Raw genomic sequence first — 262,045 nt, forward strand, 5'->3', positions numbered from 1 at the left:
CCTGCACTCTCCACTCTCTATGCACTCTGCACTCCCTATGCACTCTGCACTCCCTATGCACTCTCCACTCCCTATGCACTCCCCACTCCCTATGCACTCTCCACTCCCTATGCACTCTCCACTCCCTATGCACTCTCCATGCACTCTGCACTCTCCATGCACTCTGCACTCCCTATGCACTCTCCACTCTGCACTCTCTATGCACTCTGCACTCCCCTATGCACTCTCCACTCTGCACTCTCTATGTACTCTGCACTCCCTATGTACTCTCCACTCTTCACTCTCTATGCACTCTGCACTCCCTATGCACTCTCCACTCTCCACTCCCTATGCACTCTCCACTCTCCACTCCCTATGCACTCTCCACTCCCTATGCACTCTGCACTCCCTATGCACTCTCCACTCCCTATGCACTCTCCACTCCCTATGCACTCTCCACTCCCTATGCACTCTCCACTCCCTATGCACTCTCCACTCCCTATGCACTATGGCACTCCCCACTCCCTATGCACTCTCCACTCCCTATGCACTATGCACTCCCTATGCACTCTCCACTCCCCACTCTCCACTCCCTATGCACTCTCCACTCCCTATGCACTCTCCACTCTCCACTCCCTATGCACTCTCCACTCCCTCAAGCTGCACTCCCTATGCACTCTCCACTCCCTATGCACTCTCCACTCCCTATGCACTCTCCACTCCCTATGCACTCTCCACTCCCTATGCACTCTCCACTCCCTATGCACTCTCCACTCCCTATGCACTCTCCACTCCACTCCCTATGCACTCTCCACTCCCTATGCACTCTCCACTCCCTATGCACTCCTCCACTCCCTATGCACTCTCCACTCCCTATGCACTCTCCACTCCCTATGCACTCTCACTCCCTATGCACTCTCCACTTCCTATTCACTCTCCACTCCCTATGCACTCTCCACTCCCTATGCACTCTCCACTCTCCACTCCCTATGCACTCTGCACTCTCCACTCCCTATGCACTCTGCACTCTCCACTCCCTATGCACTCTGCACTCTCCACTCCCTATGCACTCTGCACTCTCCACTCCCTATGCACTCTCCCACTCTGCACTCCCTATGCACTCTCCACTCTGCACTCCCTATCACTCTCCAACTCCCTATGCACTCCCACTCCTATGCACTCTCCACTCCTATGCACTCTCCACTCCCTATGCACCCTCACCCTCACTCACCCTCACTCACCCTCACCCACACCCACCCTCACCCTTCACCCTCACTCACCCTCAACCCCTCACCCTCACTCACCCTCAACCCCTCACCCTCACTCACCCTCACTCACCCTCACCCCTCACCCACACTCACCCTCACCCACCCTCATCCCCTCACCCTCACCCCACCCTCCACCCCTCACCCTCACACTCACTCACCCTCACCCTCACTCACCCTCACTCACCCTCACCCTCACTCACCCTCAACCCTCACCCTCACTCACCCTCAACCCCTCACCCTCACTCACCCTCACTCACCCCTCAACCCCTCCCCCCTCAACCCCTCACCCCTCACCCTCAACCCCTCACCCTCACCCCTCACCCTCAACCCCTCACCCTCACCCCTCACCCTCACCCCCTCACCCTCACCCCACCCCCTCACCCTCACCCCCCCAACCCCTCACCCTCAACCCCTCACCCTCAACCCCTCACCCTCAACCCCTCACCCCCTCACCCACCCCCCCTCACCCTCAACCCCTCACCCTCACCCCTCACCTCACCCTCACCCCCTCACCCTCAACCCCTCACCCTCACACCCTCACCCTCACCCTCACCCCCTCCCCCCTCAACCCCACACACTCACCCCCTCACCCTCAACCCCTCCCCCTCACCACCCTCACTCCCCCTCACCCTCAACCCCTCACCCCCTCACCCCCTCACCCTCCCTCACTCCCCTCACACTCACCCTCACCCCTCACCCTCACTCACCCTCACCCCTCACCCTCACCCCCTCACTCACCCTCACCCTCAACCCCTCACCCCTCACCCCCTCACCCTCACCCCCTCACCCTCACCCTCACTCACCCTCACACACACCCTCAACCCCTCACCCTCACTCACCCTCAACCCTCCACCCTCACCCACCCTCAACCCCTCACCCTCACCCACCCTCAACCCCTCACCCTCACCCACCCTCAACCCTCCACCCTCCACCTCACCCTCAACCCCTCACCCTCACTCACCCTCACTCACCCTCAACCCCTCACCCTCTCCACCCTCACCCTCACTCACCCTCACCCACCCTCAACCCCTCACCCTCAACCCTCCTCACCCTCACCCCCTCACCCTCACCCCCTCACCCTCACCCTCAACCCCTCACCCTCAACCCCTCTGGGTGAGTGTGTTACAATAGGTGTCACATTTGCGAAAGATAAAAGTATTGGCATTGTAAATAACAAAGCTATTAATTTCGCTATTTTCAAAACAAGCACATAAATAAAAAATGTTGTCCTTTACAATACCAATAGCTCAAACTTTCCTAATGCGAGACCTATTGCATTGCTGTGCTTCTCTCCCCTGCTGCACTCTCCTGCTCTCTAGAGATGTGGCCTAACGACCAGACCTGCCATCTAAGTCACGTAAATACAAAACATGTTGCATTCCAAATGCTATAGGTGTCACATTCGCGAAAATTATAACTATTGGCATTGTAAATGACAAAGCCATCAATTTAGCAATTTTAAAAACCAACAAATACATAAAATATGTCATTTACAAGACCAATAACTCCAACTTTTCTAATGCGAGACCTATTGCATTTCCAATGCTTGTTTTATTCTGTGGCTCTCGAACTTTCTTTAGTACATGCTGAATTAGGGGATACCTCATTTCAAAGTGACAAAAATCACTGCCATATGAATGAGTGGTAACAGCTCGCGTGTGAGCTGTGGCGTAGCATGGTGCCATGGGCCCCAGTGCAAGCAAGTAAACTGCATCTCTGGGCATAACATACAGAAGTAATCAGGGCTCAGCGGACCGCTCATGCCTCTGGGCCCTGGTGCTACTGCACCTGCCTCACCATTGGTATCTACGCTCCTCGGGTGTGTGCATGGTGAGGAATCATTAATAGAGTACATGGAAGAGACAGTGAAAGGTGTACGTTTGAAGATGACGTAGAACATTGAAATGTTTAGGCAATCAGAAATTATAGGTGGACGAACCAAGCAAAGGTTGAGGCTGGCTCCATCCCAATGCCTGGCTGTGGTGTGGCCTGTGTCCCATGTGATCAGCCAGAAAAGCATAGCCGAATTCAGCATATTAGACACAGCCCCTTTTGTGCCAAATTTGGCAGCACCACGCTCTGACATTTTCAAAACGCAGAAATGCGCCGTATTCACAAGAATATGATGCCCCCCCCAGTTTTTCTCCTAGAGCTGGTGCAAAAAAAGCTGCCTAGTGTCAGTGCAGGCACCCTGGCGCCATGTTGCAAGGACGATTGGTTATGTGCAGGAAGGGACACATAATCAATAATGGCGATTTGCACCTTCTATGTGGGCTGCAGAATGCAGCACGCATGGAAAGAGCAAAAAACAAGGAGATATTAATAATTTACCCTCATATTGCCATTCTAACGCCTGGTATTCCATGGCATTAGATTTGGCGCTCCCTCAGCCTTGTAAATCTGGCACAGAATCAAAAAGCAATGGGTGTTGCAGTGGAATGCCAACAGCAATACCCATGTGCAGGAAGGGATACCTTCCTGCACATAAACAATCAATGGCCTTTTGCTGATTCTATGTGTACTCTACAACGCTGCAAACATGGAAACAGCAAAAACAAGGAGAAATTAAACATTTCTCCTCATCGCACCAGGGTAACACCAGGTTATCTCTGGATTTAATATTGTCATTACCCTATATTTACGCCACGCTTGTAAATGTGGGGCAGCATCAAAATTAATGGGTGTTGTGGTGGAACCCCCACCACACCTATTCCCAGCCCCTTTCACGCTAAGTATAGCATGAAAGGATGCCTTATTTACAAGGTGGCATTAATCCACGTTAAGTGGCTTAACGCTGCCTTATAAATAAGGCGAAGCCCCTATCGCCACCACAACGTTGAGAAAAGTGACGTTATGGTGGCGATAGGGTCTAGTATATATGCCCCTGTGTTTCATTCATATGGTAAAAGTGGTAGAGCTCCTTTTTTCTTCTGTTTCTTTACCAAAATTGAAGTTGTTTGTTTTTCCTTGGCTGAGGGGTTAGTCAAAGATAAGACATGTGCCATGCCTGGTATTCATCTTCTTTTCTCCCTGGAATGGGAAATACACAATGGATTCTAACTGCACCGCTGTGATCCCTTCATCTGCTTATTCCACGATAACCAGATCAGAACTAAGCATGGGCGTAAAATCCGCTCCGATCGCGGATTTTTCGGATTTTCGGCAAATTCGCAATCCGCGAACGCTCGCGAATTTGTCGAAAATCCGTGAATCCGCTCGCGGCGGATTTTTTGCTTGGTTGCGGCGCGCGGCGTGGTGCACGGCGTTCACTTTCCGTCATTTTAGCGTTTGCCGAGTTGTTTTTCTTTGCGAGTGACGCGCCATTTTAGATCTTGCTGCGTGTTCCCGCGGGAGTTTGTCGCCCGCGAATACGTACTCGCGGCTTGCCACCTTGCACAGCACACCTCGCGAGAGTTCGCAATTGCGAACACGTAGTTGCGGCGGAAAGGAACAATCTCGCACTTGCGAAATAGAGATTTTGCAATTTCGCACAAGAAAATCACCAGCAAACAGGATAAACCTTCAGAAAATTATGATTTTTATCAGAATCACTCCTCAGGTTGACATTTGCATGGCCTTTTTTTTTGCAACGAGTCCATTTTGGGGGGGGGAGGAAGGAAGTGCCCCACAGTCTCCAACTTCCTGTTCCTGTCCAGCAGGCTCCTCCCAGTGCTTTGTCCATCTCCTGGTCACTTTCATTTGGATCTGGAGCTGGAAGGATTACTTTTTGTGGGTGCTGCTGGATATTTGGATTTGAGGCCTTTTTGACTGTCTTTGGATCACTTTTGGATTAGAAATCAACTTTCACAAGTAAGTTTGTTTGGGGCATTACAGTTGCTGCAAGTACAATTTTGGAACTTTTTCAGAAAATTAAATAAATTATATTGTGGGTAGCCACAGTATCCAGTAGGACCAGGGTTGGTTATGGGTGCATGATACAACTGTTTTGTTGAATTTAAACACCATTGAGGCCATGGATGGGCTGGGATTGTGCAGATTTTATTGTTTTTTGTCGTTTTTTTGGGCCTGCTGGTGTGGCCCTTTGCCCAGGGGTGGTGAGTGTTGCATGGGCCTAGTCTTTCTGTGGGGTGTCTTCTTGAATTTAAACATAATTGAAGCCATGGATGGGCTGGGATTGTGCTTATTTTATTGTTTTTTGTCGTTTTTGGGGGGCTGCTGGTGTGGCCTTTTGCTTGCCCAGGGGTGGTGGTGGTGCATGGACTGAGTGTGCCTGTGGTGTGGTCTCACTCTCTTTGATGTAAACATCATGGATGGCATTGGATTGTGGTGATTTCTGGCTGTTTTTCTGTTTTTTGTGGGTGTACTGTTGATGTGGACTGGCCATGTGGGTGGTGGTGGTGGCCATCTTGAGTGCTGGCTGGTACAGGCAACATGTGCTTGGGGTGTAAGGGGGCCATTTTGAGGAGAGGCAGTGTCTGAGGCCTGCACTTATTTTGCCTACTTTTCATCCCTTATGCCCAGGGGTAGTGAGTGTTGCATGGGCCTAGTGTTTCTGAGGGGTGTCTTCTTGAATTTAAACACCATTGAGGCCATGGATGGGCTGGGATTGTGCAGATTTTATTGTTTTTTGTCGTTTTTTTGGGCCTGCTGGTGTGGCCCTTTGCCCAGGGGTGGTGAGTGTTGCATGGGCCTAGTCTTTCTGTGGGGTGTCTTCTTGAATTTAAACATAATTGAGGCCATGGATGGGCTGGGATTGTGCTTATTTTATTGTTTTTTGTCGTTTTTGGGGGGCTGCTGGTGTGGCCTTTTGCTTGCCCAGGGGTGGTGGTGGTGCATGGACTGAGTGTGCCTGTGGTGTGGTCTCACTCTCTTTGATGTAAACATCATGGATGGCATTGGATTGTGGTGATTTCTGGCTGTTTTTCTGTTTTTTGTGGGTGTACTGTTGATGTGGATTGGCCATGTGGGTGGTGGTGGTGGCCATCTTGAGTGCTGGCTGGTACAGGCAACATGTGCTTGGGGTGTAAGGGGGCCATTTTGAGGAGAGGCAGTGTCTGAGGCCTGCACTTATTTTGCCTACTTTTCATCCCTTATGCCCAGGGGTAGTGAGTGTTGCATGGGCCTAGTGTTTCTGAGGGGTGTCTTCTTGAATTTAAACACCATTGAGGCCATGGATGGGCTGGGATTGTGCAGATTTTATTGTTTTTTGTCGTTTTTTTGGGCCTGCTGGTGTGGCCCTTTGCCCAGGGGTGGTGAGTGTTGCATGGGCCTAGTCTTTCTGTGGGGTGTCTTCTTGAATTTAAACATAATTGAGGCCATGGATGGGCTGGGATTGTGCTTGTTTAATTGTTTTTTGTCGTTTTTGGGGGGCTGCTGGTGTGGCCTTTTGCTTGCCCAGGGGTGGTGGTGGTGCATGGACTGAGTGTGCCTGTGGTGTGGTCTCACTCTCTTTGATGTAAACATCATGGATGGCATTGGATTGTGGTGATTTCTGGCTGTTTTTCTGTTTTTTGTGGGTGTACTGTTGATGTGGACTGGCCATGTGGGTGGTGGTGGTGGCCATCTTGAGTGCTGGCTGGTACAGGCAACATGTGCTTGGGGTGTAAGGGGGCCATTTTGAGGAGAGGCAGTGTCTGAGGCCTGCACTTATTTTGCCTACTTTTCATCCCTTATGCCCAGGGGTAGTGAGTGTTGCATGGGCCTAGTGTTTCTGAGGGGTGTCTTCTTGAATTTAAACACCATTGAGGCCATGGATGGGCTGGGATTGTGCAGATTTCATTGTTTTTTTTCGTTTTTTTGGGCCTGCTGGTGTGGCCCTTTGCCCAGGGGTGGTGAGTGTTGCATGGGCCTAGTCTTTCTGTGGGGTGTCTTCTTGAATTTAAACATAATTGAGGCCATGGATGGGCTGGGATTGTGCTTATTTTATTGTTTTTTGTCGTTTTTGGGGGGCTGCTGGTGTGGCCTTTTGCTTGCCCAGGGGTGGTGGTGGTGCATGGACTGAGTGTGCCTGTGGTGTGGTCTCACTCTCTTTGATGTAAACATCATGGATGGCATTGGATTGTGGTGATTTCTGGCTGTTTTTCTGTTTTTTGGGGGTGTACTGTTGATGTGGACTGGCCATGTGGGTGGTGGTGGTGGCCATCTTGAGTGCTGGCTGGTACAGGCAACATGTGCTTGGGGTGTAAGGGGGCCATTTTGAGGAGAGGCAGTGTCTGAGGCCTGCACTTATTTTGCCTACTTTTCATCCCTTATGCCCAGGGGTAGTGAGTGTTGCATGCTTGCATGTCCCTAGTCTTTCTGTGGGGTGTCTTCAATGTAAACATCATGGATGGCATGGGATTGTGCTCATTTTTCTGTGTTTTGTCGATTTTTTGGGGTGTATAACTGAACTGATGTTCCTCTGTCTTCCATTGCTTTTAGGTGCACAAGAAGACTCAATAGAACCACCAGTGCCAGGAAGAAGTCCTGCAGCGGTGTGTGCAGCATAACGTCACGCGACGTCACGTCTGGACACAGAACCCTCTGCAACTCGTGCAACTGCTGCCTGCTGACCTGCTCCGAAGAAGATGGCCCCAAAAAAAGTAACCCGTAGCTCCTCTAGCAAGAAAGGTGCCAGTAAGGAGCAGAAAAAGCAAGTTACCAAGGACACTGGTGTGCCGCCCGCCCCTTTTTTTGGGAGTAAAAAAAAAAGTATGCCTGCAGCAGCTGCAGCGGGATCTGCTGGGGACCAAGCTGGCAGCAGCACCCCCGCTCCATTGGGCTCAGTGCCACCACCACCACCACGCCAACTTAAGTCCAAGCCCTTGAGTGCTGCAGAGGCAGCCAGTATACTTCTTCAATCACCATCGACCAGTGATGTTGGCTCATCGCAAGAAAGCAGCAGCAATGTCCCTCAATCAACACAGGTTGTTGTAGCTCATCTGACGAGTGTTGAACAACCACAGCCGCAACAACAATCACATGTGCAAGTACAAGCCCAAGTACATGTGGAAGGAGAGGCAGCGCAAGGAGATGCGCAAGCAGAGGTGCATGGAGGGTCACAACAAGTGCCCACAATAGTTGTTCCTCCCGAAGTAGGGGCACATCAGGAAATCGACAATCAAGGCGAGGTATCATTTGAGGAAGCCACTCCTCCTGATGATCCTTCATTGTCTTCCACACCCCTAGCAAGGAAGAGATCAAGGGTGGTGTCTACATCCTCTTCAAGCACACCTCCTTCTGATGATACGGATCAAACTTGGGAACAAACAAAGGTAGTTAAGCGTAAAAGGAAGCTCGTCCAAAGTCTCAGAGTTATGGAGTGTGATGAGTCTCAACAAGAAGTGGCGGATACTGCTGCTGATGAAGACTCTGCCAACGACGACCCAGTCATCATAAAGGTCACTGCAGCCCCAGCGGGCATGCAGCAAACAGACATTTTGACCCTAGCCCGAAGAGCTGCTGAGCGTGATGATGATGTTGTCGATGAGGAGGCAGTGGAAACACCACAATCATTGGAGTTAAGTAGTACACCAACTCGTCCCGCTTCCATATTTCTTTCTGGCAAGAAGAGACCTCCGTCAACCTCGACCTTAATTAGTGGTGGTGAAAGTGCAAAACGTACAAAAGTTGGGCAATCCACATCCTCCACTTCATCTAGCATTAGCTTCATGACCACCACCACCAGTATCGCCGCCTCCTCCATGTCCCACAGACACTTCAAGTCCCCAGTTTGGGACTTCTTTACTGTTTGTCCAAAAAATCCAAAGTTTGCCATTTGTACCATTTGTAAGCAAGCAGTTAGTCGTGGTAAGCCAGGTACCAACTATGGTACCGGAGGCCAGAGAGGTCATCTTAGGAGACAGCACAATAAATAATGTAACTCAATAAACAGACTACTAAAGAGGTTTGCCTAGGCCTGGCACTGCAGGCAGCAGTCCGCAGCACGCGAAGTGACAGACAAAGTCCATCCTGCTTGCAGATCAGTGAATACTCAAACTATCAATCCACCCACCACCGCCACTATTTCTTCTTATAGCCATGTGTCTAAAGGAAGGACTGGACTTCAGTCTGTTGGGGCTGATTTAGAAGTCCCTTGCGGCTCATTTTCCTCCATTGTTGCGTGCCTTTTGTGACGCAGCGGCAGAACAAAAGACTCGCCATGGTGTTGGTGCGGCGTATATATTAAAAAAAAACACATATGGGCATATGGGCGATGCATCACGTTGTAAAGCCCTGCGCCATCAGGGGGCGTTCCGGCGCAAGGGAGGGCGTACCTGCGCAGGAACGAATCCTAAAAGTGGCTGAGGGAAATCGACAAGATGTCAATCAGTCACTTTTAGGACAATGATGCATGACTCAAACCCTGCGCGCTTGAAGCCGACGTACGGCTTGATGCAGCATTGGGGAGGTAGGGTACCCCAGAGCATTGCTGGAGCTGCGCCATCGTTGGCACGCAACTCCAGCAATGCGCTGCCTTTACGGCACAGATGCGTAAGGCTTCTGTGACGTTTTGGGCCAATGGGTGGTGGTGGCATGGCACACAATTACTGCCGCATCCCTGCTACTTTGCAGGGATGCGCCGGTAATTGAAAATATGACCCTTAGTGTCTAGCATTACGCAGTTCTTATCTTTACACTACACTCATACATAATTTCTCAGGCCAATGAAATGCTTCTGAACACAACATACAAAACAAAGAAGCATAGTAGCAAGCAAGGCTACTGAGAAGGAGAGCAGTGCACCTGAAATGCATAGAAGATTTTGAAATATAATTTACCTCAATGTAATCGGCAGCATTATTGCTCTTGGTAAAGAACAAAGATTTGCAAATAACAGAGCAGGATAAAACAGAGTAGTAAATGTACTACTACTACTACTCACCAAGCCCGGGGACCTCTACGCCGAGCGCGTCCAGCAAGTCCCGCTCCCGGTCCATGACATCGGTCCAGCGGTGGGTGGCCTGGTTATATGTGCGCCGGACCCCAGAGATCTTGTACATGGCCCGGCACACCTTCTCCCACCGCTTGCGACGCTCCCGGATGCCATAGCCAGTCGCGATCTTGCCGCCTCCCAGGATCGTCTTGGGGAGGCGGCGCTGGACGTGGAAGATCAGTGCCGCCACTTCCTCCGCGCTGAAGATCTCCCTCGGGATTACTTGCTCCCCCCTTAAACGCCCGCACGGGAGCCGGGCACGGGGTGCGGGACCCTTCCCCTTCTCAGGGTGCTTCCCGGCTCCCTTTACCATGGTCTGGGCAGAAATAGAGTTAAATGATAAACAAGAAATAGAATAGTGAAGAAGAAAAGAAAAGAGTTTAAAAAAGTAGTTTAAAAGTAACTAAAAGCTGCAGAAAACACAAAAATATAGAGCTAGAAAAATAGAGGGATAGATAATAAGTAAAATTAGATCAAAAAATCTTCAAACAAGCAAAGGATGGCAGAGATTGAGAGAGGATAGAGAAAGCATGCCCAGAACCATAGCAATGAATGAGAAACAAGATGGCCGCGCCCGTTCACGACCGCGTGGGTAAGTTCGCGCAAGATTTTCCTTGCGAGTACGCGCGAAATTGTACTAGCGAGCAGCACACTTTGCGAGATTACACATAGCGGCCGGAAACGGAATTACGTCACGCCAACAAGATGGCCGCGCCCGTGTACGACCGATAGGGTAACTTGCCAAACGTATAGCTAGAAGCGCCTCGCGAACACGCGCAAGATCACGCGAACATACACGTTGCAAAAAAAACACTTTTGTATTCGCACGTATTCGCGGCTTCCGAAATCGATCTCGCACGGATTCGCGCCCCAAAAAACGCGCGAAATTGCAGAAAAAAACGATTTTAGCTAAACTGAAAGCAATGAGCAGGTGCAAAAGTTCAAACTTAACATTAGTAACATTCAAGGTAGTGCTTCCTGATGGGCCCCTCCAGAGTTTGCAACTATTCTATGACCCTGCTATGACCCAAACAGCAGGCTCATAGAATAGCTACAAGTAGACCATAAAGGTCCTGTGAAAAAAAAATTTCACTGCAACAAAAAGCAAATTACAGATAAGGAAGGAAGCAGGTGCCAGCCAGACTGGAACTTTCAAAATTACTGACACATTAATGAAACACAAATTAATTGATGGCAGTTGAAGAAGGGCAGGTGTGCTTGCTTTTTTCAACCACCATAATCTACAGTGATAAATAAACCTAATGGGTGGCAGTGAGGATGTACCAGAGGGTGGCATGGGTGTCCCAGAGGGTGGCAGTGGTGAAACAGAGGGTGCTGTGAACCTGTGATGATAAACCAGACGTAGAAACAACATAGTCGCGGCCGTTGCGAGCCGAAAAGTAAGTTCGCAATTGCGAACTTGTCCCAAAATCGGCGCGAACGCGCGCCAACACAAAAAACGGGAAAATCCGCAAATCCGCTAGAGTTCGCGGATCTTCGCGGATTGCGAATCCGTAAATCCGCAAGTTCGCGTACGCGACATCCGCTAGATCCGCCCATGCTTAATCAGAACCATTGTGGACCCTGTTAGAATTGTGAGTTGTTGTCCCTTGAAGAAGCTATGTGGTCCACAGGTCAAAAGCAACAGGAAGCAAAACACCTGGGAAAGGAATGTAGTACCTTGTATCAAAAATTGTGAACAAATTATAATGAAGCTTCAACTCTTCAATCAAAGCAAGGGCACTATTTTTTGTGGCAAGAGAATACATATACAGAAATGAATAAAGTTCTCTCTATGATCCTTGAGCTTCTGCGGATCCAGCACATTACCAGGAGCGAAACTTCCTGTGGGTGAGCGGGTTTGGGGATCTTGCTTTCAAATGTGCAGGAGGCAATATGGAAGGTCACTCACACTGAGACATTATCACACGTGGCCTCAGTGAGGGTCCTGGCCAAAGGTTAAGCCCTGCACACTATCAAAAGCAGTGCTCAATGGGCTGTGACCAAAGGCCAGATCATGTGCCATTGCCATCCCATCCCCTCTGTAGTGAAGCGATGCTGACGTCACCTGTGACGTCAGGTGTGAGGTGATGAGCAGTGCATTGAGTGTGAATTAATGAATAAATGATTAAATGCTATCAGTGATGTCATGTGTGAGATCATGGACAGTGGAGGACGAGATTGAAGATTATGGTTTGCCAGGCTAACAATGTTTTTTTCCCTTAACCCAAATTTTTGAACAAAGATCAATTGCACAAGTGTAAAAGAACTACACTGTCTGTGTGACAAAATAATCAATTTCTTTGGTCAATGAGGAGGGGTGGGGGTTTTAGGGGTGCAGGGGCGGCTCCTCCATATGGGCGGAGGAGCGTCGCCGCACTGCTTTCTCGCAGTGCGAGAAGCAGAAACATAAAATGGTATTATAAATACTATTTTATGTTTCTGCTTCTCGCAGTGCGAGAAAGCAGAAGGGTTTGGTTGGGGGCGGCCGTTCCTGCTTGAAGGTAGGGGAGGAGTGGCTTGCTCACTGTTGTGGGCACTTACTGTTTGGTCGGCCCTCTGGGGCTGACCAAACCAGTCATGCGCACTCTGCCATTTTCTCAGAAAATGGCCTCCCCATAGGCGTCTGGCTGGGCGCCGCCCCGACCAATCACAATGCTGCTATTCCAGCGTTGTGATTGGCTTAGGGGAGGGGAGGTAGATTGCCTGCGGCTGCTTCCTGTTGACTATGCGGGACCGGGCGGCAAAGGTACGTTAATTTTTAATTTAAATTAAAACTCCCCACCCACACTTGAGTCATGCCGGCCGCGACTGAGAGGATGCACTACATACAACTCCAATGTTTTTATACTCAACTATTACCAAACATCCATGCTGCTAATTGTCTGTGCGCCCGCCCCACCTTGAGCCCAACCGCTGCTGCATTCGGCTTTGGCCATGCATAGCAGAAGTTGGCCAGAAAGTGTGGCCCAACCACCAGTGCGTCCAACACCCGCTGCACACAGCCTTTAGCCATTGGCTGGATCGTTGGCTGCGGGGCCTAGGACCCAACCTCTTGAGCAACCAACACCCAGTACATGGTCAAAGGCCAGACTATGTACTCTACACCTATCCTCACTCTACATTCAGTCCCTGGTGCACAAAACCTTACTTGCAGCCAACGCACCATGCAGCAAATCCTACTGTGCATCGCCGCCATACTGCGCCTACTTTTTTTTAAATGGCGAATACTTGAAGCTGAGGGGTCATATTTACAAGCCCCTACCGCCACAGGAATGTCACTTTTAGTGACATTCCTGTGGCGATAGGGGCTTCGCCTTATTCACAAGACAGCATTAAGCCACTTAACATGGCTTAATGCCACCTGGTGAATAAGACAACCTTTCACGCTATACTTAGTGTGAAAGGGGTGAGCAATGGGTGTTGTGGTGGGCATTTCGTATCAACACCCATTGATTTTGGCGATGCCCATATTTACAAGGGTGGTACAAAAGGGGGTGGTGATGGACGTAGCATCTGAACCAATCAAACACTCACACCCAGTCAACAGATCTGGGTTTAATCCATCACCGTTCTTTAGCCCACTCTGCCACCCGAGTTCAGACATGGCCATATGCAAATCAGTCTGACCCTGTGCCTCATGGGAACAGTCCAGCCCGGACTCTGACAAGCCATGCCTTCCCTGGACAGAAAACAAGCTTCCGAGGACCGGTTTCTGGCATTTCAGCCGTCTTCAGCCCGGCTTGCTTGAATCCAGTGGCAAAGTGAGCAAGGGAATCACGTCTGAGCATACCCTGCCAACATATGGCGAACAAAGTGGTACAAAAGGGGGTGGTGATGGACCACCCCCTTTTGTACCATATTTACAAGGGTGGCATAAATATGGGGCAGCACCAAAACCTTTTCATACCTAGGCGAAATGAGGAGAAATGCTTTATTTCTCCTCGTTTATGCTGTTTCCATGTGTGCTGCATTGTACAGCACACTTAGAAACAGCAAAACGCCATTGATTGTTTATGTGCAAAAAGATGTCCCTTCCTGCATATAAACAATCCTTTTAAAAAAAATTACGAGTTGCACATAGGTGTTACAAATCGCAATTTGCACATAAACAATCCTTCCCCCCAATGCAGGCACACTTGCACTAGGGTGCAAGGGTGCCTGCGTTGGCGCTAGGCAGCTGTAATTAGTGCAGGCGCAGGGGGAAACGCAGGGTTGCATCGTATGCTTGTAAACACGGTGCAGCCCTGCGTTTCAGAAGTGGCAAAGTGCGGCGTTAAGCCAACAAAGATAACGCCAAGCTCAGCGCCTTCACTTGTAAATATACCCCATAGTTTTTTCAGTTCTGCCAATTATATTGCATTGCTAGACACAGGCACCATTTATAAGGTCAGTAGAATTACTCAAATACGAATAATTATCTTTAGAGTTTATCTTTCTTTTGAAACTTGGTTGCTTCATCTCGCCTCTCTAAAGACTCACATCTTGCAACAATACACTAATACTTCTCCTCTATTTACAATTAAACGTTATCCTCTTTATGTCAGTTGACTTTCACCTCAACTAATAACTTTTCTACCTTCATTTTTAAAACCAACTTTCAAGCGGTTTCAAGTGACTTCACCTGTCCCAGCGCTATACAAAATCAACGAATAAAAATTAGTAAAATGTACAACAATCGCTAATATATGTGAAAAATTCCAGAATTCTGCCTACATTTTATATTTATTCATTTGGAGTAATGGCGAACCATGATCTATTACTTGTCAACAGAACATACATTTATCAGGGTTTACCTTACTTAGGGCCTGATTAGGATTGCGGTGAATCCGCATCCTCCGGGCCGGCGGAAGCCACCGCCGGCCCGGAGGATGCGGATTCACCGCTGCGGTGAGTGAAAAGACCCCTCGCCAGATTAGGATGGCAGGGGGGTCATCTGCGGACGGGGAGACCGTCCGCCGCTTTTCTGCCACGAGAGCGCGGCGGAAAAGCTCTAATATGGTGGCGGTGTCTATCAGACACCGCCAGCCATATTAGGATTTGCATTGGGATATGCCTTTCCGCTGCGGCAATGCAGCCACGAAAAGGCATACGGTCTTTTCTTTGGGGACCCGTTGCGGGCCCCCAGGGTGAAGGGGGGGGTGCACATGGGGGTACCTATGGTACCCCCCTGTATTTGCATGCACAAAGCGGCATGCACCGCGCGGTGCCTGCCGCTTTGTGCATGCAAATACACTGCATGCAGTTTTACCATTGCGGCGGGCGCTGCTTCAAGCAGCACCCACCGCAATGTTAAAAATACAGGATTTGAACACCAGGGTGGCGGTCACATCCTAATTCGCACAGAGGGACCGCCGCTGCCCCTGCGGACGGTCCCTCCACCTCTGGGGTGGCGGACGGACGCAGGTCCGTCCGCCATCCTAATGGGGCCCTTAATACGAATTATGAAAATACAAGTGGTGAAAATTGACCGTAGTGAAAAATACTTATATTTTAGTGATTAGGCTAATAGTGAGAAGGGAGGATACTTTAACCACAATGGAAATAAGAACCTTGGGGCATATTAACAAGGATTTATCTCCGCTTTTCTTGGCTTTAAAAGCCAAAGAAGCGGAGATAAAACTATCGCCCTATCAAGAACAGGGTGCTAACATGCAAAATCGCATGTTAGCACCCTTTTTCACTACGCTTCCCTTTGCATCTCTAAGATGCAAAATGGGCATTCCAGAGCTAAGCGACATTTCTCCTATTATCAAGCTTCACGCTAACCCTATTAGAGACAAAAAAAAGCGCGCTAACCACGGTTAACCCTGCTTTTTTACGTCTGCTAATTTTCAGACTTAGCCATGTAATTCAATGGGAGGTGGATTACATGGCTAAGTCCACCATGGGCTATCAACAAGGATATCCCTATCCTTGTAGTTCTATTGCTGCATTACCAGCAATAACTTCCCAAAATGCCGCTATTGGTGGATATTTTATCGCCTAGGCGGTTAGCGTTTTTAATAAAGCGATAACCAGGTGATATTATCCAGCGATAGCAGGTGTTAAAAAAATTAACGCTAAGCGCCCTTAGCGTTAATTTTCCCTGTTCCTTGTTAATATGCCCCCTTGTTCAATAACTCAACACACAAGCAGGAATAAGAATCCAGAGTAAATTTTCAGCACACCGCTTTCAAACAACAATGAACACTCAATCGATCACATCTACTGATTTTTTGTTTTTTCCTTTTGTTCGAATGTTTACGGTAAATATAGAAAGTGAAGAAGGACAAATGAGAATGAATACTGTATGGATGTGGCCTGACAGTGTTGTCCTGTGCGTAAGGGAACGTGATGATGATGACCTGTTACTTGCCGGTAATATTCATTACACTGAGTCGTAGACCTGCACGTCCCAGTGCTTAACTCATGAGCAATAGCTCCTCCCCACAAAACTCCCTTAGATCCAACCCTACTCTCCAGGCCACTCCCACATCCTGTGGCTCATAACCCCTGACCCACTGCAGCACATCCTGTACCACCAAGCACAAGAGGCAGAACAGGGAGGGAGGGATGGGAACCAGGACTGTGACGAGGAGGTCTAGGACTCGGGGTAATGACTATTACCGTAAGTAACTGGTCATTACCTCCTTGTCAGACCTCCCAGTCACAGTCCTTAACTCATAAGCAGATACCAAAGCAAGAATCGGCTTCACCACAGAAAAGTAAACAGACTTTATTATCACAAAGCAGAAAGTCACACCACCTGAACAGAGCGCAACACAGCGTCCGTAAAACCAGCAGACCCTGTCCCACCCACCACCAAATGATAATGGGACATAAAGGCGTGCGGAGTACTCCAAGTAGGTGCTTTGCAGATCTCAGCCATAGATGCCCCCTGAAAACAAGCCCAGGAAGCAGCTGCCCCATAAGTCGATCTCCTGTGAACCGACCCAGGCACCAGCACCCCACTAGCCTTATAGGCCGCCCCCACAGCCCACCTCAGCCATCAACTGAGAGTCACACCCTAAGGCCTCAGACATTGACCCTCCAGGCCAAAGGTCACAAAATGAGAACCCACCTTATGAAATGGTTTAGTACGAACGAAGTACACCCCAAGAGCCCGTTTAACATCCAAACAGTGCAGCTGCACCTCATCCTCCAAAAGAGGATCAGGACAAAACAAGGGCAGAACCAGATCTTCTGAGCGGTGAAACGAGGAAGGAACCTTGGGAACAAAGGAAGTATTAGGCCGGAGAATGACCCTACCCAGAAAAAAACTAAGAAAGGGGTCAGAACAAAGCAAGGAGCCCAACTCCCTAACCCTCCGGGCCGAGTTAATAGCGACAGGGAAAACCACCTTGATCGTCAGAAAACACAGAGACACCTCCTCAGAGGCTCAAAGCGAGCAGACTGTAATGCCCTCAGCGCCAACGGAAGATTCCAACGCAGCGTAAAGGACTTAACCACAGGCTTCTGGAAGAAACAACTCCCCAACAACTGGTACACCAAAGGAACAACAAGTTCACAGTGTGGACCCCGAAAGGCCCTCACCGCCGTCTGCTGAGCCCGCAAGGAGGACCCAGCCAGACCCATATGAAGCCATCCTTCAAGAAATCTAAGACACGCACAGGAACACCATCCCTGAAAAGAAACCCAATGCCGAGCATAGGACTTAAGAGTTGAAGGGCGCTGGGAGTGTTGGATAAATTGAGCCACTCCAGATGAACACCCCATAGCCACGAGGTTCATTATCTCAACAGCCAGCCCACCAGATGCAAGCAGACAAGAAAATACCGGGACAGAGGAGGGAATGACAGGGGAAAGGGAACCACTGGCAATGGCCAGCAAGTGCCCACCGCCAACCTCAACAACAAAGGGAACCAAGACCTCCGGCTCCAGGCAGGTGCCACCAGGAGTACAGAAGCCCAGTCCAACTTGACCTTCACAGTGCCCTCAGAATCAAGGCAATGAGAAGAAAGGCATACATCAAGTCCCCCACCCACCGAAAGGACCGAGCATCCACCCTCCAAACCAAGTCTGACTGAACCAGAGAGCAAAACCTCTCCCTAAGGTGCTTCCTGGGGCAGCAAACAGGTCCACCACAGGGACCCCAAATCTCCCGATCAGCCCCCCAAACAATTCTGGCATCAAGCAAATCTCAGACAGGGAGGGAAAAAACCTGCTCAAGCAATCCACTTCCAAGTTCAAAACTCCTGGCAGATGCAGCTCCCTCAGAGACAACAAGTTCAACTCTGCCCACCGGCAAAGCCACTGAGCTTACAAGTTGAGGGAAGCCACCTTTGCACTCCCCTGGTGGGTGACATAACACACCACCACCATGTTGTCCGTCCTCACCAGCACATCCCGCTGTAGAGCCCAAGGAAGAAAATGCACCAAGGACAACTGAATCACCTTCAATTTTCTCCAATTTGAAGACATCCCAGCTTACTGGACCGACCAAATCCCCTGAACAGACTCCTGCCCCAACACAGCCCCCCAACCGAGCTCGCTGGCATCCGTGGTCAGCACCAGCGGGAAACAGCCTTTACAACAAAACTTTTTCCACGTAGTACCTTTACAACGCAGGAATTACAACGCAAGTCTTTACAACGACTTGTGCTTGAGGGCGCTGTAGGATAGGGAATAGTTTAATTTACTATCCAAAACCTTCCCTACTATCCACGGGGGACTGGAGTTGGAATAGTAAATTAAACTATTCACTATCCAGCGCCCCCCAACGCAAGTCGTTGTAACGACTTGCATTGTAAAACCTGTGTTGTAAAGGCATGCGTTGGAAAAAGCATGCGTTGTAACGACATACATCCGCACCAGCCGTTCCTGGGACACAAAGGGAGAACCCTACAGGAGGTTCGGATCCTCCAGTAACAGGACAATTCCCAGGAAATTTCCACCCAGACATCAGCCTCCGAACCCTTAACCACTGATGAGCTGTGGAAGTAAGGGAGACCAACACCTTCCTTAACTCTCGCACCAGGGTCAGTCTGTGAGGCTCCAGCAGGAAAACCCTTCCCCAGCCTTGTGTTGTACACCCCCAATGAACAGCACTTCCTGAGTGGGGCACAGATGGGACTTCTCCAAGTTGAGAATTCACCCAAACTTCTGCAGGAGCCGGCAGACATCCTGGGTATGGGCCTGAGCCTTATGAAAAAAAAAGGAAGAGATCAACCAGTCATCCAAGGAAGGAAACACCTGGATCCCCTGAGCATGCAATAACCCATCCAAGGGTGCTAACACCTTAGTAAACACCCTAGGCGAGGCAGAGAGACCAAAGGGCAATACCTGGAATTGGTAATGATCGACACCACACAAAACCGCAGAAACCTCTGAGAAGTTTGTGCAACGGCACGTGAAAATAGGTGTCCCTGAGATCCAGAGAAGCAGAGTAGTCTTGCACAGACAGAAGGGCAGAATCATATGTAGAGACACAATTTTGAAGGACCGAGGAGGGATGCACAAATTCACAGCCTTCAGATCCAGAACAGGACTGAAGTCCCCGTTGGGATTTTGGATCGGAAACAGGATAGAGTAAACCCCCTGACCCTGCCGACTCACAGGCACCCTCCCCACGGCCCCCTTGGAAACCACAAGATGCACCCCCTCCAAAAGAGCCCAACACTTGACCTGAGATCTGGGAAAAGGGGTAGCCCGGAACACGTTCCCCGGCCCCTCCCCAAGTTCGATCAGATATCCCAGTCTGACAATCCGTAGGACCCACTGATTGCTGATAAACTCCTCCCATACCAGAAAAAAAGCCCTGAGATGGCCCCAACCGAAACCCCCTCCGAACCCCTCAAGCAGTCATGATTTTAAAGGACCTGAAGCACCGGAGGGACCCTGCTGACCCCAGGACTTGTTGAAGGAAGGGACACTCTGGCCACGTCCCCTACCATGAAAGGCTTGGGTGGCCATTTTTGATTAAAAAGCTTGCCCAAAATCGTGTTTAAAACCAGCAAACTTCCCCTTCTGTCACAAGTGGACCAAAGCCAACAACTTTTTGTCCTCTGCTGACTTTTTAATCAAAGCCAACAAAGGCTCTACAAACAGTTTGGAGCCCGTGAAAGGAATCTTCATGAGAGCAGCCTTCTGGGCTGCCTCCGCTTTCCAAGGCTTAAGCCACAACTGCCTCCTAGCTGCCACTGAGGCACCAGCTGCCTGTACAGCACTAAGGGAATCAAAGGACAAGTCAGCCAGGAAACACAACTGCTGCTCCAACATTGCCAAATACTCAGAGGGATCCTCCTCCTGCAACAGCCGCTCCGAAATACCCTGACAGTCCTTTGGAAGAGACTGGTGTAGGCGGCAGAACGAACCGCAAGGTTGGAGGCCGCAAAGGACCTTTTCAAAGCCCCTTCAAACAACAGGATGTGCTGCAGTGGGCCAGGGTTTATGAGCCACATGATGTGGGAGTGGCCTGGAGGGTAGCGATGGGGCTAAGGTAGTTTTGCTTGGAAGTTCTGTGGTGAGGAGCTATTGCTCCTGAGTTAAGGACTTTGACGGGGAGGTCTACAAATATTACCGGCATGTAAATGGTCATCATCGCGTTCCCTTACGCACAGGACAACACTGTCACAGGGAGGTCTGAAGAGGATGTAATGTAGCAACAGGATGCATCTGTATATGCTTGAGCTGAGTGGGCATGTGATGGAATGTTGAGGATGGATTCTGTGAGAAAATGAGGGCGTGCAGGTGGGGGCCGGGGCCTGGCAGTGGATTCCAGCTGGAGAGAGGATGGAGTACGTAAAGCGGTTACCGGGCGTGGCCTAGTTAAGGGACTATTATGGAATTAATAACTTACTTCCGGCCTAGTGGCTCCTGACTTGTCTCTACTGAAACCTTACCTGTTAATTACAGCAAATGTCAAATGAAAACAGAGGTGGCCTTGCAGATCCTGGACCCAATCCTGGATTCAGAAGGAGGTGGTAAACTGCCTGCTGGGAACACAACTGACCTTCCTTAATAGACGCTATTATTTCAAGTGTACAAATTTACTATTTTTTTGTTTATGTTATTGATTATGGATTCAGGAAGTACTGAGAAACATGGACAAGTACCCTTTTCCAGAAGAAACCGCAACCCAGTGGGATCAAACATGTTATATGTTCTCCAATCCTTCACTGCACTGGTTTCGAAATAACAGGGATTTAAACATCAACGCTGCAGTATTCCTTGTATGTCAATTTGTTTTCAGGCAGCAATGAATAAATATATATATATTATATATAAATAAATAAATAAAAATGTCTAGATATCTCTGGTGATTAATGTACCTGCTGGAGAGAGATCAGACTTTTGTCTAGTGGCAGTTTTCATTCAAGCTAAAGTACCACATAGGGCTAAGATGCATGCTGCAAAGAACATGAACCACTGAACTGTATTTTATGTGGATCGCTCAGCAGGTCACTGCTTTTGTCACAGATCCTTTTCTCACTTGCAGTTCATTAGTTACAACCCTAATATAGTAAAGTGACCTATGAACTGTCATTAAAGAGTTGTATGCAATCTGCATGGTATGGGTTAGAGTGTTTTAAATTCTGAGTTTATGTTTCTCCTCACCAAACTCTTTAAATATACTGCCAACCAGTATCGGTGGCAAGCGACTCCTACACCTCATAATCCTCATGATCTTATGTAACATTTCCTATAGACTGATTTACACACGTATTAATCATCAGGTCCGTGTAATGTGTGTATGTGATGTAAAGTGAGCTGACACCCTATACTGGTATGAGTAGTGAGAGGGCCTATGGAGAGTTGAGGGGACACTGGCGGAGCATGGTAGTGAGGGAATTTAAAGAGAAGGTTTTTTTTGGAGTCAAGCTATCCAGGCTGATGAAGGCTGATAGCCAGAAACCGGTCCTTGGATGCTTGATTCCGGTCCGGGAAAGACATGGCTTGGTAGTTCAGACTGGACTGTTCCCATGAGGCACAGGGTCAGAGCTGATTTGCATATAGCCAGTGTCTAACCCAGGGTGGTGTGGAGTGCAAAAAACGATGGATTTAGGCCCAGATCTTTGTACTGGGGTGAATGTATGACATTGTTCTACATTCTGTCCATCAACTGTGTTTTTTGCAATTTCACCCCGAGTGGGCTGGGGATGCTCAGACGTGAGTCCCAGGCTCTCCACACCACTGGAGTCAAGCTATCCAGGCTGATGAAGGCTGATAGCCAGAAACCGGTCCTTGGATGCTTGATTCCGGTCTGGGAAAGACATGGCTTAGTAGTTCGGACTGAACTATTCCCATGAGGCACAGGGTCAGAGCTGATTTGCATATAGCCAGTGTCTAACCCAGGGTGGTGTGGAGTGCAAAAAAACGATGGATTTAGGCCCAGATCTTTGTACTGGGGTGAATGTATGACATTGTTCTACATTCTGTCCATCAACTGTTTTTTTGCAATTTCACCCTGAGTGGGCTGGGGATGCTCAGACGTGAGTCCCAGGCTCTCCACACCACTGGAGTCAAGCTATCCAGGCTCATGAAGTCTGATAGCCAGAAACCGGTCCTTGGATGCTTGATTCCGGTCTGGGAAAGACATGGCTTGGTAGTTCGGACTGGACTGTTCCCATGAGGCACAGGTTCAGAGCTGATTTGCATATAGCCAGTGTCTAACCCAGGGTGGTGTGGAGTGCAAAAAAACGATGGATTTAGGCCCAGATCTTTGTACTGGGGTGAATGTATGACATTGTTCTACATTCTGTCCATCAACTGTGTTTTTTGCAATTTCACCCCGAGTGGGCTGGGGATGCTCAGACGTGAGTCCCAGGCTCTCCACACCACTGGAGTCAAGCTATCCAGGCTGATGAAGGCTGATAGCCAGAAACCGGTCCTTGGATGCTTGATTCCGGTCTGGGAAAGACATGGCTTGGTAGTTCGGACTGGACTGTTCCCATGAGGCACAGGGTCAGAGCTGATTTGCATATAGCCAGTGTCTAACCCAGGGTGGTGTGGAGTGCAAAAAAACGATGGATTTAGGCCCAGATCTTTGTACTGGGGTGAATGTATGACATTGTTCTACATTCTGTCCATCAACTGTGTTTTTTGCAATTTCACCCCGAGTGGGCTGGGGATGCTCAGACGTGAGTCCCAGGCTCTCCACACCACTGGAGTCAAGCTATCCAGGCTGAGGAAGGCTGATAGCCAGAAACCGGTCCTTGGATGCTTGATTCCGGACTGGGAAAGACATGGCTTGGTAGTTCGGACTGGACTGTTCCCATGAGGCACAGGGTCAGAGCTTATTTGCATATAGCCAGTGTCTAACCCAGGGTGCTGTGGAGTGCAAAAAAACGATGCATTTAGGCCCAGATCTTTGTACTGGGGTGAATGTATGACATTGTTCTACATTCTGTCCATCAACTGTGTTTTTTGCAATTTCACCCCGAGTGGGCTGGGGATGCTCAGACGTGAGTCCCAGGCTCTCCACACCACTGGAGTCAAGCTATCCAGGCTGATAGCCAGAAACCGGTCCTTGGATGCTTGATTCCGGTCTGGGAAAGACATGGCTTGGTAGTTCGGACTGGACTGTTCCCATGAGGCACAGGGTCAGAGCTGATTTGCATATAGCCAGTGTCTAACCCAGGGTGGTGTGGAGTGCAAAAAAACGATGGATTTAGGCCCAGATCTTTGTACTGGGGTGAATGTATGACATTGATCTACATTCTGTCCATCAACTGTGTTTTTTGCAATTTCACCCCGAGTGGGCTGGGGATGCTCAGACGTGAGTCCTAGGCTCTCCACACCACTGGAGTCAAGCTATCCAGGCTGATGAAGGCTGATAGCCAGAAACCGGTCCTTGGATGCTTGATTCCGGTCTGGGAAAGACATGGCTTGGTAGTTCGGACTGGACTGTTCCCATGAGGCACAGGGTCAGAGCTGATTTGCATATAGCCAGTGTCTAACCCAGGGTGGTGTGGAGTGCAAAAAAACTATGGAGTTAGGCCCAGATCTTTGTACTGGGGTGAATGTATGACATTGTTCTACATTCTGTCCATCAACTGTGTTTTTTGCAAGAGGTTTTTTTTGGGGGGGCATCAAAGATTATCACACTGGGCACCACCTGGGCTAAAGCTGGCCCTGAGTGGCACTCTTCTATGTGCCCTTATTATACCACCCCAAACGTCCATGCAGGGAGTGTACAACATCCAACAACTCATGCAGAGCTGAGTCTGCAGATCAAGCTCTGATAGTGCAAGTCTCAGTTTAAAGAGAAGCCTGGCCTTTAGTTTGACCTCTAGGTGCTTCTTTATAAACACAATCATCTGTGCTATATCATGCTGGTAGGTATCCATCTTCAACACAGCTGAAGCAAATATAGCAACTCCAGGCAACCAGTGTAATGAGCTGAACACCTCCTAGCCAATAAGTTCCTACCCTGAAAAGGTGTCTCAGTAACACAAGACAAGGGCATCATTTCAAATAAACTAAAACCAATGAGGCACTAGTCAAATGTCTTTTGAAGAGAATGCACTCTGCCTCAGAACATAAGACATTGGCACAAAAAGTATGTATTACCACAGTAAACTAAACCGAAGTAGATTAACTAAACCAAAAAAGACAAACACATTACTTAGTTTGTCTGTGACTCCACAGTGTACCTAAACTAACAAACCTCTGTAGGCCATGAGCTGTATAGAGATGCTCCTCCCTGGACCCAGATTTGTCTGAAAAAGCACTTTTTAACTGCATTCTCCTCCAGTGCATGGTTGCTTAAACTGCAAAAGGGGGTGCTATAAAGACTTTATCAGAACATCATAATGTGAACCTCTTGCTGCAATAATGGAAAAGATACACCCAATGTGATCAGCACTAAGCATTTTGCTTATCTGCCCTCTCCAAGAGAAACATTTCGGATGATGGTAGCAACGACAAGGAAAGACTTCATTATTATAATCAACACCAATTTAATAAGGTCTGACAATCACCCACTCTCCCCATTTAAACACTAAAGGGCAAATTTACTAGAAAGACACTCAGGTCAGTAACATTGGTGGTTGAGCTGTATTGAGAGAACAGGAGAGAGCAGGACAGGTGCATATCTAAGATATGATAGTGTTGCTCTCTTCTCTCTGCGCTGGCTCGCTTTGGGCTGCCTTGTACTGCGCACAAACCCCTGGCACTAGAGTTCAAGAGTTTGTGTGTGTGCATACATTACAGCACACATTCAAAGTTAGAAAAGATTTGAGGAAAGAAAATATTTCTCAAACCTTACACCTGCTTTGAGGCATGCATTTTTGGAGCAAAATCTTGTTTCCCTTTTTTTACTAGACCGGGCTTTGCATCAAAATCCATTGGTGGTTGCATTGGAACACCCATAAATCATCCTTGGGATGCCCTTCGCATAAAGCAATGCAAAGTAGCACAGTGCACCACTTTGCCCTACTTTAGAGCTACATTCAGTCACAAATCAAGATTTTCACTGGAAAGTAAACCCCAATTCAAGACTCTGCACTGATTTGTGTCACTTTTTGGGACAGAGCACCTGTGCAAACCCTAGATATATCTGGTCCCAAGAACACTACATTTTTTTTTTTAACTTGTTTTTATTGTTGCATCATCAAGCATAAAAATAGGAGGAATCATCTGCTGGGGCGGCGTCAACATTCAGCCGCGGTCAGCTATTCGTGCAACTTTTCTGCATATAAATCTAGGCAATTTGGCATTTCATCCACTGAACAATACAGGCCGCTCAAATTAGTAAGTAAGCTAGGATACAGGCAGTAATCTCCACATGGGAGAACAAAGAGGAACAGTAGCTATGTGAGTCCCTGCTATGGGGGTCGTTGGATCAGGGCCTGTACAGTTCGCATAGTGGTGGCGCCATGCAACTGGGGGGACACAACTGTGGGGGGGAGCATGTAGGCGATAGCAAGAGCATAGCAGGAGGGGACGGGTGTCGGGCGATGGGCAGCAAGGGGGTTTCACAACACCCATTCACAGTGAGGTAGAGCGGTCAGTGGATGGAGCCGTCCCGTGCGTGGGGCAGCAGGGCGGTTGGCATGGGGGGGGGCGTTGTCAATGGGGGGACACGTGGTGTCGGGATCCGGCACAGGCAGCAAGGGAGTTAACTAGGAGTCATGGGCGCGTCCGGGCGGGCGGAAGGGGGGGTAGGGGGGGTAGGCGTGGGTGGGGCATCAGCGCGCAGGGACTGTCAGAAGCTGTGGAGGAGCATGGCCCATTCCATCGAGATGGGATGTTTACGCGCGCCCCTGGCTTCTTCCTCTCGGAGGGCATCTTCCTCGGCCGCCGCCCATTTACAGACTGCCCCTGTCCATGCCGCTATGGGGGGACCTTCCGGGGATCGCCAATGCATAGCTATGCACCGTTTCGCCAAGAGCAGTGCTAAGGACACAAAGCGTCTGTGTGCTGGGGCCCATTTAGTGATGTGAAAGATGCCCAGTGCACTAGTTTCCCAGGAGTCTAGGGTTGTGAGGCCTGTGAGTTCTGTCAGCGTGTCATGTACCATCTGCCATAGGGAGTGGAGGTTGGGGCAGCTCCAAAACATGTGGCGAAAGTCTGCAGTGGGGGATTGACATCTGGGGCACAGGAATGTGGTTGTGGGATAGAACTGTTGCAGTCGCGTCGGTGTGAGATATGCCCTGTGTAGTATATAATATTGGATGTTTTTGAAACGGGTGTTCCTAGAGACTCGTTTCGGGGCCTCGAGCGCCTTGGTCCACTCCGAATCATGTAATGCACGTCCGATGTCTTCCTCCCATTTGGCCCGTAGGGCCGTCAGCAGGGCGTGCGAGAGTTCTTGGATCGATTTATAGAGCCAGGTGACTAAGTGGCGCCCCACACCCATGCGTAGGATAGTGTGTATGACTGGATGCGTGTCTGGTTCGCCGGTCTGGAGATTATGGTAAGGACGAAAGCCCTCAAGTAGCTGTCGGCGTTTGAGGAATTGACCTGGGGGGAGTGCGAATTCGGTGACCAGCCGGTCGAACGACTTCAGCTGACCCTCCTCAAAGAGCGACTCCATGTCCGTGATGCCGCAGCGAGTCAATTCGGCAAGCATAGGAGCCGAGAAATAGAGTTCCCGTCTGGGGCAACCAACCAGTGGTAATGACGGGGAGTACGGAATTCTCCTGGGGGAGATCCGGTGGATCCGCATTATGCATTGACGCGCTATCGCGACCTGAAGGGGGTATGTACGTCGTGGTTTGGTGCCCGGAAGGAGAAGACGGATAAGCTCTGGGTTTGTAACTCTGCCGGTCGGGGTGCAAACTTCCCGGGTATGCCGGTCCGCCGTCCAATATGACAACCATTGGAGGTGCGCCGCTAAGAAATAGGACTCGAAGGAGGGAGCTCCTAGCCCTCCCTGCGTCGTGGGGAGTTGGAGGGTTTTCAGGGCCACTCTGTGTCGGCCTGAGCCCCAAACAAGGGTGCCCAAGAGGGAGTTGAGGTCTCGGAAGAAGGACCTTGGTGGTACCACCGGTAGGTTGGTGAAATGGTAGAGGAGCCGGGGAAGCATTACCATTTTGGCTAGTGCTATCCGCCCTATCGGGGCGAGCGGGAGCTTGGTCCAGAAGGCAACAATCGGGCAAAGGCTAGCCAGCATTCTACGGTGATTACCGTCAAAGATGTCGGCCGGAGAGTGATACAGACGGACGCCGAGGTATCGGGGGGCTTCTGCGGACCATGCGAGCCTATGAGTCCCCAGTTGAACGTCTCGGGGCGGCAATTCCGGGTGGAAGGGGTAGATCGTGGATTTGTCCCAATTCACTCGGAGTCCCGAGGCATCTGCGAATTCCGTAAGCGCCACAGCTATGGGGGTAAGATCAATTTCGGTGTCTCGGATATAAATGAGGAGGTCATCCGCGTACATCGAGACGCAGTGTGTGACGTCCGCGAGCGGGATGCCCCAGAGTACTCCCTCCTGATGCAATCTGATCGCCAGCGGTTCGACGGCCAGGGCGAAGAGAAGAGGCGACAGGGGGCACCCTTGTCTGGTGCCTCGCCGGACCTCAAATGCAGGTGAAATATGTTTCCCAATCTTGACACGTGTCGTCAGATCGGTGTACAGAAGGCGTGTGTATGCTGTGAGTGTCAGGCCAACGTTGAGTCGGCGGAGGACCGAGAAAAGGTACGGCCAGGTGAGGGTGTCGAACACCTTTTCTAGATCTAAGATGAGGCAGGCGGCGCGAGGGAACTTGTCTCGCTCCTGGTCCTGGACATGGAAGACCCGGCGGATGTTCTGTGAGGTATTTCTCCCCGGAACGAAGCCACATTGGTCGGGGAGGACCAGTGGACATATGACCTGGGCGTATCTGTCCGCTAGTATCTTCCCAAGGATCTTGCAATCCGCTGACAGGAGCGTGATGGGGCGATACGAACCCATGTGGTGCGGGTCTCTGTGAGGTTTTGGGAAGGTGACAATCACCGACTCTCGTAGTGAACAGGGAAGAACTCCTATATCAAGTGCCGCTGCAAACATCTGGGCCAGGCGAGGGACCACTAGGGGGGAAAATGTCTGGTAGTATTCTAGTGGGAAGCCGTCCAAGCCTGGTGCTTTATTGCGAGACAGGGCTCGTAGTGCTTGTGTGATATCTGAGGGTGCTATTTTAGTGTCGAGTGTACGCCTGTCAGCATCCGATATCGTGGGCAACGACAGTGGATCAAGAAAGTGATCCACAGATGACAGAAAGGATCGTGTCGGGGCTCCGTACACCTGTGCGTAATAGCGTTGGAACACCAGGAGGATATCAGCTTGAGACCGTACTAGCACCCCCTCCAGGTTGACGATGTCTGTGATTGGTTTGATCTCGGTGTCTTGCCTCGCCATCCAGGCCAGCAACGCACCTGTTTTGTCTCTGTCTTTGTGGACCCTGGCGGCATAGGCCCTGAAATTATACTTCCTGAGATCAGCACAGGCCTCCTGGTATGTCGACTTCACCTCAGCTATGTGCGCAGCGTGTCCTTCCGAGTCATCGGCTTGTTTAGTGAGTGCAGCTAGGCGTCGTTCCGTGGATGTGAGTGTCCGTTCCAATGTGCGGCGAACCCCTGCGATCTGTTTGATGCATTCCCCCCGTGCCACCACCTTGAACGCATCCCATTCCACCAGTGTCGACGTTGCCGTGTTTGCATTGTGTAAAAAGTATTCTTGTATGCTGTTCTGGTGTGAGTCCCTGAACACCTGATCCGTCAAGCAGTCTTTAGGGAGACGCCAAGTGGGGACAGGTGGGTGCGGGGGGCGCCAGGATAGGCGTAGTATGTGGGCGTCATGGGCTGAGTCGATCCGACCCAGGTAGTCCGAAGAGATCAGTTTAGGGAGGATCGGTGCAGAGCATAAGAATCTGTCCAGTCGGACTCGGAGGTTGTGGGGTATCGAGTGGAAGGAGTATATGCGGGCATGGGGATATAAGTGTCGCCAAGCGTCAGTGAGCGCCCAGTGCGCCGTCCATGCTCTGAACAGCTCCGCTTGCCGGGGGATCGGGGAACGCGCAGGGGGGAGGTGTGAGCGGTCCAAAGAAGGGTCCAATGTGCAGTTGTAGTCACCCCCCAAGACCCATGGGATGGCAGCGAACTGGGCTAACACTCCCGTGAGGTGATCCCAAAATGTATCTTGCTCTGTGTTAGGGGCGTAAATGCTTCCCAGAAGGATCCCCTGTCCGTCTAAGAGTCCCTCCAGTAGTGCATATCTGCCATCTTTGTCTACCACCCGTCTGAGTGCTCGGAAAGGGGTTCCTGGCCTAACCCATATCAAGGCGCCACGTGCAAACGCTGAATATGTCGTGGCACAAAAGGTCCCCCGCCATTTGGCCTGTAACCGGCTTAATTCAGTAGCATTAATATGAGTCTCCTGTAAGAGAGCAATATTAGTTGACATTCGTTTAATGTAGGAGTAGACAGAGTAACGTTTACTAGGCGTGTGGAGACCTCGTACATTGAGAGTGAGGACGCTAACGTCCGGTCGTGGGGTCGTCATAAGTAAGGGATTGTGCGTGTGAACGGGGCCCCCTTGTAGTCCTCGAGGGTAGTGTGGTTATGTGTCTCGTGTGTGCTCCTGCGCGCCTTGCTTCCATAGGTACGGTGGGGGAACTGTCGGGAGTAAAAACAGGTAGAACCATGGGTGGGAAACAGTCCCAATACAAGGGATATATCACCGGGGGTGTCATATCCAAACCAAAAGTCCCACTAGGGGAGAAATATAGTAAAATTCTGCGGGGGCGGCAGCATGTGTTTCCGCTGGGCTGTGCGCAAATCGGGCTTCTGTAGGAGAAGTGTCAATCGCACGCGCGCTCACACAGTCAATCAATCATGCAACGTTGGCTCACAAACAGTACAAAGAGCGATCAAGAAAAGAGGATACAGCAGTTGGTACTTCGCCTTTCAGGAAGAGGCGCCAGGTTGTTCAATCAGGGTAGCGTCCATCATGTGCGGGACAATGAGAGGGGAAGAGATCGGGCCAAACCCCGACATCGTTCCGTCGCTGTCTCGGTCTTTCTCAGGGGTGAATAGGTCTGTCACCGCCTTCAGAGCGTCTCGTCTCTCCTGCATGATTTGCGTGAGGTCAGGTGAGCCCGAGGGGGAGGAGCCTTGGCTTTTGGATGATCCCGTCTGGGTACGTTTCGTGCCCCGTCTCCTGGATCGGCGTGGATCGCTAGTGTGTTCTCGCTGGGGCCTGGCTCTGGGGATCAGCGGACAGTGAAATTCAGCCCAGTCTTGTGCCTCATCCGCATTGGTGAAGAAAAGGGCCTTTCCTTTGTGTAGCACCTTGAGGCGAGCCGGGAACAGCAGGGAGTATTGGATATCGTTCGCGTGGAGGCGTCTTTTAACATCCAGAAAGGTGGATCTCTGTTGTTGGACCTCTCGGGCATAATCCGGGAACACCATGACCCGCTGATCTTCCACCTGCAGGGGGCCCGCTGCCCGGGCCGCTCAGAGTACCGCATCTCGGTCTCGGAAGTGTAGGAACTTGGCCAGCATGGGGCGTGGAGGGAGACCTGGTTTAGGTGCCCGGGCGGGGACCCTGTGTGCCCTCTCAATGGAGAAGAACGCCGAGCGCTCCGACTCGGGGGTGAAAGAGCTGGTCCATGATTCCATATAAGTCAGGGGATCTGAGTTCTCGATTCCCTCCGGCAGCCCCAGGACGCGAATGTTGCATCTCCTTGAGTGCCCCTCCAAATCAACCGTACGTTCCTCGAGGGTCGCCACACGGCGCAAGACGTCCTGCATGTCCGTCGTCTGAGTCTTCACCTTGGGTTGCAGCTCAGCTATAACCTGCTCCCCTTCCTTCACCCTGTCCGCCAGTTTACAATGGTCATCGCGGATCAGGCTTATGTCTGTCGTCAGGACTCCCAAACGTTCCTCCATCGAGAGCCGGGATAGTTCAATGGCTGCCAACACCTGATCCAGTTTCGCTGACAGTGTGGGGTCGGTGTGTGGGGTGTTGACTTGTGTCCAGGCCCGCGTTTGCGGCATGTTCTCAGGGGCTGTTTCAGGGATGGCGGTCACCTGCTGGCCTCTCGGTTTCCCCATGGGACCGTCGGACTGGGCCCTGCACCGTCGTGTAGTTAGGGGGGATAGCCGGCGCCGGACACCAGGTCTCTGGGGTTGATAGCAGTGCTGTAGGGGCAAGTTATGCAGCTTACGTTGGTGCGGTGGCGAGTTAGGGACTCCCCCAGTGCTGTGATCACGTCCCCGGGGTGTGGCGAGCAGCAGAAGAGTGTCAAAAGCGGAGACTGCTGGCGTTCTGGCGTGGTCAGGTGGCTCCGTGCGCTCGATAATGCATAAACACTGGGGAGATGAAGACCATGAGGGCCCGGAGCCGGAGTAGGTCGGCGGTCTGCAGCTTCTGGTGGCTCCGAAGGGGTGGTCAGGAGTCAAGAGTACATCCGACAGTACAGATGGACCGGGAGGTGTATCCTCACGTTAGGCCCTGTCCGAGGCAAGGGCCCCCTCTGTATTGCAAAGTCCCGTCCCCTCTACAGGGTGAGCATGCTCCGACGGCTGGCCAGGGGACACGTGGGAAGGTCCCAGGGGTCCCGATGCGGTGGAGGGCGTCCCCTGTATGGCGGGTGGCCGCCGCTGTCTCGGGGCCGCCGCTGTCTTTACGCTGGGAACGTGGCGGCTTGCAGCGTGCCCGGTGCCGGTGCTCCTTTGGGCGCCATGTTAAGGTCAGGCAAAACTGGCCGGGGAGTCGCCTCCGGGTTCCGGATCGTGTTGGGCCGTCCGCCCTGGGGATGGAGGGGCAGGCGACACCCGATTAGCTCTGGGAGGTGCAGGGGGCTGCCGGGACACTGGAGCTAGAGTCTCCGGGTAGGGGGCAAGGGCCGGCACTCACCGCCCAGATGAGACGTGTCTGTCCATGGAATCCGCCGCCGGCATAGTCAGTCAGGCCAGGGAGGCAGGCAGGGTCGATGCGGGAGCCGGGCTAGATCTCCGCCCGCGGCGAGGCGCTGGCAATGCGGGGTCTCCGACTTGCGCCCGCCATTTTGCGCTCGAGCATGGAGCTCCGACAGGGAGCCCGATCGCGTCTCCGTCACTCAGGGCCGGCCGCGTCCTTCAGCTCGGACCTCCTCAATAGTCAGTCGGCCGCACCGGGCAGGCTCCCAAACCGGTAGTGCAGGCGTGTAGCGGCACCGGCTTTAGCTGAGCGGAGCCGCGACCGCCATTTTGCAGTTCGGCGCGCGGCTCCGGCTGGACATTGGAGATTCCACAGGGGTCCCCGCACAGCAGTGCGGTTCGCACCACACCAGGGGGGTGTCGCTGGGTGCAGGGGTACCCTGGGTGTCGAAAGTAGAGGTTGAGGCTCCCGACGATTGCTGGAACAGGACAAGATGCCAGCCCGATCGCGGAGCCTTAGCAAAACACAGCCGCCATCGTGGCTTGCTTAGCCACGCCCCCGTCCCAAGAACACTACATAACAGACGCAATTCTTGTGAAGGTGAGAAACGTGACCTGATTCATGGTATCAATAGCCTCACTTAATACAACCATGTAAAGTAACCCAGGGGCATATTACCAAGGGCCTTATCGCCGCTTTAGCGGGAATTTTTCCCGCTAAAGCGGCGATAATTTAATCGCCCTATTACCTAGCTGTCGCTAACACCAGTTAGCGACAGCTAATAGGAGATAGCAAGCTTCTGGGGGCCCACTTTGCATATCAGCGATATATATCGCTAATGACATGCAAAGTGGGCGTGCCAAGATGTTAGCGACTGGAAACAGTCGCTAACATCGCTAACTCCTATTACCAACTTTGTGAAATAATCGCGCTAAGCGAGATTATCTCCAAAAGCTAGCGACTGCCCAGAGCAGTTCTTAGCCATGTTATGCAATGGGAGGTGGATAACATGGCTAAGAGCATTTGCTCAATAATGCAGGAATATCGCTGATTTCTCAGCGATTTTCATGCATTTCCCATGATTTTTACCGCTTTTGATATAAACCTTGATAATATCAAGGTATCTCAGCGGTAAAAATCGTCGGAGCGCGGCGATATTATTATGCCCGCTAACCAAGCTTAGCGATAATTATCGCTATTGCTTGGTAATATGTCCCCCAAAGCCATATAACAGAAATCTTCGATCAATTAGAAGAAAATTCAAAGGCTGTACTAAATTCCCCAAGATTCCAAGATGTAAAAATCCCAGCTCCTGGAGACTAATCAAAAGCTTAAAAATTTAAAATGAGGAATAACTTTTGAATGTCTTATCAGAAGGTACTGATAAAGAAGATTTGTGATGCATGCCTCCCTCAAAACATTTCTCTTAGAAGTTATACATCTCCAGCAAGATTTCATTCTTAGCACCTCTAATCAAAAACAAAACAGATGAATCATAATGTCCTTCCATGAATTTGTGTAAGCAATGGCGAGTCTAAGTGTATCAAAGAAAAAAACTGAATTCAATGGAACTCTCAACAACTCTTCTCTCATGATTTAGCTGAAGCTGCCCCATCTGCACACAAACAATTTCTAGACCTGAGACACATGGGCAACACATCTGTTATAATTTACACAACAAGACACATGTTCAACTACAAAGAAGAATAACATATCTCTAATAGTCCCTTAGAGCTAAGACATTTTCCAGATTCCCAAGTAATTCCCCCATAGAGAATGAGGTTATCAGTCCATTTCCTGCCCGCAGTTCCTAAATAGCCTGCTTACTGAGATTTTAAATTATGTGTGGTGTACAATAACTGGCTAGCTCAGGAAAGCACAGAAAGGGGAAATGGCCAAGATAGGATGAAATACTCTTCAAACTTTATACACTCTGTCATGGCTGTGTGTTAACAATCCATTTCTCTATGCATATTTGGTTCCACTCAGCAGCATACATCATGATAGAAGTGACACTGTGGAATTACTCTATGAGACACCTCCATAAGGCAAAAGCAAAGCTACAACTCGTTCAATGGTAACTTTTTTCAATTGCAATTACCTGCAAACAGCAAAACGAGAGGAGGTTGAAACTTCAGTATTTTATAATAAGCATCAAATGTATATCCTGGCACTGAAAGATAATCAATCATTCAATAATAAGGCCGAAAATATTAACAAAAATAGATTTAACATTGCTTCATACACGAAAGACACCCTAATGAGCCAAAAGGATATCCAAATGGGCCGCCAATAAACTATTAACAACCAACAGTTTTAGACAAATTGACAATGACCCTCAGGACACAAAGATTTTGATTCCTTCTTAATTTTGTCCTAAGAGTATGAGGCGGGTGATGGAAAAAGGCAACAGTCCAGATCATGGAATGCCAATACACCCTTCTAGCCATCTATGCTCCAACGTGCAATGATCCTAATTTCTGGGAGGAAATGGATGAAATGATTCTGACTTTCATCAAGAGAATCTGATACGCTAGGGCAACTGTAACATCTATAATGATTCAAAGGAAAGAAGAAATCACTGTCCCTCTACATCCCATCGAAAGGCCAATAGGCTTTTTCCTGCACCTTGAAAATCATGTTTTACTTGACCCTTGGAGGCTAGCCAACCCAGAATACAGCAATTCCGTTTTAAACTCCCCTACATAAATTCCTCTTGGTGCAAAGGAATCTGCTAAATGCTATTATAAATGACAACGTTGGATCCATCACAAGTATGGATCAGATCCAAGTATCCATCTTCATGAATACTAGACAGTACCCCCCTAGTTCTTTTTATTGATTTTTCAGCATAACCCTGCTATGTCACTCGGAGTTTTCTAATTACCGTAATCAATTTACTAAAAACTTCTTTGCAATTAATGACCTAAATGACACAACCACAAAAGAAACATCGAATATTATAATAATAACCATAGCCAAGACAATATCTACTGAAAAGGAGATTTCGTTAATAGTGAACGCCTTGAATAAAGGCAAATCCCAGGTCTTGAAGACATTTTACTTATAAATTGATAACCTAATGACCCCTTTTTATTCAGAAACTAAAGCAACTTTGCTGAAGCTCTTTCACAAATACCACCCCTGTATTGTCCTCATAGCTTTCTGATATTGACTGTAAAATGTATACAAAGATTTTAGAAGTTCTCCTTGAAAAACATTTACACTTTAGTGAAGGGGGAACAAATGCGTTTTGTGAAATGGAGCTTTGCATCTTCCAACTCTTGACTGCTGAGTAAAATAATTGCATTTATCAAATCTTTGCAAGAATCATTGAATGTGGCCACCTTTAATGAAGAGAAAGCCATCAATTGTGTAGATTGGTCTTATATTTCAGTCCTTTCCGCTATATGGTAGCCCAGATAATTGTATTCCTCTAATCAGAATACTATTTTGAAAACCAAAGATAGTATTTTTTCAAACTTTGCTTTCCAGTAAACTTGTCGACAGAGAGGCAGAAATAGAGGAAGCCTGGATTCCCATTATTCTACATTTTTTCAATTTTAGTCTTAAATGTCTATTAAAAAAATTCGACTCTATAACCACTAAAAAGGTGTTGGACTTAACTCTAAAGAATTTACATTGTTTTCTTACGCTGAGGTCATACTTCTGATCCTGTTAGGCTCTTTACATTCCAGTCCTGCAGTAGTGAAGAAAATTGACACTAATCTGCCATTCCAGGTTACTAGCTGAAAAATAATAAAACAGAGGTGCTACATTTTACCCAAGCAAGTACCACAACATAAGGGGCCGAAGCGGGGTGGAGATTTAGAACAACTTGAGGAGGCATTACAAGATCTTTACTACTTTTGGCACCTAAGATGCCTTAATAACTTGATTACGCCTAGATATTCCCTGAGGGGCCAGCGACTTTGAATGCCCAAGAGCACCATGCAACACAGGATGAGTTTACAAAGTTTCCTGACCAGAAGATGGCTGAGTGGGGGGCAACAAGATACCCTCTTCAAATAAACCATGTACACCTGTGGAACCCTAGACCGGTTCCCTCACAATCTTCATCCCTATCTGCCACGTCTCCCCAGACATGTGGCTCACAGGACCCAACACTGGTCCTGGCAATGACATATTAGCTTTACAAAACTGTATTTGTTTATTTAAACTGCCCTCAATAGATATGTTTTTCTAGATATTTACCGACTGCTGCCTCTATAAAAGACTGAACCATAGGGAGTGTCACGTTTGTCGCTAGATACTTTGTCGACATCTTTAAGTTAGCATGAGATCAGTAGCCATGATGCTGTTTTTGCGCTGTTACTACATGTCTTTATTTTTGCAAGACTCTGTTTATGCCTTTCACATGAGAAATGTCTGCTGTGCTTGTTATCTGTTTGGCCCTGAAGTTTAGATTGAACATTGTGAGTAAGGTCGATGAACACTGCCCTTTGTTATTCTGTTCTGGTCAGGCCCTAGCACCTTGCCAAAATATACCAATGCAGCTGTTTTTTCTGGAGACTCGTACTTTGATATTATGGGGATGCATACTTAGGTAACACACACTTGGATAGGGATCTTTCTAGGGAGAAGAGCAACACCACCTGTGATGTCGAAATACGGTCTATGGACTGAGGTATGGGGTCTGCTGACAAAGCCTAGAGATGTTCTATTATATAATAATACTTCATCTGATCAAGGGGCGGGAGCATAGGCACTGTAATCCTTTCTCGATAGTCTGTGTATAATGGCGTCTCCCTTTATGATATATGGCCTTACTGCAATGCTTTATGTTTGTTGTGGCACGTATACTGTGTTTTAGAGCATGTTAGTTAAAATAAATACTTTAACTATCTTTGTGTCTCTGTCGGATCTTAGTGTGGACAAGTACGAGAATGTTAGCGAAAAGGTGTGTCTTGTTACCGCAATTCCTGAGAGATCCGGGAGTGTTGTGTTCTGGGGTGCCTAATCATTTGTTCCTCCATGTGTGAGTAGGAGAGTGAGTGAGACACTATAGCTAGTCGGTCCTGGGCTCGTGGGTACTAAAGTGGTAGAAGGCACAGCCCCTGTGCACCGAGGTCCCATAATCCTGTGCATAGTTATGTGTATGTGCAGAATCCCTGCAATAATGCAACAGGAGAAGCTCACTGAGATTAGTGCTTATGGCATGATCTACAGACACTTTCTGACCAATGTCCTTTGTGGACGACAGGGGAGCTAGTCTTCCCCTAACTTTAGTCCCAATCTGCATCAGAACTGCATCAACATTTTTACCTTCTCTCTGTTTGGATGCAGGAGGGCAACAGTCCACTGGGAATTCCTAATCAGTGCTTTGTGAACATCCACAATAAAAGTTATATCAATAGCCCCATAGATTGGAACACACCAGTCTCCCCTGTGGGGACATTGCTCTTGGGATCGGAGCCAGTCAGAGGAGAAGCCACAGGGGTAAGTACAGGCATCATAGGGGCTGATTAAATACCCAGCTTCTACTCCACTTTGCTGATTTTATTGTTAATTCCCCCCACTGCTGCTGTTAAATAAGAAAGAATTGAGGACTTAACGATGCTTTGGAGACAGCGGACTGTGAGCTTCCGATGTCAGTTGAGGAGCTTTTTACTCTAGCCCATCCTAATGCAGGTAAATAGCTACAAAGCCCAGAGAGAAAGGAGGAAGCTGGCACAGCTCAACCACAGTCCGGTAATAACAGCAACGTGGTAGGTGCTGGTGCTTCCTGGCATGATGGTTCCTGGGGGCTGGAATCCCCCGCAAACAATACCACAGACCTCAGGGGCCACTCCAGCAGATGTTCAAGCGTGCAAGAAGTCAGGGCTGAGGGACGAGGTCCCACCCCAGCAGATGTGCAAATACGTGGGAAGTCTAGACTGGAGGACGAGGTCCCACCCCAACAAATACGCGGACATGCAGAGAAGCAAAACGGGTAAGGAACAGAGCCAATGGGCCCTAGGTATTGGTTGAAGCCAAGGAATAAGGACCTGTCCCATCCAATATACAAAGGTGAAAATATCATTACAGGCAGCAGCAGGAGACTTGAACATCTTGTAATGTAATTACAGTACCTGACATGAAGTAAACATGTTGAAGGGGCACCCAGTCACAGCGCCTAGGGGGCTGGCACTGACCTGGCACTTACTGGTGCCCCTTTCCAAGGCGTATGGCGTGGGAAGTTTGCAGCAGCCCCGACTACCTAGGCTCGAGCATTTGTGGGACTTCGAGTCCTGAAGCAGCAACAGGACAGCAGGGTATCTCCCAGTACATCCTGTGCTACTACGGGAGGTGGCATGCGCCTTTCAAGCCTTCAGTGGCCTGTCCTTTCCTGGGCTTGAGGATTTGCGGGACTTTGAGCCCCAAAGCAGCAGCAGGGCAGCAGGGTAGCTCCCAGTATATCCTTCAGCTGGTTTCATTGCTTCATTGCAGCTGCATCCCCGTGAGAATAACAGAAATTAAAATTTCCATCTCTTCAAATTTTTAGACGAGCTGTGTCTTGCAGACAGACCTAAGCATCAGCTTTTTTCAAAGGATCATGTGACATAATCGTCATCCCAGTTGTATAATGAATTGACAGAAGTCTGAACATCCAAAAAAGGAGATTGAGCCAACTCTCAAAGGTGCGGATGGGCACGCGTTTAAGTAGATAGTCTGAAGTCCCTATAAAAATCAAAAAGGGATGTTATCTATTAATATTTCAAGAGACTTGGTGGTCTAACCACAATGTGATACAATGAGCATGTTGAATTTGACTTTCCAGATGCCAATTAGCAAACTCAAGGAATGTTTGTGGTAATAGTCTCTGTATTTACTGCGCTCTCCCACTTCAAGCCCTGCTGGAATTCCTATTAATCTTAGATTATTCAATCACTGATGTTTCTCCATATCCTTGAGCTTATGTTACAACCTTTGCATTTGATCTGTTTGTCCACTCACTACTTCTGTTACATGAGTGGTTGCCCCTTCAGTATCAGCAGTCCTCTTTTCTCACTGTTCTATTTGAGCCATCAACATGCAGATATTGCATGCAACTCCAGCCAGAGACCTTTGTGTTAAGATATTATCAGCCTTGACATCGGCATAATGAGCAGATGTTTCTTGCCGATGTGTCTGAATTCGTTGAAATGACTAGGCTTGAAAGGGTCATGAATTATTGTTCTGCATTTGAGTAGTGCAGTAATCATTCTCGGATATCCACGATGAAATAACATTCTCAGAGTTCTCAGTGTTTTCTAGTAGCCAGGGAGCTGTGCAAAGGCATGTCATTTTCAGTGTCTACACCAACAGAAGCTTATTGGCGTTTGTAGCAGAATTTGAATTTCTAATGGCCTGTAAATTATAGGACTCCTGCATTTTATTGCCCTTAGATGCTACTGTGCCCCCCCTTAGTTAAAGGTACCGCTTTAAGAACTCCATTATATGTACCCTCATTAAATAAATGATATATATATTATTAGGTTTGTTGTTCCTTTTCTCCCAGGGTGTTATAATCCTCAATTGTTCAATCAGTGTGCCTTTTGGACGACCACCCATAACTTTTGTGCTGGGTTCAGGTGCTTGTGTTCGGCAGAATTGAGTTGCTAGACAGTACACGGAGTTCGTGCATCCCATATACTTGACCACTTTTATCACATTCCCAGAATCTTCCATATTGTTCTCTTTGTTATATAAATATGCTGCAATAGTAAACGGTAAAACTTTATGAAAATATAGTTCCACCAAAGCAGTTGTTAACAGTGTTTCGGTAGCAGGAAACTGATAAGAGAAGCAGATGAGGAGCAAGCATTGGTAAATGCAGGAAAATATGCTACAGCCAACAGAAACGGAGGAAAGGTAAGTGGCATTTACAGGAACCAATGAGTAGCTAGGTAAGAGAGGAGGCGGGAAGTAAGTCCCTTTTAAGTGTATATTAAAAATAATAGATTTCTCAAACAAAGAGCAAGCGCTGTGCAGGCAAAACTATAAGGCACAAAAAAAAGCTTTATTGGACATCAAAAGTGCTGAAACTTCACAAAGCCAACACTCTTCAGGATTCTAGACAGAAGAAAAGAATAATCAAAGTGCAAGAAAAATGCAATCAACTTTAAAGAGTAACTAATATAAATATAACAGTACACACAAAAAAAGAACACTAAAAGAAAAACTGTACCTTTCCAAACTGCAAACTCCACAAAACAAATAAAAAAGTAAGTAAATATAATTAAGTAGTACACAAGCAAAATTACATTAAATATTATAAATGAAACATAAATGTAGCCCTAAAACTTGGCAAACTTTTTGTAACATTTAATTATAACAAACATTTATTTTTTGAACAGGCAAAAATCAATCACACATCCTTCAACTCGGCAAAAATAAAGAAACCCTGAAGAGACAATTCCAGAAAATAAAATGGCACCAAATATGAAAGTACAATATGTAAAAAAATGCAGTGTACATTTAAATACTTACCTAACAATATACTTTTAAAACCATTTTAATAATGTATGACTCCACAGATATAATGGAAGAAAGAACCACATACATCACTTCCCAAAAGAAAAACAATTATTGTCACATATAGGACGTACTTACAGTCAAAAGGACGGAAAATATACAAGGGTAATGTACAAAGTAGTATACTAATGCTTCTTATGAGGGAGCTACCACTAAACCACTGTATTAACTAATGATAGAAAGCATAGTCATGCACCAAACATGACAGAAATAGAAATTAGAAATGTTTTACCAGACCTTAGTTCTGAAGAATCTACAGGAACAATCCTGCAAAAATATCTTACCAAACATTCCCGACTGCATTACTGGATGACCTTAATTTAAAAATACTCATAGCCTGCAGTTGAAAGGCTGTAACTGTAACCCCCGCTGCTCATAAAAGCTCTCAAGGCAAAAATGTTCGACAGAGTATAACTACTTAAAATAGTGAATGATAACAGGAACAATGACAGGAGAATAATAATTTACACTAATAAAATAACCTAATAAGGCTAACGCAAAGCCACTTGTGAATAATGGATGGCAAATTGAGTGTTTTTTATTCTCCCCTTACAGCACAGTTCCCTAACTAACTGTAACCTGGTTCTGATGATGGCCTAACATTGTATATAGGCCGAAACGCCGTTGACTTTCACAGCGTAATTTATGGTACCTCGCTGGTGATTGCCCACAAAAATCATTTTGTACTGACTGCATTCATTGAATGGGCTTCACTATGAATACACACTGTATGTATGATTTGTTTTGTTTGTGCCTTTTCCGCTGTATATACTCCTTCACTGTCACCAGTGCCGTTCACACCTTCACGAGCACTTGTGCACAGTATAACACAGGTTACATGACTTCAATGTAACACAGTGCCTTTTGATTGATTAATTAATTATTTTTCTTGTCTTTGAATATATGACTAAATATATGAAAAAGTCTTACCTCTACCACATGTCTCCTGAATTGTTTGTCTCCCAGCTCCCCCTTCCCTTGTTCACAGCAATTAGTTGTGCTCCCTTAGAAATTGCTTTTTAAACAATACCCCTGGAATGTATATGACAGCACTGTGGTTCCACAAGTCAAAACAAACAAAGCTGTTAAACAATGGCACAAAGCCTTCCAGGCCACACTAAGCTAAAGTCACCCTATCGTCTATCAATTCCAAAAAAGCCTAAAAAAAGCAAAGCTATCAACGACTTAAAATAGAACAATTTATTACTAAAACAAAACCTAAAATATCCAACCAAAACAAAAGAAATGTATGGAATTCTACAAAGCAATGTACAAATATTTATTAATAGCAAAGGCCTACCTAGTACTAAATAAAAACGTATATTCCAACTACAACTAAAAACCAACTACCAATTTTTACTATGCAGTATAAGTTATGTATAATATTAAAACCAAAATACCTTAAGACTAAATAATAATAGTACATTAACCTCTTCCATGCTCATGACAAGGTCAGCTCGTCATGCAGTACACTGGAGCTGTGCTAATGACGAGCTGACCTTGTCATGAACAATGGGAATTCTGAATAGTCAGCACCCAGCGGGAATTGCCTTAGCAGCCAAGGTGTTAAAATTACATTGCTAAATAAATAATTACATATTAAATATCAACATATACCATTGCATGAAAACTAAACACCTACTGACAATTTTTTTGAAAATCTGTTTATTAGCATAGTATTTCGAGCAGCAACATGCATACAATTCCATATATATACGAGCATATTAACAATCTCGGTGGTACATGTGTGCTTTGCTCAGAACATAGAAAAAAACATAGTGTAATCGATTTTTCATTTTCATTTTGCCTCAAACGAACAGTCCCAACTATACCCGATCCCTCCCTCCACCCACATGAAATCCCACCCGACACTCTCTTAACAGGTACATCATGTAAAGATCGACAAGTGGGCGACGCCCAATGCATGAACACATTAGAATTTGTACACACAGATAAGGTGTGGTAGCGTGTACGATGGGTCAGGGTCTCTCGTACCCCAACATAGTGCACCGTGGGTTGTATCCGTGCATGGAAGAGTGAAGTAGGGCTCAGCCATATCTCAAGTGTCTACTCACTCGCGTCCTCTTCATCGTCGGCATTGTCAGCCTCAAATGCCCCCACCATGGCGAACCAATCCAAGGAGATCGGAGTCCTCCTGTGCCCCCTACGTTCTTCCTTCTGTAGGGCCTCACCCTCCGCCTTACCCCAGCGTATAACTTCCGCCCTCCACAGGTCGGGGTCAGGTGGTTTAGACGATTTCCATCTGATCGTGATAGCGCGCTTCGCCAGTAACAGAGCCAAATCTGAGAAGCGCGTCGCCACGGACCTGGTGCGTGTTGATGGCCCCAGCCCCAGTATTGTATGTTCTAGTGTAGGGGACCTGGATAGAGCACCAGCCTGCTCAAGGGAGGTATGTACAGTGGACCAGAAATACCCTAGTTTAGGGCATTGCCATAACATATGTACCAGGTTTGCATCATCTGTGTCACATCTGGGGCAGTTGCTCTTGGATGCAGGGAACATCACATGGAGGCGGTGTGGCGTCAGGTAAGCTCTGTGCAGTAGCATTAGTTGGATGAATTTGTATTTGGGGTTCCTAGCTACTTTTTTGGGGAACTGAAGTATGCGCCTCCACTCAATGTCCCGCAACGGCCTCCCTATGTCTGTTTCCCACCCCGTCTTCAGTGGTATTAGTGTAAGTGCCCTTCCCGCCTTTATGCTAGCCGTGAGCCACCTGGTCAGATGGCCACCCGTTCCCATGAGGTAGAGCATTGCGATGAGAGGGTTCGTACCAGGTTCCTGCCCGTCCGGCGACCATTTGCGCGTAAGATAATGGCGGAGACCGGCGTGTAGAAGAAAGGAGCCGTCGGGGATGCCCTGCTTGGTCCGGAAGTCCTCGAACGATAACAGGTGTCCCTCTGCATAGAGGTCTCCCACATGTGTGGCACCTGCGTCATGCCAGGGCCCCAGTAGGGTCGTCGTAAGTGTGCCCAGGCCCAGAGGTATTCCCAACAGAGGTACTGTGGGGGCATAAGGTGTCCCGGGGGACGTGTATTTTACTGCTTTCCGCCAGTACGTAACCGCCAGTTTGAGAAGCGGCGGGGCATTTCTAGGTAGATCCGAGCCAGGTAGTAGCAAGGTGTGCACTTTCCCCTTAGCGTGATCATCCTTCGAAACATCAATCTCATGAAGATTACGGCCCGCCACCCAGTAAGCGAGCCATTGTAGCTGGCATGCATAATTATACGCCCTGAAGTCTGGCAAGCTCATACCGCCGGAATCAGAGGGAAGCTGTAACTTAGCCAGACCTATGCGCCGACGGCCATGACCCCACACAAGTTCGGTGAGGAGAGAGTCGAGGGTCCGAAACGTCACCGCCGGGATCTGGAATGGCAGATTGGTGAAGTAATAGATGAGGCGGGGTAGCATCACCATCTTGGATATAGCCACCCTGCCGGGTATTGAGAGCGGCAATGTCAGCCAGAACTGAATTTGCGATTTCAACGTCCTGATAGCCCTCCCTAAATTGCCATCTATCATCATGCCCGCCTCTCTATAAATTTGTATCCCAAGATATCGGAAGGTGGTGTCCGCCATCTGGAAGGTATGGGGGGCAAAAGGTAGGGGGGCCGAACCGTCCACTGCTGTAAAGGTGAACCCATAGGACTTAGATTCGCTGATGGTGAGGCCAGAGATTTCTCTAAAATCCTCAAAAACCCGGGAAACCGGACTCAAGTCGCCTCTCAGGTTCCTAAGATATAATATAAGGTCATCCGCATATGCAGATACTATGTGATCCGTACCATGCCGTCGTATACCATAGTGGGGGGCCATCAACCGAAGTCTACAAAGCAACGGTTCTAGGGCAAGGACGAAGAGGAGAGGAGAGAGCGGGCATCCCTGTCTGGTGCCTCTCGCTATAGCTATGGGGCCTGAAATTTGATGGGAGGTGCGTACTCTGGCCGTGGGGATGGTATACAGCAATCTGACCCAAGCAAGAAATTCTGGCGGTATTCCGAAGCTTGCCAGGGTGGAGAACATATAGTCCCACCTCAATGAGTCGAACGCTTGTTTTAAGTCCAGAGATATGCAGCCCTCGGAGTCCGTGTTCACATTCTCTCCGAGCATGAGCTGGGCCAGGCGCCTAAGGTTCATGGCCGTATTGCGGCCCGTTACAAAACCACACTGATCCGGGTGGACCAGCTGAGGCACATACTGAACGAGCCGGGACGCTAGTACCTTGCTCAATATTTTAGAGTCAGTATTGAGAAGGGACAGGGGTCTGTAATCGGCCAGCTGTAGACCATCCTTGGCTGGTTTCAGGAGGGACGTGATCAACGCCTGCATGGATGATTGCGGTAGTGAGGATGTACGCAGGGCCTACGAATAAACAGTGTGTAATCGGGGCGCCAGGACTTCAATAAATGTCGCGTAAAATTCAGCCGGGAGGCCATCCGTGCCGGGGGTCTTACCCCTCGGAAGGGCACGTATCGCCTGCCTAATTTCCGCCACTGAAACAGCACGTTTCAAGTCGTCTTGCTGGGTGGCAGTAAGTTGTGGTAGGGCCAAACCTTCCATGAAGGCCTCAAGGGCGGGTGCCGACATGGGCTGCGGGGGATCGTACAGTGAGGTGTAATACTCCTTGAATGCCGTATTAATCCCTATTTGGGTGGTAGCCGGGCGGCCAGATTGGTCCAGGACCCTCAAAATGGGTTGGCTGACCGGGGAGTCCCGCAATAGGCGGGCCAACAGGGGGCCGGCCCGGTCTGCCTGTGAGTGTTGCCTATTCGTGTATTCCCTGTAGTCTATGAGCCGCAGGTCTTCCAATAGCTCCGCGTGTCTAATATGTGCTTCTTGCAGTGGTGTAAAGGGAACATTGGTGCCCGCTGCCTCATTCTCCAGGGACGCAAGTGAGCCCTCCACCTTTTTCAGTTGGCCAATCACCTCACTTCTCCTCCCCACTCTAGTGGCCATGGCAGCCCCCCTAAGACAGACTTTGAAAGTGTCCCATTCTATCTGTCGGGAGCTGGCTGTGTGTGCATTTGTGGAGAAAAAGGTGTCAATAGTATCGGATAGGGAGGACCGGAAGACCGAATCCTCGAGGAGATCAGGAGACAGTCGCCAAGTCGGGATGGGAGCCAGTTGTCTACCCCACTGCCATATAACCTCCACGGGGTTGTGGTCCGATAGGGTTTTTCCCATGTGTTGGGTCTGTACAATTAATGTCATAAGGGAGCGGGAGCAAAAAACATGGTCTATTCTAGTATGAAGCTGATGGGGGGGGAGTAAAAGGTGTATTCCCTGTCCATAGGGTGTACGCTTCGCCACACATCCGCTAAATCCCAGCCCTCAGCCCAACTCGCAAGCGCGTCTGCCTGTTTCCTGCTCTCGGTAGCCTGTAATGGGGGATGTGACCTATCTAGCCCGACATCAAGAACAGCATTGAAATCGCCCCCGATGAACCAGCGAAGATCAGCCCAACCCGCAATCACCTCATTTACAGTTTGCAAGAATTCCGACTGGTTTATGTTAGGTGAGTACACACATCCAATGACAACCGCCTCCCCATCCAATAGTCCCCGTACAAACACATAGCGACCCTCCCGATCAATCCGTTGCTCCAACATCTGGAATGGAAGTGAGCCACGTAGCCAAATCGCCGCCCCCCTTGAGAATGCAGAATATGAGGTGGAAAAAAGTTGCCCTCTCCATTTCTTTCGCAGCTTCACCGCTTCAGCAGCGTTCAAATGTGTCTCTTGTAAACAAGCAATCTGCGTCCCCCTGCGGTTGAGCTGTGCTAGGATCCGGTGTCGCTTGTGCACTGATCCCATGCCCCGCACATTCCAGGTGCACAATTGGTAATTGTTAAGAGGCCCCATTACCCTTCGTGTGGTGCAGCAATGCGAATCTCTTGGGTGACCCCACATGTCTTGTTGTACTTAAAAATGAGAGTGTCACGCAAACATTTAACCCCTGAACAAAAGGGTCCCTGAGCCAACGTACCCAGGAGCCAAACCATGATGCCCAACGTGGGCACGAGTCAGTCAAGTTCGTGTGCATACCGGGGGTGGTAGGCCTCCGTCGTACGTCACTGAACGGACTGCGTGAGTTTGAAAGCCCACAAGATTATGGGCCCCCACACATGCAACCCACCATACGTGAAGGAGGGGGGAATAGTCATACGTTACCACCCGGAGAGGATCAATTGCTTCGTGGCTCAGAACTCCGCTGCCATCTGGGCTGTGATCTTTGGGTAGAGCTGTAAGCTGTCAACTGAGCCAGATACCTCAGTGCGGGTGTCGGTGGTGTCGGTGAGTCTGTCTCCGGGTGCTCCCGCGTCGTGGGCGGCCAGCGCTGCCTCAGTGAGACGTCGTTGTGGCAAAGTCGAAGAGTGGTCCACGGCTGTGTGCCCAAGGGGATGCACCACCGTCGATGTTCCATGGGAGGAATGGTGGTCGGGACTGCGAGTGGTGTTCCGTCGTCCCGGCGAGCCCCTGCGGGTGTCCCCTCGGCGGCCTGTGAGTGGGTCCTGCGACGTCGGCGGGGACAGGGTGACCTCCATCCATTCCGCTGCCTCCTCTGGCGAGTCGAAGAAGTGGGACCTGTTGTTATGCAGGATTTTGAGCCGAGCAGGGAACAAAAGGGCATATTTCATGTTCCTGTCCCATAAATTGCGTTTCACCCCGAGGAAGTCGGACCTGGCCCGCTGCACAGTGGGAGTGAAATCAGGGTAGACCGATATATTCGTATCCTCGAAGCGTATCGGTGCTTCCTCCCTGGCCGCTCGGAGGACTGTGTCACGGTCCCTGAAGTGGAGGAGACAAGCGATCAGGGGGCGAGGAGGCGCCCCCGGCTGCGGGGGCTTCGATGGCACTCTGTGAGCCCCTTCCACACTGTAGAGGGCGGTGAGGTCTCTCTGGCCCACCAGCTTCCGCAGCCAATCTTCCACGAATCGCGTGGGGTCCCTTCCCTCGCTTCTCTCCGGAATGCCCAGGATGCGGACGTTGTTGCGGCGGGCACGTCCTTCTGCATCGTCCACCCTATCCCAGAGTCTCTTCAGCTGTTTCTCCACGTTTTCCAATTTTGTGGAATGTTCCGTCTGCTGCGGGAGTAGGTCATCGAGCGCTATTTTGTGCTCTGCCACCCTGTCCGCCAACTTGTTGTGATCAGCCTTCAGTAGAGACAGCCCAGTCGCCATGGTATCCATGCGCGTTTCTAGCGCTTCTCGCGTCGCGCGTATTTCATTCAGGATCAGATCCAGCTTGGCGTCCTGTGATCCCTTACCAGTCGGCGGAATGACTTCCATGTTGGAGGAGGCCAGTGGGTCGTCAGAGCCCGTTGATTGCGCGTCCATCTGTGCGCCCTGGGCCCGGGGTTTGTCCCTGTGCTTGCCCATGGATCTCGTGAGCAGGGTGGCGCTGTAGTGTGTGCAGCAGTCCGCTGCAGTCCTGTCAGGTGTCTAGTAGTGGTTATGGAGGGACCACCACGTGTTGGACTGAGGTGGAAGTAGCAAAGACCTCAGGGCTGGTAGTCGCAGTACTGATTAACAACTCGGTGTCACAACGCCGGGGATGGGCAGGTGCGCCTCGGTAGTCCCTCAAACAGTTATTGCCCCAGTGCCACCGAGCCAGTGGTGTGGGAGAAATGGTGGGGTCCAGTGCACTGTAGAGCTAGCCGCATCCGCTGGCAGCGTGGTAAGAGTCAGGGCTGTAGCGCTCTGTAAAGGCGTCAAAGCGCTGTGCGTACTTCTCCACTTCTGACCTCTGTACCTGAGGACTGCGTGGTGGCCGTGCGCGCCACTCTGAGCCGGACGCCCAGGGTCTCCGGCCGGTGGCTCAGGGGCAGGCAAGGCAAGAGCGCTATGTTCCAGGGGGGACTCGCCGTAGACAAGATGGCGCAGGACCTCAACGTTGTCAGGCCGGCCTGGTAATGAATGTCGGTAAGCCCGCTATGGACGGAGCTGGACTCGTGGTGGCGGCAGTATATCACACGGGTTGTCCGCCCTTCAGTTTTCGGCCCCGTGGTGGAACGCCGGGGTCCCGTTATCTCTGCGGGCGGGGGGAGGACAGCCCAGGAGTTTTCCCGCGTCCCGCAGGTCACCGCAGCAGGCAGTCAGGCCACTGCGAAGCAGCCGGGCCAGAGGGCAGTAGGGTCCCAGGACCACGCAGGGGACCACCCCACTCACTGCAGCCCCGGCCAGGAACAATGCAGGAGTCCAAGCCCGGGTTCCGACTGGACCGCGAAGAGGGCAGGGGGTAGGCCGGCCAGGCCAGTCACGCGAGGCCGGGGCTTCACGGCGCTCCACAGGCCGCAACAGGCTCCGTCGTTAGAACTCGCTTGAGGAGCGGACTGCCAGGTGGAGAGCCGCACCGCTCCACGCCGCACGCCCCCGGAGACAATCCAGGTAGGGATCAGGTGGGCTGCAGGTAGGGAAATGCAGGATAATTAGCTAGTGTTACAGGGCTAAGGACGGAGCTGGGGAACTACACGTCCACCATCGACGGCTCCAGGCCACGCCCCTAAACACCTACTGACAATTACCAATAAATACACACAATACATAACATTTAATCAAACATTACAATAAAATAAACAACTGTGAAACTAATAAACATTTCACACTGATTAAAAATAAAGTAATATATCTTACAGCTTTGTAGTTGATGTCCATAATCTTCCAAGAATCCACAGAAAATAAATCCACATAAATTAATTAAAATAAACCACAAATAATTGTAAAACATAAATATATGTAAACACAGCCACACAAAGAAGCATAGTCCTTGAAAGCAGTAAAAACCCAAAATATCAAATAAAAAAATGCTTCATGAAAACTGAAAAAGTAAGGAAATTAAAAAGGAATGTTGATTCAAATATAACAAACCTAATTTCCTCTAAATGCAAATGCATGAGAAAATAGGACAAATCCCCCTCCATGTTAAAAAACTGGTAAAAAAAATATTATATACCATCCCACACAAAACAAGTAACCAATAAACATTAAACCAAATACATGTATTATAAAACAGTAAACATACCATTCAAATAATGAATGCACTATACTAAACAACACTTAATACAGTAGGACCTACTGCACTACATTATAAAAACAAAACACAACACTAAACTAACTTAACTCACCCTAAATATATCTGCTGTTCCCCCAACACCTAAACATTAACTTTAAAAAGTCTTACCTGCTCTGTAGAATAGCAGCAGAAGACCGTGGCAAACAGGAACTAGGGAAATCCCAAAACGGAGGTATATACACTCAAAAATAAAGGTAGCATTAAAAAAGTCTGGCTGGTAAATGAAAAATAAGAACAAAAAGCTGCTCATCCATTGAAATCAGTGGTTCTTGAAAAATAAATATTGATATTGTTATCTTTATTTTATAAAAATTGTTTAAATACTTAACAATCTTATAAAAATGTTAAAACATATACAAAAATGTGTACAAAAATATATTAAAAAGTACTATAAGATATTATTAATTTATAGTATTTATTAATATATACTAAGAATACATGTGGTTACAAAAATGTATTTTTATAAAAAATGGTTTTGAAATATTTCGAGAAAATACAACAGATTGAAAAGTAAACTGTCTAGATAAAATGTAAACCATGCATTGGAAAATGTAAAAACAAATGTATGAATGTGAAGTAAATGCAAATAATGTTACAAAATGTTTATAAAATGTGTAGTAAAAAATAAACAATGTAATGCTAAATGTAAAATATTTTCTAAATATTTAGCATTCCAGCTCCAATATAAGCTATATTAGAAAATGTGTTGGACAATAAAAGTGTTAGATTTATTATTCCCATTACAATCTAAGCTACATTGTGGAAAATGCTGGACATTAAATGAGTTACATTTACTAATTCACCTACAATTCATACTACATTTGCGTAAAGAACCCACTTTAATGGGTTATATTAATTTACTTTAATTCAACCAAAATAACTTTTAAATTACCGTAATGACAAAATAAAGTCAAAATAAACTCAATTTTACATTTGAATATTAAATACAAATAAATAAAATGTTAGGTATGGTAAAAATTATTTAAATATTAAACTGTATACCATAATTCTATTTTAAAATTGAAAAGGAAAAAGTAATATATTTTTATAAGATATTCAAACAAACAAAACAAATAAACAAAACGAAATACTAAATTCTTCATTTCTTAACAATAAAAATTAAAATAAACAATTCTATCCATAAAAAAGAATTATTTAAGAAATTAAAATAAAAAACATACTATTTTAGTAACAAACAAATATATTTACATTTAATTGTTGTATAAATTATTAAAAAAACACAGTCTTGTACATGACAAATATAATAAAAATGAAATAAGAACGTTAAAATAAAATTTACTTTACACTTAAAAGTAAAATATATTTTACAGCATATAAAATCTTCAATATAATTTTAAAAAAATAGCTACCCACCCTTTTCACTTACAAAACCTACATCCTGCTACTAAAAGAAGTTGAATAAGGAAAATATTACATAAACAACCTACACTGATGCATAACACACATTTCACTGCTAAAACATGTAAACATTGTAGGCCATAAACATTAAACATGACACCTATAATACTGAAATATTGAAAAAAACGTCAATGTTATTTTCAACCATTGTTTTTATAACTATATTAACAACACAAACAATAATATTTGTACCTGTGATATTTCTGACAATGATATTTTACATGTTAAATTATAAATTACATGATATTATGGTAAGATGACATTTCCAACTCAATATTTTTGGCAAACATCTATGCAATACTATGTGGAAAATATGAACCAAGATTTCAGCGCAAAACAATTTCAACCTAATTCCTAATCTGCTTTTTTCACTTCCTGTGTTCACAAACAAGATACATAAATCATTGCTTCCAAAGTATCCTTTGATGCCAACAAGCATTTTTACAAATGTTCAAATAAATAGGCATATAATTAAACTCAAGGCTGCTGTCTTCTATGATGCCCTGAGAAAGGTTGCTCAGAAGTCTAGAAAATCAAATATTACCACTAAGGGCCCGAGTACTATGTCGTTAGGAAACTGTCCCGAACTAATTGGTTCCAGAATAGTTTCCAAACTAATCTGGTCCTATGAGTCCGGATGACTAATTACGATGCTTCCCAACATCGTTTGGTTGGACTCGCATTGAGTTAAATGGGGGCCTGTTTTCTGATCGAGAAGACATGCTCCCATTGAAAAAATGGGTTGTAGGGGAAAACCTTGCACCCTTTGACGGGCACCCCATGGTGCCTGCCACATTGTGCATGGTTGGGAAGAGGGGTTCTTTGGGTAACCCCACGGGCTACATGCGGAGGTCTCAGTATGAAGGGGGGCCCACAATGAGCCCCCCAGACAGATTCTGGCAGCTGTTTCGTCCCGGGCAAACCGAATTGGTAAGGCTGTCCGAATCGAGCAACGTAATTGCTCATTCGGAAATCGTTCCATAGAGCTGTACGAATCGGCTCTGAAAGACTCAGGTTGTCCGGATGCCTTTTGGAGCCGATTCGGTCTGCTCTAATGGTTTCGAGGCATCGTAATTAGTCGTTGGGAAATCTGTGCGATTCGGTAGGAAACAAGTATTTCAAATCGAATTCTACAATACCCTCGAATCCCATCCTGAGCCTTTCATAATGACATCGTAATCGTCCCCTAAATGGGACTCTACCATAATGATTCCATATCTTCTAAGATCTGCCTCAGGTTACCTTAATGCCCCAGGTCACCTTCTATGTCCCAGGCGATAGTCCTTACCGGACCCAATGTCCTTTAGATTTGAAAAGAGGACTTTCTTAGTCTAGAATTGGTTGAAAATCCAAAGCCATTGATACCACGGTTGTGCAAACCCTTTTTTAATGCTCTGCCTTCAACAAGGTTCAGTTCCTACAGGCTACAACTTGTTGAATATTTTTTATTTAAGCATCACATCTTGTGTGGTCTCATCTGTAGTCATCTCACAGATAAATCACCTCCAATCACCACTAGATATAATGCTAACCAATCACTAACGTTCTAGAGGAGGGTAAGCTTAGGTAGCAGTTCTCCCAGAGCAAGACTGAAACACCAAATAAATCCACAACCCCTCTTTCTCATTGCACAGGAACATCAACGCCCCTTCCACCTTTAGCATCATATACCACAGACATAAAAATGTGGTATTTCTTTCATCCGGATGCTTGAGTTCATGGAAATAGACGTAGGACACGTTATAATTTTGCAGGACCAGTCCTTCACTGCCGCAGGCTGCGTCTGCGTTGGTCGAGGGTGCTTTAAAAACAGGCTGCTAAGCTGCCGCGAGGACACCTGTGCGCGGACATCCATGTGCGCCAATCAGGGAGTCTGTTTTCTTTTCCATTTATTTTTAAGGACCGCAATAAAAACGAGTACAGGCGGACAAAGGGGAATTGTTGCGAGAGACCGCAGTAGAAAAATAGATGTGGCGGCATGACCTGCGCAATAAATGTGCCTCGAGTGGAGCGTGACAGCCGTGCAGTGCCAACAGCACTAAAGGAAGGGGCGACCTGACGTGCGGTGTGCGTGCGGCGCAGGACACCAAGGTAAGTAGTTCATGCGTGACTCATTCCAATGTGCGTGTGTGCGTGCGTGTGTGTTTTTTTGGTCCTTCACTCGACTTGGATGTCTGCTTCTTGTGCTGTGGAATTCAAGGGAGCTGTCTCGGTGCTGTCGCAGATTATCTCGGCGATTACACAGATTTTTAAAATAATCATTTACAAAAAAAAAAAAGCCGTTTGTGCAGAGAAGTTGCATTCATGCCAGCTGTCACCAACGTGCATAGCCATTTCCCCAAAGGGGCTCCGAAAAAAAATTAATTTGCATTTTCTCTATGATGTCACAAAGGCATGTTTGGTCTGAAATGTGCAGCTATTTTTGCATGCATGTTTTCGGCCAGATGCATTAATCGTTGGTGTGCAGTGTAATCCCCTGTTGACCTAGATTGAAACTGCTGCCGCCGCCGTGCGGTTTATTAACTGAATGGTCATCATATGACAGGCTGTGTGTTTTTTTTATTTATAGATAATGAATTCCATTAGCCAATGCCAGCCCCTGAACTCCCATTAACGAGCAAAACCGCAATAAAATATTGCAATTTAATTTTGAAAACCGAGCTGCTCTGTATCGTTCTCTCTTGCCACTCCGACTGGGTTTCAAATGTGTGTGTGCTTTTTGCTGCTGTACGAAGTGACACGTTTTACACGCATCGACTTTTAAATCCAGATTAGGCGAGTATAATTCGACCGTCTGATCAATGTGTGTAATCAGATTACAGTTTGAAAGTATGTGTGAAGCTAGATCTTCTGATCTGACGTTTTGCTGTAATTAGAGGGACGTGGATGAAAGGTAAACAACATCACTGCTGTACACCCTAATCACAGCGTCTCAGTTTGGCCAGGTTATGTGATCCTGCTCAAATCACTTTATGTCCCCGTCTCTGTGAGAGCCTTTGTTTGCTAAAATTGGAGCGCTCACGAACATGAAGCGCTACACAACTTCCAGGCATTTGCATTTTACTTCAGTGCTTTAAATGAGACTGTACTGTCAGGTACCGAGTAATTTATTTACAATCCGTACATCTTTTATTAGTAAAGCCAGACACAGTCTATCATTTCAGCGAAACAAACAGTGAAATATTTAGTCCTGTACTTATTATCAACCACATGTTATCCAGTCTACACCGCAGATTGCATTCATGAAATTCCAGACAATACAATTTGTAGCCGAAACGCGTTGAGAGTGTCCTCTTGTGAATATAGATTTTTTACAACAAATTCTTCTGTGTGCCGGCATCTCCATATAAGTTATTCGTGGTAAAGATGGACTTAATTTTAAACAGTAGCAACAGCTCCTATCTTGTAGAGATATTCTCAAGTTTGGTGCATGCCACCAATCTATTTTGTTGTATTCTGCACAATAAATGTCATATATATCTGTTAACGTCTTCAAGTCCGACCCACCGCACTATGGGGCATATCTACAAGCCCCTATTGCCACCATAACGTCACTTTAAACAATGTTGTGGTGGCGATAGGGGCTGCAACTTGTTTTCAAGGCTGCGGTAAGCCACTTAACGTGGTTTAGCGCTGCCTTGTAAATTCTTGCTGTATTTAGGGGCCTATTAGGATTGCGGTTTTTCCGCATCCTCCGGGCCGGCGGAAGCCACCGCCGGCCCAGAGGATGCGGAAAAACCGCAGCGGACCCACCAGAGACCCACCGCCACATTAGGATGGCTGGTGGGTCCTGGTTTCCGTCCGCAGCTATTCCGCCGCGGTTGGCTTACAACCGCGGCGGAAAAGCTCTAATATGGTGGAGGTGTCTCTCAGACACCGTCCACCATATTAGGAAATGCTTGAAAAGATGCTTTTCCGCGGCGGATTTTCCGCCGTGGAAAAGCATGTGGAACTTCACTGCGGGGGCCCGTTGCGGGCCCACTAGGTGAAGGGGGGTGGGGGGTGCACATGGGGGGTACCTATGGTACCCCCCTGCATTTGTATGCAGAGATCGGCAGGCACCGCGCGGTGCCTGCCACTTTCTGCATACAAAAGCAAAGTATGCATTTTTTACATTGCGGCGGGTGCAGCTTGAAGCTGCACCCGCCGCAATGTTAAGGATAGAGGATGTGACCGCCACCCTGGCGGTCACATCCTAATCTTCACGGGGGGAACGCCGCTGCCCATGCGGACGTTCCCCCCTACTCTATGGTGGCGGACGGACTCAGGTCCGTCCGCCATCATAATCGGCCCCAAAGCGTGAAAGGGGAGGGCAATGGGTGTTGTGGTGGGCGTTCCACCGCAAAACACATTGTTTTTGACGTTGACCCCTATGTACATGGGTGGCGTACATAGGAGGCAGCGCCAAAATTAAGACCAGGGAAAACCTGGTCTTAAGTTGGAAAAACAAGGAGAAATACTTTATTTCTCTTCGTTTTTGCTTTTTCCGTGTCAGCAAAATGCCATGGATTGTTTATGTACAGGAAGGTCTTCCTTCTTGTACATACACAATCCTTTAAAAAAAATCAATTTTGTGACTTTCATGTGTGCTGCATGAAGCACACATGAAAGAATGGCATTTTAGGATTGTTTATGTGCAGGAAGGGACGCCTTCCTACACATAAATAATCCTCCCTTGCATGCAGACACCCTTGCACTATGGTGCAAGGGTGCCTGCGTTGGCGCTAAGTTGCTAAACTTAGCGCCATCGCACGGGGAAACGCAAGGCTGCACCACATTCTTGTAAATATGGTGCAGCCTTGCGTTTCAGAAGTGGCAGAGAGAGGCATTAAACCATGACGGCTAACGCCTCTCTCTGCCACTTCATTGTACATATCCCCCTATGTTCCTAATCACAGGAGTCAAAGTTACTAATTGCTTTTATCTTCTATGCATATACCAACAGCACCGATAGCCTTCCTATTGTGTAAAGCACTGATGGTTGTGACCACCTCCAACTTTGACTACTAAGGCAATCTGTCTGTTGAGGTGCCATATTAACTTTGGGGTATGCAACAACACATTTCTGGAAGGCATCTGAAGAGGTTTACTACCTGAATATCAACATTTAACTATCATCCTGCCAACACATTAAGGCCAAGATATCTACTACAGTGAAGGTAAGTCTACATAGGTACATTTAGGTTTACTATAAATAACTCCACATTTAGGTACCTGATGATACACATATCTTCATGGTATGTAGAGGTGCAGTTAAGAATAAAAAAGATATACTTACCTTTGTATACTCACATCACAATATTCCGGGAACCTGATATTTTGTCCATGATGATTTGGCTTGTCGACAATATTGTCCTTGTTAGTCTGACCTAAAGGTGTATGCCAAACTGACCTCGTTAATTAACTGGGAACGTGGTAGCTCCCGATCCGGAAGCACTGTTGCTTCATAAAGAATATCTGCCACAATTGTAATCCATTTGATCACTTTATTCATGTTGTATCAATTTTTTCAGTTTTTAAACTCATCGGGTCACATGGAATTCGTAAATTGTATTAAAATCTGATGCTTAAGGTATGCCCATCCAGGCCTTTTCACGACAGCAGGACATATACAAATATCATCCTCCGTAGTATGTAATTCCCAATGCATTTCAGGCTTCTTTCATCGCCCTTCGTCAGGGGTTTCACTACAAACATAAACAATGATTTTAGACTGTGTATTTTGAACATTCAAAACATAGAACATTTTGGTATTCAACATGTTCATAATAAATGCTTCCTTAGACGTTTTCCCTCTGACAACCAAAACCGTAAGACCTGAATATGAAAAACTACGATCCTCATACTCTTAATCAAACATTGTAAATCATGTCGTTGTAAATATATAGGGCCCCGCTAACTAACATCCGGTTACCCACTAATCGTTAAACCAAACCACTTAAAGACACTCTCGTACCTTCAAAGTATGTCCTGGTTGCATTCCTGCTTTATCAAAAACCGTCTAACGATGTTCTCACATTCGTTTCCCTCAATATATCTAACAAACCCCTCCCCTTCTCATGTGCAACACCCTAAACTTAAGCTCCCATGATTCACCGTTAGTTAGTACCTAAAACATGATCTCATCGGGGTCAATTGTGATCTACAAATACCAATTACCTCCTTTGATTGCCCCGCTCACCCTTTCGTTGTCACGCGCTACGCCTAATCATAAATATATTATAGAAGCATTAACGATACAATGCCAACATTAAGTAATAACAGTTGTTCAAATTACGGGGATAAAATCCGTGTTATAAGCCAGTCCATGTTTATCACAATGTTCGTTTTTTTATAAATTCATCTTAAATCAGAACCACATCCACAATGTTTACGAGCACTGACCTCTCTACACATGTTCTAACCTACCTCCCAATAAATCAGGGTCAAGAGTGATCTGCATATAGTTGGGTCCAAACTGAGGTGGCATGGTGAGCAAAAGAGCGATGGGTTGGAATGCTACCCCGAGCGATTGCCAGTGGTTAGACTTACTGCAAGCAGCGTCCCGTCACCTTTTGTGTGTTTCATGTACAGCAAGAACTACTCCAGAGTCACTATTCAAATGTGAAAACGTTTAATCGACCCAATAATGTCTCTTTGACTCTGCGTGCTGCTTAAATTGGGAAACTGCCTTGTAAATTGACTTTATGGATTAGCTCTATTGATTGGCGTTAGTGAGCTACAAAGTCAAGAAGTGAGCTCTGCTAACATGATCATGTACACATCATGACCTGAATATATACACACGATTGAAGAGGTTTTCAAATCAGTTTTAGGGGTGTGATACATAAAGGCATTTTACAAAAGCACAGGCGTTGTGGCAGCGAAATACTTTTTTGAAATATACAAACCTGTTTTTGAAAGTCAGACAAGTCATTTTGAATCACAAAAAGCAGTTTTGAAACCCCTTCTGAATTTCAGACAGAAGAGGCTGGGAAAGGGGTTCCCCCTTTTATTTGTGAGTTGCAATGGGATGTATCCATGGTTTGTGGTTGCATTTGACGACACAACCCAGTTATCAGTTTCTGACACCCATGTGGGGTGTTAATTGATTTGCAAAGGGGAAGCTGTTCCCCTTGGGACAGCTTCTTCTTTGATAATCCTGTCGGGTTACCTCTAGGGGAACAATCAGTGGTCCAGGTCTCCATTGCATACTCACCCTAATGTTTTTCCAGCATATTTAAGGGACTTACACTGGTTTTACATAGTTGGTATGCTGTCCCTCACATGCCTCCATTCCTGCATTCACTGCTATTCGTATAAGGCTGGTAAATGTGTTCTGCCTCATTAGCATTCATGGGTAGAATACAGATTGGATGTGACTAATTAGGACATCAGTTGCATCACAAAATATAGAGAAGTTTACAAACAATCCACTGTGGGATGTATGACATTACAACGCATGCTTTTACCATGCACGCCTTTACAACGCAGTTTTTACAACGCATGCCATTACAACGCATAGCGCTTTGGGGTGCTGGATAGTGAATAGTTTAATTTACTATTCCAACTCCAGTCCCCGTGGATAGTAGGGAGGTGTTGGATAGTAAATTAAATCTATTCCCTATCCTAGAGCGCCCCCCAGCGCAATGCGTTGTAATGGTTTGCGTTGTAAAAGTTGCGATGTAAAAGCACTGCGTGGTAAAAGTTGCGTTGTAAAGGATGTTTCCCTCCACTGTGCAATTTCCATATCATGGGTTGCAAATATGGGGGCATATTAATCAATCTTTCATGCACCCACGCTCCACCAATGGAACGCTTCCATGGGGCAGAGTATCTCAAGGCAACGATTTGCGCTGCCTTGCGTTACTCCAGATTTATCGAGCCATGCAGGGCCTCGAAAGGTGGCCTTGTGTGGCTTGATAAATCCAACCTAGCTTTTGCATTGCACATTTGTGCCCCCTTGTGTGTTGCAATGGCAATGCAAAACATTGCTAAATATGGCCTTGGAGTATGTACATCAGGCCCATATTTCTGTCACTTTCTTGTTTTTTTAATGTGCCCATGGGCATTTCTGTGGCATAAACCCAGCTGGGGGCAATGGAGTGCTGTATATTAAGGCATACTGGGACACATTACAAGATCATGTACATCTCGTGAGGATCTACATTTTCAAACCCCACATATGTATTTCAGCATTTCAGCATTGTTAGGTGCAGGGAGATTAAATGATTTGTCAAAATGAGCTATTTTCAGTCAAGTGCTGAGGCAGGATTGGAACCTGGATCCTAAGGTTCGAGAAATAAGTAACTTGCCCACTACACAATACCTCTTCTCTAGTTTCCTGTGCATATTTATACAGGATCAGGGGCATAGCTACCACCAGTGCAGCAGGTGCAGCAGCACCACTGCCCAGAGCCTGAGTGGCCCATTGAACTAAAACAAATTATGTATTTTACTACCTAGTAGTAGTCAAAGTGGGCATTTTTCTTGCTTGCACCAGGGCCCATGGCTTACCTGATTCACCACTGTAAAGGATTCATTTAGCAGAGCTTCATATTTTAGATATAACAACTTGAAATAGGAGTCTATTTACATTCATATTAGAAACTCAAATGTGTTGACGTCTGTGAACAAGGAACACTTGTGCCGCAATGGGTGTGGTACAGTGATTTGTTTATTTCCACTAATTATATGTTTGATGTTTCCAGGCTAGAAATGATCAAGGTACTACTCATGAAAGAATGGAGTCAGTTGTAGTATTTGAAACCCAAAAAAAGGTGATGTGAGTCTACTTGCAATAAGTCTAACCAATGGCAATAGCTCGGGTAGCACTCCAACCCATCGTTTGTTTGCTCACTTCACCACCTCAGTTTGGACCCAGCCATATGCAAATAAGTCTTGACCCTGTTCCTCATTGGAACAATCCAGCCCGAACTGCCAAGCCAGGTCCCCCCTGAAGCGGAACACAAGCAACTCAGAACCGGATTTGCCCTAGTTATGGACTCATCAGCCAGGTACAGCTTGGTTCCAGTGACACAGTGAGTATGGGACCCACGTCTGGGCATACCCATGCCACTGAGGGTGGTACATGAACCACACAAAAGTTGATGGGAGGCTGCTTGCAGTATGTCTGACCACTGACGATAGCTCGGGTAGCAAACCAACCCATTGTTCTTTTGCTTATCATGCCATTTCGGTTTTGACCCAGCCGTATGCCAATCAGTATTGACACTGCTCTGATGGGAGCTGTCCACCCCGACCTGCCAAGCCAGGTCCTCCTTGAACCAGAACATAAGCAACCCAGGAACGGTTTTGCCCTAGGTTGGGTTGCTTGTGTTCCGGTTCAGAAGGACCTGGCTTGTCAGGGCTGGACTATTCTCATGGAGGAGCAGAGTAAAGACTGATTTACATATGGCTGGGTCCAAATTGAGGTGGCATGATGCTACCCGAGCAATTGCCAGTAGTTAGACAAATTGCAAGCATTCCTTCCATCACTTTTTGTGAGTTTCATGTCAGTTGTAGTAATGCCTAGTCAGGCAGAAGCAAAGTTTGAGATGTTATACTCAATAGGTGACTCCACAAACAACCATTGTAAAACATGGCTGTTCAGTAGACATAACAAAACAGGAGAGCACGCAAACACAATAGGCCAGATGTACTAAATTCTCACACAACGCAGCACAGCCACTTAAAATGCTGTGTTCCTTTGCGTGAGAAGGAGAGAGCAGGAGAGCTTCTATCGACAGAGATATACCCCTCTGCTTCCCTCTCCCTAACGCTGGTGCAGAATTTTGCTGCTGACCACCTCACGCACATCTTCGCACCATAGTGCAAGGGTGTGTGCATGAGTCTAGCATAGCTTATCCACTGAAAGGGTTCCCTTCCAGGACAAAATACTATGCCTAGGCAAACGTTAATACTTTGACTACTTTGTAAGTGTGCTGTCAGTGCAGAACACATGCAACGTCGGTGCAGCACACATGCAACGTCAGAAAAGAAGGAAGAAATGAAAACAATTTCACCTTTTAATGTCTGCTTTTAAGTGGTTTTAATTTTTGGCACAAATCCCGGTCTCCAATTTTTGGTAGATAGGGTTTTGTGTCAAAAAGCATAGGTGGTTGCATGGGAACGCTTATGTCAAGCCCCCTTTGCGTTACTTTTAGGCAACTTTACAGCACAAAACAAGTTGTGCGCTGGAAAGTAAACATTATGCTGCTTTGCATCACTTTTGTTACACAAACACAGGGCAAAATGTTTGTAAATTTGGTACAATGTGCTTGGATGCAACTCTTTTTTGTTATTTTTGTATCCCTCTATTGTATTTGTTGTCATTGTCTTGACAGCCAATGTTTTACAAGACAGATAACAGTTTAACATTCATGCAAATGTAATTCCAGATACAATAACTTAACTTTATATTTACAGTTCAATACACTTAAACATTATAGGTTTGATGCATATTGTTCCCATTGGAATATTTCCAATATTTAGTTAATGTCTTCACCACAGCTTGCAAAGCAACATGTTTGTGCTAGGGAACAAAGAGGCGTTCTTAGAGTTCTTCTCGATTGTTTATTTACCTCTGAAATAGTTTCCTGGATGTGTGGCGAAACATCTTTTTACGAAGTAACCACGTTTATTTGCATAATAGTTTTGCAAAACAAATAGCCTCCTGCACCTGGTTATCCCCTCTGCATAATCTGGCCACTTACGTCTCATTTTAGATTTTGGATCCGGATACTTGTATCATTTTAAATAAATAAAGATTTTTCTGACTTGCAACGCAATAGTAGATTCATGAAAGGTAATTCACCGAGATACAAACGGTAACGGAAGTGACGTCACAAACCCGTTGACCAAATAATAAATATGCTCTAATCAAAAATCTCTAATTTACTGCTGAAGGGTTATGGGGGAACACAATATGTTGAAACTATATATAGAATTTCTCGCCTCAGAGAGCGCATCTTTTTTCTTGGCAAGTGTTTTTTTAAGATATATATATATATATATATATATATATATTATATATATATATATATATTTAAAAATGCAATGTGGTCTTGTAACAGGATCGCTCTCCAGCGGGTGCCGGCGTTGGGCCAGACCAATGGCCAAAAAACAATTTTTTTTGTACAAAGGACGCCACACACAGCAACTTCAGTTCACAGATTTTATTTCAGTGCCCAGTCTAACACCAACGCGTTTCAGCCTGACGGCCTTGCTCACGGTAAGTGCAATTACTCTCCTGCAACTGTTTATACTGTTTTTAGTGTCTATTTTAGGCATCATATCACAATTGTATCAGGTCTATTTTCAAATTGCACATACTTTGAAAATGTGCAATTTGAAAATAGACCTGATACAATTGTGATATGATCCCAAAAAAGTGATAATACTAAGATATATATTTTTTGTGAACATGCAGCGTATTCTAAAAGTGCATAAAATGAAACACATCGTTATCAAATGTATCCCACACGGCAATAAGAACACTGTCTAACAAAAGTGAATTCCTGTTTAAAATCTAGAACTACATGTCCCAGAAGTCCATGGGAGTAGTAGAAATTAAAAACAGTATAAACAGTTGCAGGAGAGTAATTGCACTTACCGTGACCAAGGCCGTCAGGCTGAAACGCGTTGGTGTTAGATTGGGCACTGAAATAAAATCTGTGAACTGAAGTTGCTGTGTGCGGGGTCCTTAGTACAAAAAAAAATAAATATAAATATATATATATATATATATATCAAAGCTCCACGGGGTGACCAAGTCGAGCAGCACTCACACCACGACACGCTTTTCCCCAAAAGCGATTTTATTGCACAGTTTCATTCTCTGTTCTTTAAAAGACATACGTCTGCCGCCTGACGCGTTTCGTTATTCACTTCCTCAGAGGCGCTGCAGTCGAAGGAAGCACAGGGCCACACCCACCTCTTTAAGTCCCATCGCACGCTGATATGCAGCTGCTATGAATTAGACAGTGCGTAAGACTGTATCATGGGAGATGTAGTCCTTCTTACTTCCTTGTATCTTTGCCACGATGAAAGTCTGCACATAAGCCCCAAAGGTATGGAGCCGCTGTCCATGTGCCGTGTGCCACCTCGCGCCCCATATATTCCAGGCAAGTGGCCCCCTTCACTTAGGGGTGGTGCCCGCTCAGCGGCTGGCCTGCCGCTATAAACATCAAAGCTCCACGGGGTGACCAAGTCGAGCAGCACTCACACCACGACACGCTTTTCCCCAAAAGCGATTTTATTGCACAGTTTCATTCTCTGTTCTTTAAAAGACATACGTCTGCCGCCTGACGCGTTTCGTTATTCACTTCCTCAGAGGCGCTGCAGTCGAAGGAAGCACAGGGCCACACCCACCTCTTTAAGTCCCATCGCACGCTGATATGCAGCTGCTATGAATTAGACAGTGCGTAAGACTGTATCATGGGAGATGTAGTCCTTCTTACTTCCTTGTATCTTTGCCACGATGAAAGTCTGCACATAAGCCCCAAAGGTATGGAGCCGCTGTCCATGTGCCGTGTGCCACCTCGCGCCACATATATTCCAGGCAAGTGGCCCCCTTCACTTAGGGGTGGTGCCCGCTCAGCGGCTGGCCTGCCGCTATAAACATCAAAGCTCCACGGGGTGACCAAGTCGAGCAGCACTCACACCACGACACGCTTTTCCCCAAAAGCGATTTTATTGCACAGTTTCATTCTCTGTCCTTTAAAAGACATACGTCTGCCGCCTGACGCGTTTCGTTATTCACTTCCTCAGAGGCGCTGCAGTCGAAGGAAGCACAGGGCCACACCCACCTCTTTAAGTCCCATCGCACGCTGATATGCAGCTGCTATGAATTAGACAGTGCGTAAGACTGTATCATGGGAGATGTAGTCCTTCTTACTTCCTTGTATCTTTGCCACGATGAAAGTCTGCACATAAGCCCCAAAGGTATGGAGCCGCTGTCCATGTGCCGTGTGCCACCTCGCGCCCCATATATTCCAGGCAAGTGGCCCCCTTCACTTAGGGGTGGTGCCCGCTCAGCGGCTGGCCTGCCGCTATAAACATCAAAGCTCCACGGGGTGACCAAGTCGAGCAGCACTCACACCACGACACGCTTTTCCCCAAAAGCGATTTTATTGCACAGTTTCATTCTCTGTTCTTTAAAAGACATACGTCTGCCGCCTGACGCGTTTCGTTATTCACTTCCTCAGAGGCGCTGCAGTCGAAGGAAGCACAGGGCCACACCCACCTCTTTAAGTCCCATCGCACGCTGATATGCAGCTGCTATGAATTAGACAGTGCGTAAGACTGTATCATGGGAGATGTAGTCCTTCTTACTTCCTTGTATCTTTGCCACGATGAAAGTCTGCACATAAGCCCCAAAGGTATGGAGCCGCTGTCCATGTGCCGTGTGCCACCTCGCGCCCCATATATTCCAGGCAAGTGGCCCCCTTCACTTAGGGGTGGTGCCCGCTCAGCGGCTGGCCTGCCGCTATAAACATCAAAGCTCCACGGGGTGACCAAGTCGAGCAGCACTCACACCACGACACGCTTTTCCCCAAAAGCGATTTTATTGCACAGTTTCATTCTCTGTTCTTTAAAAGACATACGTCTGCCGCCTGACGCGTTTCGTTATTCACTTCCTCAGAGGCGCTGCAGTCGAAGGAAGCACAGGGCCACACCCACCTCTTTAAGTCCCATCGCACGCTGATATGCAGCTGCTATGAATTAGACAGTGCGTAAGACTGTATCATGGGAGATGTAGTCCTTCTTACTTCCTTGTATCTTTGCCACGATGAAAGTCTGCACATAAGCCCCAAAGGTATGGAGCCGCTGTCCATGTGCCGTGTGCCACCTCGCGCCCCATATATTCCAGGCAAGTGGCCCCCTTCACTTAGGGGTGGTGCCCGCTCAGCGGCTGGCCTGCCGCTATAAACATCAAAGCTCCACGGGGTGACCAAGTCGAGCAGCACTCACACCACGACACGCTTTTCCCCAAAAGCGATTTTATTGCACAGTTTCATTCTCTGTTCTTTAAAAGACATACGTCTGCCGCCTGACGCGTTTCGTTATTCACTTCCTCAGAGGCGCTGCAGTCGAAGGAAGCACAGGGCCACACCCACCTCTTTAAGTCCCATCGCACGCTGATATGCAGCTGCTATGAATTAGACAGTGCGTAAGACTGTATCATGGGAGATGTAGTCCTTCTTACTTCCTTGTATCTTTGCCACGATGAAAGTCTGCACATAAGCCCCAAAGGTATGGAGCCGCTGTCCATGTGCCGTGTGCCACCTCGCGCCCCATATATTCCAGGCAAGTGGCCCCCTTCACTTAGGGGTGGTGCCCGCTCAGCGGCTGGCCTGCCGCTATAAACATCAAAGCTCCACGGGGTGACCAAGTCGAGCAGCACTCACACCACGACACGCTTTTCCCCAAAAGCGATTTTATTGCACAGTTTCATTCTCTGTTCTTTAAAAGACATACGTCTGCCGCCTGACGCGTTTCGTTATTCACTTCCTCAGAGGCGCTGCAGTCGAAGGAAGCACAGGGCCACACCCACCTCTTTAAGTCCCATCGCACGCTGATATGCAGCTGCTATGAATTAGACAGTGCGTAAGACTGTATCATGGGAGATGTAGTCCTTCTTACTTCCTTGTATCTTTGCCACGATGAAAGTCTGCACATAAGCCCCAAAGGTATGGAGCCGCTGTCCATGTGCCGTGTGCCACCTCGCGCCCCATATATTCCAGGCAAGTGGCCCCCTTCACTTAGGGGTGGTGCCCGCTCAGCGGCTGGCCTGCCGCTATAAACATCAAAGCTCCACGGGGTGACCAAGTCGAGCAGCACTCACACCACGACACGCTTTTCCCCAAAAGCGATTTTATTGCACAGTTTCATTCTCTGTTCTTTAAAAGACATACGTCTGCCGCCTGACGCGTTTCGTTATTCACTTCCTCAGAGGCGCTGCAGTCGAAGGAAGCACAGGGCCACACCCACCTCTTTAAGTCCCATCGCACGCTGATATGCAGATGCTATGTCGTGGTGTGAGTGCTGCTCGACTTGGTCACCCCGTGGAGCTTTGATGTTTATAGCGGCAGGCCAGCCGCTGAGCGGGCACCACCCCTAAGTGAAGGGGGCCACTTGCCTGGAATATATGGGGCGCGAGGTGGCACACGGCACATGGACAGCGGCTCCATACCTTTGGGGCTTATGTGCAGACTTTCATCGTGGCAAAGATACAAGGAAGTAAGAAGGACTACATCTCCCATGATACAGTCTTACGCACTGTCTAATTCATAGCAGCTGCATATCAGCGTGCGATGGGACTTAAAGAGGTGGGTGTGGCCCTGTGCTTCCTTCGACTGCAGCGCCTCTGAGGAAGTGAATAACGAAACGCGTCAGGCGGCAGACGTATGTCTTTTAAAGAACAGAGAATGAAACTGTGCAATAAAATCGCTTTTGGGGAAAAGCGTGTCGTGGTGTGAGTGCTGCTCGACTTGGTCACCCCGTGGAGCTTTGATGTTTATAGCGGCAGGCCAGCCGCTGAGCGGGCACCACCCCTAAGTGAAGGGGGCCACTTGCCTGGAATATATGGGGCGCGAGGTGGCACACGGCACATGGACAGCGGCTCCATACCTTTGGGGCTTATGTGCAGACTTTCATCGTGGCAAAGATACAAGGAAGTAAGAAGGACTACATCTCCCATGATACAGTCTTACGCACTGTCTAATTCATAGCAGCTGCATATCAGCGTGCGATGGGACTTAAAGAGGTGGGTGTGGCCCTGTGCTTCCTTCGACTGCAGCGCCTCTGAGGAAGTGAATAACGAAACGCGTCAGGCGGCAGACGTATGTCTTTTAAAGAACAGAGAATGAAACTGTGCAATAAAATCGCTTTTGGGGAAAAGCGTGTCGTGGTGTGAGTGCTGCTCGACTTGGTCACCCCGTGGAGCTTTGATGTTTATAGCGGCAGGCCAGCCGCTGAGCGGGCACCACCCCTAAGTGAAGGGGGCCACTTGCCTGGAATATATGGGGCGCGAGGTGGCACACGGCACATGGACAGCGGCTCCATACCTTTGGGGCTTATGTGCAGACTTTCATCGTGGCAAAGATACAAGGAAGTAAGAAGGACTACATCTCCCATGATACAGTCTTACGCACTGTCTAATTCATAGCAGCTGCATATCAGCGTGCGATGGGACTTAAAGAGGTGGGTGTGGCCCTGTGCTTCCTTCGACTGCAGCGCCTCTGAGGAAGTGAATAACGAAACGCGTCAGGCGGCAGACGTATGTCTTTTAAAGAACAGAGAATGAAACTGTGCAATAAAATCGCTTTTGGGGAAAAGCGTGTCGTGGTGTGAGTGCTGCTCGACTTGGTCACCCCGTGGAGCTTTGATGTTTATAGCGGCAGGCCAGCCGCTGAGCGGGCACCACCCCTAAGTGAAGGGGGCCACTTGCCTGGAATATATGGGGCGCGAGGTGGCACACGGCACATGGACAGCGGCTCCATACCTTTGGGGCTTATGTGCAGACTTTCATCGTGGCAAAGATACAAGGAAGTAAGAAGGACTACATCTCCCATGATACAGTCTTACGCACTGTCTAATTCATAGCAGCTGCATATCAGCGTGCGATGGGACTTAAAGAGGTGGGTGTGGCCCTGTGCTTCCTTCGACTGCAGCGCCTCTGAGGAAGTGAATAACGAAACGCGTCAGGCGGCAGACGTATGTCTTTTAAAGAACAGAGAATGAAACTGTGCAATAAAATCGCTTTTGGGGAAAAGCGTGTCGTGGTGTGAGTGCTGCTCGACTTGGTCACCCCGTGGAGCTTTGATGTTTATAGCGGCAGGCCAGCCGCTGAGCGGGCACCACCCCTAAGTGAAGGGGGCCACTTGCCTGGAATATATGGGGCGCGAGGTGGCACACGGCACATGGACAGCGGCTCCATACCTTTGGGGCTTATGTGCAGACTTTCATCGTGGCAAAGATACAAGGAAGTAAGAAGGACTACATCTCCCATGATACAGTCTTACGCACTGTCTAATTCATAGCAGCTGCATATCAGCGTGCGATGGGACTTAAAGAGGTGGGTGTGGCCCTGTGCTTCCTTCGACTGCAGCGCCTCTGAGGAAGTGAATAACGAAACGCGTCAGGCGGCAGACGTATGTCTTTTAAAGAACAGAGAATGAAACTGTGCAATAAAATCGCTTTTGGGGAAAAGCGTGTCGTGGTGTGAGTGCTGCTCGACTTGGTCACCCCGTGGAGCTTTGATGTTTATAGCGGCAGGCCAGCCGCTGAGCGGGCACCACCCCTAAGTGAAGGGGGCCACTTGCCTGGAATATATGGGGCGCGAGGTGGCACACGGCACATGGACAGCGGCTCCATATCTTTGGGGCTTATGTGCAGACTTTCATCGTGGCAAAGATACAAGGAAGTAAGAAGGACTACATCTCCCATGATACAGTCTTACGCACTGTCTAATTCATAGCAGCTGCATATCAGCGTGCGATGGGACTTAAAGAGGTGGGTGTGGCCCTGTGCTTCCTTCGACTGCAGCGCCTCTGAGGAAGTGAATAACGAAACGCGTCAGGCGGCAGACGTATGTCTTTTAAAGAACAGAGAATGAAACTGTGCAATAAAATCGCTTTTGGGGAAAAGCGTGTCGTGGTGTGAGTGCTGCTCGACTTGGTCACCCCGTGGAGCTTTGATGTTTATAGCGGCAGGCCAGCCGCTGAGCGGGCACCACCCCTAAGTGAAGGGGGCCACTTGCCTGGAATATATGGGGCGCGAGGTGGCACACGGCACATGGACAGCGGCTCCATACCTTTGGGGCTTATGTGCAGACTTTCATCGTGGCAAAGATACAAGGAAGTAAGAAGGACTACATCTCCCATGATACAGTCTTACGCACTGTCTAATTAATAGCAGCTGCATATCAGCGTGCGATGGGACTTAAAGAGGTGGGTGTGGCCCTGTGCTTCCTTCGACTGCAGCGCCTCTGAGGAAGTGAATAACGAAACGCGTCAGGCGGCAGACGTATGTCTTTTAAAGAACAGAGAATGAAACTGTGCAATAAAATCGCTTTTGGGGAAAAGCGTGTCGTGGTGTGAGTGCTGCTCGACTTGGTCACCCCGTGGAGCTTTGATGTTTATAGCGGCAGGCCAGCCGCTGAGCGGGCACCACCCCTAAGTGAAGGGGGCCACTTGCCTGGAATATATGGGGCGCGAGGTGGCACACGGCACATGGACAGCGGCTCCATACCTTTGGGGCTTATGTGCAGACTTTCATCGTGGCAAAGATACAAGGAAGTAAGAAGGACTACATCTCCCATGATACAGTCTTACGCACTGTCTAATTCATAGCAGCTGCATATCAGCGTGCGATGGGACTTAAAGAGGTGGGTGTGGCCCTGTGCTTCCTTCGACTGCAGCGCCTCTGAGGAAGTGAATAACGAAACGCGTCAGGCGGCAGACGTATGTCTTTTAAAGAACAGAGAATGAAACTGTGCAATAAAATCGCTTTTGGGGAAAAGCGTGTCGTGGTGTGAGTGCTGCTCGACTTGGTCACCCCGTGGAGCTTTGATGTTTATAGCGGCAGGCCAGCCGCTGAGCGGGCACCACCCCTAAGTGAAGGGGGCCACTTGCCTGGAATATATGGGGCGCGAGGTGGCACACGGCACATGGACAGCGGCTCCATACCTTTGGGGCTTATGTGCAGACTTTCATCGTGGCAAAGATACAAGGAAGTAAGAAGGACTACATCTCCCATGATACAGTCTTACGCACTGTCTAATTCATAGCAGCTGCATATCAGCGTGCGATGGGACTTAAAGAGGTGGGTGTGGCCCTGTGCTTCCTTCGACTGCAGCGCCTCTGAGGAAGTGAATAACGAAACGCGTCAGGCGGCAGACGTATGTCTTTTAAAGAACAGAGAATGAAACTGTGCAATAAAATCGCTTTTGGGGAAAAGCGTGTCGTGGTGTGAGTGCTGCTCGACTTGGTCACCCCGTGGAGCTTTGATGTTTATAGCGGCAGGCCAGCCGCTGAGCGGGCACCACCCCTAAGTGAAGGGGGCCACTTGCCTGGAATATATGGGGCGCGAGGTGGCACACGGCACATGGACAGCGGCTCCATACCTTTGGGGCTTATGTGCAGACTTTCATCGTGGCAAAGATACAAGGAAGTAAGAAGGACTACATCTCCCATGATACAGTCTTACGCACTGTCTAATTCATAGCAGCTGCATATCAGCGTGCGATGGGACTTAAAGAGGTGGGTGTGGCCCTGTGCTTCCTTCGACTGCAGCGCCTCTGAGGAAGTGAATAACGAAACGCGTCAGGCGGCAGACGTATGTCTTTTAAAGAACAGAGAATGAAACTGTGCAATAAAATCGCTTTTGGGGAAAAGCGTGTCGTGGTGTGAGTGCTGCTCGACTTGGTCACCCCGTGGAGCTTTGATGTTTATAGCGGCAGGCCAGCCGCTGAGCGGGCACCACCCCTAAGTGAAGGGGGCCACTTGCCTGGAATATATGGGGCGCGAGGTGGCACACGGCACATGGACAGCGGCTCCATACCTTTGGGGCTTATGTGCAGACTTTCATTGTGGCAAAGATACAAGGAAGTAAGAAGGACTACATCTCCCATGATACAGTCTTACGCACTGTCTAATTCATAGCAGCTGCATATCAGCGTGCGATGGGACTTAAAGAGGTGGGTGTGGCCCTGTGCTTCCTTCGACTGCAGCGCCTCTGAGGAAGTGAATAACGAAACGCGTCAGGCGGCAGACGTATGTCTTTTAAAGAACAGAGAATGAAACTGTGCAATAAAATCGCTTTTGGGGAAAAGCGTGTCGTGGTGTGAGTGCTGCTCGACTTGGTCACCCCGTGGAGCTTTGATGTTTATAGCGGCAGGCCAGCCGCTGAGCGGGCACCACCCCTAAGTGAAGGGGGCCACTTGCCTGGAATATATGGGGCGCGAGGTGGCACACGGCACATGGACAGCGGCTCCATACCTTTGGGGCTTATGTGCAGACTTTCATCGTGGCAAAGATACAAGGAAGTAAGAAGGACTACATCTCCCATGATACAGTCTTACGCACTGTCTAATTCATAGCAGCTGCATATCAGCGTGCGATGGGACTTAAAGAGGTGGGTGTGGCCCTGTGCTTCCTTCGACTGCAGCGCCTCTGAGGAAGTGAATAACGAAACGCGTCAGGCGGCAGACGTATGTCTTTTAAAGAACAGAGAATGAAACTGTGCAATAAAATCGCTTTTGGGGAAAAGCGTGTCGTGGTGTGAGTGCTGCTCGACTTGGTCACCCCGTGGAGCTTTGATGTTTATAGCGGCAGGCCAGCCGCTGAGCGGGCACCACCCCTAAGTGAAGGGGGCCACTTGCCTGGAATATATGGGGCGCGAGGTGGCACACGGCACATGGACAGCGGCTCCATACCTTTGGGGCTTATGTGCAGACTTTCATCGTGGCAAAGATACAAGGAAGTAAGAAGGACTACATCTCCCATGATACAGTCTTACGCACTGTCTAATTCATAGCAGCTGCATATCAGCGTGCGATGGGACTTAAAGAGGTGGGTGTGGCCCTGTGCTTCCTTCGACTGCAGCGCCTCTGAGGAAGTGAATAACGAAACGCGTCAGGCGGCAGACGTATGTCTTTTAAAGAACAGAGAATGAAACTGTGCAATAAAATCGCTTTTGGGGAAAAGCGTGTCGTGGTGTGAGTGCTGCTCGACTTGGTCACCCCGTGGAGCTTTGATGTTTATAGCGGCAGGCCAGCCGCTGAGCGGGCACCACCCCTAAGTGAAGGGGGCCACTTGCCTGGAATATATGGGGCGCGAGGTGGCACACGGCACATGGACAGCGGCTCCATACCTTTGGGGCTTATGTGCAGACTTTCATCGTGGCAAAGATACAAGGAAGTAAGAAGGACTACATCTCCCATGATACAGTCTTACGCACTGTCTAATTCATAGCAGCTGCATATCAGCGTGCGATGGGACTTAAAGAGGTGGGTGTGGCCCTGTGCTTCCTTCGACTGCAGCGCCTCTGAGGAAGTGAATAACGAAACGCGTCAGGCGGCAGACGTATGTCTTTTAAAGAACAGAGAATGAAACTGTGCAATAAAATCGCTTTTGGGGAAAAGCGTGTCGTGGTGTGAGTGCTGCTCGACTTGGTCACCCCGTGGAGCTTTGATGTTTATAGCGGCAGGCCAGCCGCTGAGCGGGCACCACCCCTAAGTGAAGGGGGCCACTTGCCTGGAATATATGGGGCGCGAGGTGGCACACGGCACATGGACAGCGGCTCCATACCTTTGGGGCTTATGTGCAGACTTTCATCGTGGCAAAGATACAAGGAAGTAAGAAGGACTACATCTCCCATGATACAGTCTTACGCACTGTCTAATTCATAGCAGCTGCATATCAGCGTGCGATGGGACTTAAAGAGGTGGGTGTGGCCCTGTGCTTCCTTCGACTGCAGCGCCTCTGAGGAAGTGAATAACGAAACGCGTCAGGCGGCAGACGTATGTCTTTTAAAGAACAGAGAATGAAACTGTGCAATAAAATCGCTTTTGGGGAAAAGCGTGTCGTGGTGTGAGTGCTGCTCGACTTGGTCACCCCGTGGAGCTTTGATATATATATATATATATATATATATATATATATATATATATATATATATTCACTGAAAAAAACATAGATTTGACACCAGTTATAGTTAGCTGGAAATTTTACTGACATAAAACCATTGAAATTCCCACGTTATAGTTAGTTGGACTCACTATAACTTGCGGCCTGCAATGCACTGCTGATGACATCACATATTACATCACTCATGACATGGTCAGTGACATCACTCATGATATCACTGAATACACCATCCAGTGAATGTGTGTCTTTCTGAAAAATAAATATGTTTTATATATGTATATGTAAAGGTCGATGGAAGAATAAATGTTTAAATAAGTGTCTTAATGGATGGTTTTAAAAAAAAAATTGATTGGTTAACTGGCTTATTAAGTGTATCTTAGTGAATACATATATTAGCGAGTATTGTTTAAATATTTAAATGTTTGTATCAGTGTTTCACTTTGTGTATAAGTGGCCGCATGGGTTGGTGAGTAGCTACATGTGTGTGTATATGGGTTATTAGATGTTTTTTTAGTATCAGTATGAGTGTCTGTATGGTTCGGTGGGGGTGTTACTTAGCACATAGATGCATCAATGACTGACTCACTGTTTGTATGTGTTTTGAAGACAGCATATGTGCAGGACTGTATGGGTGGATGAGTGTGTATATGTGTGTGTTAGTGAGTGAATGACTGTCTCACTAGTGTCTTTATCAGTAACTACATATGTTTTAATCTAGTATATGTGAGTATTGATGTATATAAGTGAGTATATGTGAGAGTGAGAGATTGAAAGAGTTCTTGTTTAAATAAGTATGTGTTTCTATAAGTGATTGTTTAAGAGAGTAAGTATGTGTAAGTTTCCTTAGAAGTAAGGTGGTAGTGTGTGTATAGCTGTATATGCAAATAAATGGATGTCCAATAGTTTATTTGCATGTGTGATTATGTGTGTGAGTAACTTTTGGATGACTGTCGGTGTGTAACAGGATGTATAGGTGTTTCACTACATATGATGAGTGAATATATGTATGAGTGACTATATAGAACTGTTGGTGAATGAGTGGATGTGTATATAGATGGTGGTATTACTGAATTGGTTGTTGTAACTGGTATGGGTATCTCTATTTTTTTGAAAATTTTAGTTTCTATTTTTTAAATATGTGTTTCAAGGGTTACATTACACTGAAAGGAGGTCTGTCACTCTGTCACAAGGATGGTGTCATCAGTGATGTCATGAGTGATGTCACTGACCATGTCATGAGTGATGTAATATGTGACGTCATCAGCAGTGCATTGCAGGCGCGCAAGTTATAGTGAGTCCAACTAACTATAACGTGGGAATTTCAATGGTTTTATGTCAGTAAAATTTCCAGCTAACTATAACTGGTGTCAAACCTATGGTTTTTTCAGTGAATTTAATAGGTTTTTTAAATGCTAATTCCTAACTATAACTGGTGTGAAACCTATGGTTTTTTCAGTGAATTTCATAGGTTTTTTAAATGCTAATTCCTAACTATATAAGGCCTGAAACCTATGTTTTTTCAGTGAATTTCAAAGCTTTTTTATGCTAATTCCTAACTATATAAGACCTGAAAGCCCACCAGGAATCTCCAGTATGCGCCAGGGGACTGCATTGCAGAGAGGTGTAATGAAGCCACGCCCCTTTTTACACCTCTCTGCAACGCAGCCCCGTGCATGTTTGAAGAGGGGGAACTAATTCCCCTTGCATACTGGGGGCCCCTGGGGGCCAACTAGCCCACCCGGAACCTCCAGTATGCGCCAGGGGGCTGCATTGCAGAGGTGTAATGAGGCTATGCCCCTTGTTACACCTCTCTGCAACGCAGCCCCCTGCCGCGTTTGCAGAGGGGGAACTAATTCCCCTTGCATACTGGGGGCCCCTGGGGGCCAACTAGCCCACCCGGAACCTCCAGTATGCGCCAGGGGGCTGCATTGCAGAGGTGTAATGAGGCTATGCCCCTTGTTACACCTCTCTGCAACGCAGCCCCCTGCCGCGTTTGCAGAGGGGGAACTAATTCCCCTTGCATACTGGGGGTCCCTGGGGGCCAACTAGCCCACCAGGAGCCTCCAGTATGCGCTAGGGGGCTGCATTGCAGAGAGGTGTAATGAGGCTATGCGCCTTTTTACACCTCTCTGCAACGCAGCCCCCGTGCATGTTTGAAGAGGGGGAACTAATTCCCCTTGCATACTAGGGGTCCCTGGGGGCCAACTAGCCCACCTGGAACCTCCAGTATGCGCCAGGGGGCTGCATTGCACAGAGGTGTAATGAGGCTATGCCCCTTTTTACACCTCTCTGCAACGCAGGCCACTGGCGCGTTTGCAGAGGGGGGACTAATTCCCCTTGCATACTGGGGGTCCCTGGGTCATATCTGCCCAAACACCGATATTCCGAACGATTGCAAATGACTTTTCTTGAGAAACATTTGGATTTGGATTATCATGTCCTATACTTTGGAATTTTTGAAAGACTGACTTTGAGGATGCTATAAATTACTCAAGTCTGCCCGAATTGTGTGGGTAAAATTGATACCTAGTCACTTTGAATAAGAATGTACTTACGTCTCGTCTAACATTTGGAAGAAATATCTAGTTATATGACAACAGGATACCGACATAACTTGAAGGAAATAAGAACGCCCTGAAGAAGTTCTGTTGTACAGAACGAAACGTTTCGGCTGGCTGTGGTACATAAACTTAAGGAAAATAAAAGCATTTGAATATACACCAAGATTCAGCGCTTCAATAAGGACTCTAAGTGATATGATTTGATTGGACTTATTGTGCAAGTGGTGCTGTGCCAAACTTTGGAATATTCTCCACTACTCTCTACTACTTACTCTCTCCTACTCCACTACTCTCAAATACTCACTCTCTACTACTCATTCTCTACTACTCTACTATTCTCTACTACTCTCTCTCTACTACTCACTCCCTACTACTCACTATCTACTACTCTCTACTACTCACTCTACTACTCTCTCTCTACTACTCACTCTTTACTACTCACTCTCTACTACTCTCTACTACTCACTCTCTACTTCTCACTCTCTACTACTCTCTACTACTCACTCTCTACTACTCTCTCTCTACTACTCACTACTACTCACTCTACTACTCACTCTCTACTACTCACTCTCTACTACTCTCTCTCTACTAGTATCTACTACTCACTCTACTACTCACTCTCTACTACTCTCTACTATTCTCTCTCTCACTCTCTACTACTCTCTACTACTCACTCTCTACTACTCACTCTTTATTACTCTCTACTACTCACTCTCTACTGCTCTCTACTACTCACTCTACTACTTACTCTCTACTACTCTCTACTACTCACTCTCTACTACTCACTCTCTACTACTCTCTACTACTCACTCTACTATTCACTCTACTACTCTCTACTACTCACTCTCTGCTACTCTCTCTACTGCTCACTACTACTCTCTACTACTCACTCTCTACTCTCTATTACTCACTCTCTACTCTCTACCTCTCTACCTCTCTCTACTTCTCTCTCTACTAGTCTCTACCTCTCTACCGCTACCTCTCTACCTCTACCTCTCTACCTCTACACCTCTACCTCTCTACCTCTCTCTACACGCACACATATACACATATATATATGCATATATATGCATATATATATATGTATGTGTATGTATATACATACATATATAAACATATATAATCTGTATATCTATATAAATACAAATATAAATGCATGCATACATATACATATATGCATACAGATGCATGTTATTTACATGAAAGTTTAAAAAACACTAATAAAAGCAAAGCTAAAAAGCCACCTCATTACAAACGGAATGGCTTTAACTTAAACGAGGGCGAGATCTGTTGCATTTTCAATGCTTGTTTACTTTGGTTCCATCAAGAAGGCATTCAGATGTGTCACACATTTGCCATAAATTCTGAATGTTAGCACTCTAGTTGTTCATTAGATCACTGTAGTAAAGCTACTGCTCACCAGGGAAGTCTGCTGCTGGTATTCAAAGTGCATGTTTCAGTCTGCATGTCAGAATTTCTTTAATGAAATTGAAGAGGATTTGAGAAGTCACTCAAAATGTGCCCTAATTTTTCTTTCTGCAGCACTAATCATACTTTCTATGGCAAAATATACCCCCTCATTTTGTTCCTTTTTAAATTAAATGTTTTAAGAGTTACCACTTTATTCCAATCAAGATGGCTTCAGGTGTGCCATACCTTTGTAATAAGTAGGACTGTTAGGGCTCTAGTTGTTCTTTAGAACAGTCTGGGACATTCTGTCATTGGGCTATACTTGGGCTACATCTGGGTGATATTTGGGCTACATTTGGGCTCTTTTGTCTCTGGTGGCCATCTTGGGAGACTGCATGTCAGAATTGTTTAATGAAATAGAAGAGGATTTGAGAAGTCACTCAAAATGTGCCCTAATTTTTCTTTTTGCAACACTAATAATACTTTCTATGGCATAATATACCCCCTTATTTTGTTCCTTTTTAAATTAAATGTTTTAAGAGTTACCACTTTATTCCCATCACGATGGCTTCAGGTGGGCTATACCTTTGTAATAAGTAGGACTGTTAGCGCTCTAGTTGTTCTTTAGAACACTCTAGGAGGCTGCAGTAGAACACAAAGGAATCAACTGACAGTCTCTGTCCTTGTTGGATGTACATGTTTTACTGAGAATGTCAGACTTCATTCTCACATGACTGAGAAAGATAATGTGAATTTACAGAAAATATGCTTTCAGTTTAGCTTATAGATCCCCTTCCAAACCACTGTGGGAAAATCATGAGATATTAGTTTTCTTTCAAACATGATTCATGATATCACAGCATTAGGCTTTTTCACATGGTAAAATCACCTTAGAACACACCACAATTCCTAAAATGAGTATGGTACCATCAACAAATGATTTATAATGTAACTAAAGTCCTAAAACCCTCTATTAACTACAATGCTTTTTAATGAGGTGCTATCATGTATATTGGTCCCAAGATGGCTGCCAACACTTCTTGGATGAAGTGCTGACAGCCAATCAGATCAGATGTGTGGTTAGGCTCCGCCCAGATATATATATATTTTTTAACCTAAATTACTCAAAATCCACTGGAGCACATATCTTGAGACATAGCAAAGGCACATTGGGCTACCAGTCCCTACAATTTTGCCAAGTTTTGTGGAAATCCATTCAGCCGTTCGGGCTAAAAGTGAGTCCAACCGCCCTATGGAAATTAACATGGGGAAAACACGTTTTGGGACCCCCCTTTTTTCTCGGCCCCCGCTTGACGAATCCCCCCAAACTTTCAGGGAAGGAGCAGAGCGGAGCGGGCCATCGTCTTTGAGAAATTTGCGAAGATTCATCCACCGGCGCCAAAGTTATTCCCAATAGAATGTTGCGGATTTCCTATGGAAATCAATCCTAACTAAAACTACCTACTGGCGACCGCCAGTAGGATATATATATATATATATATATATATATATATATATATATATATATATATATATATATATATATATATATATATTACCTACTGGCGGTCGCCAGTAGGTATATATAGTTAGGATTTTTTCTCTATGGGTTTTTTGAAAATTCTATGTCTAATAACTTTGGCGTTTGTGGACGGAATCGGCTGAAATTTTCAGGAAAATGGCACATTTTGTTTCTGAGCAGCCCTTGAAAATTTGGGGGGGGTTCGTCCAGTGGGGGCCGAGAAAAAAGGGGGGTCCCAAAACGTGTTTTTAACATTGAGTTTTCCATAGGGCGGTTGGCCTCACTTTTAGCCCGAACGGCTGAATGGATTTGCACGAAACTTGGCAAAATTGTAGGGACTGGTAGCCCGATGTGCCTTTTGTAGGTCTCAATATATGTGCTCCAGTGGATTTTGAGAAATTAACGTTTAAAAAAAGATATATATCTGTAACAGCGGACCGGTTAGCGCTCCGGTTCGCGGACTTTTCGCGCAACGGAGCTTTGTGAAGCGAAGCTGATTGGTTCTCCGGCGTCTGTCAACATTCCAAACAGTCTGTAGCGGCCGCCATCTTGTCTCTCGGTAGGATCGAGAGACAAGAGGAGGTCAAAACAAAGGGGGAAATAACTATAAGGGGGCATAGTAGATCCTCGCTGACCCCCTAGGTTTGATGTGGAGGTTTTAAAAGGGCCCCGCGGGGCAAAAAAAAAACAAAATAATAATAATCGAACGGCTGAATGGATTTGCACGAAACTTGGCAAAATATTAGGGACTGGTAGCCCGATGTGCCTTTGCTAGGTCTCAATATATGTGCTCCAGTGGATTTTGAGAAATTAACGTTGAAAAAAAGATATATATCTGTAACAGCGCTCCGCTTCGCGTACTTTTCGCGTTACGGAGCTTTGCGAAGCTGATTGGTTCTCCGGCGTCTGTCAACATTCCAAACAGTCCGTAGCGGCCGCCATCTTGTCCCTCGGTAGGATTGAGAGACAAGAGGAGGCCAAAGCGAAGGGGGAAATGACCATAAGGGGGCATAGTAGATCATTCCTGACCTCTTAGGTTTGATGTACCATTTTGCCAAGTTTGGTGTAATTCCGTTCAGCCATTCAGGCTGTAGACGTATGTAAATGTCCTATGGAAAATTGCATGGGGAAAACACATTTGAAAGTGTTGAAATTTAGAACCAATTAAAATGTTACTTTGGTTTTGTATTTGTGTGTGATGAAAGTTAATTGGTTATGTATATATGTCAAATGAGAGGAAACCACAGCCATTTTGTGATACTACTGTCTGAGGTACATTTGTGAGGAATTTTTGGTGGTGAATTTCTGGTGTTTGATTTACACAGTACTAACACTTCTGCTACTTTTAAAAAGGTGAGTTGTTAATTTGTAAGGGGAACTATGTTGTACACTTGAAGATAATTTGAAAAATGTTTTCTGTTATTTATTTGCAGTCCTTCTGTTATACTAAATACTTGATGAAGTTAGTTTTATATTATGTATTACTAAAAACGATAAATGAAAGTGATTATTTTTTTCTGCAATTTACAGCAAGCAATTTCAAAATAAAATGGCTCACAATGAAGAGACCGTGGCAATTTCTTTTGAATTGTCCACTACATTGATTGAAATTGAGAGCACCAATAATGAAATATTGTCACAAGGAGGACATGACTTGTATGATTCCATTAGATTGATTGAAATGGACAGCACCAAGAATGAAATATTGTCACAAGGAGATGACTTGAATGATTCCACTACATTGATTGAAATTGAGAGCACCAATAATGAAATATTGTCACAAGGAGGAGATGGCTTGTATGATTCCATTAGATTGATTGAAATGGACAGCACCAATAATGAAATATTGTCACAAGGAGGAGATGACTTGAATGATTCCACTACATTGATTGAAATTGAGAGCACCAATAATGAAATATTGTCACGAGGAGATGACTTGAATGATTCCACTACATTGATTGAAATGGACAGCACCAATAATGAAATATTGTCAGAAGGAGGAGATGACTTGAATGATTTTTTTGATCAATCTCTTGATGGCGAATTTATCGAGTGTTTGGAGACCATAGAGTTACAAGAATCATCATTGCAGACTTTTAATGAGGAGATTCCAGATGAGATGATTGAAGAGGAAATTACTGATGAGGACATGTTACTAGTTGTTTCAAATTTAGAAAATTCTGAAGAATAAATTTATATTTAGAAATCAAAAATTGTTTGAGACATTATTTATTTTTATTTTTAATTTATGAGGTTGTAGCGAAGTGATTGTAGTATAAAATGAGACTTATAGTATAGAGTGCAACATTTTTATGTTACATGGTAAGTTTACTCATATTTACTTCCCTTCTGCCACTATATTATCTCCAATGTGTATTTGACATGTCTTCTTCATCTCCGGCCTCCTTTCTCTCACTGTGTGTCTCCGATGCATCTTATCGCTGGTATTTTGTGTAATTACAGAAGAGAGTAAAATAAAATAGTTCGGAACGTGAAAAGGGGGCAAAGTAGAGTACTCCTCACCCCCTAGGCCTTTTTAGGCGGTCCCAAAAGGATCAGTTTCTGCTTTCCTGAGAGATTATGGTATGAGTTCCATATACCACAATAACTTGCATTACAACATGCAAGATATCTATCTCCTATTACCAACTTTTGGAGATATTCGCGCTAAGCGCGAATATCTCCAAAAAGTAACACCTGCCCTGAGCAGTTCTTAGCCATGTTATCCAATGGGAGGTGGATAACATGGCTAAGAGTATTAGCTCGGTAATGCATGAATATCGCTGACTTTTTAGCGATATTCATGCATTGCGGCCGTTTATTATCGCATTTGCGATAAACCTTGATAATAGTAAGGTTTATCTTCGATAATTTCTGACGATGTTTAGTGGTAAAAAATTGGTTGGTAAGCATCGTTAGCGATAAATATCGCTTAACTTTGGTAATATGCCCCAACGTCTGTTAACGTTCGATTCGAAGGAAATGAGGAAGTGTTGAAAAACATTGTCTGCGCCATCTTGCCTTTTTTGAAATGCCACACTTTTGTCGTGCACGGCAGCCATTTTAGATGTCTTGACCAGACCCACTCTCTGCACGCTGTCGATTCGTAGCATGGCTCCTCACCCTCGTAAGCATCTCCCCCAGGCACTGGTCACCACCGCTCTCTGTCTTATGCATGGGCAATAAACCTTCCCCCATCTGCGCTGCTCTTCCCTGAGAATCACACCCTGTGCCCGCCCGACACCTCCCTTTCGCCCTATTCACTACCGCACCCTCTGACACTCCTCTTCCTCTGTGTCCGAATGTCCAGGCCGGTCCTAGGCTATCAGCTAGCCCTGCAGATGTAGTTTATGGCCCCAGCTGTAAAGAATCACCCCTCTTCAAAGGAGTTATAGTAGATCAAGGCCCACACCCGATGTGATCCGTCACAGCACACGCGTTCCTACTATCTGAAAACCATCCTGTATTGTGATTGGGGAGGGGACCGAGCCTGAAGCGGAAGATTCCAGGAATGACTCTTTGTACATCAAAGTTTTTACAATTATGTGTCACATTAAAAATATATAGCACTCCAACAAAGTAGTAGGAATATAAAACTTTAATAACATATAAATATATACAACAAAACAAAAACAGTAAAAACATTTAAACAACGAAGAGACCGTGGCAATTTCTTTTTAATTATCCAATAGATTTATTGAAATTGACAGCACCAATAATGAAATATTCTTGTCAGTAGCGGTCTGTTGTGCGAATAGTTCCAAGGCAGCAGAACGCGCTGAAATCTAGATGGCACGAAAGTGATGTCTAGTAAGTTGCCGCCCAGCAAAAAACGGCGTGGGGCGCCGCGGGGGTGAGTGAGTCCAGTAGGCACCACAGCTATTCTTACCGGCATTGCAGAATTACTGCTGGGGACAATGCCTGTGCTGTAGCAGGGTCACAGCAGAAACAAAAAGGATTCTGTTGAAGATGTTGTTGGTTTTCAATTTGAAAATAGTTCTGGTGTCAACTGCTATGCTAATGTAGTGGTTAATGTTTTGTTTTCTCTAGAAAATGTAAAAGAGGGGGAGGCAGTCCAAAGTTCCGTTAAAAGGGCAAAGGAAAGGATCGGTGGTTTGAACTATCAGTCAAAAAGGGGAGGGGGTGCAATAATTTTTCCTACCGGGTCACACTGTGCTTTCACCGGAAGTAAGGTCTGCAGGATTGTAGTAATTCAAAGTGAGGCTGGCGCCAGCATGGGAGCGCCGACGTCCCGCGGATACAGTTTCGTCACTCCACGGGCGATCATGGCAGTCATTCCCCATCGGGGGTCGGAGACTCCCGCGGCTCCTCTAGAATCTTCAAGGTCGTGGAGGACTACGGTGGTGGAGTCAACCAGTGACCGGGCCATTTCTTTATGTTGGGCCCGCTCTTGCCAGGTCGACCGCCATTTTGAGAGTTCGGCAGCTACCGGCGATCGCGGGGTCACATGAGCGGACGGGCTCCACCCTGCCGGGCGAGACGTTGCAGCATGGCCACAGTGGAAGAACCGTTATCTAGGTCGTTCCGAAACTGTGCAGCACTGTAGTTGTTAGGATGCCACCGCCTGGAGCGCTGAGGGTGCAGCTGGGAAGCCTCCACCTGGGGAGGCGGGAGAGGCCTGTTCGCACCGTCTCTCCCTCCCAGTGCACCCCACGGCGTCTCGCTTGAGATTTGTTATGGCCGGACCAGGCGATGAGGACGAGGGGGGGGTCGGAGGCATGTGCAAGACATCCCCCTCCAGTGTTGTCGCAGCCATTATAAAAGAAAGAAGTGTCCCGTCCGTCTTCGGGCCGGGCTTCCGGTGGATGTCGGCCGGACGCCCCTGGCTCTGGCCCCATGAACGGGTTTCTTGGTTTATCGGCTGCAGCCGGATCCCGTCGGCCTCGGCCCCCCGACCGTTGGTGGTCGGACCGGAAGAGCATGTGGCGGGACTACCTGCAACTCTCAAGGGCCACCGCGGCCGGACTGGGAGAGAGAGGGGAGGGTCGAGGAGACATTCCCCCCCCCTGCAACTGTTCAGCGTTGTAAAGGCAATCCCCTGGCCGGGTCCCGCTGGTCTCGGCCTCTCCTCCGGCTACACCCTACGTTAGGATCTCCTGGCCGAGGCGTGGCAGCAGGACCTGCCTTATATGGGCTGCTCCCGGCTGGGCGTAGCCGGAACCCTGCCCCACCTTGGAAGTTTCCAGAGTGGGGGTGGATGTTCTACTGACTTGCATTTTCCCTAGTCTATCGATTTTTTTGGCGTGGCAGGCGGTGGGACAGCGAGGGGTGATTTGGTTTCTCTTACTGTTTTTCTGGTCTCTCACCACTGGCATATTTTAACGTTTTCTTGTTTCTAGGACATTAATAGGTTTTATCATTACGTTATGTTATCGTTTCTTTGTTCGTTGTTTAATAAAAGTTCATGTTCATCAGTGGCCTACTGATTTTCGTTTTCCTATTTTTTTCTTTCCAGGTTGTTTCATGGTAAAGTTTCTGTTAACAGGATACAGTGATCACTTCGTTATTATTGCATATGTCCTTTTCACTAGGGGTGCTCTCTGGTCGGGCCAGATGACGTATCTCTAGTAAATGGTCCGGGTGAAAAAGGTGCATCAATCAGTGGGGAGTAGATAGGCATGACAGATTACAACGGGGGAGAACGGTCCGCATTACGTACCCTTTCACTACTTGCAAAGATTTTCCTACGTTTATTTGCAAACAGGGAATACCTCCAAAAAGAACTAATTCCCAAACAGTCAATGTTCGGACAATCAATCAATCAATGAGGAATGAAATAGGTACGACGTGTTAAAGGCTTGCGTTACCTACCCTTCACTATCTGCAAAGGGAGATAGAATATTCCTATTCTTCCTCGTTTGCAGGTAGAGAAGATCGTTAAGAGAATTAACTTCGAACAATTCAATGCTCGATTGAAACAATCAACAAGGGGTACTGTGAACACAAATGAACGCCGCTTATATACATACGCATTGCTATTTTCAACAGGTTGTTCCTAATGTTTCTATTTTAGCGAGGTCAAAAGAGATCCCATTAGTGGCCTACTGATTTTGCTCGATTCCTTTTGTTTTTTTACACGATTTTTCGCTATCTGCAAAGACTAAACAGAGTATTGCGACTCTGTGCTTGTTTGTAAATAGAGAATGAACCAAAGAGAACAATCAATCAAATGGAGAGAGAAGCAGGCACGACGGATTACAAAGGGGGAAAGGGCTGCGTTAACTACCCTTCACTATCTGCAAAGAGAGAGTACTCCTAATAGAAATGAGGGGTGGGGGGCAGCAATCAAAGCAGATCAGTGTGCATAAACACGAAAAAAAAAATTCTTACCACGTACTTGACATTCGACAGCTTATGATATTTGCTATTAAAAAACCATTGAAATTCACTGAAAAAACCATAGGTTATAGACCATATATAGTTAGGAATTAGCATTTACAAAACCTTGAAAATTCACTGAAAAAACCATAGGTTATAGACCATATATAGTTAGGAATTAGCATTTAAAAAACCTTATTTTACTCACACAAAACCATTGAAATTCCATATATAGTTAGTTGCACTAACTATATATTGCGCACCCGCAATCCACTGCTGATGATGTCACATATTACATCATTCATGACATGGTCAGTGACATCACTGATGACATCACTGATGACATCTCAAATGACATCACTGATGACATCACTGATGACAACATCCAGTGACTATGTTTCTGTAAAGTTAAAATATGTCTTACATATTGAAGAATGAGTGGATGTATAAGTGTCTGGACGAAGGATTTAGTAGGTGCATGACTGAATGTATGAGTGAGTGATTAAATGTGTCTCACTGAGTGCATGGGTTAGTGACTAAACTGTCTTAATTTGTGCATCATTATGTCTGTTGTTCTGTAAACTGCTGCATGTGTTGATCAGTAGCTATATGAGTAACTATATGGGTTATTGATTGATTGCCCAAGTATTTGCATGGGAGACTGAGTGTGTGTGTGGCTGGATGGGAGGTGTGTGACTCTGTACAGATCAATGTGTACTTGTATCAATGATTGTATAAGAGAGTAAGTATGTGTTAGTATATGGTTGAAAACGTAAGGTGCTCTATGTTTAACTGTATAGAGTAGAAAATGGAAGTGTGATTGATTCTTTACAGGACTGACTAGGTGTGTGAGTAACTCCATGGATGAGTGGCAGAGTGTGAGTGTCTGTATAGGTGTATGAGTGCATATGATTGTGTTGTAAACATGAGTGATTGTATGTATGAATGATTGTATGGGTGAATGAGTGAATGTGTGTGTAGACGTAGGAATCAGTGAGTACGTATGTAGTAACTAGTATTGGTGTGTCAATGGTTTCAAAAATTATACTCTGTTTTTAACACTGGGTGAAACAGAGGTTATATTAAAATGTGAGGAGATGCATTGTATTGTCACATGAATGATATCATCAGTGATGTGATCATTGATGTCAAGTGAGATGTCATCAGTGATGTCATTTGAGATGTCATCAGTGATGTCATCAGTGATGTCACTGACCATGTCATGAATGATGTAATATGTGACATCATCAGCAGTGGATTGCGGGTGCGCAATATATAGTTAGTGCAACTAACTATATATGGAATTTCAATGGTTTTGTGTGAGTAAAATAAGGTTTTTTAAATGCTAATTCCTAACTATATATGGTCTATAACCTATGGTTTTTTCAGTGAATTTTCAAGGTTTTGTAAATGCTAATTCCTAACTATATATGGTCTATAACCTATGGTTTTTTCAGTGAATATATATATATCCACAAAAGGGTCCAAGCATGCAGACGCACACTATCAGCGGGTGCTCAGCGCAAGGGTCGAACCCAGACCCATATTTCATTTACATGCTATCCAAAAGACGCGGCACTCAGGGGAAGTTCAGATGTTCAAAAAGGTTTTTATTTAATCAAGCTCAACCGACGCGTTTCAGCCTCCACGGCTTTGATCACGGTAGGTGAGTCCCTTCTTTGTTGCACTTTTTATACCCCCACATGATCTTATGTTGCATTGTGGGTATCGTAGTGCACAAGTTCAGAGAATGTTCTTGTCAATTAAAAAAGGGGAAGATTACATGTTATTGGTACCAAACCTACAATGACATATAGGAAAACAAGATCCTTGAAAGATATTCTTGTAAACAGCCATTATTTTTCCTTGCAATATTATATAGCGCGAACTCGACAACATGGCATGAGCACAATTTACATTACAGAAGAACACATTCATTTGGGGTAGGCACGGGGAGACAAAGCGATTTGCCTGGAATCACAGGATGTTGAGCTGATGCCGAGATTCGAACGTAGCACCCCAGCTCTAAAGTTCGCAATTCTAGAACCTGTGGTGCGAGGTGTGTCTAAAAGTGTATGTCGGTGCTGGCCATCAATGAGAGACACCTGTTCATTTTTTAAATCGGTGGTGAAAAAATATGAGTATGTTGCTGGAGATGTGGGCTGCCGTGCCACCAATGTACTTACCGGGGGGAGGGTAAACACCCAATATTCCGCAACTTTCTTTCCGCATACCATCACCCTGCATACTTTCATTACGAAAGTACCATGATTCCGCAATGCCATTATAACGCATGGCATTACATTTTATATGCTTTTACCACGCATAGATTTACAACGAAATTCGTTGTAAATGCATGAATGGTAAAAGCATGTTTTTTTTTAATGTTTGGATAAGGTAAGTATGGGTATAGGGGTATATGTTTTGGGGTACTGAGGTATATGTTTTGGGGTGTTTGGGTATTTTAAGGGTTCAGATATAGTTTTGAGTTATGGGGTACAGGGGTAGTTTTAGGGTTTAGGGATAGGTATGGGTTTTGGGGTACAGGGGTATTTTTAGGGTTCAGGGCTAGGTTTGGGTTTTGGAGTATAGGGGTATGTTTAGGGTTCAGGGGTAGGTTTGGGTTTTGGGGTACAGGAGTATTTTAAGGGTTCAGGGCTAGGTTTGGGTTTTGGGGTACAGGGGTATTTTTAGGGTTCAGGGCTAGGTTTGGGTTTTGGGGTACAGGGGTATTTTAGGGTTCAGGGGTAGGTTTGGGTTTTGGTGTACAGGGTTATTTTATGGTTCAGGGCTAGGTTTGGGTTTTGGGGTACAGGGATATTTTTAGGGTTCAGGGGTAGGTTTGGATTTTGGGGTACAGGGGTATTTTAAGGGTTCAGGGCTAGGTTTGGGTTTTGGGGTAAAGGGGTATTTCAGGGTTCAGGGGTAGGTTTGGGTTTTGGGGTACAGGGGTATTTTTAGGGTTCAGGGCTAGGTTTGGTTTTTGGGGTTCAGGGGTATTTTTAGGGTTCAGGGGTAGGTTTGGGTTTTGAGCTACAGGGGTATTTATAGGGTTCAGGGCTAGGTTTGGGTTTTGGGGTACAGGGGTATTTTTAGGGTTTAGGGATAGGTTTGGGTTTTGGGGTACAGGGTATATTTATAGGGTTAAGATGGGTTAGTGTTTAAGGGTGTTGAGGTATTTTGAGGAGTAAGGGTGGGTTATGATTATGGGGTGTAGGGGTATTTAAAGGGAGCAGGGTGGACACCCGGAGCTGGAATGTACAGAACCTGGGAAGAAAAAACAATGAAATATTGGGCACAACGCTCGCTTTCCGTAATCCCGCGCCCGCCCACGCCCCCAGCACACGCCCACAGCACACGATATGAGACATGGCATGAAGGGCGGAATGTACCACACGCCCCCAGTGTTTGTCACGCCCCCAGCACACGCCCACTGCACAATTCAGACACGCCCACAAGGGACTACTTTGCTGGCACGGTTCTTTTACCTTTTAAATGTATATGGTGGGCGTCTGCATAGCCTATGTCCTTCTGCTGCAACTGCCCTTTCCAACGCTGTATTGGGTGTTGTGATTGGGTGCTGTGGTTCCTGAGATTACCCGCCTCAAAGGTTTGGGCTCTCTCTTTATTATATTAGTATATATATATATATATATATATATATATATATATATATATATATATATAATATTTTTTTCAACAGCCCCCACAAAGAAGAGCGAATGCAGGCACTCCCGGTAAGCAGCATAATCTTTATTCATCAAGTCATGGCACGATGTCCGTCCTGACGTGTTTCGGCTGTGCACAGCCTTTGTCAAAATAGGCATTTTATGCAATTTATCCATAGACAGTTTATATGGAATTGCGGGGTGTACAAATGTCATGCATGACCCCGCTGTTTCGACTTTGCAGCTTGGCACAATGTTTACTGTCAAACTCAAATTAAACTTTTTTTGTGTGAGCATGGTGGTTCATATCATCGACACGCAACTCTTTGTAAATAGGGTGCTGTGCAGTTTTTTATCATTTGCAAAATACTGCACTGTAGATATTAAACACAGCGCTGCATGCCTGACTTTCAGTAAATCTGATCCACGGATACCACCAACTTCTTATAGTCCTCACCTTCTCTCCTTTCTTACTAGCTAGTCGTTTTCAAAAACATTCAATGGTTTGGTGATTAAAAGATTAAATGATGAAGCTTCTCTCACATTCTCATGCTCCTTATTAGAGGTCCAGAATTCTGCTGACATATTTTATCTTCTAACCGAGAAAGAAAGACCATGCCCCATCCACATGATAGCCATTACACAGACTACCGCTGGCCTCAAAGATTAAAGGGCAGATCTACAAGAAAGTGCTGCAGCGCGGCAGCGCAAGCCCTTTGGCTGCGCCACGCTGCTGCACTTTCAGAGTACAGGAATGCGACATATCTACAATGATATGTCGCATTCCTGTGCTCTCCCCTGCGCTGGCGCAGAAACAGCAGCCATGCGCCGGCGCAGGCACCCTTGCACCATGGTGCAAGGATGCCTGCGCCATGGGGAGATTGCTTTTGTGAAGGAAGCAGCACCTTCCTGCACAACAGCAATCACGGCAGGCACTTTCCTCTTTCAATGCGTGCTGTAGAATGCAGCACGCATTGAAAGAGGAAAAAACGAGGAGAAATAAAAACATTTCTCCTCGTTTCGCTTGGCTATGCCACCTCCAGGGTGGCGTAGCAAACTGATGCATTTTCAGGTTTACGATTTCTCGTAAATCTGGAAATGCATCAGTGGTCATGGGTGTTGCGTGGGAACACCCACAGCAACACCCATATCCCGCCCCTAACACGCAAAGTGTTGCGTGAACAGGGGCGATATTTACAAGCACAGGTTAAGTCACGCAGGGTGACTTTACCTGTGCTTGTAAATATCCCTTAGCAGGCTGCGCCACTGGTGCGTCACGGAACGTGATGCACCGGCAGCGCATGGGGCTTGTTAATCTGCCCCTAAGGGTCTGATTTATAACTCAGCGTGTGGCCCGTTTCTCCACCAGGGCAATGGAGTAAATTAATCCACCGTCCTGACAGAGGTGCACGCGGCCCGGTTTAGAAATGTTTGCTGGCCCATCAGACGTTTGTATCATTGGCAGGAAGCGTCATCATAGTGATTCCTGTCAATGCATTGAAATTTGGATGGACGGCTCTGACAACATGATGGAGCTGCATGGCAAACTTAAAAAAAAATCAAAAAGAAAATCCTAAAATGGGATTTTCTTTTTGAAAATTAAAAAATGCCTCCTCCCCTCACCATGAGATGGTTCTCCCATGACGAGGGGTTCATTGAGCCCTTTTCAATTCTAATGCCCCTTACAACCAGATTTTTCCTGGCGATGACGGGGAATGAAAACTGGCTTTACGTCCGCCCATCTAGATTAGGTAGACACACAAACAGCCAAACCTCCGACGGCACTCACTCTGTCGAGCTGTTGAAGGGGTTAGACAATGGTGAAGACGGAGTCATCTCAACTGTCATCATACTTATGGCCTGTCCTATTCTAATTTTGGTGGGCAGGATATAATGATGGTGTGAAAGTAACATCATCATCCTTGCGACAGAGTTCCCTCTCTGCCAACATTTAAATCAGGCCATAAGTTCGAAAGCGTGTTGCCTTTGACAGAAAACCCTATTGATTATTGATGTCCATGGAACCTTGAGGCATATTACAATGCACAGCATAGTAAGTCATTTTGTCCATGGTATGCTCTAGATCATGATGTCATTCACTGATGAAAAACTCAGAGAGGCAGATTTGCTTTAGGGTGGGCCAACTGGAGCACAATGTCATGAGGAGCCATATTCGAGACAATTCCACAATCATCAGAGTAGATGTGTATTTCATGAAAGAAGTATTACAACTTCAAATAAAAATTGCTATTTATCCAAAAGTTAATACTTTACCAATATAGAGAACCACCACGTTAACTATACTGCAAACACAGTCTACCTTGAGTTCTCTAAAGATATACCCCAGAGCTACAACTATCCCGTTTCCTCACTGCTCCGACAGCACCAGAAAAGATTACAAATCTTGAAAATTGTTCTCAAACAGAATCTCTAAGAATGAGGTAGTAGGATCTGTGAGTAAGGTTATTTGTTAAACCACCACTCACATATGGATACAGAGCAATGTCACCACCTATTCGGGAGGGCATATTATGATCCACTAAAAAGCCCTTCTCAACCATCCATGCATTAATGAACCGTGACACATATTCCACCAATAGGTATGAGTATTCCTGGGAACACGTACCTCTTATTGTGTGGCTGAAAGTTGTCTTTTGCCAGGAGACAATAGGATGAGTAGCAGGAAAGTGGTCCAGATAATACTGCACTATCAAATCTACTAACTCTGAACAGGCAGTGGGGAGATCAACCACTAGAGCCAAGACATGTATTAATTTATTATGTTATCAATAGTAGAATGAAAACAATTGGTTATTTCTTCTGGCAGTTCAATGTTAATAATACGCTGTTTGAATGTAGTTGCATAGGTTAAAAGTAGGCCGGTGAAATTTCAATGGATAATAAAAATAAAATGATAACATTCCATGCTTGAATCTTCCATAGTATGGTGGGGTGCCGGGTGACTTCAGAACTGTTTGCAGCATGCATGCCGGGTCGCAGTGAATCTTAACCATTTCCTATATGCCAATAGAGACCAATACCAATATTCAAAGCTGACTATTGTTATGTTCATGTGTGATGCCTTAAACCATTTTTGGGTTTTTGAACAAGTTTCAGACCACAACATGAAATTTGTTAAACAGCAAGGAATGTCCCACAGTTGATATAGGGGTCAAATGGCAACTATAAATTGTCACACTATTGTATAATCTGTGGGTAGAAAAAAAGTGAGGAGTATTCTGAAAGCACCAGGTTTTAACAGTTTCAAAATTCATGGGCATAAACCAACCTGAAATGCAAATCTTGCATAAGGTACCACATTGTGGGTACAGGTGACCCGCAGCCTTCAGGTATTTGCAATGTTTAGAATAGACAAGGTGAATTGCCCCCAGCTCTACACATGCACATGCTTCCTAAACAGTATTTGACTAATCTGAGAAATTTTTTGGGCAAGCCAATCAATTCCCTGACACAGAGTTGTAGCTGGGCCTCAAAAGCATACAGTTATAACTGTAAATAGTGCAACATGGGGAGTTGGAAAAGGGGATATTGTTGAAAGACAATGGTAACAGGGTGGACACCTTATGCTTCCTGTAATATTGCTCTAAATGTTCTTGAAAAATCTGAGACAAAGCTGGTATGTAGATATTGGTTTGACAGGATTCCTACAGGAGCAGTACTACTAGTAAACACTTGAAGAACCACCAACAGTACCACTGATGTTAGGTACAGCTAGTACCACAACATAACCAACATGATAGATTCATACATTATCAAAGGAAGGCTCACAAGATTTGTAGCGGTAGTGTCAAGGTTTTTGTTGATGGGATGGAAGTGCTGGTTCATGCATTTTGGTCGACCAATGTGCACTTGCTCCAAACAGTCCTTGGTGCTTTCCAGTGATTATAGAGACACTAAAATATATACTAGAGCAAGCTTGTTTCTAATGTACTCATGAGCATCTTGAGTCAGAGTTCCCCAGTAGCGTGTTAAGGCAGTGCCATTCCTATCATGTCTACCCACTTGTAGGTGTATGATAAGCATCTGGTGGTTGCTTCTGTCATATGCAGCAGTTAGTCCAAGGATGATTAGAGCTGTTGGCAGATCTTCCTAGATGGTGGTGAGGAGGTCTTTCAAGGCATTTATCAGTACAAATTCTGTTTTTGTGTGAGTCTGGACTGGAGGTCAACTGAGAGATAGCATGAAGAATGAGACTGACTTGCACGTAGTCTTGAAATACATTGTTTAGTGTCTTTGAACAATCATGGCCGGCCACTCAGGATCACCACAGTTAGATAACTCTAATTGATTGATCATCTTGACTGTAGTAACCTACGTATCATGAGCCAGAATGGGAAATCACCAGCAGCAGCCGAGAACGAGCCATCACTATTACTGAACCTGATGATATGCCATATCAGATGGGATTCAACAACCTCAACTTCTATCAGATCAGAGGGATATCAGAGGCAGAAATATTCTTGTAAGAGGCCCAAGTCAAGGGCTGAGGCAGAATTTCATATTGTCACTGGTCATTGTTACAGGAGGATTGGTAGTTTTGAGCTGCGTTTCTCTGTTCAGGACATATTTCTACAGATGGAAAATCTCCCCATAAAAACCTCTAACCAGGGGGCGTGGCTTGGACGCCGAGCTGGCATGGCGGACCTCCGCTCAGGTACGGAGCTCCGTAGAGCTGATACCGCCTCATTTTCACCGTTTCGGACCCGAAGTGCCGGGCGTTTGTCTCTGAACATGCGGTGAGTTTGCGGACCGCATTTTTAGATCCATTTCTGCCGCGACATGTTCGAAATACACTGCGGTGCTTAATCTCTCGTCAGAGACGCGGGCGGCCGCCATTTTAGGTCGTCGCGCCCGCGTCTCGCATTCTTCTACTGCCGATGGTACGCAGTATTGTGACAACATGGCAATGTTTCGATGGATGTACCCGCTTGAAAGGAAGTTCCTGGAAGAGCATTTTCCTTAGGAATTTGACAGTTTTTTTGTTATATATATTTCCACTTGATGTGTCTGAGTGATAATCATCAGAGAGGCACTGTACAACCTGACCTCTTCATGCTGCACAACATCTGTGTGTAAACACTTTGCAGGTCCTGCTGTACCTTTGGAATATTCATTGTGGCAGACTTTACTCTTTTCAGTTTCAAGCAATTAGCGGTAATATTTTTGTTTATTGAAGATGTGAGCGGCCGCCATTTTATGGTCGCTGAGCTCGCATCCTGTCATGCTGATATATTCTGCTTTTGTTGCACCAATTTTCACAGTGTCCTCCATTAGTATCCACATATTCTCTACCATGTTTTGGTTGTGATGTGCCTCTTATAACAAACCATTCACAAATATTAATCTACCCTCTCCTGTGTTCAATTTTACGCAGCTGTTTTGCTAATATATTGAGGACCTTATACACAATCCTTTTTTTTTAGGAACTTTGCATAAAGTTGATTCTTATTTGTGTATATTTGAAGATCTTTGTTACTCTTGTTCTCGCATCCTTTTACATTGTTTTTGAATCTCCTTGTGCATACCTACATTTTAATACAACTGGGTGAATTTTTACATCCTACAATGGCTAACGATATCCCTTCTGCTAGGTCCTCCATATCCGGCACAAAACCAAAGAGACATAAAAATGATCCGCCGTCTCCAATTCATTCCTCTCAGAATCCGGTTTTGGACTATATTTTAGATGAAGTTCGTGGCCTCCAACCGTTTATGTCCGCGACTAATGAAAAACTAAAACAAATTGAGGAGAGATGGATTGTTATGGAAGGCAAGGTATTAGAACTGGAACAACAGGTTAGCGACATACAGGATATCTCCATAAAGATTCCACTTCTTGAACAGGAAATTCACAAACTAAAAATTCACACAGAGGACCTTGAAAATCGTAACCGCCGTAATAACCTACAACTGTATGGCCTTCCGGAGAATATTGAAGGGTCGAATATGGTCCTATTCCTTCAGAAATTCCTTCCTGAACTCCTAGATCTTCAATCATCAAACACTCCTCTCAACATACAAAGAGCACATCGTTTGGGTCGTTTAAACCCCAATGCTCCAAAACCACGTGGCATCATAATGCTTTTTCTGGAATTTACTGAACAAATGAATATTTTAAAGGCTGTCAAACTTAAGCGTCGTCTTATTTGGTCTGGACATAATATCTTTATTTCTCAGGATATCTCTAATGCAACAAATATTTGTCGCAAAGAATTCCTTACCTTGCGTCCCCAGATGAGGCATCATATTATTCAATATGGAATCCTTCACCCTTGTCTCTGCAAGATTACACTTGATTGTCGTTCACGCTCGTTTGATGATCCGGAAAAACTAAAACTGTATCTACAACAACTTTCTTCTACTGGAATGGATACTAATACTTGATCTGTCTAACCTTTTACGATTGCCGTTTTAACTCATTTCTATGTAAAAAAAATACCTCATGTGCCTCTTATAACCAACCATTCACAAATATTAATCTACCCTCGCTTGTGTTCAATTTTACGCAGCTGTTTTGCTAATATATTGAGGACCTTATACACCATCCTTTTTTTCTGAGGAACTTTTCATAAAGTTGATTCTTATTTGTGTATTTTTGAAGATCTTCGTTACTCTTGTCCTCGCATCCTGTTACATTGTTTTTGAATCTCCTTGTGCATACCTACATTTTACTACAACTGGGTGAATTTTTACATCCGACAATGGCTAACGATATCCATTCTGCTAGGTCCTCCATATCCGGCACACTACCAAAAAGACATAAAAATGATCTGCCGTCTCCAATCCATTCCTCTCAGAATCCGGTTTTGGACTCTATTTTAGATGAATTTCGTGGCCTCCAACCTTTTATGTCCACGACTAATGAAAAACTAAAACAAATTGAGGAGAGATGGATTGTTATGGAAGGCAAGGTATTAGAACTGGAACAACGGGTTAGCCACATACAGGATATCTCCATAAAGTTTCCACTTCTTGAACAGGAAATTCACAAAGTAAAAATTCACACAGAGGACCTTGAAAATCGTAACCGCCGTAATAACCTACGCCTGTATGGCCTTCCGGAGAATATTGAAAGGTCAAATATGGTCCTATTCCTTCAGAAATTCCTTTCTGAACTCCTAGATCTTCAATCATCAAACACTCCTCTCAACATACAAAGAGCACATCGTTTGGGTCATTTAAACCCCAATGCTCCAAAACCATGTGGCATCATAATGGTTTTTCTGGAATTTACTGAACTAATGAATATTTTAAAGGCTGTCAAACTTAAGCGTCGTCTTATTTGGTCTGGACATAATAACTTTATTTCTCAGGATATCTCTAATACAACGAATATTCGTCGCAAAGAATTCCTTGCCTTGCGTCCCCAGATGAGGCATCATAATATTCAATATGGAATCCTTCATCCTTGTCTCTGCAAGATTACACATGATGGTCGTTCACGCTCCTTTGATGATCTGGAAAAACTAAAACTGTATCTACAACAACTTTCTTCTACTGGAATGGATACTAATACCTGATCTCTCTAACCTTTTACGATTGCCGTTTTATCTCATTTCTATGTATTATTTACTCTTATCTGCTTGTGCAACTTTTCTTATACTTCTGAGGCTCTTTCTTTTTCTTTATTATTGTCCTTTTGAGGTCCGTACCATCTCGCGTCACTATGTCCCTTCTTTTTTGACTTTCTCTCTCCTTACAGATCTGGTCTCTATGCCTTGATCTGTCTGAATATTTCTTACTTCTTTTTCTTTTCTTTTCTTTCCTTCTTCTTTTTTTCTGTTTTCTCCTGTTGTTTTCCTTCTTTAATCTCTTCTTTATCTATGCTTCTTGGTTTTTCTGTATATATCTCATTTTGCTACTTCTACTTAATTCTATCTCCTTTTCTTTTCCTATCTTCTCGTTAACTTTTCCTGAGTTATTTATTCTTTTCTTTTCTCTTTTCCTTTCTCTTCTTTTTCTTTATTTATCGACTTCATTCTTAGTCTTGTCTTTTGGTCATGTGTGCCCTTTATATATTTTAATACCATCTCGTCAATTTTTCTTCAATCTTTCACTATACTCAACTTGCTATTTGTGTATTATGGTACTGTATGGTTTTTTTTTTGCATTGTTCTTGTTGTATGTATCTCATGTGTGCTGTTTTATTTTTTGTAGCTGTACTCCTGCTGTGTATCAACTCCACATGTATCTTACCCTCCTAACCCTCCATTATGTGTAAGTTTGTCACGTGAAACGTTCGTGGTCCTGGACACCCCGTCAAAAGCCAAAAGGAACTGTCTCATTTATCCAAGCTCGACTCTCAGGTTTTTTTCTCCAAGAAACTCATTGTACTGATGCAGAATCTCTTAAATTGAAAAGGCACTGGGTGGGGCAACTTGTTTATTCTCCTGCATTGAATAAAAAAGGGGGTGTTGCCATATTATTTCATAAGTCGTTATCTGTACAAATTTTGTCTACACAAAGTGATGATGATGGACGCTGGTTAATGGCAAAGGTTGTAATACACAACAAAACTCTAGTTTTGTTGAATATTTATGGCCCTGTCAAACCAGACCCCAAGTTTTGGAATGAGATTAAAATTGTAATCTCTTCGATAGATTGCCCTAATATTATTGTTGCTGGTGATCTTAACCAATGGATTGACCCTTTTTCTGATAGATTATCTAAATGCAAGTTTAACCCTGATAAATCTCACAAAGCATTTCAATCAGCCATTACCTCTCGTCCACTTTATGATGTTTGAAAGACATGTAATCCTGACCTACTTTAATATACTTTTTTCCAATGTCCACCACACTCGTTCTAGAATTGATTATGTTCTGGTTAGTAAATCCCTGCTCCCTTCTATTCATTCTTCAGAAATTGGATCCATTTTTATTTCTGACCATGCTCCCGTACATGCTGTCCTTGACCTCTCACTTACTTCACCTCAATTTAGTCGCTGGAAACGCAATGGTTTTTTATTATCTGATACTGTTTACATTAAAGAAGCAACCACATTTATTAATGAGTTTTTTTCATTTTAATAATCCAATGGACACCTCCGTTTCTAATAATTGGGATGCCTTTAAAGCTTCTTTTCGTGCTTTCACTATTTCATATGTCTCAACTAAAAAGAAGGCCATGCGGAAAAAATATGCTGACCAATTGCATCATCTCAAATTACTAGAACACACGTACTTCACCTCCAAATCACCCTCTATTCTCCATGAATTAATTAAGGCCAAATCTGAACTCAATAAATTAGCAACAATTGAAGCTTGTAATATTCTTCTCAAAATTAAATCCAAATACCATGGTGGTCAAAATGAAGCGGGTATAATGCTTGCTAATGACCTGAAAATTAAATCTGAACGTAAAAATATTGTTCCCATTTTTAACGAGTCTACTAAAAAAATGGTCATTGGATGAAGATATCGCAGAAGTTTTTCATGAGTTTTATAGATCTCTCTATTCTGATGATACATTTCCCTCTAATCAAAATTTAAATACCTTTTTCTCGGGCCACTCTCTCCTCCCATCTCTTCCAGATGAATTCAATGTATTGGAGAGAGAGATCACATCTCAGGAAATAGTTAATGCTATTAATTCTTTAAAAAAATCCAAAGCTCCTGGCCCTGATGGTCTATCCGTTGAAATGTATGCTACCTTCACCTCCATTTTTGTTCCTCACCTTCTAGCACTTTTTAACTCTTTTATTAAGGATGCCAAAGCTTCTGGCTCTTTTATAGATGCCTTAATTATTATCATCCCCAAACCAGATAAAGATCATTCTCAGTGTAAACATTTTCGGCCTACATCTTTAATAAATTATGATTGTAAAATATTTGCCAAGATTCTTGCGTCAAGACTTGAAACGATTATTCCTCTATTGGTTAAAACTGATCAAGTCGGATTTGTGAAGGGTAGATTGGCATCAGATAATGCACAAATGTTCGCAAATATTATTTCATATGCTAAAAAATACAAATCTTCCCTTGCAGCATTGTCCCTGGACACCGAAAAAGCATTTGATCGTATTGACTGGCAACTTATGTTTAAAACTCTTCAATGGTTTGGTTTTTGCCCTACTTTCATATATTTTATTCAATTATTATATTCCTGTCCTCGGGCTAGTATTTTTGTTAATAATCATTTTCTAAATGTTTTTCTTTATCCAGAGGTACAAGACAGGGGTGCCCACTTTCACCTTTACTTTTTGTCTTATCCCTTGAACCTTTCCTGGAACGTATCTGTATTAACTCACGAATATCTGGCTTTATTCATAATTCCATTGAGACCAAAATATCTGCTTATGCAGATGATATCTTAATTTACATGTCGAACCCTACCTAATCCCTCCCGCCTTTCCTAGAAGAGGTCCAATTATACTCCAGTATTTCCGGTTATAAATTAACCCCTTCCATGCTGGGCCGATTCCGCTCCCGTGCTGAAGATTTCAGCGCGGGTGCGGTCATGACGGCCCCCAGCCGTCATCAGCACACGAGCACTGCAGTGCATGACGGCTGGGGGCCGTCATCAGCATGCAAGGAGTTAAACCTCTCAAAATCTGAAGTTTTACCTTTAAACTCCATGGCTGTTATCAGTTTGTGTTTAATGATACTAATTTTACTTGGGGCCCTACTAAAATCAAATACCTTGGTATTTGGTTTTCCTCCTCCCTGCACGCCACTCTTAAATACACGTTTAATTCATTACTCACAAAACTCCAATCACTTCTTCATATCTGGTCTCCCCTATATCTTTCCTGGTGGAGTAGATTAGATACTATTAAAATGATGATTGTTCCTCATGCTCTATGTTACCCATTCAAATTCCTATCTCCTTTTTTTCTCAAATTAATTCCACGTGTATAAAATGTTTGTGGAACAAGAAACATCCGCGTATTGCTCTTACCAGGCTTATTCGACCTAAATCTGAGGGTAGTGTCCGTTTTCCTAATTTTAGAGCTTATCATTCAGCTTTTTTAATTAAGCAAGCCTTTGCTTTATCCCATGATTTTGCTGACATCCCTATTCCTAGATGGATTGTTTTTGAACGCTCCTTACTAAAAGACTTTTCTTTTCAAAATGTACTTTTTATGTCAAACAGCTCTTTCCTGTCACATAATTCTATTTTAAAATATTCTCAGAGTTTATTATATAATATATTTTCTAATGATTTCACTCCTTTTCAGTGTTTCTTATCCTCCACAATTTGGTATAATAAATATCTTAAATATAAAGGTAAATCATTCTACTACAAATTTTGGAAAGAGAAGGGAAATATTTTTGTTCATCAAATGGTTTCCCAAAATTCTGCTATCCCTTTTTCTACTCTGCAAGTACAATATCATTTACCTGATTCATGTATTCAAGAATATAATATAATCTCCACCACCTTACAAACACATTTGCATACGTTTGCCCTCCCAGCTGTTACACCTTCTCTTACTCCATCCTCTCATTTATATCTTTTATTTCCCACACACAGACCTAAAGCTGCTCTTGTATACAAGTTATTGTTATCTAATGTTATTGAAAGACCTAAATCCCCTGTCGAAACTGCATGGGAAACTGATCTGTCCGTTTCTTTTTCCATTACAACTTGGGATAAATTATGGTCTAAATTGTTTAAAGTTTCTGCTGCTGCTCATATTTCCCAATCTTTATATTTCATTTATAATAGAGCTGTTATAACTCCTGTTGGGATTTCTAAGTTTTCTCCCTCTTCTTCTCCTCTATGTTTGTCTTGTTCTACTGATACTGGAACATTGAGTGATACATTTTTTTAATGTTCTAATGTATTTGAGTTTGAGTTTTGGAAATCTGTTTGGTCCATATGCATGAACATTTTTAAGTGCAACCTTACATTAACTTTACAGAATGTATTTCTAGGTTCTTTATCACCTGATGTTGATGACTCATCTCCTGTTTCCTTGCTATTTGATCTTTTTATTGCATTAGCTTTTAAAGTTATCTTATTATCCTGGAAAGAAAATTCTACACTATCATCTGTAACTTGGTGGAATTTTACTTGTGACGAGCATAGAATTGCTACTGTTTCCTCCATTTCTATCTCTCAAAAAGTAAAATCTGATCTTCTTTGGCTTCCCTTTTTGTCATATCTATCTACTCATACTCCTGTACATTAATTCTTTATATACTCTCTCTTTTCTTTTATATTATTCTTCTACAACTTTTTGGACCCTTCATACCTTTCTATCTCTCCTTCTTTCTTTTCTATCTTTCCCCTCTCTCCCTTTTTCTTTCCTTTCTCTTATTTCCATAAGGTTATGCTTATCTTAAACCATTATAATATTTCTTTCCTTTCTCTTATTTCCATAAGGTTATGCTTATCTTAAACCATTATAATATTTCTTTTATCTTATGTTTTATAATTATGCTGTATGTATTATGACTTTTTCATTTTATTGTTTTTATTTTCTCTTGTATTTCTTGTAATTGAAAACCCAATAAAAACTTCTTAAACAAAAAAAATGGGAAAAAAACCCTTTAACCACCTTAGCAAGAAACTGACATTGCAGTCAACGTTGATGCACTTGACTGTTATGCAGCTGCCCTGACACATACACTCTTCTACAAAGTGGAATAATATCCTGTTGTGAGACTAAGCACTGGAAGAAGAGTTGTTTTGGAAGCAATTGGCGTCACAGTCCTGAGTTTCGTAAGAACCTAAAGTGACAGTCCAAATCACGGCTCCTACTTCTCTTCTCTCATCCTTACAATCTGGGTTCCGTAGAGCATATTGATCGCTAGAATCTATTGCTTCCAGCTCAACAATCTCCATGTGACCCAACTATTCCCTTCTCTGCTTTTTGAACTCGTAGCATCTCTCTCACTCTCCTGTAGTTTATTTTTAATGCTCTACCCAGTTTCCGTTCCTGTCACTTGCACTTCTTTGATGACCCTTTTCTTATTTTTTCTCGGCTGGGTACCATTTAATCTATGGAACCTCTTTAGTTTCTTTTGTATTGTTTTGAGATATAACCATGATCTTGTTCCAACCTGCACTATATTTCTGCTCTTGCTCCATGATATGTTTCTAGCCCTAATCGCCACTCAGCATTGAATTCCTTGGTTGTGTCCTCCACTTTCCTTGCCTCCTGTCACATTTTTGCTCTTTCTTGCTATCGGACCCTAAATACTTACTAAATACTAAGGGCCAGATTTACTACCATTTCACACAACTCAGTGTAGTAAGGCAACTTGCGGCTCTGCATGCAGGAAAGGGAGATATTAGTAAATATGGCACATTTCTGTTCTCTCATAGTGCTGTCACACTTCAGGCAGCCAAGTGCCAGCGCAGGCCTCCTTGCATCATGGTGCAAGGAGGCCTAAGTTACGAGGGATACCTTCTGGCAAAAAAACAATTTCTCAATGCGTTTTCCTCTTTCTATGTGTGCTACAGATTGCAGCACACTTAGAAGGAAGAAATAACAAGGAGAAAAAAAGAGTTTTCTTCTCGTTACAACATCTTCTGGGAAGGCGTAATGATTTCATGGAATCACAGGGTTACAAACCTTTGTAAATTTGGCATTGCTTGAAATCCATTGGTGGATGCACGGGAATCCCATGTTCTACCCATGGAACGCCTCTCAGAATGAAATGAAATGTAATGCAATGCAGAGCAAGCCGCGGCACTGAGTTACTAATTTTTACAAATCTAAGCAAGGTGGCACAAATCACTCCTTGCGTGGCTTTGTAAATATTCACTAGCATTTTGTGGCATGGATGCGCCATGAAGGTAGTCTGGTCGATTCACAAACTGCATTTTGTGGCATGTTTTGCAGTACTACAAAACTTACTGTAGATGCTATTCGCAAACCTAGGTGTGGAGTTTACACCTCTGCCATCCTGTACCTGTATGTGCAGATCTCCTCTCTGACTGCATTCTTTGTACATGCAGGAACACATCTTACTAGTAAATGTGGGTGGGATACAAGTGAGTGACTGGAAAAGGGGGAATACTTATGAATACAGAGGAGGGGTTAAGGGATGAGTAAGAAGGGGTTTAGTGAGGGTTAGGGAGAATTAGGGAGGGGTTCAGGAAGGGATGTCAACTCACCCACAAAACATTGAGCCCATAGCAATTCACAAGCTTCACTTCTATAGTTACTTTAACCAAAAAGGGACTTAAAACAGTTGTGAAGTACTCAAGCTCAGAGGAGGAGTAAGAGTAGCACCACACATAGCTAACCTCTGGTATTTAACCACCTCCCATAGAAAATAATAGAGATAGGGACCAGTAGTCAATAATATTACATTAAAATAATTAAAATATAAATAAATATAACGTAATGGTAAAAGTAATTTATAGGTGTAGTGCATATTTTTAATTTAGTTATAGTTTTTTTTAATTAACTTTGTGCATTCTAAATTAGTGTAACAATACATTTTATTAACATATAAATAAATGACTTGTAATGAATTCTGTACACCACTTTTAATAATTATGAATGCATCATATTAAGATTCGCTCTTTTACTATAAGTGAGAATTTATTTTTTATTTAAACTTCAGAAAAATCATTTTAAATATGTGTATTTTATTTATATTAATTAATATTTAATTCAAAATTAAGTTAATAGTGTTGTAGTAGTTTTTATTTAGTTGTGTATTTAAGATAAATAAATAAAACGCATTTACTTGAATATTTATGATACCAATGTATTTAATATTTCTTTCTAGTTCAATAAATGTTTTTATTTTTCCAATACCTTTCCATGTGAATCTCCACATGCTAAGGTGTATGGAAATATTTTTTTTGCTCTATAAAAATATTACAACTATTTTTCTACTATTTTTAATAATTTTATTCATTTAACATGATTTCCTGTGGTGTTTAGTTTTATGCTACTACGCCCATTATTGTCAATAAGAAGGTATTGCTCTACCATGGACCATGTGCCGTGCAAGACTTACTACGTTTTTTTTGTAGTAACTTACACTAGTAAATTAGGTTCCACCCTCTTTTTCAGGAGTTGGAGACGTGTAAGTCTACACTTTTGAGTAACCTTAAACTCCGATGCTGTGAATAAATAAAAGTAGCAAAGTTACTCAAAAATGTAAGCGTAAATTAATTTACATGTGTAAATTACTCACAAGTGTAACTTACCCTTGCGAATAGCCCTGTTTATTTTCTATAATTTTATTCATACAGTCAGCCTATGTCATGTTCAGTGGTTTGCAAAAGCACTATATATGTCTGATTGAATGAAATCTAATAAAATGAATTTCAGGTCAATGATATGCAGTTGTGTCTGCTGCCTTGTTTCTCTTGGTTGGTTTGGTAGATGCACATTCTTTGTTTTGTGACAAGTTCCAGAGATAAATAAAACCACTCATATGCCCAGAATCACCTAGACAGTTCCTGGTGTTTGAAATGATCATATGTCTGCTGCCAAGCCCTAGTAAGATGCCAGTTTCCTGAGATTGGGCATGCTGGCAAAAGAACATCTTGGGTTGAATGGGACAATATATCTGTGTGAATGGTAATGCAGTTGACTAAACTCTGTATATGTAAATATGTCCTGGAGATATATGTGATATGTAACTATCTTTCATGTACATTTCTTATAGATGATTGTTGTCCTTATCTAAGTGTCCTGAAGAAGGTGGTATGTCGATTTTCGTCCACCGAAACGCCACGCTGATAACTTTTTATTGTATAATTTTTGAATAGCACTTGTGATTATTTGATGTCATTGGTTTTATCTCTTTCTGTTTATTTGCCCCTTGGTGAAAATCATAGACCTCTTTACAAAGAAGATCAACTGGTCTGTATGTTCTTCAGATTATATCAAACCAGTATATTAATGTAAAAAGAAGTAGGCAGAGGAAATCATGTGCACAGTGGGATTACACTTAATGATGTTTTAGCAATATTCTTTTTAACTGTTTTTAAGTATTTTTCTGTACATGTATTTGGAATTAACATAATAAATATCAGACTTTTTTTGCAATATTTGAGTTCAGTCTGTTGAGAATAGAGTAAATGAGAGCCTGCTAGTGATGCATGATTGGAGTGATTCCGGTTAGTAGGGGATATTCCTTTGTCGAAATTGCAGTACACCCTGTCCCCCACGCACAATAGGGTACTTATCAATTTGTGATAGTTGCCAAATGGTTCCAACATTTTTTGTGCTGATGACAAGAGAGTGCAGTATTTTCTCTGCCCTGTGTATCCAGTTTCATCCTTGCTGACATCAGGGGCGGACTGGCCGTAGCGGGCACTGGGCGATTTCTCCGGTGGGCCAGAAGGGTGAGGGCATGTTTTGGATCAGTGGGGGCCGTTTTTAGGTCGAGACTTTAGTATATACTTATATATTAGTATATACTTATATATGTATGTAGTTTGTGGGCTCTGGAGATCAGCCCTAGGACTTGTCTGTTTCCGCTTAGGGACTTTTTTAATGTTCAACTGCCTCTATTTAACTGTCTTAATAAAAAAGGACTAGTAGAGGTCAGTAAAATACCAGAATTGCTTTCTGCTGAGGGACTCTCTTTTTTAAAACATTTCTGGCAACTGCCTCTATTTAACTCTCTTGATAGAAAACGACCAGCAGAGGTCAGTAAAATACCAGTATCACTTTAGCATTCTCTAGATTACAGTCCATAGAAATGATCTTCCCCGAGCACCCGTATACAACCAAAACATTTCAAATCTTGTATTTTCAGTGATATGACCACCTAGAGGCCCGTATTTCATATTAAAAACAGAGCTTTGATCTATACCATTTCCAGCTGAAAGGCAACATTTCTCTCCATGTGTTCCCATACCAGGCGTGTCACACAGTTTGGCGCTTACTTTCCACCATGTTAAAGAACAGTAGATGTTTCAGCACCCAGGCTAATGTGCTGCATAGCTAAATACATATAAGGTCCCAAAGGCTAAACCAATTGCATTGCAAATGCTTGTTGTTCATGGGGGCCGGTTTTGAAGCAGTGCTGCAAAATCAGCCTCTTGTAACAAAAGCACAGCAGCAGTGTTCCCACCTGCCCCCGCTCGGTGTACTAATTCAGCCCAGTGCCTTTGGGAAGATGGGTCCCGTTTTTATTTAAATGTTTGTTGTATGTCTGAACAGTGTAGTCAAAGCATACAAAGTGCATGTGGATCAATCGCAATGTGCAAATGATCAAAGGACAAAGGTCGCAGGATTAAAAAAAAACAGTATTTCTGACCAGCCCTTTTAGCCCTTTTATTAAAAAAAAGGAATAAAATACATCAACACTTCTCTCCCTCCAAAAATTTCAGAATTAATATAACTGTTTTCGATGCCACAAGGCAGGTTGTGGGTGCAATACCTGTAATATGTTATAAACAGCAAAGAGGGGACCAGGCTCAGTACTAACTGATTCACAGCCGGTGCTGGTGGGCGAGGTGGGGGGAAGAGTCGACGTATGACGACGAGGGAGAATACTTTTTTAAAAAAAGAAAAGCACTTACCTTGCGCTCGCCGTATCGCCGAGCGCAAGGTAAGTGTTTTTTAATTTTTTATTTTATTCTTCCTCTTCGTCATTTGTCAACCTCCCCGCTCCCTGCCTCACCGCTCTTACTTGCACCGCCCGTGGCTGCAGATTCAATGACCACTCCCAATACTTCTAAGGCCTTTGAGGCCTACAAACGAGCATTACCGCTTCCCCAGTTTTGGGCCACTTTCCCATCACAGCCTTAGGTCCCGATTCAGCCGCTATAGATGAATGTCTCCCTACATCTTGTCCACTTTATGAAATTAAAAGAAGCTCTTATAATACCACATTTATAATCTTCCCACTTATATAATTTGTGCTTTACAGAATTGCAAATGCTTATGAACAAGTGTAACAGTATAGGCCGTGACAGATCACCCACCTCCTAATATTCACAGAACTTGGCAACGTCTAGGCACCATGAAAGGCTAAGCTCCTAATATCTCAAAATCCCTCCCCTACACTCTGCATTTCCTGTACAAAACAGCCTAAACACACAGACACCACAGACTCAGGGAACAGAGCTAGGAGTTGTGGCTATAATCCGGTAGTAAAAGGACATAGATCAGTTAACCCTTACATCCCCATTGGAGGAGAAACTAAGAATGACGGGTGAAGCTAGGTTCCTACTATGCTTCTACAGTTAAAAATTCCGCAAAAAAAAGATTGATTCAGAAATACATTACAGTAAAAGTGCTCCCTTCTGTGCTGATAATGCCTGTAACATTCCCAGCCCAACTGTCACTGTTGACTGGTCAGTACCAGTAAGGCAGGATGTATATGAGAGAAAAATGGTAACTGTTGAAAGAAGGCAGGGGCATATCAGCAACAGCTGGTGATAACTATCGCTGAGCGGGCTATCGCTGGATTTTATCGCTGAGATAGCATGCTATCAGCGAGGCATATCTCCAAAGCGATAAAAATCCAAGCGATAGCTGCTAAATGTGCGATTATCGCTGGAAATCCAGCGATAATCGGACAGCCATTGGCGATAGCTTGTTGATAGGGCAGGGCAGACTTAGCAATAATATCCACCTTCCATTGTATATAATGGCTAAGTCAGATTGAATGCAGGCGTAAGGAAAGTTGCGATGAGCGCGGTTAGCGCTACTTTTCTTATCGCTGCACAGGTTAACGTGCAGATTGATAATAGGAGTAATGTCGCTTAGCGACAGTTTTCTGGTAATTTCTGTGCGTTACGCCCACTTTGCATCTCATTAGTGATGCAAAGCTAGGCATTGAGGAAACGGGCGCAGAAGCATGAAAACGCGCGATAGCATGTCTTTGCTGATAGGGCGATAAAATTATCACCGCTTTTCACCTGAAAACGGACGCTAAAGCGGCGATAATTTTATCGTGGGGCCTTGTTGATATGCCTCTTAAGCGGGTGATGGGGCAACAAGATGATCTCAGTAGAACATGAACAAAGACCTAAATGTATTTGTAGCTCCAAAAGGACGAAGTAAAACCTAGATGAGATTTAGCAAGCCACTTTGGTAAATAACACAAGGCAGTACAAGTTGCTGCCTTGCATTATTCTGCCCCAGAGAGGCATTCCATGGGTGGAGCCTGGGTGTTTCCACGCATGTCCACCCATGGATCCTGAAGAATTCTCAGATTTACCAATACTGGTAGATCTGGGAATGTGTCATAATGCTATGCCACCCAAGGGAGGTGTAACAAGGAGAAAGACCTTTATTTCTACTTGTTTTTCCTATTTGCACATGTGCTGCATTCTGCAGAAAGAGGAAACAGCCTCAGAGAATTGTTTTTGTGCAGGAAGCTTTTGAAATATGTTGCATTTTAATTATTGTGTACTGACTATCAGTCATCACGCTGATGTATGATCTGATTTGCAAGACACACCACCTTTTTGATGACAGTTTGTTTGTGGATTGGGCCTGCTTGTGGGCCCACTTTCACACCTTGCAGGCTTCTTATGATGTTTGCTCAGCACACAAATTAATGGAGGGTACACGTTTGACAAGTGCTGCATTAAAACAAGCATTTGCAATGCAATAGGTCTCGCATTTACGCAAGTTTGAGCTATTGACATTGCAAATGGCAATGCCTTTTATTTTTGTTTTTAAAACGTAAATAAATGGCATTGCCATTTACACTGCCAATTGCTTAACCTTGCGTAAATGCGAGACCTATTGCATGATAAATGCTTGTCTCCTGCTGGAACCGTAATCCTGCCTTCCTGTCTCTGCTTAGAGGGCTGCTTAGGAATGAGCTTCCCGGAGATAAGCAACTGATTCATGAGGTCTTTGAGCTCAGCATGAAGGCCCCTTGATGTTTACAATCAGTTGTGTTCGGACTGTTGTATTTCTGGCCTTCACAGTCGGCTGCCAGAAGCTTTTTAGATGTTAGCTGTATATGGGTTTGTGTTGTAATTGTGCTGCATGCAAAAAAGGCTCGCTTTTCAGCCAGCCATAAGCGGTATTTGGTGCTTTAATGAATGTTTAGTATGAAAATAAGTTAAATAGTAGGGAAGTAACTCCCCTGCTGGGCCGACTATTGTTCAAAAGACCCATAAAGTCTCTTTTCAAGAAAAGCCTCACAAATTTTCTCATAAGCATAGCGCATGTTAGAGCTGAGTTCTCAGCTATGTTTCAAACAAAAAGTGAAGACTCGGAAGAAGTCCTTCCCGAGATGCGCCATGGTGTACGAAAGAAGCACTCTTTTCATAGGTGCGTTTGAAATGCACTAATAAAAACCTGTATATGTTCCAAAGCAATTTAATAACCCGCATATGAAGTGTGTACCAGCACGTTGCCGTACGCACAGGCGCATAAGATAGGCCAGTATATTCAGAATTTGTAAGAAATGTGGTATACATTCTTTAAAGATCTTGCGCTTGCGTGAGGAGCACTTCATCCACTTATACTAATTTAAAAATGCCAAGCGCCGAATGCTCAGTACTCACAGCTAAACTATTTAACGACTCCTCTTACGGCGCATGCTTGGTCTTCGGGTAGGTCATCACCTCGAAGCAAAACGCTCTGTTCCCGTGTACGGTGTACTCCTTCAGACCACACTGTGCACAATCCTATTCAGCCGCAATAATCCTCACAGACACCGGACTGCCAGCCAGGCAAACATTAATTGTGTGTGCGGTTTGAGAAATAAAGGAAACGCTTGGCCTCACTGGGTTACCCGATGAGGTTTTTGTTTTTCAGCCGCCAGCCTCTCACCCCCGCTTTGCCAATGTGGCCTCTCCCCGCTGGATTGGCCCTGCTGGTTATTTCGACATCATGAAGTAATGGCGACACGTTGGACGGCTCAGGCGGCGCCCGAGGAAGATGGCAACAGGAGGATGCGGTGCCGCCTGGGGTCTGAGGACGAGGTAGAGAGCCCACCTGATGCACATTTAAAAAAAAGCTGTCGGCATTGTGAAACACCGCGAAACCTGGGAGGGCGGGGGCTGCCCGCGCATGCGCGGCATTTATAACTTTCATTCTGAGAGCCCCGGCCCCTGTTAGAAATGCCGCGCATGCGCGGGCAGCCCCCGCTCTACCAGGTCCGCCAGCTCCAGTCCCGTTGTGAAGAACATCGGCTGCCAGCTCCCGTCGTGAAGAACATCGAAAGGGCCGAACATGCCTAAGGGGAGAGGAGCCCGGTGAGTGGGGGTGAGGGTGGGGGTGTACGCGCGTGTGTCTGCGTGTGTCTGTTTGAGTGTGTCTGTGCGTGCGTGCATCTGTTAAAGGGGGGGTGCGTGTATGTATGCAGTGTGTGTGTGTGCCTGTGTATGCGTGTGTATGTGCGCATGCGCGTCAGTGTAGAGCGCGCCCACGAGGTCAAATCTCCGGCAGGAGAAGCGCGTAACAGTCTGCAGTCCACATTCCCCCAGAAGTGACAACATAAGTTGTCTCGCATAGACAGCAAAAGCTTCGCTTTTGCTTTCGTCTAGCGAGACCTAAAAAAGAGTATGTTAATATTTACACTGCTAACAGATCATTTTGGGGCTATTTAATGTTTTCTCACAAAGTCTAGCATGCACAACATATATGTGACCTTCTGCAAGCTCTGTTATTACCATGTAAAACTACCATCATGAAGTGTGTTGCTCATACGTCATAAATTGATTATCTGCCACTATGCAATGCATTTGCTAACTGCAAAACAAAAGGACTTGCAACTAAAAGATGGGTTTTTAAATGCTCATAACACTACCACAGTAAATTGAGTGTGAAACGCTTGATACATTTTTTGAACCACAAAATCTGCTGCAAGAAGTATATTTTTTCTCCCAAGGTTGATATGTACAAACAGAGGAAGGGGATATAGGGATATAGGTAGACACAGTGCCTAATTTGTAAATAATTAAGTGCCAGGGCCACCATCAGGAGGCCACTGAGCCTACGCCACCCATTGCCCCTGCCAGAGCTGCCATTGCCCCTGCCAGGGCTGCCAATGACAGTGCCAAACCAGCTACTAACCATCACACACCTACAAGTGTGACAATTCAGACTATTCCAGGCCCCCAAAGCTATAAGATTAGCATGGGCAGTAGTAATTTTTTACGTATATTGAATTAGTAAACAACTGTTGTTGTGCTGAGTCTAAATCAGACAAACAGCCCATCATGTGGCAGAATGTCATAAGTGTCGTTGCTGCCAATTAGGTGCTGGAGCCGAGCACCAGAAACTACCAGCTCAAATTAAGCACTGGGTAGGCCCAAACGTGTAACAATGTTTACTAATGGCTCTGCTTCCATCAGTGACTCTTTTATTTCATGGCCCCTGCACAAGCTGAGAGACTGCTTGCTTGAAAGTTTGCAAATGAATGTTATTGCCATTTTATCAAAAAACTCAAATATGTACTGGTGATTGTTTCCACATGAACAAAAGCAAATTAATATGCCTTAATTTTTGCCAAAGGCCTTTTGAAAGAACTGACTCAGTGCTTAGGGGTTCCAAGGCTCCTCAGCTCTGACAACAAATTTGCATGTGTTTCCCAAATATCAAGGTGCCTGCAAAGCGTTGGGAGTGATGCATAAACTCTACCTCACCTACAACAAACAAGAACTGGGTGCAGTGGAAAGGTGGAAGGATTTGGTATCCCAATATTGCAAAAAATGACTAGAGATATTGTTCTATTATCATCAACAGATACTGCAGGCCCTTCTTGATCCATTGGTATTTACAAGACACATATTACACGATCAGGCGTATGTAAAGGGCCACACCAGACGCCATTGCCTTGAACTTCGGTGGAAGGTTCCATCACAAACTGAGTTCATGCACTCGCACCAGGAGAGAAATTCTGCCAGAGCAGCAACAGAGCATCATCTGTTCTAAGAAGGAGCTGCCTGCACCTTTACCTACAACAGGCTACAACTTAAGGTTGAGAAAGTCGACTAGTTTGCAATCAACGATCAGATAAGATTGCAAATAGAATGCACATACAAGTACTAATGACCCCTGCGTGTGAAATGGCCGAAACCTTTTGCAAGAAACACTAGGAGGCAATGGCGGAGGAGCATCGCCCCACTGGCAGAACCAGCATCTAAAAAATAAAATAATATTTGATTATTGTTTTATTTTTAAGCAGCTGGCTCAGCCAGCGTGTGCAGGAAGGGGCGGGGATGGGGCAGGGGAGGAGGTAGGCGGAGTGCTATGTGCACTTTCAAAGTGTGCGTATGTGTTTTGGCCGGCCGTCTCAGGCTGGCCAAAACACACAGGAGCACTTAGGTTTCTCGAGCTTGGCTGCATTGAGCAGCCAGGCCGAAGAAACCCCACAGGCTCCCTGGTCTGAGCAGGGTGTCTTTCTAGCCTGCTCAGGCCAAGCCCCGGGGGCTTGGACAGGGAGTCTGATGCAGTCCCAGTGCCTGCTGGGACACAGAAGAGGAAGCTCCCGGCGCAATGTGGCAGTCAACCTAAGGTACTTTTCTTTTTAAATTGTATTCTTCCCCCACGCGCCCCGATCCCATGTGCCCCCCTCCCCTGCCCCACTACCTTTTGTATGTGGTGGCCACCACTACTAGGAAGTGGCCCTGTGCGATAGTGACTATGTTGCTCATCGTTTTCAATGAACACATCAAAATTCTGGAGATTCATGTAAAGGAAGGAACTGTGAATGATTTAAAATCAATAAATGATATTTATGCTACCATGGCCACAGCAGAGGGATGGACTAAATTAGAACATGTATGTGAAGGAACTTATTAGGTTGGGTTATTAAAGAGATAGCAGAAATAAAGGGACCCCCTCTGAGTAAATGTAAGGTCAAGGAAAAGAGGGAAAAACAACACCTATATCTATATAATATTTTCCCTCATTGACCAAAAGGTTTTCTTTGAAAGTATGCCAATACCAGTATATGGATTATTTCAACATTTATTTTTTATCAAAGCATTTCATTTCTTCTATTTTTTATATTTTTCATTATATCATTTTGTACAAAATCCAAAATTCATTTCATTAGACAAAGATCAAAATGCATCTAATCATTGGTACATTTCTTTTATAACCACGATAATTGCCTACAAGTTTATCACATTAAAAAAAAAAAAAAAAAAAAAAAATATATATATATATATATATATTCACAGAAAAAACCATAGGTTATAGACCATATATAGTTAGGAATTAGCATTTACAAAACCTTGAAAATTCACTGAAAAAACCATAGGTTATAGACCATATATAGTTAGGAAATAGCATTTAGAAAACCTTATTTTACTCACACAAAACCATTGAAATTCCATATATAGTTAGTTGCACTAACTATATATCGCGCACCTGCAATCCACTGCTGATGATGTCACATATTACATCATTCATGACATGGTCAGTGACATCACTGATGACATCACTGATGACATCTCAAATGACATCACTGATGACATCACTGATGACATCTCATTTGACATTACTGATCACATCACTGATGACATCATTCATGTGATGATACAATGAACCTCTTCAGACTCTAATATAACCTTAGATACACTCAGTGTAAACAGACACTCACAGACTGTCACTCATCCATGGAGTTACTCACACACCTAGTCAGTCTTGCAAAGAATCAATCACACCTCGATTTCCTCAACTATATAGTTATACACACCTTACTTATTGGAACATATAATAACACATATTTACTCTGTTATACAATCCCTGATACAAGTTCACAATAATCCATACAGCCACTCACACATTCACTGGCTCTTATGCACAGTTATTTATATATGTCAACTATCACATGTACTGTGTTTTACATATGTACTTACTTTGACATGTAGCACTGAGATATCCATTCACTCACCAATACACTCATGCACACAGTCAACCGCCCATACAGATGTTTCCACATGCACTTTTGAACCCATACATCTAGTGAATCAACTGCTCACACATCTATGCACAGAGTCATACACCTCCCAGACACCCACACACACACTCAGTCTCCCATACAAATACTTGGGCAACTAATCAATAACCCATATAGTTAGTCATATAGCTAATGATCAACACATGCATCAGATTACAAAACAACAGACACAATGATGCACAATTTAAAACAGTTTAGTCACTAACCCATGCACTCAGTGAGACACATTTAATCACTCACTTATACAGTCAGTCATGCACCTACTAAATCCTTCATCCAGACACTTATACATCCACTCATTCTTCAATATGTAAGACATATTTTAACTTTACAGAAGCATACAGTCACTGGATGTTGTCATCAGTGATGTCATCAGTGATGTCATTTGAGATGTCATCAGTGATGTCATCAGTGATGTCACTGACCATGTCATGAATGATGTAATATGTGACATCATCAGCAGTGGATTGCAGGTGCGCGATATATAGTTAGTGCAACTAACTATATATGGAATTTCAATGGTTTTGTGTGAGTAAAATAAGGTTTTCTAAATGCTATTTCCTAACTATATATGGTCTATAACCTATGGTTTTTTCAGTGAATTTTCAAGGTTTTGTAAATGCTAATTCCTAACTATATATGGTCTATAACCTATGGTTTTTTCTGTGAATTTCATTGGTTTTTTAACAGCTAATATCTGTAGCTGTAAAATGTATTCTTCTTTAAATCCAAAAATATATTTTATATGTTTATGAATATTTTTTTTTTAAAATATTTTTTTTTCTTCGTTCCCGCTTCGCGAATCAGGAAGCTTCCCGTTAGCTGACCTTGATGCCGCGAAATAGACCGCGAGCCGGTAAACGTTTCTTTACCGCAAGTGCCGCGTTAGAAAACAACATCGTGACGCCTCCCGTCCGCATGACGTTCCACGTTGTCGCTTGATACGTCATATGACGTGCTACGTTAGCGAACTGGTACGCGAAGCGAGTGCCAAAGCGCAGGTTTCTGGAAGCAAACAGGGAGGCCCTGCAAAGCGCTTAACGTAAACACAGCAAGTCATGTGACTTGGTAATAACACTTTTCATTGGTTCATTTCACTTTTGGTTTCCTAATGATGTAAGACTAGGTCATATAATCTAAAATGAACTCTTTTGATTGGTTGAGAACTCTTGTTTTTCCCAAATGATGAAAATCCCTCCTTCTTTCCTCACTCTGACTTTCATCATTGTGAGAGAAAGACCCTTTGTGATCACTGAGCAATGGCTTCTTTAGTAGCTTCAGCTGGTGCTTCCCCACCACCTCCACCACATCCAAGGAAGAGTGGACCACCTGCTCAAGTTGTAATTCAACAAGAAGAAGAAGAAGAGGAACAGGAGGACGAGCACGAAGAGAGGCAGTTTTTGCCTGAGCAGCCCAAGACGTCTCACCGGAAAGAAAACTTCATTTGGCAATTTTTTAAAATTCCCAAAGGTCAGAAAAAAGTAAATGCAAGATACGTAACTTGCCTTATATGTCAAGATAGACTGTCCAGAGGGACCGACAAAAAATACAGTTTCGGAAACTACACAATGCATCGCCATATGACTAGGTGGCATCCTAACAACTACAGTGCTGCACAGTTTCGGAACGACCTAGATAATCTCCCTATTATGGCCAGAAGATCTGTTGTACCGGAAGTAACGGGACCAGAGGGCAGGGAGATGGTGCCAAATATACAAATGAGATTTGGTGAAGTAAAACACACCTGCGTATTTTGCGATGGATTCATTTCCTACGGAGAAAGAAGCATCACTCTGATCAACAGAGCTATTGACTATCATATGCAAGTTTGTCCGAAACGCCCAAAATAATAAATACTTCTTTTTTTTGTTTTGTTGCTCCTGTTGAGCCCTTTACAATGAATCGTTTTCATTGCCCCCTCCAAGAAAAACCCAAAAAAATATAAAACTGTTCCGAAAAATTCAAAAACAGTAAAAAAATGTTCAGAAAAATAAAAAAAAAAGTTCTTTTCAGAACTACCTCCCCGTTATTAAAAAATTGGTACAATATTTGGAACTGTGCCAACCTCTATTTCTCTTAGTTCGCTTCCTAGTTCGCTCGCTGGTACGCGAACTGGAAGCGAACCAAAAACAGTAAGTATAAGGGAAGGAAACACACACTTATGTTAAAAGAAAGACAGCTATAGGGGAGTAAACTAGAGATACTATTACCCATAATCCACTACTGATGATGTCACATATTACATCATTCATGACATGCTCAGTGACATCATCAGCAGAGGATTGCGGGTTTTTTGGCAACATGCCTTATCCACGGTTTAATAACGCTGCCTTTTGCTTTATATAAGTTTTCAAATTGTATGAAATATATACCAATAGGTCTTTATGAACCTTTAGGTAGTGCTTTTGTTCATGAGGTCTGGTCGCTTCCATACACATACAGATGTTTCAAAGATGATCAAGAAGTTTATCTGAATGGAGAGGAATGCACTGAGACGCCAGATCATTCACTAATGTGTAGGCACATACAGTTACACGATTCATGCAACAAACACCGACCAAATATGGCTTGCGTGTTGCAAGGCACGCCAGTTCCTGCTATCATCCCCACGTTCAAGTTGTTGGAAAATGGTAGTTATTTGATGCTCAATAATGAAGATTGTTCTGAGTTAATTAAAAGTATTCCTTTTATCGTAACAGTAAGTGAACGGGTTATTTGCTGCAGAAATGTTCTATTTCCTCCCACACATGAACATAGGGAGTTTTCAATCTGGCCACAAATACCAACCTTGGGACACGTTTCAACGGCATGACAAGAATAAGAGCTCTTTTGTCTCAGAGAGAGGTGGCCTTGAGTTCGGCCCGTGAAACTTTCGTACTTCACATAGCGAACACCCGTACACAGGTTTGCCTTTCAATTTCAGCAACATGTTTCCGACTATCTTTAACGCATCCTCCACAAAATCCCTGGCACACTTTTTTAAAGTTGTTACCAGTGGTCTCGTGACTTCATTTGAGAAAATCTTTGGAGTCATCCCTGCTCCCTTTCATTCCATTTTCTCCACTCTGGTTCGTGGATTGCATTTTTACTTGCATTACCAGCGGACGCTCTTGTGCTTTTTTACATTTTTAAATATGGATGTCCCTCCTATGCAACCTCCGACCCGGCAGCTGCTGACACTGTTCCGCAATCGCATGCTAGAATATTATGGCACAATGCCGTTGGCGATATTAAGCACGGCATATGGATTATCTTTTCGGTTCTCCTACTTCACCTGTGTCCAGCCTGTATTTCACTGCCTGACCTGTGATTTCGATTGGGCCATTGATTTGTGTCTCTGCGGACCGGTTTCTCCTGACGTCGACTTTAATCAGCTGATGACTCCTATCATTACTCACGAGTTGATTTGTCCTGGCGAAAGGATTATGGCTGTGGCATTGATGCATGGACTACTTGGTCCCTGGAATTTACTGGCGGCAGCACAGTCTTTCTTGGAACACAGCTTTCTTGAAAACCCACCGAGCTGTCCTCTGATGGTGATAGAGGATCCGGTGCTGGGAGAGCACGTATGTTCTTTTCCGCTTTTAAATTGGATGGCTGAACTGTTTTCGGATGAAGACGGTGACTTCCTATTGGAGGCTGTTGCAGCTTATTTTGCATACACAGTTATGTCATAGACCTTTTTCATGTTTCATATGCTGAGTACTAGCATTTCATTGACAATTCATTGACTTATTTGTCAAGTTTTTATTATTTACCTTGCCTATTGGCTTAAGACTCGATAAAGTACTTGGCTGTTTTATTTTTCTTTAGCATTGAATTTTCCTAGTTTTTAATGCTTTACCTTGCGGACCGTCCACATATAAACTTGCAATCTGCTCTCATGAGATGGCACTTCTATTATCTTATTCAGTTCGTTTCCGGATCATGAGGAGGTGTCATCTAGGTCCTGGATATCTTTACACCGTGTTAAGTTAGCATGGGCTCATTACCGGTTTAAACGCCATTTTTCCTTTTTTGCAACTTCTGCACACGACACTTAGTTGTTGCTTTAGCTTTCCACCTAGTAGTTCATCGTGGTTTACATGAGAATAATATGTTATTGGTCTACTATCTGCTTTACTTGTTAAACTATATCTGTACAGCGAGTGCTAAAGTTTCAAGAACAACACGATACAGAATTGTTATGAGGTCTGATCTCCACGACTTCATACTCATAACATAAGTGCAACTTCTGCCAATTCTGGGCATGAGGCGGGTTTTATATTGCTTTGCCGAACACACATACACAACAGTTGATGCGGTTCACATGAAGAGAGAGCTGGTGTATGCTGATGTGATTCCTTCAAATCTAAGACACTAAAGTATGGGCACGCCCTAAACCAACACAAAGAGACCTTCTTAGCAAATAATATAATATGTGTATTAGGGAGGGTGAGATATAAGCAGCCGCGGGCCGTGGAGGGAGTTACGGTGAGGCAGGGAGGCGGGGAGGGGGAGAAGCAGGGTGGAGCCCTCTCTACCTTGCCCCTCCCCCTCCCCGCCTCCCTGCCCCACCGTAACTCCCTCCACGGCCCGCGGCTGCTTATAAGTGTTGCTAACTCTTATTCATTTACAGCATGTTAACATACTATCACCATTCACTTTTTATGTACTAGTAACTATGCTGGTAATTTTGCTACTGATAATATGTGTACTTTTATTATCTAAGGTACTACGCCTGAGAAGACGGCATTAGTAAATAAACATTTCAAATACACATGTGTTCTTCTTAACTCCATGTTCTGGTTTCTAAGAAATATATAACGACCGACTGTTCATGAGTTCCACGTATCCTGAGGTACTATAAGTTCATATTCTGGATTGTCTAAACATTGAGAGTTTGTTATATCCAATGTGACACTGTACCTAGCTTGCTAAATAGTTTTTGATTACTAACGTGAGTTTTGGGACACCCTAATTCGCCGAGGTTCCAATCCTCTGTCCACAGTTCTGTGTGAGAACAGAAACCCTGCGACAGGGGCACCCCCGACCCTTGCTGGACCTTCATCACACTTGCGATACAACTCCAGCAATGCGCCACCTTTACGGCACAGATACATCACGCATCTGTGCTGTTTTTGCCCCATGATGCGCCGCATTGTAAATGCAGCACACCATAGGTGACGGAACAGCGGCACAGAATGACTAACACATCCCTGGTGATGCGCCAGTCATCATAAATCTATCCCTATGCTTCTTATCTTGTTAGAGATGAACCGCCATATGTATCATCAAAGTTATTTGCATTTCCTAAATAGCGAACTTTAAGGAATAAATAGCGATTCTTTACCATTCCTAGTTTGCGATGAGCTATTTGCTAATTAGCCGAATGTAGCCCAATGAAGCCCAATGTAGCCCAATGTAGCCCAAAGATGGCCGCCAGACACACAAAAAAACAAATGTAGCCCAAATATCAGCCAGATGTAGCCCAACTATAGCCCAGTGACAGAATGACCAATCAGCTTCGCAAACCTCCGTTACGCGAAGCGGAGCGCTGTTACAGATATATATCTTTTTTTGAACGTTAATTTCTCAAAATCCACTGGAGCACATATATTGAGACCTAGCAAAGGCACATCGGGCTACCAGTCCCTAATATTTTGCCAAGTTTCGTGCAAATCCATTCAGCCGTTCAATTATTATTTTTATTATTTTTTTTTGCCCCGCGGGGCCCTTTTAAAACCTCCACATCAAACCTAGGGGGTCAGCGAGGATCTACTATGCCCCCTTATAGTTATTTCCCCCTTTGTTTTGACCTCCTCTTGTCTCTCGATCCTACCGAGAGACAAGATGGCGGCCGCTACGGACTGTTTGGAATGTTGACAGACGCCGGAGAACCAATCAGCTTCGCTTCACAAAGCTCCGTTGCGCGAAAAGTCCGCGAACCAGAGCGCTAACCGGTCCGCTGTTACAGATATATATCTTTTTTTAAACGTTAATTTCTCAAAATCCACTGGAGCACATATATTGAGACCTACAAAAGGCACATCGGGCTACCAGTCCCTACAATTTTGCCAAGTTTCGTGCAAATCCATTCAGCCGTTCGGGCTAAAAGTGAGGCCAACCGCCCTATGGAAAACTCAATGTTAAAAACACGTTTTGGGACCCCCCTTTTTTCTCGGCCCCCACTGGACGAACCCCCCCCAAATTTTCAAGGGCTGCTCAGAAACAAAATGTGCCATTTTCCTGAAAATTTCAGCCAATTCCGTCCACAAACGCCAAAGTTATTAGACATAGAATTTTCAAAAAACCCATAGAGAAAAAATCCTAACTATATATACCTACTGGCGACCGCCAGTAGGTAATATATATATATATAAAAATGTCCTCCTGAATCAAAACCAACTACACATACCCATTCCAATCATACTCACTCATTCACCTTCATACATTTGTAACCCGGCACTGGGTCTCATAGAAGTCTGGTTCTGAGACCCGAACTTTGGCAGCAGAGAATTAACAATATCTTTCTTTCTCTCTGTCTAAATTCTTTCCTTACCATTAACAGATGTTGTGTTACAAATGTATGAGGGTGAATGAGTGAGTATGATTGGAATGGGTATGTGTAGTTGGTTTTGATTCAGGAGGACATTTTTTTATATATATATATATTTTTGTATGTGATAAACTTGTAGGCAATAATCGTGGTTATAAAAGAAATGTACCAATGATTAGATGCATTTTGATCTTTGTCTAATGAAATTAATTTTAGATTTCGTACAAAATGATATAATGAAAAATATAAAAAATAGAAGAAATGAAATGCTTTGATAAAAAATAAGGGGCCGATTCCGATTTGGGAAAAACCGCTTCGAATAGCCGTTCGGAGCGTTTTTCCTGTACGAATCGTACCCTGCAACGTCCCCCGTACGTACGACAAAGTACGATTCGTACCAGGAGCCGTACTCCATACGAGTCGTACAGAGACCGTACGACTCTAATCTCAGTACGATTCTCCCTCGGAACCCGCTGTACGCGACATCTGTACGGTTCGCGGCTGGTTTTTCGACCCAGCAAGTACGATACGTGTCGGGTACGCATCGTACGACCCTTTTTCTACGGGAGCTGAAAACAGCCGTAAAAGCAGAGTTCGCGGCGAAACAGGTACCGAACGGCCCTCCGGGTACGGTGCGTACCCTCGATGATCGCAGGGGTACGCATCGTACCCCTGCGATCATGGGGTGTATGAGCCGTACCCCATGTACGATGGGTGTACGAGCCGTACTATGAGCCATACCCCATGTACGATGGGTGTACGAGCCGTACTATGAGCCGTACCCCATGTACGATGGGTGTACGAGCCGTACCCCATGTACGATGGGTGTACGAGCTGTACTACGAGCCGTACACCATGTACGATGGGTGTACGAGCCGTACCCCATATACAATGGGTGTACGAGCCGTACTTTGACCCGTACCCCATCGTACATGGGGTACGGCTCGTACACCCATCGTACATGGGGTACGGCTCGTACACCCATCGTACATGGGGTACGGCTCGTACACCCGTCGTACATGGGGTACGGCTTGTATACCCATCGTACATGGGGTACGGCTCATACACCCATCGTACATGGGGTACGGCTCGTACACCCATCGTACATGGGGTACGGCTCGTACACCCATCGTACATGGGGTACAGCTCATAGTATGGCTCGTACACCCATCGTACATGGGGTACGGCTCGTAGTACAGCTCGTACACCCATCGTACATGGGGTACGGCTCGTATACCCCATGATCGCAGGGGTACGGTGCGTATCCCTGCGATCATGGGGGGTACGGACCGTACGGTGTGTATGTGTTTGTGTGCTTTTCCGTACGACTTGCCCTTACCTTATGTGGACCGTACAAATCGCATCCTCATACCCTAGTCCGGATCGTACTCGTCGGGTCATATGGCATGTGTACGAGTCGTACGGCATGTGTACGAGTCGTACGGTTCACGGTTTCAGCCTTGCAATACGTACGGATCGCGACGATTCGGACAGATTCACGGAATACCGATCGTACTACGCGTCTCGGACGGACACGTACGATTCGTACGGAGAGGGCTCCGGATACAAATCGTATGGACGTTTTTTTTCCCGAATCGGAATCGACCCCTAAATGTTGAAATAATCCATATACTGGTATTGGCATACTTTCAAAGAAAACCTTTTGGTCAATGAGGGAAACTATTATATAGATATAGGTGTGATTAAAGAGATAGACCTCAATTTTAAATATACCAAGTTATTATGTTTGCACACATCTACCGACCAGCACCAAAGACAATGTGGCTTATCTTGTAGTGCCATTTACAAAAGCTGTGCTTTTACAGAGGAATATTTTATGAGCAAGGTTATTACAACATAACAATAGAAAAATGACAATTCTATGATTAGCCGTGGAATACCCAGAAGACTAATTCGACTTCCTGTATCATCAGAGGGCTAAGGAAGAAATTATGTACCCCAATAGCCTAGTTTGACAGGGTTCCAAAGGAAAGGACTGAAGAATTATAGTTCACGGCTGTCAAGAGATGAACAAGTGATCCCAACTTGAGAATACAACATTGAATTGCGACAACATTATGCATCCAAGCTGTACCTTTAATTGTGCATTTCTCTTGTTAATGGAAACAATACCAACCACATAATGCCTTGTCAGTTACATTTTGTTTTACAACAAACGAGGTAAAGACCTCAGTACAGCAACATGTACATGGGAAATAAAACCTGTAAGGACAGTTGGACACGCATCCAATGGGAATGGTTGGGCACAGTACAGGATCTACTCAAGAGATATTTTAATACAAGGGAGTGTTCTTCACATGTGGACAGTCAACCTAATTCCATTTGCTCCTAGGGGGGAGGTGGTATAGGAGCTGTTGCCTATCCTTTGGTATGCCCAGATTACATGCTAGGTAATTACAAGAAAGGCAATTGAGATTAACATGGTAACTTTGTGGATATTGTTGAGTGGCTTCCCCTATGTTTTGCCCCAATATATTTTTCAATGTCCCAGATGTGTAGGCCTACAGCTAGAAGGGCAATATGTAGGAATTAATTTGATTTGGCAGAACCTACCCTTGAGCAGGAAGAAAAAGCAATGATGATCTTTGAGGTTGATTAAACTACATTATTAAGGGTCAGAGGAGGGGGTGTGGAAGCCATCTTATTTCATGTTCCAGATTGTGACACTTAATAAGGAGCTTGCAGAAGGTCTGAAGGCCTGATGACTTGTGCTGAGCTTGCAGTGACCGTGAAGGCCTTGAAACATAAAGGACATCTCGGAACTATGAGTGTACTGCTGCTTTGCTTCGGCTGCACAACATTTCATAGGCCAAAATCCAAACATAACTAAACGTCTGATGTTGATTAATGATTGGATAAATGTTTGGAATGTCCCAATGCCAGGTGATACCTGATTGGCTGTTCCTCATTCTGTAACCATTAAAAGACTATTTAGGAAATTAAACTGAATAAAGTTGCAGTGACATTCAACATTTTGATGACCAGTGGACATTAACTACTTGTGCCACCAGGAGTTGATGTGGAAACTCCTGGTCCCCATGGGTGACTTGCCACCTTGTCTACCGTGGCAAGAAGATCCAAAGATACTGACATCAAAGGAAAATTCACCCTTTTCTGGCATGTATTTGGACCTGGCCCAATCGTTTGAATGTCCCAGACATAATTCAAGTATTTAGGTGGTCCCTTAACTGGTACCGGGACTCCAGTGACTACCTTGTGCCCTTCAGTGATCAGACACCAGAGCAATAAGGAGATCACCGGGAGCACAAAACCTTTTTCTATGACTAGGAACATTGAGTATTGGCTGTTTTTGGTGTCCCCACTTTTATTCCGGAACTGTGTTTTTTTAGGTGATGCCACCTTTTACTCAACTATAAATCACCACTGGGTATGGGCTCCCAAGCAGTAAGGCCAAACCCTGCCTTTAGTATATCGAACAAAAAATGCCAATACTGCTACACAAATGTATCAATATTATTCTATTCTAAACACACGATCAAAACACTGTGCCGAAGGACAATTTTTTTCAGTCATTTATCAAGTTTGCATTTTATTTGCACATTTTTGATTTTAGTATTTTCAAACACATTTATAGATTTTCAAAAGAGACATATATTATACAACACATCACGAAAATATCAAAAGCAACACATTTTTACCACATTCATACTCATTCAACCAGGGGGGAATTTTTCTAGACACGCTCAACACTTTCATCAAAATCACCATATAAAAAAATGAGATACTCTATTTATACAATTTATATACAATTTTTTTGAGGAAACCATAGGGTATCAGTAGAGATATAAATCGTTATTGTCACATTATTAATATATTCTCTTATGGTTTCATTGTGACAACGTCACAGAAGCAGGTCTACGCGTTTCGAACTCTTTTAGTGTAGAGTTCTCGTCAGGACCATAGACTGTAATGGAAAACAGAGAAACCTCTGTTAAAGTATATCATTTTATATAAAAAAAAGCTGCTAAAGGCTCTACACCCAGACCTCTGTCTCTTACCTCTTTCAATGTCAAACGTGATGTGTTCCTAAATAAGCCAACGTCCGCGAAGCGGGACCACCTATATGATAAATGTATCCAGTTTTATACATGCTGCCCATTAGCAATTATTCAGCATAGCACACATTCTCTTGCATACTTACTTAGGGATGGTAAATGTTCATTTCTTTCTGTGAACAATAGACATTAATCAGTGTAAGCATGTTGGTCTCCTGTTCATAGTTATGCATTAAGGCAGAACGAGCAGTGCAATCTTACCCGGTTTTTCAGTTCTTTTCTAATAGACGCTTGAAGAGGGACAGATGGCAAGTTAATTCGCAAGGTCACCGCACACCTGCGGGGCAAGAATGCAGTTTTTACTCATTGATCGGTTAGCGGAGCACTGGGTTTACACTCGTCCTCATTCCTTAACGTACCGATTAGTTGTGGCGTGTTCTCTCTGAATGCCGGCGTCAGTCTCTGGTGAGCGCTTAGCGAGACGCTGTGTTGTTTGTATGTGTATGTCACTTGACTTCTTCCGGAATTGCGGGCGCCATCTTTGCCTGGTCATGCTCGTTCTTCGAGCAATGGGCTTATGTATGTTTTGCTTGAATTTAATAATGTAGATGGATTTCTATGTTCATTATATCAAATTCCATTTCATTGTATAAGATAGGTGGATCGTCGGGTCATTTTTCTTTTTTGTGAGATGTAAGGTTGGGTCCTTAATCTCTTTGTGGTGGCCATCTTTAATGTGGGAACCTTACTAATCGCAATACTCCTGATGTATGGGGCTATAATTTGAACATCTCCGAAAGTTCATTTAACCCATTAATTGCCGTATTGAATCTAACAATCATCATTGCTTCTTGTTTGGATAATTCACAAATGTGGAGGATGCAACTGTTGTGACTCAACTGATGAGGGTTCAATTTTCAAACACAATGAAACAACGTGGAAACGTAACACGTTCACAAATTGCAAAACCCGATATGTGATCTACGGGATCAGATGTCCTTGTAATTCTCTGTATATTGGCAAAACAAATCAAGAGATCCGTGTAAGAATTCAACAGCACAAGTCCAGGATAAAACGAAAGGTACCCAATGCCCCATTGGTAAACCATTGGCAACAAAAGAACCATGCAGACAATGACTTAAGATGGACTGTAATAACAAAAATTGAACAAGACCAGAGAGGAGGAGACCTCGATAAAATATTATCCAAACAAGAAGCAATGATGATTGTTAGATTCAATACGGCAATTAATGGGTTAAATGAACTTTCGGAGATGTTCAAATTATAGCCCCATACATCAGGAGTATTGCGATTAGTAAGGTTCCCACATTAAAGATGGCCACCACAAAGAGATTAAGGACCCAACCTTACATCTCACAAAAAAGAAAAATGACCCGACGATCCACCTATCTTATACAATGAAATGGAATTTGATATAATGAACATAGAAATCCATTTACATTATTAAATTCAAGCAAAACATACATAAGCCCATTGCTCGAAGAACGAGCATGACCAGGCAAAGATGGCGCCCGCAATTCCGGAAGAAGTCAAGTGACATACACATACAAACAACACAGCGTCTCGCTAAGCGCTCACCAGAGACTGACGCCGGCATTCAGAGAGAACACGCCACAACTAATCGGTACGTTAAGGAATGAGGACGAGTGTAAACCCAGTGCTCCGCTAACCGATCAATGAGTAAAAACTGCATTCTTGCCCCGCAGGTGTGCGGTGACCTTGCGGATTAACTTGCCGTCTGTCCCTCTTCAAGCGTCTATTAGAAAAGATCTGAAAAACCGGGTAAGATTGCACTGCTCGTTCTGCCTTAATGCATAACTATGAACAGGAGACCAACATGCTTACACTGATTAATGTCTATTGTTCACAGAAAGAAATGAACATTTACCATCCCTAAGTAAGTATGCAAGAGAATGTGTGCTATGCTGAATAATTGCTAATGGGCAGCATGTATAAAACTGGATACATTTATCATATAGGTGGTCCCGCTTCGCGGACGTTGGCTTATTTAGGAACACATCACGTTTGACATTGAAAGAGGTAAGAGACAGAGGTCTGGGTGTAGAGCCTTTAGCAGCTTTTTTTTATATAAAATGATATACTTTAACAGAGGTTTCTCTGTTTTCCATTACAGTCTATGGTCCTGACGAGAACTCTACACTAAAAGAGTTCGAAACGCGTAGACCTGCTTCTGTGACGTTGTCACAATGAAACCATAAGAGAATATATTAATAATGTGACAATAACGATTTATATCTCTACTGATACCCTATGGTTTCCTCAAAAAAATTGTATATAAATTGTATAAATAGAGTATCTCATTTTTTTATATGGTGATTTTGATGAAAGTGTTGAGCGTGTCTAGAAAAATTCCCCCCTGGTTGAATGAGTATGAATGTGGTAAAAATGTGTTGCTTTTGATATTTTCGTGATGTGTTGTATAATATATGTCTCTTTTGAAAATCTATAAATGTGTTTGAAAATACTAAAATCAAAAATGTGCAAATAAAATGCAAACTTGATAAATGACTGAAAAAAATTGTCCTTCGGCACAGTGTTTTGATCGTGTGTTTAGAATAGAATAATATTGATAAATTTGTGTAGCAGTATTGGCATTTTTTGTTCGATATACCTTTTACTCAAAGCATCCCTTGGGTACCAAAGGCAGCTATGTCAAAGAAAAGCCTGGGAACTACTAAGCTCAACTGTATTACTTCTGCCATACACATTTAATTTTTTTAACCAACAAACCCAGACACTTCTGGAGAGACCCAGGTCGATCCAAGGGTCTCCCCACAGGATCACAGTGGCCAGAGGGATCAATGTAAACTGAAAATCTAATATCTAGTGTGTGGGAGCTATAAAGACATGTGGGGTTATAGTTGAGGCCTAGAAAGTGATAGAACATTTGACTTTAGTTGTATTATCTGATTAGCACATGTACTAAGCAGTGACGGCCGCTAGCCACAAATAACAAGCATTGGCATTGCCAAAAGGTCTCACCTTTGGGACCTTATAAGTGTTTAGCCATGCAACACTTGATCTTGTTGCACCAAGGATATTGTGCGGAATAACTAAATACTTATAAGGTCCCAAAGGCGAGACTTATTGGCTATTCCAATGTGTGTTACTAGTGTTGCTTCCTTTCTTTAACAAGAGGATGCAGGTACATAGCATTTATAGACTGTGTTTGACACGGAGACTAGATTTGCCAGACTAAATGAATAGTGTTGAGTGAACACAAGAAAGTCTAGGGGAGGGACCATAAAGGATCATGAGAAATTCTACAGTTGCAACAGAATAGTACTGATTCAGGTATGATCACTATAAGCAGTAAATAAAAGGAATTATCATGTCACTAATTTGTAACAATGTACGCTTCCTCAAACGCTTAGGGGTCCATTAGGATGACGGGCGGACTTTGTCCGCCCGTCATCCTACCGGTGTATGGGACCACCCGCCATAAGGGCGGGGGTCCCGTGCCACATATTATGATGCGCCCGCCACAGTGGCGGGCGCTTCCCGCATTTGTAGCATTGCGGCGGGCGGTGCTGAAAGCACCGCCCGCCGCAATGCTAAAAATACACGTTGTGCATTTCAATGCACAACATGACAGGCACCGCGAGGTGCCTGCCATGTTGTGCATTGAAATGCAGGGGGGTACGAGAGGTACCCCCCACCCCCATGGAGTCCCTGGGGGCCCGCAACGGGCCCCAGCAGGGGGACTCCGCATGCCTTTGCCGCCACGGAAAGGCATTCACAAATGCCTATCCTAATATGGCTGGTGGTGTCTAATAGACACCGCCACCATATAAACCCTTTTCCGCCCCGGCCGCAAGGCGACCGGGGCGGAAAAGCGGCGGACGGTCTTTCCGTCCGCCGCGGCCAACCATGCCATCATAATATGGCGGGGGGTGTTTTGAGTCAGGATGGCGGGCGGATTGCCCCCGCCAGGCCGGCGGTAGCTACCGCCTGCCTGGCGGGGGCAACCCGCCCGCCATCCTAATTATTATTTATTATGATTTAAAATCTTATATAGCGCGCAGCTACCCTTGGGCATCCCGGCGCTTTCCAGACAACATCCGATGGTAATGGGGACAAAGTTGACGCATTATACAGGAAACAAAAAGGTTTTAAGACCTTTACGGAAACGCAGTGTGCAGGGCTCAGCGCGTAGTTTTAGAGGAAGCGAGTTCCAGAGCTTTGCCGTATTAAATGAGAATCTTCTCCCGCCCGTACGGGCCTTTTTAACTCTAGGAACTAGTAACAGATGTTTCCCTTCTGATCGCAGCGTTCTGCTTGCTTTGTATGAGGTAACTAGGTTTTTTAGAATGAGGGGGCCTTTACCTGCAAGGATTTTATGGACCCCTTAGTGTTGCAGTATGCTAGGTGTGGAATAGGGGTATGGGCAGACCGGAATAACAGGCGTGGAGGCCGGATGTATTGCACTATTTTTAGCTGTTTTTATTGTTCTGTACCAGGGTAGGTAAGAGGGGTTGAAAGGAGGTGAGACTGGATGCCTTGTAGTCTTTTCTCGGGACGTAGATGGAACAAGGTTGCTCTCAACTGGGCTGGCCGTTGGGGTGAGGAGGTCTTCGGGTTGGCTTCTGGTCCACGGACAGGATCCGGTTTCACCTCGGAGGGGGAATGAGAAAGAGAACAGGGCGGTTAGTCCTTTTGGTGTTGGACCGTCGGAATACTATTGCCAACACCCGGGGTGTGATGGGGCCAAAGAAAACGTGAGGGCGAGGACGGTAAGGGAGGGCTCAGAGGAGGGGGGAAAAGAGAGGGGAAGGGGAAGAGCGTTCTGAGGTGAGGGAGGAGTGTAGGGGCTATGTTACAAAGGACTAGGGGAAGTGAAACGGCTAAGAATTATATACAGTGCAGATGTGGTCTATCAGTGGGGGATACTATGTACAGCTATTCTACAACTATGTACAGGGAGACACGGAGAAAAGATAACAGTGTACTCACGTGCCCCGCCGCAACTCTCCAGAGAGTTGCGGCCGCTCTCCAGCAACCTCCTGAGGACTCCACCAATCTTCGGTCCAGACGTCCTCCTTGTCCTCGTCTCCGCTCCTCTGCTCTTCTTCTCCTTCCCTCGCAATCCTTCCACTCTCCGCCTCAGGTTCTCCGCACGCTGTCTCCTGCCACAAGTCCGCCACCTTGAACGCTCTCCTCTCTTCCTCGTCGGCTTTTCTGTGTGTCGGGCAGGTGATGGGGGCGGGACTTCCGGGGTCACAGGAGATCGCTTCCGGTTCATTGCGCGACCCCACTGGTTGCTCTGCTTGCTGTAGGGAAAGAGAGAGAGGAGGAGTCCTGGTCATCAGGGACGTGGGAGGGACGGGATCAGAGGCCATGGAATCCCTGCTCGGACGCCGCCCTGTTGAGGTGAGAGGCGCTCCCCTTCCACACTAGGCTTTCTAAAGAAATTGGCAAATTGTGAATGTGACAATGATCGATGGTGGTTACTCCCTGCTGGAGATAATCACATGCGATGATCAGTCAACAGACTTTGCTAGGTGCTGGGTATTAGATGACATTGTGCTAAATAAATCTTGAAACTGTGGTGGTGCTGTCAGACTGAATCCTGTAGGGCACTTGCTTGAGGAACTATGTTAAATCAAAAGGGGGAGAAGGAAGAGGTTGTGATCCATTCAGCTTCCTTATTTGTATCGACAAAAAATCAATGGGGGAACGGATCACTTGTCCTGAGTAACCAGGGTTTATTCGTTTTTCGTTTCGAGTACCAATAAAAAACCCTCATTCACGTACCGAGGCTCATATGGTGGTATATCTTAGTTCTCCGCCTCTCTTTTAGCAACGTGACAGCATCATCATTGGGTTAGTTTGCGTGCTTCCTCCACCCGGATGTAACCCACTGCTTGGTACAGTAGTGATCAATGATAGTGAGTGACAGTGTGAATGAAAAAAATCTTATGATAAAAAACTTGGGTGGCCAGACAGAAGAAAATTTTATTAGGTTTGGATTCAGGCTTATTTAAAAATGTAGGCGTGCCCAGGAGGGGTCAAGTAGGCTTTCTTCAGGATCTAGAGAAATTAGTGAAAAAGGATGGGGCCCTGTATTTTTAGGGTCTAGATCGGTCTAGGTATATTAGCCTGACTATGGTAAGATCTGGTAGTACCTTGTCCGTGTTTATGTTAAGGCAAGTGACAAGTGATCCGTTTCCCCATTGATTTTTTGTGGGCACTTGAGGAACAACCTTGCTACGTAGGCCATTTACTGGTCCACCGCTCAATTCTTTTGATGGTGCTGTCTTTTGAACACACATCAAAACTAATAACATAGAATTCATTGTATATTATTTCCTGGTTTGTCCTACATTTCAGATATCTTCAAACAGACACCAGGTACCCAAATAAAGCAGGCGTTTCCCAATATTTGGGTCGAAGATAGCCTTTCTGAATGAAAAACGATGACTAATTATACTAAACACAAAATAAGTTGCAATGGATTTGAAGGCTAGATTTAAAAGAACTTACTAAATTTGTTAATTTCAATTGTAAAGTGCAGAACTGAGGGAAAACGTTGAGGTTGTTAGAGCCCGTAATATGAAATAAAACATTACACACACAAAAACATTAAATCACACTGTTCAAAATTCAAATACCACAAAATATTACACATAGTAGACAGGCATCCTTAAACTAAGGAGCCTATCGTAATACAGCAGCTGCTTGTTGATGTACAAGTAACAGAAACAGAAGATTTGTGGCTGGGGGTAATGTTTGCGAAACATCTTACCTCTTATTACACCTTTTGTAAGTGGGCTAAACAATAATGGAAGCTGGCACTCCAGCCAGAAGTCGTGACCTAGAAAAGCATTACCCTATTCAAACATTTGCCTCGGGGACGCATATAATACATCTTTTTATGTAGTCCTGCTTAAACGTTGTTTTAAACCTCGCCTTTGATAAATATATTAAATTTAAAACAAATATCATCCAACTAACAAAAGATGCTGAATATTCATATTTCAAACACGCCAACATTTTCTGCAAAAGGAAATTTAAAAAAATGACTGTTTCCTTCAGAAAAACGCAAAAAGCTTAAATAAAATCCTTGCAATCAACAATTATCCTGCTGAAGAAAATTCCAGCGCGATTGTAACAACAAGGGGCCTCATTTATGAGGCCGTGCTTCACTTTTACGCCGCCGGTGCGTCACTTTTTGTGACGCACCAGCAGCGTAAAAAATGTGTGCCTTGTTGCACCATATTTACAAAGTGACGCATCTAGGTAGATGCGTCACTTTGTAAACCCCTGCGCTACATTATACCTACGCCAGGTATAATGTATGCAAGAGGGGGCGTTCTGACGCAAGAAAGGGTCATAGAAGTGACGCAGTGAAATCTATAAGATTTCACTGCGCCACTTCTAGGACACAAATGCGTCAATGCCTTACACCTGCCTCACAGCAGGCGTAAGGCTAACGCAGGCCCTTTCACATGGGGCTTGCCCCATGTGAAAGGACACATTGCTGGAGTTGCGTCACTTTTGTGACACACTCCAGCAATGCGTCACTTTTGCGCCATACAGATACGTCAGAAATGCTGACGTATCTGTAACTCCTTGCGCCATGATGCGTCATACTGTAAATATGACGCATCATTGGTGTCGCAAGGAGGGCGCAGTGAAAAGTGATGCATCGCTGTTTTCACGCAGCGATGCGTCACTTTTTCATAAATGAGGCCCAAGGAATGTAAGGAAGCTTGAAGGCTGATGAATGGCATTGCGCTGCATTAACTGATGCACTATGTCAGATCAGAGTGGTTTGTAAATGGAAACAGAACATTAAGAAAGGTTATATAGAACAATATTACACGCTACCTAATATGTTTCTTTTATAGTATATATGTATTTGGAAATAGCTTGAAAAATCTGCTTATTCCAGATGCAGGTACAAAGGGCTCGGACTGAAAGCAGAATGTTTAGGTTTTGTTTACCTTTCATGAATAAGTAGGCCATTTACTGGTCCACCGCTCAATTCTTTTGATGGTACTGTCTTTAGTACACACATCAAAACTAATAACCTAGAATTCATTGTATATTATTTCCTGGTTTGTCCTACTTTTCAAATATCTTTAAACTGACACCAGGTACCCAAATAAAGCAGGAGTTTCCCAATATTTGGGTCGAAGATAGCTTTTCTTAACGAAAAAAGATGACTAATTATACTAAACACAAAATAAGTTGCAATTGATTTGAAGGCTAGATTTGAAAGAATTTAATACATTTGTTAATTTTAATTGTAAAGTGCAGAACTGAGGGAAAACGTTGAGCTTGTTAGAGCTCGTAATATGAAATAAAACAATACACACACAAAAACATTAAATCACACTGTTCAAAATTCAAATACCACAAACTATTACACATAATAGATAGAAATCCTTAAACTAAGCAATCTATTGTAATACAGCAGCTGCTTGTTGACGTACAAGTAACAGAAACAGGAGATTTGTGGCCTGGGGTAATGTTTGTGAAACATCTTGCCTCTTATTACACCTTTTGTCAGTGGGCTAAACAGTAATGGAAGCTGGTGCTCCAGCCAGAAGTCGTGACCTAGAAAAGCAGTACCCTATTCAAACATCTGCCTCGGGGACGCATATAATACATCTTTTTATGTAGTCCTGCTTAAACGTTGTTTTAAACCTCGCCTTTGATAAATATATTACATTTAAAACAAATATCATTCAACTAACAAAAGATGCTGAATATTCATATTTCAAACACGCCAACATTTCTTGCTGTCAGATTCTAAGATGCATATTTCAGGAGCTGGCACTCTTGTTGAAGAATTGCTGTTGTTGTGGGATCTGTTCAATATCTTTTCAACTACAGTATGTCACAATGAATCGTCAAATATTCAAACTAGGGTCAGTCTTCCATTGAGCAGGAAACTTTACAGTCATTTCTCACGAATTGATGGCAAGCAAAGATTCAAAGGGGCAGATTTACAAGCCCCCTGCGCCACCACTACGTCACTTTTCGTGACGTACTGGTGGCGCAGGGGGCTCTTCCGTATTTACAAGGAGAGGAAAAGCCACCCTGCGTGACTTTTCCTCGCTTCGTAAATATGGCCCCTTCCAGCCACGGCCCGTGGAGGGGGTTCGGTGGGGCAGGGAGGTGGTGCTGGGGAAGGGCAGGGTGGTAAACAACGGAATATGGATAATTGCAGGTAAGTAAACAATTTAGTAAATAAAACGAATTTTCTAGCGCACCCTGCATCGCAAAATGCGATGCAGCGCCCGCTACGAAATTTGTTTTATTTATTAAATTGTTTACTTACCTGCAATTATCCATATTCCGTTTTTTACCACCCCCCTCCCTGCCCCTCCCCCGCACCGCCTCCCTGCCCCACAGAACTCCCTCCAAGGGCCGCGGCTGGCCCCTTCACACCTAGCACTGTGTGTGGAAGGGGCGTTTCATGGGTGTTGCTGTGGGTGTTCCCACGCAACACCCATGGAGCAAGACACATTTCCAGATTTACGAGAAATTGTAACTCTGGAGATGCATGGGAATGGTACGCACCCTAGAGGTGGCGTAGCGAGGCTTTAGGAGGTTAAATGTTTTAATTTCTCCTCCTTTTTTCCTCTTTCAATGCGTGCTGCATTCTACAGTCCTGCTTAAACGTTGTTTTAAACCTCGCCTTATATAAATATATTAAATTTAAAACAAATATCATCCAACTAACAAAAGATGCTGAATATTCATATTTCAAACACGCCAACATTTTCTGCTGTCAAATTCTAAGATGTATATTTCAGGAGCTCGCACTCTTGTTGGAGAATTGTTGTTTCGTCTTCAGAGGGGATCTGTTCAATATCTTTTCATCTACAGTATGTCACAATAAATCGTCAAATATTCAAACTAGGATCAGTCTTCCATTGAGCATGAAACTTCACAGTCATTTCTCATGAATTGATGTCAAGCAAACAGTCAAAGGGGCGGATTTACAAGCCCCCTGCACCACCACTACGTCACTTTTCGTGACGTACTGGTGGCGCAGAGGGCTCCTATATATTTACAAGGAGAGGAAAAGCCACCCTGTGTGACTTTTCCTCTCCTCGTAAATATGGCCCCTGCACACGCAGCACTGTGTTCCATGGGTGTTGCTGTGGGTGTTCCCACGCAACACCCATGGAACAAGACACATCTCCAGATTTACGAGAAATCGTAAATCTGGAGATGCGTGGGAATGCTACACCACTCATGTTTTCATTTCTCCTCCTTTTTTTCTCTTTCAATGCGTGCTGCATTCTACAGCACACATTGAAAGAGGAAATAGCCTCTTGTGATTGTTTTTGTGCAGGAAGGTGCCCCTTCCTGCACAAATACAATCTCCCCATGGCGCAGGCATCCTTGCACCATGGTGCAAGGGTGCTTTAATCGGTGCACGGCTGCAGTTTGTACGCCAGGTAGGGGGAAGCACAGAGTTGCGACATATTTTTGTTAATATGTTGCATCTCTGCACTATCCAAACTAACGCAGCACGGCGCAGCAAAATGACTTGCTGCACCGTGCTGCGTTACTTTGTTGTAAATCTGCCTTAAAATATGCAGACGTTCATTATACGACTTACAGTCGAACCAATAGGAAATTTTAAAAAATGACCGATTCCTTTAGAAAAACATAAAAAGCTTAAATAAAAGCCTTGCAATCAACAATTATCCTGTTGAAGAAAATCCCAGCGCGATTGTAACAACAAGGAATGTAAGGAAGCTTGTAGGCTGGTGAATGGCATTGCGCTGCATTAACTTATGCACTACGTCAAATCAGAGTGGTTTGTAAATGGAAACAGAACCTTGAGAAAGGTTATATAGAACAATATTACACACTACCTAATATGTTTCTTTTATATTATATATGTATTTGAAAATAGCTTGAAAAACCTGCTCATTCCAGATGCAGGTACAAAGGGCTCGGACTGAAATCAGAATGTTTAGGTTTTGTTTACCTTTAATGAAGACTTTGTAGTAAAAAAACAAGTGACAATAATGAGAGTGGATTTATGTGGTTCTGTGGCTGTAGTGTTTACTACAAACTAATGCATTTACTGCATTTGCCCATATGGTTTAGATAATCTGCAGATCAGATTTCATGAAAAAGTTTTCTAGACCAAATGTATGAAAATAATATTACCAGAAAAGGTAACACGTAATTTTGCTATTTGCACATAATTAAAACAAATTTATATTTATATTTATATATTACCTACTGGCGGTCGCCAGTAGGTAGTTATAGTTAGGACCTAGTTTCCATAGGAAATCAGCAACATTCTACTTGGAATAACCTTAGCGCCGGTCTACGAATCTCAGCGAAATTCTCCAAGAAAATGGCCTGCTCCGCTCTGCTCCTTCCCTGAAAGTTTCGGGGTGAATTGTGAAGCGGGGTCCGAGAAAAAAGGGGGGTCCCAAAACGTGTTTTCCCCATGAAATTTTCCATAGGACCTTTAGCCAGGGCTACAGCCCGAACTGCAGAACGGAATTACACCAAATTTGGCAAAAAGGTAGAGTTTGGTTCGCAGATTACCCTTTTTGTTAAATGGTGTAAATCCGATCAGTAGTTCCTGAGAAATTCAAAAGTAAAATCATAGATATATCTATAGATGAAGTACCGTACTCTGTACTGTACTCTGTACAGTACGTGTACCTTCCCGAGCACGAGCTTTATGCTAATTGGCCGTCAACACTCCAAACCAGGAAGTGTTGGCAGCCATCTTGTGCCTCGGTAGAACCGAGGCACAAGAAAGCAGTCAAACAAGTGCACAAAACATGCAAAGGGGGCAGGGTAGAAATACCCTGACCCCTTACCCCCTAGGTCTGCTCAGGGGGTCCCATAAGGACCCCCCAAGGCCCAAAATCGCGAGATACGCGTAGGTACGCGTACCCCGTGAAGAAAAAAAGAAACCCGGTCTGCTTTTTTTCAAATTAGCCCCCAGGGGGACCAAATCCCGGGGGCATAATCAAAAAAAGGTGTGGGGGGCCAAATCCCCCCCACACTGCCCCGGGGACTGCCACCCCCCAGGGCAAAGTAATTATAATCGCCGGGGGCATACGCCCCCCCGCAGCCCCCGGGACTGCCACCCCCGGGGCTTCATTTTTTTTAAATAAAAAAAACCTGTGTGGGGGGGCTCAAGCATTCCGCACACGCCCCAGGGACCTCCACCTCCCCGGGGCTCTAATATGTAAAATAGGGGGTCCGTGACGGACCCCCCAGCCCCGGGGACCACCAACCCCGGGGCTTTTAACAGGTGGGCGGGGGGACGCGCGGCCCCCCTCCCGGAGCCCTCGATGGCCCTGGGGACCGCCACCCCCCAGGACCGGCTCCTGCAGTGTCGGGTGCGGGACACTGCTGTTTGCTATGGTAGGGCCGGAGCCTCGCGGCTCCCGCCTCGCCATAGCAAACTGCTTTGTTTTTTGAAAGAGAGAGCAGGAAACCTGCTCTCTCTTTCAAAAATCAAAACGTGTTGCTTTTCTGCATGGGGAGCAGCATGTTAGCTGCTCTCCAAGCAGAAAAGCAATGCCGGCTCCCACAGGATGCGGTGAGCCGGCAGGGACCGTGGGGGCTTGGGGACCCCTCCACGGTCCCCAACGGAGAGGGCAGGCCCCGGGGGATGGGGTCCCCGGGGCCATAAGTTGCCCAGGAGGGGGGCCACGCGGCCCACCGCCACCATTAAAAGACAAAAAATGTAAAAAAAAGGCAGGCCCTGGGGGATGGGGTCCCCGGGGCCTTAAGGGGGCATAGGAGGGGGGCTATGCAGCCCCCCTCCACAAAAAAAATAGAAAAGTTGGCCATGCCCCGGGGGATGGGGTCCCTGGGGCCGGAATTGGCCACGGGATGGGGGCCACGGCCCCCTTCCCGTAAAAAAAAAAGAAAAGAATTGGGGGCAGGCCCTGGGGGATAAGGTCCCCAGGGCCAAAAAAAAAGAAAAAGAAGGGGGTCTCCACAGCCCCCCTTCTTAAAAGTAGTTTTAAAAAAAAACGGGATCGGGAGGAGGCCACGGCCCTTCCCTGCACCTCTCTGCAAATGCGCCCCCTAGCGCGTTTGCAGAGGTGGAACTAATTCCACTTGCATACTGGGGTCCCTGGGGGCCAACTAGCCCACCAGGAACCTCCAGTCTGGGGCAGGGGGCTCCCTTGCAGAGAGGTGTAAGGAGGCCACGCCCCTTTACACAACTCTCTGCAACGCAGCCCCCTGGCGCATTCTGGAAGTTCCTGGTGGGCTAGTTGCCCCCCAGGGACCCCAGTATGCAAGCGGAATTCGTTCCCCAACTTAGAACGTGCTACAGGGCGCGTTTGCACAGTTGTGAAGGTAGGGGGCGGGGCTTGAGGTGATTTGAGTTCAAACATGCCCAGTGGCGCGTTTTAAGTTGGGGAATTAATTCCTCTTCAATCCAGAGGTCCCCTAGGGGGCAACTAGTCCAACAGGTATCTCCAGTAAGCGCCACGGAGCTGTGTTGCAGAGTGTTGTAAAAAGGGGGCTTGCCCTCTGAACACCTCTCTGCAACACAGCTCCCTGGCGCATACTAGAGGTACCTGGTGGGCTAGTTGGCTCACAGGGGACCTCAGGATTGAAGAGAAATTAATTCCCCAACCTAAAATGCGCCACAGGGCGTGTTTACACACATATTACCTCAGGCCCCGTCCCCTTCCTTCACTATTGAGCAAAATATTCCTGTAAAATCAGCCGAACTTTGATTTTCAAATTACTCACCTGTTATCAGGAGAGACCTCAGTGCTGCATCTGTCAGCCCACTACTGATCCTGGAAAGTAATTCTAATCGTAGTTACAGTAACTTGAATTTCCTTCCATAGGCTAACATTGACTGGTTTCACTTGGAAATTTTTCTAAGTGTGGAGTTTTGGAACTTTAAAAAATTTCTCAAAAATCAGCCGAACTACGAATTCCGATTTACTCTACTATTCTTGAAAAGTAAATGTAACTGTATTTACCAGTAACTTGAATTTCCTTCCATAGGATATCATTACCTGCTATATAAAATATATATAAATTTAAAAAATATAAAATAATAAAAAAAAAATATTACAATTTCAATATTTTTAAAAACATTTTTTTTCCAATTTATATTAAAAATATATAATGTAATTTAAAAAAATAAAATATCTAAAAATAAATACTTTAAAACAATGTAGTAAATTAGTATAAAAAAACCAATTAATACATTTAAAAATTATCATTTACAAAACCTTTGAAATTCACTGAAAAAACCATAGGTTTCAGCCACGTTATAGTTAGGAATTAGCATTTAAAAAACCTTTGAAATTCAATGAAAAAACCATAGGTTTCAGGCACGTTATAGTTAGGAATTAGCATTTAAAAAACCTTAGAAATTCACTGAAAAAAACATAGGTTTCACACATGTTATAGTTAGCTGGGCATTTCACTCATACAAAACCATTGAAATTCCCCCGTTATAGTTAGTTCAGCTAACTATAACTCGCGCGCCCGCAATGCACTGCTGATGACGTCACATATTACATAACTCATGACATGGTCAGTGACATCACTCATGACATCACTGATGACATCTCAAATGATATCACTGATGACATCACTGATGACATCATCCTTGTGAAAGAGTGGCAGACCTCCTCTCACCCTAATATAACCTTTGATACACACATTCAAAAATAGAAACTAAAATTTTAAGAAAATGGAGATATCAATACCAGTTACAACAACCTATTAGGTAATTCCAACATCTATATACACATCCACTCATTCACCAACAGTTCTATATAGTCACTCATACATGTACTCACTCATCATATGTACTCATACATCTATACATCCTGTTACACACCGATACTCATCCATAGAGTTACTCACACACATACTCACACATGCAAATAAACGATCAAACATCCATTTACTTGCATATACAGCTATACACACACCACTACACTTACTTCTACAGAAACGTACACATACTTACTCTCTTAAACAATCACTTATAGAAACACATAATTATTTATACAGGAACTCTTCCAATCTCTCACTCTCACATATACTAACTAATATACATCAATACTCACATATACTAGTTTAAAACATATATAGTTACTCATAAAGATACTATTGAGACAGTCATTCACGCACTAACACACCCATAAACACGCTCATCCACCCATACAGTCCTGCACACATTCTGTCTTCAAAACACATACAAATAGTGAGTCAGTCATTCATGCATCTGTGCGTTAAGTAATACCCCCACCAAACCATAGAGACACTCATTCTGATACTCAAAAAAACAAATAATAGCCCATATAGACACTCATGTAGCTACTTACCAACCCATGCAGCCACTTATACACAAAGTGAGACACTGATAGAGATATTTACATATTTAAACATTACTTGCTAATACATGTATTCACTAAGATATACTTAATAAGTCAGTTATACAATCAATTTTACAAAAACAACATCCATTTAGACACTTATTTACCCATTTATTCTTCCATCAACCTTTAGATATACATATATAAAAAATATTTATTTCTCAGAAAGACACACATTCACTGGATGATGTCATCAGTGATATCATCAGTGATGTCATTTGAGATGTCATCAGTGATGTCATGAGTGATGTCACTGACCATGTCATGAGTGATGTAATATGTGAGAAAATCAGCAGTGCATTGTGTGCGCGCGCGAGTTATAGTTAGCTGAACTAACTATAACGGGGGAATTTCAATGGTTTTGTATGAGTGAAATGCCCAGCTAACTATAACATGTGTGAAACCTATGGTTTTTTCAGTGAATATATATATATACACACACAAACTTCGAATGGATGCCGCAAGCATGAAGCAGGAAGTCCGTGCAGGCGTGATTTCTTTCAATAAACGAAGCTATACTTGCAGAGTTCAGGTGCAAGGCAACCAACTTAAATTCTCTCATTCATCTACAGGTGGATAGCAGCTGCAGCAGCATAAGCATTATCCAATTCTACCACAGTCCTTAGGTGTGCTCGCCAATATGTAAAATGATATAACTATGCTAGTGCCGCACATTCTACCTTCACAAGGAGGCGTGCGTTAGTATTCTGCATGCTTTTGGTGTAAAGCTTTCTACACAAAAGCCAAGCCAACTCAGTGCAAGGCAACAACCCAAACAAGCATTGGCTGCGCCCGCGGCCGCAAGAGGCGATATGTGGTGGGGGAGGGGAGAAGAGGGAGTTGTGTGCGCGCACGGCCAATGCTTGAGAAAAAAAAAGGACGCGAGCTTGAAAAAAAAAAGGATGCGACTGGTGCGCGCACGTGATGTCGAGTGGTGTGCGCGCACAATGTCGCCTCCACTCGTGCATGGGCGCGTAACCACATGCCTAATGCCAGGAAAAAGCATGTGGTAGGACTTTTCAAAGCCCACTACTAAATGTCTCTCAGGCAGCGCATACACTGGCTCAGCGAGACCTAAAATGTGGTGGGTTGGTGAAGGGGGCACAGGGGGAGCGCCGAACGGGACAACGGGTGGTTATAATAATTTTAAAAAGGAACTTACCTGAAGCTGCCGTCCGCCTCCCGCCGTGCCTCGGTGTTCTTCCTGGTTCCAGCACGCACTGGGACAGCATCACAGACTTCCTGTTAAATCCTGCGCTCCTCTCATGCCATGAGAGCAGCGCAGGGATTGGCCTGAGCGGGCTGCTTTGGCACTCTGCTCAGGACAGGGAGTCTATGCTGTTTCTCCAACCCGGCTGTTCAATGCAGCTCGGTTGGAGAAACTTAAGTGTGTATGTGTGTTTGGCCGCCCTAAGGCAGCTAGCCGAACACACATATCGCACTTAGAAGTAAACAAACCAGTCCACCTCCTCTCTCCCATGGCCGCTGCCCTGCCCCTCCCTGCACAAGCTGGCTCAGCCAGCAGGTGAAAAATAAAACAATGAAAGAATATCGTTTAATATTTCAGCTGCTGGCTCTGAACCAGTGAGGCTGAGGAAAATGAAATTTTGCCTGACCAGGATGCCCCCTACGTATACCCTATGTTACATGTGTGTGCATGTCATCCATGCATATTCCCTGTAGTGGCCTGAATCACTAGGCCTCTACATTCATGTCCTGCATTAGAAATGCCAGTCATCAAAGTCTCCCAAACGTTAAGGTAGCATAAGGCCCATGTATTTGCATTTCATGACTCCTGACACACTGAAGCTGCAGTTACGTCCCTCTGACCTCGCATACTTCTAGCTCAGCCGAGAGAAGCCCAGCAAGAGGCCTGCCAAGACAGTATTATGAATAACAGTTATCTGTTTGCTTTACAGAATCACGTTTCAGCCTGGTAAAGAAGGTACACAGAACCCGTCCGAGGGAGATAGGGCCTAGCCATTCTGTCTCCATTTAAGTGAATTACAGTGCTTGCATCCATAGAAAGCTCATGCAATGCATGAAGAAATATATGCTTTCTCTGTCTTTTAGTGATGAGCAACCTCTGCTTCAGATAATACATCCCGGACTCAAGATATCAGATAGTACCAGATGTGCTGGTCGCCTTGACACTAAAGATCTGTCTGCTAGACTGAAAGTCAGCTTCCTCCCAGTTACACGTCAATTGCACGTCATGCTCAAAGTTGCACAATTAGGGCATAGTTCCAGCTAGCTATCCAAACTCCTCCTCTAAGTACCCACCCACCTATGACACCTACCTATCACCTACCTATGACTCATCAAAGTGTACACCCACATGTTCTTATTTCATGTTCTCTCAGCTCTGCCTCGAGCGTTCCTTCTTACGTCCTATGTACAAGATAAAATGTATATAACCCATGTTCAGAAAATAATTGTTAGAAGACCCTTCCTGAACCTCTGTGGTGATGGAACTGATTCTCCCTTTGACTCGAGTTATTGGAATAAAGCCCATTTAACTTGGACACCACGGATCCTGTCTCTCATTTGATGCATGATACTTTGTTAATGCCTAGAAATTCTGCCAGGGTAATATTTTATTTACCACATAATTTGGCGCCCGAATAGGCACATATCCCTTTCCCCACTCGCCGGAGTTGTAGGTCTAGTCTTTGCCCCCTTCTACAGCCGTGACGGACTTCAAGTGCGCACGCATCGGGATTTCCCGCTACTCCCCCAGGCCCAGGAGGAGGACGGACTGCGACCAGGCATCCATACGAGGCGGTGAGGAACGCGGATCGTCTCAACCAGAGCCCAGCCCGTGAGAGAGCAAGGTCCGAGGTCTCCAGAGGTCCACCTGTTCCAAGGCGCAAGCGTAGTCAAGTCAAGTTTCCGAGGCCTTCAAGTTTCAAGTTCTGCTTCCCGGTGAGTACCACTATGGGGAATGCATCAAGTTTCAAGACGGGTCCACTGTAAAAAGTGGAAACGGTCAAGACGGGTCCACTGTAAAAAGTGGAAACGGTCAAGACGGGCCCACGGTTAAACGTGGGCCCGGTAAAGACGTGTCTCATTTTTTGGGACCGGTATGGTTGTACTGTATTCCAGTGCACAAAGTTTATTGTTTTCAAGTACATGTTTTATTCCATGTATCAGGTTAGACTGTGTCTGTTTTAGTGTTATAATGTTTCTTGTATGAATGATTGTTGATTGTTTCAGTCTATTTTTGTGTATTGTGTTTTCATTGTATTGATTTCAAACATGCCACTGTTTTCAAAGTTACGTCAGATAGGGACCAGAAAGGGTATACTAGAAGAGTCAGTTAACATCCCGCCTAGAGACACACCTGGTCATGACCCTCTCAGAAAGATGCCATTGAGTTATGGCGCAAAGAGTCACATAGGTGATCAGAGAAAGAATTCAACAAAGTAGAGAGAAATAAACTAGCAGAGGAAAAAGCCAAAGAAAAAGAATCACGTCCTCTCAGAAGAACTAGCTAGAGTTAGAGTTAGAGCTATAAGTTTACTGTGGAGTTCCGTGTAAATAGCGCCTTGTAAATATGCCTTGTGAATAGCGTGTCATTTTTGTGACATGTTGAGTTTCTTGTAAATATGGCTTGTGAATAGCGCCATGTGGTTATGTTTTGTGCAGAGCATGTTATCATCAGGTCCCTAGCCGTTACGTTAGGCAGGAGAGAGCTGGATCTCTTTCAAGTGCTTAGAGAAAACGTTTTGAAGATGTGCGTACGTGTTATGTGATAACGTGGAGAAATGAGTTCATGACTTTCCCATGTACTGCAGTCATTGAGGAAAGATTGTGCTTCAGCTGCCAAAGAGTTAATATCTTGTACTGAGTAGGCAGTATTTGTTTTAACATGCTGTTTAACAAGGGGCCCGATTCACAGAACTAACTTAAGACAAAATCCTAAACTTACTACTTTTGGTATTCACAGAAGTTAGGATTTTGCCTTAAGTTTGTCTTAAAACAGACTTAAGACAGACTTAAGACAAAATCCTAACTTAAGCCTGTCCTAAGTCTGTCTTAAGACAAACTTAAGACAAAATCCTAACTTCTGTGAATACCAAAAGTAGTAAGTTTAGGATTGTGTCTTAAGTTAGTTCTGTGAATCGGGCCCAAGGTGTTGAGGGATTTTGGCGTTTTTTGGTGTTTGCGGGGGGCGTGTTTTTGAGCGGAAATTCATACCCGTTCCAGTGGAGGGATTTGGTTGCTTTTTGGTGAGGATTTAGGGAATAGCTTGGACTACTGTGATGCCAAATTTGAAAGGGATCTGAGCTGTGGAAGTGGTGGAAAAAGCATGTTTTGTGTGGAGGTGCGATTTGCCATGTTAGCCAATGGGCGTATTTCTGAAAATTGAGATAAAGGTTTCTTTGACTTTTCATTCTGGGTCTGCCTATGTGCTTTGTCAGTTTGCAGATTGAATGGTAAAATATTGCATGGAGAGTAAAGAAGTGTATTTGTAAAGGGTTTGCCTTGGAACACTTGATTTAATGTGTTTGACTCAGAGGTCGGTAGTTGTAAATAAACCAGTCTTATTGAGATAAGGGTTTTTGCACAGAGAGTGCTTTAATGTTTTTCACGGTTGAGAAGACATTATAGAATAGACCCATTAGAGAATGTGCTATTAATTAGTGTACTGCAACCGTGTGTTTTTTTAAAATAGGAATGTTTCTACAGAATATTTTTCCCAATGCAAGCTGCCCTTTAGAATAGCGTTGTGACAGTTAATAGACTCAATTAGAAAACATGTTTTTTTTAATTTATTTTGTTTGAAAAATTATGAATCTGGCCCTTTGAATAGGTAGAATAGAAGAGCTTGCACACTTAATTAGGAATAGTGGCTATTTGTAAATTAATGAACGTGGCCCTTTTTGATAGCTATAATACACTACCATCTTAATGCATTGCTATGTGTCCCCTACATTAGTTTAATTTGCATTTAGTTTCAAGGCTCACCTATGTACTTTGACAGGCTGCTGATAGAAAGGTAATATCTTGCACGGTAAAAGCAGTGTTCATTTAACATGCTGCCTGATTTATGTCCACCAGCCTGTGAAAATAGGATTTATTATGTCTGATTCAGAGGTCAGTTAGGCTGCAATGCTTACACAGATGTTTTCAGATAAACATTTAGTGGAGACACTTCAATTGATGTATGCAGAGAACAGTCCCAACCCAACAGTCCATGATAATTCGTTTCTTTTTCTCAAATGCAAAATACATAGCCTTGTGTGCAGAAGCACATTGTCCCATATTTGTGTGGTAATTTGCATGCTAAGCAAATGCCCATGTTTCAAATGTCTTGCCTTCTAGCTGAATTAGTTAGACAAAAGTGTTTATTAGAAAGTGGAGCTTTTAAGTAGCAGTACAGGATTATTTTAAAGTACTAGCATGTCACTTAGTTACAGAAAATATGTCCTTATTAAATTGGCTGCAGTGAAATTAGAGAATGTTGGTTTAGCTCTCTGGCCTGGGTACAGATATGTTTTGAATTACAGAGAATGTGTTTTTCGACCTTGAAGGTCCTGGCTTCCAGTATATGTTTATGTAAAGGGAGGGTTTTTCCCTCTTGCCGTGCCTGTCTTGTTATTATTGGCCATACTCCAATTCTTTTCCTCGGACGAGACCGAGCTCTGTCTTCAGTAACTTGGCAGCTGTTCTCAGCTCTCAGAGCCTCCGTGATGAGCCGCAGAGAAATGTTTATGTAAAGGGAGGGCTACTGCTCCGACTTACACTAGCTTCCTTCGAATGTGGAGGGAGGAGGCTTGCAGCTCACTCTTTAAGAAACTTGGCAGACGTTTGGCTCTTTCAATGAGCTCAGCGTTGGCAGCGACCCAATTTTAGGGAAGAAGAGACGAGTGAGAGGCTTGTCTCCTATTTGTTATGTTTGACACTGAGCCAGCTCCTGGCTCTGAGGGGAGGGGCAGGTGAGCAAGGAGTGAGTTCGTAGCGAAGTTACCTCCCCAGCCCCTCTGACGTGTACAAAAAAATTGTTCTTCCTTACAGTCAACACTAAAAGCTTCATTGACTTCAGATAAATTCACGCTTGCAAATGAATACGTTTTTCCTTCAGAAGAGTAAACAGCATAATTGGCAGGAGTCTTGATCTTGCAATGGGTTCAGCATCTGGCAGTCATTCAATTTTAGATCACAGTGTAGCCCGGCTTGGAGTTGATTCAAAACTCCGAGCGCGGACATCTTTCAAAAGGGAGGGGCTGTTTCTCACAGAGGTGAGGAGTAGCGGGGCTCCAGCCTTCTGTCTATGCTGGGATAATTTGGATTTTATTCAAATACATTTAGAGGACATATTGTAGGTAGTATGGCCATACTATTCCCGAGATTTAGAGTAGGATTTTTTTGTAAACTATAGAGCTTTTTTGAAAGAGGTTTCCCCAAAATAAAAATTGTGCTTTTGAATTGAAAATTCATTTTTATTTATTTTTTTATTTTTATATAAATCATTTCTGCTAGATTGATGACAGTGAGCCCTAGCATTTACAGTCAGACACTAAAGGAACGGCTGGACAGTATTCACATGCCTGCCAACACAGGACTGATACAGTACGTAGACGACATCCTGGTTACAGCACGATCAGACACAGAATGCGAGAATGCATCACTGACAGTTGCAATTCTGTGAAAAGCAAGTGGTGTCACACTTGCTTTCCAAGGAGGGTAGTCAGCTGTAGACAGCTAACACAAGAACATATTCAGTTACTTACTAACCTTTCACAGCCCATGACACAAAAGGAAGTTCGTGCATTTATTGGCCTCACTTCTTACTGTAGGCAATGGATTCCCCAGTATGCGTATCTAGCCAACCACTCATACAGTTAACTACACAGGAGGCAGCCATTTTGACTGTACTCCCTAGGACACAAGAACACACCTTGGCATTTGAGGAATTAAAAAGAGCATTATGTCACGCGCCATATTTTTATTTATTTTTACATTTGACTGTAGCGAGACTGACAGGTTATGAACTGACATTATTTCAGCCACACATAGAGATCAGACATTGTAACATTCTGAATCCTGCAAGATTTTTGCCCTCAAATACAGTAATGCACCACCACATGACTGTGTGGTAGTTATGAATATAGTGACAAGACCAAAACAAGACCTGACAGATATTGCACTTCCAGACCCTGACCTGACACTCTATGTGGATGGATCATGCATGAGAACGAGTGCAGGAGAATTAGTAGCAGCCTATGCTGTGACCACAAGAATAGACACACTGTCAGCACAAGCAGCAGAGCTCATCGCTCTGACACAAGCCTGCATAAGAGCTAAGCACTTGAAAGTAAACATTTATACTGACTCACAATATGCCTATGGCGTAGTTCATGATTTTGGGGTCCTGTGGCAGGAGAGAGGTTTTTTGACCTCCCATGGGACCATGATTCAGCACGGCCAACTTATTCAAGCCCTGTTGGAAGCCATACATTTACCAACAGCCATTTCTATCCTGAAGTGCAAAGCTCACACCAAAGTTACAGACACCATTTCCCAGGGTAATGACCTGGCAGACCGAACAGCTAAACTGACAGCCCAGACAACAACAGACACGACAAGGACAGAGGTACCATTACTGACAGCATGTATGACAGTCAGGGATCCCACTCAAGATGTACTCGACATACAGACACATGCCACAACAGATGAGATAAAGAATTGGACTGAACAAGGAGGGGTCCAGACTAACCAAGGTTGGATGACTAAGGGAAAAGCACATGGTTTCTTTCAGATTCTATGGTACAAGTAATCATAAGCACGACACATAGTCCCGCACACTTGGGAGAAAAAGCAATGTTAGACAGTTTACAGAACATTTGGTTTAACAAGCACCTACGTGCAGCAGCGAAACAGAAAGTGCGAACATGTATGATCTGTGAACATGTATGATCTGTTGCCAGTTCAATCCAGGTAAAGGCATTCCGGTGGAACAAGGCGGATTTCATCCTCCTGACCACCCTTTTGAGGTTCTCCAGACGGATTATATCCAAATGGACAGATGTAGAGGTTACAAATATGTCTTAGTAGTTATGTGTGCACTATCTAGATGGACAGAAGCATATCCAGTTCCAGGTTATACTGCTGTGACAACAGCCAGACAGTTAGTGCGTGAGTACTTCCCTAGGTATGGATTACCTCGTGTGATCTATTCAGATAACAGTCAGCCATTCTCCTCTGAATTAATGAAACAAGTGTCACTTCTGTTAGGATAGAAGTTCCATTGTGTACGACACCCAGAAGCAGCAGGCCTTGTAGAAAGACATAATCAGACAATTAAGACAAAAGTTGCTGAGATCTGTACAGAAAAAGGCGTGGATTGGATGGTGGCCTTGCCGGTTGCCCTCTTTTACATGCGTATGGTAGCTCATTCCAGAACAGGCCTATCTCCTTATGAAGTAGTTTTCGGTAGACCGCCAAATATGTGAGGTACGCCTATGCCAAAGAAAATTACTGATGTTGACAGTAACATGCTGACAGATTACCTGGCTTCCTTGATGTCTACACTACTCTCTTGTTGTTCACAGGTTGCAGCTGCCTTCCCTGACAACACCCAGGTCAAGGAACACGCCATTGTCCCCGAGAATTTTGTATGCATCCGGAATTTTGATCGTTCAAGTCCCCTTGAGCCACGTTGGAAGACGCCGAAGTTGGTGGAAGGACGTAAAGGCCGAACTCACCTTCATCACTACAAAAGATACTTTGGACTATTTGGAACTTTGGAACTTTTATAAAGAACACTGACCTTTGCTAGAAAAGACTCCACAGCAGGAGTATAGGTTTAAGTTGCGATCTAGTAAGTCAGACGTAGTTTAATTGTCTAAGTCCACTCGGTGGTGAATCGGTTAGACTTGATTTCTGACATGTATAAGATCACATATGAGAATAGCAAGAAGAGAGATAAGAAGGAAAAATACTGCAAGATATTACGCAGTAGATGTATAGTTACCTTGATCATTCTTTTTATTCTGTGCATTGTTATAATTGGTATCAGTTTATTGCTACATGTTTTCTTTCCCATTTCCTCACATATACATTCTTCCAGTAACAGCACCGCAGAGCACACATTCAGTGACCTGCCTCCTCATGAATTGTCATATCGACTTGCACTACGTAACAATACATTTATTCGAATGTTACACCATTCTCACCAGACCAGCAATGCGACTGATTGCTGGGTATGTGGCCAACTGCCTCCTTATCAAGAAACAAAGGGAGTTCTGCCCTTCTACCCTTTACCGTTCTCACACAATGGTTCATGTGGAGCATGGTTTGCTCTAATGACCTCAATAGATAGAAGGTACATAGCTTATCCAGGTGGCTGGATATATGGAAACCTGAATAAAGTAATGAATGAAGCATGCTTTCCAGACAAAGACGGATTCCCCCAAAGAAAGGGAACCGATTTAGAGAATGAAGAGTACGAACAGGGAAATGCATCCGTTAATTTTATAATGTTAAACGTTCAGCCCAAGCAAAATACAGGTCCACCGTTTATTTCAGTCCTGCCAGCAAAAGGTGATTTATGTGTTAGTAAGAAAGGCTCAGTACATATGGGACATTTCGAGTGTAACACTGTAGTAGAGTTTAATGATAAAGGACTTTCTTCTTTCAAAACATCACGCCATACCTATTTCATTTGTGGTCAGACAGCCTATGTACATCTGCCCTTAGACTGGGGTGGGACTTGTTATATAGCATTCTTATTGCCACCCGTTTTTCTAGCCCCATCCAATTATCATAGAGATTCACGACTAGAACATGTTAGACAAAAGAGAGAGACAGATTCTGCAGGGATTGATCAGACTGAAACAGCTTGGGAGCAATATACAGATTTCAACAAAGGATTCTTTTTCTTCATAGGTCCCGTCCAAAACAGTAAACTGATACGCAGGTTAACAAGGACTCTTGAAACAGTTGTAAATATAACTGCATCTGCCCTGGCAAACTTGACCCAGGAACAGTCTGCTATTAGACTTGTCGTTCTTCAAAACCGCCTCGTTCTAGACGTCATCTTGGCGGATAGGGGCGGAGCTTGTAGAGTCATCCGATCTAGTTGTTGCATTTTCATCCCAGATAATGCACCATCTGTGTACGAAGCAATAACAAGGCTCCACAAAATTGCTCATGCCATACATCAAGATCCAGGCACATGGACTTGGTCCAGTTGGTTCTGGGGTGTAATATCGGCATGGGGATGGAAAGTGCTGACCTTCCTAGGAATGATCCTACTTATGATATTTGGTTGCTGTCTCTGTTTGCAGTGCGGCCGGCGATTTGCGGCCTGTGTGCCACTGCCTGTGTTCCCCATCCACGTAAACAAAGAGTTAAAGATGAACAAATGATTCTGTATGATGAACTACACGGTCTCATGAATATAGATGTATCCTAAAGGGTTATGTAGGGGACAAGGAGGGAATGAGGAAAATGAAATTTTGCCTGACCAGGATGCCCCCTACGTATACCCTATGTTACATGTGTGTGCATGTCATCCATGCATATTCCCTGTAGTGGCCTGAATCACTAGGCCTCTACATTCATGTCCTGCATTAGAAATGCCAGTCATCAAAGTCTCCCAAACGTTAAGGTAGCATAAGGCCCATGTATTTGCATTTCATGACTCCTGACACACTGAAGCTGCAGTTACGTCCCTCTGACCTCGCATACTTCTAGCTCAGCCGAGAGAAGCCCAGCAAGAGGCCTGCCAAGACAGTATTATGAATAACAGTTATCTGTTTGCTTTACAGAATCACGTTTCAGCCTGGTGAAGAAGGTACACAGAACCCGTCCGAGGGAGATAGGGCCTAGCCATTCTGTCTCCATTTAAGTGAATTACAGTGCTTGCATCTATAGAAAGCTCATGCAATGCACGAAGAAATATATGCTTTCTCTGTCTTTTAGTGATGAGCAACCTCTGCTTCAGATAATACATCCCGGACTCAAGATATCAGATAGTACCAGATGTGCAGGTCGCCTTGACACTAAAGATCTCTCTGCTAGACTGAAAGTCAGCTTCCTCCCAGTTACACGTCAATTGCACGTCATGCTCAAAGTTGCACAATTAGGGCATAGTTCCAGCTAGCTATCCAAACTCCTCCTCTAAGTACCCACCCACCTATGACACCTACCTATCACCTACCTATGACTCATCAAAGTGTACACCCACATGTTCTTATCTCATGTTCTCTCTGCTCTGCCTCGAGCGTTCCTTCTTACGTCCTATGTACAAGATAAAATGTATATAACCCATGTTCAGAAAATAATTGTTAGAAGACCCTTCCTGAACCTCTGTGGTGATGGAACTGATTCTCCCTTTGACTCGAGTTATTGGAATAAAGCCCATTTAACTTGGACACCACGGATCCTGTCTCTCATTTGATGCATGATACTTTGTTAATGCCTAGAAATTCTGCCAGGGTAATATTTTATTTACCACAAGGCGATGCACCTTCCCCATTGCAAAGGAGCCGCCCCTGGTACTAAATGCTCACCTGTTAATAAAAGAACTCTTCTTTTGTTAATAGACACAAGGACTGCTTGGACATTGAAGTTATTGAGTGTTATCTATTGCGTCACATTGAATTGGGGCCTCTTGACCCATAAACCTCCAAAGCAGGGCTCGAGACAGCATCCCCCCACTTATTTTACCGGGAGCTCCATAACTGGAGCACATGGAGCCACACATTCACTCTTTGGCCTCTCTGGGGCGAGTTCGGAGCTCATTCAGAACGCTGCTCACGCACTGGCTTCTCTGATGCAATCGCATCTAAGGGGTGAGCGAGGGGAGGCAATGCGTCTGATGGTGCAAGCCACCTTTCGTGACGTCATTTCCTGTTGTGACGTCAGCGTCCCCCCACTTCTTTTTTTAGCCCTTGTGCCCTGCTCCTAGGGGAAGCCAACACTGCTCACCCTCACTACTTTGTTAAGAAGTTAAATGTTAAAAGGCATTGCACAATCACAGCAGTCTTTTGACACCAGGAGGAAACGACATGCGCGACACAGGCCACTGCCCAATAACCGATGACTGTCTCTGGTCCCCAATAAAAGATATCATCCCCCACCCAGCCATTTTGGAAGCATACCATATATGTTACTCCAATGCATGTCCCTTGCTGTCCCCGGTCCCCTGCACTACTGCCACTCTCGACACAGGACCTCTTTCTTACCACTAACCCAAGATCTGTGACTGTCGAAAATTCACCATTTGTGCGAATTTTCTTGAAGGAAAAGGTCGAAAGTTCCATCTGTGGACAAAAATGTCTGCCATGCCGAGTTTGTGAAGTAAGAACTGTCTTAGGTGCCCTGGTCCCCCTTTTGGTCTGCCCACATGTAAGTTGGGTGGTCACAGAATGCGTTTTTGATGAGTTCAAGGCGTTCGCAGGTTTGTGCAAATGAAATCGGAAACTTGAGAGCCGGAAGGGCAAAGGCACAACGCCGAAGGCGCTGAAGAAAGATAAAATAGAGGGGTGTTGGAGGGGGCGTGTCCTGAAAATCATAATAAAAAGCCACATAGTCTTACAGGCTGCAGACGATAAACAGAACATCCCAGTTTGTGTACGAGGAACAGACTTCCAGATTCATCTAGAAAAAAGCCTCACACCCCACGCAATGAGCGACCGTACAACTCAAGTATGAATCCCTGCGATATTTTTATTTTGCAGAAGTGTGTTTTTTCACTAACGCCGTTTTTTTTCGGTCGGAATCCTTTTAGCTCTTTTTCATTCACACTCTGTGGATTTATTGTCTGAGTTAGCTTGCTCACTTCAAACTTCACATTTCTTTTTGTTTTGGGAGGATGAGTTTTGCTTGGTTTTGGAATGGTCGAATTCTGTGTTGATTTTGTTCGATTTCATTGTTTGCTTTGTAATGCTGCATTATATGTTCTGCTTTGCAGCGTGTGGCTGCGTGGGTTTTTCCTTGTCTTCTGAAAAATGTTTAATGAGTTATTATTATTATTTTTTAATAAGGCTTTCTTTCGCATTGGCGCCAAATTAGAAGAACCCTGTTTTGGCCTGCCACTGCCTTTCAATAGGAAATAGCTTAATAGAATGCAATAAAGTGAATATTTCGTAGTTTTCCTTAACTGAGTAAATAAACTCCTTGCCTTCACTAACCCTATGTGTTTCTCGTAGGAGGCTGGTTGGACATCATCCATTGACGCCAATGTCTGCCGGGCTGACTTGGGCCAACTATGGTTGAACCCATGGAGACCACAAAGATACTTTGGGCAGTGCTGGCCCTTTTCAGAATTGCCTGGTGCCTGTTTCCTCAAACTGGCTACATCCACCCAGATGAGTTCTTCCAGTCACCGGAGGTCATGGCAGGTAAGCATCTTTCTTCTAGTTTGTTACCTTACGTCCCGCTATGTTTTGTTGACTTTTGTTTAATATGGCACTGGTGTGGCTCCCTAGTGCTTGTGTGTTCTGTGCAGTGCTGGAATTAGAAAAAGAAAATACCCCTGGAACCCATAAATTGGGGGGGTCAAGGTGTGGCAGTGGAAAGGGGTGGGGACACGAGTGGCAGAACTTGAAACACACGCACACACACACACACACATATTTTTTGTTTTTATCTGCTGCAGAGAAATTGGCAACAAGGACATATGTGACAGTAAATCTGTTCTAGATTACTTAATTGATCCTATAGAGACTGCTTTTTAAAATATCTTACCAGGTTAAGACACCTGCTGCAGAGGTCATTGTGTGCCCAGCAATTTTGGAGGGATTATGTTATGTTATGTTATTTTGATATGTAGCGCGCGTGGATACTCACGAGTGTCCTGGCGCGATGCCAGAAAGGGTGAGGATTATAATAGTTGTAATTTAACTCTAGCATTAAACGCAGTTCTAGGAGAGTTCAGAGTTTTGCCCACTCACACTTTTGACTCCTAAAGTAAATAGAGGGTTAATGTGCCTGCTGCAAGGAACATTGTGTAACGTGCACATCAAAGACTGATATTTTATTTAGAGAGGTAAGTGGGCTACTGCTTTTGATACTCAGATCATTTTGTTACTTCCAGTTCCTATGTTGCAAGCCTTCTAATGTAGCACAGTGATCTATTTATATGCATCATGGAGCTGCGTGCAAACTCTAAGTCATGGATTTGGATACATAGGGGCATACTTATGAGTTTAGTGGTGCAGGGCAGCACAGCAACTCACCTTGCTGCGCTGCCCTGCATCACAGGGAAAGGGCAGCAATGCGACATATCTTTCCAGTACGGCTTATTCCTGTCCTTTCCCCTTATTCTGGTGCCATTTTGGCCGCGTAGCGCCAAAGCAGATGCAAGGGTGCCTCTGTTGTGTGCAGAATTATTTTTGTGGAGGAAGGGTCACCTTCCTGCACAAAGGGGCACCTTCCTGCACAAAAACAATCCTGAGAGGCTTTTTCCTTTTTGTATGTGTGCTGCAGAATGCAGCGTTCGTATGAAGAGGAAAAAACAAGGAGAAATGAAGATATTTCTCCTCGTTACGCCTCATCTGGGGAGGCGTAAGATTTTGGTGCATTCCCTGGTTATCAAGTCCTTGTAAATCTTGAAATGTGTCAAAAACCACTAGATTTGCTTGGAAACACCCACCACAACGCCCATGGAATGCCTCCTATGCGCAGAATAGGGCAATGCAGCAATTTGCGCTGCGTTGCCTTACTCCAAATTTTTTAAAGCCATTCAAAGGAAAGCAAAGTGACGCTGTGTCGCTTCATAAATCTGACTTAGAGGCTTGTGTCACGCTTGTACCACTTTGCGTGGTGCAAACGTGATGCAAATCTCTCATAAATATGCCCCTTGTTGTGTTTCCTCCAGATCTGTTGTTATTCTAAGATTACGAAGAAGGGTTCCTTTGAGAAATAATAACGTCTTGTTATTACAGACAACAGCAATCACGGTTTATATCCTGACTTTGAGTTTCTCCTGACCGTCCAGTCTTAACATATAGACCCTCATTACGATGTTGGACGGAAAGCATTCCAACCGACTCCTTGTCGGAATAGTTTCTGACCGACTCGGGTTTGGGAGAACGGCCAACCGATTATGATGGTTCCCAACACTGTTCAGTTGGACTCCCATTGACTTCAACGGGAGCCTGTGTTCCCAACAACACAGGCACCCTTTACAAAAAGGGGTGGTTGCAGAAAACCCTCCACCCTGTGGCATGCACCCCAAGGTGCCTGCCACACTGTGCATGGTCTGAAAGAGGGGTCCCATGGGTACCCCCACGGGCCCCAACTGGAAGCCCGCAGGTGAAGGGGGCCCTGTTATTGGCCCCCAAAATCAGTTTCCGACAGCCTTTTTGTGTCGGACAGACAGAGTCGTAAATGCTGTCGGAATCTGACATCGTAATCGGACGAGCGGAAACGCTGTCCACTGAGTTGTACGAATCACCTCCGACCGACTTGGATTCTCCGAATGTCAGTCAGAACCGAGTCGGAATGACCAAACGATTTCCTTCTATTGTAATTTGTCATTCGGAAATGTTTCAGAATCGGTCGGAAACATGGGTTCCGACACAGGTTAGGAAAATCCGAGTACCATTCGGAGCCTTTCCCACCAACAGCGTAATGAGGCCCATAATAACTAAAAGTATGGATGATATGTGTTTCCTGCATCTTATAACCCTCATATTCTTATGTTACATTTCATGCACATTGATTTACACACTTGTAAGATTTATTGTGCCTCTGTGCATGATGTAAAGTGCTCTGGCATCCTAAACTGAGGTAAGTAACGTTATAAAATAATGAAAAGAAAATAGTGGGTGCCATTTAATCAATATTTTGTAATCACTCACAAAGTCAGATAAATCTTGCATTCTTACAATACAAGCACATCTCTTACATAGGGAGTTGAATAAAGTTAAAAACCTAACACAAGTAATTTCTTAAGTACTTTCAAAGTTACAGCAAGCTGTGTTCCTTGGTTTCCCTCCATCACATTGGCACCTAGAACAGTAGTGGCTACCACTGAGTAGCACGGAAGAGAGGGGGTGGAGGGGGATAGAAAAATAAATTACAAAATGACTTACCTTTCTGCCTGATCACCGCCTCACCTCGTCCTCTTCTGTTCCTGCTTGAAGCAGGAAGCACAACCAGGCTCACCTAAGCCAATCACCATGCTGCATTGCAGCGTTGTGATTGGTCTGTGTGCCATGGTTGGGTGCTCAGACAGGCAGTGGGAGCATGTGCATGTTCCGCAACAGGGTGTGTATTACAGCCTGGTGGGGAACATGCAAAGTATGCATGGCTGTTTGGCTGGACCAATACGGCCGGCCAAACATTCAGGCGCATTTAAGGGCCCACCACTCCTCCCCATGCTGGCTGTGGTGACAGCCAAACCACACGCCGCAAACCTTCCTGACAATGCAAAAATAAAATGATAATAACATAGTGTTGTTATCATTTTCCACTGCGCAAAATGCAGCTTCACCTTAGCGGAGAAGCCACTGCTGGTCTAGACGTAAAGCTCCAGGTAGCTCCCAGCCAGGATGATATGTGAATAAAATGAACTCTATGTATAAATCAAGAACTTGTAATTCTGATGGGTCAAATAACTCCTGTTACAGTGCCCATCAGAATTTAGACGGCACTTGTAATGTGTGCCAGAGTGCCCAAAGATTCTTTGTTGGTTGTATGAGAGTGTAGTAGGTGTTTCTGTTGGATTCATGTTTTGCTTGTTGAAGGGTCGCACATTGCAATCTGGATGGCGTGTGGTATAATGTAAGTTGAATGTGACTGTGCTGTTGGTAAGTCAGGTGTGTTCTGTTGAATTTGAGATTTAACTGAGCCATGATACCTTACCATCCATTTGTCCCTTGGCACATTGCTCACCACATGAGACAGTGGTGTAGGCGAATCTGGTGGAGTCTACTAATTTTGTTACTTGCATTGAATGGTGAAAAGGGCCATCTGTTTGTCAATTGGTGCTGTGATGGTTTCATAAGTATATGGGGGCAGATTTATGAAGACTGGCGCATCCCCAGGGATTTACAATGCGGCGCACCATGGGGCAAAAACGGCACAGATGCGTGACGCATCTGTGCCGTAAAGGTGGCGCATCGCTGGAGCTGCGTCGCAAGCACGGCGCAGCTCCAGCAAGGCTCGGGGGTGCCCCATCTCCACAATGCTGCGTCAAGACCTACGCCTGCTTCAAGCAGGCGCAGGGTTTTGGCGCAGCATTGTCCTGAAAGTGACTGAGTGAAATCTTATAGATTTCACTCAGCCACATTTAGGAGGCGTTCCTGCTCAGGAACGCCCCCCCCCCCCCCTGCGCAGGAACGCCTCCTATGGTGCAGGGCTTTACAACGTGACGCATCTCCTAGATGCGTCATGTTGTAAATAGGGCGCATTGTTTGCGCCGCCGGTGCGTCAAATAAAGTGACGCACCGGCGGCGCAAGGCCGTCATAAATCTGCCCCATGGTGTTGTTGCATCCCTTTTTAGGTCTTGCCTAAGACAGCACATGCACGGTTACTTGCAAGATCTATTGCTTTCGACACAGGGGGCTTAGATCCTCCTATTACTTACCGTTGATTGGCTTCATTGTCATTCTAATTTTCTTGCTTCTTATTAGCCCTCTGCTGTAGGCTTTCTTCCTGTTAGTGTGTTTGTCCACCTGCTGGAGTATGGGCGTATTACTTGTGTCCTTCTACTGCTGGCTTTTTATGTGCTACTTTTTTCTTTGTGTTTAAGCACTCTACCAGAGTGTATATTTTTAAACTGGCTCCCTCGTGTACTTCTCCCCATCCACGTTCCTCCCCCGTCCATGTTGGCTTTGACACCACCCTCCCTTCCACAGTCCATGTTGGCCTTTCAAGCAGTCTGTGTTGTCCTTGCTCCCGTGCTTCCTCTCTCTTGCTGTTTGTATTGTCTTTGCCCCTTCCCAACTTCCCTCCTGCTGTCTGTGTTGCCTTTGCCCCCTTACCCCCTCCCTCCCACTGTCCATGTTGCTTTTGCCAACCTGCTGTCTGTGTTGCCTTGCCCCAACCATCCTCCCTCCCGCTGTCTATGTTGCTTTCCCCCCTAATTTGTCCGTGTTGCCTTGCCCCTTCGCATTCGCTTTCCCACTGACTGTGCTGCCTTGACCTCTCCCACCCTCCCTTCGGCAGTCCATGTTGCCTTGCTTCAACCTGTTCTCCCTCCCACCCATTGGCATTGCCACCCACCACCCAGTTAAAAAGCAATATGACACAGACATAGCTGGAAACGTCATAGTGCTTTTCCCCCCTGCACCCGCTCCAGATGTTGCCTCTCGCCCGCCCTGCTCTCCCTCTTGCCAGCAATAAGAAACAGGCTATGAAGAGGCCACATTATGCTTTTTTTAAATTTATGTTTTACTTTTAGCCATGCTGCATAGCAGCCGTGCAGCTGTACAACATGGAAAAAAACATTGACAAAGCCAATACCTTGCATAGCCAAGATATATTGACTGTGCCAATGCTTGTTTTGTTTTGTTTGTCGCAAGCAGTAATACGTTGCAATTTGTCTTGGCCTAGATTCTGTGTTTCTTGTTTGCTTTAGAGTTTAGTGTTGCCACATCTTGCAAATTCCCATGCACTACTAGTTTTGGGCGTGGAGCTTCAAAGTAGGTTGGTTCAAGCTCTGAAGTGGTTAATGTGGTTACTTCTGGGAGAATTGCATGCCAACGTAGGGACATGTTAATACATTCATACATCAAGGCAGTTTCAAAAATTTCACATTTAAAATCATTTTGTTAACATATTTCATTCTATATCTTACCAGTAATGGATTAAAACAGTAAGTTTTAGAATAGTGGGTGGGGCTCTGAGTTACTGCCTGGTTGAGAGAAAGCTTGCTGCAACGCAGTTTGGAAAATTAAGGTTGACTAAAAAGCAGATGACATCTTATAGCACTCTGACATGCATCTTTTATTTCTATCCATCACATCTATCGCCTTTGGCATCCAAGGTTTTAGGGGACCAAAGGCATGTACAAAATGGCCATCATGATTTTTTCAGGGATTTAATCTACTTATTAATATTAGGGTCCAAATCACACAAACCCAAGGGAGTAGCCAATACCCGCACTTGAAACATACATCTAGTCACACTGAGTGTGCAAAGCAAGCAGACCCAACCCTGCTTAAAAGAGTTCCTTTCAACTTTTCCTCTTCCTTCCAGCAGTCTGTCCCATCCATTCACCCTTCCATCTATTTATCCATCCATTCCTTCGCTATCCATCCACCTAGCCATTGCCGCATACAACCATACTCCTTCCCTCCATCCATCTATCCATCCATCATTTCATATATACACCCACTCTTTCACATATTCATCCATAAATATTTTTTTGTATCCGTCCATCTGTCCCATCCATCCATCCATCCATCCATCCATCCATCCATCCACCCATCCATCCATCCATCCATCCATCCATCCACTCTCTTCCATATGCCTATTCTTCTGCTCCTACATCCATTTGTCCTTTCACTTGTCGATCTTTTCATTTTTCCTCGCAATCTTTCAACCTTCTATCTCTCCATCCTTTAAGCCTTCCGCCAATTCTTTTACCTTTTCTTCCCTCCTATCACCTTTTTCCTTCTTCCCTTTCATGTTTTCTTTCTTCCTCTCATCCTTCCTCCCTCCTCCCATTGTTTCCCCCTTTCAGTCTATTCATCTTTTTCTCACCATTTTACTGGGTCTTTCTCTCCAATGCCAATTACTTTGCTATCTATTCCTCTCTCTGTATTGACCTAGTTCAATTAGTTCCCTTTCTATATTTCCTTCCTATGCATGACAGCCTACAACCTCTTTCATGATATTTCCTAACTGTGTTTTTTAGAAGCGCTTTGTCTGTAGACCTGCAGGCAGAACAGGATGCCCATAAACAACACATCAACTTTTAGGTGGGACCCAATTCACCAGTCCATGTGTGCTTAATTTGAGCCGGTGGTTTCCGATGCTCGGCACCAGCACTTAATAGGATTCCGGTACTCAGCACCCGCACTTAACAGTCATCATCACACTTATGACACTCTGCCACAAGGTGACGCTGCTCATCTAATTTAGAGATGAACAGAACAAGGGTTGTTTATGAATACAATATACATTACAAATTACTAAGACCTGCCTCCCCAGCCATTCCTCTTTGGTGACCAGGAATAATCTGAGCTGTTGCACTTGCAGGCAAAAGAGAGATTGTAGTTGATTTGGCACCGTCATTGGCAGCAGTGATGGGGCAATGGGTGGTGTAAGCTGCAGTGGCCTCCAGGTCAGGGCCCAGGCACTTATTATTTTACAAATTAAGCACTGAGTCCATGTGCCCAGTGACAGCCCCCTCCCCTTTAGCTTCACAAGTGGTGGGGGGTTGTCTACGCCACTGCACAAACCGTAAAGATGTCACAACCAAGTAGGGCTGGCTATATATATATATATATATATATATATATATATATATATATATATATATATATATATATATATATATATATATATATATATATATATACATATATATATATTTTAAAGCGCTAGTAAAGGCTGGATAAACTAATACACTCAACTATCTACATAAAATCCAGATCTGTTCTTTGCAGCAGGCATATTAACCATCTGCGCTACTTTATGGCAAGTCACAACTGCCACTAGACAAAACTTTGACCTCTCTCTCTAGCAGGAACATTAATCACAAGCGTTATCTTGACATTTTCATTGCTTCCTGAAAGATGGACGCACAAGGAACTGTGCAGCAGCTTTTTTTAGGCTGAGCAGCGCACGTGCAGCTCTGCAAGGCATGCTGTATTGAGGTAGGGACTTGAAGCTCTGCCCACTCACTCCCCATATTTTCCATTGGCTTGCGTCATTGTCCACTGTAAACTGTGGCTGTCCATTGGGCAAAAGGCTTAGTGTTCCCATACCTGGCGTGTCGCACAGTTTGGTGCTTACTTTCCACCATGTTAAAGAACAGTAGATGTTCCGGCACCCAGGCTAATGTGCTGCATAGCTAAATACATTTAATGTCCCAAAGGCGAGACTCATTGCATTGCAAATGCGTGTTTGTGGAATGCAAGATGCAGAACCCAAAATGGTGCTTCCTTCATTAAAGCCCCATACGCAGACAAAGTCAACTTCGAATTTACATAATTCGATATTACGAGAAAGACAGAAACTTAGATATGCTGTCTCTCATTATAGCCCAGTCAGATGGAAAGAGCATCCCAGCACTCTGGTCACCACCAGGAGAAGAGGGACTTTGGTCTGCTGAGTCTTCCGAAAGAGAGCTATCTAGGTCATCAGCAAATTGCTTAAATATTAATAATATTTTTAACATAATATTAAGAAATGAAAAGTGTTTTTTAAGAGTAAAAAATGAAAGGCTTCCTTAAAGACAAAGATTGGTCCTCTTTCAAAAAAGACAATAGATAGTGGAAAGATTCTTGCAACCAGGGGTCTGACTGCAACTTTTAAGAGGAGAAGATGGGATGATTTGTTGTCTACCTTCCCAAGCATCATTTCCAGTTTGGATAGCCCTACACATTTCTCAGACCAGCTTTTCTCTACAAATAGTGCAGTTCATAGTCTTCTTGGAGACAGGGTCCTAAGGGACATATTAAATTACAGAGGACTTTTTAGTTCCCTAGGTAAAGCATAGGTCTATATAATTACAGCTCTTGGATCAAATTGTTTTACACATACTTGGAGAGGTAGATGTTTTTGGCCGCTGCTAGGTACACCAAAAGCCTTTCCCATCCCAATATTCAGCAGGACCAAGCCTCAGTTCTTCAGAATTCCCAATTTCAGGAACACACAGAGTTCCCATTTTCCAAGAGGTAACACTTCATTCTATTCTTTCTTTCCCAAGAAAAGCCTTTCTGGATAATATTAACATGTCATCCATGCACTGTATAGTCTGCTCAGGGTTTTTTTTACTGACCTACATAGAAGATCAGAACTACCTTCCACCTCCCATGTTTTTTTCCAGGAAGATGAAGCCTTTGTTCAGCAGGAGTGCATTGAACTTAGGGGCGATTAGGATGGCGGACGGACTTTGTCCGTCCGCCATCCTGTCGCGGCAAGGGACCGTCTGCCATAATGGCAGAGGTCCCGTGCGCCGAATTAGGATGCACCCGCCACAGTGGCGGGTGCATCCCGCATTTTTAACATTGCGGCGGGACGCCGCAATGCTAAAAATGCATGTTGTGTGTTTCAAAGTACAACATGACAGACACCCGCGGTGCCTGCCATGCCCATCCTAATATGGCTGGCGGTGTCTAATAGACACCGCCACCATATTAGACCTTTTCCGCCACAAGGCGACCGCGGCGGAATAGCGGCGGACGGTCTTCCCGTCCGCTGCGGACCCCCCAGCCATCCTAATGTGGCGGGGGGTCATTTCAGGGAGGATGGCGGACGGATTGCCCCCGCCGGGCCGGCGATGGCTACCGCCAGCCCAGCGGGGGCAATCCGTCCGCCATCCTAATCGGCCCCTAAGTTTGAAAGGCACAACATTTAGGATTCCTATGAGCACCTTTCGATTTTTAGGCAATTTATATGTGGCACAGTTAGAAACGTTGCACATACAGTGACCGAAGACAGACTTATGTCAAAAGGGCAGAACCACAATAAACATACAAGACACCGCTAATGTCTTGATATCTGTTCCTAGCTTTCCTGCTTGTGTTTATTGAGGGCAGGCTTAACCCTTAGCTTCGATCCACAAGGACAGTTTACACCTAAGACAGGGACAGTAGTTTAGCTACACAGAGGATGCTTAGTCTTCATCTACCACCAGACTCGCGGAGGTGATGGGATTGCAGTCCAGCCACCACTGCACCGGCGGGCAGACTGCCCCATTACAAGTTGGGCGTTTGGACTCCAATTGCACTGCCACTGCCTCCTTGGAACCGCCATTCCCTGGAGGTGGCGCAGCAGTCTGAGGGCCAAAATATGCTTGGTTGTGCCCTGAGGTACAACCAAGCATATTGCAACTTTCCTCACCTCCAGCGCTGCCATGGATGTTCTTCCTTCATGAAAAGGCTGGCGGTGAGGAAAGAAAGGGGCCCCCTTTCCCCCTGTGCACTGGGGTGCATGTTGGGGACACATGTTCTGCACAGGAAGAAAGGCAGAGCATGGTGCTGTTTCAGGCTCATAATGAGCTTTTGAAACAGCTCCACGCCGTCCGCCCGCCAGACTACAAAAACCTTTTTATCTGGCAGGCGATGCAGCAGCGAGTCTTGGCGGTGCGGAAGCGTGGCGTTGGTGTGCTGCCCGCTCCTCTAAAACTCGGAATCAGGCCCTATGTATTCACCTCATTCGCTCTTTGGATGGTTGAGTGTGTTAAACAAAGCCATCCATAGATGACAGCTGTTACGACGTGGCCATTACAGAGCAGGAGCTATCACCTTTTCATGCTACCCTACCTCACATTGTGCCTGAGTAGGCTGCATCTTCTTTGGTCCTCCTGTGGACTCTTGTCCTGGTGGGCCCAAGTACTGAGCTTGTTTGGGAGATAAAGAGAGAGGAGAGGGCAATATGGCCCAGACCCTCAACTCCCAATTTATTGGCAGATATGAAACAGAGCACAGGAGCAGGGACCGAGAGTTTATGAAAGCATGTTGGGATTCACTGAGGGAGGTAGGGAACATTGAATACCATCAGATACACAGTAGATGATTTATGTAAATCACTGACAGAATATTTTTTTTATTTTTTTTTTATTTGAAGAGAGCATATCAAATAGAATTTTTTTTTACATTTCATAAACCTTAAAATACATGTAACGTGTACCACAAGAGCGATTTCATACATATCAACACAATAGGTCCAATAGGACTCAATAAAGAAAAAAAAGAGAAAACATGAGGTAATAAAAAACCCAAGTCCTTGGGAGCGACAACTTAAATGGTAATACATCCACAGATCTTTAAGCAATGAGAGGGAAACATACAACAAAATTACTTCCCACCCTGTTCTCCTATAAACCCACAACCCGCTATGGTACTAAAAACGCATAATTTACTTATTTTTTTTACTCTCTAAAAATGTTATACATATATTCTAAACTAGTACAATAATTAACAAAACATATAAACACAAACATATAAAATACATAACACTGATATAAATATTGATATTAGTAACATCAATATTTTTACTATTGATATTACTAACTTCGATATTAACAAAAACGATATTTCTTACCTTCAGGTCGATATTCTGGTCATCAATATTCTTGATTTCGATATTCTGTCCCGACGATATTTACAACTCGATATTACTGTAGGTCGAAATAAAAAACTCGATTTTTAGATTGTGCACCTATTTATGTCTATATGCATGCGTCTGCATAAATTTATGTGCAGGCAATATATATGTCTGTGTGGCATGTTGGTGTGAGCTTGTGTGTGTGTGTATGTAGGAGGAGAGAATTAGAGAAATGGTGGCTCCGTTGACACATGTTGGAATGTTCTGGTGTATAAGGGGATAACAATGGTACATCATGACATTGTTTGGCATTAGGGGTATTTTGGGAAATATTCTTTTCATTTACTAGCAAATGTGAGATACTTGGACAACAGCATTGCATTGTCTGGCAAATGAGGTATAGCTGGGATGTTTCAAGTCACTAACATGCTTAGGCAATATATATGGGAAAGTTATGGCAGTGTCCAACATATGGGGAAAAACCTGAGGCACATGTTCCCATTTACTGAAATTCGACAGAGATAATTTGTTGCATAAAGTCAATAGCTGCCATATGATAATGCATCTGACTGCATGTTGACTTAACCGGCATATGGAAGGGACACCTGGGAACATATTGGCAATTACTTAACTATATGCAATTATAAAATGTTTGTGAACAAAGAGAGTGTAGAGAATGTATTTTCAGAAAATGACAAGCTGATGTTTAACAATAAAGTTTGGGTATTTTTAAGCAATGATAAGCTAATATTTGAGAACAAATGATTGGAAAGAGTAACAAGTACAAGCTACCAACCAATGGCTGAAAAAGTTCAACACACCAAACCTACCAACATAGCCTTGTTGAGGAAATACTGTTAAAAACCATAATGGATACCATAGCCCCATATATTGTTCAGATGCTAAACAGCTCCGCACAGCCAGGATCAGTCCCATAACCTTCCTGAATAGACCCATATCAATCCCCACCACAAAAAGCTCCACTTGCTCTCCATTCAGAATAGATGCCAATTCAAGATTTTGAGCCACACCTTCAAAGCCCTCCACAACCAGGGATCAGCGTACATCAACCACCCACTAAACTTCCACCTTCTCTCCAGACACCTGCACTCCGCATCACTCTGTCTCGCCCACACCCCCTGCGATTGTTGTAGCAACACTGGGGGATGCTCCTTCTCTTACCTCACTGCAGAGTCCTAGAGCAACCTCTCACTCCACCTATGACCTCAATCCCGCTGCTGGAATTCAGGAAAGGGCTCAAGACCTGGCTGTTCAACTGAGCCCCCTACGGCAGCACTCTCAGTGCCTGGATACCCTCACGGGTGATTAGCTGTGCTTTGCAAATCCTGATTGATAACAAATCATACGAAGAAAAAGGCGTCCACAACTGCACCCTGAATATAGAAAAACATGATCATGGAGGGTGAGATTACACACCAGTTCCAAAACTATGTCATAGCTCATAATCTCCTCTATGGCTATTATCTGGGTTCGTGCAGCTCAGGGACACAGTCTGCTCTATCCAACATTACAGAGGATGCCCCCTCTTCACACAGACAAACAGGAATTCCTGATCCTACATAACGAGTTGCAGCATATGGCACCGTGAACCACAACAGCTTAGTAGTGGGATGAAGAAAATGTGCTTGGATCTTTGGCCCAGCCCTTTGGGGGTTTCACTCCTTGGGTCAAGCTAGAGCAAAATAGAATTTAGAATGCAAACTCATCAATTGAACAGGTCCCTGCCAGAGTACCCCAAGGGACCTTGATATCATTTCAGCTGTTTGATATCTACATGTGCACCATGGAGGAAATAATTATACAATGCCAACTGCAATTACAGGATGTATTTGACACACATTCCATGAATAGTTGTGAAAAACTCAGAGGGCATTATTTATGAGGCCTTGCGTCACTTTTACATGGCTGTCGCGTCACTTTTTGCAACACACCAGCGGCGTAAAAATGTGCTACGTTAAACCCTACTTACAAAGTGAGGCATCTAAGCAGATGTGTCACTTTGAAAAGCCCTGCGCTACATTATACCTGTGTCAGGTATAATGTATGCAGGGTGGGCTTTCCCACTCAAAAAGCCTCATAGAAGTGGTGCATTGAAATCTATAGAATTTCATTGAGCCACTTCTAGGACGCCATAGCGTCAGAACCTTACGCCTGCCTCACAGCAGGCGTAAGACTGATGCGGCCCTTTCAATTTCGACTTGCCCCATGTGAGAGGACACAGTGCTTGAGTTGCATCTGTTTTCAAACACACCCCAGCAATGCGTCACTTTTACCCCTACAGATACGCCAGTAAAACTGACGTATCTGTAACTCCTTGCGACATCCAGCACCATACATTAAATATGGCGCATCCATCATGTTGCAAGGAGGGGGCAGTGAAAACTGTTGCATCACTGTTTTCACTCAGTGATGCTCAGTTTTCATAAATGAGGCCCAGAATATGACAGAAGAATCTCCTGCAGCTAACTTATCAGCGGATGACAGTCAACTACCAGAGACAAACTGGTGCCAGAGTCAAACTGATGGCGACCAGCTGCCAAACCAAGACTGCTCTCCTGTTTCCATAGTTCCAACATATAGACACAACTCTGACTCAGTAGAGAATAAGGAAATGTGGTGGTCTGATTCCACCCAGATCATGCCTTTTCCCAACTGTTACACTGACCACTAACTTTGAACTTATGATTCTGAAGAGGGACCATGATTACAATGGAGAAATACCCAGTTGAACTCTTCATATGTCACTGCTATTATCTCAAGTGGGATACTTCAATATAGTCTATGCTGAGACATTGATGAAGGACATCAAGAAACTCCAGATGATCCAAAATCAAGCAGGCAAACATTGTCTTAACTTGAAAAAACCTGTTCCCATCATCCATGCACTGAAAAAGGTCCACTGGAGGTCCACTGGTATCTAAGGAAGAGAACAGCATGGAATTCCAATGGCTGCAGAGCCTTCAAAAGAATATCTGCTGAAAATACTAACTGCTTGCATCTCTGGATGCAACCTTAAAACTCTTTTTTTATGCATCCACAAGGAACTTTCACAATCTTTAGTTGCTTAATGAGCATTCAGAACTATCCTATCACCAAAGGAAGCACCACTCCATGAAGGGACCAGCCACAGAGCAGCATACAGAAGAAACACCGGTCAAGCCCAAGCGCAAGGCTAACAAGGAAGATCCTCGAGCTACTTCTTGCTATCAGGGGTTTGGTAATTTTATTTATTTATTTATTTATAAATTTATAGCGCGCCTGAATCAGCCCCGAAGGGGTATCTCCGCGCGTTGCTTCTGGTGGGGCATTAAAGAACATCCTGAGATATAGGACTGTACGGATAACAGGAGAGATCATTGATCTTGTGTGAAGAGGTATGTTTTTAGATTTTTCCTGAAGGAGAGGAGAGTAGGGGTATGTCTCAGCTGTGAGGGCAGAGAGTTCCATAACATGGGGCCCTTAAGCGAGAGGGCCCGTCCTCCTTGTCTTGCTCTTGTCACTCTGGGCACCTTCAGCAACATAGTGCTGCTAGAACGTAGAGCACGTCCTGGTGAGTAAAGGACGAATATGTCTTTTAGATATTTGGGGCCAGACCCATAAATACACTTGTGCATTATGCAGCATATTTTAAAGTTAACACATTGTCTCACCGGAAGCCAGTGGAGGTGAGAGAGGAGTGGGCGAGAAGGAGTACGGGGAAAAGCATTCAGGATGAGCCTAGCTGCGGTATTCTGTACTACCTGCAGTCTGTCCAGTTGTTCTTGATTGGCAGATGTGAGGAGTCCATTGCAATAGTCCATCCGACCGATGACCAATGCTTGTACCAGCGTCTTCCTGTGGATGTCAGGCAGGAAGGGGAAAATGCGTCGTAAGAGGCCAATTACTCGGAAACAGGTTCCAGTAACTTGATTGACATGATCTTTTAATGTCAATGTTTGGTTTTGGTCACGTTGCATTGGAGGAAGTTCTGGGCCATCCAATCTGCCACGGCTCTCATACCATCTTGAAAAGATTGTATAACTGTTGGTGTGAGAGTTTGGAAGGGGTACAGCAACTGGGTGTCATCAGCGTAGGAGATTGGGGAGAACCCGTAAGATCTTGTAATGTCTGCCAAGGGGGCCACATATACGTTAAATAACGTAGGGCTTAAACATGAGCCCTGTGGCACTCCCTTGGTAAGCTCCCTACAGATGGATTTGTGGGAGCCTAATTTGACACCTTGTTGGCGGTCCGCAAGAAAGCTTTCTAGCCAGGCCATGGCAGTCCCTCTTATTCCCACCTCCCTCAAGCGGCCAAGAAGAATTGTATGCGACACCGTGTCGAAGGCAGCGGACAAATCCAATAGCACCAGAATTACTGAGCTCCCTCCGTCAAGTGACATCCTGATGATATCAGTCACTGACAGGAGAGCAGACTCTGTGCTATGGTTAGGCCTAAAACCAGATTGAGAGTGGTCTAGGCCGCCCGCTGCCTCGATGAAATTGGACAGGTGTGCGTTGACATGTTTCTCGGCAAGCTTACTAAGATAGGGTAGGAGGGATATGGGTCGGAGGTTGGAGAGCTCCGTCCAGGGGAGAGCAGCATTCTTGCGGATGGGGTTCACCACCGCTCTCTTCCACTCAGTTGGAACCTGTCCCTTCTTTAAGGACTGGTTGATCACGTCTTGAATGTGAGGGCCCAACAAGGTACTCAGGGGGACCAGGGCTTTAGCGGGAATAAAGTCATCCGGGGACCCAGATTTTACACTAGTCATTAATGTTTGGAGTTCTCTACTATCAATGGGGGGGAAGGTGGACAGTGAAGGATTAGTATTATCAATGAGAGGAAAAACATTCAAGGTGTCTTTATCTGTTTGAGACGCTAGAATCTTACCATAGATGGATTCAATTTTATTTTCAAAATATAAGGAGACTTCCTCACACAAACTTTGAGAGAAGTCATCCGGGCTTACACAAGCCACGGGCTTAACAAATGTCTCAAGAATCCTGTATAGTTCTTTGGGCGGGTTGCCAGCTTCCATGAGTTGTTGGGCTATACTATTTTTGCGAGCGGCTTTAACATGTTTGTAGTAATTTGTTTGTGCTATACGGTGGGCCTTCCTGTTTTCCTCTGAGTGGAATCTTCTCCACCTCTTCTCTATCCTCCTGCACTCTTGCTTCTCCGCTCTAAGAGCCTCTGTGTACCATTTTTCCTGTTTGGCTACGGGAAATTGCTTAAATGCTTTCAAGGGGGCGATTTTGTCAATGGCTACAGTGAGTGAATCCTGAAATGTTTTTAGACTGTGTTCCACTTCATCTGTGTCCTTGATGTCGGGTTTTTCCCAGACCTTTTGTAATGCTTCTATTGTGAGTTTATGCCACTGTCTACGCACTGTAGGGGGTAGAGATATCTTGCTGGGACCTTTGTTAATTTTGAATATATTAAATTCTAATAAAAAATGATCAGTCCAATCCAATTGAATCGGTTTATTGCAAGATATATTATCAACATTTGTATAGATCAAATCAATACAGTGTCCACCTTCATGTGTATGACCTTCATTTTTTTGTGTGAGGCCAATGGTTGCCAAATCAGTAAGCAGGCTCTTAGTATCAGATAATTCAGGCTGGTCAGTATGTATATTAAAATCCCCAAGAAGTAAGAAATCCTCTTTGGCCCGTATATGTGGGCCAAGTATTTCTAGGAGGGATAGGGCGAAACTAGGACATGTTGCTGGAGGACGGTAAATGAGTGCTCCCTTACTAGTCTTTCTGTTAGGGAAAGTAATTCTGTAAATCATAATTTCCAAATGCTTGCAGCATTGTTTATCTAAAATATCCAATTTAAGGTGCTCTTTATAGACAATGGCGATGCCGCCACCTATTTTTTCAGGGCGGTCAGAATTATGAAATTTGTACCCCTCTGGCACTCCCAGAGCAATGGCAGATATCGTGTGGGGCTTTAACCAGGTTTCAGTAATAAAACAAATATCAGGGACTAAGGTGTCTATCAAATCCCAGATTGCGAATTGATGCTTAGGCATTGAACGGGCATTTATTAATATGCAGTGCATGTCATCATAGGACATACAGGGTTTACTTGATGTAAAAGGATTAATAGTGGAGTAATGGCAGTTTAGACATGTGAAGGGTCCTTCTGGACATGGCCAGTTATCACGTATGTAACATGGGATGATAGGTTTCCTCAAGTCCAGTAAAACCGAAGCCTCATACCTGATATGTTTGGAATCGCATGTAGGCAGCATAATGGGGACCCCTAGCCCCGTCCTGTCGCGGACGGGCAGCTCTTTGGCTGGTCTTCGGCTGAGATGAGGCTGCGCGCAACCGCTGCGCGTTTCCAATGAAGCGAGGGCTAAATAACCCCCAGGAAACAGCTAGAGCGCTAACCGCTCCCGGAAGTGTCTGGCCCTCACCTGTCGGCCCTCCGCACAACGGTAACGAATTACCCTGTCGGAACGAGGCGGACAGGAAATGGGATCGAGACCAGCACTCCGGTGACGTTAAGAAATTTATTAAGATAAGTATTAAACAGTTGAAATGCGCAAATTGATTAAAAGTGCACGTGGATTAAAACTCACACAGTTATTAAAATTCCGCTCTACAGTATCTGTATCGTATTCTCAGAGGTTCGTGATACCAGGCAGCAAGCTAGCGGTATGGAGACACTGCCACCGTCTCCCACCGCAGCTGCGCTATGAAAGGCTCCGCCTAAATAACCCCCAGGAAACAGCTAGAGCGCTAACCGCTCCCGGAAGTGTCTGGCCCTCACCTGTCCGCCCTTCGCACAACGGTAACGAATTACCCTGTCGGAACGAGGCGGACAGGAAATGGGATCGAGACCAGCACTCCGGTGACGTTAAGAAATTTATTAAGATAAGTATTAAACAGTTGAAATGCGCAAATTGATTAAAAGTGCACGTGGATTAAAACTCACACAGTTATTAAAATTCCGCTCTACAGTATCTGTATCGTATTCTCAGAGGTTCGTGATACCAGGCAGCAAGCTAGCGGTATGGAGACACTGCCACCGTCTCCCACCGCAGCTGCGCTATGAAAGGCTCCGCCTAAATAACCCCCAGGAAACAGCTAGAGCGCTAACCGCTCCCGGAAGTGTCTGGCCCTCACCTGTCCGCCCTCCGCACAACGGTAACGAATTACCCTGTCGGAACGAGGCGGACAGGAAATGGGATCGAGACCAGCACTCCGGTGACGTTAAGAAATTTATTAAGATAAGTATTAAACAGTTGAAATGCGCAAATTGATTAAAAGTGCACGTGGATTAAAACTCACACAGTTATTAAAATTCCGCTCTACAGTATCTGTATCGTATTCTCAGAGGTTCGTGATACCAGGCAGCAAGCTAGCGGTATGGAGACACTGCCACCGTCTCCCACCGCAGCTGCGCTATGAAAGGCTCCGCCTAAATAACCCCCAGGAAACAGCTAGAGCGCTAACTGCTCCCGGAAGTGTCTGGCCCTCACCTGTCCGCCCTCCGCACAACAGTAACGAATTACCCTGTCGGAACGAGGCGGACAGGAAATGGGATCGAGACCAGCACTCCGGTGACGTTAAGAAATTTATTAAGATAAGTATTAAACAGTTGAAATGCGCAAATTGATTAAAAGTGCACGTGGATTAAAACTCACACAGTTATTAAAATTCCGCTCTACAGTATCTGTATCGTATTCTCAGAGGTTCGTGATACCAGGCAGCAAGCTAGCGGTATGGAGACACTGCCACCGTCACCCACCGCAGCTGCGCTATGAAAGGCTCCGCCTAAATAACCCCCAGGAAACAGCTAGAGCGCTAACCGCTCCCGGAAGTGTCTGGCCCTCACCTGTCCGCCCTCCGCACAACGGTAACGAATTACCCTGTCGGAACGAGGCGGACAGGAAATGGGATCGAGACCAGCACTCCGGTGACGTTAAGAAATTTATTAAGATAAGTATTAAACAGTTGAAATGCGCAAATTGATTAAAAGTGCACGTGGATTAAAACTCACACAGTTATTAAAATTCCGCTCTACAGTATCTGTATCGTATTCTCAGAGGTTCGTGATACCAGGCAGCAAGCTAGCGGTATGGAGACACTGTCACCGTCAATTTTAACTGCACACTCAAACTCTTCAGGCTTGTGAAGTGGCAAAAAATATCTAAATTAAATAAGTGTGTACTAAAATGAAAAGGTGTATATATGGACTATTGAGTGCATTTTGTGAATATAAAAAAATTACACAATGGTGTTTTTGAGCAAATGTAGTCAATTTGCAAAGCCTGATTGGTGGAGTTTGGGGGCAAATGAATGCATTTTCAGATTTTAAAAAATCTGATCACGGGCCTGGATGAAATTGATTTATTTACTGAAAATGTCAAGCTCACAATTTCACAGAAATTTATTATATTCACAAAATATTACGGGCTGATATTTTAGTAACAATCCGTGGTGGTTTAGGCACACTAATTGCTGATATTATTTCATCGTCATTTCTTTAGTGCCAGCTCCTGTGATGGTTATTTTATTCCTCATCCAGAAGCAATGTATGATCTGTGGGCCCGATTCACAGAATGAACTTAAGACTAAATCCTAAACTTACTACTATTTGGTATTCACAGAATGCACTTACTACTTTCGGGATTCACAGAGTGAACTTTAATACTTTCGGGATTCACAGAATAAACTTACTACTTTCGGTATTCACAGAATAGATTTAAGACTACTAACTCTAAGTCCGAACTCGGGCCGGAAATTCCGGCCCGGAGGCGGAGTTTCCGGCCCGGAGGTGGAGCTTGCGGCTTGGAGGCGGAGCTTCCGGCTCAGAGGTGGGGATTTTAGCCATACTGAAATCTCCACCTCTGGGCCGCAAGCTCCGCCTCTGGGCCACAAGCTCCGCCTCTGGGCCGCAAGCTCCGTCCCCCCCAAGCCGGAAGCTCCGCCTCCGGGACGGAATTTCCGGCCCGAGTTCGGACTTAGAGTTAGTAGTCTTAAATCTATTCTGTGAATACCGAAAGTAGTAAGTTTATTCTGTGAATCCCGAATGTAGTAAGTTCACTCTGTGAATCCCGAAAGTAGTAAGTGCATTTTGTGAATAGCAAATAGTAGTAAGTTTAGGATTTAGTCTTAAATTCATTCTGTGAATCGGGCCCTGTATGAATATCCTATTTATTTATGTATTATCCCTATATGTAGCTGCTGTCTGCGGCCCACTAGGATTTTCCATGTTTTCAGGTGCAGGCCTCAGCACCAGCTATGTGTAGTGTTAATACAGAAATAACAGCTATTCATATAGATCATACAGGTCACTGTGTTGGTTAATCCTTTGCAGTTTGAACAGGAACAATTGCTTAAAGATTAACGGTGTTAGTTCTTTACTTTGTGCAAATTTCAGGGCCCATAAAGCGCTATGGGATGAATCAAAGTTCGCAACTTAGCCTGGTCAACAAATCATTGCATTCAATAAATGTGAAGCACATTGGGGTCCACAGGAAAGACAAAGACTGATTACGTTTTCAGTTAAAAGTTTACAGAAGGCAAAATCAGATTAGTATCAATTAATAAAAATATGAACTCGTCAAATTATATGAAATTCTATCAAATCAAAGTCATACAAGGAAGAGGTCGTACCAGCCTGGTGTTGCCTCAAAAGGGAAAGACAAAGGAAAATCTTTCTCTCATTAACAGACTACACTAAGGGGCATATTAACCAGCCCCTATCGCCACAGGAGCGTCACTTTTTTGACATCCCTGAGGCGATAGAGGCCGGGCCTTATTTACAAGGCGGTGTTAAATCACTTAAAGTGGCTTAACGCCGCCATGTAAATGAGGCACCCTTTCATGCTATACTTAGCATGAAAGTAGGGAGCAATGGGTGTTTAGGTGGGCGTTCCACCACAATATCCATTGCTCTTTGACACAGCCCCATTTTTACAAGGTACGGGGTGCCAAAAATAAGACCTGGAAATACCTGCACTTAAACAGGCGATATGAGAAGAAATGTTTTATTTCTCCTCGTATTTTGCTCTTTCCATGTGTATTCTGCAGCACACATAGAAAAAGAACATTGCCGATAAAGATTGTTCATGTGTAGGAAGGTGTCCCTTCCTGCACACAAACAGTTCTCTCTGCAGCGCAGGCACCCTTTCAACATGGCGCAGGGTGCCTGCACTGGAGCTAGGCTGCTTCTTTAGTGCCAGCGCTAGGGGAAAAGCAGGGGTGCGCCATATTTTTGTAAATGCGGCGCATCCCTGTGTTTCAAAAGTGATGAAGCAGGCATTAGCCTTCTTTGCTTAACGCCCCACCACGATGCTAGTAAATATGCCCATATAATCTCCTACTCTGCTCTTAGCTGCCAAAAGGAAATGTCTAATTCACTCTGCTCATTCCCTGACTCTTACCTACATTGCACTATCTTAAATCACACAATTCTAACAGTTGATGCACGTACATACAGTTCTCATGAAATGGTCCAATCAGTTTAAAGCGAGTTGATACAATGATATTCTTATCAGGGCCTTTCCCAACACAGCTTCTCTCAGCATACTCCAAACTTACATTATCTGTAACAAGATAAGATACTGGGACCTGGCCGTACTCTTGAATGAGCTACTCATTAAAACATTCAATGATTATCGCAAGGGAAAGAAAACATTTCCAATGGGAAAGCAAACCAAAGAACATTGCATTCGATAATTAGAACTCCATCCTCAACTACAATTTTTTTATCACATAGCAAAATGGCAATCAGAGTTAGCCATTTTACAAAGCAGATCTACATTAGCTATGGTCAATCCAAACGTAAATGCCCATGTTTTCTCTACAAATAGTATTTGCGTGTTTATGTGTTAATGTCGTGTTAAGGCAAGACATTTAATATGTGAGAAAAAGGTCACCAATGGTGTTAACGTTTTTAGCTGACCAATGCAGCTGCAGGGACAGCTAAGCACTGTAATGGCTGACCTACTGGTGTTCCCTGCTATCTCGGACACTATGGGGGTCATTAGGATGGCGGGCGGACTTTGTCCACACGCCACCCTATCGGGAAATTGGACCGCCCGCCATAAGGGCGGGGTTCCCGTGGGGGCAATTAGGATGCCCTCGCCACAGTTGCGGGGGCGCATCTTGCATTCCTGTCATTGTGGCGGGCGTTGCACTCAGCACCGCCCGCCACAATGCCAGGAAGACATGTTGTGCACTTCCATGCACAACATGGCAGGCACCGCGCGGTGCCTGCCATGTTGTGCATGGTACTGTTGGGGGGTACCATATCTACCCCCTATGTGCACCCCCGCCCCACAGGGGCGCAACGGGCCTCCAATGTCTAATACCGCTTTCCTTTCCCTGGCGGCGTTGCCGCCACGGAAAGGCATGTCCCCGCCTGCATAGTAATATGGATGGCTGTGTCTAACAGACACCGCCACCATATTAAACCCTTTTCCGCCCGGTCAACTCGTTGACCGGGCAGAAAAGCGGCTGACGTTTTTTCATCCGCCGCAGTCCCCCCGACATAGTAATATGGCGGGGGGAATTGGGTGGCGGGCGGGGTAGGATCACAGGCAGATTGCCACCGCCATGCGGGCGGTGACGATCCACCTGTAATCCTAATGGGCCCCTAGGTATTCGGTCTGCAATGTAAAATTGGCTTCAGAAGCCAAATAATTCTGTGGACAGGCCTGAATGGTCAGTCAAGGTCTACCACCTTAAAGAAGGTAGTGAAAGGTCATGTTTGTGGTACAGCAAGATTATCATAAAGATGTTACTGTCCAGTCAGAGGTGTGAGTTTGCATATATGTACTCCACTCAGTAGTATCTGAAAATATTTACTTATATTTACAGTATTAATGGGAATCAAACGTAAAAATCATGAAAATCGATGTACTATAAAACAGTGATGCAACACAATACATTGATGAAACCTTCTATAAACACCATTCTGTGTGTGTGATAAATAAGGGGCATATTTGCAATGCCCCGGTAACACTTTTAAGCCGCGGAGCGTCACTTTTGTGACGCTCCGGAGGCGCAGTGTGCCGTCACATATTTACAAAGTCACATAAAGCCACCCTGTGTAGCTTATCATGGGCTTGTAAATATGGCCCCTTTCACAAATTACTCTGCATGAAAGGGGCGTTCAATGGGTGTTGCTGTGGGTGTTCCCATGAAATCTGATGCATTCCCAGATTTACAAGGTTTTGTAAACCTGGGAATATGTCAGATTCTACTGCCTCCCAAGGGGAGGCGCAAAAGTGGCACAACTAGGAGAAATACCTTTATTTCTCCTCGTTTTTGTGCTCCTTCTTTGGGTCTTATTTACATTCCCCTTGCACCACGAGGGCGCCACTTTTTCCTATATTAAAAGTGACACACCTACGGTGCAAGGGGCTTGTAAATACGCCCCTATGTGTGCTGCATAGGAGGAAAACGCCATCAATTATTATTTTCTGCACAAAAACAAGCATCCCTGCAATGCAGGCATCCTTGCACCATGGTGCAAGGGTGCCTGCTTTGGCACTAGGCAGCCAATTGTGCACCAGCACAGACAAAAGCACAGGGATCCATCGTATTGCTGTAAATATGATGCATCCCAGCACTTTCCTAATGACGCGGCTCGGCACAGCAAGAAGGCTTGCAGCGCTGAGTCATCGTCATTTTCTAATAAATAGTGACCATGAAAACTGCACAATACAATACCAATGTAGGTAAGGTAACCATGCATTGATTCTAGCAATGCCTGCTAATGTTTGCCCTTAGAGTTTACTACCCAATCTAAAACGGAGCACTGTAAAATGGAGCTTCACAATCATCGCAAACCTTTGCTGTAGATAATTCAACTGATCATGAACACAGAAAACAGGCTAAAACGGACTTAAACACAGTCGATAATGAATCAGAAAATTGCAGGTGAAATGGAACATGCTTTGGGCCTCTGTGTAGGAAAGGGTAGGAGTAGGGCAGGCCAACATAACTTCCAGTGGGCTTTCAACCTAGGGGCATATTATCAAGAATGGCATTAGAAATTATCACCGGTTTAGCGGCAGAAAACTGCTGCTTGGCCTTGATAATATGCCCTTGAGAATTCCAATAGAAGTCCATGTTCTGGTGTGAACATGGGCTTGTACTGGAATTCTCCAGGGCATATTTTTAAGCCCATTATCGCCGCTTTAGTGGCAGTTTTCTGCCGCTAAACCGGCGATAATTTTAAAGCCGTTCTTGATAATATGTCCCCATGTTCCTAACCTAGGGGGAATGGGCAACACTCTACTCAATGTTCCAAAAGCACCAACATCAGCAGGCCCCATGCAGGTCTAGTGCCAACAGGTGGTAAGTAAGTGGAGGGGAGATTCACAGCCTGAGTTAGAGTTCAGCGGACGGGCTTACTCCCCGTCACAAACGTGACGGATATCTCGTTCACTGTATTACAAGTGCCATAGGATATAATGTTCTCGTAAGAAGGCAGATGGAGTATCCTTCACTTTTCTGACAGAGTAACTCATCTGCCAAAGTCTAAAACTGGACCTTAGTTTCTATTGCCATGTCCTGCAGTTGGGCAACAGCAGATTACTCAGTGAATCCCTAAACAGTTCAAAAGCCCAACTTGCTTGGTTGGAGCAGTTTCCCTCCTCAGAGTGTTTTTTGGAAAAGGCACCTTTTGCCTTCTTCCCATAATGCAGTGGGGTGCCCACTGCCTACATGCAGCTGGCCATATACAATGTTACAATGTTCTGGGGCTTTTTTTGGAAGGATGACATATTACCCACAGAGAGTTCCTGGAGACATAACAGGGGAAAGGGAGAAGGTGACAATGAGTTGTTCCTGTTGTTCCTGTTGTCCTCCATCTTGCAACAGTTTGCGATTAGCTTAGAGTAGCTCTAGTAGCAGATCCACCAATGGTGACTGTATGCACATGTTGCAATGTTCACATTCACTATTGCAGAGTAATGCACATACTGTTCATTAACAGTTCAAACATACAAAAAACATGAAAGGACCCCCTTCTACCCTTCGCCACTAGACCTATTTCAAATAAAAGCCAGGTGGTCATCACCCCTGGGTGGAGGAAGTGCACCTTACATCCTACAAATACTGCCCCAAGTCAGGGTTGGTGCAGCCTAGTTAGAGAGGGCTGCCTTTTGAGCTGACAAGGAGGGGGTGGGCAAGGAAGAGACTTCCCATCTCCAGGCACATAAAATAGTATCCATGAGGAGCACCAAATATGCAGATTAAGGTATCGAAGGCACCAACTGGACAAAGATAGAATCTTACAGGGACAGAAGGAAAGGTGGCGAGATGTGCAGATGCAGAATGGTTCTTGGTTTGTTTACAGAATCATTGATGGTCTTGGTCTCAGTAACCTTGGCTATTAGTAGCTGCCAATTTCCTGTTAGACTGCTGTAATAGGTTCTACTTCCCTATTCACAGAGCTTCTGACAAATGGCTCCACTGCTCACAGTACATGGTTCAGTGCAACTACTATTCCAAAGCACCAAAGGATACATCTAGCACTCATGAGTTACATGATCAGCAAGGCAATGCAAGATGACGTGGTCTTAGGACATGAGTGCCTGCAATTTAAACAGAGTATGACCAGAATAACTGCAGTGTGCACAGAAAGCGTTGTGTCCCCCAGCACCTCTTCTGGTTTGGGCATAAATATGTGACTGACCTTGCGTTACGGGTTTGACAAGTTATTTTTAACTAGCGGTAGGGTGATGTCTTGATTAGTGGCGGCTGGCAAGTCCCTAATGATGGTAGGACATTAAAAAAGAAGAATCAAATTAACACAACTTACTTGCGAGCACAACACAGTGCCCGCCTCTTCCTTGATGGTCTTCTGTCCTCGAGGCAGATAGGCAGGCTCCAAAGTCCCTTCACCAATCCTAGTGCTGCTCTCCCCAGCATAAGAGCCATGCTAGGATTGATGGGAGTGGCCTCCCTCGGCACTCTACAGCTCTCTGGAGGCTTTGGCTTTCTCTAACCTATCTGTCTTAAGACAGCTGGGTTAGAGAGACTTAAAGTATGCATGTGTGGCTGGCAGTCAAAAGATGGCCGGCCAAAAAGACATGCGCACTTTAAACTGAAAGTGCCCTCCTCTCTCTGCTGCTGTCCTGACCCTCTGTTCGGGACGGGGCGAAGAAAAATAAAATGGTAATGATTTAACTTCATTTCCCTTTTATTTTTCTCTCTGGGGCATTTAAGTGGGAGACACTCCTCCGCTCAAACGGAGGAGCCGTCCCTGGCCCATGCTCATATTATTAAGTTTGTGCTCATGGGAAAGCTACTGACCAGCTAATCTGTTACTTATTGATTTAATTTGAAAGTCAAGCAGGGAGTTTTCAAATCTACTTAATGTTTAGAATGGATTGCGCTCGCTGTCATAGCCACCAAAGCAGGTGGCAAGGACATTAGGTTGTGTGTAGATCTTAAGGACCTCAACTTAGGTACATGGGTGGACAGACACCCTTCCTGAGATTCACAAAATGTTTAGGCTGATATGAAAAGGAAGCTGTTTCAGCGTTATTTGAATAATCATCCTCATATCAGTAGGTTGAAGACCACCTTGAATTTAGCTCGCTTAGTATGTTCATAAGGCCTACTGGAGGATATATAGATGTTCCTCAGGATGCCGTCTCAGATGGCTTCCGCTGCTGAGGCGTTCCTGCAAATAATCAGCATATTTTGAAAGGCCATCCTGCTTTTAGGGTGATATCTTGGTTTACGGCGTGTCTGAGCAGTGCCACTATGTCACTTTCAGAGATCGAGGGATGAATCTTATCTAGAATATGCAATTTCTTATGATACAGATTTGCTCAGGATCGATCTAACGGAGGTGGTAATGAAAGCTCCTTCTTCTGTGAACAAATATGAATTGAAGTCGTGCTTAGGACTACCTGAATTATACTCAATTTTTACTAGGAATTTTGCTGATAAGTTGGAATCAATGCAAATATTACTAAAGTAGTGAGTGCAATACAATTGGATGGTTTTGTATCCTTCTGCGCTCTGAGGGGATTGGAGATAAACTTAGCAAAGACGAAGTTTATGATCTTCCATCCCCTGTAGCGAACTCGCCCTAACCCGGTATTAAATGGCGACCCGCTTGAAAGGGTGAGAACTTTTGTATACTTGGGGGTTACCCTGACTGAAGATTTCGGTTGGGGCCCTCAGATATCCAAATCCGCTTTGAGGTTGGCGCAGATCGGAGGGGGCGTTGGCAAGTTCTATAGAGCAACCTTGTTTAAGCCAGTTGCCCCTGCCCTTGAGATCTATGGGGTGCAAGCTAGACCAGCTGTGATGTATGGTGCAGAACTCTGGGGCCATAAGAACACACCAAGCCTTCTTAAGGTGGAACAGGCCTTTATGCGGAACTTGATAGGCCTTCCCCAGAGCACCCCGCTCACACCCCTGAGACTCGACCTAGGCCTAGAGCCTATCTCAGAACTGTTAGCCACCCGTCCTCTTCTGTATTGGAGAAGGCTCTGGACAGTGCCTGAGCTTGAGGACTATAGAGCTGAGTTTGCTGCAGTCTGGGGCCACCTAAAGACCAAGAATATTCCCTGGCTAACCCACATCAAGGCCCTTGTATATCAAATTGGTATGCCCCAACTATGGGAGACCCCGAAGGTGAGCTGCTCGAGAGTGAAGAGATTGGAGCTATTGGCCTCTTTGAGACATTATAACCTAAGCCTTTTGTATAGCTCGACTACGCTGGGCAGTCTGTCTGCAGAGTTTCTGCAGGTAAAACTTGTGTCTAAGAGGGAGGAGTTTTTGGACTTAATACAGCCTCCCCTCGCAGGAAAACTTTACACACAATTAAGACATGGTTGTCTACCTATTGGGGCATTTACTTGCAAATGGAATGGACGAGAAGAGGGAATCTGCCCAGTCTGTAACAACACCAAAGAGGATACTGTCCACGTCTTATTCTTCTGCCCAGCCTACAGTACAATAAGGAGATGCTGGTTGGCACCGCTAGGCAGAAACCTTGGTTTAAGACAATGTGCTCAAGCTGCTAGAATTTTACGATACAATACCTCCCCCTCTATTGTGTTTGCGGTATCCCGTTTTTTATATGGTATGTGGCGCAGAAGGCTCACTTTAATGAATTGCAACAATTTGTGATTAACTGGGATGTTTTGATACCATTACCTTGATATCTTACTGTTTAATAACTTTTTAACCATGTATTTTATAATTACTTACGTATTTTATTCCGTGTATGTATATATTTTATTTGTGCTTTTATGGTCTACGACCGCAATAAAGTTATCAAGAGAGAGAGAGCAATACAATTTAAGTGAGTTGAGCCAGATTTCAAATGCCCCTTCACTAGGTAACTTTCATGTTGAAAGGAAAACTATTATAGCCACTTGTGCCAGTACCAAATGCTTAGGAGCAACCGTAATTCAAGTGTTTGGGGGGGAAACAATGTATGGTTTTGTTCCATTCCAATTTTTCATGGCATCTGAATGCAACTATTCCATAGTTGAAAGAGAGGATGTAGCTTGCTGTGCATCTATTAATTTATTTTATATAGAGAACCAATCACAAGCCTCTTACACATTTGCCATTAAGGGATCAGAGCGTACCAGGCCCATGATAGCCAGGTGATTTTGGGGGCTACAAGACTATAACTTTAGAGTCGAGTACTTACCAGGCTCCCGTAACCAAGTGACAGATTGTCTATGCTGTTGCCTTTGCGCATTTACTGTTGTGAGGAGGAAAAGTTGGGATAGTTGCTGATTTCTGTGGATATGACATGACTGTACATAAAAGAGTGAGAAGAGGGAAAGAGTGGGGATCTGGTGATAAAGGTGATAAGAGAAAAGATGCAGGGGGTGGTGTGTAATTTAAGCTACCTTCTTGAGGTAGTCAGTGGTTACTGGGAGGTCTGAGAGGAGTCGAGTGTGATTGGAAACAAAATGTTTATAGGAAGTCAACTGATTCTTCCTATTAATCTATTAGACAACATAGTTGATTTAGCACATGACAGCTATTTAGGCATAAGACTTGCCAAAAACAAAGCTAGATTCCAGTGCTAGTGGCCAGCAATGGATTTGATGGTGATTAAAACTAAAATTGTTAGGAGAACCTTGCTTTTGCCCATTATAGTTTGGATAAACCATGGATAAAATTAGACCTTGACATTAATAGTGCAATAAATCATGTAGGTTACAATGGGAAGTACATCTTGGTGCATGTGGACTATCACTCACGATGGATAGTGACAAGAGCTGTAAAGAACACCACCATGTCTGTAGTGTTTGATTTCTTCCAAGACACCTGTTTGACCGAAGGCATTCTGGAAACACGAGTAGTGTCTGATAGAGTGACCACCACCGAAACTGATGTAGCTGCATTGCAGTCTGATGTCAAGTCCCTTAGTGCCACTGTCGTCGAATTAAAAAGGCAAGTAATAAAGATCAATGAGAGGGCGCAGGATTCAAAAGGGAGATCACGGAGAAGTAACTTACGCTTTGTTGGAGTTCCCAAAAAGGCAGAGGGCCCCTCCACTGAGCTCTTCCTGGAGTAGTGGCTCACCAGAGTGATTGCTCCTAAGAAATTCTCAAAGGTTTTTTTAACATTGAGCGTGCACAGAGGGCACTTGTCCCGCCCCCCTGACCGGGAGCACCGCCAAGGGCCATTATTGCGAAACTGTTAAACTATAGAGATAGAGACTTCCTGCTGCAGCTTTCCCGCAATAGCGGTCAATTTCTTTTTGAGGGACACTCCAGCTCAATATACCAGGATCATACCCAACGTGTGCAAGATAAAAGAAAATCCTACATTGTGGTTAAAAGAAGATTGTGCGAGTTGAGCTTGTAATACAGCCTTCTGTTTCCCGCGAAACTAAGGGTTGAACATGGAGGACACACGCTCTTCTTTTATTCGGCGAGGGACGCCACAGACTGGCTGGACACTAAGGGACCAGGGGGTCGAAACCTGGTTCCTTCCACAGAGTCTTCTGGGAGCCATACAGGGTCCAGGATACTGCAAGATAGTCAGCGATCTCAAAGACAGCAACAGGCGGAGGCACGAAGGGACCCCAGTCGGATTAAAGTGCTACAGGATGGCACCTTGCATGCGTCTGACACAGAGACGGTCCTGGAATCTATTCTAATGACACAGGACCCAGAAACGGACATTGATGATCATGGGAGTGAGCAGGAATGATGGTGCCTTGAATTGAAGAGATTGAGAGAGCAGATAAGAGTTACGATTGGTGGACGCACACAAGTGTATCTACATTAAGGATGGAATTATTGGTTCATAAGGGTTAAAAGAAACTTCCTGATGAGAACTTTTCATAATAATGTTTTTTTTTAAAAAGGGCCACAGCAGGGCGGCGACTCCCCCATCAGAGTTAGGCCCAGTGAGGGACGCTTAGGAGCAATCTTGCTCCTTGTCGGGTCGGTTCTCTAGCACAGCACTCAGAGTTTCAGAGCCGTGGCTCTCCATGATATGGACTAACAGACATTTTGTGGGTAGGGGGGGAGAGTGGTTTGGGGCGGTACGTGTCGAACTTTGCACTGGTTTTACTGCTATTGGCCCAACTCATGTGACTGCCCAGGGGGAGTGAAGGGGAAGGGGATTGTTCTGTTTATAATATTTTCATGTTTCGGGGATGTTTCATATGGTCATGGGACAGATATGATGTTGGATTTAGTACTGGGGGGCGAGGAAAAGGGTTAAACGGGGAGGATGCAGTATGCGATATTTGGACATACGATCTTATAATCATGACGTCACAAACAGTGAAAGTCCTTAGCTGGAATATAAGGGGTATGGTGGGGCTGGTGAAAAGACGCAGAGTTTAAACCTTTCTGAAACAGTATAAAGTGGGGATCGCAGGTTTGCAGGATACACATGTATGAGGAGGCACTATTGCAAGTATCCTTAAAATATGGAGAGGGCAGTTATATGCTACCTCTTATTCAGGATTTGCTCGGGGAGTGATGAATTGGTAGCCCCGGGAGTAACATTCCACCACATGAGTCATGTGTTGGACGTCAAAGGACGATATATTATTTTCCATGGGAAATGGGAGGGCAGGGAGCTGTGTATTATTAGGGTGTATGCCCCAAATGTAGATTGCCCTGACTTTTCCCCCTCCATTGTCAAAGCAGTAACCCCATATTTGGGGGCCGAGATTGTCCTTCTTGGGGATTTTAATTGCGTCTTCAATGCACAGTTAGATAAAGAACCCCCCTGGGCTCACACTAAACCATGCATGTTACCGTCTCTGGAGTTACTGCTACAGTGTATGCAGCTCAGAGATGAGTGGAGGGCTAGGAACCCAACGACAAAAGCGTTATCTTGTTACACCCCGGCGACAAATGCACTTAGCTGCATCAACCACTGTTGTCTCACGCCTGAGTTGTCGGCAGACACGGAGGGTATCTCATACCTCCCCAGAACTATTTCGGATCATGCTCCGCTGTTGCTCACTTTGAAAAATGTCCGGGGCTGTCCCAATATACCGCTTTGGAGGCTCAGGGTGGAGGCATTATCAGATCGAACTTACGCTGCTGTGGTCTCAGAGACTCTACAAAATTATTTCTGGGAAAACTGGGGGTCTGCTTCTCACAGAGTTACTGAGTGGGAGGCCATGAAGGTAGTTATAAGAGGAGTGTGTATGAAGACCACATATGGTGAGAGGCAACAACTAGAAAGGGACATTGCAAAGCTTGAGCGTCAATTACACAGTCTAGAGGGCACTATACGAGAGACACTGGAACATCTGGCCGAGTGGACCAAGACCCATGGGGAGCTCATGGATGCTTAGGCCAGGTTGGATACATTTACATATACTTCGTATAGACAGAGGCTACATATGCAGGGGGATAGATCGGGGGCATTGCTTAGGAGATTAATTAAAACTGAAAGGGAACAAATGCCCATACTGCAATTAAAAACAAGTGAGGAGACCCGACTTCAAACACAAGGGGAGATTTCAAAGGAATTTGCATCTTACCTGGAATCTACTTGTACAGGGGCCCAGAGGACTGATTTGGGGGCATTGCAGCAGGTTCTGGAGGGTGTTCCTCTCCCGAAATTAGAATAAACAGAAGAGGAGACCCTCGGGCACCAATTTCACGAGAGGAAATAATAGCATCCATACGGCGTTTGAAGCTGGAGAAATGTCCGGGCGGAGATGGGCTCCCGGCAGAGTTTTACCAGAGATATGCCCCCCTATTGATAGATCACATCTGAGATGTATTTAACAAAGCCATGGATAAGAAAACTCCGCCAAATACTATGTCGGAGGCAGTTGTATCTGTGATCCTTAAACCAGACAGGGATCCCCTGCTAACGAGTTCTTATAGACCAATATCACTTCTCAATGTAGACAAAATACTTTGTGGGATACTGGCAGCCCGGTTACTGCCTTATATGTGTCAAGTGATTCACCCGGATCAAGCCGGGTTTATCCCTAACCACAATACCACACACAATTCACGTCAACTGGCACACGTCTGACATGGCCGAGTCTAGAGTCAGAGGAATGGGCGCTGTGCCTACTGGACATTCGACAGGCGTTTGACTTGGTGGAGTGGGATCATATGTGGGCAGTGTTGGCTGAGATGGGTGTGGTATATATATATATATATATATATATATATATATAGTACACCGACCGTGCATGTGCGGGGACAAGTCTCGGAGAGATTTTTGCCCTGAAGCAAGGTACTCGGCAGGGGTGCCCCCTGTCTCTGCTCCTATTTGCCATAGCAATGGAGCCGCTGGGTATTATGTTACGAACGAAAATGGAGGGTTGGGGGATATGTCTGGGGAAAGCACTTCATGTGGTCTCTATGTATGCCGATGACACACTGGTTTACCTGTGTCAAACGGTAGAGGCAGTTCCCGTGCTCATTGACGACGCGTGTGGTCTGGCTTGTGACTTAATCCAGGAAAATCCAAATTGTTTCCCTTGGGGGCAATAATTGGAAAATCTGAGAACGATTTGCCTAAACTAGGAATGAGATGGGTTCTGGAGGGGTTACAATATTTGGGGATCACACAGACAAATACAAGCACTGCTTATCTCGCCGATAATATAGGGATGAGAATAGACGGGGTTAAGAGTTCCCTGTAAATGGTCCCACAGAAATCTTTCTTACAGTTAGACAGTCTGGTCATAGAGTTGCTGTGGGGTCCAAAACGGAAGAGGGTAAAGCTGAGCACTCTGCAAAGGTGGTTGGAGATGGGGGTGCTGGAAGTCCCTCGTTTGAATTTGTATTACATGATCGCACAATTACAACATGCGGTGCACTGGTTTGACGAGCAAGACAACTGGTAGAAGTGGTGTATCCCTCACGGAACTGTTTATGATGGGGTCGGGGTCCCGGGATCTTTTCCCTATGTCATACGTCACGTTGCGTCAATATGGGAAACCGCGGTACAGAAAGTAGTCCGAAAGGCGCCGTATGCCCCTGAGACTCCACTGTGGGTGGTGGCTCCCATCAAACGGATAGAACAAGTAATGAACGTTGTTAAATGAGGAGAGTGGCTGCCTTTTGATAGGGAACTTATACACTGCAGAGCAGTTCATAACCAGAGAGGAAGCAAATTATATTTTTCAGTTGGGCAGGAGGCAGTATTTACAGCATGCTAAGATCTCAGCAGTGGTTAGAGAGTTGTGGCCATCGTTTCCACAAGAGCCGCAGGTCACATCAGTGCTCCAGACAATAACCACCCTAGCAGTGGGACGAAGACTGATCTCACACATATATAGAGCATTGCGGGAAGATGTCCCCTCTGCTCCTCTATGGGTGCAGACCAAATGGGATGAGGAGTAGGCAAGCACCTTACAGAGACATAGTGGCAGAGTATGTATGTGGGGGTCAAACAAATAAGCTCTAATGCATGTTTCAAATTAATCCAATATAATGTGGTACGCGAGACATATCTCACTCCCCGAATACTGCATGAAATATACCCGGAGCAAGCGGATATATGTCCCAGATGTCAGAGCTCGGATGCACATTTTATACACATGTTATGCGACTGCCCTGAACTGGCACCTTACTGGAGTGAGATCATAGAGATTTTGCAGGCTGTTACGGGATAGACTATACCAGCCACTATTAAGGAGGTGGTGTTGGGCCTACTACCCGCACCTAAAACTAGGAAACTCACTAAGAGATTTATACAATTGGGGTTGGTTCTAGCAAAACGGCAAATCGCAATCCACTGGCTAAGTCCAGATCCACCCCAGTACAGAAAAAGGATTAAGGATATGTTAGAATGGGCCACTGCAGAATCTGTAAGGATGAAAAAGGTACGGAGGGATGATAAGCTCGAAGATGATATGAAGGCCTGGTGCTTACTGATCACTGATTTAACCAAGGAAAAAGGGGAAGATCCCTCAGTGGGAGGGCAAGCTTCCCCTCACACAGGCCCGTCGCACAGTAGGGAATAACACAGACAACGAACATACATGACTGAATAGCTGGTCTTCAAACCCCGTATTTGAATATTGATACCCATGACCATAGGGGCGGGGAGGGATGGGGCGGGGAGGGTATTACGTTTACAATTAATGTTAAGTTTAAAGGGATGAAGTGGTATCGACATAGAAGATATATGCTTTTTTCTTTTCTTTCAAGCTGAAGTAGTAATAGTGACAACAGCCTATGTTGCCAAACTATGTATCCAGATTGATTGACATCAGGTTCATAGCAGCAAATGTACTATGCTTGTTTTGGAAACGTAATGTTGTCATGAAAATGTCAATAAAAACATTTTTTTTTTAAATATATATATATCCATTTCTAGGAAGGTATTTATGCTCTACCATTTTCCAAAAATGCATATGCAACTACATATGCAAGACTTATCTGTGGTTCAAGTAACCTATCACTGGCCATTCCTTTCATGTTACGCAGTTCCATTTGAAATGGCATATTTCTCGTTAAAGTCTTCCCTTACAGGCCCAGACAGCAACATTCATAAACCATCTTCTTTAGAGCTGACTTAATTTGATAGAGTGGAACATTTCAGGCTACCAAATTAGTTTTGAAGCTCTTATCAGGTATCATCTGCTCCTAAAATTCCTAGAGGCTATCAAACAGTCTGAGACTTTAGGGTGGGTCTGTGGAACTTGTCTGGATATCATTAGAGCACCCACGGAGGTGCAAAATGATGTTTACTGCCATTTATTTTTTAGGTAAAGGGCGTTTCGTCTATGAACCTTTGCAGCCTCAAAGTTATGGCAAGTCCTAAACTTTTTTAGGGAGTCTCAGTAGGTGCCCATGCTTATCTGAAGATTTAAGGTTTTAGAACGTTTGTGAACTAAACAATTTATTAAGGGATCAAGTTTGGTTCTCAATCTTTTGATTAATTGGCCTGAAAATGAATTGTTGTAATTGAATCAAATTTCTGATTGGTGCTGGTTTATGGTGTTTGTGGTATATGTTGTTAACAGCATGTGTGGCTGTGTCCTCTATTTCTTTTCCACATGACACCAAGATCCATTGGTTGGTGGTGATGGTTTTCAGTAAAACAGTCAAGTGGGAAGTCTACTCTAGCATGATCAACTGATTTTAATTTAGAGTTGGTATTTGAGGGGTATTGTTAGACAAAACATGCCTCACACATCTAACACTGCACAGATATGCCAGGTACTTGGATATTACTCTAGCCACAAACGTATACCCCAAACAACACCACACTTCAACGAACAACAGAACACAATAACAAGTCCTACCATTGAGTCATTAAAGTCCAAATAGAGCAGCGGATGGATATTGTGGCTCAACAATACCATCCACTACACACTCAGATACTAAAATAAGGCCAATGTGCAAGCCGCCGCATAACCAAGACTAAACGTATCATAGCAGGATATCTGTTTACTACCACCAAAACCTTATAATCCATTACACTATCAGTGATAAAGTATATCTACTACAAATAATGAGAGAGCCTGAAGTACATTGATGCTTACAACTCAAAACTAGAGTTCCATCAGTGATGAAATTCTTGAAACCGGGGTGCAGGAACACCATTAGTTTTGCAGCACTAACTAAAGGCAGCATACTCACTATATACATATGTATAACAAATTAGGTGCAGATTTACAAGAACCGTATGATACATTTGCGCCGCCGTTGCGTCACTTTTGTGACGCAGCGGCAGCACAAATCCAGCGCCTTGCTGTGGGGTATTTAAACCGTGACGCATCTGGGAGATGCTTCATGTTGTAAAGCCCTGCGCCACATCTGGGCGTTCCGGCACGGGGGGGGGCGTTCCGGTGCAGGAACGTCTGGAAAAGTGGCTGAGTGATATCTACAAGATTTGACTCAGTCACTTTTATGGCCATGCTGCGTCACAACCCTGCGCCTGCTTGAAGGAGGCATAAGGATTGACGCAGCATGTTAGGCATAGGGGCACCCCGAGCCTTGCTGGAGCTGTGTCGCACTTGCGACTCCAGCAATGCGTCGCTTTTCTGCCGGGGGATGCGACAAGCATCTGCCCATCCATGCGCCATGGAGCGCCGCATTGTAAATTCAGCGCATCAGTGGTGGCGCAGGGGTGGTTTGGCGTGTCACAACTGTTCTGTCGCAACACTGCTGATCAGCAGAGATGCGCCAGAAGTTGTCAATCTGCCCCACAATATCTAGACCTCTGCATTTGGGTGCTGGTAAGGTTTAGTGACCTTTAATAACTAAGCAACCAGTAGATGTGGTGGGAACAAACAGGTCATGTTGGGTGGTACTTTAGAGAAACTATACTCTTCCTAATCAATTTGTTGCTCTCCAATTAGTCACCTACGTGGACTTTTAAATAAAATGTGTTTATTTTTGTTTCACTTTCCTAATTCTCCTTCTCTCATTTATTTTTTAAAGGTGATATTTTAGACCTGCAGGTCTATCGCCCTTGGGAGTTCCTCTCCAACTTTCCCTGCAGAACAGCGCTTTTCCCGTTAATGACGTCTGGTGCCACGTTCTGGATAATGAAGTCTTTGACACATGTGGGCTTCCTGAATAGCTTCATCAACAGTTACAGCCTTCTGGTGCTTCCAAGGCTATGCTTGACGTTGTTTTCCTTCATTCTTGACTACAGCGTGTATCAGGTTGCGCCCGTCTGGGGGGTGGATCGATGGAAGGCCATGGTCCTTCTTGCTGGATCATACGTTACTCTAGTTTTCTATACTAGAACCTTCAGCAATGTGATCGAGGGGGTTCTGTTTGCCCTGCTTCTGATGCTGGTTTCATTGGAAGCTCCTAAAACTAGTTCAGCAAGAAAATCCATTCCCAATAAAACTAATTACAGCAGTCAAATTGGAATCATCTTGGTTGCTGGATGCTTCAACAGACCAACTTTCCTGGCTTTTGCTGTCATTCCGGTACTGTACTGGGCTGCCAAAAATACAATCACGTCCTGCCGTTCTACAACAATCACCTTGCAAGTGCTAAAATGTGTGCCAGCTGCTACTGCTACTGCCCTTATTTTCATTGTAGTAGACACAGTATATTTTATCCATGAGGGTCCCGTGGACCATTCGTCGTTGGACAAAGTCAACCAGCCACAAAGCTTTAAACTATGGCCACAAAACCTAGTATTCACTCCGTTCAATTTTCTAAAATATAACGTAATTCCCCATAATCTTGCACAACATGGCTCTCACTCTCGAAGTACTCATTTTGTAATCAATGGAGCGATGCTTTTTGGAGTCCTCCATTTATCAGCTGCTGTTGCTGCCAGTAAAGTACTAAGGAGAGGTGTATGCAGGATATTAGAAAGAAAGCACTCGAAGGCAAGGGATGCCCTCCCACTGTTCCGCCATGTTCTGCTCTTGTTTTATTTTGTACCTTTGGCCCTTCTTTCCCTCTTTCCCCATCAGGAACCACGATTCCTCATTCCCCTGATCTTACCACTAGTCCTGTGGAGTGCACCTGAAAGCCAAAAAATACAGTGGAAATCAATCATTGTACTATTCAATTTACTGGGGGCCATTGTGTTTGGCTGCTTGCATCAGGGTGGATTAATACCATGCCTGTCCCAATTAGAACATGTCATTCATACAAAGGAGTCCCTAAATAACCCTTCACATTACACGCTGCTGTTTACACACACCTACATGCCGCCAAGGTACCTACTCAACATAAAGAACCAGGAGACATCGGTGGATGTCATTGACATGGCTGGAACAGAAGAAAAGCAATTTTGTCAGAAAGTGGGAAACATTGCAGGAGATATGTCCTCTAGAAATACAGAAACCCCACAGGACAGAATCCATCATTTGTACATCATAACTCCAGGGACCTTCAAGCCAGCACTTGAAAACTGTGGATTTGTTGTTAAAAATGAAACTCTGTTTTTTCCTCATTTGTCCATGGAAGATCCGCCACACATCTCTGTGCTCTTCAGTGACAAGTGGTTGAGTCAGCTTGGGCTGTACATCCTTCAGTTAGAATTGCACGCCTTGCCCGTGGATAAAGTCAATTCACATAGGCTGCAGCAGCCGGATCAACCATTCCAATAGAGCAGTCTACAACGTGGCCATGTTGGAAGAAGCACCATTGTAGATCTGGTTCTATCCCAAGGTTCTGCCAACGAGGCAGGGACCATGCAAATGTTTTAGGATACCCACTGACTCCTAAAAGATTTTGTATAAATGAATATATTTCCTATAGATAGCTGAAATCTCTGGCCTGGCTCTGGCCCTTTTGGACATACCAAGGTCTTGCTCTGGAAAAAAAGACAATAAGCAGTTTTAATCGTGGATATCAACAAGAAAGTATCAAAAAAGAACTTCTCATATGGCCTTTGAATTTTTTGTTGTGATGTACAATAATGTAAGATTTCTGTAGAGCACTTAAAGCCTGATTCTCAGCAGACTAAACCAAAGATGCTGTGCAGGTCTCACAAAAGCCAGATTGATTACCCAAACATAGCTCTCTGCCGTTATTTCGCCCCACTGCAGACACAGAAATGTCACACTAAGATATTATATTTCAGTTTTTGTTGGGGAGGTCTCTAGATCATGGTTATGCAAGACAAGGTATTGGTGTTTAATTTGTAAAAAAAAAAAAAAAAAGTGCCAGGGCTCTAGTCAGCAGGCCACTGTCTCTTGCCCTACCCATTGCTGCTGTCAATTACAGTAACCAAATAACTAATAAGTCACACTCCTACAAGTGTTACAATTCTGACAATTTCAGGACCCCCAAAGATAAGAGAATGGATTTGGTAGCAGGTATTAGTCATTCTTAATGTATATTGAATTAATAAACAGCAGTTCTTGTGCTCATCTCTGTATTAAAAAACAGCACCACCATGTTGCAGACTGTCACAGGTACAGGTGCTGACAATTAAGTGCTGACGCCGGGCACTGGAAACCACCATCTCAAATTAAGCACTGGAATACAAGTAAGGAAATCCTGCTGTCATGGTTAGTACATGACTAGCTGAGCAGGTTCATGTATGTACCTGGCCTCCCCATTCCTTCAGTGCCATACGATCCAAATGTCATCCCTACTCCCATCACTTTAGAAGACGTTTGTAAAATAAATACTCATAGGGTAGAAACATGTCTCCTGGTCATTCAAACCCCATCCTCTGGGACAAAATATTGTCTAGTGACCAGGGGTGGGGTTGTAAACCAGCCGGTGCATTTTCATCTGGTGAGCAGGGTTAGGCCGGTGCGACCGGCTGCGTTTAGAAATCAATAATGGGTTTAAAAGTTCCTGCTGCAGAGTTCCTTGTTTGGCCAGAAAAAAGCACAAGAAGAGTGTTGAGACAAGAGTCTGCAACTGTCACTACAAGTGGCTGGCTGGTTTGGTGATGGTACAAAGAAACCAGGAAGTGCACCACTCTACACTTCCTGTTAGGGAAAACCCCAAAGACAAGAGCAAAAAAAGTGGAATCAGCACACATCAATTTAGATTATTGATAAAAGTTCAAGTGAAATCAAGGGTCCATGATGATTTGAAGAAATTTGCAAGGTCCAATATTTGTCTTTGTATTAAAAAATATTTTCTTTATTAATCAACTATCATTAAAATCCAATATTCACATATTTCATTGAGCCATTTAGCCAACACGTTTTGTCCCATAGGAGACTTCTTAGGGGCTCTAAGTTGTGTTCTTTCCAAAATCCAATACTAATCAAAAGGACTTTTGCAAAAGTAGTTAAAGTTGTAATGTCACTGTTGGACTTGGCCCTTTTGGCAGGTTCACCCCTGAACTTTTTGCCTTTTAATATGACATAATGGTAGTGATTTCTGGTCTCTGCGCACTTTGGCACTGTGGGCCAGTGTGAAGTGCGTGCGCTCTCTGAGTGCGTGTGGTGAGATTGGCCTGCCCTCCCATAGGAATGCATGGGGATATGTGTGTCCATGGTAATTCCTGATGTGAGAGGAGTGCAGGGGCGAGTTTGGTAATTGCAAACTCGTGAGATTAAATGCTGCGCTATGGTGTGCGCAGATTTATTGTGACTAGTGGAGAAGTGCCACTTTTAGAAGTTGGCATTTCTGTGTACAGTGTCTGCCTGCCTGATGTGAATTGTATGTCTGGCTTGTGATTGACAGGGGCTGGCTGGTGTGCTTGGCTCCAGGAGCCAGGATGGGTCTGCCCGGTGGTGAATAGGGAGATCTGCATGCAAATGGGAGGGAGGAGTTGCACCTGGGACCTGAATAGGTCTGGGCCTTCCCTCCACAATGCTGGCTCCACCCCCTGTGGTGCGTCTGATGTCCCTGGCCTGTCCTGTGAATAGAAGAAGAGGAGCTGAGCAAAACAAAGTGCTCAGGTGCTCCCAAACAAGTTGCATCTGGTTTTCCCTAAAGCCTGTGCTAGGTGACAAAGGAAATTACTGTATAAAAGAAGGGATTGTGACCCCATGTAAATGTTCTTGTTTGCTACTTGAAACTACCAGGGGCGTGCTGCTGCTAGGGCCCAGGGGAAGGCTTGCTTACCTGGGCCCTGCCCTGCCCCTGGATACCTGGAGGACTTCTCTTTGGGACCCTTCTGCCCTCTTCCCCTGTGAGGACCTTGTTGCTAGAGAGGGACTTTTTGGATTTTGTGCCCCCCAGCGCCTTGTGGGCGCTTTATTTTTACTTCCTAGCAGAGCGCTGTCTTTATCCCAGGGGGAAGCGCTTCTGAAGTTCACTCGCAGCGCTGGGCTGCAAATCACCTTCGGGGGCGGGCCCCGACGTAGGGATTCCCCAGCACTTTTGGACCTAATGCGGATGCCCACCCCGCTTATTAGAGCGTTTTGCGGGTGCCCACCCCGCTGAGGTATTATAGTATTCGAGTGTGCCTATCCCTCATTTCTGCCACGATATCCCCGCCGCAGCCGACAGCAAACAGGAATTCAGCACCGTAGTGCCTGACGGCGGGCAGGACTTCCGGTTTCAAAAGGAAGTCCCGCGCCCACCGCCACAAGAGGAGGAGAGAAGCTGCCCGGGAGAAGAATGGCGCCTGCCGGTGCGGGGCTCCCATGTTTAAGGGAGAGCCCCGCAGGCGCCACCCAGTACAGCCCAAAGGCGGAGGGTGCACGAGGCACATTGCCGGTGCCTGCCCCCACCGCGGGCGAAGTGAAGAAAACGCTGCAGACGGAGCAGAGTCCCCAGAGAGCAGCCCAGTCAGTTGAGAAAGTCTGGGGGGCTCCGTGGGGGCTAATGTTGGTGCCTGATAAAGGCACAGTGCCAGTGTTGCATTCAGATCGGCCCCGGATGGCAGTGGGCTGCTCCGAAGTTGATAATACACTTCCTGGGAGCCCCCGTGGTTCCCACAATGCTCGGGGCCAAGTTCTGCTTTGGCCCTGAGTTATTTAAAGTCCCTGTGAGGGGCTTGGGGCCTCATTTGTTCCACAGAGCCCCGTAGGCCTTCCCTGCTTTTGGCCTCATTTCTCTTAGAGCCTAGATGGCTCCAACGTGGGGCATAATTGTTTAAGGGCCACAGAGGGCCCCTGCCTCATTTTTCATTTGATTATCTACAGCTGCCCAGCAAGTAGTGGGCAGCTGCACAGTTTAGGCGCAATTCTTAAGAGAGTCCCTGAGAGGGACAGAAGTGGCACAGAGGTGCGAGGCCTTCCAACGCTGCGCAACACTTAGTGCCAGCTGCATCGTTTAGGCCCCCATGTTATTGTTCTCAGCTGTCCAGCAAGTAGTGGGCAGCTGCAACGTTTAGGTTTTGCGCAGTGGTGCACCCTTGACTTTCGCTGCTTAGTCAGCAGCCCTGTCTTTGGGACATAGGGCGTTTGAGCCCCCCCCCGCCTATTGGAGATGGCCAGTTGGCCAGGGGATGAGTACATTGATAGGGTACTGACTAGGAATTTGAGAAGGACTTGCACAGCTGGGTAAATCCAAAATTAACCCCTTTTAACGGTCTGTGGCGTGCTTCCAGAGATGACGCTGTCTGTGCCTGCCAGCGTGAACAACAGAAGACTACTACACAGCTTCCTCAACTTGGAGGAAGACTCCCCGGTGCACAGCACTCAAATGACTGCAAAGTCTTAAAGTTTAAGCATAGTTCATCAACAAGTTAAATTCACGAATTTGAAAGGTTCCTCATGTTTTAATCCACACTCATTAGCTTCATGAGTAGTTCATCAATGCTTGAAAATAGGTTTTGTAAACATAATCCAAGTAAAAATATCATCCAACATTAACAGTCCCAATGCATTTCGGGCTGATGACTAGCCCTTCTCCAGGGGAATGCTCTACAACATAAAAGGAAACATCATACTGTCACTGAGTAGTTCATAAACATCATACTATCACTATAAGATTCCTAAAGACGCCATGCTATGCAGTTACATCAACAGGTGTTTAGTGAAAATGTACCATCATGCTAAAAAAATATAACCAAGTGAAAAAATCTAGGAGGTGATGTCGGTTCACAAACTAAGGGAGTGTGAGTGAGTTAGTAGCGCGGGAAAATTCACAAACACGAATAATACGCAATATCGCAATGATAACAAAACAGCGATCACCTAAAATCATGTGCTCAATAATGTGCGGAACATAGTTCCATGTGCCCAACAAACGATAAACAATGCGCCTCTGCTCGCACTACTCACGGGGATGATCACATCCGTGTAACAACAAGATCGTCAAAACCTGTAGAAACGTGAAACCGCATATGAAACACACACGGTAAACGTGCATGAACGCTACACTGTTACGGTAGTCCTCGGTGGAGGTACTTACAATTATTTGAATCCATGGACTCCCTTGTTCAGCGACCAGCTAGAAACCTGTTGCCATCAGTGTATCAGTGAGATTAATAAACGTGCCGCGTGTAAATTAGTCATAGATAAAGGACTAAAGAATGGTGAAAAGACCAGCGCCATGTTGAAAGAGTCAAAAAGTGCAGAAGCGGCTAAACAAACAAACAGTGGGTGAAACTGAAACTTCATGTTAAACCATAATGCTAAACAAAACAAAAACGCACAGGACCCAAGTATAATCCCACATATAATGAACTCACAAACATGTAGAAATGCAATCAAACCTTCACGATGGTCACTAAAAATCTATACATGATGGCGTATATCTGAAGATAGTAACATAAAAATAGCAGATGATGCACAGTCTATAGGTAGCACAGGAATTCCATCCTGTCATTTAATCCGTGTGGCTGCATCGTCGCCAAGAAGCGGATCCAAAAGTTCTCTCTTTTCAATAACGTATTTTTGTTGTTGTGTGTGAGTGTCACTTGCTCCAATATTAGATATTTCAATTGGGCTACTGTATGTTTTTGTTGCAGAAAATGTGCAGCTACTGTTGATTTGATGTTCCCAGTTCTTATGTTGCTTGTATGCTCCAATAACCGCACTCGTATTTTTCTTTCAGTGTGACCAACATAGCACTTCCCACAGGGACACTTCAACAAGTAAATTACGTTAGCAGAATTGCAGGTGGCGTTGACTCGCAGTTTGATCGGGTGACCCTTCATGGGATGATTAGTGACATTACCTTGTATGCAATTGTTACAATTGCTACAATTGTAGCAAGGTCTGAGACCCTTAAACACTTCTGGTTTGATCTGTTCTCTGGGTTTAGACAAAATCTCTTTTAGATTGCGTCCCCTTGTGTAGGCAAACAAAGGTGGCTGTGCGAAGGCGCCCTGAAAATCAGGTTCCAGACTGAGTAGAGACCAATGTTTGGAGATGATATTTCTGAATTGATTGCTAATGACAGTATACTTGGAGACTACCACCATCCGAGTGTTTTCAGTTTTGGGTTTGACTTGCAGAAGATCATCTCTCTTCATGTTCCCACACCGGGCAACTGCCTTATCCAATGATTGTTGAGGATAACCACGTGCTTTGAACCTTTCCACCATGTTAGACATTTCTTCTTTGCATAAATTGTCAGATGATACAATGCGTTTGACACGCAACAACTGAGAGAGAGGTAAATTTTGTTTCAACCCAGGTCGATGGAAACTCTGGTAATGTAGAATCGAGTTGCGATCGGTGGGCTTACGAAATATGGTTGTGGTCACCTTTCCTGCTTGTCGTTCAATCTTCACATCTAAGAAGTGAATGCACTCTCTATCAAGGGTCCAAGTAAATTGTACTCGATCATTAACTCCATTCCATGATTTCAAAAAATCAATGAGAGCGTTATCTGTTCCTGCCCATAGGATAAAAATGTCATCAATAAATCTCAAATAAAGCTTGCCACCCTCTTGCCATGATGGTTGTGACAATATATGTGATTCTTCAAAGGATTTCATGAATATATTAGCGTACGACGGTGCCGCACAATTTCCCATGGCGGTTCCGCATAACTGATTAAACCATTTGTCAAACACCGTAAAATAACTGTGGTATAAAGTAAATACCATCAATTCCATGAGTAATACCTGCATGTCAGCATCCAGATTCGAGTTGGATAGTTCGTGCTCCACGGCCGTTATCCCTAGGTCATGAGGTATAGAAGTGTACAGTGAACAGACGTCCACTGTACACAATACCAACTCTTGGTCATCCAGCGAATCTATGGGTTGTTTCAATTTGACCAAAAAATCTGTGGTGTCTCGAACATGTGATCTGGTATTCAAAACAAATGGTTGAAAATATCTGTCCAAAAACTTGCCGATCGTTTCGTGAATGCTCCCTTTAGTGGAAACAATTGGTCGTAACGGTGGTCTCGTGGGGTGCTTGTGCACCTTCGGCAACATATATAGCACAGGCGGTTTAGGATTGTTTGGTGTCAGGTAACGTCTAACTCGATCAGTGATCGTTCCATTGTCAAAAGCCTGGTTGATGATTTTAATCAGGATAGAAACAAATTCATTAGTGGGATCATTTGATAGCTATGCATAAGTGTTAGGATCCAGTGTATGAGCTTCAACTTGCTCTTCATAATAAGAAGCGTCCATGATAACAAGGGCGCCCCCCTTATCAGCAGTTTGACACACTATGGATGGATTGTTCGCAATTTTTTGCAGAATGTTCTTCTCCTTTTTGGTCAGGTTATCTTGCTTACTCCTAGATTGAAAGGGCAGTGTGGCAATGTCTCTTTTCACCAGGTTTTCGAACATGTCAATGATCTTATGGCTCACCGGAGCCATGAAAGTACTGTGGGGGCGAAGCCCTCGTAACATATTATCCTCTTGCATGGGTGTAGTCACTACATTTTGAAAATAGTGGCGTAACCGAATGTTGCGAACAAGCTTAAAGGTACTGAGCTCTAATTCCAAGGTGTTAGTTCTGGTGGTTGGTACAAAGGACTGACCTTTCTGCAAAATGCGTGTTTCCTCATCATTCAACTGTGTAACAGAGATGTTAATCACCAAATTATCCTGATCAATTATTTCCGACGGTTGCCCTTTTTGGCTTTGGGTTGCTCTTTTTCTACCTCTGCGGGTTTTTCCCCGCCTGGGTCGGTGGGTTGATCTTGGCCCTGCTCTAAAAAATGAACCGCAGTGTTAGAAGTGCTAGGTTGTTGTTGCTCAGCACGAGAGGATGGTCTAGCAGATGTTTGTGCTCTGGTGTCACCATCGGATGAGGAAGTTTCATTTTCAGAGTAAGGATTATAAGGGCGATTGGGGCATCGGCGGGCATACACTTCTGCCCAAGTGTATACCTCGCCGAGCTTGTAATCGATGGTATCCCTTTTGTATTTCCGAAATTTGCGTTCCTGTGTCTCACGAGTATGTTTTTCCAGTTGAACATTAACATCCTCCAACATTTTAACCAGATTGGCAGCTTCCATGGCATTGTCCAGCTCAGTGCGTACGTTTTTTATTTCCTGGGCTAGATCTTCAAGTGTTTTAGAAAGTTCCTCTATAATGAGAAAAATCAAGTCAAGCGAGCATTTGTTGAGGATGGCGAACCATCTCTCAACAAACCTCACATTGTTTTTGCACAATAATGGTTTGAGGGGTACCCGTAGGCCCCTAGGGATCCACTGGGCTCGGTGATACCGCACGAGTGTGCAAGCATGAAGTTTCTGATTGGATTCCTTCTTGAGTAGGTAGAGCAATTGTTTGATGTTACTCTCTACACTGCGGGTGTCGGCTACGGAGACTACTTCCTCCTGGATCATTCCATAGATTTTATCTGCGTCACCCGCCGTGAAGGCGAAAGTGTCAGCCTTGAGTTCAGTCATATTGGATACCAAATCATAATTCATTTTCTTCAAAATAGCATGCTAAGTCCTGGGGACAGAAAATAGTGAACTGACTAGGAATTTGAGAATGACTTGCACAGCTGGATAAATCCATAATTAACCCCTGTTAACGGTTTGTGGCGTGCTTCGAGAGATGACGCTGTCTGTGCCTGCCAGCGTGAACAACAGAAGACTACTACACAGCTTCCTCAACTTGGAGGAAGACTCCCCGGTGCACAGCACTCAAATGACTGCAAAGTTTTAAAGTTTAACTTAATTTAACTTTTTGATGAACTATGCTTAAACTTTAAGACTTTGCAGTCATTTGAGTGCTGTGCACCGCGGAGTCTTCCTCCAAGTTGAGGAAGCTGTGTAGTAGTCTTACATTGATAGGGTACCAGGCCCTAATGTGTTTTGTGTGCTAACTATGCTTTGGGTGCTAGGAAATGTATTGTGTATAGTATGTTTCACATACCCTCTTTGATGCCTCTAAATATGGTTTATGATTATGAGGTTGTTTTACCTATTTTGGGTTGTGTTAGTGAGATTATACTTCACTGTGTGATTTACGCCCCTATTGTGATTTATACTTAGGTGGTTAGGGTCTAAAGTACTTAGACTAGTGGGATACTGTGCACAATGTAGTTTATGTCACAGACTGATGCAAAGTACCGTGATTACCAGTGTTTACTGGTTGTACGTTTTAGGACCTATTTTTCTTTTACCAATTTATCTATTTTACTTTTACCAAGTTCACCTTGTGATGGTTCTGACAGTCGTCCATGTGCCCCAGTCAGGTGTACATAATCCCTTGTAAATATTGCCCCGTGCTAGTTGGCACAGTGTACATTATGTGTTTACTATTCTGTGTTTTGCGAATACAAAGGCTATTTTTGATATAACCTTGTGTGGAGTTCCTTTTGTAGTGTGCCTGGGATGTTGTTGCTGTTGTGTGTGTGCGCAAATGTTTTACACATGGCTTCCGGGATAAGCCTGACTGCTCGTGCCAAGCTACCAAGGGCGTGAGCAGGGGTTATCTTTGGAGTGTAACTCCCTTGCCCTAACTAGAGTGGTGGTCTTTGCCTGGCTTTGGCGCAAGCCTTAGCCAACGAGAGATCCCATTTCTAACAGTCACACTATTAATCTTAAAATGACGATGGTGAAGTAAGCATCATCAATGAGTGGCAAGGTGGCCAGCAGCAGTGTGCTCAGCGTATATTCGCAAAACGAATGAATATTGGTCAACCGTTTTCAGGTAACAATTACAAGATAACGCTGGTGATTAATGTTCCTGCTGGAGAGAGATCAGAGTTTTGTCTAGTGGCAAATTTGACTCAAAATACAGTAGCGCAGAGGGTTAACCGTGCCAGCTGTAAAGAAAGTGCACCATGCAGATTACAGTAGCTCAGTACATTAATGCTTTTGTCACAGACATCCTTTTGTTGCTTGCAGTTCATAAGTCACAATCCTAATATAACACAGTAAGCTATGAACTGCCATGAAAGAGATGCATGCAAACTGCAAGATATAGGTTAGAATGTTATGATTTTTCCCCAGGTTGTAATGCTCCTAATGTTGCTAAAAAGGGTGTTTTGGTTATCGATACATTTCTATTAGTAAAACCAACCTCAAAAAGTGTGTTACGATTAAATCCTGAGCTGGTGCTTCTCCAGACTAAACACTATTAAACTATAAAGCCTAGCCGTATGAATGACATGTGACTCCTACACCTTGTAATCCTCTTTGTGTTATGTAACATTTCCAATGCACTGATTTTCACATGTATGATTTATTGTGTCTGCATAATATGTGTGTGACATAAAGTACGTTGACACCCTGCACTGGTATGAGTAGCACTATAACACAAATTAAATACATGCGAGCTAGGGGCAATGGGAGGATAATGGGCACAGTTAGAGGTTGGTAGTGAAGGAATCTGTGAATAAGCAGGTCATTGGGGGTGAGAGGGGGCTCCAACAAAGTTTATCACACCAGGTCCCACCATTGCTCTGGGTGTGTTACCCCTCCATTTAATTTGAGACACGACTAATGCACTAACTAGGCAAATCACAAACTTACAGTTTCCAGGGAATTGCACAAAAACACATGCCGATATTTACGAGGCAGGAGTCCTTTTGACCCCTGAATATCTGTAATGCTGGGATGGAGGCCTGTGGGGGACAGCACAATACTGACTGCCCTCCCTGATTGGGCAACCACCTTTCACAAGATGAAAGCCGTCCCAGTGGTTCTGAGCCATAATTGTTGCTAAAAGTCATTGATGTATTACATACCGACTCGCAAGGAAATGGGGGTACTCAGTACATGCCCTATCCTTTGCAATATGGTATGGGTCACATCATGTACTTTGTGATCAGAAAAGTAATTTTAACTCACAAAGTTCACTTTGTAATGCACCGCTTTGTGGTATCCTGTATGGCATGACACAGAGTCTAACATTATGCAAATCACCTTCATCGCCTGCTCACAGCAGCAACAATTGAAGAACCTAGAACTTTAATAATATTCTAACAACTTATAAAATCCTCCAACACGCGCAATCTCCCTTCTTTGTTGCTACTTCTCAGAGATAAGTACATCTCCTACCAACTACTTTGTTGTTAGCACTGCATGCCAATTGAGATATTTAACCATACAGATACCACCACCCTAGTCCCTAACTATAATACCCTTCCTCGCGCACCTCTAAAGTATTGCAAATTAACATTTATATTAATTTTGTTTATTTTAACTTGGGGAAGGTGGGTGGTGCCTTTTGAGATCAGCCACTTTAAATCATTAGCTCGGGCCAGAGGTCTTCCCACCCCGCACCGAGCCCACGCAATGTCTTTTTCGGCCCTTTAAGGCTGAAAACAATCTTTTACCCAGTGCGTCTGTCTCCCCTTCGAGATCGATCTTGCACTTGACTTAGGCCTTCGGAAATAAATAAAGGCTGCATCTGTTGCTACTGCAACGGGACTTCATTGTAAACAACCCACAAGCCGGACTCAGCAACCTCAGACCCACTTGCGGAAATGAATACCCCAAGGCCAACGAGTGCGAGAGCAACAAACGTCAAACACTGTGTTGCGCGCCTCGCCGGCCTTAATAATAATATCGTTAAATAACAATCCTTACGAGTCAGTCCCAGTGGCGACTAATAAATGGATCTCCCTCACTCGTGCAACCCGTAAGCATCGCATGCTACACAACCCCAAAAAAAAAGAAAATGGGAGATAGATCCCAACATAAAAATAAAGAAAGGACTTTAGGGAGAAAAGCCCAGAGAGACATACGTCAGCCATTTTAAGAGATGGTGGCATAATGTTAAAAATACTACAACTGCGATTTGGATAGCTTGGCAAACCAACTGAACTCAGGCAGTTGTATTCAAACCAACTGATATCAGCTGCTTCCTCGCATAGAGCCCGACAACACTGATACTCATTTACCTGTCATCATGTCCCTTGACCCCTCAGTAAGCACCATGGAGGATAAGATGGAAGGGCTGATACATAAAGCTATAAATAAAGTAATTTGGTCATTAGACAACACATTCAATACAAAATTGGAGGCTCTCTCCCAAAAAGGCTAGCCAACTGCCAGCACAAGACATCCTGAAGGGGCACAAGGGGCAAACAAGGCCCAGAGAAATAGAAGCGCAGGGAATAACATAAAAAAGGGGTTAAAAAACGAAATCATCTAACCAAGTGACCACGCATTTGCGGTGAAGCAGACCGTGCCTCGGGCACTACAAACGGACAAGAAAAAGGTCCAGTCACTATCCCCAATGACAGTGATAATGATTTGGAGAATGAAATTAAATTAACATGTCCTATTCCTCTGACTTGATATAGACAATGAGGAAATTGAACAAAGGAATATTGAAACTAGCGACGAGGTACCAAAGGCCTCTGGGTCAAAAATGGGCAGAGTTTGTTCGACACACTCCTCATTAAACATCCCCTATCCCCAGGGTGGACCCCTGCTCAACATATTGCGGAGTACCTCTCCTTCTGGCTTTGCAAAGAAGTACCAAAAGAAGTCAGATCTCCCTTAAGATCTGAAGGCCCACGCTCCCTCCTTACCAGACAAGGTTGCCTCAACACAGAATTTGACCCAAACTTGATGGCATTTATCGCTAAAGGAGGAAAAGACCCGAGGAAAGGCCTTAACAAAGATCTAGGGTCGCCTAATTGACATTATCGGCCCGCTCACAAATGGCTGAAGAAGCCTACATTGATGATTCCCACATTGATCCGAAGGAATTGCGGCAGTGGGCGCAAAGAGCCATTTGCCTCATAGGGAACACCAACACAGCCCTCTCAAATGAGAGAAGGAAAAGTGACCTACTCAAAATAGACCCAAAGCTGGTTAAACTGGCCATGAAAGAAGGAGGAGGAGCATTGTCCGAGGGCCTGCTCTTTGGAGACGACTTCATTAGAGATATGGCAAAGTAGGTAGGGATATTCAGCTCCATTGAAAAGTCCCAGAAGGACATCAAAAGAGTATTTCAGGATAGGGTTTTGGCTGGGCCTTGAGAAAAAGGGGTTGGTTACTCGGCCGTGGCCAAAGCTCTTCAAGACCCTGCATGAGACGTGGCCAAAGATTTACGCACCCAAGCTTCAGTTCCCACCCCACCATCTAGCCACAGAAACAAAGAGTTTGTGGTAGAGGATACAGAGGGGAGAGGAGACAAAGAGGCTTCTCGACAGGTAAGAAATCTCAAACACCTTTCACATACCCCTATAAAGGTGGGAGGGAGACGGGTCCAAATCTCTGGGAACTGGATTATGGTAACTCAAGACCCTTGGATCTTAGAAATAGTAAGGGGATGCAAAATCAAATTCATTGCTACTACTACAAAGAAAAATCCCCTGGAAAATAGTATTCTCAAAGGAAGATACACTTGTAGTATCACAAGAAGTAGAGGACTTACTGACGAAAGGGGCAATTCAAGAGGGGACGGAATGTGGGTTCACCAGAAATATTTCTGGTAGAAAAGAAAGACAAAGGGTTAAGACCAGTGTTAAACCTGAAAAAGTTGAATGAATGGGTGGCTTACCACCAGTTCAAAATGGAAGGAATACACCTCTTAAGAGAAGTATTAAGGAAAGGTGAACTGGCTAACCAGTCTAGAATTCAAAGGTGCATACCAGTTCATCCCAATTTGACCACAACATCAAAAATGTCTTCAATGCACCTGAGGGTGGGGACTTTGGCAATTCTGCAACCTCCCCTTCAGTCTCTCCTCAGCCCCTTTGTGCTTCACCAAAGTTCTTTGCGCTGTAGCAGGATGGCTCAGAGCAAGAGGAATAAGTAAAACACTCTACTTAGACGATACCCTATTAATCGCCAATCCAGGGAAATGGTGTCACACCAAACAGACCTTACCAATAAACCTTTTAGAACACTTGAGGTGTTCTAAAAGGTGTTCCCCAGTTCATAGGTTGTTAGCCAAGTCACTGGTCTTTACACACTACCATTCCACATGGCATACAGTAACCATACCTTATTATTCAACTGTTTGTAAGGCTGTCTAAAGCCCACAAAAGGCAGCATGTTGGCTTGGTATAAAACACTAAATGAATTATTAAATTGATAAATCATTGGATAGCCCAGGATATATATAATTTAAAATAGCCGACATATCAAGGCCAGAGTTGGGCATGTGCAATGCTCTCCAAATTTAAAAAAAAAACTAATAAAGCAGAAAAATCGGTGATGCAATGAAACAAAGTCCAAGAACATAAACAATTGAGCTCAAAGGGTGCTGTTGTCATAAATAATGTCCTTAAGAATATTACTGCTCTCTGCTCACCCTGTGACAAAGCATCCATTAGCCATTTAGGAACAGAAATCTCGTAGAAATATAAATGTGTATAATCATGAAGAATAGGAACCCATCTCCAGTGAGCATTAGGTGAAGTTAAGTGTAGAAGCAGTTGTGCAAAACACACAGTTTTAAAAAACACACAGATGCTCCCAGTTCTACATAGGGAGGGTCAAGGCATATTGTTGGATATTCATTTCCCTTCAGCTGTTATGTTAATTGGATTTATAGAGCGCAGTGGTTACCCTGAGGTGTCCTGGCGCCTTGCATTGCCTGTAAGTTAGCGGAGAAAAGGTCAATGAGTTACAGCCAGGTCTTCAGTCCCTTTCTAAAGGGAAGGAGATATCCAGCATTCCTCAAGTGGAGCAGCAAGTTGTTCCAAGCCTTGGAAGTGCATGTAATAAAGCTCTTGCCTTCCCAACTGGCTTTATTAAATGTAGGGATTTGGATGTAGGGATTTTGCTTCTGTGGACCAAGGGTCCTACCGGGGACATACCATTTAAACCTTTGCCTTAAATGGTCAGGGCCTGTTCCATTAAGGGCTGCGAAGGCCTGTGAATGCAAGCAGGGTGGACACAAGGCAGCCAAACAGTCGCAATTGCAATTGTGTATTATTTATAGTGCTACTAAATTATGCTGTGCAAAGGTAAGTGCTGTCTGTACTAAATGGCTTACCCTTGAATATTCAGTTTCAAAGTCAACTTTTTATTATACATTTCTTTATACAACTTTATATAACATAAGCATTTATGATATGTATTGATCAAAGTCAACTTTTAATGCCAGTTCATGGTGAAGTTTATTATACAATTAATGAAAATCATTGCAAAAATAGTGTTACGAGGTATCAGTTTTATGGACCCTAACATACATACAGAACCTAAAACAGAGTTCGATACACCAGGTTTACCTATACAACTGTGAAATATATGCAAAACTACTAAAATATCTCATGATACAAACAGAATCAGTCTGTATATGCTATTTTTCCTCTCTCAGATAAACTTATCTCCATTAATTTCTTCTGAACATCTTGAAAAAGTGCACCACACCAGATAAAACAGATGGCATGTTGCTATTAAAGCAGCAGTTAATTCCTGCAAGTCCTGATGCTCTATTATAAGAATAAAGGTCTAAGCCAAAACCATATTTCCAAGTCCACATCATTCTAATCTGGAGTTAATATGGACCTTTTTGTTAACCTATTGTTATTAATGAGGTATCGTTTAAAATTCAAAAACTGGGATGTTGAAGGAATCGGAATCTCATAACACGGCCAAGTCCCTCCTCCAAGTACCCCTGCCACATTTTTATTTCATACGAGGAAATTACCTAAAATCCTACCTTCCTAAGGCTCAAGTCATCATAGTCTGGAATCCTAGATTCGACAACTCACTTTTCTGCTATAGCCACCTTCAGATGTACCGTGGATGAGCGTTTGTCCAAAAACAACAGTGTCCTTAAGTTGTGATAGAGCTAATTCTAGATATCTGAACAAGACTATTAGTTATGGATTTCTCTCCTTGGAATTACCCCCAGGCGTCAGACTGGATCCAGAGAATTATTCTTCAGTAGTACCCCTGCACGTCGGTTGGTGGCGTCGGAATGACGTCATGGCATCTACTTAGATGCCGCCCCTGCTCGCTGACGTCAGTTCTTTCCTTTTCCGTGCCAGCCAGGTCAGATCAGTAGAGAGCGGTGCCTCAAGTCACTTTTTGACTCTCTTTTTTCCACTTTTGTCGACTTCTTTTTTCGAGTCTTTCGACTCATGGTGCACAGGGATGTCATCTCGGTGGTCTAGCTTCAGGCCTTGTGGTTCCTGCCCCAAGCTGATGTCGGTGATGGACCCCTATCTTGTGTGCCTCTGGTGCCTGGAGCGCAACCATGATCCAAAGTTGTCCACCGACTGCCAGGCCATGGGCCCGAACTCTTTGTGTGAGTGGTCCCAAAAGCTTCTGGAGACCCGGAAGTTGGCTCTGCGCCACTCAAGGTCCCAGTCGAGAGGGAAGTCGGGAGACCGATCGCAGAGCCATCACCACCACTCCTCGTTACAGTCTTGGTCTTCGGGTAAGTCAAAGCGCAAAAAGAAGGTGAAGAAGCACCGTCCCCTACCCTTATCAGGCTTTCTCCCCCTACCCTGGCTATGGAGCAGGGTGCATCTTACACAGTGGTGTTGCGTAGGGCGGGTGAGGCCTAAAACCTTGAGCTTCCTACGGTGGCGGTTAGGACTAACCTCCTGACTGAGGTGCTTCAACCGTCAGCGGCCTCTTCGAAGCCCCTGCTGCTGTTCAATGAGGCCCTCACAGACATCCTTTTGGGCACCTGATCCAAGCCCAACACAGGGGCTCCTGTGGATAGGATAATTGCCTGACGCCACTGCCTGGCCCCAGGTGACCCCATTTTCCTGTCCAAACACCCCACCCCTGAGAGCTTGGTGGTCCAAGCCTCAACTTTCAAGGGCGCATTCCCTACCACACCACCTGATAGGGAATCCAAGAAGCTGGACCACCTTGGGAAGAAGATGTTTTCTTCCTCTAGCTTTGGACTGCGGTCAGTGAACACCATATGTCTCTTCAGTTACTACCTCTCTGCGTGGGACACAGTTACGCAGGTGCTGCCACAGTGCCCGGAGGAGGCCCAGGCCGTGGTTACCCGTGCAGTTGCTGAAGGGAGAGACGCAGCGAAGTTCGTCATAAGAAGTCGGCTGGACACCGCCGACTCGCTGGGCAGGACGATTTTGACGTCAGTAGCCCTGAGACTCTACTCCTGGCTGAGGTCCACTGGCTTATCGGGTGATGTCCAAGCGACACTTTTGGACATGCCCTTTGATGGCCATCTTATTTGGCGACAAAGCAGACAACACGCTAAAGTGCTTTAATGAATCCAGGGCTACGGCCAGGTCCTTGGACCTGGCTTCCACCTCTTGCCCCGTGCAGTCTACTTTTCGCCCCTTTCGTGGCTATGGAATGGGTGCCCCGCCAGGTTCCGCCCAGAGCCACAGGCCTGTTAAAGCCGTCCAGCCGCTGCGTGGCCGGGGACGTGGGACCCACCATCATGGGTCTAGGGGCTAGCGGGCGGGCCAGTCCACCAGTGCCCCCTCTGCAGCAGCCTCCAAGCCCGTTTAGTGTGACTTTTCAGGGCCAACATTTGCCAGTGGGCGTCAGGATTCGCCATCACCTCCCCCACTGGCTCAATATCACGTCGGACCGGTGGGTTTTGCAGATAGTCTGAAGGAGCTACTCCCTCTCCTTCGAGACTACCCCTCCAACCATGCCACCTCAATTCCATCACATGTCGGAGGATCACTTGGCCCTTCTCCAACAGGAAGTTACGGCTCTCTTGGCCAAGGGAGCCATCAAGTGAGTTCTTGCCCCAGAAGTAGGTCGTAGTTGTTATTCCCACTACTTTCTGGTGCCCAAGAAGGCCAAGGGCCTACATCCAATCTTGGATCTCAGGAACGTCACCCGCTTCCTCCGGAAGGAGAAGTTCAAAATGTTGACATTGGCTCAGGTCCTGTCTGCCCTCAACCCTGGAGACTGGATGGTAGTGTTGGACTTGCAGGACACTTATTTTCACATACCCGTGCTGTCGGCTCACGTGCTTTACCTACGGTTCACGGTAGGCCACGAGCACTTTCAGTTTACCGTGCTCCCATTTGGCCTTACCAGCCCCCCTCAGGTGTTCACGAAAGTGATGGCGGTGGTCACAGCTCATCTGCGCAGATCAGGGGTTCCTGTCGTCCCCTCTCTCGATGACTGGCTGTTGAAGGCGAGCTTGCCCCAGGCTGTCGTTTCCCACCTCCAGGCTACAGCTGACCTCCTGCACTCGCTGAGGTTCACCATCAACGTGCCGAAGTCACACCTGATTCCCTTTTCATTGGAGCGGTTTTGAACATAGCACAGTTTCGGGCTTATCCTCCCAAGCAGCGAGTCTGGCATTTTCTGGCTATGATTCCGATCGTTCAGCCTCTCTCCCGGGTTTCGGTCAGAATTACCCTGAGGCTGCTGGGCCTCATGGCCTCCTGCATCCTGCTGGTGGACTATGCCAGGTGGCATATGCGGGCTCTGCAGTGGGACCTAAAGTTCCAGTGGGCACAGCATCAGGGGAATCTTTCTGATAGCATCCAGATCTCGGCGGGCACTGCACATCAATTGCAGTGTGGGCTAACGAACTGTGATTGGGTCAACAGCAGCTCCCTCTCCCTTTCCCAGCCAGAGTTCACAGTGGTGACAGATGCATCACATCTGGGTGGGGCGGCCACATGGGAGAGATGGAGATCAGAAGCCTATGGTCTCCGGCGGAGTCCAGGCTCCACATCAACCATCTAGAGCTTTGGGCTATACGTCTTGCACTGAAGGCATTCCTTCCTTCTGTCAAAGGGAGAGTAGTACAGGTGTTCATGGACAACACCACCTCCATGCGGTACTGCAACAAACAGGGCGGGGTGCGGATGTGGACCCTATGTCAAGAGGCACTTTGTCTCTGGAAGTGGCTGGCACATCAGGGCATGCCCCTGGTGGTTCAACACCTGGCAGATTCTCTGAACACCAGGGCGGGCGAACTCAGCCGGCATTGCGTGATGGATCACGAATGGCATCTTCACTCAGAGGTGGTGCAAGGTCTCTCTCATCAGTGGGGAGAGCCTTGGTTGGATCTATTCCCCACCTGAGAGAACATACAACTGTCAGCAATTCTGCACGTTGGAATTTCCAAGGCGGCATTAGCTAGAAGATAATTTCGTCGTGAGTAGAGTTGCGGTCTTCTATACGTCTTTCCGCCTATACAACTTCTGCCCAGAGTGCTGAAGTAGATCAAGCGCAACCGGGCCCAAGTCATTCTTGTGGCTCCGGACTGGGCACGAAGAGTCAGGTATCCCGAGCTTCTTCACATGGCCATGGATCCTCCGATCAGACTGCCTCTTCGGGAGGATCTTCTGTTGCAGCAGCAATGGGATGGTCCTCCATCCGAATATGTCCAGTCTCCACCTCCTTGCGTGGAGATTGAGTGACGAGAGTTGACAGCTTTCGACCTTCCTCTTGAAGTCTGTAACATTATCTTGGCAGCCAGGCGTCCCTCCACTAAAATGGTATACGCCTGTAGATGGAACAAGTTTGTGGCATGGTGCGCAGCAAAGGCTGTGGATCTCCTTTCTGCCCCCCTTTCAGAGGTTCTTCTCTTTATTCTTTCTTTGGTCCAGCAGGGCTCTGATCTGGGCACTCTCAAAGGCTATCTTTCGGCCATTTCGGCCTATCTTCGGCTTCCTGACCAGCATTCTCTTTTCAAGTGCCCTATTGTAAATCGCTTCCTTAAGGGCATTACTCACTTGTTCCCTCCAATTCCTTCTGTAATGCCCCAGTGGGACTTGAAATTGGTTCTGACCTATCTTATGTGCACTCCTTTCGAGCCGCTACATAACTGTCCTCTCAGACGTCTGACACTTAAAACTGCCTTTTTGTTTGCCATCACCACTGCTCGATGAGTAAGTCAGCTTCAGGTTCTATCTTACATGCCTCCTTTCCAGGCTGTTCATACAGACAAAGTTGTCCTTCACACTAAGCCTTCTTTCCTTCTCAAAGTGGTTACCTCTTTCCACATAGGACAGACCATCACTTTGCCCACCTTTTTCCTGCCCCTTCATCATTCTAAAGAGGAAGAGAAGCTCCACCGCCTGGATCCAAAACATGCGCTTTCATTCTATCTGGATCACACAAAGCAATTCCGGGTGGATGACCAGCTCTTTGTTGGCTATGTGGGTGCCAAGAAAGGTCGGGCCATGCAAAAAAGGACCATATCTCGGGTCGTTCATGCATCAAAATCAGCTATTCCTTAGAGAAAAAGGAACCTCCAGTGGGGTTGCGCGCCCATTCTACCAGGGCGATGGCAGCCATTACTGCTTTGGGACGTGAAGTTCCCCTTCATGATATCTACCAGGCAGCTACATGGGCTTCATTGCACATGTTTACTAAACACTGCTGCCTGGACAGTCCGGAGAGACGGCTTCTTTGGCCATTCAGTTTTCCAGGATTTTGTGGTGTGAACTTAGCTTGCAGACCCACCTCCAGGGTTGGTATTGCTGGGGTATCTATTGTAAGGTGAGGAATCCATAACTACTAGTCTCTTTCAGATGAAAAAGTTACTTACCTTCGGTAGCGATATATCTGTAAGAGACATATATTAGTTATGGATTCCTCACCCCCCACCCATCCTCCCCGTTCTGTGAATTGACTTCTAGGGTAAGGGACTCCTTTTTCAGGACCCTAGTTTTTGTACACCAGTGGTCAGTGTCTTGCATGGCTCTGCGCTTCTGGCGTGGAATGTTGTGTCAAGAACTGACGTAAGCGCTTAGGGGTGGCGTCTACGTAGATACCGCGATGTAATTCCGGCGACCATGACGCCAACGACAAACGCGGAGTCGACAGATGCCACCTTCCAACGTGCAGGGGTACTGCTGAAGAAAAATACTCCGTATCCAATCTGACAACTGGGGGTAATTCTAAGGTGAGGAATCCATATCTAATATATGTCTCTTACAGATATATTGGGCTCGATTCACAGAACTAACTTAAGACAAAATCCTAAACTTACTACTTTTGGTATTCACAGAAGTTAGGATTTTGTCTTAAGTTTGTCTTAAGGCAGACTTAAGACAGACTTAAGACAAAATCCTAACTTAAGTCTGTCTTAAGTCTGTCTTAAGACAAACTTAAGACAAAATCCTAACTTAAGTCTGTCTTAAGTCTGTCTTAAGACAAACTTAAGACAAAATCCTAACTTCTGTGAATACCAAAAGTAGTAAGTTTAGGATTTTGTCTTAAGTTAGTTCTGTGAATCGGGCCCATTGTTACCGAAGGTAAGTAACTTGTTCAGTTAGTCCTGGCCTGAAAACAGTAGACCGGTTGTATGCTCCGTATTTCCAGACTATGCCTTCTGGACCGGCTTCTGCGGTCCTTGCGGAGGTGGACCACCGAATTACAATGCTTGCATATACACAGAAATCCGACTGCTGCAGTCCTTGCGACCCCACCAGGAAATTTTGACTGTGGTGGCATCGAAAAGGACCAATGGAGCCAGTTAGAGAGTGGACTACCTTACAAACTACCCGTCGAATTACGATGCACCTTTTCTGATGAGTCGACCGTGGCGGTCCAATCACCTCATCTGACCTGGCAGAAAGGGAGGGATAGACGGCCGACCCACGGCTGTACACAGCTTCTCACATCCTGCGCCAACATGGAGCCTATCATACACGTCCTGCTGCTTCTGTACCTGCTCAATGACACCCAAAATCAACACTGTCATGGACGCAACGCCGGTAAGTCTAACACCTACCAATGTACATGGAGTCCTCAGCAAATTGATGCACCACCATGGAAAAGCAGGGGCGTAGCTTTGTCAGTATGAGTGGGGGGTGTGAGCAACATCTTTCCAAGTCATCACGCTGGGACATCTTGCCAATACATATTTAATGAGAAGAAGGACATGATGGGGCCTGAAGGGACAGTGGACAGAGCGAATAATTAAGAGTTGTGTAGCAGGGCTTGAAGTGGCCTGGGGTCTGCTGATCGTTAGCACCGGCAGGTCAAAAAAGCAGATGCCGAGACATAATCCATCGGACTTCCCGTATTTACACTCACCTTTAGTGTGCAAATTAAATTCAATTCTGCAGCAGTACCACCTTCCACTCCCGCAGATATAACTAGATAGAGACTCGTAATACTCTATTCCCAGTGTTGTCAGTTCAGAACTGAAGCATTATTATAAAATTATGGAATGAAGTCAAAGTTTTTGCTCTTGTAACTAATGAAACTAACAATCACTGGCAACTCCAATAGTCCTGACTTCTTGTTGTTGCAATGCAACTTGCTGTATCCGATAACTTGATGTTGTGCAATGACAGAAGTAGGAATATATTGCTTGTGCGGGACAATATGCCAATTACCGATTCAGAGCTTACATGCTTGTAAGGCACGCCCTCATGTACATCAGTCATGCCCTGTGAGAGACTCCCCAGTACAGTCATCCCATCAAAGTCCTCTTGTGGAGAAGACTAAAAACACAAAGAAACACAAAATTAACCACGCTGTACAGATCCACCACAACATAGAAGACAGAGAGCATGTGTATGTGACAGTGTGGGCAGATCAAACATCTCTGGTGAAAATGTACAGACACTGCAAATCACCTGACTGAAAGTACTCCTAGCCAACTTTGTCCCACACAATACATCAATCATAGGGTTGGAGCCATAACATTGTGGATAAGGCTAGGACATATTTTCCCTGGTCCAAACATATTTCATGGGTCCCTGTATGCAACATCACAGAATGTATGTTCCTAACATATCTGCATGATGCCCTCTATGTCCAGGTCAGTGACAATGTAGAGGCACATTCTTGAAAACTCTACATGTGTGCACATCTCTGAAGCTGATGTACTGATGTGTGCAATAAACAGTGTCACAATACAGCACATCCTCATGAATAACATAGCAATCATCTTCTGTGACACCCTCATATTGCTCATAAGCTAGATCCTGTTATCCCATCGAACATACATGAGAATGGATGTCTCAAGAAAACAAAACACGCCACTGCTAAAGCACTGTAATGTGCCTTCACACACCACTCACGTTAAAAAATTTAATTCAGGTAAATGGGATTACCACAAACCACGGTCTCATACATTTAAAGGCCACAATGTAAAGTCTCCCTGAAGATCTGGGTTACCCAAACCAAGGGGATTCCTGGAGGGCAACGGGCCAAAGCCAGTCCATATTGCACCTGCTTCAGTGTCTCCATGTGCATATGACCTCATGAGGTATATCAGGGACAACCAATATTGTCACAAAGTGCAATGCACGTGTGGCTAATGTGTCAGAGCAAATCCTGAAAAAACACTACAGCAACAGAAGTTGTCAGACATCTAGTAAAAGTATGTGGAAATAACACAATTGAAAAAGGGAACATGTGCATCCAAAGTATCAATTTGGGTATGACAATACACTACCCCCATGTGTGGAGAAACAAATACCTACTTTGCACACATTAAACACACATCCACCCTACATCTCAGTAGTACAGTAAGTCTTAAGACGTGTACACTGGCCAAGTCAAGCTGCAAAACTTACCATAGCAGATCCCACACAATGCAGTGCCAGCCCCAATTGGAACTCATCCCACATATGCATCCATTGAACATTGACCCTCTTCCTCTGTAGCACCTTAACTTGTCTAAAGGTCTTACCATACATACCACTGCAAATGGATCAGCTATCATGGCCAAACAAACACAACTGTAGTCACACATCTCAAATTAGCCAATAACAACAAGTAGCAATGGCCAGGCAAAGGTGTTCTAAACAAAGCAAGTTCTTTATTATGGAGTAAACATTGGAATCAAAAAACAACAGCCAATGGCCAGTCCAAAATCCAGTATGTGGTTCAGCACACTGTTGTGCCGCCTAATTTGCCTACCAGAACACTGCCAGGGAAATCTCCCCATGAAGGGGAGTCTAGTGGGTGGTCCAGGCACCTGAATGATGTTATTCTTGGGTTGGGATCAGGAGACCTGGGTTGATCCTTGGAAGGGGCTTGGGATTGGGAGGAATGGGTTGGATTGGTCTGTGGGAGGGCTGGGCTTGGGTTTGGGAGGGATGGGTTTGACCATAGTGGGTATTCGATAAGTGTGAAGGGTAGTGATGAGTATAAGAAGGGTGGGAGCAGTTTTTTGTTTGGCCTTAGAAGATCTGCGGTGCAGTGGAAAGAGGTCCTTTGGGTTTTGGGAGGGAGTAGATCAGTTTCTGGATGGGGTGTTTTCCTTATTTTATGTCCTTGTGGGGTAGGGAGAGGTTTAGTAGGGAGGGCTGGTGTTTTGTGCGTGGACTTGGAAGTGGAAGGGAAGGGTAGGGGTGGAAAAGAAGATCTTTTGGCTTTTGGATGGGGCGCAGCTGTGATAGAGAAGAGGTCAAGGGCTAACAGGGTAAGTTCTTTGGGAGACTGGGGAGGATGTAAGCCAAGGTGTTGGGTGTTAGAGGTAGAGGGATATGAAGTCTTCGGTGTGCATGTAAGTGCTCTTTGTGCATGTCTCTGAGTGCATTTGGTTGATGAATTTTCCTGTCCCATGTCAATGTGTGATGCTTCTGTGGATTTGGTCGCATCCCACTTGTGGTTGGAGCTATTGATGGCACACATAGTGGAATATATCTCTTTACGACGCATGTTATTCATCGCATGTGATTACAACGCTGTCGTCACAACTACTGCGTTGTTACACCGCAAACCATTACTTCACATGTTATTACAATGACTTGCTGTAGGGGGCGAGCTGGGCTTAGGAATAGTATAATTTACTATTTCTCCTCCAGTTTGTGCAACAGCAGGGAAGGTGTTGGATTGTAAATCCAACCCCTTTCCCCCCTACAGCAAGTCGCTGTTACAACTTGCGATGTAATGGTTTGCGATGTATCACATGGGATGTAAACACTGTTTCCCCACATATTGCCTTAGTAACACCGCAAGCCAGGAAACAGGCTTATAGGAACAGGAAGCACTTCGACTCTATCAACGTGCAAGTGGTTTGTTGATACGATGTCTACATCTCACATGTCTGTGCCAGATTCCTAGGATCTGCCCATGACTCCTTCAGACTGCGGAACAGCACCATACCCCAGCTGATGTCAGAACTACTATCGGAGTAGGCCTGGCTGGTTGGTGAGTATGATGTGTCCAACCGTTGTGTGTGTGATGTCAGGGCATATCGTCTGAAAGTGTGACTTATTATTACACTTCTGTCTGCCTGCCATCTAGGAGACTCAACGTGTCCCAACTGCCAATGGTTGTTGACACCACTGAGGAAATTTCTAATGCCAGGGGGAGTCTCCTTGAATGAGGCCCATCGAAGAACATTGCGCCCAGTGGAGCGGGCTTTTAGGCACCTAAAGACTGGATTCAGATGTCTGGACAGGACTGGGGGAGCCCCAGAAGATGTGTCAGAACACCATAGCCTGCTGCATGCTCCACAACCTCGCACTGTGATGGAACATCCCTCTCATCGCAGAGGATAGAGACCAGCAGGAGCCACCGGGTGAGTGGTGAAGAGAAAGGAGTTGACATTCATCAAAAGCTCAATCTCATGAGTGTAAATATGCTGTGAGATGTCATGACTTTGACTGTTACAGTGACTGTTGTTGTGATGCTGTGAGGAGGAGGTTTATGATTACATGTTAGGTATGTACAGGTGTGGGAAACCTTATTTTTTGAAGGTCTTGACACATGGACTTGTTGCTGATGTAGGTTTGTATAGGTGACATTTACCCATGTACTGTGTACTCCAGAAGTGGACTGTGATTGGTGTCATATGTATGGCTTCCTAACTAATCTCTTTGTATTGGTCTGTTGTAGGTACCCTCACCATGTCATCTTCATTTTGGATTTTCAGAGTTGTGACATCAGCAGGTATATGATGCTGTTTTGAAGTACGAAATGGACATGAATTGTTCCTCGGAATGTCTGGCACAGATTTTGGGTGGACAACTCGTGTACTGAGCCAGCTTGCACAATGATAGGATGGAATTTGCTAAGACTACTCTGGACTTGTTCCTTGTCGTGTTGGTGGTCCTTTTGCAATATGTGAGCCTTCATGTTCTCCAACACAATGTTGTTCTTGGGCCAAATTATGCTAGTCTCCCTTCATATTGGATAAGTCCTCAATGTGTATTAACTGAATGTAACTATTGATGTGTCTCATCATTGAATGCCACAGTGCTTAAGGCACACCACTGACATATGTTTGTGACATTCCACCAGATGCAGCAACACTGGATTGGAAGGAACCTGTGCACAGAAACAGCTGTACTGCCATGTTTTGGTTTCTTGTTTTCAATTAAGTGAAATTCCTTTTGTTAGGTTGTCGAAATTGCTCCAGCTTATTCAATGAACGAATTGTCAATTGTCGGTTCTATTTGGCATTGTCAGGCGTATCCCCTCCAAACATGATGTTGAGGTCTGCACATACAGTTGTGGCCACTGACACAAATCATTTCAGTGATGTATTATTTACCTCTGTTTTAGACATTATGCCAGCCTAAGGTTGGAACTATGGAATAAAGATGTCATTAGACTGTATTTGTGTATGTCTGTGTTGGGGTGACAGGATTGTGATACTCAGTTGCACATTGTTGACATTCCGCATGTCCATACTTCCACAAGTAGCTTCTACTAACATTTGATAATTCACAAGGAGATCACTTCATATCATGCTAGATGTGAATGTTACTACAAGAGCTAATGATTTTGTGAAAAGTGAATTTATTGCAGTGCACAATGTGAAGAAAATAAACCAACAATATACAGACTAAAACTGACAAAACAGGAGTATAGTAGTCAGTGTCGGTGGATGAAACCATTTTTTTACGAGCCACATTGTCTGATGTCCAAAGTCCAACATACTCCTCCCTTCAGAAGTAGAAAAGCGTACAGGAATAGTCAACAAAGGGAACGTGTTGCACACAAAGGAGGACAACACATGTGAAGCTTTTACCTAGTGTTGGTGGGTGCTTTGCCAATCGTGACTCCTGGATGTTTTCTTGGATGTCCTGGGCCATGGGGGGGATCAGCTGCTGAGGGTCAGGGGTGTCTGAGGAGTTGTCCTCTGCCAGGACCTCCCTTCCTGTGGCTGCCACAGATGTTGAAGGGCCAGATGTAGTGGACCACAGGATGGGGTAGGTGGCGGGGGAAAGTTCTGCAGATTGTGCTGGTAATGTTCCTCAGCACCCCTATGAGCTGGCCTATGTTGTCATTGTGGGTGTCCAGCTGCTGGCCACTGGACCTATGCATCTGCAACACATGGGAAAGACAAAGGGGTTGGAGGTTGACATTGTGAACTATCCTCGTTGTGTTTGACGCATTTGCAAGACATTGGGAGACATCCATTACACGAAGTGGTATTGGCCTGATCATTTGCTCGACTGATATGCTTCATGTTGCCATAAGAGAAGGACATGGCATCTCCCAATAACTTGAATCCAACACAGTGTCGAAGTTACATGTGCATTAGTAAATTCTAAGCCCTAGGTGTGTACAATACAGGCATATACACACTTAATTTAAGTGCAGGGCTACTGATTGTAACTGGCAATCACACATCTCTGATACTTTGGCTACTGCATATAGGGAAAGTAGATGAGAAACATGATAGAAAGAGCTGGGATGTGTTCAAACAGAAAATTGATATGTTGTGACAGCTGGTGTGGTGTAACTTTCCAGTCTCCATTCCCCCAGGTCTTCCTGTCAGGCCCTCAGAATGCAGGATGGAGTGCACCTTCTCCTCCCTGGGTGTGAGTTCTAATCCTGGGCCGGGAAGACCACCACCAGTCTTCTGGGAGGCTAGGTGGTGCCTGGAGGCCAAGTTCTCCACCCTCGTCCTTAGGTCTTGCCACCTCTTCCTGATCCTTTTTTGTGCACAGGGGGGTACCTACAGCATTCACTTTGTTTACTATACTGTCCCACATTTCATTCTTCATGTGATAGATGTATGTTGAATTTGGAAAAAATGTGTGACTTTACTCTAATGATTTCATCCACCATCAATGACAACTTGGTGTCAGAAAAATGTGGATTTTTGGCCAGTGGCATGTTAATTAAATAAAGTGAGTGAGACGGAGTGAAAACGAAAAATACCTTGACACCAAGGAAATGTGTAGAAAAAAACAAACGTGTGCGGAGTGTGTGCGATGGGATTGTGTGATAAGGGCTGCCTTATTTGACCAATAATGCTGCTCTGACTTGCTCTGCGGCAAAGAATCATGGTCTGGGATGGGGTGTGTACCTAAGAAATTGTTTTTCTCAAATAATTGATATAAACTTTCAAAAATAAGGACGGTGTACTCGGCAACCTCTTTGCCTGAAATCCACTTGACCCAAACATATTGCCATTGCGCCTTTTTTTAAATCATCCATGACCCAACCAATGTTTCCACAAGAACCACTGTTTCTTGATATATAATACATACCCTGGTTCTTTGTGAGTAGAGTTTCCCTTGTGCTTGTTGAACCTAACTGTTCGTAGTTCCTGACAAAGCATTATATAAGAGACCATATTTGTTTCTGTCTTGGTAGAGGCCAAACTCTCATCATAATTAAAACAGGCGTGCAGAGTGTGGGAAATTGAATAAATTCCTGTGAAGATTACACTGTACTTTGTCCATCCAAAGATTAAATTTACCTGGAAAACTGCTAATCCATAATTTCACTTTAATAACCTTAAATATTGGGACTCGTGTGGAGCTATGTAGTTTTGACTATACCCTGCAGACAGTATGAATAATCAAAGAACATCTTGTTTGCAGTTTGGCAAGACGATGTCTTGAGGTCATAAGGTTTGAAATCCTACGCAATTAAAGGTGCATGCCTACTATTCAATTTGTTCAATCTCTGTGTTTTAAAAAAAATCTAAATCTTTGTTATGCTGCTTCTCTGCCACAGCCTCTCAGCCTTGTGGTTAACATCTAAAGCAGTGGTTCTTAAACCTTTTTTCTTCTTTGGACCCCCACTGAATCACTGCTTGAATCTAGGGTCCCCCACTGAGTCATTATTGAAACATTAGAAGCCCCGGCCTAAGTCATTTTTATGATTTGACTCTCGAAACACTACACAAAACTATAAAAACAAGTATACAAATGCTCAAATATTGAAATATTTTGTTTAATTAAAAAATAAATACAGAAAATGTTTTCACATTTTCAATTGTACTTCTTTATTTGGATATACTTAGTTCGTTTTGATTTATTACTTATTTACTTTTGTAAAATAGGCCTTAGATCAAAGGTTAAAACCACTGAACTAAAACTTGCAGTGCCTTCTGCAGGCTAACTTGTGCAATCAAGAACTTCAATGTCATCTTCAAATTGCAACACTTGCAAACGGTGACCCATTAATTTCAGGGAGAAAAGCTCTTGATTTTGATAGGGTGGATCCCAAACCAACAGCCTAGAGGATAAGAAGCAGAGAAGCTAGAATTTACCTTCCTGTAAGCCGCTATTGGTATAAACATGATCCAATAAAAATGAGCAATTGCCACATTTTATTTGCACTCAGGTGTTTGTTGTACAAAGCTTGAATAGCTTGAAGAAGCGTGCTGCCAATACCTCATATTTGCAGTTTGTGCCACAGAAAATCTCTGTCCATGCATTTGGATGCACATTGTAATAAGTAGAACAGGCCCACCGCTTGGATCCATGGGCTTAATGTTCAGAAAGGAGAGAAATTGTTTTGGGAGTGACTTTGGCACGGAAACCAATTTAGAAAAAGAGTGTAAGACTGTGGCTGCAACCCAATTTTCAAAAATTTCCAGCAGCAGCCTTGTATATTGTTATGCCTCAGCATCTTGTAGAGCTACCAGCCTGTGGTCACCTGGGTCCACAAAACACCCATTGTTAAATAAAGATTGATACCCTCAGGAGTCTGGAGCTGCTGCTGTGTCCAATGTGAGCACAAGTAAGGTTCCAAACCATTTCCTCCAGAATTTTGCATAGTGGTTAAATATTGACGTAGTAAGTCCCTTCGGACCAAAAGTCCCCAAGTGCCTACAATTACCCTAAGCCTCTCCTGTCCAACAAAACGTATGATGAGTGCATTAGAGTTCTCCAATATTTGCAGTGCAAGAGGTATAGAAGCATGATCATTTTCTATATTAGCCAAGATGAGATCAACGTACAAAGATTTGGTGATCTTTCCATTTTTGTTGATTAAAATAGTCTACGTCATTACAGTTATGTATGTATGTATGTATGTATTTTGGATTTATAAAGCGCACTGTAACCCAACGGGCATCCTGGCGCTACGGTTTAAATGCTCCATCACCACAGATACTAGGCTCACTGGTTGCTAAACTCGGTCAGTACTCTAGGAAAAAGCCAGGTTTTGACTTTGCCCCTAAACTTCATCAGATCATGCATCTGAATTGCATCTACTTTTTTACTAAAAGCCCAATGAGATGCTAATATTTGTTGCTTTGAACTCAATAAAACTGCAGAACCCTATAACATATTGAAAGCTACATTCACCCCCAAATTGATTTTCTTTTGTAGGTATGGTACTTGGAGGGATTAGAGAAATATAGAAGTCCATTTACTTGCTTTCTCACAAGCTGTCTTTTTTTTCCTGGCATCAGCTTGGTGAACCACCTTTTATTACTACCTATCACTGCCCTATGGGAATATCTCTAACTAAGTACAATAAGGAACTGCATTAATTGGTGTAAATGTTTTGACCATATGTTGACTTTCATCTTTGCACATTGAATTCCACATGTGTGAACAGCCATATCTGTCTTCTGTACCCATAAAGATACCAAGTTATCAGCTTTGGGATCCAGTTTAACACTGTTATATTGATCCATGTCTGACGAGTTTCCAAGCCAAGTTGTCTTGGCATCTTCCTACTTCATGCCATGTGCATTGCTAATAGGCAGTGAACACTGTCCTCTCTCCTAATAAAGTCCAACTCCAATTGCTGGCAGAAAAGTGTGGTGGAATTTAATATGTAATGTAGTACTGCCAAATATTACCTCAATATATGCGTGACGTGGCCTGGAGACCCTGTTGAAAGCTCTACGTTTAAGAGCATGCTGTTAAGCTTGAAGGTGGCGACCATGTCTAAATCCTGTCTTTGATTAGTTCTTTTTTTTTTATTTCAAAGTATTTTATTAATAAAGAAGTGACAAAGAATAAAAGGTACATAAGATAATAAAAGTGACACAATTAAGTGAACATGACCACACAATAAGAGGCTAAAATTGAGGTGTAAGCAAAGTAAATGCATTCAAGAAATGAAAATGGCCTGTTATAAATAAAGGAACTAATTAGGTTAAGACTACTGTCAAAGCAATCAACAAAAGTATCACTAATAGATTTTATAATTGGGGACAGGGGAGGAAATAGAATAAAAGAAAGAGGAAAGAAAGAAAGAGCGATATAAAAAAGAAAAGGGACAGAGGACAGGAAAGAGAAAAAAGAAGAAGAAAAAAGAAGAAGGATTCCCACCGGACGGACCCAACACGTAAAAAACATAAGACTCCAATTAGACAGACAAATTAAAAGGAAAACGAGCAACCAACCCTTTTGACGACAGATCCATATAATCATCCAACGCTTTCCAAACCCCACGAGAGATATACGGAGAGAGATGGGCTTGATCCACCGAAGTGTGAGCGCTGCGCAAAAAGGAGACCCAAGCCCACCATGTATGATAAGAAACCGAAGAAAAGGATTTCCACTCCATAAGTATGACTTTCACCGCAACAGTCAAAAGGAGATCCATCAATTGCAATTCCATTGGATCTAAGGGGAGAGGAGTATGGGCCGCCAATGGACCCAATAAAATTAAAGGAAAAGAGAGTTGGAACTCAATATCAAAGATGAGAGATAGATGTTTATGAATGAGGTTCCAAAAAGGCTGAAGCAGGGAACATTCAAAAAACATATGCTGAAAATCGCCCGGCAACACTCCACAACTCCAACATAAATTGTCATCCTTAAGATCGAGCGAATGTAGACGAACAGGCGTCCAATGAAGGAGGTTGACAGAAAAGAATTTAGACTGCATTAAAGATGGTGCGATTTTATTGCGAAGAGAGAGTTTTCCAATCAGTTGCCAAGTATCAGAGGAAATATGGTCCGTAACGTCATGATCAAAATGGTGCAACCACTTTTGTTGAGCAACCGTATGTGCGGGTAGTGAGGTAGATGATAAAAACTTATAAATCTTGGAGGCAACGTGACCAGATTTAGCCCAAATATGAAAAAGAGAGATGGTAGAAGAGGTAGGATGAAGACGCACCTTAGCAAGGGCCACTTTAATTTTAAGAAAAGTATAAAAATCAAGGTTTGATAAAGAATGCTTGTGAGCCAAGGTGGAAAAGGGTAATGGCTCATCAGAAGCACCATAAAGATGTTTAACAAGAGAGATTCCTTGAGCCGCCCAATAGGACATGAGGGTGGGAGTAATGTTGAGTTTAATTTTAGAATTCCGCCAAATAGACGACCACCTAGTTTTATGTAATGGGATTGCCACTTTCTTATCTATTCTCTTGACCGCAGCAATTGTATCGAGAATTATAGAACGAGAAAACAGGATATGCGAAGTCGATGTGGTGCAAAAAGAGGCAGTAGGCAAAGGAGATGCTAAATCTTGTTCTATTAGTAACCAAGAAGGAACATGAAGAGGTGGAGGAGAGAACCATAGAGCACCTTGAGAGGCCAAAAAGGCAATTTGGTACTTTTCCCAATCAGGAAAATTGCAACCTCCCATATCACAAGATCGTCGCAAGAATTTATATGCAAGTCTAGCACGTTTGTCATTCCACAGAAATTTAGATGTCAGAACATCAATTTCATGAAAAAAGGAATCTGATAGCTTAACCGGAAGCATGGATGAAACGAAATTAATAATGGGTGTGATCATCATTTTAAGAGTCTGGAGGCGACCCCACCAGGAAATATGTTTCGGGGACCATGTATCTAAAAGACGACGTACTTTAATAAGAGTCTGGGATTCGTTATAGGCAGTAGTGGCATAAAGGGTAGAACAGAAATAAATGCCTAAGTATTTCAGATGTGTAGACTGCCATTTAAAACCCGCAGAACCCATATGAGACGGGAAACAGTAGGCATTCAAAGGGAACATTTCCGTCTTATCTTTATTTAGGGTATAACCTGAAACCGTTGAGAAGAGGGAAATGGTATTTGAAATAGCAGGTATAGCCAAAGCAATATCGTCTGAAAAAATAAGAACATCATCTGCGTATGCAGCAGGTTTGATACAGTGAGGCCCAAAAGAAAAACCTTTAATGTCTGGGTGTAACTCAATTAGTCTAAGAAGAGGATCAATAGATAGTAAAAATAAAAGCGGAGAAAAGGGACAACCTTGTCTAGTACCTTGACGAAGATTAAAAAATGACGACGAAGCACCATTGACTCTAATGTTAGCTCTAGGTTGAGAATATAAGGACATTACCATATTAATGAAAGAGTCGCCAAGGTTGTGTGCACATAAAACAGCACGAAGAAACGGCCAAAAAACCTTGTCAAAGGCTTTTTCAGCGTCAAGGGCCAAGGCCGCGGCAGGAAGTTGAGACCGTTTAGCTGCACCAAGAATATGACAAAAAGTGCGTATATTGTCTCGCGCAAAACGTCCTTTCACAAAACCGGTTTGAGAGGGATGAACAAGAGAAGGGATAAAGGATTCCAATCTTTTAGCTAGGATTTTTGCAAAAATCTTAGCTTCCATGTTAAGAAGAGAAATGGGACGGAAGTTTTTGGGATCCGAATGGTCCTTCCCTTCTTTTGGGATCACTACAATAGTAGCTTCAGCCGCAGTACCAGAAGCAGACCCATCTTTAACAAAAGAATCAAAGACAGATTGCAATTTGGGAACGAGCGCCGGGAGAAAAGTTTTATAAAATAAAATAGGATAACCATCAGGACCCGGGGCCTTACCAGAACGAGTAGCTTGAATTGCAGTAACAATTTGGGAAATCGGCCTATTTAAAAAAATACGATCATCCTCAGAAACCGACTGCACCGGTACTGATTTTAAGAAATCCTGACACTGGTCAAAAGCGGATTGATTAGAAGGAGTATATAATTTATCATAAAAATCACGAAAAACTTCAAGAATTTCCCCAGTTTGGAATTTTTTAGATCCCGAGTGGTCAGTAATAGAAGAAATTTGCGAGGACTTAAAGGAGAAACCCTGAAATTTTAATGTAGCTGCAAGAATCTTCCCAGCTCGATTTTTTAACAGTAATTTCTTGGATTTCTGCGCTTGTACTCCAATATGGGCTCTTTTAGTAACAATAGTATTATATTTGTATTTTAGTTGTTTTATCAACTGTAAGCAGGATGTATCCTTAGATTGCCTAAAGGTGGTTTCTAGAGTTTGTATTTCAATTGATAAATCTGAAAGCTCTTTTTTAATATCAGAATTCCGTTTGGACATACATTTAATAACCTGACCACGGAAAGTGCATTTAAACGAATCCCAGAGGATGATTGGGGAAGAGACAGAACCTTCATTCTCATTGAAAAAAGTTTCTATAGCCTTAGAGAATTCAGTAACCTGAGTAGCATCATGCAAAACTTCCGTATTCAATCTCCAGGAACGAGCACGTGATTTAGGTGCAAAGGATGACAACGTAAAAGTAACCGCAGCGTGATCAGAGATCAAAATAGGATGTATAAGCGGAGAAGAGGAGGACGGAACCAGAGAAGAATGAACAAGGAGATAGTCAATACGAGAAAAGGAAGAATGAGGTGAAGAAAAGAAAGAAAAGTCACTACCAGTGGGATTGTGAAGACGCCATATATCTTGAAGCTGAATGAAGGAACACATGTTAAGCATTTGTTTGTGGGATTTTGGAGGGCGAAACTGAAACGCGGAGTTCCTATCTAAGATAGGATCCATCGGTAAATTAAAATCACCGCCAACAATAAGATTCCCAGAATGCGGGGTATCATTTAATTTCTTGGTAATCAATTTCCAAAAGGTCGAATCGTCAATGTTAGGAGCATAGATATTCATCACATAAAGATCATTATGGCCATCCGACAGTTTAGTTAACAACCAACGACCCTCCGAATCATGATCAGAAGAAATTATAGATAAGCCTGAATTCTTTGAAATTAAGGTAACGACTCCATTTCGTTTGCCAGAGGCATCAGAGCAGCAAACATCCGAAACCCATTCCTTCTTCAAAAACAACGCCTCTCTGGTAGAGACCTTGGTCTCCTGAAAAAGGACCAGATCTGAAGAAAGAGATTTACAATAATCTAAGATTTTTGACCGCTTCACCGGATGGTTTAAACCCTTAACATTAAGGGATAATACATTCAAACCCGGCATGGAAAGACATAGAAAAAGACAAAAGACGCCATGGATGACAGAGAAACAACCAATCTCACAGAGACAAGGAACCAACCAACAAACATAAGGAACGAAAAGGGAGTATCCACGTGGGGAATCCGAAATAGAAAAAAAGATAGAAAAAAAGGAAAGGGAGAAGAGAGAAGAACCAGTAGGGGAGGCCTAAAAAAGACCAAAGTCATACGAGGGAGAACGTGGAAAGGCGAGCAAGGGACCCGTACAAGGAGGAATATGAAGTGATATCAATAGCCCCAAGAATATAGCCAACTGATGGCATCAAAGTAGGAACTAGGAACAATCAAACTAGCAACGAATATCAGCCCAATATTATAAATAAGCACACTGTAACCAGTAAATCTGTACAAGCACACTAAGTTAATAATCTAATATCAAGAGTTATACCTATACTATGTAATAATATCAGACAATCGGATAATGAAACAAAGGAATGTGGTAAAGCATGAAAAACAGGTAAACATCAAGATAATTATGTATATCCTAAAAATAGATATTCAATTAATGAGCAATCCTTAACTGCATAAGGGTAACAATATGTAATTAAAATTGAAACTGTAGGAACATATAAACATATAAGAAAAGAAAGGAAGAAGATAGGAGAATATAAATAGGTAACTATTAGTAATAGATAAGAGTCAAGGAAGGAAAAACGGACCTGAAATGAGTATTGAGATGGAGTATAGACTACTAGGTCTGGAGACAAGATAATGAAGTTGAAAGCATGACCGACGAAAAATCCAGCACAAGAAATAGGTTAGAGAGAATACCAAGAGGAGAAGATGAAATAGATAAGTAGAGTAAACATCATGACACTGAAAGAAAAAGAGAATATAGAAAGGAGACATATTAGGAGAGGAGTGAAATGGAAGACCAAGAAACCTATAGAAAAATAAGTATCAACAGTAGGGGAAAGAGAAACAGATAAGAAATCTAAAAAGGAGAAATCCAAGGAAAAAGGATACAAAGAGAGAACAGTGCGGACATAAGGAGAACGGAAAAACGCCAGCAATGGAGTTCGAGATTAATAACGAAATATAGGATCAGCAGTAAAGAGATGAGAAGAAAGAGGCATACAGAAAACCATCATCAAGGAAACACCAGGAGACAATTCAAGTGCCCGAGGCACCAGGATCCTGCGATGTCGCTCTTTGAATCTCCATTTCTATCTCCAACTGGTTGTCCAGGAATGTAGCTAAGTCAGCCGGCTCATCGAAAATTCTGGAACGTCCTTTGTAAGTAATGCGGAACTTCGACGGACCAGAAAACGAAAAGGGAATGTTCATCTCAGAAAGACGTTTCCGAAGATTAAGGAAGCCCTTTCTTCTTATGACTGTATCTCTGGCAAAGTCCTGAGAGATGGAAATACGATGACCTTCCCAGACGACCTGTTTAGCCTTCCGCATATGAGAAAGAATCTGTTCTGTATGTTGATGTCGCAGTGGCTTAAAAATTATTGCTCTTGGCTGGGTTGCCGCTTTAGAACGAAACGTTGGAACACGATGTGCTCTTTCTATCTCAAATTCTCTCTGGAATGAGATTTGTAAGGTGTCAGGAAGCCAATGATATAAGAACTCAATCATAGACGAAGATGATTTCTCTGCATCTTCCGGAAGACCAAAAATGCGTAGGTTAGATCTACGATTACGGTCTTCCTGCTCAGTGAGATCTCTCCGCAAAGCCGCCATTGAGCGCTCCAAGTGGCTGAGGGACCTGGATTGTTTCTGCATACCATCCTCTGCACAACTGATACGTGACTCAGTGGCCGATACACGAAGAGAGAGGGCTTTGAAGTCATTTCTAATAGCAGACACCTCCACTTGCAGTAAATCTGTATTAGTTTTTGTTGACTGCGCAATATCATGCACTTCATTAAGGCGTGTTAATATTGTGTCCAGAGTGGATTTAGTGTCTGACTGAGTGGACTCCGGCGTAGGGGACAATGACTTAAGTCGCTTAAGCGAAGTGCCAACATCCTTTGAGTCTTTGTTATTCGAGGAACGGCCCATATTTGCAGCCATGAAGGAACAGTCCTCAAGAAAAAATAAAAATAAAAGTATACAGCCCCTTGAGGAAAAGAGGAGAGTAAAAACTGCGTAGACTGCACCCAAAAAGTGAAATACAGCACACTGAGCGTAATGGGCGTCAAGTAAATAATAGCGGCGGGCTTATATGCAGGGCAGACACCAAATTGAATGAGAAAGGCTCATATATGGCAGGAAGTCACAGCAAAGACATCGTAAGAAAAAGAGGAACACCAGCAAGAGACAGCTGAACTGAGAAAATCAGAGCGAATGCAACATAATATCCAGCCAAGCACAAAAAATAGCAGAAAAAAGAAAGAAATGGTACCAACTGCAGGCACCGTAGAAAAAAATAACCTGGATATCCACCATAGCCGGCAATATTGTATCCAAGGCGGCACTCCTGAAGAGAAATGCCAGCTCCGTCAGAAGCGGGAAAATGGTGGCCACCCGCGAAGGAATCGAGCGTCACAGGAGCCTGACAGAAAAGAGATTCAGCTGTTGGCAGAAGTCGCCGAAAATGCCTTCAAACAACTCCCTGCATGTTCCGCCACAGAAGAATGCCGTTTGTTCGTGAAGGGGCAGTCAGGAAGCAGAGGAAATAATCCGACGGGACACTCTCGCCTCGGAGCTCAAGCGCGACACGCCATGCTGCAGCGGCGCGCAAGCCACGCCCCCCGTCTTTGATTAGTTCTAAATGCATCATTGGCTTCTGACTCTGGATCAGTCAGTAAGCAAACATTTTAAATTGAAACTCCCTACCATAACCACTTCAATGCCCCACTGTATACCATTGCTTCCTTAAGAGCAGGTGAACAAACCATGTGTCGCTTTTTTGAGCTTTTATGAGTACCTACATAAACGTTCACCAACAAAACCCAGGGTTCCCAAGTTTGTTCCTTACTTCTTGAAAAATATCAGATATTTGTTCTAGGATCACAGCTTCAAATTTCAGATAAATATGCATAAGCCCCCAGATGGTCTACCAAAGCTACTAACCCTCTTTGCGAAAATGTGCAATCTCAGGAACCCAGGGAAGGGCTGACTTTCCATTAATCAAGTTTCCCAGAAACAGCACATAGACCATGATTTAATGAGACGTCATTGTCCCCTAGCAGGTATGACAAACCTGCCATGTTCCAGGATAGTAAAGATGGCATAAGGTCTAAAAACTCAAGGCATATTCAGGTTACTCAGGTTCTTCAGCAATAGGAGATGAGCCAGAATGTCTTATGCCTTCCACAGCAACTTGAGAAAGGGTGAAAGATGTTCCTGTCTTTAAAGTGCTTGGAGCAACCCTGTTGTTGACTCATTCTGCATCCTAGTGTCACTCCTAATAGTAGTGGCCACAATGGATGAACATTTTGATCTTTTTGCTACTCATTCAGATGAAGGACGAATTACTATTCTCATATTACTGCTGGAGAGCCCCTGATTGTCTTCACCTTCTAATGTTGCAAAATCCCCGGCCACGAGATTAAAGGTATTTAAATGCCTGGCACCCAACTGGGAGTCCACCAATGGCATTAAAGCTAAAATTTGTTTTTACTTTTTGCTCCCCTAAGATCATGCTTTCTTCAATGCCAGTCTCAGTAGCTTCTGTTATTTCTTACTCCTCATCTTGTTGAGTAGGGGAGAATCACCTGCTGCCATGAGTCACTTTGCAAAGAAATCTGTGTTGTAAATTCACCTGCACCATCAGGAGCATTTTTCAAATACCCGATAGAGTGTAGGAGTAGACGCAGCCATGACATTCATAAAGAAACCCATAACATAAGAAGTGTTGTTTTTATATTTAAATAATTTCCCGAAACAGGGAGAGAAGAAGGAGAAAGCAGTAAAAATGAGGCAAAAGCAGGAGAAAGCACTCACAACAACGGGGGAGATGAAGGAGAAAGCAGTAGAAAATTAGGCAAAAGGAGGGGAAAGCACTCAAGAAAACTTGGGGAAAGGAAGGAGAAAGAAGTAAAACTAGGCAAAGGCAGGAGAAAGCACTCCTAGAAATGGGGATGAAGCAGAGTGGTGCTGCAGTACAGGGAGAACTGGGCCTGCTCAATGAGGCTGCGCAGTCGCTCCTCGAGGGAGGAGGGAGGGGTCTGGGAGGTTGTGGGCGATGCTAGGTGGGAGGCAGGAAAATGGGCGGCAGGGGGAGCGGCAAATGAGGAAGAAACAAGGAGAAGCAGTGAAAGACGAGGGAAAAGCTGGAGAAAGCACTCAGAAAAACGGGAGTGAGGAAGGAAAAGCAGTAAAAGCGAGGCAAGAGCTGGAGAAAGCACTCAGAAAAACAGAGGGACAGGAAGAAGAATAGGGTGACCAACAGGCATGGGTGCAAATTCAGGACGGGGAGTGTAAAAATTCAGGACAAATGGTCAAAATTCAGGACAAAAATTCAGGACAGAAGGTCAAAATTCAGGACAAAACTTTGGAACAAAAGGTACGTTTTACAGACACCTCAGAGGAGGTTGCGCAATAATATATAAGGAAATAGACAACCAACATAAGTACAAGTGAAAATATTTTTATATTAGGTTGAGACAATTGTGCACGTCACAGTTTTCCGTGCAGCTTTGAGCAACTGGGTAGGTGTTTTTGTGGTATTTCATATGATCATGATCTATTTATATGGTTACTGCGCTGGGTTGTCCAGTCTGATATTTCGTTTACAGTTCATGGTCCTGAGAAGGCATGTTTGGTGAGAGAACTGGTTGAATTGATGGATTTAGTTACCAGCATCTCATATCTGAGTTCCATTGTGAGATGTAAAGCAGCATGCATAGAATGTAACTAATTGGGACCTGCAGTGCTGGACTAGAATGCAGTCCTCTGAGTGGCCAGCATTATGTGTCAGATGATGTCAGGAATTTCATTTCTGTTCAGCTGGTGATGATTGGTTATGAGGCTGGTACAGTACTGAGTGATGGTTAAGACATGTAGCGCACAGGTCTTATGTGAGGGTAAGAACATGAAGCAGGCAAACAGAGTTATTAACCACCCTGCATGAGCTATGCTTGGCTGCACACTGCTGAGTGGTATGGCATTATTGTGGGCCAGAACGATTAGATAGTAGTTGACATTACTATATAATGTCCTGGTTAGCCATATATCAGCCCTCCTTATTTTACCTATATATGATTGGACTGTTTCATTTCTGTAAGGTTTAAACTTCTGTGCTCTGTGCCACTTTAATTGTATTTGTCCTGTCTTTGTGCCCTGTTTAGCGCCGCTTTCCGTGCACCGTTGCCCCCCCACCCGCTTCCCGCTCCTCGCTTCCCGCCGCCTGCGTGCGGCCACGCCCCCTTCCCTTCTGTGCCCTCCCCGCTCCCACCTCCCAGCTGCTCCGCCCTCCCTCCCACTTGGCCATAAATGGCGACTGTGCAGCGCAGGTGAGTGTGACCTGACCCCAGGACACCCCCGCGCCGCACGGCCACCAGCTGTAGCGTGTGCGTCCCCTCGCTACTGCTCTCAGCCTCGCTGAGCCCGCCCCCCGCCGTCATAACTTGCATGTTTTCTGATTAATTTGTGCTGCCTGTACCGTTGTACTTCTGTGCTCTGTGCCACTTTAATTGTATTTGTCCTGTCTTTGTGCCCTGTTTAGCGCCGCTTTCCGTGCACCTTTGCCCCCCCCACCCGCTTCCCGCTCCTCGCTTCCCGCCCCCTGCGTGTGGCCACGCCCCCTTCCCTTCTGTGCCCTCCCCGCTCCCACCTCCCAGCTGCTCCGCCCTCCCTCCCACTTGGCCATAAATGGCGACCGTGCATACGCGCAGCGTTGACGCGCAGCGGGCGCGCCGATTGTGCGCCGAAGGCGCGCCAAAGGTAAGCCCGTCTGCGCCCGTCCGCGCCTGGACCGCGCCCAGTGCCAGGACCTCTGGCCCCCGCAGACCCCAGCCCACCCGCCGGACGTACGACGCCGCCACCCTCAACGCACTCAACGCCGGCCGAACCCCTGGATGCTACCGAGCCACCCCGAGACGCACCCACGGACCCTTCACCTGCCAGTCCTGCAAGTTCTCCTGCATCCGGACCTGCACTGCACCAGCATCCACCAAGCCGAACACCAGCAGCAACCACCTGAAGTGCATCCTGCTCAACACCCGCTCCGTCCACAGACACGCCGTCCAACTTTGGAACCTCCTCGACACCACAGCTCCTGACGTTGTCTTCCTCACGGAAACCTGGATGAACGACTCCTCAGCGCCCGACATCGCCATCGCCATCCCAGAGGGCTACAAGATCATCAGGAGAGACCGCGACAATCAGACTGGAGGAGGCATCGCCATCATCCACAGGAACAGCATCCGCATCTCGACCAACACCGACGACACCCTGACAACCGCCGAACACCTGCACTTTCAGATCCACACCGACCCCAAGACCACCCTCAGGGGCACCCTGATCTACCGACCCCCGGGACCACGCACTCAATTCAGCGAAGACATCGCTGACTTCATCAGCCCGCACGCCCTCCCCTCCGCTGACTACATCCTCCTCGGGGACATCAACTTCCACCTGGAGAACAACAACGACCGCAACACCACCACCCTGCTTGACAACCTCGCCACCCTCGGACTCAAGCAGCTGGTGACCACCCCCACCCACCTCGCCGGACACACACTCGACGCCGTCTTCTCGTCCAGCAAAGACATCGCCTTCAACCACGCCACCGGACTCCACTGGACGGACCACAGCTGCATCCACTTCACCTTCCGAAGGACCACGGTCCACCACCACCAGCAACAGGCTGCACGAAGAAGCTGGAACAAGATCACAGCCGACCAACTCGCCGCATCCCTAAACCAGCACCCTCCCACCAGCTCAGCGAACCCCAGCCAAGCCGCCGACAACCTCACGAAATGGATCTGCACCTGCGCGGACGAACTCGCCCCTCTGAGGACCCCGCCCAGCAGACCCGGAAGCAAGAAGGCCCCGAGGTTCACCGACGAACTCATGAGCTCCAAGAAGAACTGCCGTGCCCTCGAGAAAGCCTGGAGAAAAGACCCTACACCGGACAACATGACGACCCTCAAGCTCGCCACCCGAAAGCACCACCAACTGATCCACGCCACCAAGAAAACAGCATTCAAGGACCGGCTGGACAACAACGCACACAACAGCAAGGAACTCTTCAACATCGTGAGAGAGCTTTCCAACCCCAACGCCGGAACCAACGACATCACCCCATCGCAAGACCTCTGCAACTCCCTCGCCTCCTACTTCCACAACAAGATCGCTGACATACACAACAGCTTCAACACACAAACAACGCTCCCCACGACCACACCAACGCCCCCCACCACCACCCTCAACGCCTGGACACCGATCAACCTCGAAGACACCATCAGCACGATGAACTCCATCCACTCCGGATCTCCAACCGACCCCTGCCCTCACCACGTCTTCAACAAGGCCGACACTGTCATCGCACCCCACCTGCGGGACATCATCAACACCTCCTTCGACACCGCCACCTTCCCTGAGAGCTGGAAGCACGCCGAACTGAGCGCTCTACTAAAGAAACCAACGGCGGACCCCACCGAACTCAAGAACTACCGCCCCATCTCGCTCCTCCCGTTTCCAGCCAAAGTCATCGAGAAGACCGTCAACAAGCAACTGGCAGCCTTCCTCGAGGCGACTGGATCCCTCGACCCATCTCAGTCAGGCTTCCGGGCCAACCACAGCACCGAGACCGCCCTCATCGCTGCCACTGACGACATCCGAACCCTGCTGGACAACGGAGAAACAGCGGCCCTCATCCTCCTGAACCTCTCCGCGGCATTCGACACTGTCTGCCACCGCACCCTAGTACAGCGCCTCGGCAACATCGGAATCAAGGAGAAGGCACTGGAATGGATCATCTCCTTCCTAGCCGGAAGGACACAGAGAGTCCGCCTCCCCCCGTTCAGATCAGAAGCCACGGAAGTCATCTGCGGCGTCCCTCAGGGCTCCTCGCTCAGCCCCACCCTCTTCAATGTCTACATGAGCCCCCTTGCGGCCATCGCACGCCAACACAACCTGAACATCATCTCCTACGCCGATGACACCCAGCTGATCCTCTCCCTGACCAACGACCCCGCCGCCGCCAGAGCCAACATACACGAAGGGATGAAAGACGTGGCCGAGTGGATGACGACCAGCCGCCTGAAACTGAACACAGACAAGACGGAAGTCCTCATCCTGGGCTCCTCACCCTCTGCCTGGGACGACTCCTGGTGGCCCCCCGCCCTGGGCAACGCACCCAAACCGACAGACCACGCACGCAACCTGGGCTTCATCCTGGACTCCTCCCTCTCCATGACCAGACAAGTCAACGCCGTCTCCTCGTCCTGTTTCAACATCCTGCGCATGCTACGTAAGATCTTCCGGTGGATCCCCACCGAGACCAGGAAGACGGTCACCCAGGCCCTCGTCACCAGCCGTCTGGACTACGGCAACGCCCTCTATGCCGGAACCACCGCCAAGCTCCAGAAGAGACTCCAGCGTATCCAGAACGCCTCGGCGAGACTCATCCTCGACGGTCCCAGACGAAGCCACATCTCCAGACACCTGAGAGACCTGCACTGGCTCCCGATCAACAAAAGAATCACCTTCCGGCTCCTCACCCACGCACACAAAGCCCTACACAACCAAGGCCCGACTTACCTCAACAGCCGCCTCAACTTCTACGCTCCCAAACGCCACCTCCGCTCGGCCAGTCGCGCCCTCGCCGCCGTCCCCCGCATCCGAAGAGCGACAACAGGAGGAAGGTCCTTCTCCCACCTGGCCGCCAAGACTTGGAACTCCCTCCCGACCGACCTACGCCTGACCCAAGACCACCTCTCCTTCAGGAAGAAGCTCAAGACCTGGCTGTTCGAGCAGTAGCGGACCCCCCCCCCCAGCGCCTTGAGACCCTCCGGGTGAGTAGTGCGCGTTATAAATGCCTATGATTGATTGATAGATTTTCACTAATCCACAGAAGTGTGCTATAGACTAGAAACTGCATACGTTGTTGTGGCATTATTGTAGGTTAGAAAAGGACACTGTTTTTTACATACAGAACATTTTCTTTTGAAATAGAAGAACAATGCCAACATGCAGTTTTACTGATAAAACCAAGTAGCGCACAAATAATAATGTTTGGAAATGTGGTTTCAGCAAATATGTATCCTTTGAATATCAGCAAGTAAAGTGCCTTGATTGAATTTATCCTATTAAAACTTTGTTTTGAGCACACTTCTGAATTACAAACATGTGGTCCATTTGTGGTTTCCTAACCGTTGACATGTTTTGAGACATTTGCACAGTTCATCGACTCCACAGCCAACCACACAAAGGAACTCTTAAAAATAGTCAAAGAATTCTCCAAACCGACAGCCATGGAGACCATCCACCCCTCTCAGACTACTTACATAGCAAGATCACCATCTACAACAATTTCAACATCCAACCTACCACCCTCAACCCGACGACCTCAACCAACCAGCCAAACCATCACCACCTGGTCACCACTCACCACCGTGACCACCTCAGCCATCATGTCTTCCATCCACTCAGGGACGCCCACTGACTGCAGCCTCCACCACCTCTACAACCACGCAACAAACCCAATCAACACGAAACTCGCCAGCATCCTTAACTCCTCCATCTTCCCAGACAGATGGAAACACGGAGACCTCAAACCCCTCCCAGAAAAAACCTCCGCTGACCCCAACAATCTGAAAAATGATCATCCAATCTTCCTGCTCCCTACCTGGCCACAGTTCTTGAGAAAGCCATCAACCAGCAGTTCACCAAACTCCTGGAACAAAACCATTTACTGGACGCCCCTCAATCAGGATACCGTGCCAACCACAGTACTGAGTCCTCAGTGATTGCCGCCACAGACAACGTCAGAGCACTCCTCAACCGTGGAAAAACCATGGCACTGATCCTCCTCAACCTCTCCGCAGCTTTCGACACAGTCTCCAGCAACACCCACATCAACAGACTCCTCAACACAGGCATACGCCAAGACGCCCTCAAGTGGATCACCTCCTTCTTTACAGGACACAAACAGAGCATGCCACTGCCTCCCTTCACCTCCGCACCCAAAGACATCATATGTGGTGTGCCACAAGAATGCTCCCTCAGCCCCACCCTGTTCAACACCTACATGACCCCCATTACAGACGTCCTCAGATCCCACGGACTTTGCATATTTTCCTACGCAGATGACACTCAACTGATCCTCTCGATCACAGAGCACCCCTCCAATGCCAAAACCAACTTATGACTTTAATTATATGAATTTATTTCACCCCAAACATCCATTTTTTACCAACATCCGGCTAATGAAAAACTGGGAAACAGCCATAACTTTCTAACCAATACAAAACAGTTATTTGATGGCAGTTCATAGCTCACTGTGCTAGATTATGATTGTCATTTATGAACTACACAATATCTAAAGAATCTATGTAACAAAAGCAGTAACCCAGTGAGCTGCTTACATAAAATACTGTATTTTGATATGCACAGTACACATTTTTTGCAGCAGGCATATTAACCCTCCGCACTACCTTATCAAAACGGCCACTGGGCAAAACTCCCATCTCTCTCCAGCAAGTACATTAATCACCAGAGTTATTGTGACACTTTTATTGTTGCCTGAAAACTGCTGGATATACAAGGAACTCAGCAATGCTTTCAAAACTACTACACTGCTACAAAACCAGCCCCCAGTAACAAAACCAGCCTCCTACCCTTCCAGCCTCCTGTGAAAATCCCGATGCATGGTACGGCCCATCCGCCAATGGTGCCCTTCACCTAGAGCCTCTCTCATGGGTATTTCATTTTTTTTATTGTAGTGTATTGTATTTGCATTTTATAGCGCTTACTACTCCTGTCAAAGTGCTTTTTTGGCGAGTAGCACACTACTCCGGAACCCATAAAGGATTAGTGGTGAACTAGTATAGTGTAAAATAATAAAGTAATTTGAGTGGTGGATATGTTGCTCAGTTATTTGGATTGAGAAGAATAGTGGAGGGATAGCAAAGGGAAAAAGGTTTGCTTTATATAGCGCTTGCTACCCCTAATGGGGTGTTAAAGCACTTTTTCGGTGAGTAGCACGATTCTTCGGAACCCATAAAGGGTTAGTGGTGAATTTGTATAGTGAAAATATGAAAGTAATTTGAGTGGTGGCTATGTCAGTCAGATTATTTGGATTGAGAAGGATAGCGGAGGGATAGAGAAGGGAAAAAAGGTTTGAATTTATATAGCCGGCTCTTCATAAAGCTAGGTAAGACAGGACCCTTTAAGAACTGCCACTACGTTACACCAAAAACAAGAAAGGTCTGAAAACAGCCTTATTTTTTCTGTAGAGGGAGCACACCGAAACAAACTCCTATTTTGCTTGGAACGCTAAAAATCCTTACACCGTTCCATACTCTGGACTCGAATCAGCAACAAATTAAGAATAGATAGTGTAGTCCCACGGCAGTTTTTGTGCTTCCAGTCACCTCATCAAAATGTGAAAAGCAGCCAAAGGCAGCGCTGGAACCAGGCCCATATTGCACAGAGTTTATGAGCAAGAATGGCCCTCCATGAAAGGGCTTGGGACGGAAGGTGGAACCCACAACACCAGGATATTCTTTTTAACGGGCCAACTTTTTATTCTGAAACAAAATGTTCTAAATATGTTCTTTGAAAATAGTTGCATTTTATAAAGGACACCAACGATACATCTAGCACAGTGCCCATGAGCAGTGTGAAATAACGTGCCTACACTTTGACTAAAGGTGATAATCTAAATCACTTTATGGTGGTGAATAAACACAGCATGTAATCTGGAAACACCATTGCAAATTAGACCAAACATCGTCTTCAGCTTTATTCTTACTTAGATAAAGTGCACATGGGTCACCACATGCCTTAACTGTCCAGACTTTCCCATTGTCATTCTGTATGCGACAATCGGCATACAGAATGACAATGGGCTCATCACAGTCTGTGAGAGGCTGGGGAGGGGCTGCTTTTCAGCACAGAGAAGTGCGAGGGGCCTCCAGCAGGGAGCTCTCTCAGACCGAGGCGTCACAAAGGTGAGCAGTGCAGGCCGCCGTAAACCCCAAATTACGGACAAAGGGCGTCCTTAAGAGGGATCTTCACGGACAACGGACGTGAGGTCCAATTTACGGACTGTCCGTGAAATTTACGGACGGTTGGTCACCCTAAAGAAGAAACCACTAAAAATCAAGGCAAGAGAAAGGACTCAGAAAAACGGGGGAAAGGAAAGAGAAAGCAGTTAAACGAGGAAAAAGCAGGAGAAAGCCCTCAGAAAAAAGGGGGGAGAAGAAGGAGAAAGCAGTGAAAAACAAGGCAAAAGCAGAGACAGCACTAAAGAAAACTTGGGGAAAGGAAGGAGAAAGCAGTAAAACGAGGCAAAGGCAGGAGAAAGCACTCCTAGAAAAGGGGATGAAGCAGAGTGGTGCTGCAGTACAGGGAGAGCTGGGCCTGCTCCATGAGGCTGCGCAGTTGCTCCTCGAGGGAGGAGGGAGGGGTGCTGTGAGGTGCTGGGCGATGCAAGGTGGGAGGCAGGAAAATGGGCGGCAGGGGGAGCGGCAAATGAGGAAGAAACAAGGAGAAGCAGTGAAAGACGAGGGAAAAGCAGGAGAAAGCACTCAGAAAAACGGGAGTGAGGAAGGAAAAGCAGTAAAAGCGAGGCAAGAGCTGGAGAAAGCACTCAGAAAAACAGAGGGACAGGAAGAAGAAAGCACTAAAAATCAAGGCAAAAGCAAGAGAAAGCACTCAGAAAAACGGGGGAAAGGAAGGAGAAAGCAGTTAAACAAGGGAAAAGCAGGAGAAAGCCCCCAGAAAAAAGGGGGAGAAGAAGGATAAAGCAGTGAAAACAAGGCAAAAGCAGAGAAAGCACTAAAGAAAACTTGGGGAAAGGAAGGAGAAAGCATTTAAACGAGGCACGAGCAGGAGAAAGCACTGAGAAAAATGGCAGGAAGGAAGCAGAAAGCAGTGATACATGAGGCAGACAGAGAAAGTGTTGTAATCTACTGCTGCATTTCCCTTCTCTATGGTTCCCTTATCTACTGCTCAGCCAATGTGAATATTGATGTGCCTGAAGATATCTAGAATGTTGGAATTATGATGAGGTCGTGGAATGTTGGGTGCTTGGGAAGCTGTGGAGTGTCAGTTGGAGGCAGGCTGAGCAGGACAGAAGCTGCTCCTGGTGGGGCGTTACATGGATTTACCATCTTCCTGTGATTTACTGATGTGATTATCTTGACAATAAATCTACCTTATTTATCTACATTACATCTGGCTACAAAGGACTATCTTATTTATAATACTGGCGACGAGGTCAAAAGAACTACGTGTTGGTGAAGGATTACCCTACATTACCCTGGATTACCATAAAACTAAAGACTTGAGAAACTACAGGAATATTAAAGAAAGAAGAATACATAAGCTACGCTCTGGTAAGCCCCACCAGTGTTCTTAGACAACAAGACAGCCTGCAATCCAGAGCGTTTAAAGTTTATTGACTTTCCTGTGAACAAAGATTTGGATTACAGTCTTGCTTGTTACCTGCAATTTTTCCCTTTTATGGCTATCACATACAGACTGTCCCGCTGCCCATTGAATTTGACCTGAAACCTGAAGCGACAAGTGGAGAATTTTCACTTCGTGGTGTTCACGAGTGAAACGGACTGGCTGTGAGTATGAAAATGTGACCTGGGACTAGTGACAACAGACGGCAAATTTTCCCTTCACAGTTATCACGAGTGGACAGTTTGCTACTTGGGTGTGGATTTAACCTGGGACCAAAGGCGGCGTTCGTGTGTGAAGCGGACTGTGGAGATCTGATCTAACAGGCGACAGCTGGTGAGTTTTCTCTTCGCGCTGCAAATAAGTGAAGCGGACTGACTGCAGCTGAGGAAGCAAGGTCGGGGACTGAGTGTCTTCTCGCAACGTGTTTTGGGACATTTTAAATAAGTTAATGAATTGTACAATGTTAGTCAACTCACCGTATGCTGCGCCTGTGACGGTTGTGACGGTTAGTCAACAGAGCTCTTTCCAGTTCCCCTGCTAGCGTCCTTCTGATGACGTTGTGGAAATTCTTCTGCGTGTTGGTGATTCTTGTGACGTATAATTACGAGGGTGTTCCGAGGAGTCTTCACACTGAAAGTGAAAACGTAACCTATCTCCTTTGAAAAACAACGTTAAACGACGCAGTGGCGGCCATCTTAACACTTTGGGAAAGATTTTTTTGATTTGCTGGAGATCACGACATTTCACTCATGATGTCCGTCCGACTCCTCGTCACTCGTTCTTGTCAAGAGATGCAACTATTGACTTTGTTAATAGATGGTGGGTTTGTCGTGTCCTTGTTAGTGCCGACCTTTGTCACTGGACTCTCTAAGTTTATATTTTATGGGTTAATAACTACCACTGCTGGACTTTTTATGCTGGGAGATTTCGGGTGAGGACAACCTTGCTTAAAAATGGTCATCATATCACAGGATACTTCTTTTGGAACATTGTCGTCATAACAGGGACTGTGGTACTTGTGGCGCAATTACGTGCATCTGAAAACACTGGATCTAGTCTGAACCACATAAACTTCGGGTGAGAGATTACAAGGATTTCGGGTGAGAAATCGCTCACCGATCGTAGACTACGGTGACCACGTTTGTTGTTTTAATTTGTTATGTTTTCATTGTTTTTCCTATTTACAACAAGGTGTTTACAATATTGTAATGGGGGATGTTACTGTTGTCACAGGATCTTTCTGCTGTTTTTTTGAATTTGTAGAGAAGAGAGGAGGATAGTATATGTTGTGTTTATTGTTCTTACTTGCATACTTGGGTTGGTGTGTACTTGATCTGGTGTAGTTTTCCGTTATGGGTTGCCCTGAGTTTAGGGTGTAGTACTCATTACTGTTTTTTCCTAGATTCACATTTTCTGTGTTCCTTTAGTTTATCTATCACTTAATTGTGGTTATAAATTCACATTTTGTGTGTTACTATTCACATTTAATGTGTTAAATACATGGATGACTTTTAGTTGCCAATTTACTTCGCTTTTAATTTGGGTGAAAGAATGTTTATGTAATTTGGACTGCGTAAGGGATAACACTCCCACTTGGAGTTTCTCTACATGTACGCTTACTGTTTGGTTGGTGAGTGAATGGTTTTTCCTGCACTTTCTTTAAGTGTTGCTCACTGTTTGGTTGGTGAGTGAATGGTTTTTCATGCACTTTCTTTAAGTGTTGCTCACTGTCAGGTTGGTGAGTGAATGGTTTTTCCTGCACTTTCTTTAAGTGTTGCTCACTGTTTGGTTGGTGAGTGAATGATTTTTCATGCACTTTCTTTAAGTGTTGCTCACTGTTTGGTTGGTGAGTGAATGGTTTTTCATACACTTTCTTTAAGTGTTGCTCACTGTTAGGTTGGTGAATTCATGGTTTTTCCTACACTTTCTTTAAGTGTTGCTCACTGTTTGGTTAATGAGTGAATAGTTTTTCCTGCACTTTCTTTAAGTGTTGTCCTAGTTAGATTGTGTTACAGATGACACATTTTTGTTAGATTTCTCTGCTTCTTACCTATTAAATGTTTGAATTGAAGCAATCTTGGGTTTTACCTGGTAATGAATCTTTTTGAAGTTTTCTTGGTTCTACCTAAGTTGTGTTGGATTAATTACATTAATACTGTCTGAATTAAATGCTTTCCGAGAACTCATTTATTGTAATTTTAAGATGTGTGATTTCATTGGCACTTGAATTGGCTTACATTTTCATCTTTGTAATATGTACTTAATTCATCTGCTCAGTGTATTTTCATGCATCGTTAATTATCCTTCATTGTGTTTGGTTTCCTTAGGGAGGGGGATGTGTTGTAATCTACTGCTGAATTTCCCTTCTCTATGGTTCCCTTATCTACTGCTCAGCCAATGTGCATATTGATGTGCCTGAAGATATCTAGAATGTTGGAAGTATGATGAGGTCGTGGAATGTTGGGTGCTTGGGAAGCTGTGGAGTGTCAGTTGGAGGCAGGCTGAGCAGGACAGAAGCTGCTCCTGGTGGGGCGTTACATGGATTTACCATCTTCCTGTGATTTACTGATGTGATTATCTTGACAATAAATCTACCTTATTTATCTACATTACATCTGGCTACAAAGGACTATCTTATTTATAAATAGAAAGCACTCAGAGTGCGACGGGGAGGAAGAATGGGTGAGCTGCGCCTGGGGTCCTTTCACAAGTATAGTCAATTTACTGAATCTCTTTAATGTCGAAGTTAAACTGTGTTTCTCCACACGAATCTCGCATTCACAAATCCAAGTTCCCAATCAACTCTTTATCTTGCCCAGTTCAAAGTCCTTGTTTATTTTTTGTGAATGTTCTCTGGAGATTTTTTCTCGTTAAAGTTATGAGCACATGACCTGATATAACTTTTTCACTGACCTAACTTTTGCCACTACTGAGTTGCTGCAATCTCTATTTGTTCAAGTTCTTTAACAATCTGGGTGGCAAGAACTTCAAATTCTGAAAGAGCCAAAGTAAACAAGTTCTGCAAAGCCAAGCATATTGCAGTGGTTGGAAGCAGTTTAAATAGCTTCCGCACCCAATATGGCCGCCACCTCTTGCTTGATTTAGAGCCTCCGCATTAAAGCGCAAAGACTTTACTGCCAGTCCTGCAACAGCTAGGATGGTATTTCTGCCACTCATATGCGTCAAGGACCTCCTCAAATTGGAGCGCGGCACAGTCTTTGAGACTCCACCTACAGCACTAACTCTTCAGTGCCTCACTCCCCCGCTGCAGCAGGTTGACATCAGCACTTGTAAACACAGTCTCACTGGGTGAGAGTTTCAAAGGTAGGACATTTTGGTCAGTCAATCACAGAGATTGAGGGCCTTATTTACAAAGAATTAACGCAGCGCGTTGCCACAAGCCATGTGGCTGTGCTGTGTAGCGTTAATTCCAAAGCACAGGGATGCGTCATATCTACAACGATATGACAGATCCCTTTGCTCACCCATGCGCTGGCACACAATTAGCTGCAAGTACCCCTGCACCATTGTGCAAGGATGCCTGCGTCACAGGGATGATTGTTTATCTGCACACATAGAAGTTGCAAAATATCATTTTTTTAATGAATGTTTATGGGTAGGTAGGGTCACCTTCCTGCACATAAATAATCACAAGAGGTGATTTCCTCGATCTATGTGCGCTGCAGAATGCAGCACGCAGAGAAAGAGGAAAATAACGAGAAAGTAATACATTTCTCCTCATTGCACCTCCCTAAGCCTCCCCTGGGGGGGCGTAGCATTCAGACACATTTTCAGGTTTACGATTTCTCGTACACCTGGAAATGTGTAAGGGCCCATGGATGTTGCATGCGAATGCCCACAGCAACATCCATGGTACACCCCTTTCACGCAAAGTGCTGCGTTTAAGGGGCCATATTTACAAGGACAGGAAAAGTCAAGCAGGGTGGTTTTTCATGTTCTTATAAATATGGGACAGCAAAATGCACCGCTTGTGCGTCGCAAAAAGTGAGGCACCAGCAGCACAATGAACTTGTAAATAAACCCCTGCTGATGACGTCACATATTACATCACTCATGACATGGTCAGTGACATCACTGATGACATCATCCAGTGAATGTGTGTCTTTCTGAAAAATAAATATTTTTTATATATGTATATCTAAAGGGCAATGGAAGAATAAATAGGTAAATAAGTGTCTAAATGGATGTTTTTTTTGGTAAAATTGATTGTATAACTGACTTATTAAGTGTTTGTTAGTGAATAGATGTATTAGCGAGTAATGTTTTAATATTTAAATATCTGTATCATGGTCTCACTTTGTATATAAGTGGCTGCATGGGTTGGTGAGTAGCTACATGAGTGTGTATATGGGTTATTAGTTGTTTTTTTGAGTATCAGTATGAGCGTCTGTATAGTTCGGTGGGGGATATTACTTAGCGTATAGATACATAAATGAGTGACTCACTGTTTGTATGTGTTTTGAAGATAGCATGTGTGCAGAACTGTATCGGTGGATGAGTGTGTGTATGGGTGTGTTAGTGAGTGAATGACTGTCTCAGTAGTGTCTTTATGAGTAACTACAAATGTTTTAATCTACTATATGTGAGTATTGATGTATATAAGTGATTATATGTGAGAGTGAGAGATTGGAAGAGTTCCTGAATAAATAAGTATATGTTGCTATAAGTGATTGTTTAAGAGAGTAAGTATGTGTACGTTTCTGTAAAAGTAAGTGTAGTGGTGTATGTATAGCTGTATATGCAAATAAATGGATGTTCAATAGTTTATTTGCATGTGTGAGTATGTGTGTGAGTAACTCTATGGATGAGTGTAGGTGTGTAACAGGATGTATAGGTGTATGAGTACATGTGTGAGTGACTATATAGAACTATTGGTGAATGAGTGGATGTGTATGTAGATGGTGGAATTACTAAATAGGTTGTAACTGGTATTGGTATCTCCATTTTTTTGAAAATGTTAGTTTCTGTTTTTGAGTGTGTATCAAGGGTTATATTACGCGGAGAGGAGGTCTGCCAGTCTTTCACAAGGATGATGTCATCAGTGATGTCATTTGAGATGTCATCAGGGATGTCATGAGTGATGTCACTGACCATGTCATGAGTGATGTAATATGTGACGTCATCAGCAGTGCATTGCGGGCGCGCGAGTTATAGTTAGCTGATCTAACTCTAACGGGGGAATTTCAATGGTTTTATATGAGTGAAATGTCCACCTAACTATAACATGTGTGAAACCTGTGTTTTTTTCAGTGAATTTCTAAGGTTTTTTAAATGCTAATTCCTAACTATAACGTGTGTGAAACCTATGGTTTTTTCAGTGAATTTCAAAGGTTTTGTAAATGATAATTCTTAAATGCATTATTATATTTCTTTCTTTTTATACTAATTTCCTATATTTGTATTATAAATATTGATACTTACTTTATTTTTTAAATAATATTTCATATTCTTAATGTAAAATAATAACAAAACTAAATTCAAAAATATTTTTTTATTAATTATATTTGTTCCCCAATATATTACAATTAAATTCTATATAATTCCTTTTTCATGTTTTTTGTCCGTATTTGTACCGTACGCGTACAGTCATCGCACCATTTATTGTACAGTAAATCGTCCTCTGCGCGTACGCGCGCACACGTTACTACGGATACGCTTCATCAGGTCAATAGACTGTTCCCCATAACACAAAAGTTTATCGCAATAAATGCATACAATTTTAACATCAGCAAAATCAGGATCAATATGTGGGTGTGGACTGCCTGCTGGAAATGCTGGTGCAGCAGTTGTTGTACTTGGTGCACTAGCAGGTGGGTTGTCCTGCAAGCTCCGTCTTACAGCTCGAGCAAAGTTGTTCGGATGCAAGTTCTTCACGTGTCGCACCATATTTGCTGTGCCAAAGGAATATTTTTTACATGGATCACCCCTAGAAAGAGTTGTTTGGCAAATTTTACAGGTTACTTTTGGAGCATTAACCTTTTTTTGCCCTTCTGGAAAAGTAAAAAACTTCCAAATTACAGCTTCTTTCCTCTTCTTTGGAGGTTCTTCAGGAATGAAATCTCCATCTGAAGAATGGCTGGAATATGAGTCCATTGCTGATATTATGGTTGTTTTCCTTCTATTTTACAGGATTCTCAGAAGAAATGCTTCTTCTTAGAAAGTCAAAGTAGAATGATTAAAATGGATTGGAACTTTATACAGTTGGAATAGGAACTATTATGAACCAATCAAATCTCTTCTTTTAAAGTCACATGGCTTTCGGTACGCTTACGCTGACCTTCATGTGCTCTTACGAAGCGAGTACGCATTACGTTCCATCGCGATTTCTATAATCGCTTTTAAAAGTAATATACGATTGTCCTAACTTTAAAAAAAAATGTTCATAATTACTCTAGATAATGTACTCTATTAGTATGTTAATTAAATATATAAGTATATCTTTTTTCACAATTAAAAACATTTGCGCCTTTCGCGTACGGGGCGCTGTACATGACGTCACACAGAAACTTTGATGCGATGCGTAACGTCCAAGCATATCCGTATCGTATGCGAGAGTACGCGCTAAGAATGATTACCAGTACAAACTATGATGCGATCACTTTCTCACTGTCAAATCAGAGCACAGGGCGCGCTACGAGAATGGTTACAAGTGGTCACTCATTGGAGATCCGATTCTGGCCATGCCTCTGCGCGCATGAAAACCCCGCCCATGTCTCTCTCTGTTGTTAATTATTGGTCCACACACTCATACTTGCACATGCGGGTACACACCCGCCCACACTTTCCTAGATATCACCACGCAGATTTCTTGCTATTACTAAGCCTGGAAACCAATACATTAGCCAATAGGAGGTGCCCCAGGGCCGTCATTCTTCTAGACCACGAAAACGCCACCAATGACGGCCCTGGACTTAGTTTGGTCAGCCCCCGCGGTTCCCATATAAAGCGGATACTAACGTAAGCACGCTCTCTTTTGCCTGCGCTGCGGTGACAGACAGACTCTCATCGTCGTCGATTGTACTACGAATTGTTTGCTCAAGAGCAGAAGGACTCATGACACTCGACATGGTGTCACTGCTGCTGCCGTCCAGCGAGGCCACCACAGTCGCAGGGTTGGCGTCACCCGCGCCCACCCACCCAGGCCCAGCCAAAGCCCCAGCCTTTGAAGACAAGACAAGAGAAAACAGAAGCAAAGGTAGGAGAAGCTGTTGGCCTCAGCCTCCGCTATAAATTGTACCTGCATCATAGTATTTTTTTTTTTTTACTGTCACGTGACCCTCCAAGCTCTGTTTTCCTGTAATTTCCTGCAACACATACTTTGTACTTCATTATATTTCCTCCCTCCTAATCTTCCCGTCACTTTTAATTTTTATTACTGCGTCACGTGGCCTTCCCAGGCCTCTATTATTATTCCTCATATATGATTTATCTTAATATATACCCTTCTGCATCACGGAGGCGTCCTAAGCCTTTTCTACATAAATTGTGCGTACATGAATTTCTGTATAGTATTTTTCAAGTGTCACATGGTTTGGCCTGCATTCTTATAAATTGTGCATTCATAATAGAATTATTTTTTTTCTGAGTCATGTACCCTTCCCACCTCTGTTTTGCTTTAGTTTTGTGCTCCATTTGCTTTGTACTTCATCGTATTTGCTCCCTCCTACTCCTCCCATGACTTTTTATCTTCATTGCTACCTCACGTGGTCTTCCCTGGCCTCTATTCTTATTGATCATATATCGTTTATCATAATTAACCCATTTACTGCGACAGTTCTTTCGGCGCAGTGTGCGCGTTCTGAAGAGAGGGCTAGGCCCCGTCGGACGTTGAGTGTTTGCAGCACCAGCCAGGTACTGCTCCGAACGTTCAGCAGCCGACAGCACCATCAATGGTTAAATAAATTGTGCATGCATGAATTTCTGTGTCGTATTTCGAATTGTGCCCCGAGTTTTAGCCTGTATTGGTCCAATTTGTGCATTCATATTGGTATTTTTTACTACGTCACGTGCCGCTTCCAGCCGTTTTGCTTTACTTTTGTGCGGCACATGCTCTGTGCTTCATCGTATTTGCTCCCTCCTACTCGTCCCGTGACTTTTTATGTTTATTGCTACCTCACGTGGCCTTCCCAGCCTCTATTCTTATTTATCATATATCATTTACCATAATTAATCCGTTTACTACGACCATTATTTTGGAGCAGAGAGCTGGTTCTGAACAGTGGGCTAGGCCCCGTCGGTCGTTGAACGTTTGCAGCACCAGCCAGGTACTGCTCCGAACGTTCAGCGGCCGACGGCACCATCAATGGTTAAATAAATTGTGCGTGCATGAATATCTGTGACGTGTTTTTGAATTGTGCTCCGAGTTTTAGCCTGTATTGGTCCAATTTGTGCATTCATATTGGTATTTTTGTACTACTTCACGTGCCCCTCCCAGCCGTTTTGCTTTACTTTTCTGCGGAACATGCTCTGTGCTTCATCGTATTTACTCCCTCCTACTCCTCCCGTGACTTTTTAATCTTCATTGCTACCTCACGTGGTCTTCCCAGGCCTCTATTCTTATTGATCATATATCGTTTATCTTAATTAACCCGTTTACTGCGACCGTTCTTTCGGCGCAGTGTGCGCGTTCTGAGGAGTGGGCTAGGCCCCGTCGGACGTTGAGCATTTGCAGCACCAGCCAGGTACTGCTCCGAACGTTAAGCGGCCGACGGCACCATCAATGGTTAAATAAATTGTGCGTGCATGAATTTCTGTGTCGTATTTTCGAATTGTGCCCCGAGTTTTAGCCTGTATTGGTCCAATTTGTGCATTCATATTGGTAATTTTTTACTACGTCACGTGCCCCTCTCAGCCGTTTTGCTTTACTTTTGTGCGGCACATGCTCTGTGCTTCATCGTATTTGCTCCCTCCTACTCGTCCTGTGAATTTTTATGTTTATTGCTACCTCACGTGGCCTTCCCAGGCCTCTATTCTTATTTATCATATATCGTTTACCATAATTAACCTGTTTACTGCGGCCATTATTTCAGCGCAGTCTGCGGGTTCTGAACAGTGGGCTAGGCCATGTCGGAAGTTGAACGTTTGCAGCACCAGCCAGGTACTGCTCCAAACGTTCAGCGGCCGACGGCACCATCAATGGTTAAATAAATTGTGCATGCCTGAATTTCTGTGATGTATTTTTGAATTATGCCCCGAGTTTAGAGGCTAGTGACACTCCTGAGGCGGAAGCCGGGAGAGATTGCTCGTGTTTTAAAATTGTATGTTTTTTAATTTACTGATCTTACCTGATTGCTTTCTTTGCTTAGCACTTATTTTCCCCTCAAACAGTATCTTGAATATTTCCGCGCAGCGGACGTAAGCGCTGCCGCGGGTTGGGAAATCCTTCGCCGCCATCACCACGCAAGCCCCGCCCACTGACGTGAGGCCACGCCCCTTTAAAAAAAACACCCTACAAAAGCCGCGCTGATTACAAGCTCGCGCTTAGGGGCTAGTGACACTCCTGAGGCGGAAGCCTGGAGAGATTACTCATGTTTTAAAATTGTATGTTTTTTAATTTACTGATCTTACCTGATTGCTTTCTTTGCTTGGCACTTATTTTCCCCTCAAACAGTATCTTGAATATTACCGCGCAGCGGACGTACGCGCTGCCGCGGGTTGGGAAATCCTTCGCCGCCATCTCCCCGCAAGCCCTCTCCACTGACGTGAGGCCACGCCCCTCCTCTCACCATATATCAATGTGTATCCCTCGGACGCGCAGCGGGCGCGCCGCTAGTGCGCCGAAGGCGCGCCTAGGGCAAGCCCGTCTGCGCCCGTCCGTGACCGGACGGGGCTAGGGGCACAGCACCATGCCCATTTTGTTTCCTATACCCCTGAAACATTGTATGCCCTCCAAGGCCCATGGGACCTGAATCAAAAAGCGCTGGGTCTTATCACAAAAGCCGAGATTTTAAATGTCCATCCCTTACCCTCCTTACCACCCAATCTGCCTTCATCAATTCGACCTCCCACCCACACCAGTTCTTCCACTTCTGAAGCTAGCGACACACCGACCATCTCTGCTTTCCTATTAAACACTCGGTCGGCAGTAAAACATCATCTTGATCTGTTCATTCTCCTGGACACTCAGAAACCTAACCTACCGTTCCTTACGGAAACATGGTTCTGCCAGGACTCCCTGCCCAACCTGCTTGCGGCTTTACCCTCTTCTTACTATGCTATTCGGGCAGATCGACCTAATGGCAAAACAGGGGGGGAGTGGCTCTGATTATTCATTCAGATTTACATTTCCAACTACTACCCCACCCCCCAATTCCTGAAGTGGACTACTTAGTTGTACGTTCTAACTCCTTCCAGACACCTATCACCTGTGTTCTGATGTATCGCCCTCTCAAAAATATGCCGCACTTTCTTTCAGCCTTCCAGGACCTGCTAGCTACTTTAGCCATGAACAACTCGGCAGTCCTGGTACTTGGGGACTTCAATTTTTGGCCATCGGACCCGGCAGAAGATGCCCCCTCCAGAGACTTCACGGAATCACTTCAAAGCTTGAATTTCATATCCCACATTCATATTCCAACCCACGTTCAGGGTCATATATTGGACCAAGTGTGGTCCCTCAACATCCCCATCCATGCTCCTACTGGACACTCAGAAACCTAACCTACCGTTCCTTACGGAAACATGGTTCTGCCAGGACTCCCTGCCCAACCTGCTTACGGCTTTACCCTCTTCTTACTATGCTATTCGGGCAGATCGACCTAATGGCAAAACAGGGGGGGAGTGGCTCTGATTATTCATTCAGATTTACATTTCCAACTACTACCCCACCCCCCAATTCCTGAAGTGGACTACTTAGTTGTACGTTCTAACTCCTTCCAGACACCTATCACATGTGTTCTGATGTATCGCCCTCTCAAAAATATGCCGCACTTTCTTTCAGCCTTCCAGGACCTGCTAGCTACTTTAGCCATGAACAACTCGGCAGTCCTGGTACTTGGGGACTTCAATTTTTGGCCATCGGACCCGGCAGAAGATGCCCCCTCCAGAGACTTCACGGAATCACTTCAAAGCTTGAATTTCATATCCCACATTCATATTCCAACCCACGTTCAGGGTCATATATTGGACCAAGTGTGGTCCCTCAACATCCCCATCCATGCTCCTACTGTTACCCCTTGTTTGTGGTTGGATCACCATTTGATTTCCTTCTCCTTGGACACAAGTCTGACCACAAAACCCCCCCTGCCCAAGAACACCTGGGCCCGCAACTGGGGCAAAGTTGACATCCCATTGCTCTGTTCCTCTTTATTAGCCTCTAGTCCAGCCATAGAGAATCAGGCCACACCGCATCAGGCAGAAACTCTACATAAATGACTGTTCAACGCCTGCAATCAGGTGGCACCCCTAAGACGCATTAGGGTAAGACGCGCCCACAACGTCAACAAATGGTTCACTCCAGAACTTAAGGAGAAAAAACTGGCTGCCCGCTGTGCATAACATGCGTGGAGACGCACTTACTGCAGCGCCACCAAATTATTGTACTCCTCCACCCAGGTAGAATACAAGAAAGCCATCCTAGACGCTAAAACTTGCTACTTTTCAAATAAGATCCTCCGGGCAGAGAACCAACCTAGAGAAATGTTTGCTACAGTTTTCGAATTAGCCTCTTCGGACAGGACCACATCCAAGCCGGTACCCTCTCAGCCCCTGTGCGACTCGCTGAATAACTTCTTTATCAACAAAATTGCAGATATCAAGGCCAATATTCCTCCTCCCTCCTCAGCTTTCCTATACCTTGACCCTCCATCCAACGCCTCTCACCTCGACCTTATAGCCCCCCTGTCTAAAGAAATCTTCCTCTCCCTGCTCCCCTGCGTCAAGTCTGGATCCCCTTCCGACATCTGCCCGGCCCACATCTTGCGTGACATTTTCCTCACTTGCCCATCCCCCCCCACCTTTCTCAATGAGACCCTTAAGTTAGGTACTGTCCCTCCATGCCACAAATCAGCCACTATCATCCCAATCTTGAAAAACCAGGCACAGATCCAACAGCGCTAGTAAACTATCGGCCCATTTCCCTTCTCCCCTACCTGGCCAAAATTCTCGAACGCCACGTCACCAAAGTCCTTAGCTCTTTCATAGAGGACAGTGGCTATCTCTCACCGTGCCAAGCAGGGTTCCGCCCCCTCCATTCCACCGAAAAAGTGGTGGTCTCTGTTTTACACACACTCAGAGTGGGGCAAGATGCTAATCTTCCACAGGCACTGGTGCTTCTTGATTTGTCGGCCGCCTTCAACACGGTGGACCACACCATCCTTCTCTCCCGTGTCGAGGCGGCAGGCATTGGAGGTTCTGCCCTGGCCTGGCTCAGCTCATTTTTGAGCGATCGCTCACAGGCAGTCCACCTGGCGAACTTTTCCTCCGAGGCCCGCAAAGTGCAATGTGGCGTCCCTCAGGGATCCTCTCTTTCCCCTCTCCTTTTTAATTTGTACATCTGTCTGCTTATTTCTGCTCTGCAGAGGATGGAGGTCATTTAATTACGCCGATGACCTCCAGCTTATTTTTAACCTCTCTGACTCCCCTGATTCTATTTATAATTTTCAGTTGGTGATGGTTTATATCAGGGATTGGATGACCTTCAACCATCTTAAGCTCAACCCTGATAAGACCGAACTTCTTCTCACTGGCGGTAAACTCAATCCTTGGTCCCCCATTTTTTGGCCCCCCTCTTTTGGTCCCTCCCCCTCTCCCTCTCCTTCTGTCAAAACTTTGGGAATCACTCTCAATCAACAACTCACTTTACACTCTCAGACTAGCACGTGGTTTCTTCCTGTTTTTTTACTTTGCGCACCATTCGAAAGATTTCACGTTTTTTTCCTTCTCTGCCCTTAAACTGATCTTGATGGCTATGGTCCTCTCCCGGTTGGATTACAGGAATGCCCTATACAACGGTGCCCCCGCATACGCCATCCGGCGACTCCAACTGGTGCAGAACCAAGCTGCCCGCCTGGTTTATGGTTTACCCAAATCACACCACACCACTCCCCTTCTAAGATCCCTCCATTGGCTCCCAATTAGAGAAAGGGCCCTCTTCAAGATGGGATGCATTACGTTCCAGGCCCTTGTGGGAACAGCTTAATCTTTTATCGTGTCCAAAATCGTACCCTACATCCCCAGCAGACAACTGCGATCTTCCTCTCTGTCCCTCCTGGTGGTGCCCAGGTTCAAGAAGAGCAGATTGGGAGGCTCTAAGTTCTCCGTCCTTGCTCCACAGTTTTGGAATTCTCTACCTATCCAAATGAGATCAACATCATCCTATCTGGAGTTCCGCAGCACCTTGAAAACCAATTTGTTTGCACAGGTTTTTAAAATCTAAACCGTTCCTCTCTCTTTACTCAGGCATCATTCTCCTCTACAGCGCCATGAAACCGCCTGGTGTACATGCGCTCAATAAATACTTTTAAATTCAAATTCAAATTCAAATTCAAATTTTAGCCTGTATTGGTCCAATTTGTGCATTCATATTGGTATTTTTTTACTACGTCACATGCCCCTCCCAGCCGTTTTGCTTTACTTTTCTGCGGAACATGCTCTGTGCTTCATCGTATTTGCTCCCTCCTACTCCTCCCGTGACTTTTTATCTTCATTGCTACCTCACATGGTCTTCCCAGGCCTCTATTCTTATTGATAATATATCGTTTATCATAATTAACCTGTTTACTGCGACCGTTCTTTCGGCGCAGTGTGCGGGTTCTGAACAGTGGGCTAGGCCCCGTCGGACGTTGAATATTTGCAGCACCAGCAAGGTACTGCTCCGAACGTTCTTGAATTGTGCCCCGTGTTTTAGCCTGTATTGGTCCATTTTGTGCATTCATATTAGTATTATTTTTTTTACTCCGTCACGTGCCCTTGTCAGCCGTTTTACTTTACTTTTGTGAGGCACAAGCTCTCTGCTTCATCGTATTTGTTCCCTCCAAATCGTCCCCTAACTTTTTATATTTATTGCTACCTCACGTGGCCTTCCCAGGTCTCCATTCTTATTGTTCATATATGGTTAATCATAATATTTCCTTCTGCGTCACAGGGCCGTCCTACGCCTTTTTAAACTAAATTGTGTTTCAGCGAATTTCTATGTATTGTTTGAACTGTGCCCCGTGTTTTAGCCTGTATTGGTCCAATTTCTGCATTCATATTAGTATTATGTTGTTTACTGCGTCACGTGGCGCTCCCAGCTCTATTTTCCTTTTTTTTTCTCCCATGATTCTTAATATTTATTACTGGCTCACATGGCCTTCCCAGGCCTGTTTTCTTACATATTATACTTTCATAAATATGTATGTTGCATTTTTGTGCTACGCCACGTGCTTTGTGTTTCAACATACGTACTCTCTCTTAATCATCATATTTGCTTCCTTTTAATCCTCCCCAGACTTCAAATTTCTTGTTTCCTCACGTGACTTATAGTTCTTTTTTCTGTGCTCTAGTTGGCCTACTAAACTTTTGCCTCCTCTGACTAGCATACATTTAATTCATGATAATTGTTGAATTTATATCTTTGACACTACGGTGTTAAACTAGCCCTTTATTTGGCTTAGGTTACCTAACCATTTTTACCTCTATCGTACATCTTTTTATGACATACTTTCACCAAAATACATGTTTTTGACACTTCACCACTTCATGATCAGTCTTTAAGTGCAATTGCTCACTTTTTTGAAACTGTACTGGTAATTGTTTCTCTATGATTAAAATGTTAATCTTGATAGTTAAGTATACCAAGGCTGCTCATGTAAATGCTACTACTGGGCCTACAGCAGGAATTCTGCCATCCACACAAGAAACTCTAAATATAAAAATCACGCCTATCACTGCACGGCCTGAGCGCCCTTTGTTAAACTGTAATGTTTTGAAACTGCATCCATTTCACAGGCCTTACCTCTGTATTTGTGTAGACTGTACTCTATATCCCTCGCTTAAACTTTCTACACACAACATATTTTTTAAACTACATTCAATTTTTTTAAAAATTTTGCATTAGCTCTTTGTGTTTAAGAAACGTTTGTGTCAATTGTGAAACTAATTTCTTCTTTAACAAATGTTACTTTTTCAAAATTAATTTGCAGGAAGCATAACCAGTGATAATTCACCAGCAACTGATCAATCTTCACAACGTGATCAATCTTCACAACCTGTACCAGGTACACCACGTTCTGCTACTTGTAAATAGTGTATACTATAGCTAATAGCGTAGGATGTACATATTTCTTCCTCTGTAGAACCTCATGTGCTTTCATATATTTTTACAACTAATCGATGCGTCCCCTCAAACATATGTCTCTCAACACCAAATATATATATATATTCATTCCTATTACAGCTACTTATCTTTAACTAATAATTAGCCATAAATGTGTACTGAAATTCTCTACTCTGAAACCTATGATTGGTTTAACAGTCAGGTTCGATGTTTGCTCAACATACACATTTGTTATTATGTTATTCAGTTTGCAGAATGCTACCCAACTCGTCAGCCAGTAGCCCAGATTTTTACTAATGTAATATTTCTGAAGAATTATGGACTGAACGTTGCAATAAACCTAATGGAGTCATCACCTTTGACTTTAAACAATAATATTGACACCACTTGTGGCTTTCCTCTATGGTCTCCACATCTTGGTACATTCTAAGTCTATATATCCACTGTATAATCCTATTGGTTGGAGGTACTGAAAAGATCGTGTTTACGTACCCACCCACCAGGGTAACGATAATATTCAAGACCAAAAAAGGCCCAGAACGCAAAATTATTACAGCTACACCAGAGCACACACTATCATTATATCTGTAATCCTAAAGACAACCCAGGTCAGTGCAGAGAACAGACATCACTTTGGGGCAGTCTCCCACCAGAAGTGTACTGATGGGAGACTGTCTCACAGTGATCGCTGTTCTGTGGACTGACCTGGCTGTGTTTAGGATTACAGATATAATGACAGTGTCCTCTGGTGTAGCTGCAATAAATAGGTTTGACTTTAACATTTCAATGATAAATAAGATCTCACACTCTAGTGTTGTCCTGAACATTGGATTCTTCTTTATTTTGTTTTTTCATACAAGATCTTTCATAGACGAAGACATATCATTACTTTTTAACAAAGTATAGTAAGATATTGTCATTATAGTTGTGAATTTTCAATATTGTTGGTAGTAAAGCATTTTAAATATGTTTGCAACAGTTGTAACTGTCTCTAATCCTGGATCTGAAAAGACCTAGACTCATACATAAGATATTGCAAACTAAGTTTTCAATTGTTAGCATTGCTGTTACGATGCCCTAATGTACATCTTTTTTTACATTTACAGTCTGTTATTGTTGTCTGCAACCGAGGTACTTCAACAACATACGTCCAAAAGTAATGGTAAATACCGTCAATGAGTGTAAATAGACAACATTATAATTATTAAAAGTCCTTCGAGTCTTTAGAACGCATGAACTCTCCAGTTCACATTTGCTTATACAGGGAGTATGTAACTCTCATTCAAATAACTGAGGCATTTGCAGGGGTCTTTTTAGTGCAGGGATGTGGAATTCCTATAGCCCGACGCCCACGACATATTGTTTGGGGTCAAGGGCAACACGTTTTTTTGTGTAATTTGTCTTTGGGACAAGTAGCCCAACCCCCTGCAGAACAAACCCTTTGGCTACCAGTTTGCAGTGCCACATTATGGATCAAGGAAGGGCCCTGTTTGCAGTTAAGGTAACATTTTTGTCCATATGTTGATGCTGTTCAAACTTGTATTCATAGTTTATTAATTGAAAGCTTTATTATTAGGGTGAACGCTCTAAGTAAATGCTGTGAGCTCTGACTGCACTACTGATAGTTGTTCCAGTATAAAAATGTGTACAAAGGTTTTCAAAGTATAGCAATATGAGGCTATGGATAATGCTCCCAGAATGCTCTCTGATTTGATACAAATATTTGCAGAACTTTGAAAGCAAGATTAATGATTCTTTACTTTCAAAATAAAATGTTCATCCAAAAATTGAAAGCAGAAAAACAAACATTTAGCTAAACTACTGTAAAATTTCAGGTACCATTTCTTTTCAGCATCATTTAGTAACATGTGTTTGTTGATGCATGCTAGTATTCTCAAAAATATTCATTATGGAAAATCAATGTAACCAGTTTCAATAAAATTATGGGAAACAAAATAAACAAGCATTGACAAAGGCAGTAGGTCTGAAATTGGTGGTTAGCTTTTTAGTTTTGTCAATGTGTGTATTGTTTTGGCTTAGTTTTTCTAAAACCTTATTGGTGTGGGAGCTGCTGGGCCCTCACCATTATAACAAACACTGGCAAAAGCAAAAATTGTTTTTGGTCTCAAAAAGCACACACTGCCGCAGTACTTGCTGGCACTGAACAAAGCTACTTTGCGTGCTGGTATGCTCTTTTTGAAACACAAGAATGCTGTCACTCACAGTGAAGCCAGTCGATACAGAGAGAGACAGAATTTTAATAAACACAAAAGGTCACGGTAAATGCCAGACCCAATTTGGGGCCCAAGTCTCAAAAGTGCACCCATGGTATATGTCCTTGCATTAAGTACAGCTATACAGGTTTCATGAATTCCCACAAATTTTACAGAAGTAGGACAAGACATAGTACTCCTAGAAAATATTTCTGAACTGCGGGGCATATTATCAAGAAAAGTGTTAAAATTATCGCCGCTTTAGTGACAGGAAACTGTCCCTAAAGCAGCGATAATGGGCTTGATAATATGCCCTTGCGAATTCCCATAGAAGCCCACGTTAACACCAGAACATGGGCTTCTATGGAAATTGAGCAGCCTATCCAATGGACAAGTAGATATTTTATTAAATTCCACACCCCTGTTTTAGAGTTACGTTCACCATGTGCGAAAGCTGCCTATACACCCTTCCAGCTTATGGACTCATTACCACGTTTCCACTAAGTGATGAGAGATAACTATGTTTACCATTTAAATACATATAAAGTTTTCATTTCAAACAGCTATTGACCTTTAAACAATGCATTGTTACTAATAACTTACTTTTCACTATTTTCCTAACATGTCCAATGTTTCGAATGTAGCCGATGACTCCACCTTAACTTTCTAAATCCAAATGTAACTGTTACTTATCTTTTACTGCTTACATATGTAAAAAACTATTCTTGACAAACTTCTTTCAGCTGTCACGATTTGCAGAATCCTTGGACCACACTTCCTCTAACATTCCTACTTAATTTTCTTTTTGAAATACAAAAATTATTTTGTTTAGGTGTTGAAATATAAATGTAAATCTTCCTTCTCTTAAAAGGTGAAGAAGCAATACCGCTCCTCTACACATGATTGTTCAATGGTAGTCTAAAAAGTAGTGGTAATTCCACTATCACTATGGTAGATATCTGACAATAGAATCTATGATATAGTTACACCACTATTCCATAGTCCTAATCAAAAAGGTGTCTTTACACTCAACAAAAAGAACAATTGAGTACTTTTTAAGCTGGACAGTATTGTTTCTAAACATCAAACTTTCACTGCATTCTTCCATACCTTCAAAAAATATATCATGCATTGACATGCATATTCTTTCAAGTCTGTATATCTCTAATGTAAAACAAGCGTACTTGTTTTTCTTTTCTCACTGACATATATAAACTCATCAGTCATTCCTATAGCAAGCTTTTACAATCCTGAATACTGAGTACTACGTTTTGTGTGAGAGGGTGCCCATGCATAACCATGCTAAGTTTTCTTTACCTGCATGGACACATGTAGTGTAACCTGTCAAATACTTTAAAATGCTACCCTCCCACTACTCCTAAAGGCGGATGTAGAATTCAACCGTTCATCATAAAATAGAATTGGATATCACTAAGTACAAAGTATTTCTGTATTATGTAAGCCCTAATGTGTCCCTTAAAGATTCCAGCGAAGTCCAGACACATACTAACTGAAACACACCAACCACTAGTAACCTGTAAAATTTGCCAAACAACTCTTTCAAGGTGTGATCAATCCAAAAAATAATCCTTTGGCACAGCAAATATAGTGCAACACATAAACAACTTGCACCCCAACAACTTTCCTTGAGCTGCAACACCGAGATTGCAGGACAACCCACTTGCTGCTGCACCAAGCACATCAACTGCTGCAACAGCATCTTCAGCAAACAGTCCATACTCACATATTGATCTTGAGTTTGGTAAACTTAAATTTCTATGCATTTATTGCGATCAACTTTTGTGTTACGTGAAACAGTTCATCAACCTCATCAAAAAAAAGAAACGGGACCATCGCTGTCCTCAACATTGGTCATTAGACATTTATCAAGCTTTTTTGTTGTAAGAAGTACCCCGTCCAAAGGCAGTAAGAAATTTGCACACTTGCTACCTTTCTTGTGTCCTTTCTATCACACAGTGTATGTACTTTGTCCACTTGCATTGGTTGCTTAGATGTGCTACCCATTTCTCAAGTTCCCACTGCAGAATCCGATGCACAGTGTGTGTAATGGACTGGAAATCCAAATATCCACTTCCCTCACAAGGCAGTGGGTACTTTGCGCATCTGTAGCCTTTCTTATTTTTCACCTTTCTTATCTTCCAATCAATCAACACATAATCTACACGGCCACACACCTACTTGCTGCCTTCCTTGGCTGGGGCTATCAATTCTTGAATTTCATATTCTAATTCAAAGTCATGGCCCTTTATCGAGCCTTTTTGTTGTAACTATTTCCTGCTAAAGACAGTGGTTAATTTATACACTTGCAGCCTTAATTATTTTTTACATTATTCATCTTCCACTCAATCAACACATCATCTACACATACCTACTTGCTGCCTTTCTTGACTACGGTTATCAACTATTCTTCTATTTCATATTCGTATTCAAAGTGCAGGCTCTTTATCAAGCTTTTTTGTTGTAAGAACTACCCTGTCTGAAGGCACTGGAAAATGTGCACACTTGCTGCCTTTCTTGGCTGGAGTTGTCAATTATTGTTCAATTTGATATTCTGATTCAAAGTCAAGGCCCTTTATCAAGACTTTTTCATGTAGATACTACCACAGAAGAAGCAAATGGAAAATGTGCACAATTGCAGCCTTTCTTGGCTGGGGTTATCAATTATTCTTGAATTTCATATTCTGATTAAAAATCAAGGCCCTTTATCGAGCCTTTTTGTTGCAACAACTACCCCGTCCAAAGGAAGTAACAAATGTACACACTTGCTGTTTTTCTTGGCTGGGGTTATCAATTACTCTTGAATTTCATATTTTGATTAAAAATCAAGAACCTTCATCGAGCCTTTTCGTTGAAGCTAATACTCAGGCCGAAGGCAGTCGTAAATTCTCACCCTTGCTGCTTTTCTTGGCTGAAATTATTTATTCTTCTTCAAATAATTCAAAGTTCAGACCCTTTATTAAACCTTCTTGGTAACTACTACCCATGAATGGCAGTGGGTAATTTAAACACTTGCGTCCTTTCCACTTTGTGCACTTGCTTAACTCCTTAGATGAGATACCCGTTTCTCAGGCTCCCACTGCGGAATCCGACTCACAGTCTGTAATGCACTCGAAAACCAAACACCAATTTCCTTTACAAGACAGTGGGTTATTTCCGCATCTGCTACCTTTCTTCCTTTTCACCTTATTCTGCATCCACTACCTCAAACACACCTACCTGCTAACTTTCTTGCAGCCTTTGCCAAGTATTATTCTAATTCAAACTGCAGTCCCTAAAATGGGCCTGGTGTTGTAATTTTTCAGCCCTACCACCCACAGTGGTAACTTAATGCACTCACATTGCTTCCTTCTATGTGGTAGCCATTTCTTACCATCCCACTGCAAAATTCGACGCCCTATGCGTATAATGAGGTGGAAATCCAAAGATCCACTTCCCTGACAAGTCAGTGCATAGTTTGCACGTCTGCAGCCTTTCTAATTTTTCACCTTTTTTATCTTCCACTCAATTAACACATCATCTACACATAACACACACCAACTTGCTGCCGTTTTTGTCTGGGGTTATCAATTATTCGTGAATTTCATATTCTGATACAAACTCGTGCCCCTTTTTTTTAGCCTTTTTCTTGTACCTACGACCCCGGCCGAAGGCAGTGGGAAATTTGCACACTAACTGCCTTTCTTGGCTGGGGTTACCAATTATTATTCAATTTCATTTTCTGATTCAAAGTCAAGGCCCTTTATAGAGCCTTTTTGTTGTAGCTAATACCCTGGCCGAAGGCAGTATGATATTTTCACACTTGCTGCTTTTCTTTACTGTTCTTCTCAATTATTTTAAAAGTAGCTACCAGCTTAGGAACAATATTTTCTTTTGGAAACAAATTTCAAAGTAATCGTCTCTGTAAATCTTCTTTGCCATGTTCAGTCATTTCTCCAATTTTTATTTCTTGTAGAATAGTTCCATATTCAACATCATTTCCTTGTTGCGCATTTGTAATAAGTTCCTTATATTCAAAATATGACCAAATGTTAACATTTTCAATGCTACATTACATCGTTTACTTATACTACCTGTGGAACATGACAACAAATTTGAATACCACAAGCTATCTGGAGAAGCTTGTTGTGAAGACACTTGAAGAAAATGAAACTTCTCATTATTCATGACCTAAGTATTGTATCAAACTTAATGCTTGCCTTTATGCATTTAAGAAGGCAAAAAATTCTTAAAACAGAGTATGACATATTACTCTCGATTTATTTAAAGCAGAAACAATTGTACTATGTCCTCAGATACTTTTAACGGTACAAAATAGCATTCATCGATGTTTGTGTCGAGTAGTACCTTCAATCTACATTGCAGACAGGAGGGTTCACAACTTTAAATCAGCTTTGGATGTAAATTTCTCTTAAGAATCTGTGCTGACCACGGCTTTCAATCATTTCAGCACTGAGTACAGTTAACAACTAGATACCAAGACCGCCAGCACTACAGAAAACATTCAATGCAATCTTGATTTATTTCAAACAGAGACAATTGCACAATCTCCTCAGATTTTCTTAAAGTTTGAACAGCAGGAAATTCAGCCTTCATTTCTTTAATTTAGAGATGTTTCTACTGTATGTCTTCACATTTTCTTTAAATAACTGACAAAAAGCATTTGTCTATCTCTGTGTCAACAACTGCCTTCAATCTACATTGCGCAAGGAACATACAAGCACAGCGCCAAAGATACTACTTACTCACTCCACCATAAATATTCACCAAGAGTGAACACTTTTAAGTTATAGTGTAACATACTATTCCTTTTAAATGAAATTGATGCAGAATTCAATCGACAAAAGACATTACTTCAATTACTGTTCCTCCCCCCCAATCATGTATCATCAGAGGGTACGTTGAACCTCAGTGCACCAGAAATCATCAACACACGACTGTATTGAATAACATGACCTATTTACAAAAAAAATATATCCTACTTTTTGGAGATATATTTCAACTTACTTCTGTGAATGAACAACCAACATTGATTTAAAAAACTTGATTTTAAAGACTTTGCTACCAATGCGTCCTGCTTGGA

At 44.6% G+C, this 262,045-nt stretch overlaps 1 protein-coding gene and 1 long non-coding RNA gene across 3 annotated transcripts; both read left to right on the top strand.

Moving 5' to 3' along the window:
* Positions 1 to 53,414: 53,414 nt before the first annotated feature.
* Positions 53,415 to 192,606, top strand: PIGZ (phosphatidylinositol glycan anchor biosynthesis class Z (Gwada blood group)). Of its 2 annotated transcripts, none has more exons than XM_078666487.1 (3): positions 53,415 to 53,526; positions 152,549 to 152,740; positions 189,434 to 192,606. In XM_078666487.1, the coding sequence occupies exons 2-3, from the start codon at positions 152,608 to 152,610 to the stop codon at positions 191,071 to 191,073; spliced, it is 1,773 nt and encodes a 590-aa protein (XP_078522613.1). In that variant the 5' UTR covers positions 53,415 to 53,526; positions 152,549 to 152,607; the 3' UTR covers positions 191,074 to 192,606. The 2 variants fall into 2 exon arrangements, with proteins under 2 accessions (XP_078522613.1, XP_078522612.1); XM_078666486.1 differs by lacking the exon at positions 53,415 to 53,526 and adding an exon at positions 151,771 to 152,045.
* A 1,390-nt stretch (positions 192,607 to 193,996) lies between these two features.
* Positions 193,997 to 202,383, top strand: LOC144791049 (uncharacterized). Its single transcript, XR_013602284.1, has 2 exons — positions 193,997 to 194,835; positions 199,530 to 202,383. It is a non-coding gene; the product is annotated as an uncharacterized LOC144791049 (long non-coding RNA).
* Positions 202,384 to 262,045: the final 59,662 nt, after the last annotated feature.

This window comes from Lissotriton helveticus, chromosome 11 (genome assembly GCF_964261635.1).
Source record: "Lissotriton helveticus chromosome 11, aLisHel1.1, whole genome shotgun sequence".
Classification (NCBI taxonomy): domain Eukaryota; kingdom Metazoa; phylum Chordata; class Amphibia; order Caudata; family Salamandridae; genus Lissotriton; species Lissotriton helveticus.

What these genes read in the sequence shown, in the direction of transcription:
- PIGZ (XM_078666487.1), top strand. Translation starts at nt 152,608, where the DNA reads ATGGTTGAACCCATGGAGACCACAAAGATACTTTGGGCAGTGCTGGCC. An exon ending in GTCACCGGAGGTCATGGCAG is followed by an intron (nt 152,741 to 189,433) that starts GTAAGCATCTTT and finishes TATTTTTTAAAG; the next exon opens with GTGATATTTTAGACCTGCAG.